Here is a 262,496-nt window from a genome sequence, read left to right as displayed (position 1 = left end):
TAATCACTCCACAAAGAAATCCTGTGACCCTTACCCATCACCCCTCACTCTTACATCCTCTCTCTCCACATGTGTTCATGCATGAAAGTTCCATTTTCTCCACATTCTTTTTTTTTTTCCCCCCTAATTCTTTTTAAAATATTTATTTTTCCACCTCACCACCAGGGCTTCCGGCAAAAATATAGACACAGCAAATCATACACACATTCACTACTTATACATGTACAGTTCAGTGATCTTGGTTACATTCTTTACATTGTGTTATCACTCTTGCTATCTCTACCCAGATTAATTCACCACCATCAACTTAGGTTCTCCACTTTCTTGAGAACCTTTCCATTATTTGTCTTGATTATAGTCAACTAGGTGAGTGTGAAGTTGTATTTCCTAGTGATTTTACTTATGCATCTTCGATGGTGCATGGTATTGATTCTCTTTCATGTGCTCATTGTCCACTTGTACGCTTTCTTTGGAGAAATGTCTAGTCAGATTATTTGTCCATTTTTTCTTTGGGCTATTTGTCTTTATTATTGAGTTGTACAAATTCGTTATATATTCTTGTCACAAGTCCTGTATCAGATATATGATTTGCAAATATTTTCCCCCATTTTGAAGGGGCTTGTTTTCACTTTCTTGATTTTACTCTTTGAAGCAACTTGCTTAATTTTGATATATGGGTTGAGATAGGCAGTCCAGCTTCATTATTTTGCAAGTGGATATTCAGTTTTTCTAAACCCCCTTGTTAAAAAGACTGTTCTTTCCACAATTGAATTATTCTGGTACTCTTGTTGAAAAAACAATTGACCATAAAAGTGTGGCTGTGTTTCTGCATTCTCTATTCTAGTTCATAATCTGTACATCTGTCTGTATGCCTGTACCACATCGTCTTGATTAATAACTGGAGATTTGTAGGTTTTGAAAGTAGAGAATGAAACTCTTTTGCATTTGTGTTTTCAAGGTTGTATTGGCCATTCTGGATCCCTTGAATTTCTATGGAAACCCTGGTGGCGTAGTGATTAAGTGCTATGGCTGCTCTCCAAGAAGTCGACAGTTCAAATCCTCAAGGTGCTCCCTGGAAACTCTATGGGGCAGTTCTACTCTGTCCTATAGGGTCGCTATGCATCGGAATCGACTCGACAGCAGTGGGTTTTTTTTTTTTTAATTTCTATATGTTTACACAAGTTTACATACATTTCATTTTTTTCAAAGAAAAGATTATCACAGAGTTATTTAAAATATTTCTGAAACTCTTTTTTACAAAGCAATGTGACCTAGACAACATTCAGCAATACTGTCTGTAGCCAACCTGCCTATTCTCTTTAAGGACTATATACTTTATCCCTTTCATTATAGATAAGTGTGCCCTCTGATTGACACCACTTTAGGTACTGTAGGGAGCATCTTGCCATACATCTCATATATACTCATGTTCAAGTATTTCTGCAGCACAAGTTCCTACATGTAGAATTACTGGGTCAAACCAATTTCATTTGGATTGTTTATTCCATGTTATACTCCTTCAAACATAGTTTTATCAGATTCTTGTTTCACAAATCTGTGCCAAATTAGTTTATTGTCTTAATTTTCATTTCCCTAATTATTAGGGATGGAAAACCAAAACAGAAGAACACGCTGAGCATTTCTCAAGCTGGAAGAACTAAAGAAAAAAAATCAAGCCTTGAGTTGTAATATTGAAGGGTTTTATAGGAAAAGTATTACATGATTCAGGAAGCACCAACAGAAGATGAAAGGAATACGCAGAGTCTGTATAACAAAAGGAATTGGTTGACGTTAAACCTTTTCAGGAGGTACCATATGAGCAGGAACCAATGGTACTGAAGGAAGAATTCCAAGCTGCACTGAAGGCATTGGAGAAAAACAAGGCTCCAGGAATTGATGAAATGCCATTTGAGATGTTTCAAACAAATGGAAGCAGTGTTGAAAGTACTCATTAAGTCTATACCAAGAAATGTGGAAGACAGCTCCCTGGCCAACTGACTGGAAGAGATCTATATTTATGCCCATTCCCAAGAAAAGTGGTCCCACCATAAAGTGGATATTGTTGAACAGTATCATTAATATCACATGAAAATAAAATTTTGCTGAAGATCATTCAAAAGCAGCTACTGCAGCATATCAAAAGGAAACTTCAAGAAATTCAGGCTGTATACAGATGAGAACATGGAACTAGGGATATCATAGCTGATATCAGATGGATTCTGATTGAAAGCAGGGAATACCAGAAAAATGTTTACCTGTGTTTTATTGACTATGCAAAGGCATTCTACTCAGTGGATCATAAGAAATTATGACTAACATTGTGAAGAATGGGAATTCCAGAATACTTAATTGTGCTCATTAGGAACCTGTGCATAAACCAAGACGGAGTTTTTCGAACAGAACAAGAGCATACTGCATGGTTTAAAGTCAGGAAAGGTGTGGATTAGGATTGTGTCCTTTCACCATACCTATTCAACCTGTATGTTCAGCAAATAATCCAAGATCTGGACTATTTGAAGAAGATCAGGGCTTCAGCATTGGAGGAAGAGTCACTAACAGCCTGCATTACGCAGATGACACAGCCTTGCTTCCTGAAAGTGAAGAGGACTTGAAGCACTTACTCATGAAGATCAAAGACCACAGCCTTCAGTATGGACTGCACCTCAACATAAAGAAAACAAAAATCCTCACAACTGGACCAATAAGCTAATCATTGCCAACCCTGAAAATAAATAAATCTTACTTTCATTTTGTAGATTGGGATTAAGGTTCAGAAGGTGAATGTCTATTCAAAGACACAGAGCAAGTGACTGGCAATAGTGGAATGGGCCTCAGTTTGCCCAACTCTACTCATTTGGTCATAGGGAAAATCCACTGTGGGCCAGACCCAAAGTCAAAAAATGTCCATAATTTATCTTATTCAAGTAAAAGAGTTTATAGTTTGTAAGAAAATTTTTCCTTAAGAAAACATCTTGTAAAAATCTCAAGTTCCTCATGCTAGAAAAATGTCATCAGAGAGCGATGGAGTGAGAAACAAAATGAAAATAATGCAGCTGCTTATAAATACAGACTAGTTCTATCAGGTAAGTGGATGTAACCAATTCAGGAATAAGCAGGGTATTAGTCCTAAATTAGCATTTCTCCTTGTAACCAGTGTGTAATGATGACTGTAGAAGTCTATGAGTAGAGGGCTACGGGGTGGGGATGGGATGAAGGACTTAAGATAATCAATGTTCCAGATACACTGAAACATGATTTAACAATTATATTCACCTGAAAATATAAAGATTAGTGCATAAAAGCCTTTAAAACTACATAGGAAAGAAACAATTTTATATGGTTACAAATTTTAGTTTATATAACATCTTGAGTTCCCCATCCAAGTTGTGGCTAAGCCAATGAACCACAGGCTGAAATTTAAAATGTCTAAAATTGACTTTAAAGAAGGTTAATGAAATAGAAGATAAAAATGATAAACAATACCTCTCTTAGGAAGAATTAACTGAGTCATCTGACATTAAAACTGAATGTTTCTTTTAATGTGAAAAGGCTATTTCTTCCATTTGTCCCACTCCGATGATGTCCAGCTCTATCTGGCCCAGTTTGGAGCCCAGCTACTAAAATACACGTAGTAAGATATTCTACATTCTGGAAAGTGCCTTAGGGTGTTGCGTGCTATTGCACGCACTGTACGTGTGTTTGCGTGTGCCTGTGTGTGTGTGTCTGTGCGTGTGTACGTGCTTATGTAGGGGTAGAGGGAGGATAGAATCAGAAAAGTGAGGACTCATAATAGTGTCCTTCTTTCCTTATGTAGCTTACACTTTCTTAAGACCCCCAATCCTAAAGACTTCCTTTGAACTGAGACAAAGTAAAAGGAATTATTGAAAGTCTGAGAGATTGTGTACAGTATAAAGAATAATGTGGTAAAATTATAACAATGCAAAAGACATTTAAATTACAAACATTTTTTCAACACAGACATGATTATAAGAAGTATAATACTCTGTGGATGCAAGACAGCAACTTCCAGAAAACGGATTAAAAAAACAAAAACAAAAACTAATTTCACTTCACAGCTTAATTCCCTTCTTCAGTTTTTATTTTCAGTCATTAGTGTTGCAGCTAAAAGGAACCCAGGAACCAGCACTAATACCAGAAGGGCAGGACAATGGGTATTCAGATGGGCTTGTTCCTGGGCTGGGAAAAAACAAGTTAAGCATTAGATCTGAACTTTGTAGTTAATAACTTTACAGTTAGATATAAAAATTTTGGTATCCTACAGTTAAGATATAAAAAGTTTGAAACGCACACTCACATACACAGAGTCAGGCCCTACTGTTTTAGCACCTGGTAGAGCCAGAAAACTCTGAGAAGGAAACGGATTAGGGTGGCAGCCACAGATTTCTTTACTTTAGGATTTCCACAAGTTTCAGAGGATCTGAGAGAAGTGCATATTGGAAAGAACTTGCAGGGTCGGTGCTCTGTCAGCCTAATCATTTTCACAACCTCTTGGCTTGTTGTATGAGGAGTTACATATACGTGGTCTTGGAGTAAAGATGCTACAGGAGGGTGGGAGGAGAAGAGCTAGCCCAGAAAACACCCCCTACCCTCCAGTCCCACTACCTCAGGATCCTGTTAGATTCTCTTAGGGCCCAATTGCTGGAATCAATCCTTTTGCCAAGGGCACATGTCTCAAATTGAGGTACAACTACAACCACAAGCCCTAGGCCAGGGGATTATATCTGTGCAGGCCTGTGGAAGTCAGAAAGCCAAGGGGACAGCTAGTACATCCACTTAGACTGTTGGTTTCACCTGGAAATTTTTAGGAAAGTTTTTAAATCATGTCTGTGTTTTTAAAAGGCATTGCCAACAGAGTTCTAATTTTGTCAGCCAGTATTATTTTGTTTTTATTTTTTTATTTGTGTGGGGGTAGAGAGAGACTACAGAGGAAAAAATATTTAAGTGAACCTGGCGTAGCTGTATTTCAACGTGGTTATGCGGGGCCATTGACACAATAGCTGAAACAAGAACTCAAATCATGAAATCAGATCATGAAAACAGCGTAGGAAAGGGCAGTGTTTTGTTTTGTTATACTTAAGGTTGCTATGAACAGACTCAATTGCAATGAAAAACAATGACATAGGGGAGCCATAATCCTTATAAACCCATCAGACACACAGATCTGGAGACCACTGGAATCCATTACATTAATGCCAGTATGATTTTCTTGTGCAGAGGGTCTGGGCTGTGTGATTTTTTTTTTCCCCTTACTTCCCTCTTCAGATTTGGAGAAGTCCCCTACCTGAAATGACATTCTAGAATACCTCTAGAACTAAGAAAAAAGATGCTAACAGTGAGGGGACATGACTGGATAAAGTTATATCTGAAAGAAATCAAAATTCTTGATATAAGGAATTAAATGGAAATATCCAAAAGTTGGTGAACAGAAGCTGGATATTTCTTCCTTAGGTATCTTCATAAGCAAAGAAATCTTCTTGCTCAAAACTAATTCAAAATCCCTTGATGGCAACAGCTTTGACTTATTCTTTTTCATAAAGTTAATGCCTTGAAAGGTTCCACTTAGAGACACTGAGTTTTTTTTTTTTTTGCTGTAACTTGTGCGAATGGCACCTCTTGGGATTGTAAAGTGTACAACATGTACAACTGTACCTGCTGGTGGTCTAGGCTAGCACTGAGTTGAGCCCTTAGAATGCACTCAGTTAAGATGTGATACATGAAAAGCTTTGAGCTTTATGTTAATAAGATATATTAATAGGCATTTTTAGTCGTAAATATAGAAAACAGATGAATTTTATTTAGTCAGGTGTGCCTGACAAGAGCTGTTAGATGCTATCGACTCAATTTTGACTCACAGTGACCCCTGTGACAGAGTAGAACTGCCCCAAGTGTTTCCTAGGCTATAATCTTTATGAAGTATTTTGCCAGGCCTTTTCCCCCAGAGTGGCTGAGTGGGTTCAAACTGCCAACCTTTCGATTAGCAGTCAAGTGCTTAACCATTGCAGCACCAGGACTCCTTCCCTGATAAGCACTAGCTAGCACACAATTAATCTCACAATCTCATAATTCATAATCACTACCTGAACCAAAGTCCAGGTGATCAGCCTTCAACAGGAACATGTAAAGTGGTGATATCATGAACTTCATTGTCAGGAAAACACATCTGAGTTCAAATTCAGGTTCTCCAACTTATTCACTGAGTAACACTACTAATGCCAAAATGAGCATGAATACTAAAGTCTCATGTATAACCAAACGAAACTCACTGCCACTGAGTCAACTCCAACTCAGAGTGACCCTATAAGACCCAGTAGAACTGCCCCATAAGGTTTCCATGACTGTAAAGCTTTATGGAATCAGACTGCCACACCTTTTTCCCATGGAGCAGCTTGTGGCTTCGATTCACTGATCTTTGGGTTAGCAGCCGAGCACTTTAACCACTGTGCCACTAGGGCCCCTTCATATATAACCACCATCTACCAAAAACGTTGGTGTTTTCTTCCTCAAGGAAGGGAGGTTTTTTGTTTAGGTAAGGCAAGGTTCTTGGGGCTGAAGGCATGGGTAGGTGTTCTCTTTTTTCCTTACTGAATAATAGACAGTGGTAGGCTTTGCACCAAAATTGTAGTAGCCTTGGGTGCTATCAAAAACAAACAAACAAAAAACCAACAAAAAATCCATTGCCATGGAGTCAGCTCTGACTCACAACCATCCCATGTGTTACAAAGTAAAACTGAGCTCCACAGGGTATTCTTGGCTGTAATGTTTATGGAAGCAGATTGTCAGACATTTCAAAGTGCCACTTAGGTGAGTTTGAACCACCAATCTTCTGATTAGTCACTGAGCTCAAACCATTTCTGCCATCCCGGGACCTTTGTGGTGCTACAGGAGTGCCTTATTTTCTTACCTGCGGAAGAAACAATACCTGTTTGAGAACAGTTTTTTGTATAAGCCATTGGCCTCTATCCTACCCCTGGAGAAGGAAACATCAAAGTCTGCTGCCTGCACACACACATACTCACACCATCCCTTTCTAGGCGGTGAAAGAGAATAAGAAGTTGCTTTGCTGGGAACCAGACCAACACACATACTCTGATTCACAAAAATACAGGAAGGGCGACCCATTCCTGGTCACCATTAGAGTTAACGGGCTAGAGGTGTGAGACCGTCCCTTTTCTTTATGCTGAAGTGGGTGAAGAAGCAGGTGGAGATGCAAGTTGGGTTTTTCTTCCCTTTAGTAGTTTTGGGAAAGGCGTGTTGTTGTTTCTACTGCCCATACCTCTGCCTGTGATTTCTATTTCCTCCAAAAGAAAAAAAGTTGTCTTAGGGAGTTTGCCTTTGGCCTTCGACCTCATAAGCTGCCGCATCAAAAAGTAAAAATGATAATTTCTATTAGTATGTAATTTGTCCTTTATTACCCCTGACCTTTAGCCCATCATTCCTCCCTTCCTGAACTCTGCAGCATTGCAAATACTGGCCCTTATTTCATCTCCATCCAGTATCAGCCTGAGGAAGTGTCTGATTGGACAAGGATCCATGGTAAATACATTGCTTGGTGTAAGTTTTGAAAAAAAGAATGATTAATGGTTTATATTTTAGAAAGTGTATATTTCTTTGTACCTATCTCAACTGAAAAAAAAAAAAAAAAAACAGCCTTTGCCATCAGCTCACTCCAACTCTTAACAACCCTATAGCACAGTGTAGAACTGCCCCAGCAGGTTTCTTAGGCTGCGATACCACGTATTTCTCCCTTAAAGTGGCTAGTGGGTTTGAACCACCAACCTCTTTAGGTTAGCACCTGAGCTCCTAATCACTGTGCTACTAGGGCTCTTTTTTATACATCGACTAAGTGAAAATACCATATAACCAACTTTTTAGAGTCACATCCTTAAAACTCATTATTTCATAGCTGAACAAGTCCTTACATGATTTTTCAGCTGGTTTTATTCACCTACCTTCTAGTTTTTTACCCAAATTGCTTTTGCAAATGATTGCCATCATTTACTGCTTTAGAAGAAGTTATATTCTTAATATTTTTGAGAATTTTGACTTATGAAGCTGGATAAGATGAAAACATATCAAAGGGAGGCTTTTCTAAAATGATTGTTTTGTCATTTCAAGTACAGAGCAAATGATTACTTGCATGAAATAAAATGTATATTTTTCTTTTAAAAGATGTAGTAACAATGTTTTCCTTTCGACTGTAATCAAATTAAGGGGTATTCTAGATAATCATTATTTAAGTGTCCAAAGTTTATATAAAGAGTAACTTGAGATCTGTGAGACCCTATAAGGTTTTGTACGTTCTAAGAACACACATATAGGGTCGCTATGGGTCGGGATAGACTTGACGGCACTGGCTTTTTGGCTGGCGAAATGAAACAAAGAGCCGGGTCTGGGGTTAACTTCATGTTACCTGGCTATACAGTATCTTATTTGATATGCTGACCTTTGTCAGGAAATAAACACAGAATGCTGATTGTGACTTCTGCTAATATAGGTGGCTCCAGTATCTGCTATACTTGGTAGCATTTCTTACCTTCTCTGAAGAGCTGTAACTTCATGAGTGAGCCTGAAGAGACTGAAAGTCCATAAAGGGATAAAAGAACAAAAAGCATAGAATTCTGTATTTGAGCTCACTCAAATACACTACACCATGAACACCTTTCATGGGCCCTCCTTTCTTTAACTATGTTTTGTGTTGTAAGGCCTTAATTTCTAAATCCCCTTCACTTTTTGGTTTGTATCACTTTTGGCCAATTCTGTTAAAAACTTAGGGTTAGAGGTCAAAACTGAAGACACTTTCTAACCTGGTCTCTGCCACTTTGTTATCAGTACACCCTGGGGAAAAATACTTAATTTCTCCTGTATCAGCTTCTATTCTGTCAAGCACCACATTTGTCTGGGATGGCGTAGGATTGTATAGTGAAGCAGAATTGCCTAGGTTTAAATCACTGTTCTGTTGGACCTTGGGAGAGCTACATAGTATCTATGTATTTTGGTTTTATCCATTAAAAAATGGGTATCATATCATACCTAATTCACAGAGATGCTGTGTAAATTCAAAGAGATAATGTATATAAAGCACAGGGCACAGTGCCTCAGTAGAAGTCAGCACTATGTAAGTTTGAAATTTATCATGATTATTCTGGAATCCTTTCTTTGATTCTATAGGAGGGAAGATGGGAACGATGGGTATGGTTATGGGCACTGATGAGGCTGGGAGGGCTATTCAGTTGAGATCTTAATGAGCCAGATGCAGTCATGCTCTCAAAGAGCTTTGTTCACAACAGCACTGACTTTACCCTTACAGAACTGGTATCATATTTGGCTTCCCTCTCAACGAAGCTAATTCTGCTTTTCTTTAGAGGAATTGTTCTTGTTGTTGTTTTTAAGTGCCTTCCAGTTGATTGCTGATTCACAGCAACCCCATGTGACACAGTAAAATTGCCCCATAGGGTTTTCTTGGCGGTAATTTTTATGGAGGTATATCACCATGTCTTTCTCCCACAAAGCAGCCAAGTATTTAACCATGTCCCTAAAAATCACATGTGTGTTTTCTGTTCCATTGTCTGGGTAGGCATCAGGATGTCCTATTACTTTGACTAATCTCCGTAGGTATATACTCCAGAGAGGATCCTATATGTCTGCATTCTTTCACCTTTCTTTGGTTTTCTTACCATCTTCTTTTTTCATGACACCCGAATCCCAAACATTTGCACAGTGTAAACACTCATAGGCTTCTTTGCTCCCTATACCATTCACTTTTGCTCTTGGAAGTGTTGAACCGATATAGTGCTTGGGACATAGAAGCTCTTACTGCAGAGTGCTCTTTCATTCCTCTCTCCCAGCACAAATACGGGAAGCAGCGAAGAAGATAGCCCCAAGATAAGCACAGAACCAAAACCACAAAATATGGAGAAAATTCAAAACCACAAGAGATATCAAATTCAACAGTTGGAAAACCTTACTCTCAAGGAGATAGAGCATATGGAACAATTAGAGCAGGGCACAGAAACAGAGCTTTTTAAATTCTCAGAGACTTAAGGCAAACACAACGTTTCTAAAAAGAAAAATAACCAAGAGTTAAACTGGTGGTGCAAATGGTTAATGTGCTCAACTGCAAACTGAGAGAGTGGCAGTTCAAGTCCACCCAGAGGTGCCTTGGAAGAAAGGTCTGGCAATCTACTTTTGAAAAACCAGCCATTGAAAATCCTGTGGAGCACAGTTCTGCTCTGACTGACACATTGGTGTTACCATGAGTAGGAGTTGACTCATTGGCAACTGTTTTTCACTTTAAGTCAAGTTAGACTTGTGACCCAATTTAGAAAACTCATCCTTGTGTTTTTGTTTCTCTAGAACCATTCTCAGTACCAAATGACTTTGGATAGATTCTCTAGATAAGCAAAACAAGCAAAGCGTATATATATAGAGAGAGCTAGTAGAGATTTATCTCAAGGAAATGGCTCAAGCAGTTGTGTAGGCTTGCAATTCCAAAGTTCACGAGTCAGGTGTCTGCTGGAAGATTTTCCTGACTCAGTGATTGCAGAGGCGTACAAACTAAGAATTGGCAGGTCAGATCTCAGGCTGCTGGCCCATAGGGCTGCGGTAGGTGGTGTGTCCCAAATTTGGAAGGTCAGATGACAAGCTGCTGGCTCAAATCCCAAGAATCAAAGCTCTAATGATGACAAGCTGGAAACAGGATCTAGAGCAAGTAAACCAACTTTGCCAGAACACCTATATATATATATATATATATATGTATATATATATGGTGTGTAGGACACACCCCCAAGGAAACTTTCCTTACAACTGATAGGCTGATTACATCAGATCACATCATGGAGTTGATTACATTGTATTACTTATGGGGAATCGCAAAAAGAAGGATAATTACATCAAATCATAGAATGGAGGATGATTACATAATACTGAGAATCATGGTCTGGTCAAGTTGACACATGACATTAATCATCACAGACCTCATTGTAAGTTGCTTATATCTGCAAAGAAATTATTTCCAAATGAGGCCATATTCACAGATAACAAAGTTTAAGACTTGAATATGTTTTTCAGAGGGACAAAATCCAACCCACAAAACTCTATTGTGCAATCAGCTTCAGCACTGTTTCTATCTTAAAAGACATTCGCCTTTTTCAAGTTTAAGTCTTTCCATGTGGAATTTATTGGTGCAAGCATTAAGCACTGCATTACTGGCTGAAAGGTTGGCAGTTCACACCCACCCAGAGGTGCTTTGAAAGACAGGCCTGGCAATCTGTTCCTGAAAGGTCACAACCTTGAAAACTTTATACAGCAGTTCTACTCTGCACATATGGGGTCACCATGAATCCGAATCGACATGACAGCAACTAACAACAGCTAAGAAATATAACAGTTCCTACTATAAAATTGAGGTATTTGGGAAATTCTTCAAATTCAGTAGCTAATTCCCTTTTCTTCATGACCCTTTGAAAAGGCTCCACTGTTTAATTTCACTCTCATTTGAACCTTTTGATAATGAAAGCTCTGTCTCAATTTAGGTTATGTTAATATTGAACCAGTATAATAAATGCACCTATTCTTTCAAAACAAGACACAGCATCACTTAGCTGCCTTACAGATATGTTGTGAAATTCAATGTGTTTGTTGAACACAGATTGAAATTAGGATTATCATTCTTAATAATAACACTTGAGATGATCATATTCTTTCTCTCTTCAAAAACCCATTGTCCTATCCTTCTTACACTCCTGGTATGGAAACCTTACATCCTTTGGCAGAGGTGAAAATAATAAAATAATGTTTTTCTTTTAAACCTAGGCAAACAATGACTGAGTTTAATCTGTAACAGCACAAAGAATAAACAAATTAAAAATTTTATAGAATATAGGTAAAACAAACCACAAGTTCCCCTGAAGTTTATTCATCAGGGAAATGCAATAGGATCAAAGTGGTCTAGGTTGAGAAAAACCTAACTGTATTTATTGGTCAGAAAGATCGTAACTCAAATCTTATAATAAGTTTTATGTTATATAAATACTGGACATTATTTTTTATTATTGTCAGATAATATCCGTTGTATGGATATAACACTTTTGCCTATTCATTAATCAGTTGATAGACATTTGGGTTTTTTCCACTTTTTGATGTTTAGGCTGATCATGAATAATGCTGTTTATGAGCATTCTTTTTCAAGGTTTGTGCAGATGCATGTATTCATTTCTCTTGGGAAAATACATAGAAGTAGAATTGGTGGATCATATGGTAACTTTATGTTCAACTTTATGCCAGACTGTTTTCCAAAATGGTATGTATAAGTGTTCCAATTTCTCCACATTCTTTTTTTTCTAATACTAATTCTTTTGAAAAAGGTTTGTTTTTGCTGAAAATATAGACACAACAAAACATACACTCATTCAACAATTTCTACTTTACATTCCAGTGACCTTGATTACATTCCTCACATTGTGTCATTATTTCGCTATCTCTCCCCAAATTATTTCACCATCATTCACTTAGATTCTCCACATACTTGACAACACTTTTCATTATCTGTCTTGATTATAGTCAACCACGTGAAAAGTAAAGATGTCACCTTGAAATTTAAGGTGCACCTTACTCAAGCCATGGTATTTTCAATCGTATCATACGGACGTGAAAGCTGGAAAATGAATAAGGAAGATCGAAGAATTGACGCCTTTGAATTGTGATGTTGATGAAGGATATTGAATGTACCATCGACTGCCAAAAGAACAAACAAATCTGCCTTGGAAGAGTACAACCAGACTGCTTCTAGAAGCAAGGATGGGGAGACTGTGTATTACATACTTTGTACGTGTTGTCAGGAGGGATTAGTCCCTGGAGAAAGACATTATGTTTGGTAAAGTACAGGGTCAGTGGAAAAGCGGAAGACCCTCAAAGAGATGGATTGACACACTGGCTGCAACAATGGGCTCAACCATAACAACAATTGTGAGCATGGCGCAGGATTGGGCAGTGTTTCCTTCTTGGTACATAGGGTCGCTGTGAGTGGGAACTGACTTGATGGTACTTAACAACAATGACAACAATATATATAACATAGAAAAATCTTAAAATATTATGGTAAGTGAAAGAAAAATGTATGATTCCATTTATATGAAATGTCCAAAGTAGAAAAATCTATAGAGACAGAAAGTAGATTAGGAATTTTCTAGGGCTAGGTGGAGAAGGAGGGTGGGAAGACTAAGACACGATGGGTAAGGGACACAGGATTCCTTTTTAGGAAGGACTAAAAACCCACTGCTGTTGAGTTGATTCCGATGAGTAAGGGACACAGGATTCCTTTTTGAAAGGACTAAAATATTCTAAAATTAATCATGGTGGTGGTTGTACAACTCTGTCCATATACTAACAACCGTTGAATTGTATACTTTAAATTGATGAATTGTATGGTATATGAATTATATGTCAATAAAGATTTCGCCAGGTACAAAAAGTCTGGAACCATGATATCCAAAAATATATTAATGCAGCTGTATAACTATTTTTTCTTTAATTCTTGTGTCAAGAAGACTACAGTCATAAGTGGCTTCAAATAGTCACAGTTCTTAACAACATTATAGAATGTATTATATAACACAGATGATACCCAAATGTTACGTCCTCGACTCTTAGCTGTGTGATAGCACTTATGATGAAAGGGACGTTAAGTACCCTCATAATATACAAGGTCATCTCTACTCTGCTTTTTTTTAACTTGGTATGATCTGGCTATTCATATAATGTGTTTACTTTGCCCTGTAAGAGTTGTATTTTAACTACTTGATTGATTTGAAAAGAAGAATTCGTTTAAACAGGGTGTCTATGAAATGGATTTCACTTCTGCTGATACAACTGGGTTGTTACTTTAGCTGTGGAACTTGTGGAAAATTGCTGGTGTGGCCAACAGAATATAGCCACCGGATCAATATAAAGACAATACTGGATGAACTTATTCAGAGGGGTCATGAGTTGACTTTCTAACATCTTCAGCTTCCATTCTTATTGATCCCAACACACCATCTGCTATTAAATTTGAAGTTTATCCAACATCTCTTACTAAAGATGATTTAGAGTTGCTTTTCATGAAATGGATCAGGAAATCGTCCAAAGATCTGCCAAAATATACATTTTGGACATATTTTTCAGTAGTACAAGAAATCACTGGGGAATATTCTGATTGTATTAAAAGACTCTGTAAAGATGTAGTTTTCAAAAAGAAACTAATGATGAAATTACAACAATCAAGGTTTGATCTCATTCTTGCAGATGCTATTGGTCCTTGTGGTGAGCTTTTGGCTGATCTACTTAAAATACTCTTTGGCTATTCAGTTGAAAAGTATAGTGGAGGACTTTTAACCCCTTTTTCTTACATAACTATTGTTCTGTCAGAATTACAAGATCGAATGACATTCTTGGAGAGGGTAAAAAAATATGATATATGTGGTTTATTTTGACTTTTGGTTCCAGACATTTAATGAGAAGAAGTGGGATCTGTTTTACAGTGAAGTACTAGGTAAGTCATGTTTTTAGTTGGTAGAATGAAGTCTTGACTTTACTTGTGTCTTTGAATTTGAGTTTGCGTAAATAAGCAGAGGGAGGAATTTGTTTTTTGTAAGTAAAAGGTGAAATAATCTATCAATCTCACAAGTATTTTAGACAGGTTTCTATTATAGAATCAGTTAGTAGAACCCGATAGCCCATCACAATGACAACAGACACCTGAAAGTCGAAACTCAAGAATTAAGACAGTTAGAATTTCTTTAGTTAATTACATATCTATTTTAATGTACTTTTATCTTTAAAAAGTCATTACAAGCTTCAGTGAATGTCTGGATGATAATAGACATGTAGATTGAAGAGTGACATGTTATTTCTAGCAAAACTGTCTATGTAGCAAAAAGCCGTTGCCACTGAGTCGATGTTGACTCATAGAGATGCTATAGAATAAAGTGGAACTACTCCATAGTATTTCCAAAGAGCTGCTGGTGTATTTCAACCACTGACCTTCTCTGGTTAGCAGCAGAGCTCTTACCCACTGTGCCACCAGGGCTCAAACTATCTACAAAGCATTGAAAAAATAACTTCTTCTATAGCTAATTTTCTTATTCTTTAATGGATATATTTTTCCATATTACCTTCTGAGAATTCCTTCTCCGTTGAGAGATATAATGGCTCTATCCTAGATTCAACAATTTACAGTTTGTGTCTACAATATTTTATTAAGCTGCTAGCCAAATAGCTGTAATCCAGATAATATAATTCTGCACAACTTGTTTCTAGTGAACCCTACAGATTCCAAAATTTTTAATAAGTGCTCACAACTCATCTTTCTTACAGGCCTATCAAGTTTTTGAAGGGTTGACATACAAGTTATTCATCTGTATTCTTTGAAAACTCTGTCTCACTATTTAAAAAAAATCACATCTATTTCCATAATTGTATTGAAATTTTTCCAGTTGTTAATTGGAAATAGTTTTATTTGTTAACAAAATATTATTCAGCTCTTAACTTGAACCAAATATAGTAGTTGATACAAAACCTCACAGTTTAGTTGGAAAACTGAGTGTCAAGGGACTGACTTGCTAAATTGTAGAAACTAGACTTAGTACTTCTGGGAAAGGTGTTTCCATGGCTGTGGTAGGACTGATTGGGGAGCTCAAATTCTAGTTGTTTGCATTTTTGCATCTGTTACCTTTGCAACTTTGTTGTTGTTGTTGGGTGCTATCTAGTCAGTTCTGACTCATAGTGACTGTGTATACAACAGAACAAAACACTTGTTATGCTTGAGTGCATTGTTGCAGCCACTATGTCAATCCATCTTGTTGAGGGTCTTCCTCTTTTTCACTGACCCTCTTCTCTACTAAGCATGATATTCTTCTCCAGGACTGATCCCTCCTGATAACATGTTCAAAGTATTTGAAAAGTAGTCTCGCCTTCCTTACTTCTAAGGAGCATTCTGGTTGTATTTCTTCCAAGACAACTTTAAAAAAATGCATATTTAATTCTGCAGTGGCTTAGGTTTAATAACTGTTTATGATGGTAAATATACTGATGTGACATTAGAGATCTAAGTCTCCTCTCACCCTTTTAAACAATTTTAGCTCCATTATTCCAAGCTCCCTTCTGAAAATTTCTCTGATACTCAGGCGACAATTTTCTCAAGTTACCTCTACCTTTTGTTTCTCTTTTCTTTTCAGGAAGACCCACTACATTATATGAGACAATGGGGAAAGCTGAAATATGGCTCATTGGAACTTACTGGGATCTTGAGTTTCCTCGCCCAGTTTTGCCACATTTTGACTTTGTTGGAGGGCTCCAGTGCAAACCCACCAATCCCTTGCCTACGGTAAACCTGTTACTGTTGGTTTTGTATTTTCAGTTGAAATGATTCTATGGAATTTTTAAAAGAGAATGTATACATTTTCACAAACAAATGAGCCTGGATGAAATACTTAAATTTTGTTGTAAGGATTTAGGCTTTTCACCAGTATTGTAGCCTAGAAGAATACCATTCCTAAACGATATGAATGGGTGAGCATAAATGGGTGCTTCCAACAATGTTTGCAGCCAACGCAAAGTTTTTTTCTTCAGTGCCTTGGTTTACAGCATTGAAACCATCCAACATTTGAAAACCCAAGTTTTTACATGTTTGAGAATAAAAGGAATTGTTTAGTGTATCTATCAAAGGAAGTATTTTCTGCTATATATCAAACCTATAGCAAAATTCCGTTTCTGTATTAAAAAAAAAAAGAAAAAAGTTGCCTTCGAGTTGATTCCAACTCATAGCAACCCTATAGGACAGGGCAGAACTGCCCCACGGGGTTTCCAAGGAGTGGTCGACCTTGGAACTGATTTGAACTGCCAACCTTTTGGTTAGCAGCCGAATATTGAACCACTGTGCCAGCGGTGCTCCCACTGAGAACATAGGTATCTATATCACAGCTGCCTGACAAAATGAACAAAGAAAATGTATCCCGTGCATCTAATAAGGACAATAAATTCTGTGTACATAATAAAGATCAACTAATTTCTACCAATTTTTTCTGAAAATTCTCTTTGTTCGAAATAACAAAATAATCCTGTCAGCATATAGAATAATATACCTTATGAAGGAAAGGAAGAAACCAATATATTTTAAATTAATATTACAACTTTAAGACATAAATAAAAAGCAATCATTCTTTATTTCACTAGTATACAGTCTACTAAGAGGTCCATTTTGTCTACCTTCTTATTGGCAGCAACATAAAACTGAGATGCTATTGAAGGTTTAAAAGTCAAAACTTATTTCGAGTGCAAATTGTTTAGGCTCCATGCAATATCTTTTGTAGAGTTCAAAAGTTGTGGTATAATTAATGATAATTTTATGTAATCTAATCTTATCAGGGAAACCCTGGTGGCATAGTAGTTAAGTGCTATGGCTGCTAACAAAAGGGTCAGCAGTTTGAATTTGCCAGGCGCTCCTTGGTAACTCTATGGGGCAGTTCTACTATCCTATGGGGTCGCTATGAGTCGGAATCGACTGGATGGCACTGGGTTTGGTTTTTTTTGGAATCATATTCGGGAAAAATTTTCCTATTCACATTAAAGGAAAATGACAGTGTTAGGAGGAGGAGGAGGAAAAGGACAATGAATAGTGCCACAATAGTTAAAATATTTATTGTAAATATTATTTAAATTGCAGAAAAAATATGGACATTTCAATAGTAACTACAAATGTATATTCATGGATTGTAAATGGAACTGTTATGACTATTTCACAGAAATTCCAAACTAAAAGCTTTATTTATTCATTTATTTTATTAATAGAGATTCTTAACATCTGGATATTTAAGGGGTGTGTTAGGGGAATATATGGGAAACTATGAGAAAGTTTAAGGTGTGACATAGTAGGGTTATATAAGTTAGACAAACATGGAAATACAATCATCACCACCGTAACTAATTTTTCATAGTGTTCATAGTTAGGAAGTGAAATGCTAATGACTCCCAACTGAAAGAAGTCTCCAGAAAACCTTCTGGAATAAAAACATGTGATTTATTAGAACTATGACCAAACAGGTGTCATTATGTTGATTCCAAATCACGGTGATCCCATGTGTATCAGAGTAGATCTGTGCTCCATAGGGTTTTCCTTGGCTGATTTTTCAGAATAAGATCACTGTGCTTTTCTTTTGGTGCATCTCTAGGTGGACTTGAACTTTCCTCCTTTTGGTTAGCAGGTGAGCACGGTAATCATTTGCACTGTGCTGAGACTCCAGTGGAAATATAACTGTATGGAATTAAAACTGAGTTAAGACCCGGCTGTGATCCCTCCTTTCAAGAATGTATATTAGTAGTTAATAACTGTAAATGAAGAGTGAGTATTCCTCTCACTACTGTGTAATAGCTTAAATTCATTTCTAGCTTCCACAAGGCACATACATAAACAAATTTACACAAATATACACCATAGAGGCCATAGATTGCATATCACACATCTCCTTCCAAAGGAACTAATTAATTTTGTTAAAAAGCAGCCACTATTCTGATAATTTCAATCAATGCTTGAAGATCCCTGTGTGACACAAACCTACAAAACAAAAGTTTGGCAGTTCCACCCTACCAATGGCACTCAGAAGAAAGGTCCAGAGATCTGCTTCCATGAAGATTACAGCCAAAATATCTGATGGCACTCAGTTCTACCTGTAACACATCGGGTTGTCATGAGTCGGAATTGGCTTCACAGCAACAGGTTTGGTTTTGGTTGTTACTGCTAGATTTTTTCTCTTAAGTTTTTGTCAACAATTGTTCAATATTTTGTTGCTGTTTCATGATGAAGCAATTTCTTTCTTCATAGGAGATAGAAGAGTTTGTCCAGAGCTCTGGAGAATATGGTGTTGTGGTGTTTACTCTTGGGTCAAAGGTCAGTCACATTACAGAAGAAATGGCCCACACGATTGCATCAGCCCTTGCGCAGATTCCACAAAAGGTAGATAAAGTATCTTAATGGTGAGCAAGTACTTCCCTAGTCTGTTCAACTCTATAAAGGCTCTGATTATAGAAATTTTCTGCAGGAAGGTAAACTATCATGATAACAACAATTTATCTCAAATTTTAGCCTGAAAACAAAAATTTTCATGTTAGATGTTAACATGATATCTTTTAAACTGATAATTACTTTAGCAATAACACTGTAACAAGAAATACATATGTTTCATAGTTGCAGTGTGAAGTTTTGGCATTATAATGATGTTGTAGCCAGTATACAGGAATCACTGAATTCTGTCCTGTCATTTGCTCCTCTTTCTTGCAGGATTCCTGAGGTTGCTATGCTTACTGTAGACATTTATCAGAAAAGAGTAGAATTTTAATTTGGTGATTAGAATACTAGGTCAGATATGAAAGTAAAAAATATTTCACAAAACAAGAAAGTCTGGGGAACATGACACTGTAGACAGAAGCACCATGCCTTCCCTTTGCGGCAAAAACCAGAAAAAACCTAAGTAAAACAGATACAAACATCAATCCTGAAGCCCTAAACATCGAAGACAAGATAAAGAACTTGATCAAGCACCAAATGCAATAAGAAAATGACAGAGAACAGAGAATGATGAGAGTTAAGGAGTGGAGGGCCCCTACCAGATAACATGTTACTGATTTGTCACCTTGAACTACAGCCACCAAGGAATGCACACTGGGAGTTTGAAAGGCAAGTTCATAGAGTTACTACCAGGGGACAGAGCACCTGGTAACCAGGGATACGAACATCCACCTCCACACTTCTTCCTTCTAGTTGGCCTCTACAGCTTTTCTACAGGCCACTGTCACTCAACCAGAGAAACACCAGCTCACTGCCACCCAAGTCCACCCCACCCTCAACAGGTCAGCACCTTCAGCACCATTTCTTTTGTTGTTGTTTTTAGCTTTCTTTGTTTGTTTTTTCTCTCGCCCTTCCTTCCTTTCCATTCTTCTGGCCCTCTGGCCCTGTGTACGGTCCCCGTCACTTCTGTAAGGGCTGTACCACACCGTTCAGCCAGAGAACCACCAACCAGGTCTCTCCAGTTCTATGCCAGCTTCACCAGCTGGTCTCTTAGCTACATTTTTTTTTCAGTTTCTTCTCTCTCTCTTCCTTCCTTTACTTTCTCATTCCCACTTAACCCTGTGTACTGCCCCTTCTTAACAGGCAATGTTGCACCACTTGGCTAGAGAGCCTTTGGCACACTAACTCCCCAGGTCCATTCTCGCCCCAATAGCCAGCTCCCTTACTACTGTATTTTGTCTTGTTTGTTGGTTTTTGTTTCTTTTCTCTCTCTCTCTCTCTTCCTCCTTTCCTTTCCTTTCTCCCATCCATCTAGCCCTGAGCACTGCCCCCCTTCTTGACGGACTATGTTGAACCACTCAGTTAGAGAACCTCTGGCACATGACCTCCATGAGCCTGTGCCTCTCCCACAGGCCAGGTCCCTCAGCACCATATATATATTTTTTTATTATTGTTTTCTTACTTTTTCCTTCTCTCTTTCATCTAGGCCTTGTGCTGCCCCCACCTCTTCCTGAAGAGCCATGTCACAATGCGCAGTGAGAGAGACTTCAGAGAACTACCATCCAATTCCATGGAACCTCCAGTGGCCAACTGCCTTAGCACCATATTTATTTTTGTTGTTGTTGCATTTGCATTATTGGGTTTTATTTTCTTGTTTCTTGTCTCTCTTTCTCTTTTTTCTTTTCCTTTCTCCTGCCCACCTACACTGTACACCACCCACAACCCTTCATAACAATCCAAGCTACACCACTCAGCTAGAGAGCCACTGACACACAGTCCCCCCAGGTATGCCCTACCCCATGCACCAAATCTTTCCACAACGCCATTTTATTTACTTTTTTGCTTCTGTCTCTCTCTCTTCTTTCTTTCACACACTTAACTCCCCATGTCATATGTTCTTCCTTCTTTGCTGCCTATCTACACTGTGTGCTGAGCACTGTGCACCTGTAACACCAGCATATTGACCCAAACCTTGGGCTCTAACCCATAAGTGACTCATCCCCTCCCAGCCTCACCTGCTGAATCTGCCCTGTTATACTATAGCTGAGTGACTGACCCTGCTGATGGCAAATTTAGGGTAATTCCAGTAAAACAGAAATTAAGGGAATATGTAAAAACCAAACTTACAAGAATTGTTAAAGGGGCTCCTTCAGTTAGAGAATCAACAACAGCAGACAACAACTTGAATCTAGGACACAGGACAGTATCAGTCAGATAGAAACCTAGGTAATAAACTGTCAAGAATATAACAAAACTAAAATATTTACAAAATGGAACCAGAGTGGTCAATCTGTAAATGACAGCAACATCAGAACAATGAGAAAGAGAACAAGCGGTGTATGTGTAGAACTTTCAAATGGAGAGGAAGTCAAGGCAATTCAAGAAATAAAAGACTGGTTTAAACTTAGGAAGGTAGGAGTAAATTTGAAAATAACCACAAAGAAAGTTAAGAAATCTGCTCATAAAAATAAAGCAGAAAAATGTAAAGTCTTAGTAAACACAAAATCTACAAAAACTAAAGAAATAAAAGAAAAATCCAGAAAAAAAGGAATTCAGCCTAGGACAGTAAAAGGAACAAAGAAAACATTAGCACCACACAAAAAAAAAAAAAGGCCCGATAAAATGATAGCAATAAACTCACACCTGTCGATAATCACACTAAATATAAATGGCTTAAATGCACTGGTAAAGAGACAGAGAGTGAAAGAATGGATTAAAAAACGTGAACCAGGAATACACTGACTATAAGACACATACCTTAGAAACAAAGACATAAATATATTAATAATCAAAGGCTAAATATATAAATATATATATATATATAAAGCAAAGCAAACAGCAACCAAAAAGGAGTAGCTGTGGCAATCTTAATCTCAGTTAAAAATAGTGTTTAAAACAAAAGCCATCATAAAAGACAAGAAAGGATGTTATATAATGTTGACAGAGACAATCTACCTTAAGGACATAAGCAAAAAATAAATATCTACACACCCAACAATAGGGCTTCAAAATACATAAAACAGACTCTAACATACTAAAAAGAGAAAATGACAGTTTCAAAATAATAGTAGGAGACTTCAACACACCACTCTCGGTAAAAGAAAATCTAGAAATAAACTGAACAAAGATACAGAAAATCTAAAGGCCACAATCAAACAACTGGACTTTGTAGACATATATAGAACACTCCATCCAACATCAGCAAAGTACACATTGTTTTCCAATGCACATGGAACATTCTACAGATTTGACCATATCTTAGACCACAAAGCAACCTTCAACAAGTTCCATAACACTGAGATAATACAAATCATCTTTTCTGATCATAACACCATAAAAGCAGAAATTAATAACAGGAAGAGCCAGGGAAAAAAATCACATACAAGGAAATTGAATAACATCTTGCTGAAAAAAAACACTGGATAATAGAAGAAAACAAAGATGGAATCAAAAAATTCCTTGAATCAAACGAGAATGAAAACAGATCATAGCACAAATTTTGGGACACAGCAAAGGCACTCCTCAGAGGTCAATTTATAGGAGTAGCTGCACGCATGAAAAAAGAAGAAATGGAAAAATCAAAACATTAACTATACAACTTGAACAAACAGAAAGAAAACAGCAAAAGAAGCCCAGAGCCACCAGAAGAAAGGAAATAATAAAGATCAGAGCAGAAATAAGTCATATATAGAATAGAAAGACAATACAAAGAATCAACAAAACCAAAAACTGGTTCTTTGAAAGGATCAGCAAAATCCACAAACCGTTGGCCAAGCTGACAAAAGAAAAATGAGAGGAAGCAAAAAGCCCAAATAAGAAATGAAATGGGGGACACTAAAACAGACCCAACTGAAATAAAAGGGAATATAAAAGAGTACCATGAAAAACTGTAATCCACTGAATTTGAACTCTTATGCACTGCTGGTGGCAATGTAAAATGATACAATCATTTTGGAAAACTATACGGAGCTTCCTTAAAGAGCTAGAAATACAAATACCATACCATCGAACAACCCCACTATCCTACAGAAATAAGTCCTGTCACATGAATAGACATATGCACACCCATGTTCATTGCAGCATGACCATGTATGTACCCATTAACAGATGAATGGATGAACAAACTAGGGTACATACACACAATGGAATGTTATGCAGCAATAAAGAACAATAATAAATCTGCAAAAGATCTCACAACATGTACGATCAGGAAGACATTATGCTGAAAGAAATAAGACAATCACAAGAACACAAATACTATTTGAGGTAACTATTATACAAACACGTGGAAAGGTTTACATAGAAAAAGAAACAATCTTTGATGGTTAAGGTGTAGGGAAGGAAAGGGAGGTGAAAAACACTAACTAGAAAATAGATAAGTGGTAACTTTGGTGAAGGGTACGACAGTACCCAATACCAGGGGAGTCTGCACAACTTGACCAAGTCAAAGTCATGGAAGCTTTATAGACACAACCAAACTCCCTGGAGGACTGAATTACTGGGTTGAGGGCTGGGTACCATAGTCTCAGGTGACATCTAGCTCAATTGGCATAAGACAGTTTATAAAAAAAACAGGCTACATCCTACTTTGTTGATTGCAATTGGGGTCTTAAAAGCTTGCGAGCAACCATCTAAGATGCAATAGATCCCAGCCTACTGGGGCAAGGGAGAGTGAAGAACACCAAAGATGCAAGGAAAACAGCCCAACCGAAAAAAGAGCCACATAAACCAGAGACTTTGTCAGCCTGAGACCAGAAGAACTAGATGGTGCCCAGCTACCACCCACAACCACCCTGACTGGGAACATAGCAGGGAGGCCCTGAAGGAGCAGGAAAAATGTATAGAACAGAATTCGAATTCATGTAAATAGACAACTTAAGGGTCTTACTGAGACTGGAGGAACCCTCGAAGCCATGGCCCCCAGACACTCTGTTAATCCAGAACTAAAACCATTCCCAAAGCCCACACTTAGGACAAAGGTTAGATTGGACTAAAAAAAATAAAATAATACTGGTGAACAGTGCACTTCTTAGTTCAAGCAGATACAAGAGACCAAATGGATGGCTCCTGTCCGGAGGCAGGATGAGAAAGCAGGAAGGGACAAAAGCTGGTTGGATGGACACGGGAAATCTGGGGTGGAATGGGGGAGTGTGCCATGAAATTATAGAGATTGCAACTATTGTAACATAACAATACATGTATTAATTTCTGTATGAGAAATTAACTTGAGCTATAAACATCCACTTAAAGCACAATAAAAAAAAAAAAGGTGCATTGTGTTGGGCAAATTTGCTGCAAAAGACCTCTTTAAAGTGTTGAAAGGCAAAGATGTCGTCTTGAAGACTAAGGTGCACCTGACTCAAGACATGATGTTTTCAATAACCTCATATGCATGTAAAAGCTTGACAATGAATAAGGAAGAGCAAAGAAGAATTGATGCCCTTGAATTGTGGTGTCGACAAAGAATATTGAATATACCATGAACTGCCAAAAGAAGGACAAGATCTGCTTGAAAGAAATACAACCAGAAGACTCCTTAGAAGCAAGGATGATAAGACTACGTCTCACATACTTTGGACACGTTGTCAGGATGGATCAACCCCTGGAGAAAGACGTCATGCTTGGTAAAGTTGAGGGTCAATGAGAAAGAGGAAGAGCTTCAATGAGATGGATTGACACAATGGGTGCAACAATGGGCTCTGGAATAACAAGGATTGTGAAGGTAGCACAGGACAGGGCATTGTCTTGTTCCGTTGTACATAGAGTTGCTAAGAGTTGGAACCACCTGAACGGCATCTAACAACAGCAACAATATAATTTTGAATTTCTATTCATGGAGTAAAGTATTTTATCTTAATAGGTGCTGTGGCGATTTGATGGCAAGAAACCAGATAATTTAGGACCCAGTACCCAACTCTATCAGTGGATCCCTCAGAATGACCTCCTTGGTAAGATCAGAGAACAAATACAGAGAATACGAGTAACAGTCAGAGGGATCATAGTTCAAGAGAAAACTAAGTTTTCAGCATTCATTATACAAAGACTCAAAAATGAAGCATAAGTTTTTTATATTTATTTTCTTGTTCTGGTGGAAAAAAATATGAAATATAATAACTGGCATTTTATTATATACAGTCATAATCCTTCAGTCCAGAAGCAATGTATCTGTTATTTCAGGAGTAATCACCTCTTGTTTGGAATTTTCTAATAGCCTTCTGGATCATCGCTCTGTCCCCTAATACTCCCGCCTCATACCTATGCTCTCCACAGCTACAGAGAGAGTTCAAACGGAGACAAACACTAACAGCTCCTCCCTTAAAACCAATGACTCTCCATTTCCTATAGGAAAATATCCAAAATTTTCATGACTAAATGATAAAACATTTCATGATAAAGGATTGCCTTCCCTTCTTCTGAGTCCAGTACCACCATCATCACACTTCCTCCTGCCTTGGACACCCTACATATCAGACTCAGTCTTTTTCTCACTGTTTCTCTAAAAGAATATGCTCTGATGTGTCCCTCTTTTCTTTTCATGTGTTGTTACCTATATCTAAAATATTGTCCTTCAATTTATCCACCTGGCAATCTTCTATTCATTTTTCAAGTCTCCAGGCACACACCATTTCTCCCCTGAATCCCTCACTTATTGCTCCAGTAGACCTGCTTGCTTGCTGCTGAGAGATCTAAAAACAATTTAAATATAATTTTATGGGCAAGATAATCTGTTTCCTAGAAATCACTGTCTTATTGAGTTCCTTGTATTCCCCATTTTATTTCTAAGAATTATAATGAATAATTTTGCTAAATTTCACCCATTCCTAGGTCCTTCCAAAGACCAAAGCTTTTATAACTCGTGGTGGAACCAATGGCATCTATGAGGCGATCTACCATGGGATCCCTATGGTGGGCATTCCCTTGTTTGCTGATCAACCTGATAACATTGCTCACATGAAGCCCAAGGGGGCAGCAGTGAGCCTGGACATGAACACAATGACAAGTAGGGATTTGCTCAGTGCTTTGAAGACAGTCATCACTGACACATCATGAGTGGTTATAATAAGTTTTCTGTGTTTGTTTTTTGATGATGTTGGGGGAATGATATATCAGAGGTTTGAGGATAATGGAGAGATTTGAAACAACCAATAAGGAAAATGAGACTAATCACTCTAGTTGGAAATGGAAGAATTATGAGATGAGAAGAAATTTGAAGTAGGGGCCATGACCATTAGTAAAAATTACGAAGAGAAACCAGATAACTGGGAGCTCCTAAAAATCAAACACCTATGCTCATATAAGGACTTCACCAAAAGAGTAAAAAGACCACCTACAGATTGGGAAAGAATTTTCAGCTATGACATCTCCGACCAGAGCCTGATCTCTAAAATTTATATCATTCTGTTAAAACTCAACCACAAAAAGACAACCCAATCAAAAAGTGGGCCAAGAATATGAACACGCACTTCACTAATGAAGATGTTCAGGCAGCTAACAGATACGTGAGAAAATTCTCCTGATCATTAGCCATTATAGAAATGCAAATTAAAACTACGATGAGATTCCATCTCACTCCAACAAGGCTGGCATTAATCCAAAAACACAAAATAAGAAATGTTGGAGAGGCTGCGGAGAGATTGGAACTCTTATACACTGCTGGTACAACCACCTTGGAAATCTATCTGGCGTTTTCTTAAAAAGTTAGAAATAGAATTACCGTACAATCCAGAAATCCCACTCCTCGGAATATACCCTAGAGAAATAAGAGCCTTTACACGAACAGATATAGGCACACCCATGTTTATTGCAGGGTAGAGGGGGTTAGAAACTGACAAAACGGTCACGAAAGGAGAGACTGGAGGAAGGGAGCAGGCTGACTCATTAGGGGGAGAGTGAATGGGAGTGTGTAGTAAGGTGTATATAAGCTTATATGTGACAAACTGACTTGATTTGTAAACATTCACTTAAAGAGCAAAAAAAATTATTTAATAAAACTAAATAAATAAAATGTAAACTTAAAAAAAAAAGAAAGAAAAGGACTAGGGTGGGATCGTAACACCCTTACCAGGTCACATCCTTGATCCACTGTAAAGGGTGTTTTTCTGGGTGTGGCCTGGACCACCTTTTATCTCTAAGCTAACAGAAAGTGGGGACCTCATTCCACAAAGAAAGCGGTGCCAAGAGCAGAGCGAGTCCTTTAGACCTGGGGTCCCTGTGCCTGGGAAGCTCCTCAATCAGGGGAAGATTTATGACAAGGAAACCTTCCTCCAGTGCCAACAGAGAGAGAAAGACATTCCCTGGAAGTGACGCCCTGAATTTGAACTTGTAACGTCCTAGACTGTAAGAGAATAAATTTCTCTTTGTTAAAGCCATCCACTTGTGGTATTTCTGTTACAGCAGTACTAGATGACTAAGACAGAAACCAAAACCATTGCCACCATAAATGTATGCAAAGCCTTAGTTCTTCTGTTTATGATTATTTTTGTCTTATTTGGAAGAATTGTAAAACGAAAAATTGATTGACTTGAAAGACACATATTGGAATTGTTGTTATCAGGTTTTGTAGAGTCAGTTCCAACTCATAGCTATCCTTTGCACAACAGAAGGAAACACTGCTGGATCCTGCTCCATCCTCACAATCATTGCTATGTTGGAGCCCAATGTTGCAGTCGCTGAGTCAGTCCATCTCATTGAGGATATTGCTATTTTTCACAGACCCTCTTTATTTTTTTTTTTTACCAAGCATGATGCCCTTCTCCAGGGACTGGCCCCTCCTGATAACCTGTCCAAAGAATATGAGATGAAATCTCGCCATACACACTGCTAAGGAGCATGCTGGCTGTACTTCTTCCAAGACAGATTTGTTTGTTCTTCTAGCAGCCCATGGTATATTCAATATTCTTTGCCAATACCATAAATCAAAGGCATCAATTCTTTATTTGGTCTTCCTTATACATTGTATAGTTTTTGCATGCATATGAGGCAATTGAAAATACCATGGCTTGGGTGAGGCACAACTTAGTCTTCAAGTTGATGTCTTTGTTTTTCAACACTTTAAAGAGACCTTTTACAACAAATTCACACAGTGCAATACATTACTTGGTTTATTTATTTTTTTTTAATCTTTATTGTGATTTAAGTGTAAGTTTACAAATCAAGTTGGACTCTCATACAAAAATTTATAAATGCTTTGGTATATACTCCTAATTGCTCTTCCTCTAAAGAGACAGCACACTCCTTCCCTCCACTGTCTCTTTTCATGTCCATTTGGCCAGCTTCTGACCCCCTCTACCCTCTCATCTCCCTTTCAGACAGGAGATGCCAACATAGTTTCTCATGTCTACTTGATCCAAGAAGCTCGTTCTTTACCAGTATCGCTGTCTATCCCATAGTCCAGTCCAATCCTTGTCTGAAAAGTTGGCTTTGGGAATGGCTCCTGTCTTGGGCTAACAGAAGGTCTGGAGACCATGATAAATGGGGTCCTTCTAGTCTCTGTCAGACCATTAAGTCTGGTCTTTTTATGACAATTTGGGGTCTGCATCCCACTGTTTCCCTGCTCCCTCAGGGGTTCTCTGTTGTGTTCCCTGTCAGGACAGTCATCGGTTATAGCCGGGCACCATCTAGTTCTTCTGGTCTCAGGCTAATGTAGTCTCTGCTTTATGTGGCCCTTTCTGCCCCTTGGGCTCATAATTACCTTGTATCTTTGATGTTCTTCATTCTCCTTTGCTCCAGGTGGGTTGAGACCAATTGATGCATCTTAGATGGCTGCTCGCTAGCTTTTAAGAACCCAGACACCACTCTCCAAAGCGGGATGCAGAATGTTCTCCTACTAGATTTTATTATGCCAATTTACTTAGATATCACCTGAAAGCATGGTCCTCAAACCACCACCCCTGCTATGCTGGCCTTCAAAATGTTCAGTGTATTCAGGAACCTTCTTTGCTTTTGGTTTAATCCAGTTGTGCTGACCTCTCCTGTATTGTGTGCTGTCTTTCCCTTCACCTAAAATAGTTCTTATCTACTATCTAATTAGTGAAAACCTCTTTCTCTCCTTCCCTCCCTTCTCCCCTCTAGTAACCATCAAAGAATATTCTCTTCTCTTTTTAAACTATTTGTTGAGTTCTTACAATGGTGGTATTATACAGTATTTTTCCTTTTGCAACTGACTAATTTCACTCGGTGTAATGCCTTCCAGATCCCTCCATGTTACGAAATGTTACACAGATTCATCATTCTTCTTTATCAGTGCATAATATTTCATTGCATTAATTTACCATAATTTATCCATTCCTGTTTTGATGGACACCTTGGTTGCCTCTATATTTTTGCTGTTGTAAACAGTGCTGCAATAAACATGGGTGTGCATATTTCTGTTCGTGTAAAGTCTCTTATTTCTCTAGGGTATATTTTAAGGAGTGGGATTTCTGGGTTGTATGGTATTTCTATTTCTAACTTTTTAAGAAAATGCGAGATAGATTTCCAAAGCGCTTGTACCATTTTACATTCCCACCAGCACTGTATAAGAGTTCCAATCTCTCCGCAGCCTCTCCGACATTTATTATTTTGTGTTTTTTTAGATTAATGCCAGCCTTGCTGGAGTGAGATGGAATCTCATCGTAGTTTTATTTGCATTTCTGTAATGGCTAATGTTCGAGAGCATTTTCTCATGTATCTGTTAGCTGCCTGAATATCTTCTTTAGTGAAGTGCGTGTTCATGTCCTTGGCCCACTTTTTGATTGGGTTGTTTGTCTTTTTGTGGTTGAGAATCATATAGATTTTAGAGATCAGGCGCTGGTCTGAGATGTCATAGCTGAAAATTTTTCCCAACCTATAGATGGTCTTTTTAGTCTTTTGGTGAAGTCTTTAGATGAACATAGGTGTTTGATTTTTAGGAGCTCCCAGTTATCTGGTTTCTGTTCGTCTTTTTCAGTAATGTTTTGTATTCTGTTTATGCCTTCTATTAGGGCTCCTAAGGTTGTCCCTATTTTTTCTTCCATGATCTTTATCATTTTAGTCTTTATATTTAGGTCTTTGATCCACTTGGAGTTAGTTTTTGTGCATGGTGTGGGGTATGGGTCCTGTTTCATTTTTTTGCAAATGGATATCCAGTTATGCCAGCACCTTTCATTAAAAAGACTATCATTTCCCCAATTAACTGACACAGGGCCTTTGTCAAATATCAGCTGTTCATATGTGGATGGGTTTATATCTGGGTTCTCAATTCTGTCCCATTGGTCTATGTGCCTGTTGTTGTACCAGTACCAGGCTGTTTTGACTACTGTGTCTATATAATAGGTTCTAAAATCAGGTAGAGTGATGCCTCCCACTTTCTTCTTCTATTTTAGTAATGTTTTACTTATCCAGGGTTTCTTTCCCTTACATATGAAATTGGTGATTTGTTTCTCCATCACTTTAAAAAATGTCATTGGGATTTGGGTCGAAAGCGCATTATATGTATAAATGGCTTTTGGTAGAATAGACATTTTTACAATGTGAAGTCTTCCTATCCATGAGCAAGGTATGTTTTTCCACTTATGTAGGTCCCTTTTAGTTTCTTGCACTAGTACTTCGTAGTTTTCTTTGTATAGGTCTTTTACATCTTTGGTAGGATTTATTCCTAAGTATTTTATCTTCTTGGGGGCTACTGTGAATGGTATTGATTTGGTGATTTCCTCTTCATTGTTCTTTTTGTTGATGTAGAGGAATCCAAGTGATTTTTGTATGTTTATCTTATAACCTGAGACTCTGCCAAACTCTTCTATTAGTTTCAGTAGTTTTCTGGAGGACTCCTTAGGGTTTTCTGTGTATAAGATCATGTCATCTGCAAACAGAGATAATATTACTTCTTCCTTGCCAATCCGGACGCCCTTTATTTCTTTTTCTAGCCTAATTGCTCTGGCTAGGACTTCTAGCACAATGTTGAATAAGAGCGATGATAAAGGGCATCCTTGTCTGGTTCCCATTCTCAAGGGAAATGCTTTCAGGCTCTCTCCATTTAGAATGATGTTGGCTGTTGTCTTTGTATAGATGCCCTTTATTATGTTGAGGAATTTTCCTTCACTTCCTATTTTGCTGAGAGTTTTTATCATGAATGGCTGTTGGACTTTGTCAAATGCCTTTTCTGTATCAATTGATAAGATCATGTGGTTTTTGTCTTTTGTTTTATTTATATGGTGGATTACGTTAATGGTTTTTCTAATATTAAACCTTGCATACCTGGTATAAATCGCACTTGGTCATGGTGGATTATTTTTTTTATATGTCGTTGAATTCTATTGGCTAGAATTTTGTTGAGAATTTTTGCATCTATGTTCATGAGGGATATAGGTCTGTAATCTTCTTTTTTTGTGATGTCTTTACCTGGTTTTGGTATCAGGGATATGGTGGCTTCATAGAATGTGTTAGGTAGTATTCCATCATTTTCTATGCTTTGAAATACCTTTAGTAGTAGTGGTGTTAACTCTTCTCTGAAAGTTTGGTAGAACTTTGCAGTGAAGCCACCGGGCCAGGGCTTCTTTTGTTGGGAGTTTTTTGATTACCTTATCTATCTCTTTTTTTGTTATGGGTCTATTCAGTTGTTCTACTTCTGATTGTATTAGTTTAGGTAGGTAGTGTTTTTCTAGGAATTCATCCATTTCTTCTAGGTTTGCAAATTTGTTAGAGTACAATTTTTCATAATAATCTGATATGATTCTTTTAATTTCAGTTGGGTCTGTTGTGATGTGGCCCATCTCATTTCTTATTTGGGTTGTTTGTTTCCTTTCCTGTATTTCTTTAGTCAGTCTGGCCAATGGTTTATCAATTTTGTTAATTTTTTCAAAAAATCAGCTTTTGACTTTGTTGATTTTTTCAATTGTTTTTCTTTTTTCTATTTCATTTAGTTCAGCTCTAATTTTTATTATTTGTTTTCTTCTGGTGCCTGATGGATTCTTTTGTTGCTCACTTTCTATTTGTTCAAGTTGTAGGGACAGTTCTCTGGTTTTGGCTCTTTTTTCTTTATGTATGTGTGCATTTATCAATATAATTTGACCTCTGAACACTGCTTTTGCTGTGTCTCAGAGGTTTTGATAGGAAGTGTTTTCATTCTCATTGCATTCTATGAATTTCTTTATTCCCTTCTTAATGTCTTCTATTACCCAGTCTTTTTTCAGCAGGGTGTCGTTCATTTTCCAAGTGTTTGATTTCTTTTCCCTGATTTTTCCGTTATTGATTTCCACTTTTATGGCCTTGTGGTCTGAGAAGATGCTTTGTAATATTTCGATGTTTTGGATTCTGCAAAGGTTTGTTTTATGACCTAATATGTGGTCTATTCTAGAGAATGTTCCATGTGCACTACAAAAAAAAGTATATTTTGCAGCTGTTGAGTGGAGTGTCTTGTATCGGTCTATGAGGTCAAGTTGGTTGATTGTAGCAATTAGGTCTTCCGTGTCTCTATTGAGCTTCTTACTGGAAGTCCTATCCTTCTCCGAAAGTGGTGTGTTGAAGTCTCCTACTATAATTGTGGAGGTGTCTATCTCACTTTTCAGTTCTGTCAAAGTTTGTTTTATGTATCTTGCACCCCTGTCATTGGGTGCATAAATATTTAATATGGTTGTATCTCCCTGGTCATTTGTCCCTTTAATCATTATGTAGTGTCCTTCTTTATCCTTTGTGGTGGATTTAACTTTGAAGTCCATTTTCTCAGAAATTAATATTGCTACTCCTGCTCTTTTTTTGATTGTTGTTTGCTGGATATATTTTTTTCCAACCTTTGAGTTTTAGTTTGTTTGTGTCTCTATGTCTAGGGTGTGTCTCTTGTAGGCAGCATATAGACGGACCGTGTTTCTTTATCCAGTCTGAGGCTCTCTGTCTCTTTATTGGTGTATTTAGTCCATTTACATTCAGTGTAATTTTAGATAAGAATGTGTTTAGTGCTATCATTTTGATGTCTTTTTGTGTGTGTTGTTGACAATTTCATTTTTCCTCTTACTTTTTTGTGCTGAGATGTTTTTCTTTGTAAATTGTGTGTTCCTCATTTTCATAGTAGTTGAATTTATGTTTGCTGAGTTGTGTTTTTCTTGGTTTTTATTTTGAGTTATGGAATTGTTAGACCTCTTTGTGGTTACCTTAATATTTGCCCCTATTTTTCTGAGTAAAAACTTAACTTGTATCATCCTATATTGCCTTGTTTTCCTCTCCATATGGCAGTTCTATGCCTCCTGTATTTAGTCCCACTTTTGGATTCTTGTGATCTTTTACATAATTACTTCAATGATTCCCTGTTTTGAGCATTTTTTTCTTTTTAAAATTAATCTTATTTTGTTTTTGTGATTTCCTTATTTGAGTTCATATCAGGATATTCTCTTCCGTGACCTTGTGTTGTGTTGTTATCTGATGTTATTGATTTTCTGACCAAAGAATTTCCTTTAGTATTTCTTGTAGCTTTGGTTTGGTTTTTGCAAATTCTCTAAGCTTGTGTTTATCTGTAAATGTTCTAATTTCGCCTTCATATTTGAGAGAGAGTTTTGCTGTATAAATGATCTTTGGCTGGCAGTTTTTCTTCTTCAGTGCTCTGTATATGTCATCCCATTGCCTTCTTGACTGCAGGGTTTCTGCTGAGTAGTCTGAATTTACTCTTATTGATTCTCCTTTGTAGGAGACATTTCTTTTATCCCTGGCTGCTTTAAAATTTTCTCTTTATCTTTGGTTTTGGCAAGTTTCATAATAATATGTCTTGGTGATTTTCTTTTTGGATCAATCTTATACGGGGTTCGATGAGCATCTTGGATGGATATCCTTTTCTCTTTCATGATGTCAGGGAAGTTTTCTGCCAACAGATCTTTAACTGTTCTCTCTGTGTTTTCTGTTATCCCTCCTTGTCCTGGAACTCCAATCACACGCAAGTTATTCTTCTTGATAGAGTCCCACATGATTCTTAGGTTTTCTTCATATTCTAAAATTCTTTTATCTGATTTTTCTTCAGCTGTATTGGTGTCAATTGCTTTATCCTCCACCTTCCCCATTCTGCATTCCAGTTGCTTGATTCTGCTCCTCTAACTTCCTATTGAGTTGTCTAATTCTATAATTTTACTGTTAATCTTTTGGATTCCTGAGTGCTGTCTCTCTATGGATTCTTGCAGCTTATTAAATTTTCCACTACATTCTTGAATAATCTTTTTGATTTCTTCAACTGCTTTATCAGTGTGTTCCTTGGTTTTTTCTGTAGATTGTCTTATTTCATTTTTGAGGTCATCCCTGATGTCTTGAAACATTCTGTAAATTAGTTTTTTATGTTCTCCAACTGGCAATTCCAGGATTGTATCTTCATTTGGCAAAGATTTTGATTCATTAATTTGGGAAGATGTAGAAGCAATCATGGTCTACTTCTTTATGTGGTTTGATATCGACCGTTGTCTCCCAGCCATCTATAAGATATTGTAATGATTTATTTTATATTTGTTCTCTGAGTCTTATCTTGTTTTGTTTTCTTTCATTATACGTAGATGGGCTACTAGATTAGGCTGTCTTGATTGTTGTAGGCTTTGAATCACTTATGTCCTCTTACCAGCTGGTTTGGGCCGTTACTAGAAATATAAGCCTAAACGTCCATTAACTATTCTTGAGTAGAATCTGATTTTGGGTCACCAAGTGTATGGGGTAGACTGTCACCTATTTGCTTAGAGGAGTATTGGTGATAGCTGTGTGGACCAGATTCTAGTAGCAGCAGGGGGTCACATTCCGGGGGGGGGCAGGATGCTGACAGGCTTCCCCCAAGTGCCAAGGAGGTAGGTGTGTGTCTATTCCTAAAGCGCTTTGGTGGGTGGGCTCTGCAGCTGTACCTTAGGCACCCAATGCATGTACCTCTACAGATTGCAGATGTCACTACCCTCTGACCCCTACGGCAGAAGGTTAGGTGGCTTGGGTGGAGCTTCAGCCCTCAGTTCCCCATTGTGGGTCACTGAGGGCTCTGTTTAATAGGTAGAGATATCAGACCTGGGAAACTTGTCTTTCCAGTAATCTGCTAAAACAATTACAGTCAGTTCCCTATCAGAATTGCCTTTGCATTTTAGTAGCCACCTTGTTCCCTGTGGGGATGAAAGCCCAAGACTGTGGATCACAAATGCTTGGCTGGAGCTGGTTCTGTATTTTTAGTCCAATTTTGGGAAGTCAGGGAAGGATTCTTGGTCCCTGGGTTTTTTGTAGCTGCTTCTCTCAGGCCAGGAGAATGGGTTAGGAAAAGACAAAACAAACAAACAAACAAAGAAAAAAAAAACCACAGAGCACTTCACTCTCTGTCCCAGGAAACTCCAATGTTAATGAAGCCGCCTGGGAAGGGGAGGGGAGGGATCAGATAGATAGGAGAGAGTAGCATCCAGGAATATAGACAAAGTTACTTATCTTGCTTGGGATGACTGTTTTATCTGAGATTCCCGAGGGGCGTGTCAACTGTGTTCACTGGCTGGGTAGAGATTGCCCCCTCAGGTCAAGTCCGCATCCTGTGCTTGTGCTGTCTCAGAAGCCGTGGTCAGTTCCTCTGCTCCCAGTCCAAAGCCCAGAGCCAAGGTTCCCTGGTTGGGACACCGCACTCCTGGCTCCAAAACCAGTCGCTGCCTCCCGGTGACTTCTCCTCCTGTCAGCCGTGTCGCTGCAAGTCCTGCGTGGACTGGCCGGGCTTCCCCCGAGCTCACTTCAGGGGGCTAGGGCCTCGCCGGGTGTTTGTGCAGTTTCAGGATGCAATGCTCAGCTCCCCTGCACCCAGTGCAAAGTCCGGCGCCAAGATTTTCTGACCAGGACACTGGTTCCAGGCTCCGAAAACAGTCGCTGCTTCCCCGTTGTTGTTCATTCTCTCGTTAGCCCTGTCAGTGTGCAGCCTGCTTGCGCTGGCTGAGTCTCTACGGAGGTTACCCCAGGGGGCTAGGGGTTAGGGCTCTGTCCCCTGCCTGCCCGCCTCAGCAAGCTGCAATCAGCTCCACCACTCAGCACCAGGGAACTGCGGGGGCTCAAGGCTGTGGGGTGGGTGGTGGGTTCCAGAAGCAGTTGCTGGTTCAGGGCACAGCTTTTCACTCCCCTGTCACTCAGATCAACTCTTTAGATCTGTGTTTGATGGTCAGGGTTCGTAGATTGCCATGTATGTGATCGATTCACTTGTTTTTCTGAGTCTTTGTTGCAAGAGGGATCTGAGGTAGCATCTCCCTAGTCAGCCATTTTGGTCCCCTCCCTCACTGTAGTTTTGATTTGCATTTCTTTAATGGCTAATGATCATATTTCCTCATGTATGTGTTAGCTACCGGAATGTCTTCTTTGGTGAATGGTCTGTCATATCCATTGCCCATTTTTCAATTGGGTTGTCTTTTCGTAGTTGAGTTTTTGCAGTATCATGTAGATTTTAGAGATCAGATGCTAATTGGAAATTTCATAGCTAAAAACTTTTTCCCATTCTGTGGGTAATCTTTTTACTCTTTTGGTGATGTGTTTGGGTGAGCATAGGTGTTTGATTTTTAGGAATTCCCAGTTATCTGGTTTCTCTTCTGCATTGTTAGTAATGTTTTGTGTACTGTTTATGCCATGCTTTAGGGCTCCTAATGTTGTCGCTTTTTTTCTTGCATGATCTTAAATGTTTTAGATTTATATTTAGGTCTTTGATCCATTTTGAGTTAGTTTTTGTGCATGGTGTGAAGTATGGGTCTTGTTTTATTTTTTTGCAGATGGATATCCAGCTATGCCAGCACTATTTGTTAAAAAGACTGTCTTTTCCCCCATTTAACTGTTTTGGGGCCTTTGTCAAAGATCAGCTGCTCGTAGGTAGATGGATTTATGTCTGGATTCTCAGTTTTGTTCCCTTGGTCTATGTATCTGTTGTACCAGTACCAGGTTGTTTTGACTACTGTGGTGGTATTATAGGTACTAAAATCAGGTAGAGTGAGGCTTCCCACTTTCTTCTTCTTTTTCAGTAATGATTTACTTATCCAGGGCCTCTTTCCCTTCCATATGAAGTTGGTGATTTGTTTCCCCATGTCATTAAAAAATGTTGTTGGAATTTGGATTGGAATTTATTGTATTTATAGACGGTTTTTAGTAGAATAGACATTTTTACAATGTTAAGTCTTCCTATCCATGAGCAAGGTATGTTTTTCCACTTATGTAGGCTTCTTTTGGTTTCTCTTAGTAGTGTCTTGTAGTTTTCTTTGTATACATCTTTTACATCTCTGCTAAGATTTATTCCTAAGTATTTTATCTTCTTGGGGGCTACTGTAAATGATATTGATTTGGTGATTTCCTCTTCGATGTTCTTTTTGTTGGTGTAGAGGAATCCAACTTATTTTTGGTATGTTTATCGTGTATCTTGATACACTGCTCAACTCTTTTCTTAGGTTCAGTAGTTTTCTGGAGGATTCTTTAGGGTTTTCTGTGTATAACATCATGTCATCTGTAAATAAAGATGCTTTTATTCCTTCCTTACCAATCTGGATGCCCTTTATTTCTTTATCTAGCCTAATTGTTCTGGCTTTGACCTCCAGCACAATGTTGTTTAAGAGCGGTGATAAAGGGCATCCTTGTCTGGTTCTCTTTCTCAAGAGGAATGCTTTCTAACTCTCTCCATTTAGGATTTGTGCATCTAAATTCATAATGGATATAGATCTATAATTTTCTTTCTTTTTTTTTTGTTGTCTTTACCTGGTTTCAGTATCAAGGATATGCTGGCTTTATACGCTGAGTTTGGGAGCATCCTGTTCTTTTTTATGTTCTGAAATACCTTTAGTAGTAGTGGTGTTTATTTTTCTCTGAATGTTTGGTAGAATTCTGCAGGGATGCCATCAGGGCCAGGGCTTTTTTTGTTGAGAGTTTTTTGATTAACTTTTCCATTTCTTCTTTTGTTATGCATCTATTTAGTTGTTCTACCTCTGTTTGTGTTACTTTAGGTAGGTAGTGTGTTTCTAGGAATTCGTCCATTTCTTCTAGGTTTACAATTCATTAGAGTACAATTTTTTGTAGTAATCTGATATGATTCTTTTAATTTCAGTTAGGTCTGTTTTAACATCACCCATCTCATTTCTTATACAGGTTATTAGCTCACTCTCCTGTTTTTTCTTTTGTCAGTTTGGCAAATGGTTTACCAATTTTGTTAATCTTTTTCAAAGAACCACCTTTTGGTCTTGTTAACTCTTTCAATTTTATTTCTCTTTTCTATTTCATTAAGTTCTTCTCTAATTTTTATGATTTGTTTTCTTTTGGTGCCTGAGCGTTTCTTTTGTTGCTGTCTTTCTATTTGTTCAAGTTGTAGGGATAATTCTTTGCTTTTGGCCCTTTCTTCTTTTTGGATGTGTGCATTTATTGATATAAATTCACCTCTGAGCATTGCTTTCACTGTGTCCCAAAGGTTCTGATAGGAAGTATTTTCATTCTCATTGGATTCTATGAATTTCTTTATCCCATCCTTAATGCCTTGTATAACCCAGTCTTTTTTGAGCAGGGTATTGTTCAGTCTCCAAGTGTTTAATTTCTTTTCCCTACTTTTTCGGTTTTTGCTTTATACTTTTATGGCCTTATAGTCAGAGAAGATGCTTTGTAATATTTCAATGTTTTGGACTCTGCTAAGGCTTGCTTGATGACCTAATATGTGGTCTATTCTACAGAATGCTCCATGTGCACTAGAAAAGAAAGTACACTTTGGCTGCTGTTGGGTGGAGTGTTCTGTACATGTCTACAAGGTCGAGACATTTGATCGTGGCATTTAGATCTTCCATGTCTTTATTGAGCTTCTATCTGGATGTCCTGTCCTTTACCAAAAATGATGTGTTGAAACTTCCTACTATAATTGTGGAGGTGTCTATCTCACTTTTTGATGCTGTTAGAGTTTGTTTTATGTATCTTGCAACCCTGTCATTGGGTTCATAAATATTTAATATGGTTATATCCTCCTGGTATATTGTCCCTTTAATCATTATATAGTGTCCTTCCTTATCCTTTGTGGTGGATTTAAACTTAAAGTCTATTTTGTCAGAAATTAATATTGCCACTCCTGCTCTTTTTTGATTGTTATTTGTTTGATATATTTTTTCCATCCTTTGAGCTTTAGTTTGTGTCTCTAAGTCTAAGGTGTGTCTCTTGTAGGCAGCATATAGACGGATCATTTTTTTTATCCATTCTCCCACTCTCTGCCTCTTTATCAGTGCATTTAGTCCATTAACATTCAGCATAATTATGGATAGGTATGAGTTTCATGCTGTCATTTTGATGTCTTCTTTTGGGTGTTGTTGACTGTTTTTCCCACTTAATTTTTTGTGCTGAGTAGTTTATCTTTGTGTATTGTCTTTTTCTCTTACTCATTGTTGTCTTTTTTTTTTTTTTTCTCTGCTGAGTCTCTATATTTTTCTTGTATTTTATTTTTATGAGTAGGATAGCTCGTCTCCTATGTGGTTACCTTAATATTTACCCCATTTTTCTAAGTTTCAGCCGAATTTTTATTTCTTTATATGGCCTTGTCTTCATCTCCATATTAAAGATCTATGACTACATTTCTTAGTCCTTCTTTGTTATTTTAATGTTGTCTTCTTTCCCATAATGACATTGTTGTTTCCCTGTTTTGAACATTTTATTTTCTTGATTTAAATTGTAGTTTCCCTGTCTGAGTTAATATCTGATTGTACTGTCCAGTGTTTGAATCTTGGATACCTGATTTCATAGATTTTCTAACCATAGAACTCTCTTTAGTATTTTTTATAGTTTTGATTTCATTATCACAAACTCCCTAATATTCTGTTTATCTGGAAATTTCCTAATTTCACCTTCATATTTGAGAGCCAGTTTTGCTGGATATAAGATTCTTGGTTGTCAATTTTTTCCTTCAATTTTTTATATATGTCATCCCATTGTCTTCTTGCCTGCATGGTTTCCACCAAGTAGTCCAAGCTTATTTTTATTGAATCTCTATTGCAGATGACTTTTCATTTACCCCAGCTGCTCTTAAAATTCTCTCTTTATGCTTGGTTTTGGAAGGTTTGATTATAATATGTCTTGGTGACTTTCTTTTAACATCTACCTCATGTGGAGTTCGACGAGCATCTTGGATAGATATGTTCTCATCTTTCACGATACCAGGGAAGTTTTCTGCCAGCAAATCTTCGACAATTCACTCTGTATTTTCTGTTTTCCCTTCTTGTTCTGGTACTCCAATCACTCTTAGGTTATTTCTATTGATAGAGTCCCACATGATTCTTAAGGTTTCTTCATTTTTTTTAATTCTTTTTTTTCTGATTTTTCTTCAAATATATTAGTGGCAAGTGTTTTATCTTCAAGTTCAGAAATTCTGCCTTCCACTTGCTTGATTCTGCTCCTGTGACTTTCTATTGAGTTGTCTAATTCTGTAATTTTATAGTTAATCTTCTGAATTTCTCACTGCTATCTCTCCATGGATTCTTGTACCTCATTGACTTTTTCATTATGTTCTCGAATAACATTTTTAATTGTTTCAACTGTTCTATCTGTGTGTTCCTTGGCTTGTTCTGTGTATTGCGTGATCTCCTTCCCAATATCTTGAGAGTTCAGTATATTAAACTATTGAATTCTGCATCCAGTAATTCCAGGAAGGCACCTTCATCCAGAAGATCCTTTGATCCTTTTTTTTGAGAGCTTGTTGAAGCAATCATGGTCTGTTTCTTTATGTGATTTGATATTGACCATTGTCTCTGAGCCATCCATAAGTTATTGTATTAGTTTATTTTATATTTGCTTTCTGTATCATAGTTTCTTACTTTGTTTTGTTTTGATATGCCCAAATGGGTTGCCTGAGTGAACTAGCTTATTTTCATCTTTAGAGCTGTGACATCCTGTCACCAGATGGCTAGAGCTGTTATCAGGTATGTGAGCTTATGAGTCCATTCACTTTTCTTGTGTGGATTCAGCTCAGGTGTGCAGGTAGCTGGTCATCAAGTGTGTGGTACAGGCTCTGTCCTACAATCTTAGAGGGGCAAGGGTGTTTGGTGTAGGCACCAGTATCTGGTTGAAGCTGGGGGTCAAGCTCTGAACAAGGCAGGGGGCTGAGGACCATCTCCCCAGCATCTCTGAGGAAAGCACATCCCTGTTCCCTAAAGCATACAGGTGGGTGGCTTTTGCAAGTTACCTCTATTGCTGTTTCTACAGTGTCATGTCATAGAACTTTGGGATTCAGAAACCATATGCGTTTATTCACACTTCTCCCTTGATCATAATGATTTTCAACAGAGAAACAACCAAATACAACTGCTGTGCATCGAAGTGAAATGTTGAGCACTATCCAACATGTAAAATAACAATACTAACAAGAAAAACAAAAATAGTAATAGCAAACATTTACTGAGATTCTACTACATGATAGAAACAGTTCTAAGTATTCTAAGACTCAATCCATTATTCTTCACAATAATCAGATAAAAGAGGCACTGTTCCCACCTATTCCATTTAAACAAAGAGACAACTGAGGCACAGAGAGAGTAAATAACTTGAACAAAACAGGGAGCAAGTGAGTGTCAGAATCAAGATTCAAACCAAGACAACCCACTTTCACTATTTAACTCTTCAAACATTGACATGAGGTCAATACCAACTCCTGGCCAACACTAACTCCTGATCAGCCCTTCCTGGACATGTGCCTGGACCTCATGATAGGCCTGCCTCCTATTTCTGGATAATGGTGCTATTTTTAATCTTGTACACCTGGTCCATTAACATTTTTTTACTGGACGATTCAAACCCTCCACTCTCAAATGATGGTCTTTGGCTTTTCTTTTCTTTTTCATTTTTTGCTTTAAACTTAGTTCTTTCAAATCTCTTTCCCAAAAATACATATCCTCCCCAAACTTCTATATTTCTTTACACATTGAAATCTTATATACTTAGCAAATTCTAGCCCGTAAACTAAAATGCCTAAAATCATCTCAGAGGAAAATAATATATATTTCTTCCAGTCTAATGTGGCACACATTTTTACCACTGGCATGAAAATTTCACTTATTTATCTTTTTCTGATTTATTCTCTAATTTGATGCCTATTTGACTTTTCTTCAGCTATAAAGAAAATAGCTATGAGGTTATCAACCGTTCATCATGATCAGCCTGTTAAGCCCCTGGACCGAGGTGTCTTCTGGATCGACTTTTTCATACGCCACAAAGGAGCCAAGGGTCTTTGTCCAGCCGCCCTCAGCCTCATCTGGTGCCAGTACCACTCTTTAGATGTGGCTGGGATTCAACTGGCAGTGTGGCAATTGTTACTTTTCTTGTCATAAAATGTTGCTTGTTTGGTTATCAAAAGTTTTTTAAGACAGAAAAGAAGAAAAAGAAGGAATAGGCCTCTTTAAGTCCTAAGACTAATAGGGATGATAAGCGAGAGCATTACATTTAATTCAACCATTGCGGTTCAACTCGTGGGAAGATTCTTCCCCACATTTTGCAAAAGCTGAGCCTTTTTGGCATTCCTCAGAAATTTTCCCCTTGGTTAATTGTTAAGATGTTAGCTAAAACATTCTTTCCTAAGGAGGAATACTCCTGTGTGTTTTTTGATGAATTCCTCCTCAATGTTCCTCTTGAAATGGACAGTTCCATTCATCAGCTGGATTATATTCAATGTATTATTTTCATTTTTTAAATCTAGAAAAAATTCTACTTTGGCGATGTCCTATATATAATTTCATACCTGGAACACAAACTAAAACTCACTTGAGCCTCAACTTATTGATTTGAAAAGATCAGGAAGCCTGATGTTTTCATCTTGAATTTTCAGAAATATTTTCTACGTATATACTGTGCATTCATATGAAATACATGTATCCTTCATGAACCATAAAACACTTCTTCATGAAATTTTCCTTCTTTCAGAAGCCCTGAGCGGTTTCAACTGGCTTCCTACCCAAAATTGTGCAATTTTGTAAAGACTTTAGTTAGAAAGTCTGAAGATATTTTCCCCACCAGTCTTAAATATATTTCAGTAATTGTTCTCCCTTTATTCAATGACCCTGTGTAGTTGGATAGTAAGGCACAAAACAAAAGGAGAGAGTAGTTCTCTTTATTAGGAATCATAGGTGGGGCCCAAAATGTTTAGTCCAATGCCTCTGTATTATAATGTTAAAAGATCCTGTAATAAGGTCTTTTATTTTTGGCCTTAATTTGTCAATTCACATACTTTAATAACCAGGACACTTAGGAGAGAAAAACCAGAACTCTATACAAATCTTTTATATAGATTCTTCCCTCAACTGCATTGAAAAAGTAAATTGCAGATAAAGAGCCACATTTTGTTATGTGCAACAATTTTTACAACCTTTGTATTAGAAAGTATTTGAAATGGCAAAAAAGGTCTCCAAACTTGTCTTTGAATATCAACAATACAGAGCCTTTGGAGGCAGAACAAACAAACCACAGAGAAGAAAAAAAAAAAAATTTCTTTGTGATTTCTTCTGCCAGATAAGAGAATTTTAAACATTTGGGTGGAAAAAAGGCATATTTAGCATTTTTGATATCTGGAAATTTTTATAAAATTCTTCTATGACAAGCTAGGGGTCCCTGGATGGCACAAACAGTTAAGCACTTGAGTACTAACTAAAAGGTTTGTGGCTTGAACCCATGCAGAGGTCCCTTGGAGGAAGGATTTGGCAATATGTTTCTGAAAAACACCGCCTTGAAAACTCTGTGGAGTACTCTGCATATTTGGGGCCTCAATGAGTTGTATTCTACTCTACAGCAACTAGTTTGGTTTGGGTTTTGGTTTCTATATAACAAAGATATTTTCAGTAACAATAGTAAATGAAATTAATTATGATAATAGTGGACAGAAAATGAAATTAATTATGATAATAATGGTCAATGAATATTTTCTTTTCTTAAACTTATCGCTTTTATTAAACTTGAATCATGTCATTACAAAGAAAAAAATAAGTATCAGATTATAAAAGTGAGAAAAGTATTGGGCTAATGATTTTTCATTACATTAATGCCGGTTTCCTTTTTGTTTTTATGTGGGAGGATACCTTATCCCTACACATTAGTCTGAGACAATAATGTAGCTCAATGTATACTACTAAAAAAAAAAAAAAAACTTTACCTATGCTAAATTCCTATTTCTGCTTTCAAGAAGTAACTTGTGCACATTTGTTAATGACTCTGCCCACATTGATTGTCTTTGCACTTCTTACACCACATACCATCTCTATCACCTTATATCTACTCAAGGATGATTAAAGTGTCCTTCTATCCATCTTAATTTTGACAGTTTTTTTCACATAAGGCAGCATACATATAGTTAGGAAAAGCCATAAACATGAAGGTACATTTGGCAGAAAGTCATAAAAATCCCACAGTACACTAAATTCCACAAATTAGAATATTTTCCATGCAGTTGTTTCCTCAGGACTGTCCCAATGGCTTTCAAATTTCTCAGCAGTCAAAACAATTTTTTTTAATTAATTTTTATTAAGCTTCAAGTGAACATTTATCATTCCAATCAGTCTGTCACATGTAGGTTTACATACATCTTACTCCTTTCTCCCACTTGCTCTCCCCCTATTGAGTCAGCCCTTTCAGTCTCTCGTTTCGTGCCAATTTTGCCATCTTCCCTCTCTCTCTATCTTCCCATCCCTCTTCCAGTCAAGAGTTGCCAACACACTCTCCAGTGTCCACCTGATTTAATTAGCTCACTCTTCATCAGCATCTCTCTCCCCCTCACTGACCAGTCCATTTCATGCCTGATGAGTTGTCTTCGGGGATGGTTCCTGTCCTGTGCCATCAGAAGTTCTGGGGAGCATTGTCTCTGGGATTCCTCTAGTCGCAGTTATACCATTAGGTATGGTCTTTTCATGAGAATTTGGGGTCTGTATCCCATTGGTCTCCTGCTCCCTCAGGAGTTGTCTGTTGTGCTCCCTGACAGGGCAGACATCGATTGTGGCCGGGCACCAACTAGTCCTTCTGGTCTCAGGATAATGTAAGTCTCTGGTTCATGTGGCCCTTTCTGTCTCTTGGGTTCTTAGTTGTCGTGTGACCTTGGTGTTCTTCCTTTGCCTTTGCTCCAGGTGGGCTGAGACCAGTTGATGCATCTTAGATGGCCACTTGTTAGGATTTAGGACCCCAGGTGCCACAATTCAAAGTGGGATGCCGAATGTTTTCATAATAGAATTATTTTGCCCATTGACTTAGACGTCCCCTCAAACCAAGTTCCCCAGACCCCAGCCCCTGCTCCGCTGACCTTTGAAGCTTTCATTTTATCCGGGAAACCTCTTTGCTTTTAGTCCAGTCCAATTGGGCTGACCTTCCTTGTATTGAGCGTTGTCTTTCCCTTCACCCAAAGCAGTTCTTATCTATAGATTGATCAATAAAAAGCCCTCTCCCTCCCTCCCTCCCTCCCTCCCTCCCCCCTTTGTAACCACAAAAGTATGTGTTTTTCTCAGTTTTTTCTATTTCTCAAGATCTTATAATAGTGGTCTTATACAATATTTGTCCTTTTGCCTCTGACTCATTTCGCTCAGCATAATGCCTTCCAGATTCCTCCATGTTATGAAATGTTTCAGAGCTTTGTCACTGTTCTTTATCGATGCGTAGCATTCCATTGTGTGAATATACCACAATTTATTTACCCATTCATCCGTTGACGGACATCTTGGTTGCTTCCAGCTTTTTGCTATTGTAAACAGAGCTGCAATAAATATGGTTGTGCATATATCTGTTTGTGTGAAGGCTCTTGTATCTCTAGGGTATATTCCGAGGAGTGGGATTTCTGGGTTGTATGGTAGTTCTATTTCTAACTGTTTAAGATAACGCCAGATGGATTTCCAAAGTGGTTGTACCATTTTACAATCCCAACAGCAGTGTATGAGAGTTCCAATCTCTCCGCAGCCTCTCCAACATTTTTTGTTTTGTGTTTTTTGGATTAATGCCAGTCTAGATGGTGTGAGATGGAATCTCATCGTAGTTTTAATTTGCATTTCTCTAATGGCTAATGATAGGGAGCATTTTCTCATGTATCTGTTGGCTGCCCGAATATCTTCTTTAGTGAAATGTGTGTTCATATCCTTTGCCCACTTCTTGATTGGGTTGTTTGTCTTTTTGTGGTTGAGTTTTGACAGAATCATGCAGATTTTAGAGATCAGGCGCTGGTCTGAGATGTCATAGCTGAATATTCTTTCCCAGTCTGTAGGTGGTCTTTTCACTCTTTTGGTGAAGTCTTTAGATGAGCATAGGTGTTTGATTTTTAGGAGCTCCCAGTTATCGGGTTTCTCTTCATCATTTTTGGTAATGTTTTGTATTCTGTTTATGCCCTGTATTATGGCTCCTAGGGTTGATCCTATTTTTTCTTCCATGATCTTTATCGTTTTAGTCTTTATGTTTAGGTCTTTGATCCACTTGGAGTTAGTTTTTGTGCATGGTGTGAGGTATGGGTCCTGTTTCATTCTTTTGCAAATGGATATCCAGTTATGCCAGCACCATTTGTTAAAAAGACTATCTTTTCCCCAATTGACTGACACTGGGCCTTTGTCAAATATCAGCTGCTCATACATGGATGGATTTATATCTGGGTTCTCAATTCTGTTCCATTGGTCTATGTGCCTGTTGTTGTACCAGTATCAGGCTGTTTTGACTACTGTAGCTGTATAATAGGTTCTGAAATCAGGTAGAGTGAGGCCTCCCACTTTCTTCTTCTTTTTCAGTAATGCTTTGCTTATCCGGGGGTTCTTTCCCTTCCATATGAAATTCGTGATTTGTTTCTCTATCCCCTTAAAATATGACATTGGTATTTGGATTGGAAATGCGTTATATGTATAGATGGCTTTTGGTAGAATAGACATTTTTACTATGTTAAGTCTTCCTATCCATGAGCAGGGTATGTTTTCCCACTTAAGTATGTCCTTTTGAATTTCTTCTAGCAGTGTTTTATAGTTTTCTTTGTATAGGTCCTTTACATCTTTGGTAAGATTTATTCCTAAGTATTTTATCTTCTTGGGGGCTACTGTGAATGGTATTGATTTGGTGATTTCCTCTTCGGTGTTCTTTTTGTTGATGTAGAGGAATTCAAGTGATTTTTGTATGTTTATTTTATAACCTGAGACTCTGCCAAACTCTTCTCTTAGTTTCAGTAGTTTTCTGGAGGATTCCTTAGGGTTTTCCATGTATACGATCATGTCATCTGCAAATAGTGATAGCTTTACTTCCTCCTTACCAATCTGGATACCCTTTATTTCTTTGTCTAGCCTAATTGCCCTGGCTAGGACTTCAAATACGATGTTGAATAAGAGCGGTGATAAAGGGCATCCTTGTGTGGTTCCGGTTATCAAGGGAAATGCTTTCAGGTTCTCTCCATTTAGAGTGATATTGGCTGTTGGCTTTGCATAGATGCCCTTTATTATGTTGAGGACTTTTCCTTCAATTCCTATTTTGGTAGGAGTTTTTATCATAAATGGGTGTTGAACTTTGTGAAATGCCTTTTCTGCATCTATTGATAAGATCATGTGGTTTTTATCTTTTGTTTTATTTATGTGATGGATTACATTAATGGTTTTTCTGATATTAAACCAGCCTTGCATACCTGGTATAAATCCCACTTGATCAGGGTGAATTATTTTTTTGATGTGTTGTTGGATTCTATTGGCTAGAATTTTGTTGAGGATTTTTGCATCTATGTTCATGAGGGATATAGGTCTAAAAAATTTCTTTTTTTGTAATGTCTTTACCTGGTTTTGGTATCAGGGAGATGGTAGCTTCATAGAATGAGTTGGGTAGTATTCTGTCTTTTTCTATGCTTTGAAATACCTTCAATAGTAGTGGTGTTAAGTCTTCTCTGAAGGTTTGGTAGAACTCTGCAGTGAAGCCGTCTGGGCCAGGACTTTTTTTTTTTGGAAGTTTTTTGATTACCGTTTCAATCTCTTTTTTTGTTATGGGTCTATTTAGTTGTTCTACTTCTGAATGTGTTAGTTTAGGTAGGTAGTATTGTTCCAAGAATTTTTCCATTTCAAATTTATTAGAGTACAATTTTTGGTAGTAATCTGAAATGATTCTTTTAATTTCATTTGGCTCTCTAGTGATGTGGTCCTTCTCGTTTCTTTTTCGGGTTATTTGTTTCCTTTCCTATTTTTCTTTAGTCAGTCTAGCCAGTGGTTTATCAATTTTGTTAATTTTTTCGAAGAACCAGCTTTTGGCTTTGTTACTTCTTTCAATTGTTTTTCTGTTCTCTAATTCATTTAGTTCAGCTCTAATTTTTATTATTTGTTTTCTTCTGGTGCCTGATGGGTTCTTTTGTTGCTCACTTTCTATTTGTTCAAATTGTAGGGACAGTTCTCTGATTTTGGCTCTTTCTTCTTTTTGTATGTGTGCATTTATCGATATAAATTGGCCTCTGAGCACTGCTTTTGCTGTGTCCCAGAGGTTTTGATAGGAAGTATTTTCATTCTTGTTGCTTTCTAAGAATTTCCTTATTCCTTCCTTGATGTCTTCTATAACCCAGTCTTTTTTCAGGAGGGTATTGTTCATTTTCCAAGTATTTGATTTCTTTTCCCTAGTTTTTCTGTTATTGATTTCTAGCTTCATTGCCTTGTGGTCTGAGAAGATGCTTTGTAATATTTCGATGTTTTGGATTCTACCAAGATTTGTTTTGTGACCTAATATGTGGTCTATTCTAGAGAATGCTCCATGTGCACCAGAAAGAAACGTATATTTTGCAGCAGTTGAGTGGAGAGTTCTGTATAAGTCTATGAGGTCAAGTTGGTTGATTGTTGTAAGTAGGTCTTCCATGTCTCTATTGAGCTTCTTACTGGATGTCCTGTCCTTCTCCGAAAGTGGTGTGTTGAAGTCTCCTACTATAAATGTGGAGGTGTCTATCTCGCTTTTCAATTCTGTTAAAATTTGATTTATGTATCTTGCAGCCCTGTCATTGGGTGCATAAATATTTAATATGGTTATATCTTCCTGATCAATTGTCCCTTTTATCATTATATAGTGTCCTTCTTTATCCTTTGTGGCGGATTTAAGTCTAAAGTCTATTTTGTCAGAAATTAATATTGCTAGTCCTCTTCTTTTTTGCTTATTGTTTGCTTGATATACTTTTTTCCATCCTTTGAGTTTTAGTTTGTTTGTGTCTCTAAGTCTAAGGTGTGTCTCTTGTAGGCAGCATATAGACGGATCGTGTTTCTTTATCCAGTCCGTGACTTTCTGTCTCTTTATTGGTGCATTTAGTCCATTTACATTCAGCTTAATTATAGATAAATAAGTTTTTAGTGCTGTCATTTTGATGCCTTTTCATGTGTGTTGTTGGCCATTTCATTTTTCCACATGCTTTTTTGTGCTGAGACGTTTTTCTTAGTAGATTGTGAGATCCTCATTTTCATAATGTGTAATTTTATGTCTGTTGAGTCGTTACATTTTTCTTGAGTTATGGAATTGATATTCCTTTTTGTGATTACCTTATTATTTACCCCTATTTTTCTAAGTAAAAACCTAACTTGTATCATTCTATATTGCCTTGTGTCACTCTCCATCTGGCATTTCAATGCCTCCTATATTTAGGTCCTCTTTTTGATTATTGTGATCGTTTATGTATTGATTTCCATGGTTTCCTGTTATGTGTTTTATTTTGTTTATTTATTTATTTTTTAGGATTAATCTTACTTTGTTTGTTTTTGTGCTTTCCCTATTTGAGTTGCGTTGATATCAGGACGTTCTGTTTTGTGACCTTGTATTGTGCTGGTACCTGATATTATTGGTCATCAGGCCAATCTCCTTAAGCATTTCTTGCAGTCTTGGTTTAGTTTTTGCAAATTCTCTAAACTTGTGTTTATCTGTAAATATCTTAATTTCGCCTTCATATTTCAGAGAGAGTTTTGCTGGATATATGATCCTTGGTTGGCAGTTTTTCTCCTTCGGTGCTCTGTATATGTCATCCCATTCCCTTCTTGCCTGCATGGTTTCTGCTGAGTAGTCTGAACTTATTCTTATTGATTCTCCCTTGAAGGAAACCTTTCTTTTCTCCCTGGCTGCTTTTAAAATTTTCTGTTTGTCTTTGGTTTTGGCAAGTTTGATGATAATATGTCTTGGTGTTTTTTTTTTGGATCAATCTTAAATGGGGTTCGATGAGCATCTTGGATAGATATCCTTTCGTCTTTCATGATGTCAGGGAAGTTTTGTGTCAGGAGTTCTTCAACTATTTTCTCTGTGTTTTCTGTCCCCCCTCCCTGTTCTGGGACTCCAATCACTCGCAAGTTATCCTTCTTGATAGAGTCCCACATGATTCTTAGGGTTTCTTCATTTTTTTTAATTCTTTTATCTGATTTTTTTTCAGCTATGTTGGAGTTGATTCCCTGGTCCTCCAGAAGTCCCAGTCTACATTCTAATTGCTCGAGTTTGCTCCTCTGACTTTCTATTGCATTGTCTAAATCTGTAATTTTATTGTTAATCTTTTGGATTTCTACATGCTGTCTCTCTATGGATTCTTGCAACTTATTAATTTTTCCACTATGTTCTTGAATAACCTTTTTGAGTTCTTCAACAGTTTTATCAGTGTGTTCCTTGGCTTTTTCTGCAGTTATCCTAATTTCATTTGTGATATCTTTAAGCATTCTGTAAATTAGTTTTTTATATTCTGTATCTGATAATTCCAGGATTGTATCTTCATTTGGGAAAGATTTTGATTCTTTTGTTTGGGGGGTTGGAGAAGCTGTCATGGTCTGTTGCTTTATGGGGTTTGATATGGACTGCTGTCTCCGAGTCATCACTGGGAAACTAGATTTTCCAGGTAATCAGCTAAAAGAAAATGCAGTCAGATCCCTATCCGAATTCTGCTTCTGGCTCAGGGTATTCGGATGATAATGGAGCCGCCTGGGGAGGGTTGGGGAGGGATCAGAGAGCTCGGCGTGTAGCACCACAGAATATTGAGCTGATGCCCGCGTTCACGCTCCACCCCCGTCTGCCAGAGTCCCGGCAGGACGGCTCCCCAGCTGGTACGCTACTCTCCCCGTTCCAAGATCAGTCACTTCCTCCCAGGGATTTCTCCCTCCAGTGCGCCACACCGCTCGTGCAAACTGGGTGGGTGTGGCCCTCAGGAACAGCTGGGCTCGCCCCCGGGGTCTATTCAGGAGAATGCCCTCACAAACCGCCCTCTCTTGCAAAATTCCCAGCAGGACGGCTCCCCGGCTGGGACGCTGCTCTCCCGGCTCCAAGACCAGTCACTTCCTCCCGGGGATTTCTCCCTCGGATGCACTGCACCGCTTGCGCTAACTGGGTAGGCGTGGGCCTCACGGACAGCTGGGCCCGCCCCCGGGGTCTATTCAGAGGTCAAAATAATTTTAATGCAAATAAAAACTTCAAGTAGTCACCTAGAATCACAGAATGAAGGTAACTTTCATCAATTTTACCATCTCTGGGCTAGTATTGTTTATTTCAAATCTATTGTTTAAAGACAGGAATATGCAAGCATCACAGTGGTTGGAGACAAAAATCAATGATTATGCACTTAATCTTCAAAAGAACACAGGAAACTGAGTCTGTCTGTTGGAGACTGACAGTATGATCAAGAGTTTCTGAATTAATTTCTATGTAAAATGCAATATTAAAGAATATGTCATACAAACTTACTAATCAGAAGTTTCATATTTATTCTTAAAACTCAACAATAATATCAGTAATCATTCAATATCAATAATAAAGAAGGGAGGGAACTTGGCAGAATATGTCATTCCAGTGCTTTCTCTTGATAAAGCTTAACATTCAATAAGCTGGCAAAGAGAAATGTTTCGAGGGTCCAAATTGAACAACATAAAGATGAATTTGGAGCTGAGACAGAATAAGCCCAAAAGTGGCACAGCAAACAATATTTAAATTTTTCTCATGCACGGTCATCTTAGAAACGTTTGTGCCTTTGGTCACAGCATTATGGTGAGTTTCGGATGAGTGAGAAGCATAGCTTCCCTTTGAAAACAAAGTGTGTGAAAGTGGGGTATATAGAGATCAAGTAATAGATTCCTGACAAAGGTCAACTGATAGTAGGTTCATGGGTCTTCAGTCCCACCTGTGGTCCCCAAATGTATAATCAGAATAATAATAGGTTGGCGTTTGGGTGGCAATAATAGCTAGATCAGTCTTGGTCCATGAGAGTACATTCTGTTCATACCATCCCATCACCACTCTGTTTGTACACCTAGCAAACCAGAGCTAGAGTGACCAATGATTTGGTGCCACCCCTTTGGTGTTTGGAGCCCTGGTGGCATAGTGGTTAAGAGTTCCGCTGCCAACGAAAAGGTTGGCAGTTTGAATCCACCAGCTGCTCTCTGGAAGCCCTATGGAGCAGTTCTACTCCGTCTTAGAGGATACTATGTGTTGGAATTCACAGGATAGCAGTGGGTTTTTTGTATGGTGGTATTAGTGTTTCCAGTTCAAAGTATATGAAAATGTATCGCTAGATTCAATTGCCAAATCCCTCATTATTAACTTGGTTGACCACATTTTTATATATGTTAATTTTTTTTCTATAGGACTAAAATATTTCTCATTAAGATTGGTTATTTTAGGATGTCTGTTGCTATTGTGAAAAAATCTATAATATTTTGTGATTAATTTTTGCTGACATGTAGGAAATCCATTGACTTCCAATATTATTGTATTTGAACTTCTTACAAAACTTCTGATAGAGTATTATAATTTTTCATTTGCTACTTTTAAATTTTCTTAATAGGCAACCATATTATCTGTAAGTGATGACAAATTCTTCTCCTGTGTTCTTGATTTTATTCTTTTCTCATATTTTTCTTGACTTTTGAATTGGCCAGTACTTTCAATATGATACCAAATAGTAAGTCAGACAATTAAACACTGTTGTCACGTTCTTGACTTTCATGATAATAAGTCACTAGGAAAAAGAACAAACCTCAGCAAATTTTAAGTAATTCATACATGTGCTTAAACAGACCAATTAGTATGTGTGTATTTTTAGTTGAAAACACATATCTCCTTCTGACATCAGGCTTATTCAATCATTTCAGTTTTGATTCTGATGTTGATCACATCATACACTTTAGTTAAACAAATCATGATAACCTCCCTTACAAATACATATGTCTTTGTCTATGGAGAAAGAAATGAAAGGATGCACGTGAGGTAAGGAACACCAGTCACTGAAGGTGCTGCTGCATGCTGGTTGGATGGGGCGGGGGGGGGGGGAGGAAATTGGAGGTAAGCCAAAAGAGTAGGTAATTTTTTTAAAAGTGCATTTTATATAATTATGATACTTTGTTTATGTAAAATTAAATATCTGCATGTATATATTCACTTTTTCCAAAATATATTTTTTTCTTGTTGTTTAAAATAGACACAACTGTGCACCATTTCAACAGTTTCTACAACTACAAGTCGGTGACACTGATCACTTTCTTCAAGTTGTTCAACAATTTTCACTCTCCTTTTCCACTTTATTCCTTCCTGTCATGGATTGAATTGTGTCTCCCAAATGTGTATGTATCAATTTGGCTGGGCCGTGATTTCTGTTATTGTGTGATTGTGCAACATTGTGTCATCTGATATGATTTCCCTATGTGTTGTAAATCCTGCCTCTATGATGTTAATGAGGAGGGATGGGCAGCAGTTTTGTTGATGAGGCAGGACTCAATCTGCAGGATAGGATTGTGCCTTCAGCCAGTATCTTTCGCGATATAAAAGAGGAGAGCAACCAGAGAGACTTGGGTATTTCATGCTACCAAAAAAGCACTGATAGGAGCAGAGAGCATTGCTTGTACCTGGAGTTCCTGTGTGGGAAATCTCCTAGTCCAGGGGAAGATTGATTAGAAGGGCCTTTGTCCAGAGTTGACAGAGAGATAAAGCCTTCCCCTGGAGCTGCCATCCTAAAGTTGGACTTTTAGCCTACAAGACTGTGAAAAAATAAATTTCTCTTTGTTTAAGTCATCCACTTGTGGCATTTCTGTTATAGCAGCACCAGATACCTAAGACACTCCCCCATTAACATAGATCCGCTCCAATGCTGTCAGGTTGATCCTGAATCATAGCTACCCTACAAGACAGAGTAGAACCAACTCACAGTTTTCAAGAGTGTAATCTTTACTGAACAATAAGCAACATCATGGTCAATGGAGGAAACATTGATGTTTTCAAGGATTTCATTTTACTTCGATCCACAGCCAACACCCATGGAAGCAGCAGTCAAGACATCAAATAGCGTATTGCATTGAGCAACCCTGCTGCAAAAGACCTCTTTTAAGTGTTAAAAAGCAAAGATGTCACTTTGAAGACCAAGGTGCACCTTACCAAAACCCCAGAATCATGGTATTTCAATAGTCTCCTATGCATGCAAAAGCAGGACAATGAATAAGGAAGACTGAAGGAGAATGATGTCTCTGAATTATGATGTGTTGGTGAAGAATATTGAATGTACTGTGGACTGTCAGAAGAACAAACAAATCTATCTTGGAGGAAGCACAGCCAGAATGCTCCTTAAATGCAAGAATGGCAAGATTTTGTCTGACATACTTTGGATATTAACAGAAGGGACCAGTCCCTGGAGAAAGACATCATACTCATTAAGTGGTAGGTCACCAAAGAGAGGAAGACCCTCTGGGAGATAGATGGACACAGTGACTAAAATGATGGGCTCAAGCTTAACAACCATTGTGAGGATGGTGCAGAACCAAGAAATGTTTTGTTCTGTAGTATACTGGTTTGCTGTGAGTCAGAAACAACTCAAGAGCACCTAACAACAATAGCAATCTTTACCAAAGCAGGCTGCCACACCTTTCTCACACAGAGCAATTGGCGAGTTTGAACAACCCATCTTTTGGTTAGCAGCCAAACACTTATCCCACTGAACCACCAGGGCTTCTTAATATAAACTCACTAACTCCTAAGTTTCTTATATTACCTTTCAATGAAACTTCTTAAAGTTGAGTTTTTATTTCTTGGAAATTAATACTTCAACTATCTCCAATACTTTAAAATATACTATAAGTGGCTGAAAACATTCCCCTTGAGAATAGAAATCAGACAAGGATGCCTTTTATTACCACTCTTGTTACACATTGTGCTGCAAGTCCTAGCTAGAGCAATAAGGCAAGAAAAAGAAATAAAGGGCATCCAAATTTGTAAGGTCACCATGTGTCTGTCAGTTTGTCATACTGTGGTGGCTTGCTAGTTGCTGTGATTCTGGAAGCTTTGCCACCCATATTACAAATACCAGCAGGGTCATTCTAAGTGAATAGGTTTCAGCGGAGCTTCTAGACAAAAATAGACTTGGGAGAAGGACCTGGCAGGCTACTTCTGAAAAAACTGGCCAGTGAAAACCTTATGAATAGCAGCAGAACATTATCTGATATAATGCTGGCAGAGGAACCCCTCAGGCTTGAAGGAACTCAAAATACAACTAGGGAAGAGCTGTCCCCTCAAAGTAGAGTTGGCCTTAATGACAAGGATGAATTCAAACCTTCAGGACCTTCGTTTGCTGATGTGGCATTTCACAAAATGTGAAAAAAGAGCTGCAAATATCCGTTAATAACTGGAACATGGACTGTGGGAAGTATGAATCTACGAAAATTGGAAGTCCTCAAAAATGAAGTGAAATGCATAAAGACCAATATCCTAGGACTTCGTGAGCTGAAATGGACTGGTTGGATTGGCCATTTTGAATGAAACAATCATAAGGCCTAGTATGCCAGGAATGACAAATTGAAGAGCAATAGTGTTGCACTCATCGTCAAAAAGGACATTTCAAGATATATCCTGAAGTACAACACCGTCAGTGATAGTATAATATCCATACACCTACAAGGAAGACCAGTTAATATGACTATTGTTCAAATTCATGTATCAAACATGAAGGCAAATAAGAACAAATTGAAGATATTTACCAACTTGTTCCATTTGAAATTGATCAAACATGTAAGCAAGATGCATTGATAATTATGATGATTGGAATGCGAAAGTTGGAAAAAAAGAAGAAGGATCAGTAGTTGGAAAATATGGCTTGGGTAATAGAAACAAAGCCAAAGATCACATGACAGAGTTTTGCAAGACCAACAACTTCTTCATTGCAAATACCGTTTTACAACAAAAACAGTGACTATACATATGAACCATACCAGATGGAATACACAGGAATCAAACCAACTACACTGTGGAAAGAGACAGTAGAAAAGCTCAATATCACCAGTCAGCCAAGGACCGACTGTGGATGAGACCATCAATTGCTCATATGCAAGTTCAAATTGAAGAAAATTAGAACTCTATGAGATTCAAATTATGACTACGAGCTTATCCCACCTGAATTTAGGGACCATCTCAAGAATAAATTTGATGTATTGAATACATCAAAGGACCAGAGAAGTTGTGGAATGACATCATGGACATTATACATGAAGAAAGTAAGAGGTCATTAAAAAGACAAGAATGAAAGAAAAGGCCTAAGGAATGTCAAAAAGGACTCTGAAATTTGCTCCTGAATGTGCAGTAGCTGAAGCAAAATGAAGAAATGACGTAAAAGAGCTGAGCAAAAGATTTCAAGTAGTGGCTCGAGAAGATAAAGTAAAATATTACCATGAAATGTGCAAAGACCTGGAAATAGGAATGAAATTTGAGAAAACACCTAGGCATTTCTCAAGTTGAAGGAACTGAAGAAAAAATCAAAACCTTGAGTTGAATACTGAAGGACTCCACAGGGAAAATATTAAATGACACAGGAAACAGCAAAAGAAGGTGGAAGGAATACACAAAGTTACCATACCAAAAAGATTTGGTGAACATTTACCCATTTCAAGAGGTAGCATATGATCAAGAACCAATGGTACTCAAGGAAGAGGCCCAAGCTGTGCTGAAGACGTTGGCAAAAAACAAGGCTTCAGAAATTGATGGACTACCATTTGAGATGTTTCAACAAACAGATGCAGCACTGTCAAGAAATTTGAAAGACAGCTACCTGGACAACAGGCTAGAAGAGATCCATATTTTTACGCATTTAAAGAAAGGTGATCCAACAGGCTGCTGAAATTTTAGACCAATATCATTAACACAACACACAGGTAAAATTTTGCTGAAGACCATTCAAAAACAGCTGCAGCAGTACATGGACAGGAAACTACCAGAAATTCAAACCAGATTCAGAAGAGGACATGGAACAAGGGATATCATTCCTGATGTCAGTTGGATCCTGGCTAAAAGCAGAGAATACCAGAAAGATGTTTACATGTGTTTTATTGACTATGCAAATGCATTTGGCTGTGTGGATCATAACAAATTAATGGTCACATTGCAAAGAATGGGAAATCCAGAACATTTAATTGTGCTCATGAGGAACCTGTACATTGACCAAGAGGAATTCTTTCTAACAGAGTAAGATCAATATACAAAAGTTGCATGAATACTTCTATACCAACAAAGAGAAATTCATAAAAGGTGTTAGAAAATCAGTACTATTAACTATAATAACCCACTGCTGTTTAGTCAATTCTGACTCATAGCGACCCTAAAGGACAGAGTAGAACTGCCCCATAGGGTTTCCAAGGAGTGCCTGGAGGATTCGAGCTGCTGACCTTTTGGTTAGCAGTTGTAGCTATTAAAAACTACGCCACCAGGGTTTCCAAAATTAACTATAGCCCCTCAAAGATAAAATACTTGGGAATAAATCTAACCAGGATATAAAAGACCTATACAATGAAAACTACAAAATACTACTCCAAGAAACCAAGGGACAAACAAAAATGGAAAAACATACCATGCTCATGGACAGGAAGACACAACATTGTGAAAAAGGCAATACTACCCTAAATGAAGTACAGCTCTAATGCAATCCCAATCCAAATTCCAACAGCATTTTTTAAGGAGATGGAAAAACTAATCACTGATTTTATATGGAAAGGAAGGACACTCCAGAGAACTAAAGCATTATTGAAGAAGAACAAAGTAAGAAGCCTCACACTACGTGATCTCAGAAGCTACTATACAGTCATGGTAGTCATGAAAGCCTGGTACTTGTACAACAACAGACAAACGAAATAGAATTTAGAACCCAGGTGTAAATCCATCTACCTATGGACAACTGATCTTTGACAAAGGGTCAAAGTCCATTAACAGGGAAAAGACAATCTCTAACAAACGATGCTGGCAAAATTGGATGTCCATTTGTAAAAAAATAAAACAATACCCATACCTCACACTATACACAAAAACTAACTCAAAGTAGATCAAAACCCTAACTATAAAACCTAAAACTATAAAGATCATGAAAGAAACAGTAGGGATAACGCTAGGGACCCTAATATATGGCATAAAGAAAATACAAAACATAACTAAAAATGCACAAAGAGCAGAAGATGAACTAGATAAATGAGACGTCCTAAAAATTAAACACACTTGTCAAGAGACTTCTCCAAAAGAGTAAAAAGAGTACCCAGAGACTGGAGAAATAAATGTTTGCTATGACATATCAGACAAGAATCAAATCTCTAAAATTTATAGAAAACTTCAACAACTCAAAGACAAAAAGACAAACAATCCAATTAAAAAATGGGTAAAGAATAGGAACAGACACTTCACCAAAGAATGCATTCAGGCTGCTGACAAGCACATAAAGAAATGCTCCCAACCGTTAGCCATTAAAACAAAAAATAACCTAACCTGTTGCCTTGGAGTCGGTTCCAACTCATATCATATCAACCCTCTAAAGAGATGCAAATCAACACTACAATGAGATAACATGTCACCCCAATGCTACTAACACTAATCAAAAAACAGAAATTAACAAATGTTGAAGAGATTGTGGGGATATTGGAAATCTTATACACTGGTGGTGGGAATATAAAATGGTATAACCACTATGGAAAATATTATGGTGCTTCCTCAAGAAGCTAGAAATAAGAAATACCATATGATCCAGCAATTCCACTCCTAGGAATATACCCAGGAGAAATAAGAGCCATTACACGAAGAGATAGATGTATACCCATGTTCACTGCAACATTATTCACAATAGTAAAAAGAAGGACACAAATAAGCACCCATCAACATGTGAATGAATTAACAAGCTGTGGTATGTACACAACAATGGAATACTACAAACCAATAAAGAATAATGACAAATCTATAAAACATCTCACAACATGGTTGTATTTGGAGGGGATTATAGGGTTGCTATGAGTCGGAATCGACTTGACAGCAATGGGGTTTTTTTTATTTTAATTTTTTTTGGTTTCATGCTAAGTGAAATAAGTCAATCACAAAAGGACAAATATTGTATGAGACCACTATTGTAAAGAAACAAGAAAACGTTTACACAGAAGAAAAACAAAAAAATTCTTTGATGGTTACCCGGAAAGGGTCAGACAGGGAGGGAAAATTACCAGACAGATAAATGAAACGTATTAGCATTGGTGAAGGAAAAGGCAATACACAGTATGGAGGAAGTCAGAAAAATATGACTAAGGCATAGGGGGACACTGAGAGGAATGCAGGTACAAAGAGCAACAACGGTAACTGGTAATTACTATAGCATAGAGAATCCTGCAGCAATAGTATTAACGAATACTAATTTACGAATTGATATTTAGGTAGATAGATACGTCAAGAGGTGTGGGAGATTATAAGGGAGCACATCTACCTGCAGATATAGGTTTGGTGGTGGATTTTATTTCTACATAAAAAAAAAAAAATTTTTTTTTATTTCTACATACATAACTGTAGAACACACAAGGGCCACAGTTGGGGCACCTTCTTAGACATAACCAGACTTGTTGTGGGATGAAGTCCCTAGGCTGAAAGGTGAAGAAATACAGGCTCAGGGGACATCTATGTCAATTGGCATAACATAGCTCATGAAGACAAAGTTCTGCATCCTGCTTTGGTGAGAAGCTTTTGAGGTCTTAAAAGCTTGTGAGTAGCCATCTTAGATACAACCATTGGTCTCTTACTGTCCTGAGAGAAGGAGAGTGAAGAAAACCAAAGATTCAAGAGAGCAATTAATCTAAAAGACTAATGGACCACATGAACCACAACCTATAGGACCCTGAGACCAGAAGAGCCAGATGGTGCCTGGCTACCACCACCTACTGTTCTGACAGGGACTATAACACAGGATTCCAGAAAGAAGTGGAGAAAAATTGTAAAAAAATCACATTTACAAAAAAGACCAGATTACTGTTCCAACCGAGACTGCAGGAACCCCAGAGACTATGCCCCTGAGGCGGACATCCTTTTGAACTAGAACTGAAACCGTTCCCAGAGACCACCTATCAGCCAAATCATAGTTAAGCCTATAAAGTAAACAATAATACCCAAGAGGGAAGAGCTCCTTAGAAGGATCTATGGGAGATCAAAAGCAAAGATGAAAAGGCAGGAAGGGTTGAACATCAGAACAAAAAGAAATGGGGAAACATGGACGGAAATGGGGAGGGGGCTGACACATTGTGGGGAATGAAATCAATGTCATGGAACACTTATGTACAAACTATCAAATGGGAAGCAAATTTGCTCTATGAACCTTCACCTAACATGCACACACAAAAAAAATTTTTTTAAGGTGCAGGGGAATCAAATACATATATATGTGTGTATACGTATATGTGGAAACCACAGTTGCCTAACGGTTAGGTGCTAGGGCTGCTAGCCCAAAGGCTGTCAGTTCGAAACCACCAGGTACTCCTTGGAAACTGTATGGGGCAGTTCTACTCTGTCCTATAGGGTCGCTATGAGGCAGAATTGACTCCACGGCAACGGGTTTGGTTTTTTTCTTTTTTTTGGTGTATATATACTCTAAGAACATTCCATTTTCTTAAAGAAAGGAAATAATAATTAGGAAAAACCAGAACTTAATTAAGCTTACTTTAAGTTCAGAGATATTTTTACATGTATCAGCAGGCACTCTGCTAACTTTTAGAAACCCTGGTGGCATAGATGTTAAGTGCTATGGCTGCTAACGAAAATATCAGGAGTTCAAATACTCCAGGTGATCCCTGGAAACTCTATGGAACACTTCTACTCTGTCCTATAGGGCCAGTATAAATCGGAATTGACTCCACAGCAAAGGGCAATGGGTATGCTATCCTTGGAGACTGGGGGGTGCAGTGGTTAAGAGGTCAGGTTTCTAACCAAAATGTCAGCAGTTTGAATCCACCAGCCATTTTTTGGAAACTCTATAGAGGCAGTTCTATTCTGCTCTCTGGGGTCACTATGAGTAGGAATCCACTCGGCTACAATGAGTCTGGGTTTTTCGTCAGGTATGCAAACATCTACAGGTATCAGGTAAATTTTTCTTCAGAACACTCCTAATGAGGTTGATGCTATTCCATTAAGTTGTAAGCACACAAGAACAGGCATGATGTACATTTCTTTCACCACTATATACCTAGAGTAAACAAAATGCTTTGCACTTTGTGGGGTTGTTGTTAGGTGCCATCAAGCCTATTCCAACTTACGTTAGCAAACCTCTACACAAAAGAACAAAACTCTGTCTGGTCCTGAGCCAACCTCACAATTGTTGTTATCTTAAGCCCATTGTTGTAGCCACCATGCCAATATAATCAAGGGTGTACCTCTTTTTCACTGACCTACTTTACTAAACATGATGGCCTTCTCCAGGAACTGATCCCTCCTGATAATTGTCTTAAGTATGTAAGACAAAGTCTCGCCATCCTTGCTTCTAAGGAGCACTCTAGGTATATTTCTTCCAAGACAGATTTGTTCGTTCACTTGGCAGTTCATACTATATTCAATATTCTCCTGCAACACCATAATTCAAAGGTGTCAATTCTACTTTAGTCTTCTGTATTCATCATCTAGCTTTCTCATGCATATGAGGCAATTGAAAACACCATGGCTTGGTTCAAGTGTGCATTAGTCTTCAAGGTGACAACTTTGCATTTTAACACTTTAAAGAGGTCTCTTGCAGCAAATTTGCCTAATGCAATGTGTCCTTTGATTTGTTGACTGCTACTTCTATGGGTATTGATTGTGAATCCAAGTAGACTGAAGCCCTTGACAACTTCATATTTTACATTTATCATAATGACGCTTACTGGTACAGTTGTGAGGATTACTTTCTTTACGTAGAGGTGTAACGCATACTTGAGGTATAGCCTTTGATTTAAATCACTAAGTTCTTCAAGTCCTCTTCATTTTCAGCAAGGAAGGTTGTGTCATCTGCATATCAAAGGTTGTTAAAGAGTCTTCCTCCTATCCTGATGCCATGTTCTTCTTCATATAGTCCAGTTCCTCAAATTATTTGCTCAGCATACAAATTAAGTATGGTGAAAGGATAAAACCCTGACACACAACTTTCCTAACTTTAAGCTGTGTAGTATCCCCTTGTTCTGTTTGAATGACTACCTCTTGATCTATGTACAGATTTAGCATGAGTATGATTAATTGTTCTGGAATTCTCATTCTTCTCAATGTTTTCCATAATTTGTTATGATCCACACAGTCAAATACCTTTGCATAGTCAATGAAACACAGGTAAACATCTTTCTGATATTCTCTGCTTTCACCCAGGATCCATCTGACATCAACAATGATATTCCTTGTTATACATACTCTTCTGAATCTGGTTTGAATTTTGGCACTTACCTGTGGATATACTGCTGCAGCTGTTTTTGAATTATTTTCATCAAATTTTTACTTGCATGTGATATTACTGGTATTGTTCAATAACTTCCATATGCCTGGAGGGGTGAGCCACACCTTCATGCCTGAACAGTCTGGACCATTATTAGTCATGTCAGAATTGGGTGGCTATATCTTTCCATTGCCTTCAATGGCAGTGCATATTAGCACTAAGAGACAGCCTAAGTGATCTCCTGTATTCCAGACATATTCCTTTTTACCACCATTGTGTAATACTTATTCCTTCTCCACTTGGAAATCAGGATCATTCGCACCACCCGAAATAGTATCTCCCTTCTTTGCTTGTTGATCCAGAGGCATGAGAAGCCCAAAGTAGCCAGGTGGCATTCTTCCAGTTAAATGGAATCAGTTTTGTGTTTCCTACTAGGAGCATTCCTACCTTTGGGATGAAGACCACTGGACCTGTAGCATATAAGCTCACTGGGACACGAAGCAAATATCTTGTGAGTGGGTCACTTGGGATAATAATGAGTGGTGACACTTCCATTTCCACCCCTGCATTCCTGGACTTGCAAATCTTGGTTATGGGAGAAAGAACACTGTATATTGAACACTGGTTTAGAGCATATACAGCCCCCTACAGAACAATGGCACAAACCTGTAAAGTATTACCAACTACTTGGTGCCATAATTGTGTCTTTAAGAGGTCTTTATATCCTTCTATGAAGCCAGCTGCGACTAGTGAATTCAATGAGCCACACTTCATTTGCTGTGAAATGAGTCCCTTGATCCAAAGCAATGCTGCATGGGATACCATGATGGCGGATAAGACATTCTGTGAGTCCACACACAGTTTGGCAGAATCATTGCATACAGAAAAGGCAATTCTTTTTCCAGAGTAACTGTCTATTCCAGTAGGAAAGAAACACTGCCCTTTTCAAGATGGAAGAGGTCTAATATAACGAACATGCCACCAGATTGTGGGCTGATTGCCTCAAGAAATAGTGCCTTATCAGGGACTCAGTGTTGATTTCTGCTTCGGGTAGATTAGGGACTCAGCACTGGTTGTAGCCAAGTATCTTGGTGAGCGGATACACATGTTGCTGAGCCCATGCACAACCTCCATCCCAGCCACCATAACCACATTGTTCATTAGCTTATGGGCAATGACAGGAGTGGCTGGGGAAAGTGGACAATTGGTTTCCACAGAAGGCATGATCCAATCCAATTGATTGTTAAAGTCATCCTCTGCGAGGTAACCCTTTGGTGATCATTCACATAAGATACAAATATGCCTTCACGTCCTGCTAGAGCTCAATCTCGTGTATACCACTTCCATTTCATGATGGAGTGCTCCTGTACACATCTGACATTATCGCTTCATGGGTCAGGCAATACCCAGTTCATGATAGGCAGTTCCTGGGTCAGACAACACCCAATTGATGATAGACAGCATGGTGACTTGGTAGCTCATGGTTAGGCATTCAGGTTGTACTAAGGCACTGAAAAAAGCTGAAAGCTATTTCTAAAAAGGAGAATAGTTATCTGCAGAGGATGGTGGGGATTTGCTCCAAAATCCTAAGGGTCTGCACTGTGATTCACCAAAAGAGGCCTGAAAAACTACAAAAAGTATCTCTGTCTGCCACTAACTCATCCATTCCTACTGGATCAGCCAGATCATGTGACCTAAGGGGCAGGGTGGCTTGCATGGCAGCATGAACCTGTTGCAGAGCCTTCTCTTGTTCTGAGTACCACTCAAAATCCACAGTTTTTGAGGTAGAGCCAAGATGGTATACTAGTTCGACGTGCTAAGACATCCCACTGCAATAGAGACCCAAATCACCGAGTAAAACAGATACAGATGTCAATCCTGGAACCCTGAACCTTAAATGAAGGGATAAAGTATAAGTTCAGAAGTCACTGAGGAGAAGAAACAGATACCAGGGAAGAAATAGAGATACAGAATGGACTTTCCTGGCCAAGAGGCATGTCTCAGTATGGTTGTCTCGGAATAAAACCAAGAATCCTGCACACAGAAAGGCACCTCTACAGAACTCCCTGTAGGGGAAAAGATATAGTGCAGACACATCCAGGGCTAAGTAAGACCACATTTACTGGCTGCACCTCAACGAAGAGCTCAGACTCCTCCAGGAGAATGTTCCTACAACTCTTACCCCTCTGGTGAACACCAGCTGCAACTATCCGACCCCGGCAACCATGACTGCTGGGAACGAGAGTACAAACCCACATTTTTGCCCTCCTCAGTACGTCCCCTGTGCCTCTGCTTTCTCCTCCCTTCTTAATCTCTCCTCCTTCTTGTCACCTGTGGCCTGGTGTGCATACCATGGTGTGCATACCTCACACCATGCACAAAAACTAACTCAAAATGGATCAAAAACCTAAACATACAAGCTAAAATTATAAAGATCATGGAAGAAGAAATAGGGACAATGCTAGGAGCCCTAATACATGGCATAAACAGTACATTAAACATTACTAACAATGCACAAACACCAGAAGAGAGACTAGATGACAGGGAGTGCCTAAAAATCAAACACCTATGCTCATCCAAAGACTTCACCAAAAGAGTAAAAAGGCAACCTACAGACTCAGAAAAAGATTTTGGCTTTGACAATTCTGACCAGCATTTGATCTTTAAAATCTACATGACACTGCACAAACTCAACAACAAAAACACAAATAACCCAATTAAAAATGGGCAAAGGATGTGAACAGACACTTCAAAGAAGACGTTCAGGTGGCTATCACATACATGAGGAAATGCACATGACCATTAGTGTCATGGATTGAATTGTGTCCCCCCAAAATATCGGTCAACTTGGCTGGGTCATGATTCTCTTCTTTGATTTTCATTTTGTCTTCTGATGTGATTCTCCTATGTGTTGTGAATCCCATCACTATTATGTAATAAGATGGATTAGCAACAGTTATATTGATGAGGTCTACAAGATTAGATATGGCTTAAGCCAATCAATTTTGAGACATAAAGAGAGAAGTGAGCGGAGAGATAAGGGAACCTCATACCACCAAGAAAGCAGTGCCAGGAGCAGAGCACGTCCTTTGGGCCTGAGGTTCCTGCACTGAGATGCTCTCAGGCCAAGGCGAGATTGGTGACAGGGACTTTCCTCCGGAGCCAAAAGAGAGAGAAAGCCTTCCCCTAGAGTTGGCAACCTGAATTTGGACTTCTAGCCTACTGTACTGTCAGAGAATAAATCTCTCTTTGTTAAAACCATCCACTTGTGATATTTCTGTTATAGCAGCACTAGATGACTAAGACAATTAGCCATTAGAGAAATACAAGTCAAAACTACAAAGAGATACCATCTCACCCCAACAAGGCTGGCATTAACACCTCTTGAAATGGTTGAACGTCCACCAATTCTTTTTGGTATAATGAATCTCTGTGTTTCGTCCATCTTTTTTTCATGCTTCCTGCATTATTTAATGTTTTGCCCATAGAATCCTTCACTATAGCAACTCAAGGTTGAATTTCTTTTCAAGAGTGGAAAGGTACTTTATTTGGTTGCACAAGGAAAGAAGACAGTGCTGTAGGTACCAAGAGTGGTCCTTGAGGGTAAGGCATTTATAAGTAGGAAGTTCATACAAGTTACATCAGCAACATTCTTTTTTTTTTTTTTTTTAATTTTTATCGTATTTTAAGTAAAAGTTTACAAAACAAGTCAGTCTCTCATACAAAAACTTGTATACATCTTGCTATATGGTCCTTGTTGCTGTTCCTCTAAAGAGACAGCACAATCCTCCCCTTCACTCTATTTTTGTGTCCATTCTGCCAGCTTCTGACCCCTCTGCCCTCTCATCTCTTCTGCATACAGCAGCTGATAAGGCTTGAATTTTTTCTTCAGCTCTTTCAGCTTGAGAAATGCTGAACGTGTTCTTCCCTTTTGGCTTTCTATCTCCAGCTCTTTGCACATGTCGTTATAATACTTTACTTTGTCTTCCGGAGCAACCCTTTGAAATCTTTTGTTGAGTATTTACCTCACTATTTCTTCTTTTGCTTTAGCTGCTTGATGATCAAGAGCAAGTTTCAGAGCCTTTTCTGACACCCATTTTGGTCTTTTCTTTCTTTTCTTATCTTTTTAATGAGTTTTTGCTTTCTTCATGCGTGGAACGTTAGCAGAGATAATATCTTGATTACATTTTTCAACACCTCCATCATTTAGAATCATGTCCACAATTTCCCTAATCTAGGTGGTACCTGTGGCAGAAGAAACGTTTTTTATAACCATCATCCATATCTGCAGGGAAAAATTCCAATTGGAAGCCCACCATCTTAATACATTCTAATTAAAACTGAATTCTACGGAACCTCTTTTTGTTTGTCCCAAATGCCCACTTCAGTATACTAGAAGTAGATGACTCCACTGAATATTTACTTCCCTTAGAATGATGGTGATGGAGGTTTCCATTACCAGGGAACAATAGAGGAAGTCAGGCCTGCATTTGTCAGTCCAGTAAACTCACCTCATTTGGGGTAAGTGGCTATCATGATTTCATCTGGTTGCCTCGGAATTGCTCAATATTTTCCCACTTGTTTGTAAAAGCATAGATCATGGAATAGCCATAAGCCATCTATAGATTCTTTTGAAAACCATCTTTTGGGGAACTCACTGTTGTACCAGAATGTACAAATAATTAAAACAATATTTCTGACATTGAAAATGGGGAGAAATAAGGAGAATAAAATATTGAAATCTACATAACTAATGTTATTTCTAGGACACTGTGACTTCATCTTAAGAAAAATTGGACTTGAGCACACTGAGTACACAGAGACCTAAATACAAAGGGTATTTTGGGGGACATGAAGCCGTAGAATACAAGGGCAGTAACTGGCTCAGTTACAAACCAAGGAAAGCCTTTAGTGGAAACTTTGGAAATAAATAGAATTTCAAACCTTCCTTTAAATTAAGACACATTTCAGAGGTGGAGCCAAGATGGCAGAACAGACAGACACTTCCGGCAAGCTCTCTTTACAACAAAGACCCTTAAAAACAAGTGAAACGAGTATATTTGTGACAAGCTGGGAGCCCTGAGCATCAAAGACAAGCTTAGACAATGAACTGAGGGACAGGGGGAGGAAGAAACCATTCAGAAGTGGAGAGGAGTTACTGGACCTGAATCGCAGAGAGCCCTCAGTCACCGTTCCTGGAGTGGTGGCTGCGGCGGTGGGCTGGTACTAGTGTTCAGCTGCAGTTTTCTTGGGGAGAAGCAGCGAGCCACACAGCCTATTCACACCTCTGGAACCTGAGGAGAATGGTGCTCTTGGAAAATCTAAGTACTTGTATATACTTTACTGTGCCCTCCCCACCCCCAAGCCACCTTGAGTGGCTGAATCCCTGGATCTGAGATAGACCCTGGTGAGCATTTAGAGCCATCCTCCCAGCCTTGGGGAAGGAAAGAATTTGCAACTGGGGGGAAAAGATAATTTGCTAGCTCCAATAGCTAGGGAAGCTCAGGACAGAAGTGGCTCCTGTCCAGGCATAAACTGTCTCTGGACCTTAAGCACCTTTCTCTTCTGCATGGATCTGTGTGGGGCTATTTTGGGAGAATAGGCCCTTGTTGCAGACTCCAACCATTTCAGCTGTGTGGTAGAGGGGTTGGTGTTTGATGATTGACATTGCTTTGCCTATTAAACAAGGTCCCAAGCTACCCACATCAGGGACCTAAGGACTGGTAGCTCCACTCAGGTCACCGAGCCACCCACAACAGGGCTCCACAGATAACTGGTACCTCCCAGTCCTTACAACCAAAAACTTTGGGTGCCCATGGTCCCTCCACAGAATTCACCCCCCAGCATGCTCTAGAGAACTGGGACATATTTCCCTCAGAGACACTTGAGGGTTGGTTCTCAGCCCCCTGTCTTGTTCAGAGCAGGACCCCCTGCTACAATCAGATGCCGGTCTGTACGCCAATCACCCCTGCCCCTCTAAGGCTGTACGACAGAGCCTGTACCACACACTTGATTATCAGCTACCTAGAAACCTGAGCTGAATTCATACAAGGGAAATGAGTGAACTCCTAGGCTGATATACCTGATAACAGGTCTAGCCAGCTGGAGACAGGACGCCAGAGCTCCAATGGCAAAAATAATCAAGCTAGCTCACTCAAGCAACCCATAAGGGTATACTAAAACAAAACAAAGCTAGCAGCTATACACAGTAAGCAAGCATAAACTAATACAATAACTTATAGATGACTCAGAGACAACAGTCAGGATCAAGTCACATAAAGAAACAGACCACTATCACCTCAATGGGCTCTCAAAACAAAGAATCCAGATATCTTCTAGATGAAAGAGTATCCCTGGAATTACCAGATGCAGAATACAAAAGTTTAATATACAGAACCCTTCAAGACATCAGGATGGAAATGAGGCAATACACAGAACAAGCCAAGGAACACACAGATAAAGCATTGAAGAAATTAGAAAGATTATTCAGGAACATAACGAAAAGTTTTATAAGCTGGAAAAGTCCATAGACAGACAGCAATTAGAAATTCAGGGGATTAACAATAAAATTACAACTCAATAGAAACTCAGAGGAGCAGAATTGAGCAAGCAGAAGCTAGAATTTCTGAACTCGAAGATAAATCGCTTGGCACTAATATATTTGAAGAAAAATCAGATAAAAGAATTTAAAAAAAATGAAGAAAACTTAAGAATCATGTGGGACTCTATCAAGAGAAATAACTTACAACTGATTGGAGTACCAGAACAGGGAGGGATAACAGAAAACAGAGAGAGAATTGCTGAAGATTTGTTGCAGAGAATTTCCCTGATATTGTGAAAGATGAGAATATATCTATCCAAGATGCTCATCGAACTCCACATAAGGAAGATCTTAAAAGAAAATCACCAAGACATATTATAGTCAAACTTGCAAAAACCAAAGATAAAGAGAGAATTATAAGAGCAGTGAGGGATAAATGAAAAGTCACCTACAAAGGGGAGCCAATAGAATAAGCCTGGACTACTCGGCAGAAACCATGCAAGCAAGAAGGCAATGCTATGACATATTTAAAAAAATTGAAGGAAAAAAACTGCCTGCCAAGAATCATATATCCAGCAAAAGTGTCTCTTAAATATGAGGGTGAAATTAAGACAGTTCCAGATAAACAAAAGTTGAGGGAATTCATAAAAACCATACCAAAACTACAGGAAATACTTAAGGGAGTTCTTTGGTTAGAAACTCAATAATATCAGGTATCAATCCAAGGCTAGAACACTGGGCAGAGCAACCAGAGATCAACCCAGACAGGGAAATACAAAAAACACAAGGAAAGATTAAAAAAAAAAAAAAAGCCCCAAGCAGGGTAACAGCGATGTTAGTATATAAAAGAAGACAACATTAAAATAATAAAGAGGGACTAAGAAATGTAATCATACACCTTCCAAATGGAGAGGAAGATATAGTGATACAAAGAAATAAAAGTTAGTTTTAAATTTAGAAAAATAGGGGTAAATAATTAGGTAAGCACAAAGGAGACAAAGTATTCTACTCATCAAAATAAAATACAAGGGAAAAATACAGACTCAGCAGAAATAAGATCAATGACAACAAATAAGATGAAAGGACAATATAGAAAGAAAATCTACTCAGCTCATACAATCAAGTGGGAAAAAGAAACTGTCAACACAAAAAAAAGACATCAAAATGATAGCACTAAATTCATACCTATACATAATTACGCTGAATGCAAATGGACTAAATGCACCAATAAAGAGACAGAGAGTGGCAGAATGGATTAAAAAACAAGATCAGTCTATATGCTGCCTAAAAGAGACACACCTTAGACTTAGAGACAGAAACAAACTAAAACTCAAAGGATGGAAAAAGATATATCAAGCAAACAACAATCAAAAAAGAGCAGGAGTGGCAATATTAATTGCTGACAAATAGACTTTAAAAATTAAATCCACCACAACGGATTAGGAGGACACTATATAATGATTAAAAGGACAATACACCAAGAAGATACAATAATATTAAATATTTATACAACCAATTACAGGGCCGCTAGATACATTAAAAAAAAAAAACACTATCAGCATTAAAAGTGAGATAGCTCCACAATTATAGTAGGAGACTTCAACACTCCACTTTTGGTGAAGGACAGGACATCCAGAAAGAAACTCATTAAAGACACAGAAGAGCTAAATGCCGCAATTAACCAACTCGACCTCGTAGACATATACAGAACACTCCACGCAACAGCAACCAAGTGTACTTTCTTTTCTAGTGCACATGGAACATTCTCTAGAAGAGACCACGTATTAGGTCATAAAGCAAGCCTTAGCAGAATCCAAAACATTGAAATATTACAAAGCATCTTCTCTGACCATAAGGCCATAAAAGTGGAAATCAATCACAGGAAAAGCAGGGAAAAGAAATCAAACACTTGGAAACTGAACAATACCCTGCTCAAAAAAGACTGGATTAGAGAAGACATTAAGGATGGAATAAAGAAATTCAGAGAATCCAATGAGAATGAAAACACTTCCTATTAGAACCTTTGGGACACAGCAAAAGCAGTGCTCAGAGGCCAATTTATATCAATAAATGCACACATCCAAAAAGAAGAAAGGGCCCAAATCAAAGAATTATCCCTACAACTTGAACAAATAGAAAGAGAGCAGCAAAAGAAACCCACAGGCACCAGAAGAAAACAAATAATAAAAATTAGAGCTGAACTAAATGAAATAGAAAACAGAAAAACAATTGAAAGAATTAACAAGAACAAAAGCCGGTTTTTTGAAAAAAATCAACAAAATTGATAAACCACTGGCAAAATTGACAAAGGAAAAACAGGAGAGGAAGCAAATAACCTGAATAAGAAATGAGAGGTGTGATATTACAACAGACCCAACTGAAATTAAAAGAATCATATCAGATTTCTACGAAAAACTCTACTCAAGTTTGAAAACCTTGAAGAAATGAATGAATTCCTAAAAACACACTACCTGCCTAAACCAACACAAACAGAGGTAGAACAACTAAATAGACCCATAACAAAAGAAGAGATTGTAAAGGTAATCAAAAAACTCCCCCCCAAAAAAGCCCTGGTCCAGACAGCTTCACTTTAGAGTTCTACCAAACTTTCAGAGAAGAGTTAACACCACTACTACTAAAGGTATTTCAAAGCATAGAAAAGGATGGAATGCTACCTAACTCAAGCCACCATATCCCTGATACCAAAATCAGGTAAAGACACCAGAAGAAGAGAAAATTATAGACTTATATCTCTCATGAATGTAGATGCAAAAATCCTCAACAAAATTCTAGCCAATAGAATTCAACAACATATTAAAAAAATAATTCACCATGACCAAGTGGGATTCATACAAGGTATGCAGGGATGGTTCAACATTAGAAAAACAATTAATGTAATCCACCAGATAAATAAAACAAAAGACAAGAATCACATGATTTTATCAATTCATGCAGAAAAGGCATTTGACAAAGTTCAACACTCGTTCTAGAAAAAAACTGTCAGCAAAATAGGAACAGAAGGAAAATTCCTCAACATAATAAAGGGCATTTATACAAAGCCAACAGCCAACATCAACCTAAATGGAGAGAGCCTGAAAACATCCCCACTGAGGTTGGGAACCGCTCAAGGATGCCCTTTAGCACCACTCTTATTCAACATTGTGCTGGAAGTCCTAGCCAGAGCAATTAGGCTAGATAAAGAAATAAAGGACATTCAGATTGGCAAGGAAGAAGTAAAAGTATCTCTATTTGCAGATGATGTGATCTTATACACAGAAAACCCTAAGGAATCCTCCAGAAAACTACTGAAACAAATAGAAGAGTTCAGCAGAGTATTGGGATACAAGATAAACATACAAAAATCAGTTGGATTCCTCTACACCAACGAAAAGAACTTCGAAGAGGAAATCACCAAATCAGTGCCATTTACAGTAGCCCCAGGAAGATAAAATGCTTAGGAATAAATCTTACCAGAGATGTAAAAGACTTATACAAAGAAAACTACAGGACACTTCTGCAAGAAACCAAAAGAGACTTACATAAGTGGAAGAACATACCTTGCTCGTGGATAGGAAGACTTAACATTATAAAAATATCTATTCTACCAAAAGCTATCTATACATTTAATGCAATTCCGATCCGAATCCCAACGACATTCTTTTATGAGATGGAGAAACAAATCACCAACTTCATATAGAAGGGGAAAGAGGCCCCGGATAAATAAGGCATTACTGAAAAAGAAGGACAAAGCAGGAGGCCTTACTTTACCTGATTTTAGAACCTATTATACTGCTACAGTAGTCAAAATAGCCTCATTCTGGTAAAACAACAGATACATGGACCAATGGAACGGAATTGAAAATCCAGACTTAAATCCATCCTCATATGAGCAGTTGATGTTTGACAATGGCCCCAAAACAGTTACATGGGGAAAAGACAGTCTTTTGTTAACAAATAGTGATGGCATAGCTGGATATTCATCTGCAAAAAAGTGAAATAAGACCCATACCTCACTCCATGCACCAAAACTAACTCAAAATGGATCAAAGATCTATATATGAAATCTAAAACAATAAAGATCATGGGAGAAAAAATAGGGACAACTTTAGGAGCACTAATTCATGGAATAAACAGTAAAGAAAACATTATAAAGAATGTTGAAGAAAAACTAGATAACTGGGAACTCCTAAAAATCAAACACCTACGCTCATCCAAAGACTTCACCAAAAGAGTAAAAAGACTACCTACAGACTGGGAAAAAGATTTTAGCTGTGACATTTCTGACCAGTGCCCGATCTCTAAAATCTACATGATACTGTAAAAACTCAACTGCAAAAAGACAAATAACAAATTCAAAAATGGGCAAAAGATATGAATAGACACTTCACTAAAGAAGACATTCAGGTAGCTAACAGATATATGAGGAAATGTTCATGATCATTAGCCATTAAAGAAATGCAGATCAAAACTGCAATGAGATTTCATCTCACTCCAACAAGGCTGGCATTAATCCAAAAAACACAAAATAATAAATGTCAGAGAGGCTGTGGAGAGATTGAAACACTTCTACACTGCTGGTGGGAATGTAAAATGGTACAACCACTTTGGAAATCAATTTTGCGCTTCCTTAAAAAGCTAGAAATAGAACTACCATACCATCCAGCAATCCCACTCCTTGGAATAAATCCTAGACAAATAAGAGCCTTTACATGAACAGATATATGCACAGCCATGTTTATTGCAGCACTGTTTACAATAGCAAAAAGATGGAAGCAACCAAGGTGTCCATCAACAGATGAATGGATAAATAAATTATGGTATACTCACACAATGGAATACTATGCATCGATAAAGAACAGTGAGGAATCTGTGAAACATTTCATAACATGGAGGAACCTGGAAGGCATCATGCTGAGTGAAATTAGTCAGTGGCAAAAGGACAAATATTGTATAAGACCACTATTATAAGAACTTGAGAAATAGTTTAAACTGAGAAAAAAACATTCTTTTGTGGTTACGAGGTGGGGAGGGAGGTTGGGAAAGAGGTATTCACTAATTAGATAGTAGATAAAACTACTTTAAGTGAGGGAAAGACAGCACACAATACAGGGTAGGTCAGCACAATGGGACTAAACCAAAAGCAAAGAATTTTCCTGAATAAACTGAATGCTTTGAAGGCCAGCATAGCAGGGGAAGGGGTCTGGGGACAATGGTTTCAGGGGACATCTAAGTCAATTGGCATAATAAAATCTATTAAGAAAACATTCTGCATCCCACTTTGAAGAGTGGCCTCGGGGGTCTTAAACGCTAGCAAGCAGCCATCTAAGATGCATCAATTGGTCACAGCCCACCTGGATCAAAGGAGAATGAAGAACTCCAAGGACACAAGACGATTAGGAGACCAAGAAGCAGAAAGGGCCACATGAACCAGAGACTACAGCATCCTGAGGCCAGAAGAACTAGATGGTGCCTGGCTACAACCCATGACTGCCCTGACAGGGAACAAAACAGAGAACCCCTGAGGGAGCAGGAGAGCAGTGGGATGCAGACCCCAAATTCTCATAAGACCAGACTTAACGGTCTGACTGAAACTAGAAGGACCCTGGTGGTCATGGCCCCCAGACTTTCTCTTGGCGCAGGACAGGAACCATTCCTGAAGCCAACTCTTCAGACATGGATTGGACTGGAAAATGGGTTGGAGAAGGATGCTGGTGAGGAGTGAGCTTCTTGGATCAGGTGGACACTTGAGACTATGTTGGCATCTCCTGCCTGGAGGGTAGATGAGAGGGTGGAGGGGGTTAGAAGCTGGTGAAATGGACAGGAACAGAGAGAGTGGAGAGAGAGAGCAGGCTGTCTCATTACGGGGGGAGTAATTGGGAGCATGTAGCAATGCCTATATGGGTTTTTGTGTGAGAGACTGACTTGATTCGTGAACTTTCACTTAAACCACAATAAAAAAAATTTTTTTTTTTTTTAAAAGACACATTTCACCACAATATAGTAAGAAAAAATCTGGACTTCAGGGAAAATAAATCCATCACTTTTCATTAGCACTTGAGTTGTGCTCCTTTTTTCCTAGGAAATCTGCTGTCATCCTTGTCTTTGTTCTTCTGTATATGTGTCTTTTCTTTCCCCCTTGAGCTGCTTCTACAATTTTTTATCATTGGTTGTGGGCAATAAAATAATGAATCACTTTGGTGTCATTTCCCCCCCCCCTCATATTTTTCTTACTCCTGTGTTACATTCATCGAGCTTCTTGGTTTTCTGGATTTATAGTTTTAATTAAATATGAAAATTTTCAGCCATTATTTCTTAAGTATTTTTTCTGCTCCTCCTCTCCTTCTGAGACTCCAGTTACATTTCTCTGAGGTGGCATGAAGTTGTCTATAGGTTACAGATACTCAGTTCATTTTTTTTTTTTTTTTCGGTATTGTATTTGAATAGCATCTTTTGCTGTCTTCAATGCATTAATCTTTCTTTCTGCAATATCCAATTTATGATTAAACTCAACTGCATATTTTTATCTCAGGCATTGTACTTTTCAGCTCGAGAAGTTCAATTTGGGATTTTTAAAAAATATTCTTTGTGTCTCCACTTTTTGAGCATATCGAATACAGTTATAATAACTGTTTTAATATCTTTATCTGCAATTCCAACACCTGCGTCAGTTCTAGATGGAGTTTTCTTTTCATTATTTCATGCTTCTGTGTGTTAGCACGCTGCTTAATTACTTTTGATTGGATGCCAGGTGTTATGAATTTTTCTTTGTTGGGTACTGTATACTTTCATATTTCTATAAATATTCTTGAGGTTTTTTCTAGGTCACAGTTAAGTTACTCAATAACAGTTTGATACATTTAGGTTTTGTGCTCAGCCTAGAGCTAGTTATTCCCCATTATTGAGGTAAAAGCCTTCTGAGGAATCTCTCCAATGCCTGTGAATAATGAGATTTGCCAATCTAGCTAAGGAGAATAGGCACTTTCCCTAGCCCTGTATGTGTACCTGACGCTATTCTCTATTCTTCCAGTGGAATTTCCCCAACTTGCAGTAGTTTCCTCGTATGTAGATTCACAGTGGCAGATTATCCAAGAGGCAAAGTAAGCATGTTGCTTAACTTGCTTACCAGATCACCTGTAGTGAAAACTTTCCCACTTTTTCACCTTCAAAGATTCTGCTTTTGGTATGTCCGGCATCTGTCTCTACCAACCCTACAGCACGTTCCTACTGAATCAAAGACCCTTCTGAAAATGCAACCTTGAAGGGGACAGATTGCCCAGGAAGCAGGGTAAACACGGGCTTACTTAGGCTATTTACTATTCTGTCAAGAACACTTTCACATGAGAAATCCTACAGATTAGTAAGTAAGCACAAGTAAGCCCGTGCTAACCTTGCTTGTTGGGTAATTTGTCCCTGCAAATACATGTCATTACTCAGCTACAGTCTCCAGGAGTCCTTCCTGTAGACTTCGAAGTTTTCTCTATTCGCCTTTGTCTCCCTGGACTGCCGACTCCATCTTCTTAACTCAGAGAATCCCCCAAACTCTGCCTAGGTTTTTCTTAGTATGGCCCATGAATTCTCTCAAGGCAGTAAACTGGGGCTGTCGTAAGATTCAACTTGTTTGTTTCCTGCTTCTCAGGGTTTACACTCCTTTTGTTGCCCAATTTTCAATTTCTCCAAAGACATTGATTTATACATTTGGTCCAGTACTTTGACTGTTTCAGGAAGACGGGTACCTCCAGTTCCTACTTCTCCACCTTGCCTACAACCAGAAGTCTGCTTTCATTTCTAAAGTACCTGGTAATTAGCAGTGGTACCTAACTGCCGTCTCACTTTCAGTGTAGTAAACATGGTTAAAAAGAAGTTTAAGTTTATTTTAAACTTAACTTGAGCTGGGGTATTTTCTTAATTGCACTTAAATTATACTTTTTTTCAATAATTTTGCCTCATGAAATGACTTCTTTCAGTGTCTTTTGCATGGCCAGTTTTTCTTTAATTTTGGTGTAGACATTAGTGTACAATATACAGATTAACCAGAAGAAAACAAGCCAACGGGAAGCTATATTTTTTAATGGGAATGTTTACCTTATTTTTCTGCCTTCTTGGTCGTTGAATCCTGACTATAGAACTTAAGTAGCAATCATCTAATATGAATTTTCCTATATTTATCTCTATCAATACCTATTGTTATTTTTCTTTGTACTCTTGGAGTTGATTTTGATTCATAGAGGCCCTATGTTATAGAATGCTATCCAAGGTTGTCCACGCTGTAATCGTTATGGGAGCCGGTCACCAGGTCTTTCTTCTGGGGAGCTGCTGGTGGGTTCAAACAGACAACCTTTTGGTTAGCAGCCAAGTGAATTCCTGTTGCACCACCAGGGCTCATTTTATCTGTAACTATACTTATGCCTATATTTATATATGTTGCATACCTGAGGAGAATTTTTGAAAAAAGTCATTTTTTAGACAAGCAATGCATAATTTAGATCAATTCAACTCATTGAGTAATTAGAATTATGTTAAACTACTCTGCTGTTGTTAATGTATATATAAAAATATATGAACCCGTTGCTGGTAGCTTCGATAACATAAAACTGAGTTTTGAGCTGAGAGACAATAACTCAAAAACTGTCAAAACAGGCAATATTTAAATTTTTCTTTTGTACTGACATCCTAAAAGTTGTTTCCCTTTGGGCACTGCATCAGGGTAAGATTCAGATGTGTGAGAGACATGGCTTTCTTTAGAAAACAAAACGTGTGAAAGTAGAGTATTTTCTTAGTCATCTAGTATCAGTATAACCAACATACTATGAGTGGATGGCTTTAACAAAGAGAACATTATTCCCTCACAGTCTAAAAGGCTAGAAGTGCATATTTGGGGCACCACCTGCAGGAGAATTCTTTCTCTCTCTGTTAGCTCTGTAGGAAGGTCTTTGTCATCAATCTTCCCTTGGCCTAGGAGCTTCTCCATGCTGGAACCCTCGACCCAAAAGACTTGCTCTGCTCCCGGTGTTGCCTTGTTAGTGGTATGAAGTCCCCACATCTCTCTACTCATTTCTCTCTTTTATATCTCAAAAGATATTGGCTCAAGACACACTCCAATCTTGTAGATTGAGTCCTGCCTCATTAACATAACTGCTACTAATCCCATCTCATCAACATCTAGAGATAAGATTTACAACACACAGGAAAACCACATCAGATGACAATATGGTGGACAAATACACAACACTGGAAATCATGGCCTATCAAAAATGATACACATGTTTTTAGGAGACACAATTCAATCCATGACATTTACACTCTTTGGCCCCCCAAATTCATGTCCTTGCCACATGGAAAACATATTCAACCCATCATATCATACTAAAAGTCTTAAAACAATTCCAACTCCAAAATCCAAAAATTCCTCTTCATCTGTTAAATCTAGAATAAAATCTATGGGTACCAAAGTACAATCGTGAGACAGTCACAAGTTAGACATTTCTAATAGAAATGGGAGATATTGGAGGGAAAGAAGGGATAACAGGCACCAAACAAGTCAGCAAAACACATTACTTTAGCCCTCAAGCCTTTGAAAATAACCCTCTGTTCTCTGAGACCATTTACACAACAGCCTTGCCCTCCAGACTGTAGGTATTGTCCACATTCTCTGGATTCTCAGTGGAGGCCCCTGTTCTGGGCTTTAGCTCTGCCTTCTATGCCCACTGGAATGGCAACTCTGCTCTCTCGGCTTTAGGCACATCATTCTACTAGTCCATCTGAGTGGTGACACCACCCTTAGGAATACCAGAGGCTGTGGCCCCACCCTTCGGAAACCCTAGACATTGTGACCATATCCTTTGAGACTGAGGCATCTCAGCTTCCTGTGTATTTTGTCTCTTCAGCTTCTGATTCCCAGTTTCTTGGCCTTCTGGCCCTCAGGCCTCACAGCTGCATCTGCCCTTCTGGGGCAAGTGTTCCAAAGCTCTATAGCTCCACCAAAAAGTGCCTGGAGACACCCCTCTCCACCAGTATACTTTCATCAGAAGGCATTCTACTCTCTTGCTACATGGGTAGCAAGCCTAATGCCACCAATAAGTGCTCAGAGGCACCCCACCCTACCAGGAAGCCTCCTGAGCTCTGCCACTCAGCTCTCTAGCTCTGTGGGTCAGCTCCAGTGCTGTCTCTTACTGGTCTCCTGTTTCTGCTCTTGCTGGTTCTCTAATGCTGTTTCTTGCCATCTGTACCTTCATCAGTGAAATAGCTCTCCTTATTTCCTTTTGAGTTCCCACCAGAATTGTCTGATGTCCATAATTCCACCAACAGTCACTTCAAAGCCATCTAGGCTTTTACTATTAGGCATTTTAAAACCCTTCCAGCCTCTCTCCATTCACAATTTCAAAACCATTTCTACATTTTAGTATCTATCAAATTTTTTTTTTTTATCAATCACCCCACTCCTGATATCAAACTCTGTTTTAGTTATCTACTACCACTATAACAGAAATAGCACACGTGGATGGCTTTGAAAAATAGAAATTTACTCCCTTAAAATCTAGACGGCTAGAATTCCAAATTCAGGATACAGGCTCCAGGGGAAGTCTTTCTCTCTCTGTTGCCTCTGGAAGAAGGCCCTTGTCATCCATTTCTCTTGGTCTAAGAGGTTTTCCATGCAGAAACCCTGGCTCCAAATACGTATTCAGCTCCTGGAGCTGCTTTCTTCATGGTATAAGGTCCTCCGATCTCTCTACTCACTTCTTTCTTTTATATCTCAAAAGAGATTGACTCAAGACACAATCCGATCTCGTAGAATGAGTACTGCCTCATTAACATAACTGCTGCTAATCCCACCTCATCAACATCATACAGGTAGGATTTACAACACATAGGAAAATCACATCAGATGGTAAAATGGTGGACAATCACAGAACACTGGGAATCATGGCCTAGCCAAATTGAAACACATATTTTTTGGGGATATGATTCAATCCATGACAGGTATATAGAGATCCAGGAATACAGTACTGACAAAAGTTAGCTTATCATAGGTCTGTTGGGCCTGAATTCCCACCCATGGTCCCCAAATGTATAATCAGAATAATGGCAGGTTGGATTTTGGGTGACAGTAATAGCTAGATCAGTCTTGGTTCAGGAGAGTCCATTCCGGTGGTGTAATACCATCTCTCAGCAAACCAGAAGTGAAGTAAGCAAAGATTCGATGCCACCCATATGGTGGGTGGAGCCCTGGTTGCATAGTAGTTAAGAGATCTGCCACTGACCAAAAGATTGGCACTTCAAATCCACCAGTTGCTCACTGGAAGCCTGATGGAGTAGTTCTTCTCTGTCCTATAGGATAGCTATGAGTTGTAGTCAATGGGACAGCAATGGGTTTTTTGTATACTCTGTATTAATTTTACCAATTCAAAATATATGAAAATGGATCACATTGCTTTAATTGGAAAATCCCTCATTATTAACCTGGTTAACCATCTTTTTCTCTTTATTATCCATTCAGGTGTTTTGTTCGGTGTCCAACACGAGTTTCATTTTGGTGATTTTGGCTGATTTTTATTTGGTGTAGGTAGGATAAAAATGTAATTTCATTAGTTGTAAAAGTCTAAAGTCCCAGGTCATGGATGACAGTGGCTCATAATGACTGGCAAATAAACGAGATAAATAAAGGTAAGGTATGCTCTGGAAAAAATCGATCAAAAAATTTAGGTCACAAAAGATAAGCTTTCAGAGATGGGTGATTCAATAATAATGAGGACATGCAGGGTGCAAAGGTCAGGATAGAATGAAATAAAAATCAATGCAAGTGCATTGGACAAGAGCACAAGTATTGGAATGAAGTAGAGAATGGGAGATTAAAACCAGGACAATGATTAGAAGAAAAGGAGCTTTAGATGTACAATATGTAATTAAGAGGGCTCGAATGTAATCTAATGGTAAACAACTTTTATATTTTAATCCATTATCTGATGATTCCTAGAGCCTTTAGGTGATTCCTATTGGACGCACTGTCACTCAAGATCAGTCAGGAAAACAAATTTAGTCCGAATAATTAGTTGCTTACAATACCATTTTCTAGTGTGCTAGAAGAGTAAAAGTCCAGAAGGATCATCACCTATTTCAGATTTGCCTGTTGTTCAAAAAATCAGGAAGTTGCTTAAATTGCTGTTTATGTCAGGACATCACAGGATTCCACCATCACGCTTCACAGCTTCTCCACAGCCTTGGGGTGGTTGTCATGGAAAAGGCCACATGCCATTAGGAAACCTCATATCGGCTAAAGCCCATTCATCTTCCCACTACTGCTGGATGAAGGATAATTGGACTTCTTTTTCTATTGTGCTGCCCAAATCCTAAAAGAGGGCATCTCATTGGCAGAACATAACTCACATGAATTACCCTAAAACGAGGAGTCTAGAAAATGTAATTCCAAGTGACACATAGGAGAACATATAAAGCAGTGGTAAATATTGGTGCCAAAAACAAAGACAAAATGATTTCCAACACAGGAGCAGAACCCAATCTCAGAATTTATTTCCAGACAAGATAGATAGAAACAAGTTAAAAACAGCCTCTAGTAAGGGTGTATCAGCTTTTCTTAGCAGATCTACCCAGATCCTTCTCTAGTTTTACATGACTTCCTACTTTCAGATTCTAAGTTTGTTCAAGAATTGGAAAACTAATTTGCCCATTACAAATAATTTAGTCAAGATCATGAGATAACATCTAAGATTCCTAATGATCTTTGAATCTTTTCACCTTTATTTAGTCAGTCTTACTCAATATTCATTTATCCAATAAGAGGAAGCTTCTCTGCTATGTATAGCATGCCATGTCAGGCATTATAGTGAATATTAATAAGATACTGAATCTACTCTCAAAGATCTTAAACTCTAATAGGGAACAAAAAGTATATACAGTTTTTTTAGCATAGCAAAAATCAGAATGTGACAGTGTCAAATGTCAACTATCAAGTTCATGTATTTTGTTTTTACTTTGAAAATTCCTTTTGCTCCTATTTCAATTATATAAATAACTCATATTCTAGGTAATAATTTAGAGAATACAAAAAACTATAAATAATGTCACCTAAATTTCCACCTATCCGTGGTAAACCTCCTTAACTCTGTAATGATTATAATGTCATATAAGATCTTATCTTTGTGAACATATTTCTATTTATTGTTGTTGTTAGGTGCCGTCGAGTTGGTTTCTACTCATAGTGACCCTATTCACAACAGGACGAATCACTGCTCAGTCCTGTGCCATTCTCTCAATTGTTGCTATGCTTGAGCCCATTGTTGCATCATACACACATATATTTAATTTTACATAAATGAAATATCATAATTCTACCAAAAATGCTTTTCTTTTTTTTTAAATCACCCACTCTTTTGGCCTACCTCCAATTTCCGGGCCAACCAGCATGCAGCAGCACCCCACCATCCCTTGTCTGGTATTGATAGCCTCATGTGTATCCTTTCATTTCTCTCTTCATGTACAAACACATACACATACGTAAGGCAGGTTACCTTGATTTGTTTAAGTAAAGTGTATAATGTGATCAATATCAGAAGAAACAAAACTAAAATGATTAAATAAGGCTGAGGTCAGAAGGAGATGTGTGTTTTCAACTAAAAGTACATATATACTAATTGATCTGTTCAGTCACATGTATGAATTACTTCCATTTTTGCTAAGCTTTGTTTTCTTTTTCCTAATGACTTATTATCATGAAAGTCAAGAAACTGGCAACAATGTTTAGTTGTCAATCTTACTATTCAGGATTGTTCTGTAAGTCCTGGCCCATTCAGTAAGTCAAGAAAAACATGTGAAAAGAATACAATTTAGAACATAGGAAATGAATTTGTCATCACTTGTGTATAATATGGTTGTCCACTAAGAAAGTTTTAAGGTAGCAACTGAAAAATTATAATATACTATTAAAAAGCTCTGTAAGAAGGTCAAATATAGCACTATTAGAAATCAATGGATTTCATGTCAGTAAAAATCAGTCATAAAATATAGATTTCATCAAAATACCAACAGACTTCATAAAATAAACATAATCTTAAGAAGAAAATTTTAAATCCTATAGAAATAAAAATACTAATATTTAGTGAAGAATATAAAAAAAGACATGGCAAAATAGAAAGACCTTCCATGTACCTCGGTGCATAATCTCAACATTAAATTATGCTCTTTAAATAACTCTAGGTTTCAGTACATTTATTTCAAAATCTGAAAATATTTTGGAGATAGACACAAGTATTATACTAGGCTATTCTGGAATAACAAATGCACAGCAATAAGAAAAAATTGGAACCAAGAATATACACTAGAGTGGGTCACAGTTATTAAAACACTGTGGCACTGATGTGGAAACAGATATGTAGATCAGTGAAGAGGCCAGAATCCAAAACAGATCCAGGTAAATTGATCTGATGGATGTAGAAATTCAGTGTATGACAAAGTGGACATTTAAAATCATTTATACATGATTACTAATTCATACATGGCATAGGGACAATTTTATACAATGAGGTCCCCATGTCATATTGTCACAAAAACAAATTTCGGATTGAATTACAGAGTTAAATCCAAAAAATAAACCTTTAATTGTTAAAAAAAAAATATAGAAGAACATGTTTTAGAATCTTGGGAATAAAAATGGCACAAAACTAAGAATCCATAAATAATTTACACATTTAACAGTATAAAAATTTTTATGTGGAAGATGCCATAAAAAAAGTTAAAAGATAAACTACATTTTAGTCGAGAACACTGACATCACCAATCAGAGGAAAAAATTGGTAATGATATATGTAAAACCAAAAACTGAACCCTTTGCAACCAAGTTGATGCCAACTCGGAGTGTCTCCATACGACAGACCAGAACTTCCCCACAGGGTTCTCAGGGAGCTGCTGGTGGATTCAAACTGCTGACTTTTTGATTAGCAGGCTAGCTCTTAACCACCACGCCACCTGAGTTCTGCTCATATATATTCGACTCATATTTGTAATGTCTAATAAAAGGTAAAGTCATAGACATATATGATCAGAGAATAGAAAAGGCAATTACCAGGAAAAGGAATGTAAATAGTTAAATGAATTTATGAAAACATTCTATATAACAAATATACAAATGATTAGGGAAATCTAAATCAAAACAAAAAGGAAATAGAGTGATTTTCCTGCCACTTTGGCAGGAATTTAACTTTTCCATAAAGAAAATTGGCAAGTCTAATACAGTGTTGGTGAAAGAGTAAATTGTATTTGGAAAGTAATTTGCCAATATCTTTCAAAATGTAAAATGATCAAGACATATCACTTTTAGAACCATTCTAGATTCTTCCCTATCTTATTAAAAAAGAGCATAACTGTAAAATGTATGCATGAGGATATTCAGTACCCCAGTTGCTGTAGTAAACTTTAGGAGCTCTCTAACTGTCCAAGTATAGATGATTGTATAAAGACATTTTGGTACAACTGTACATATCAAAAGATGAATGCATTAAAAAGATGAAAACCCAGGCCAAAAAGCATTGATTCAGAAATAAGTTCCTGACACATGACAAAGTAGGAAAAAAAAATTAATTGCAGAAATATATATAAAAACCACATTTACCTAAATCAATAATTTGAAAATATTGTGTACAAACTAGACTACATAAACATAGAGGAAAGAGTCCGTAATAATGAACATCAAACTGGTGACATGTTCCCAGTGGAAATAATTGGAAAGTGAGGTTACCGTATTTACTTTATGTACTCATTAATTTTTTATTATATGTTCAGAGGACATATATTACCTTTTCTTTTAATTTTTTTGTTGTTGTGTAGAATACACACAACAGTACACCATTTCAACAGTTTCTACACCTGCAATTCAGTGACACTGACTATATTCTTCAAGCTTTCCAACGATTCTCACTCTCCTTTTCCAATTTGTTCCTCCCCCACGAATGTAAACCCCTGCCCATTGCTGGAGAGTCGATTCCAAATCATAGCTACAGTATAGGACAGGGTAGAACCATCCCATAATTTCTGTAATTGTTACTGACTAATAAGTAACATTGTGAGAAATGGAGAAAATACTGAAGTTGCCAAGGATTTCATTTTTCTTGGATCCACAGCCAACATCCATGGAAGCAGCAGTCAGGAAGTCAAAGGCTGTATTATATTGATCATATCTGATCTGTTTTCTGAGATTTTGAGGACAAAGTTGCTCCTGACTCAAGCTGTAGCATTTCAGTCACCTCATATGCATGCAAAAGCTCAACAATGAATAAAGACTGAAGCAGAATGATATCTTCGTATTATGGTGTTGGTGAAGAATATTGAATATACCATAGGTTGCCAGAAGAACAAAGAAACCTGTCTTGGAAGAAGTACTACCAGAATGCTCCTTAGATGCAAGGATGGCGATATTTCACCTCACATATTTTGGACACATTACCAAGAGGGACCAGTCCCTGGAGAAGTACATCATGTTTGGTAAAGAAGAGGGTCAGCTAAAGAGAGGAAGACCCTCAAGAAGGCAGATGGATACAGCGGCTACAACAATGGGCTCAAGCTTAACAATGATTGTGAGAATGGTGCAGAACTGGAAAATGTTTTGTTGCACATTGGGTCACTATGAGTCTGAACAACCTCAATGGCACCTAACAACAACAACAACAATCTTCAAGGAAGCAGGCTGCCACAGCTTTCTCATGCAGAGCCAACTGGTGGGCACAAACCACCAACTTTTTGGTCAGCAGCCAAACACTTAACCCACTGCACCACCAGGGCTTCTTCATATAAACTCATTAACCCCTGAGTTTCTTATCTCACCTTTCAAGCTGCTGTTGTCAATTTGATCCCGTATAGATAGATCTTAAAAGAGCATAATGCCCAAGACACAGTTTCTTTATTAATTAAGCTAAAAGTATTGTTTGGTTTTAAGAAAAATGTGTCATTAGGACAAGAAACTGAGGTGCTCTTAAAATGGAAACATGAACCTAAATCTCAAAGCCAAGAAATCAAATTCCATGAGGTGTTTGGTTGTACATAGCAGTCTCAGCAGCTATTCCTTTTTTTTTTTTTTTTAAATCATTGCAAATCTATCAGTCACAAGATGGATCGACACAGTGGTTGCAACAATGGGCTCAAACATAGCATCTATTGTGGGGATGATGCTGGATGAGGTAGTGTTTCAATTTGTTGTACATAGGGTCACTATGAGTTGAAAATGACACAACAACCTAACAAAAACAATGACTTCCTACTTCGTATACCTGACATGCCTGAGGACTCATCATTTTTAATGACATGACAAAGTAAGATCCGTAAGCACTTCAGAAGAGTGACCACGACATTCTATGGCCAGATGAAAACATAACCAGGAGCAAAATTTACTTCAGGAAGGAAGCTACATCTATGACAAAAAAATTGTGTTAACTCAGAGACATGCAGGTGTTGGTTTTATATAATATCATGCATGTATTGTCCGTCTCTTTCATTTGGGAACTGTCCCTACTGATAAATTCCAGTGGAGCTGACCATGAAAGCCCATGTCCCTCTTGCCTCCCAGCTGACTAGTCAGACAATCCCATTTCCCTGGACACACAGATTAAACCAGGCATGACACAATAAAACCATCATGGCTATTCAGTCCTTTTGAGGAATTGATAGAGACACTGGGTAGAGAAAAGGTTTCTCTCCTTTTGATCCTGGAGCTATAGGGATAATGAAAGCCTGGAGATGGTGGGCCATTTACAGTATGCCTGAGGATAAAGCCATCATAGAATAAAGCAAAGTCAAAAGAGAATACTTATACACCTGGGTTCAAATTCATCCCCTTGAACTTTTACTTTAGCCAATAAAATCAGTGATTTTCTAAACTCCAAATGACTGGATTTTCTTTTTCACCTGAATTATGTTTGCAATATACTTTTAGAATCACAGAATTTTAGAGTCCATAGAAGAAACTGTACCTTTCACAGTGACAAAATCTATCATAAGTGTCTGATAAAAAATCCAATATTATTTTGTATCAATATTATTTTGACTCCTGTGTTAAGGAAATAATTATTTGGCAATCTTTTACATAATGTTCCTCTGTTAGATTTTTCATCTAAATAATTGGGAGCAGGGAAATGAGTTACTGTGACTATTAAATGAGCAACACAAGTATTCACAATAAGGCCTGATGCTTGCTAAAAAATTAATAAAGGCTAAGTGTTTTAAGACTTATATTTAGCTCTTGAATATCCAAGATACAAAACCTAAGTTGACATTTCAGTGATTGGACTCCTTAGGAAAAAGCCCTCTGCTTAATGAGGAATCCTCAAGGAAATGTGAATGTTTAATGTCTCCAGTAAAATTCAGCAACATTTACATTTATTACTCTATGTTCTGTATTTTTTCCAAAAATGATGAAGTGACTTCTTAGTAAAAAGTAAATTGAATAATAACATGTAATGTAATGAAATCTGTATTTTTATTTGTAAATCTAGGATAGACACTAAAGCTTACAAGAGGATGTTTTTGCAATTATGGACAAAAACCACTGTATCTCAGTTGCCCTAGTCGCCTTCTGATTAGTCTTAAGATACCTTATTAATTCTAAAGTCTGCCCTCCCATTCTTGTGTGTTCAGCATCTACTGATTCAACCAACCACGGATGTAAAATATTTGAAAAGGAAAAAAAGAAGTTTCCAAAAGCAAAACTTGAATTTGCTGCACACCAAGCAATAGGTGAAGGAAGTGATGTTAAGCATACCTTGCTATAGCCTCACGCCATTTCAGAGATCTTCAGTCTCTAGACAACACGCGTTATTTAAGTAAGCATTGATTGCCTGGTGCCTTGTTAATTAACTACTTGTGTTATGTGCACACATTTTTCGCTGTGTTCGTTCGCTGCTTGTGTTGCCTGCACCCTTTGTTTCTGTGAAAAAATGGCTCCTAAAAACCAATTAAGTGGTCAGAGCGTTAGTTTTTAAGTCTATTTAAAAAGCAAATTAGAAAAGAATACACAAATCCCGAATATCAAAAAAGAAAGCCTAAGGACTAGACGGAAAACCAATGGGAAGGAATAAGGAAACCAATGAAAGAGGAGTGACACAGAATGCAGAGGCTCTGCCAGTCATCCTTGCCTGCTGCAGCTGACTTAGCAGAAAGCCAGTATTGGCCTTAGATGAAGAAAACCAAAAGGCAACTTCACAGCTTTACCAAGAGGGACAGAGAACCTCCGTAAATGCACGTGCAAAGTAGCAGAGAAAGAGAGGGTGCCAGATCAAGAACTGTGGTACTCAGGGGTACCCGTGAACTCAGGAGTGAGTGCGTGTATGAGACAGTGGACTCACAGACTGTCAGCAGAAGCTCTCTCACTCAACAGATCCCTGGGCAGCTATCCCCCTCCCCCGCCCACACCACTTTGCCATTAAAATACTATGCATCCCACTTACTTGATGCAGTGGACACAAAGTGCCCTTGCACCCGCATATCCTAGTTGGAGGAACACACACCCGCATACTCCATCCTGATCTGAGGCTGTAGAGGGTCCCCTACCTCAACCACCTTGCCTGATTGGGGGATCATAACTCTTCCCCCTACCTCAACAACCCCATTCACTACTTCCCTGTGCCTACCCAAAGAGTTAAAGCAGGCATACCCCCAAGCATATGCCCATCTGCCACCTACTCCCCCATCCAAGTGCTTAGTGGAGGGCAGCAGCAGCAGAACAGTGACTGAGCTTATCCACCTCTCCCTCTTCCTTCCCCCAACTGGCATGAGGCAGCACCATTCAGTGTGCATCTGCCAGGCGCAACTGCATCCCTTAACCCACCCAATGAAGGGTAGAAGAGCTGTGACTATGTTTGCATCCCTCATAGCCCCTTCCTTCCTCCCTCCACCTGATGCAAATTGCAACACTGTGCTCTCATCCATTAGGCCCAACTCTCTCCCTTCACCCATCCAGTGAGGGCAGAGGAACTGTAACTGTACCCACATCACAACACAGCCCCTTCCTTCCTCACCCCTCCACAAACTGTTGTGAGGTGTCACCACTGACACCATAGACATCTGCACAGAGGCACTCAGCTGTCTCCTCGTGGGCCAGAAAGCCCACTAGGCCATCTCCTGCTGCCGGGTCTCTGCTACTGAGTCTTGCTGTCTTCAGTGTTACATCTCTCTCTTTTTCTCTCTCTGTCTCCTGATTCAAGGAGCTTCTCAGTACAGAGATCCTAAGTCCAAAGGATGTGCTGGTTCCTGGCTGTTCTTCCTTGATGGTGGTGATATCTTCTCTTTCTTGCCTCTGGAGTGGCTCATTTGGAGCCCAACGGAATGACAAAAATGGCCAATTCCTTTGGTGGGCCACAATTACCCTATTACTCATTCTCACCCAGTCACTTGGCTGTGAGTTATAGGACCCTGGCTAGAAAGGCCACACAACAGTGATCCATCACGCTGCAGGTAGTGAGAATGGTTGCACAACCTGAAGAATGCAAACACTGTCACTGAATTATACATGTACAGTTTTTGAATTGTGTTACGTTTTATTGTGTATATTTTCACTACAATTAAAAAAAAAAATCTGCTGTCTCATCTCTCTTACACCCCTAATAAGGAAACATTGAACACTTTGGCATAGGTAAAATAATAAAATTATCATTTTCTTTTCAATGTAGGCCCTCTATGAAAAATCTCAATCGTCTACAACATAAGGAGTAAAAAAAAAATATATATATAGAAAATCAAACCAGAAGTATTTTCAAGGTCTTCCTAAAACCTGAACTTCAGGGACACTATATAAGGTCAAAGTGGTCCAGGTTGAGAAAAATTTAATTTTTTTTTTTTTTTTGGTAAAGATGACTAACATCCAAATATAATGAAAAAATCTTAAAATGTAAGATTGAAAATTCTTAAATCGTTATTTAAGAAATAAAAATAGAGGGTGGAGCCAAAATGGCAGAGTAGTCAGATGCTTCCTATGGCCCCTCTTACAATAAAGACCCCCCGAAAAAAACAAGTGTTTTGATTATACAAGAATATCTGGGAGCCTTGACAGTCAAAGACAAAGTTGAGGAATCGAAATTAGCGGCAGGGGGAGGCAAAAATTGTTCAGAAGCAGTGAGGAGTTGCCAGGCCTGAACAGACAAGAACCAGCTTCTAGCCGACCGGATCCATTGGTGCAAGTGCAGTGAAGCAAGCAGTGGCATTTGGAATGCATTTTCCACATTGGAAGAGACCGAGTGAAGGAGAGTCCACACACACCTCTAGAATCAGTGAAAAAAAGAGAATCAGTGAAAAGGGGTGTGCAATTGTGAAAAGGTAAGTACTTGTGTCTAGTCTACTGTGCAGAGCAAAAACCACCCATTTGGAAAAAACTCTCTCCCATTTATCTAACTCCTCCCCACTCTGCACAGGGTCCCGAGTTGGCATTAGTGTTAGCTCCATTTCCTGGACTGCAAGTAGGACATGTTGAATGTCTTGAGCCATTCCCTCAGCCTTGGAGAAGGAACAGATTAACAGATAGGGGAAAAAAATAATCTGCTGGCTTCCCTAAACCACGAACTCAGGGCAGAATCAGCTCCTTTGCTTAGGCACAGTCATAAGGGGTCCACAGACTTTGAATGACTTTCACCTCTGCATATACCTGTGTGCGCCCATTTCAACATCATAGAGCCTCTTTAGCACAGTACAATAGGGTATATACCCAAAATCTAACTTAAACTGTTTCAGCTCTATGATGTAGATGTATGTTTTTGATATTTGACACCACTCTGCCTATCAAACAGGGTTCTCACATACCCACATAAGAAGTCTGAGGACTGGTGGCTCCACCCATGGCACCTAGCCACCCATGACAGGGGTCAAAGGATGAGTGTTGCCTCCCAGTCGTTACACCCAACAGGATTGAGTGCCCGTAGTCTAGCTGCAAAACCCACCCTCCTATGTGCTCTGGGAACACGGACATGCTTTCATTACATGCTCTCAAGGGTTATTTTCAGGGCCCTGCCTCGCTCATTGTGTGATCCCCACTTCAGCCAGATACTTGTGCCTACGCCAATCACCCCTCCTTATCTATGACTGTAGGAGAGAGCCTTCACCACACACTTGGTGATCAACTACCTGGACACCTAAGCAGAATTCATATAAGAAAATTAAACGGACTCCTGAGCTTTTTTACATATTAGCAGCTTTAACCTCATGGTGGCAGGAATAATTTGTCTCAAAGTCACCAATAATCAGACTGGCTCACTCGAGCAGCTATGTGGGTATATCAAAAAAATTAAACAAGAAGCTAGAACAAAGTAACAACAACAAAAAAAAGTAAAGAAAAATCCGTTGTCAATGAGTCGATTCCAACTCATAGTGACCCTATAGGGCAGAGTATAACTGCTCAATAGAGTTTCCAAAGAGCACCTGGTGAATTCAAACTGCTGACCTTTGGTTAGCGGCTTAGATATCAACCACTACGCCACCAGCATTTCCAGAACAAAGTAAGCAAATATAAGATAAATAAATGCAATAGATTATTGATGGCTCAGAAACAACAGTCAATATCAAATCACATTAATAGAGGCAGACCATGATGGCTTCACCAATCTCTCAAAGCAAAGAATCAAGAAATCTTCTGGAGGAAGAGAACTGTCTAGATTTACCAGACGTAAATTATAAAAGATTACTATACAGAACTCTTAAAGAGATCACGGAGAAGATCAAGTCAAATGAAGAATAAGCCAAGAAAGACACAGGAAAAACATTAGAGGAACTTAAGAAGATTTGAGAAGAGCATAAGGAGAAATTTAATAGGCCACAAAAATCCATAGAGAGACAGCAAACAGAAATCCAGAATAAATTTCAGAATTAGACAACTCAATAGAAAGTCAGGAGCAGAACTGAGAAAATGGAAGTTAGAATTAGTGGAATTGAAGATAAAGCACTTGACACCAACATATTTGAGGAAAAATCAGATGAAAGAATTTTTAAAAAATGAAAAAATCCTAAGAATTATGTGGAACTCTAACAAGAGGAATAACCTATGAGGGATTGGAGTACCAAAACAGAGGGGTATAACAGAAAATACAGAGAGAATTGTTGAAGACTTGTTGGCAGAAAACTTCCCTGAAATTGTGAGAGATGAGAAGATATCTATCCAAGATGCTCATCAAACCCCACATAAGGTAGATCTCAAAAGAAAGTCACCAAGATATATTATAATCAAATTTGACGAAACCAAAGATAAAGGGAATTTTAAGGTAGGCTAGGGATAAGCGAGATGTCACCTACAAAGGAGAGTCAATACAACTGAGCTCGGACTACTCAGAAGAAACCATGCAGACAAGAAGGCAATAAGATAGCATAACACCTTGAAGGAAAAAAAAATTCCAGCCAAGAATCATTAAAAAAAAAAAAAAATTCAAAAAAATAAAAGAATCATATATCCAGAAAAACAGTTTCTCATATTAAAAAAAAAAAAAAACCAAACCTGAGTCTCTCATATAAAAATATATATATATATATAGGAAGGCAAATTTAGGATGTTTCCAGATAAACAGAAGTTTTGGAAATTTGCAAAAAACCAAACCATAATTACAAGAAATACTAAAGGGAGTCCTCCAGTTAGAAAATCGGTAACACAACAACCCAAGACTAAAACATGGGACAAAGTAACCAGACACCAACCCAGAAAGAAAAATCACAAAAATAAATCCAAGATAAACCACTCAGAACCAGAAAACAGAGATGACATTTGGTATAAGAGGACAACATCAAAACAAAAAAGAGGGACTAAAAAAATGCAGTTAGAGATCTCTCACATGGAAATGAAGTCAAAGTATTATAAAGAAATAAAAAAAAAGAAAAGAAATAAAAGATAGTGTTAAAAGGAGAAAAATACGTGTGACTATTAAGGTAACCACAAAGGAAACTCCAAATCCTACACAACAAAATAAAAAATATAAAGAAAAGGCAAATACAAAAGCAAGAACAAAAGAAAGAAAACATATAAAGAAAATGACTCAGCACAGAAAATTACGAGGAACAAATACTGTCAAGAGCAGAAAAAAAGACATCAAAATAACTGCACTAAACTCATTAAAAAAAGAAAAAACTCATACCTATCAATAATTACACTGAATATAAATGTACTAAATACACTAATAAAGAGACAGAGTGATAGAATGGATTAAAAAAAAACAGGTTTCATCTGTATGCTGCCTACAGGAGACATACCTTAGACTTAAAGACAGAAACAACCTAAAACTCAAAGGATGGAAAAAATAATATCAAGCATACAAGTTAACAACTAAAATAGAACAGGAATGGTGATATTAATTCCTAACAAAACAGGTTTTAAAGTAAAATCCACCACAAAGGACAAGGAAGGACACTCTGTAATGATTAATGGGACAGTATACCAGGAGGATATAACCATAATAAATATTTACACACCCAACGACGGTGCTCAAAATACATAAAACAAACTCTAACAGCACTGAAAAGAGAGATAGACAACTCCACAATATCAGTAGGAGACTTTAACACACCTCTTTTGGTGAAGGACAGAACATCCAGAAAGAAGCTCAGTAAAGATACAGAAGATCTAAATGCCACAATCAACCAATTTGACATCATAAACATATACAGAACACTCCACCCAACAGCAGCCAAGTATACTTTTTTTTTTCCCAATGTGCATGGAACATTCACCAGGAACATTCACCAGAATAGACCACACGTTAGGACAGAAAGCAAGACTTAACAGAATCCAAAACATTGAAATATTATAAAGCATCTTTTCTGACCCTAAAGCCATAAAAGTAGAAATCGATAACAGAAAAAGCAAGGAAGAAAAAATGAAACACATGAAACTGGGCAACATCTTGCTCAAAAACCAATGGGCTGTAGAAGAAATTAAGGATGGAATAAAGAAATTCATAGACTCCAACGAGAATGAAAACACTGCCTACCAGATCCTATGGGACACAGCTAAAGCATTCAGTGTTCAGAGTTCAATTTATAGCAATACATGCCCATATCCAAAAAGAAGAAAGAGCCAAAATGAAACAATTATCTCTACAACTTGAACAATTAGAAAGAGAGCTTTGAAAGAAGGCCTCAGGCACCAGAAGAAAGCAAATAATAAAAATTAGAGCAGAATTAAATGAAATAGAAAACAGGAAAAGAACTGAAAGTGTTAACGAGAACAAGACTGGTTCTTTGAAAAGATCAACCAAATTGATAAGCCATTGACCAAACTGACAAAAGAAAAACAGAAGAGGAAGCAAGTAACCCAAATAAGAAATGAGATGGGTGGTATCACAATAGACCCAATTGAAATTAAAATCATATCAGATTACTATGAAAAATTGCACTCTAATGAATTTGAAAACCTAGAAGAAATGGATTAATTTCTAGAAACACACTATCTACATAAACTAACACAGAGGTAGAACAATTAGATAAATCCATCACGAAAGGAGAGATAGAAAAGGTAATTTAAAAACTCCCAGCCAAATAAACCTGGTCCTGACAGCTTCACTGGAGAGTTCCACCAAACTTTCAGAGAAGAGCTAACACCACTACTACTAAAGGCATTTCAGAGCATAGAAAAGCATGGAAGAGTCTCAAACTCATTCTGTGAAGCCAGCATTTCCCTGATACCAAAACCAGGTAAAGACATCACCAAAAAAGAAAATTACAGACCTATATCCTTCAAGAACTTAGATGCAAAAATCCTCGACAAAATTCTAGCCAAGAGAATTCAACAACTTATCAAAAAAATAATTCCCCATGACATATGATAGACTTTAGTAAAACAAATCATGACAACCTCCCTTAGATATGTGTATGTGCTTGTATGTGGGGAAAGAAAGGGAAGGATACACATGAGGTTGTCAACACCAGTCACTGGAAGGTGGGGTGCCGTTGCATGCTGGTTGGGCAGGGGGAGGGAGGAAATCGGAGGAAGGCCAAAAAAGAGTATACTTTTTAAAAAGGCATATTTGATAGAATTATGATGTATCATTTATGTAAAAATAAATATCTGTGTGTCCAGATTCACAAAGATAAGATGTTATATGATCTTATAATTGTTAAAGTTTTAATGATGCTTACCATAGGATGGTGAAAATTTATATCACTTTTATTTATACTTTTTGTATTATCTGAATTACTTACCTGGAATATGAGTTATTTACACAATTTGAGTACGTGCAAAAGCTATTTTCACTGTAAAAAAAAAAATTACGTGAACTTGATCGTTGACATTTGACACTTGTCACATTCCGATTTTTGCTATGCTACACTATAGATGTTTATTGTTCCCTACTAAATCTTAAGATCTTTGAGAGTAGTTTCAGTATCTTATTATTATTTTTTTTAATTTTTATTGTTCTTTAGGTGAAACTTTACAAATCAAGTCAGTCTCTCACACAAAAACTTATATATACCTTGCTACATCCTCTCAATTTCCCTTCCCCTAATGAGACAGTCTGCTCCCTCCCTCCACTCTCTATTTTCGTGTCCATTTTGCCAGCTTCTAACTCCCTCTACCCTCTCATCTCCCCTCCAGTGAGGAGATGCCAACAAAGTCTCAAGTGTCCACCTGATCCCAAAAGCTCACTCCTCACCAGCATCCTTCTCCAACCCACTGTCCAGTCCAATCCTTGTGTGAAGAGTTGGCTTTGGGAATGGTTCCTATCTTGGGCCAACAGAAGGTCTGTGGGCTATGACCACTGGGGCCCTTCTAGTCTCAGTTGGACCAGTAAGTCTGGTCTTTTTATGAGAATTTGGGGTCTGCACCCCACTGCTCTCCTGCTCTGTCAGGGGTTCTCTGTTGTGTTCCCTGTCAGGGCGGTAATCGGTTGTAGCCTGGCACCATCTAACTCTTCTGGTCTTAGGCTGATGTAGACTCTGGTTAATATGGCCCTTTCTGTTCCTTGGGCTCGTAATTCCCTTGTGTCCTTGGTGTTCTTCATTCTCCTTTGCTCCAGGTGGGTTGAGACCAATTGATGCATTTTAGATGGCCGCTTGCTAGGTTTTAAGTCGGCAGATGCCTCTCTCCAAGGTGGGATGCAGAATGTTTCTTAATAGATTTTATTATGCCAATTGACTTAGATGTCCCCTGAAACCAAGGTCCCCAAACTCCTGCCCCTGCTATGCTGGCCTTGGGGACATTCAGTTTATTCAGGAAAATTTCTTTGCTTTTGTTTTAGTCCAGTTGTGCTGACCTCGCCTGTACTGTGTGTCATCTTTCCTGTCACCTAAAGTAGTTCTTATCTACTATCTAATTAGTGAATACTCCTCTCCTGGCCTCCCTCCCTCCCCCCATCATAACCATCAAAAAATACTTTCTTCTTGGTTTAAACTATTTCTTCAGTTCTTACAATAGCGGTCTTATACAAGATTTCTCCTTTTGCAACTGACTAATTTTTTTTTTAATTTCACTCAGTATAATGCCTTCCAGATTCCTCCCTGTTATGAAATGTTACACTGATTCATCACTGTTCTTTATTGATGCGTCGTATTCCATTGTGAGAATATACCATAATTTATTTATCCATTTATCTGTGGATGGGCCCCTTGGTTGCTTCCATCTTTTTGCTATTGTAAACAGTGCTGCCTCCCACGTGTCTCTCGGTTTGTCGTACTTTGGGGGCTTGTGTGTTGCGTTGAGCTGGAAGCTATGTCACCGGTGTTGAGACACCAGCAGGGTCACCCATGGAGGACAGGTTTCAGCTGAGCTTCCAGACTAAGGCAGACTAGGAAGAAGGACCCAACAGTCTACTTCTGAAAAGCCGTAGCCAGTGAAAACCTTATGAATAGCAGCGGAACATTGTCTGATATAGTGCTGGAAGGTGAGCCCCCCAGGTTGGAAGGCACTCAAAAGATGACTGGGGAAGAGCTGCCTCCTCAAAGTAGAGTTGACCTTAATGACGTGGATGGTGTCAAGCTTTCGGGACCCTCATTTGCTGATGTGGCACGACTCAAAATGAGAAAAAACAGATGCAAACATCCATTAATAACCGGAACCCGGAAAGTACGAAGTATGAACCTAGGAAAATTGGAAATTGTCAAAAATGAAATGGAACAGATAAACATCAATATCCTAGGCATTAGTGAGCTGAAATGGACTGGTATTGGCCATTTTGAATCAATCACATAGTCTACTATGCTGGGAATGATAATTCAAAGAGGAATGGTGTTGCATTCATCATCAAAAAGAATGTTTCAAGATCTGTCCTGAAGTACAATGCTGTCAGTGATAGGATAATATCCATATGCCTACAAAGAAGACCGGTTATTACGACTATTATTCAAATTTACACACCAACCACTAGGGCCAAAGTTGAAGAAATAGAAGATTTTTATCAGCTGCTGCAGTCTAAAATTGACCAAACATGCAATCAAGATGCATTGGTAATTACTGGCGATTGGAATGCAAAAGTTGGAAACAAAGAAGAAGGATCAGTAGCTGGAAACTATGGCCTTGGTGATAGAAACAATGCCGGAGACCGAATGGTAGAATTTTGCAAGACCAATGACTTCTTCCTTGCAAATACCTTCTTTCACCAACATAAACGGTGACTATACACATGGACCTCACCAGATGGAACACACAGAAATCAAATTGACTACATCTGTGGAAAGAGACGATGGAAAAGCTGAATATCATCAGTCAGAACAAGGCCAGGGGCCGACTGTGGAAGAGACCATCAGTTGCTCATAGGCAAGTTCAAGCTGAAAGAATCAGAGCAAGTCCACGAGAGTCAAAATATGACCTTGAGTATATCCCACTTGAATTTAGAGACCATCTGAAGAACAGATTTGATGCATTGAACACTAGTGACCGAAGACCAGACGAGTTGTGGAATGACATCAAGGACATCATCCACGAAGAAAGCAAGAGGTCCCTGAAAAGACAAGAAAGAAAGAAAAGACCAAGTTGGATGTCAACGGAGACTCTGAAACTCGCTCTTGAGAGTCGAGCAGCTAAAGCAAAAGGAAGAATTGATGAAGTAAAAGAACTGAACAGAAGATTTCGAAGGGCCTCTCGAGGAGACAAAATAAAGTATTATAAGGCCATGTGGAAAGAGCTGGAGATGGAAGAACACACTCGGCGTTTCTCAAGCTGAAAGAACTGAAGAAAAAATTCAAGCCTCGAGTTGCAATAGCAAAGGATTCCATGGGTTTTGGCCCTTTCTTCTTTTGGATGTGTGCATTTATTGATATAAATTCACCTCTGAACACTGCTTTTGCTGTGTCCCAAAGGTTCTGATGGGGAGTGTTTTCATTCTCACTGGGTTCTATGAATTTCTTTATTCCATCCTTAATGTCTTCTATTATCCAGTCTTTTTTGAGCAGGGTATAGTTCAGTTTCCAAGTGCTTGATTTCTTTTCCCTCCTTTCCCTGTTATTGATTTCCACTTTTATGGCCTTATGGTCAGAGAAGATGCTTTGTAATATTTCAATGTTTTGGATTCTGCTAAGGCTTGCTTTATGATCTAATATGTGGTCTATTCTAGAGAATGTTCCATGTGCACCAGAAAAAAAAGTATACTTGGTTGCTGTTGGGTGGAGTGTTCTGTATATGTCTGTGAGACCAAGTTGGTTGATTGTGACATTTAGATCTTCCGTGTCTTTATTGAGCTTCTTTCTGGATGTCCTGTCCTTCACATAAAGTGGTGAGTTGAAGTCTTCTACTATTATTGTGGAGCTGTCTATCTCACTTTTCAGTGCTGATAGTTTGTTTTAAGTATCTTGCAGCTCTGTCTTTGGGTGCATAAATATTTAATATGGTTATATCTCCTTGGTGTATTGTCCCTTTAATCATTATATCTTGTCTTTCCTTATCCTTTATGATGGATTTAACTTTAAAGTCTATTTTGTCAGGAATTAATACTGCCACTCCTGCTCTTTTTTGATCGTTGTTTGCTTGATACATATTTTTCCATCCTTTGAGTTTTAGTTTGTTTTTTGTCTCTAAGTCTAAGGTATGTGTCTTGTAGGCAGCATATAGGCGGATAGTGTTTTTTTAATCCATTCTTCCACTCTCCTCTTTATTGGTGCGTTTAGTCCATTTACTATGAGAGTAATTATGGATAGGCATGAATTTAGTGATATCATTTTGATGTGTTTTTGTGGGTTGTTGACAGGTTCTTTTTCCCACTTAATTTTATGTGATGAGTAGATTATCTTTATATATTGTCCTTTCCTCATATTGGTTGTTGTTGATCTTGTTTCTGCTGTCTCTATTTTTTTCTTGCATTTTATTTTGATGAGTAGGATATAGTTTGTCTCCTTTGTGGTTATCTTATTATTTACCCTTATTTTTATAAATTTAATAACTTTTATTTCTTTGTATCACCATATCTTCCTCTCCATATGGAGGACCTATGATTACATTTCTAAGTCCCTTTTTATTGTTTTTACGTCGTCTACTTTTTTTATAATAACATTGCCATTACCCTGTTTTGAGCTTTTTTTTTAAAAAAATCTTGTTTTATATTTTTTTGATTTCCCTGTCTGGGTTGACTTCTGATTGCTCCACCCAGTGTTCTAGTCTTGGGTTGATACCTGATATTATTGATTTTCTAACCAAAGTACTCCCGTTAGTATTTCTTGTACATTTGGTTTGTTTTTTACAAATTCCCTAAATTTCTACTTATCTGGAAATATCTTAATTTCACCTTCATATTTCAGAGACAGTTTTGCTGGTTGTATGATTCTTGGCTGGCAATTTTTTTCCTTCAATTTTTTAAATAAGTCATCCCATTGCCTTCTTGCCTGCATGGTTTTTGCCATGTAGTCCGAGCTTATTCTTATTGATTCTCCTTTGTAGGTGGCTTTTCATTTATCCATAGCTACTCCTAAAATTCTCTCTTTATCTTTGGTTTTGGCAAGTTTGATTATAATATGTCTTGGTGACTTTCTTTTAACATCTACCTTATGTGGAGTTCGATGAGTATCTTGGATAGATATCTTCTCATCTTTCACTATATCACGGAAGTTTCCTGCCAAGAAATCTTCAACAATTCTCTCTGTATTTTCTGTTATCCCTTCCCGTTCTGGTGTTCCTATCACTCGTAGGTTATTTCTCTTGATAGAGTCCCATGATTTTAAGTTTTTTTCACTTTTTAAAATTCTTTTATCTGATTTTTCTTCAAATATATTAGTGTCAAGTGCTTTATCTTCAAGTTCAGAAATTCTGGCTTCTACTTGCTCAATTCTGCTCTTCTGACTTTCTACCGAGTTGTCTACTTCTGTAATTTTATTGTTAATCTTCTGAATTTCTGATTGCTATCTGTCTATGGATTTTTCCAGCTTATTCAATTTTTTTATTGTATTCCTGAATAATGTTTTTAATTTCTTCAATTGTTTTATCTGTGTGTTCCTTGGCTTGTTCTGCCAATTGCCTCACTTCCTTCCTGATGTCTTGAAGTGTTCTGTATATTAATCTTTTGTATTCAGCCTCTGGTAACTCCAGGAATGCACTTTCATCTAGAAGATCCCTGGATTCTTTGTTTTGTGGACTTGTTGAGGTGATCATGGTCTGCTTCTTTATGTGACTTGATATTGACTGTTGTCCGAGCCATGTATAAGTTATTGTATTAGTTTATGCTTGCTTACTGGGTTGTAGCTTCTTGCTTTGTTTTGTTTTGATATGCCAAATCGTTTGCTTGAGTGTGCTAGCTTGATTATTTTCACCTTTGGAGCTCTGACAACGTGTCCCCACATGGCTAGAGCTGTTATCATGTTTATCAGTCTAGGAGTCCATTCAGTTTTCTTGTATGAATTCTGCTCATGTGTCCAGGTAGCTGATCATGAAGTGCGTGTACAGTCTCTGTCCTATAGTCTTAGAAGGGCAGAGGTGATTGGTGTATGTACCAGTATCTGATTGCAGCAGGGTGTCAGGCTTTGAAGAAGGCAGAGGGCTGAGAACTGACCCCCGGGTATGTCTGAGGAAAGCGCGTACCTCTTCCCTAGAGAGTGCAGGTGGGTGGGTTCTGCAGATGGACCATGGGCACCCAATGTTTTTGGTTGTAAGGACTGGGAGGTACCAGTTATCCTTGGACCCCTTTTGTGGGTGTCTGGGTGACCTGAGTGGAGCTACCAGGCCTTAGACCCCTGTTGTGGGTAGGTGAAGACCCTGTTCAATAGGCAAAGCAATTTCAAACATGAAACAGCCACCTCTCCGCCACACAGGTGAAACATTTGGAGTCTTCCAACAAGGGCCTATTCTCCTGAAATAGGCCAACAGAAGTCCATGCAGAGGGGAAAGGTGCTCAAAGTCCACAGACCATTTATGTCTGGACAGGAGCTGCTTCTCTCCTGAGCTACCACAGTTATTGGATTTGGCAAATTATCTTTTCCCCCAACTGCAACTTTTCCTTCTCGAAGGCTGAAAGGATGGCTGTAGGTACTCAAAAGTGCCTATCTCAGACCCAGATAATTCAGCCTTGGAAGCTGGCTTCGGTGTGGGGGGGGGGGTGTGGTAAAATATACACAAGTACTCAGTTTTTGCCGAGAGCACCATTTTTGTCTGGTTGCAGAGGTGTGAGTAGGCTGTGTGGCTGGCTACTTCTCCCAAAGGAAACTGTGGCCGAATGCTAGTACCAGCCTGCTGCCACCTCTCAGGAATGGTGCCCCAGGGCTCCCCGCGATTCAGGTCCGGTAACTCCCCTCCACTTCTGAACCATCTCTTCCTCCCTCTGCCACTCTGTTCATTTTCTAAGCTTGCCTTTGATGCTCAGGGCTCCTAGCTTGTCATAAATATATTCATTTCACTTGTTTTTTTTGGTCTTTATCATAAAGAGGGCTCTCCTGGTGTGCCTGTGTATTCCATCATCTTGGCTCTGCCTCCTCAGTATTTTATTAATATTATTATTCACTAGAGTGCCTGACATGGTATGCTATACATGGCAGATAACCTGCCTGTTGTTGGGTAAAAGAATTTTGAGTCAAATTGTTTAAATAAAGATGAAAAAGAGTTAGACACAGTTGCTTGTTGATTGAGTAGGAAAATATGAGTTTTAGGTGCCGTCCCATGATCTTGACCAAATTATTTGCAATGGCCAAATTAGTTTTCCAATTCTTGAAGAAACTTAGATTCTGAAAGTGTGTACTTATGTGAAACTGGAGAAGGTTCTGGGTAGATCTGCTTATGAGAAGCTGATATGACATTACTAGACCCTCTTTTTAACTTGTTTCTATCTTGCCTAGCAACAAATTCTGAGATGGGGTTCTGTGTTTGTATTGGAAATTATTTGGTCGTCATTTTTGGCACCAGGATTGACCATTGTCTTCTATGTTCTCCCAGGTTTCACTTGGAATTAAATTTTCTACGATCCTTGCTTTAGGGTCCTGGATATAAGTCACAGTCTGTCAATGAGATGCACTCTTTTAGGATTGGGAAAACACAACAGAGGAAAAAGTCAAATTATTCTTCATTGAGCAGTAGTGGGAAGTTGAATGGGCTTTAGGAGATATGATGTTTCGCTATGGTACGTGGCATTTTCCACGACAATCACCCCAAGGCTGTGGAACAGCTGTGAACCATGATGGGGTTTCCTAACCTAAGCAGCATTAGTAGAAACATCCTGAATTTTTGAATAGCAGGCAAACCTGAAATAGGTGATGATCTTTCCAGACTTTTGTTCTTCTAGCACACTGGAAAATGGTATTGTAAGCATCTAATTACTTATTTTAAAATTGTTCTTCTGCTTGAAACTTGACTGATAATTTCTCCACTAGGAATCACCTGAAGGCTCTAGGAGTTGCCAGGTAATAATTTAGTATATAAGTTCTTTGCGGACATCTTACATAAGGCCCCTCCTAACAACCTGCTCTACTTCCAAAGCTCCTTTGCTTCTAATTGTTTTCCTGGTTTTAATCTCCCTTTCTGTACTTCACTGCTGTATTTTTGAGTTTATTCAACATGTTTGCCATGACTTTTACTTCATTGTATCCTGACTCCTGCAACCTGCATGTCCTCACTATAACTAATCTACTCATCTCTAAAATCTCATCTTCCGTGACCTCAGATTTTTAATTTTTTTCCAGAGTTTACCTTACCTTCATTGATCTTATGTCTTTGCCAGTCATTTTGAGCCACTGTCATCCATGACCTGGGATTCTAGAGTTTTATAAATAACAAATTTGCCTTTTGTAACCTCTGTACACCTAATTAGAGTCAGCAGAAAAACACCAAAATCAAACTTGAGTGCATACATGGACATAGAGTAAAACACCTGAGTGGATGTTAAACATACAAAAAAAAAAAGATCAACCAATTTAATACTGAAGGATTTGCCAATTAAATCAACAAGATACTTTTTCATACACTTTGAATTGGTAAAAATTATTGCTCATCGTAGGGAAGGCACCAAATTATTGGTCACCGCAGTGCTGGTTTGCTGGGTGCATGAACAGAGTGGTGATGGGATTGCCCAACAGAATGGACTGTCATGAGCCAAGTGACCTAGCTACTGCTGCCACCCGCACTCCAACCTGCTAGTATTCTGACTATACATTTGGGGAATAGGGAATTGACCACGGGTGGGACTTCAGACCTAATGGACCTTCTATAAGCTGACTTTTGTCAGGACTCTATTACTAGATTTCCATTTACCCCACTTTCACATATTTGCTTTCAGAAGAAAACCACGCCTCTCACTCATCTGAATCTTATCAAAAGGCAGTGCTCAAAAGCACAAAAGCTTTTGGGATGTCAATACACAAGAAAAATTTGAATAGTGTCTGTTGTGCTAGTTTTTGAGTTATTGTATCTCAGCTTTAAATTCAGCTCTGTGTTATTGACTCTGGACCCCCTAATCGTTTCTCTTTTCTAGCTGGTTGGATGGTAAGATTTACCAATAAAAAGCACCAGAATGACATGTCCCTGCCAAGGTCCCTCCCGCTTTATACTTATTGTTGAATAAAGGCTGTGAGTATTGTTGGATTATAAGATTAAATATGAAAGTTCTGATTAGCATATTTGTATTACATATCTTTTAATAAATATTTCATTTTACGTGGAAATTAATTCAGAAAACTCCTAATTTTATTGCTAATTATATTGCCAGTCTCCAACATAGAAAGACTCTGCTTCTTGTGTTCTTTTCAAGATTAAGTTCATAATCATTGATTTTTGTCTCCATCCACTGTGATACTTACATATGCCTGCGATTAAACATTAGATGGGAAATAAACAAAAGGACCCCACAGATGGTAAAGGTGAAGAAAGTTACCTTAATTCTGTCATTCTATGTGAAAACTTCAAGTTTTTATTTGTATTAAATATTTTTGACTGCCGAGACATTTCAAAGTTGCTTGAAAAATCCTGAGGAAACAACCACATGGAAAATATTACAATTTGTGGAATTTAATATATAGTGGGATTTTTATGATTTCTGCCAAATGTACCTTCATGTTTATGGCATTTCCTAAATATACGTATATATATATGTGGGAAAAAAAACTTTTAAAATTAAAATGAATGAAAGGATTGTTTGATCATCCACGAGTAGATATAGATTGGTATATCTGACCGTATGGTCTAAGAATTGCAAAGAAAATCAATTTGGACAATGTCATTAACACACCTGCAGAAGTTATTTTTTAAAAACAGAACTGAATAGGAATTTGGCATAGGTAGTACACGTCCAGCTTCATTATTGTCTCAGACTAGTGTGTAGGTATAAGGTTATCCCACACTTAAAAACAAAAACAAACGAATATTAATGTAAGAAAAAAGCGTTAATGCATTACTTTTTCTCTTTTGTATTGTAATATTTTTTTTTACTTTTTAGTGACATGATTCAAAGTTTAATAAAAGATGTGAAAGTTTAATAATGAAAATATTCATTGTTTAATTTCCAACCATTATTGTCATAATTAATTTCATCGACAATTATTACTGAAAATATCTTTGTCCTGTAGAAAGGAAAACCAATACAAACCAGATGCTGTCAAGCAGATCCCGAATCATGGAGGCCCGATGTGTACAGAGTAGAACTGCACTCCATAGGGCTTTCGCAGCTGTGATCTTTCAGAAGCAGATTGCCAAGGCTTTCTTCTGAGGGACTTCTGGGTGGGTTCAAATCATCAACCTTTAAGTGAGTAGTGGAGCACTTAACAGTTTATGCCACCCAGGGACTCCTAGGATGTCATATAGAAGAGTGTTATAAATATTTCCAGGTGTCAAAAATGCTAGCTATGCCATTCTTCCATTCAGATGTTTAAACTATCTCTTATCAGGCAGAAGAAACTACAAAGGAAGGGTTTCTTCCTTCTCTGGGGTTCATTATTTCTTCATCCTAAGGTTCTGATTGCTGATATTCAAAGACTTTTTTGGAGATCTTTTCACCTTATCAAATGCTTTAAAATGCATTTAAAAAAAAAAACAAAAAAAAACCAAACCCTGTGCCGTCGAGTCGATTCCAACTCATCAGGTGCATAGCTTTTAAAATGGTTGCACATAACAAAATTTGGCTCTTTCTCTGCCATTTACTTTTTCTATGCAATAGAGAGAAGAATCAATATAAAAGGTTTAAATAGCATTCTGGTTTTCCTAGCCTAAGTGGGGTAGATACTAAAGTATGTGAATTGCTAAATTAAGGCCAAAAATAAGAGAGATTATTACAGGAGCTTTTAACATTATAACTCAGAGGCACTGAGCTACACTTCTTGGGCCCCACCTATCATTCCTAATCAAGGGAACTACTCCTTTTATTTTATGTCTTACTATCCAATTGCAAACACTGGTGGTGTAGTGGTGAAGAGCTATGGCTGTTAACCAAAAGTTTGGCAGTTCAAACCCACCAGGCGCTCCTTAGAAACCCTATGGGGCAGTTCTACTCTGTCATATCAGAATTGACTTGATGACAATGAGCTGGGATTTTTTTGTTTTTTACTATCCAATTCCAAAGAGTCATTCCATAAAGGGAAAACAATGGAAAAGCATATTCAAGGGCAGTGTGGAAAATATTTTTATTCTTTCTAACCAAGGCCTTCACAGTATTACATAATTTTAGGGAGGAAGCCACTTAAAACCACTCAGAACTTCTGAAAGAAAGAAAAATTCCAGGAAGAAATACTGTATGTTTCATGAGGCATACATATATTTGTATGAATGCACATCATTTATATAGAAAATGTTTCTGAAGATGCAGAGTGAAAACATCAAACTTCCTGATCTTTTCACATCAATAGGTTGCGGTTCCAGTGAGTTTCATGTTGTTTTCCGGTTATAAAAATATACATAACTCATCACAAACATAGATCTTGTTCACAATTTACCAGATGAGAATAATACCTTGAGTATAATCCACCTGATGACTGGAACTGTCTATTTCAAGAGGAATATTGAGGAGACATTTATTTAAAAACACGCAAGATCATTCTTCCTTAGGGAAGAATTAGCTAACACAAGAACAATAAACCAAGAGTAGCATATCCTCGGAAATAAAAAAAGGCTCAGCTCTTGCAAAATATGGAGGAGAATCTTTCCACAACTTGAATCGTAAGGGTTGAATTAAATATAACGCTCTCACTTATCATGCCTATTAATCTTTTGTCTTAAAGAGGCCTACTCTCTCTTTTTCTTCTTTCCTGTCTTATAAAACTTTTGATAACCTAACAAACAACATTTTATGACCAGAAAACCAACGATTGCCACACAAGCCAGGAGAAACCCAATCACATCCAAAGAGTGGTACTGGTACCAGGTGAGGCTGAGGGCGGCTGGGCGAAGGTGTTTGGCTCCTTTGTGGCGCATGACAAACTCGATCCAGAAGACGGCTTGATCCAGGGGCTTAACAGGCTGATCATGATGAATGGCTGATAACCTCATAGCATTCTCTTTATAGCTGAAGAAAAATCAAATAGACATCAACTCAGAGAAGAAACCAGAAAAGATCAATAAGTGAAATTTTCAAGCAGATGGCAAAAATATGTGCCACATAAGATTGGAAGAAAAATGTATTATTTTCTTCCGAGATGATGATAGACATTTTAGCACATGGGCTAGAATTTGTCCAATGCATAGGATTTCAGGATGTAAAGAAAGACAGGAGTCGGGGGAGGCCATGTATTTTTAGGATAGAGAATGGAAAGTGTTAAGCCTTAAAGACAAAAAAATTAAAAGAAAAAAAAACATCATCATCTGTGCAGAGTTTGAATTATCCAGTGAGGAATTGTTAATGAACCTACTGTACAAGGTTCAAAATAATATCAAACAGACACGATGACACCTAAGAACCACCACATTCTAGTATTTATCTTCCAATTCAATCCATTTTTAATTTTAAAACTCTTCCAAATATAATCAAAATAATCACACCCAGAAGAACCAAGACTTTTCATACATTTATGACAGCAATGGGCTTGGTTTGATATCCTCATTTTTCATGGTTTCAATTGCATCAATTTTCAGCCTTAGTTGTTTAACGAATCCCTGGTGGTTAAGTGCTATGGCTGCTAACCAAAAGGCCAGCAGTTCGAATCTACCAGGCGCTCCTTGGAAACTCTATGGAGCAGGTCTACTCTGTCCTATAGGGTCACTAGGAGTCAAAATTGACTCCATGGCAATGGGTTTGGTTTGTTTGGTTTTAGTCGTTTACCATTTCTGGTACTGGGATCTAAATGTTAGGATAGAAATTTTCGGAAGCGTTAAATGTAATAGAAATTTGAGATTGATTATCTTTTGCTGATTTACTTAAAACATTTTAGAATAGTTTAAAAGAACTAACGAGTCTCATGCTGAGACAAAGTTACACGGCCTTGCAGAGTCCTGTTGTTTTAACATTCATGGTCCCTATTTCAACTTCGGTCTCATCTCATAATTCTTCCATGTCCAACTTCAGTAATTCTTCTCATTCTCCTTACTGGCTTTTTCAAACCTTCATCCTTGTTCTCAAACCTCTCATTGTCCTCAAACCTCTGACAAATCATTTCCCCAACATCACCCTCCACACAAAAAAAGAAAAAAAAATCTTATTCTAACTACTCACGATGGGTCATAGATAACTGTCTTCAAAGCATTGAGCAAATCTGTACTTGTCATCGTGTCCATGTCCAGACTCACTGCTGCCCCCTTGACCTTCACGCGAACAATGTTTTCAGGTTGATCTGCAAACAAGGGAATGCCCACCATAGGGATCCCATGGTAGATAGCCTCATAGATGCCATTGGCTCCACCGTGAGTTATAAAAGCTTTGGTCTTTGGATGACCTAGGAAGGGGTAAAATTCAACAAAATTATTCATTATATATTCTTAGAAATAAAATGAGAAATGGGAAATATAGGGAACTCAATGGGCAGTGTTTTCTAGAAAACAGATTATCATGTCCATGAAACTATATATAAATTATTTTTAGATCTCTGAGTAGGAAGCAACTAGGCCTACTGCAGTAGTAAACGAGGGCTTCGTGAAAGAAATGGTGTGTGCCTGGACAGATGAAAGATTGTCAGGTGGACAAGTTGAAGGAGAAACTCCTGGGTAAAAGTAACAAATGAACTAAAAAAGGGACACATTAGACCATATTAGAGAAACAGTGAGAAAAATGATGGAGACTGACATGTGGTGTGTTTAAGGGAGGAGGAAGTTCGATGATGGTGGAGGTGGACTCAGAGGAAGGGATGGTGATCCTTTATCATGAAACGTTTCATCACTTCATGGAAAAGATTGTGGATATTTTCGTATACAAAATGGGGGTGGGGCTCACTGGTTCTAAAGGAGGTGCTGTTATTGCTCAGCAGCATTTGCAGTACTGCTTCAGCAATGGAAAGAATAGGTATGAGGTGAGAGTATTAGGATGATGATCCAGGAGGCTTTTAAAAAAGTCCATTTGAGAGGTGATTACACCTGAAATATAGATGCCTTACTTCTGCGAAAAGGATTATGACTGTATATTATAAAATGCCAATTATTATATTTCATCTTTTTTCCCTCTGGAACTAGAAAATAAATATACAGAACTTATGCTTTAGTTTTTAAATTCTTCTATAATAAATGCTCAAGAATTGATTTTCTGTTTAACTATTATCCCTCTGATTAGCTGCTATCCATATTTTCATTATTTGTTCTCTAGTCTTACCAAGAAGGTCATTCTGGGGAATCCACTTATAGAGCCGAGTATTGGGTCCTAAGGTATCTGGCTTTTTGCCATCAAATCGCCACAGCACCTTATGAAGATGAAGAAAATACTTTATTCCATGAATACAACTGAAAAGTGATAGCAAGTTAGAATTTGGTAATCATTAAAAGATCATCTAGTCAAACCCCTTCCTATGACAGAGGAACTGAGAACAAGAAAGAGATGCTAGAAATCAGAACTACAAAAACATTGAAGTAAATACGAATACTCAGGTTGAAGGAACTTATTTTTATATAAAAAATAAGGTAATTATATGAAATTATGATGTTTCTCCCATGGTACCTAAAAACATTGAGATTAAAAAAAATAGCAGTGATAAATTCAAGCATTTGGGGAATTGTTAGGCAGTCACATATCTAGGGTAAAAAACAGTGTGAATTCCCAATGATATACATATTTATGTTCTCATATCTATGTGTTACCCTGGCTCTCATTTCCTAAATTTCATTTTAAACTGTTTCTTTCTTATCATTTTTTGAATGATATGGAAGGGAGTTAACTTCTGTTCACTTATTCCAGACTTTCAGAAGTAGATTGCTGGGTCTTTCTTCCTAGTCTGTCTTAGTCTGGAAGCTCAGCTGAAACCTGTCTGCCATGGGTGACCCTGCTGGTGTCTGAATAACGGTGGCATAGCTTCCAGCATCACAGCAACATGCAAGCCCCCACAGGAGGACATGCTGACAGACACGTGGGACGCTATCATAGTAGTTACAGGAAATTTCCATAACCAGACCCTTTACAGAGTTGAACAGACTAGCAAAGTAGTTGGTCACCCTTACGGCACGTTATCTAACCTTTTGTGGAATCTGAGCAAGGGCCGATGCAATCACATGGGCCCTTTCTTCTGTGAGGTTACTGACCATTGACCCAAGAGTAAACACCACCACACCGTGTTTTCCAGAGCTCTGGACAAACTCTTCTATTTCCTGTGAAGACAGCATTTGCTTCATCATGAAACAGCAACAAAATATTGAACAGTATTTAAAGATTTGGCCACAACTTAAGAGAGAAAATCAAGAACTGACAACCAAAACCAAACCCACTGCTGTAGAATCAATTCTGACTCGTGAACAAATCTCCACAGGTCTCTATTTCCACGGTAACATTTAAGGACGCAGATCTCCAGGCCATTCTTCCGTGGTGCTATTGAGTAGATTGGAACCATGAATCTTTTGATTAGTACACAAGGTTGAGCCATTTGTGCCACCCAGGGATTTTCGTTGACAGAGACAAAGTATTGGAATAGTGGCTGTTTTTTTAAGAGCACTAATCAGTCAGTTCCTTTGGAAGGAGATGCATGATATGAGATCTATGGCCTTCAGTATGTACAATTGTGTAAATGTGTGTGGGAGGATGGGGGTGTGATATAAGCAAGAAACAAAATTAAGCAGTTACACAGTAGTGAGAAGGACACTCACTCTTCATTTAGAGTTATTAATTACTAGTATATATTCTAGGAAGGAGACCCAATAGCAGCATCTTAACTCAGCTTTAATGCCATATAGTTCTATTTCTACTGGAGTAGAAGATCAGTACAAATAATTGCTGTGCTTGGCTGCCAGCTAAAGTTTGGAAGTTCAAGTCCAACTAGAGGTGCCCCAAAAGAAAGTCAAGGTGATCTATTTTTGAAAAATCGGCTAATGAAAACTGTACTCTGATACACATAAGGTCACCATGAGTTGGAATCAACTCAACAGCACCTATTTGGTTATAGTTCTACCCAAATCATATGTGTTTATTCTGGCAGGTTTTCTGGAGATATCTGTCAGTTGGGAATATTTTACTTCATGACTATGAACCCTAATGAAAAATAAGTTCTGGTACGGGGTGATTTGATATTTCTCTCATTTACATAATCCTTTATGTCACACCTTAAACTTTCTCATAGTTTCCCAAATATTCCTCTAATATTTAATGTCCAAATGTTAAGATTCTCTAACGTTCAAAAAAACTTTGAGTTTAGAATTTCTGTGAAATAGTCATAAAATTTCCATTTTTAATCCATAAATACACATCTGTAATTACATATGAGAATGTCCCTATTTCTTGGCTTCTTTCTTGACCTGAAGTCATATTATGAAACTGATGTACCTGTGGAATGTGCTGTGCACAACTCTGGGTGAAAGAGATCTTCATTTCTCGTCCCCCACCCCCCGCCCCGCTTCCTAGGGAAAGCACTCTTTCCCCAATGGGAGAGGTCCACCTGGCCTTTCTCCGGGAGGGATCTGGTCACCCTCTTGAGAAGTTCACTTGAAACTACATAGAGTTTCTGGTAAAGACATGTTCATCTGGAATTGTTTGAGAATTATTCTGACTTGTGTTCCTTTTGCTGTGCAAGAAGGATTCTGATAGTATTATAGTAATACAACCTTTCTTTAAAGATTAATCACTTACTTGGACTGGTTCATTCCAAATTCTGTGACATCTTAATAAAAATGACACAAACACATTGTAAAAAATTTTGGATAAGTATGAAAAATGTAAAGGAGAAAGTAAGTTTCACCCATAAATTCCATCCTGGAAGTGTTTAAACTCTGTAACCATTCATTCTAGTGTTTATGTTATCCATACGCAGAAATGTATATTACAAAAAAACAACTGTTGCCATAAAGTTAATTCCACTCATAGCAACCATATAGGACAGAGTAGAACTGCCCCGTAGAGTTTCCAGAGAGCACCTAATGGATTCAAACTGCCAATCTTTTGGTTAGCAGCCATAGCTCTTAACCACTATGCCACTAGGGTTTCTGATGTATATATATGACGTATATTTAGAAAACTGTAATCCACTGTACATCCCTTTTTTCTACAATAAATTTGGCATTGTAATTTATCTAACAATTTGCCTCTTGGTTTCCAACTAATCTTATATAATGATTGATTTTGTGTAATCAAGCATTTTTTGATGAAATGATTGCAGTAGTGTGGATACATATAAGTTATTTAACCTCTCATAAATGTTAGAATTTAAATTACTGTCAATGTTCACTTTTATAAATAACACTGCCATAAGATTGATTCTGCAACACTTTTTTTTTTTTTTGTCTGCATAGGTTCATATACGCATATAATGAGGTCAAAGGCTATAATTATTTTTAAGTCTTTTGAAGCATTTTGCCAAATGCTTTTTTTTTTAAAAAAAAAAGTCAAGTAATCTGAGTCTAAGAAATAATGGAAAAGCAAGTAATGTGGGGGGAACAATCACTTTTTATAATAATGCATAACAGTCTTCACATCATTGACTTGGATTCAAATCTTGCTTATGCAATGTAAATAACTACTGTAAATATATTATTTATTTTACACTATTATTCATCCTCTCTTCCCTCCCCTCTTTCCTCCTCCTACTAAGACTGTCATTTTCTTTTAATGTGAATGGGAAAATCTTTCACGAATAAGGTTAGATTGCAGAAAGGGTCATTAATCTCACCACAGCATTTACACCCTTTGAAAGACATACATATATAATTTTACACTCAAAGTAACTATTGAGTTTTAATCCTTGAAGAGGATTTCAGTTTTATGTTGCTGCCAATAAGAAGAGAGACAAAACAGATCTTTTAATAGATTATATACTAGTGCCATAAACAATGCTTGCTTTTTATTTATGTCTTAAAGTTGTAGTAGTAATTTAAAATAGATTCTTGCTGTCCTTCATAACGGATATTATCCTATATGCTGACAGATTTATTTTGTAAGTTCGAACTAATAGAAATTTTCAGATATAAGTGGTAGACATTCTTCAGTCTTGATTACGTGTACAGAATTTTTTTGTACTCATTATATGCACAGGATACATTTTCTGTGTTCGTTCTATCGTGCAGCTATGCTATACATAAGCACATACTCTGGGAGCTGTGGTGGTGCAGTGGTTAAATGTATGGTTGCTAAATAAAAGATCAGCAGTTGGAATCCACCAGCCCATCCTGGGAAATCCTGCAGAGTGAGTTTGGTTTGTTTGTTTGTTTGTTTTTAAACTCAAAGGGAGTTTTACTAAGGATTCCTGTAGGCTTGGTATATGGTAGAAAACACTTCCTCTGATAGGCTAAACCATCCCTTTTATTCTCAAAGATGTAAAACTGTGAGGCTTCAAATGATGAATGGTTTCAATGCTGTAAACTAAGGCTGCAAGCAAGCACACTGGGCTTTGGATGCAAAAATTGTTGGGAACACCCATTTTTATTCACCAGTTTATAACGGTTAGGAATGGTCTTCCCCTTAGCTATAAAACAGATGAAGAGCCTAAATCCTTACAACAAAATTTAAGCATTTTAACCTGCTCATCTCTTTGCTAAAACGTGTGCATTCACTTTTAAAAACTTCTCAGGATATCTGTTCTTTAGGACTTTGCTAGAGAATATAATTTTGATCTACTGGAAAACCAATTCCTACTACATGAGAAGTATATTTAAAGTGTCTGACACATATGAAATGATTAATAGCATTAGTAATAGTAACAAAAATAGCAACAATTACAGTAGCTAATATCACTTTTGGAAACCCTGGTGGCGTAGTGGTTAAGTGCTACGGCTGCTAACCAAAGGCTCAGCAGTGCAAATCTGCCAGGTGCTGCTTTGAAACTCTGTGGGGCAGTTCTACTTTATCCTATAGGGTTGCTATGAGTCGGAATCGACTCGACAGCACTGGGTTGTTTGGGGTTTAATATCACTTTTGGATTACTTTGTGCCAGAGGCATTTGGAGTGTTTTATATATATTAACAAATATTTTCTTACAACAATCATATGAGGTTGGTAGTATTATAGCAATAGTGTTCTCTCTATGGCCATTCTAGTTTCCCATCAACTGGTGCCTGATCTCCTGACACAATTTCCTAGAAGGTCTACCATTCTCGTCTTGCTCCTTCACAATCCAATCCAGTTACTGCATCTTGAGGGCTCTTTTGTGAAAGAAACCTGCTCATATCTCTCCCTTGCTTAATTCTTTCCACTGGCTCCCCAATCCCCTTAATGGATGTTTCAAACTCCTTCTGGATCCAACTAAGTTCTTTCACATCATCTGCCTCTTTACATCTCCTCTTCCTGGTAGCTAGGAGATCTTCGGGAGTGCCGTTACTACTATAACTGCTTTCATTTTGTCTTCCTTTTTCCCCTACCTTCTCTACCTATTCCTGCACGCCCTTTACCTTAATTATCAATGACTCTGTGTTACTTTCTATGATCCCTGCTGGGTGTTCCCTTAGCACTGTGGTCTTTCCTTAATCTAATACTTTTCACACTGTATGTTTACTACTTGCTTCTGTTCTATTCTTCGAACTGGAATATACAATGTGTGTGCATGAAGTGGGGTATGGGAGGGTGCAGGGACCATGTCTGTTTAGTGTGTCTGTATATCCAACCAGCACTAGTTTACCTGGAATATGGTAGTCACTCTAAAAATAATCTCCGAATGAATGAGAGATATTTTCTTATGTGCTGAATAATGAAGGCTTTAATTTATTAGACTATTGTCAAAGTCTCACAGGTATACCACTTATTTCTGTCATTGCAATGATATTAAGATACTTCTGGTGGCATGGAAATATGTGAATTTCTATTTTGCAGGTCACTTTAGCACACTTCCCACATCCTTCTTACTTAGTCAAACATTCTGAATGAAGAAAGTAGAATGATTTCATTTGAAAATACTAAACCAACTGAAATAAGTTTACCTTAGGCAAGGGATTGGCAGGTTTGCAGTGGAACCCACCAACAAAGTGAAAATGTGGCAAGAAAGGGCGCGGAAATTCAAAATCCCAATAGTTTCGAACGAGCCATATATCAGCTTTCCCCATTGTCTCACGTAATGTCGTTGGTCTTCCTGCAAAGAAAAGAGAAAACAAAAAGTAGGGGAAACTGGAAAAAATTGACATCTGAATGTCCAAGTAACCTTCTGAGGGAAGCTTGCAATAGTTGGCTAAAGATGTTTAAAAGTGTGAGAGGAGCCTTACATCTCTAATGTCACATCAGTACTTCCACCATCATAAACAGTTATTAAATCTAAGCCACTGTAGAATTAAATATGCATTTACTTTATCTAAAGTTGCAAAAATAACAGATCCACAAATGGAAACAACTGGAATTTGAGCTCCCCGATCAATTAAGCCTGCCACAGCCATGGAAACACCTTTCCCAGAAGTACTCAGTCTAGTTTCTACCATTTAGCAAGCCAATTTTTGACATTCAGTTTCCCAACTAAAATTTGAGGTTTTTGTGAGTATGGCTCAATTCCTTGTACCAACTACAGTATTCAGTTCAAGTGAGGAGCTGAATAATATTTCATTATTAAATAAAACTATATGGAACTAAATGCTGTAAATTTTCAAAAAATTATGGGGATAAACGTGCTCACTGTGAATTTTTTTAAACAGAGAGACAGTTTACAAAAAATTCAGACTAATAACTTATATGTCAACCCCTCCACAGCATTGTATACTTGTAAGACAGGTGATTTGTAAGCACTTGGTGAAGAAATGTGAAATCATTAGAAACCTCAGGGTCCACTAGGCACAAGTTATGTAGAATTGTATTATGTGATTATGGCTGTTTGACTAGCAGATTAATAAATATTGTAGATACAAAGTATAATTTTTGAATCTGGCATAAAGCCAGTATATCTTTCAACTGTAAAGGAATCCTGAGAAAGTACTGTGGAAAAATATTCTATTTAATAAATAATAAAACTGCTACACAAGTATTTTTCCCAATGCTACCAACATAGTTATGCTAGGAATATGTATCACTCTTCAATCCGCATGTCTATGTTCATCCAGACGTTCATGGAAATACGAAATGACTTTTTTTAAAGGTAAAAACTACAATAAAATGGAAATGTAATTGATTAAAGAAATTCCAATTGTCTTAATTTTGGGGTTTCTGATTCTTGGGAGTCCCCCGTCCTAGTGATTAGCTACCAGGTTCTTCTAACTGATTCTGTAATAGAAGCCTCTCTATAACATTCGTGAGATAGATTATTTCATATTTTCATTTCACTTTTTACTTACAAAAAAAAATTTCCTCTGCATTTTTTTACACAAACTCACCTTCAAAGGCACAAGAAAAGCTAGGACTTCCTTCTACCAACTAAAAACATAACTTACCTAGTACTTCACTGTAAAACTGATTCCACTTCTTCTCATTATATGCCTGGAACCAAAAATCGAAATAAAGCACATATATCATATTTTTTACCCTCTCCATGAATGTCATTCGATCAGGTAATTCTGACATTACAATAGGTACGTAAGAAGGAGGGGTCGAAAGTCCTCCGCTGTACTTTTCAGCTGTATAGCCCATAGTGAACCGGACACTATACACAAGAGGTATTTTAAGTAGCTCCGCCAACAGCTCACCACAAGGGAAAACAACATCTGCAAGAACGACATCAAATCTTGATTCTTGTAGTTTCATCATCAGTTTCTTGTTAAAAACTACATCTTTACAAAGCCTTTCAAGGCAGCCAGAAGATTCCCAAAGGATTTCTTGTAATACTGAAAAATATGTCCAAAATGTATCTTTCGGCATCTCGTATGTCCATTTCCTGACCAACTTCATGAGAAGAAACTCAAACTCATCTTTAGTAAAAGATGCAGGATAAACCTCAAATTTAATAGCAGATGGTTTGTTGGGATCAATAAGAACGGAAGCTGAAGATGTTAGAACAGTCACCTCATGACCCCTTTGAATAAGTTCATCCAGTATTGCCTTCATATTTATCCAAAGGCTATAATCTGGTGGCCACACCAGCACGTTTCCACAAGTTCCACAGCTAAAGCAACAACTCAGTTGTATCAGCAGAAGAACTGAAATCCATTTCGTAGACATCTTGGTTAAAGGATATCTTTCTTTCAAAAATCTGTTCCCTTAATGCACTGCTCATACTTATATCCTGGGGGAAATCTCTCAAGAAGTTAAAATATAACTTGTACTCAACAAAGTAAACACATTATGTGAATAGTCAGAGCATGTGGATGCCAAGTAGAAAAAGCTAAGGGTAGATGACCTTGTGGTTGCCTGAGTGTACTTAATGTCCCTTTTACCATCAGTGTTGTTACACAGATAAGAATCGATGACCTGATATTTCAGAGTCACCCGTGTTATATAATAGATTTTAGAATAGTGTTAAGAACACTGGAGAGTGTGAGGCCACTTGTGATTGCAATCTCTTTGACACAAGAACTAAAGACAAAGTACGTACACATTTGCATCAACTTTTTTTGGATATCATGATTCAAGGCTTTTTGTGTCTGGTAAAATCTTTATTGACACATAATTCACAAAACAAACATTTCTTCAATTTAATGTGTACCATTCTATGGTTGTCAGTGCATGCACAGAGTTGTACAACCATCACCATGATTAATGTTAGAATATTTTATTTTAATCACTCTAGAAAGAAATCCTGTGACCCTTACCCATCATCCCTCACTCTTACATCCTCTCTCTCCACATGTGTTCATTCATGAAGGTTCCATTTTCTCCACATTCTTTTTTTTTTTCTAACTCTTTTTAAGATTTTTTTTTTTCCACTTCACCACCAGGGCTTCCAGAGAAAATATAGACACAGCAAAACATACACACATTCACAGCTTATACATGTACAGTTCGATGATCTTGGTTACATTTTTACATTGTGTCATCACTCTTGCTATCTCTACCCAAATTAATTCACCACCATTAACTTAGATTTTTCACTTTCTTGACAACACTTTTCATTATTTGTCTTCATTATAGTCAACTAGGTGAGTGTGAAGTTGTATTTCCTAATGATTTTACTTACACATCTTTGATGGCGAATGGTATTGATTCTATTTCATGTGCTCTTTGTCCACTTGTAGGCTTTCTTTGGAGAAATGTCTAAACAGATTATTTGTCCATTTTTTCTTTGGGCTATTTGTCTTTATTATCGAGTTGTAAGAACTCGTTATATATTCTTGTCACAAGTCCCTTATCAGATATATGATTTGCCAATATTTTCCCCCATTTTGAAGGGGTGTGTTTTCAGTTTCTTGATTTTACTCTTTGAAGGAACATGTTTAATTTTGATATATGGGTTGAGATAGGCAGTCCAGCTTCATTATTTTGCAAGTGGATATTCAGTTTTTCTAATCCCCTTTGTTAAATAGACTGTTTTTCCACTATTGAATTATTTTGATACTCTTGTTGAAGAAACAATTGACCATAAAAGTGTGGCTGTGTTTCTGCATTCTCTGTTCTAGTTCATAATCTGCACATCTGTCTGTATGCCTGTACCTTGATTAATAACTGTAGATTTGTAGGTTTTAAAATTAGAAAATGTAACACTTTCAACTTTGTTTTTTCTGTTCAAGGTTATTCTGGCCATTTTGGATCCCTTCAATTTCTATATGTTTATACAAGTTTACATACATTTCATTTTTTTCAAAGAAAAGATTATCACAGTATTATTTAAAATATTTCTGAAACTCTTTTTTACAAAGCAATGTGACCTAGACAACATTCAGCGTTATTGCCTGTAACCAACCTGTCTGTTTTCTTTAAGGATTAGATACTTTGTCCCTTTCATTAGAGGTAAGTGTGTTCTCTGATTGACACCCCTTTAGTTACTGTAGGGAGCATCTTGCCAAACACCTCATAGATACTCATGTTCAAGTATTTCTGCAGCACAAGTTTCTACATGTGTAATTACTGGGTCAAACCGATTTCATTTGGATTGATTATTCCATGTTATACTCCTTCAAACACAGTTTTATCAGATTCTTGTTTCACAAATCTGTGCCAAATTAGTTTATTGTCTTAATTTTCATTTCCCTAGTTATTAGGGTTGGAAAACCAAAAGGGAAGAACACACTGGGCATTTCTCAAGCTGGAAGAACTAAAGAAAAAATTCAAGCCTCGAGTTGTAATATTGGAGGATTTTATAGGGAAAATATTACATGACTCAGGAAGCACCAACAGAAGATGAAAGGAATACGTAGAGTCACTACACCAAAAAGAATTGGTCAACATTAAAACTTTTCAGGAGGCACCACATGAGCAGGAATCAATGGTACTGAAGGAAGAATTCCAAGCTGCACTGAAGGCACTGGAGAAAAACAAGGCTCCAGGAATGGATGAAATGCCATTTGAGATGTTTCGACAAATGGAAGCAGTGTTGAAAGTACTCACTCAGTCTACGCCAAGAAAAGTGGAAGATAGCTACATAGTCAACTAACTAGAAGAAATCTGTATTTATGCCTGTTCCCAAGAAAAGTGATCCCACCATATGTGGATATTATTGAACAGTATCATTAATATCACATGCAAGTAAAATTTTGCTGAAGATCATTCAAAAGTGGCTACAGCAGCATATCAAAAGGAAACTTCGAGAAATTCAGGCCAGATACAGAGGAGAACGTGGAACTAGGGATGTCATCACTGATATCAGATAGATTCTGGCTGAAAGCAGAGAATACCAGAAAAATGTTTACCTGCATTTTATTGACTATTCAAAGGCATTCGACTCTGTGGATCATAACAAATTATGACTAACATTGTGAAGAATGAGAATTCCAGAACACTTAATTGTGCTCATTAGGAACCTGTACATAGACCAAGAGGCAGTTTTTCGAGCAGAACAAGAAGATACTGCATGGTTGAAAGTCAGGAAAAGTGTGGATTAGGATTGTGTCCTTTCACCATACCTATTCAACCTGTATGTTTAGCAAATAATCCCAAAAGCTGGACTATTTGAAGAAGGTCAGGGCATCAGCATTGGAGGAAGAGTCATTAACAAACTGCGTTATACAGACGACACAACCTTCCTTGCTGAAAGTGAAGAGGACTTGAAGCACTTACTCATGAAGATCAAAGACCACAGCCTGCAGTATAGATTGCCCCTCAACATAAAGAAAACAAAAATCCTCACAACTGGACCAATAAGCTAATCATTGCCAACCCTGAAAATAAATAAACCTTACTTTAATTTTGTAGATTGGGATTAAGATTCAGGTGAAGGTCTATTCAAAGACACAGAGCAAGTGACTGGCAACAGTGGAATAGGCCTCAGTTTGCCCAACTCTACTCATTTGGCTATAGAGAAAATCCACTGTGGGCCAGACCCGAAGTCAAAAAATGTCCATAATTTATCTTATTCAAATAAGACAGTTTAGAGTTTGTAAGAAAATTTTTCTTTAAGGAAACATCTTGTAAAAATCTCAAGTTCCTCATGCTAGAAAAATGTCATCAGAGAGGGATGGAGTGAGAAACAAAATGAAAATAATGCAGTTGCTTATAAATACAGACTAGTTACACCACGTAAGTGGATGTAACCAATTCAGGAATAAGCAGGGTATTAGTCCTAAATTAGCATTTCTCCTTGTAACCAGTGTGTGATGACCACTGTAGAAGTCTATGAGAACAGGGCTATGGGGTGGGGATGGGATGAAGGACTTAAGATAACCAGTGTACTGGGTACACTGAGACATGATTTAACAATTATATTCACCTGAAAATATAAAGATTAGTGCCTAAAAGCCTTTAAAACTACACAGGAAAGAAACAAGCAATTTTATATGGTTATAAATTTTAGTTTATATAACAACTTGAGTTCCCCATCCAAGTTGTGGTGAAACCAATGAACCACAGGCTGAAATTTAAAATGTCTAAAATTGACTTTAAAGAAGGCTAATGAAACAGAAGATAAAAATGATAAACAATGCCCCTCTTAGGAAGAATTAGCTGAGTCATCTGACTTTAAAACTGATTTTTTTTTTAAAGTGAAAAGGCTATTTCTTCCATTTGTCCCACTCCAATGATGTCCAGCTCTATCTGGCCCACTTTGGAGTCCAGCTACTAAAATACATGTAGTAAGACATTCTACATTCTGGAAAGTGCCTTAGGGTGTTATGCGCTTTTGAATGCACTGCACGTGTGTTTGCGTGTGCCTGTGTGTGTGTGTCTGTGCGTGTGTATGTGCTTATGTAGGGGTGGAGGGAGGATAGAATCAGAAAAGTGAGAACTTATGACAGCGACCTTCTTTCCTTATGTGGCTTACACTTTCTTAAGAAGACTCCCAATCCTAAAGGCTTCTTTTGAAATGAGACAAAGTGAAAGCAATCACTGAAATTCTGACAGATTGTGTATGGTATAAAGAATAACACTGAATTTCCTGAGGTAAAATTGTAATAAAGCAAAAGACATTTAAATTACAAACATTTTTTTCAACACAGACAAGATTATAAGAAGTATAAGACTCTGTGGATGCAAGACAGAAACTTCCAGAAAACGGATTAAAAACAAACAAACAAATTTTACCTCACAGCTTAATTCCCTTCTTCAGTTTTTTTTTTTAGTCATCAGTGTTACAGCTGAAAGGAACCCAGGAACCAGCATTAATACCAGAAGGGCAGGACAATGGGCATTCAGACAGGCTTACCTCTGTGGCTGGAAAAGACAAGTTAAGGAGTAGATCTGAACTTTGTAGTTAATGACTTTACAGTTAGGTATAAAAAGTTCGGGATCTTACAGTTAAGATATAAAAAGTTTGAAACGCACACTCACATACACAGAGTCAGGCCCTACTGTTTTAACACCTGGTAGAGCCAGAAAACTCTGAGAAGGAAACGGATTAGGGTGGCAGCCACAGATTTCTTTACTTTAGGATTTCCACAAGTTTCAGAGGACCTGAGAGAAGTGCATATTGGAAAGAACTTGCAGGGTCAGTGCTCTGTCAACCTAATCATTTCCACACCTCTCGGCTTGTTTTATGGGGAGTCACATATACGTGGAGTTGGAGTAAAGACGCTACAGATGGGTGGGAGGAGAAGAGCTAGCCCAGAAAACACCCCCTACCCTCCAGTCCCACTACCTCATGACCCTGTCAGATTCTCTTAGGGCCCAGTTGCTGGAATCAATCCTTTTGCCAAGGACACATGTCTCAAATTGAGGTACAACTATAACCACAAACCCTAAACCAGGGGATTATACCTGTGCAGGCCTGTGGAAGTCAGAAAGCCAAGGGGAAAGCTAGTACATCCTCTTAGACCATTGGTTTCACTAATAAATTTTTAGGAGGGTGTGTAAGAGAGAGACTACAAAGGAAAAAATATTTAAGTGAACCTGGCATAGTTGTATTTCGTTGTGATTAACGGAGGCCATTGACACAATAGCCGAAACAAGAACTCAAATAGACCAATGATCATGAAAAGGGTGCAGGAACGGGCAGCATTTCATTTTGTTATACTTACGGTTGTTATGAACAGACTCAATTGCAATGAGAAAAAATGACATGGGGGAGCCATAATCCTTATAAATGCATCAGACACACAAATCTGGAGACCATTGGAACCCTTTACATTAATTTCAATATGATTTTCTTCTGCGGAGGTTCGGGGCTCTGTGATTTTTTTTTTTTTCCCCTCACTTCCCTCTTCAGATTTGCAGAAGTCCCTTATCTGAATTGACATTCTAGAATACCTCTAGAATTAAGAAAAAGGATGCTAACAGTGAGGGGGCATGACTGGATAAAGTAATATCTGAAAGAAATAAAAATTCTTGATATAAGGAATTAAATGGAAATATCCAAAAGTTGGTGAACAGAATCCAGATATTCCTTCCTTCCTTAGGTATCTTCATGAGCAAAGAAATCTTGCTCAAAACTAATTCAAAATCCCTTGACTGCAAAAGCTTTGACTTATTCTTTTGCATAAAGTTAATGCCTTGAAAAGTTCTACTTAAGGATACTGGTGTTTTTTTTTTTTTTTTTTTTTCTTGTAACGCGTGTGAATGGCACCTCTTGGGATTGTAAAGTGTACAACATGTACAACTGTACCTGCTGGTGCTGTAGACTAGCACTGAGTTTAGCCCTTAGAATGCACTGAGTAAAGTTGTGATGCATAAAAGGTTTTGAGCTTTATGTTAATAAGATATATTAATAGGCATTTTTAGTCGTAAATGTAGAAAACAGATGAATTTTATTTAGTCAGGTGTGCCTGACAAGTGCTATTAGATGCTGTCGAGTCGATTTTGAGTCACAGTGACCCCTGTGACAGAGTAGAACTGCCCCATAGTGTTTCCTAGTCTATAATCTTTATGAAGTATTTTGCCAGGTCTTTTCCCCCAGAGTGGCTGAGTGGGTTCAAACTGCCAACCTTTCGATTAGCAGTCAAGTGCTTAACCATTGCAGCACCAGGATTCCTTCCCTGATAAGCACTAGCTAGCACACAATTAATCTCACAAACTCATAGTTCATAATCATTACTTGAACCAAAGTCCAGGTGATCAGCCTTCAACAGGAACATGTAAAGTGGTGATATCATGAACTTCACTGTCAGGAAAACACATCTGAGTTCAAATTCAGGTTCTCCAACTTATTCATTGAGTAAACACTACTAATGCCAAAATGAGCATGAATAGTAAAGTCTCATGTATAACCAAATGAAACTCACTGCCAGAGTCAACTCCAGCTCAGAGCGACTCTAATAAGACCCAGTAGAACTGCCCCATAGGGTTTCCATGACTGTAAAGCTTTATGGAATCATACTGCCACACCTTTCTGCCATGGAGCAGCTTGTGGCTTCGATTCACTGATCTTTGGGTTAGCAGCCGAGCACTTTAACCACTGTGCCACTAGGGCCCCTTCATATATAACCACCATCTACCAAAAACGTTGGTGTTTTCTTCCTCAAGGAAGGGAGGTTTTTTGTTTAGGTAAGGCAAGGTTCTTGGGGCTGAAGGCATGGGTACGTGTTCTCTTTTTTCCTTACTGAATAATAGACAGTGATGGGCTTTGCACCAAAATTGGAGTAGCCTTGGGTGCTATCAAAAACAAACAAACAAACCCACAAAAAATCCATTGCTATGGAGTCGGTTCTGACTCACAATGATCCCATGCGTTACAAAGTAAAACTGAGTTCCAAAGGGTATTCTTGGCTGTAATGTTTATGGAAGCAGATTGTCAGACCTTTCAAAGTGCCACTAGGTGAGTTTGAACCACCAATCTTCTGATTAGTCACTGAGCTCAAACCATTTCTGCCATCCCGGGACCTTTGTGGTGTTACAGGAGTGCCTTATTTTCTTACCTGCGGAAGAAACAATGCCTGTTTGAGAACAGTTTTTTGGCCTCTATCCTACCCCTGGAGAAGGAAACATCAAAGTCTGTTGCCTGCACACACACACACTCACACCACCCCTTTCTAGGTGGCGAAAGAGAATAAGAAGTTGCTTTGCTGGGAACCAGACCAACACACATACTGTGACTCACAAAAATACAGGGAGGGAGACCCATTCCTGGTCACCATTAGAGTTAACGGGCTAGAGGTGTGAGACCGTCCCTTTTCTTTATGCTGAAGTGGGTGAAGAAGCAGGTGGAGATGCAAGTTGGGTTTTTCTTCCCTTTAGTAGTTTTGGGAAAGGGGTGTTGTTGCTTCTACTGCCCATACTTCTGCCTGTGATTCCCATTTCCTTCGAAAGAAAAAAATGTTGTCTTACGGAGTTTGCCTTTGGACTGTGACCTCATGAGCTGCCTCGTCAAAAAGTAAAAATGATAATTTCTATTAGTATGTAATTTGTCCTTTATTACGCCTGACCTTTAGCCCATCATTCCTCCCTTCCTGAACTCTGCAGCATTGCAAATACTGGCCCTTATTTCGTCTTCAACCAATATCAGCCTGAGGAAGTGTCTGATTGGACAAGGATCCATGGTAAATACATTACTTGGTGTAAGTTTTGAAAAAAAGAATGATTAATGGTTTATATTTTAGAAAGTGTATGTTTCTTTGTACCTACCTCGACTTAAAAAAAAAAAATAGCCTCTGCCATCAGGTCACTCCAACTCTTAACCCTATAGCATAGTGTAGAACTGCCCCAGCAGGTTTCTCAGGCTGCAATGCCACATATTTCTCCCACAGAGTGGCTAGTGGGCTTCTTTGCTCCCTACACCATTCATATTTTCTCTTCGAAGTGTTGAAACCATTATGTGCTGGAACATAGAAGCTCTTACTGCAGAGTGCTCTTCCATTCCTCTCTCCCAGCACAAATACGGGAAGCAGTGAAGAAGATAGCCCCAAGAGAAGCACAGAACGAAAACCACAAAATATGGAGAAAATTCAAAACCACAAGAGATATCAAATTCAACAGTTGGAAAACCTTACTCTCAAGGAGATAGAGCATATGGAAAAACTAGAGTGGGGCACAGACTAGAGTTTTTTAAATTCTCAGAGACTTAAGGCAAACACAACATTTCTAAAAAGAAAAATAACCAATAGTTAAACTGGTGGTGCAAATGGTTAATGTGCTCAACTGCAAACTGAAAGAGTGGCAGTTCAAGTCCACTCACAGGTTCCTTGGAAGAAAGGTCTGGCAATCTACTTCTGAAAAACCAGCCATTGAAAATCCTGTGGAGCACAGTTCTACTTGGACTGACACAATGGTCTTACCATGAGTAGGAGTTGACTCATTGGCAACTGTTTTTATTTTAAGTCAAGTCAGACTTGTGACCCAATTTAGAAAACTCATCCTCATGTTTTTGTTTCTCTAGAACCATTCTCGGTACCAAATGACTTTGGATAGATTCTCTAGATAAGCAAAACAAGCAAAGCATATAGATAGAGAGAGAGAGAGAGAGAGAGAGTAGAGATTTACCTCAAGGAAATGGCTCACATATTTGTGGAGGCTTGCAATTCCAAAGTTCATGGGTCAGGTGTCTGCTGGAAGATTTTCCTGTCTCAGTGAGTGCAGGGGCTGACAAACCAAGAACTGGCAGGTCAGATCTTGGGCTGCTGGCCCACAGGGCTGTGGTAGGTGTTGAGTCCCAAATCTGGAAGGTCAGATGACAAGCTGCTGGCTCAAGTCCCAAGAATCAGAAACTTCCCTTACAACTGATTGGCTGATTACATCAGATCACATCATGGAGTTGATTACATTATATTACGGGAAATTGCAAAAAGGAGGATAATTACATCAAATCATAGAATGGAGGATGATTACATAATACTGAGAATCATGGTCTGGTCAAGTTGATAGATGACATTAATCATCACAGACCTCATTGTAAGTTGGTTATATCTGCGAAGACATTATTTACAAATGATGCCATATTCAAGATAAAAAAGTTTAAGACTTGAATATATTTTTCAGAGGGACACAATCCAACCCACAAAACCCTATTGTGCAATCAGCTTCAGCATTGTTTCTATCTTAAAAGACATTCGCCTTTTTCAAGTTTAAGTCTTTCCAAGTAGAACTTATGTGGAATTTATTGGTGCAAGCGTTAAGCACTGCATTACTAGCTGAAAGGTTGGCAGTTCACACCCACCCAGAGGTGCTTCGAAAGACAGGCCTGGCAATCTGCTCCTGAAAGGTCACAACCTTGAAAACTCTATAGAGCAGTTCTACTCTGCACACATGGAGTCACCATGAATCAGAATTGACACAAGAGCAAAGAAATATAACAGTTCCTACTTGCTTCCTACTATAAAATTGAGGTATTTGGGAAATTCTTTAAATTCACTAGCTAATTCTTTTTTCTTCATGACCCTTTGAAAAGGCTCCACTGTTTAATTTCACTCTCATTTTAACCTTTTGATAATGAAAGCTCTGTCTCAATTTAGGTTATGCTTTTAATATTGAACCAGTATAATAAATGCACCTGTTCTTTCAAAACAAGACACAGCATCACTTAGCTGCCTTACAGATATGTTGTGAAATTCAATGTTTGTTGAACACAGATTGAAATTAGGATTATCACTCTTAATAATAATACTTGAGATGATCATATTCTTTCTCTCTTCAAAAACCCATTGTCCTATCCTTCTTACACTCCTGGTGTGGAAAGCTTACATCCTTTGGCAGAGGCGAAAATAATAAAATAATGTTTTTCTTTTAAACCTAGGCAAACAATGACTGAGTTTAATCTGTAACAGCACAAAGAATACACAAATTAAAAATTTTATAGAAAATAGGTAAAACAAACCACAAGTTCCCCTGAAGTTTACACATCAGGGAAATGCGATAGGATCAAAGTGGTCTAGGTTGAGAAAAACCTAACTGTATTTATTGGTCAGAAAGATTGTAACTCAAATCTTATAATAAGTTTTATGTTATATAAATACTGGACATATTTTTTATTATTGTCAGATAATATCCATTGTATGGATATACCACTTTTGCCTATTCATTAATCAGTTGATAGGCATTTGGGTTTTTTCCACTTTTTGATGTTTATGCTGATCATGAATAATGCTGTTTATGAGCATTCTTTTTCAAGGTTTGTGCAGATGCATGTATTCATTTCTCTTGGGAAAATACATAGAAGTAGAATTGGTGGATCATATGGTAACTTTATGTTCAACTTTATGCCAGACTGTTTTCCGAAATGGTATGTATAAGTGTTCCAATTTCTCCACATTCTTTTTTTTGTAATACTAATTCTTTTTAAAAAGGTTTGTTTTTGCTGAAAATATAGACACAACAAAACATACACTCATTCAACAATTTCTACTTCACATTCCAGTGACCTTGATTCCATTCTTCACATTGTGTCATTATTTCGCTATCTCTCCCCAAATTATTTCACCACCATTCACTTAGATTCTCCACATACTTGACAACACTTTTCATTATCTGTCTTGATTAGAGTCAACCACGTGAAAAGTAAAGATGTCACCTTGAAGTTTAAGGTGCACCTTACTCAAGCCATGGTATTTTCAATCGCATCATGTGGACGTGAAAGCTGGAAAATGAATAAGGAAGATCGAAGAATTGGTTCCTTTGAATTGTGGTGTTGATGAAGGATATTGCATGTACCATCGACTGCCAAAAGAACAAACAAATCTGCCTTGGAAGAGTACAACTAGACTGCTTCTAGAAGCAAGGATGGGGAGACTGTGTATTACATACTTTGGACATGTTGTCAGGAGAAATTAGTCCCTGGAGAAAGACACTATGTTTGATAAAGTACAGGGTCGCCGGAAAAGCGGAAGACCCTCAAAGAGATGGATTGACACACTGGCTGCAACAATGGGCTCAACCATAACAACAATTGTGAGCATGGCGCAGGATTGGGCAGTGTTTCATTCTTGGTACATAGGGTCACTGTGAGTGGGAACTGAGTTGATGGTACCTAACAACAATGACAACAATATATATAACATAGAAAAATCTTAAAATATTATGGTAAGCGAAAGAAAAATGTATGATTCCATTTATATGAAATGTCCAAAGTAGAAAAATCTATAGAGACAGAAAGTAGATTAGCAATTTTCTAGGGCTAGGGGTAGAAGGAGGGTGGGAAGACTAAGACACTATGGGTAAAGGACACAGGATTCCTTTTTGAAAGGACTAAAATATTCTAAAATTGATCATGGTGGTGTTTGTACAACTCTGTCCATATACTAACAACCGTTGAATTGTACACTTTAAATTGATGAATTGTATGATATATGAATTATATGTCCATAAAGATTTTGCCAGGTACAAAAAGCCTTGAACCATGATATCCAAAAATATATTAATGCAGCCGTATAATTATTTTTTCTTTAATTCTTGTGTCAAGAAGACTACAGTCATAAGTGGCTTCAAATAGTCACAGTTCTTAACAACATTATAGAATGTATTATATAACACAGATGACACCCAAATGTTACGTCCTCGACTCTTAGCTGTGTGATAGCACTTATGATGAAAGGGATGTTAAGTACCCTCATAATATACAAGGTCATCTCTGCTCTGTTTTTTCTTAACTTGGTATGCTCTGGCTATTCATATAATGTGTTTACTTTGCCCTGTAAGAGTTGTATTTTAACTACTTGATTGATTTGAAAAGAAGAATTCATTTAAACAGGGTGTCAATGAAATGGATTTCACTTCTGCTGATACAACTGAGTTGTTACTTTAGCTGTGGAACTTGTGGAAAATTGCTGGTGTGGCCAACAGAATATAGCCACCGGATCAATATAAAGACAATACTGGATGAACTTATTCAGAGGGGTCATGAGTTGACTTTCTAACATTTTCAGCTTCCATTCTTATTGATCCCAACACACCATCTGCTATTAAATTTGAAGTTTATCCAACATCTCTTGCTAAAGATGATTTTGAGTTGCTTTTCATGAAATGGATCAGGAAATCGTCCAATGATCTGCCGAAATATACATTTTGGACATATTTTTCAGTAGTACAAGAAATCGCTGGGGAATATTCTGATTGTATTAAAAGACTCTGTAAAGATGTAGTTTTCAAAAAGAAACTAATGATGAAATTACAACAATCAAGGTTTGATGTCGTTCTTGCAGATGCCATTGGTCCTTGTGGTAAGCTGTTGGCTGAGCTACTTAAAATAACCTTTGTGTATATTGTCCGGTTCACTTTTGGCTATTCAGTTGAAAAGTATAGTGGAGGACTTTTAACCCCTCCTTCCTATGTACCTATTGTTCTGTCAGAATTACAAGATCGAATGACATTCTTGGAGAGGGTGAAAAATATGATATATGTGGTTTATTTTGACTTTTGGTTCCAGACATTTAATGAGAAGAAGTGGGATCTGTTTTACAGTGAAGTACTAGGTAAGTCATGTTTTTAGTTGGTAGAATGAAGTCTTGACTTTACTTGTGTCTTTGAATTTGAGTTTGTGTAAATAAGAAGAGAGAGGAATTTGTTTTTTGTAAGTAAAAGGTGAAATAATCTATCAATCTCACAAGTATTTTAGACAGGTTTCTATTATAGAATCAGTTAGTAGAACCCGACGGCCCATCACAATGACAACAGACACCTGAAAGTCGAAACTCAAGAATTAAGACAGTTAGAATTTCTTTAATTAATTACATATCTATTTTAATGTACTTTTATCTTTAAAAAGTCATTTACAAACCTCAGTGAATGTCTGGATGATAACAGACGTGTAGATTGAAGAGTGACACGTTATTTCTAGCAAAACTGTCTATGTAGCAAAAAGCCGTTGCCACTTAGTCGATGTTGACTCATAGAGATGCTATAGAATAAAGTGGAACTACTCCATAGTATTTCCAAAGAGCTGCTGGTGGATTTCAACCACTGACCTTCTCTGGTTAGCAGCAGAGCTCTTAACCACTGTGCCACCAGGGCTCAAACTATCTATATAGCATTGAAAAAATAACTTCTTCTAGAGCTCAATTTTCTTATTCATTAATGGAAATATTTTTCCATATTACCTTCTGAGAATTCCTTATCCGTTGAGAGATATAATGGCTCTATCCCAGATTCAACAATTTACAGTTTGTGTCTACAATATTTTATTAAGCTGCTAGCCAAATAGCTGTAATCCAGATAATATAATTCTGCACAACTTGTTTCTAGTGAACCCTAATGATACCAAAATTTTTAATAAGTGCTTACAACTCATCTTTCTTACAGGCCTATCAAGTTTTTGAAGGGCTGACATACAAGTTATTCATCTGTATTCTTTGAAAACTCTGTCTCACTATTTAAAAAAAACACATCTATTTCCATAATTGTATTGAAAATTTTCCAGTTGTTAATTGCAAATAGTTTTATTTGTTAATAAAATGTTATTCAGCTCTTAACTTGAACCAAATATAGTAGTTGATACAAAACCTCACAGTTTAGTTGGAAAACTGAGTGTCAAGGGACTGACTTGCTAAATTGTAGCAACTAGACTTAGTACTTCTGGGAAAGGTGTTTCCATGGCTGTGGTAGGGTTGATTGGGGAGCTCAAATTCTAGTTGTTTGTATTTTTGCATCTGTTACCTTTGCAACTTTGTTGTTGTTGTTGGGTGCTATCTAGTCAGTTCTGACTCATAGTGACTGTGTGTACAACAGAACAAAACACTTGTTATGCTTGAGTGCATTGTTGCAGCCACTATGTCAATCCATCTTGTTGAGGGTCTTCCTCTTTTTCACTGACCCTCTTCTCTACTAAGCATGATATTCTTCTCCAGGACTGATCCCTCCTGATAACATGTTCAAAGTATTTGAAAAGTAGTCTCGCCTTCCTTACTTCTAAGGAGCATTCTGGTTGTATTTCTTCCAAGACAACTTTAGAGAAACCAAATGCATATTTAATTCTGCAGTGGCTTAGGTTTAATAACTGTTTATGATGGTGAATATACTGATGTGACATTAGAGATCTAAGTCTCCTCTCACCCTTTTAAACAATTTTAGCTCCATTATTCCAAGCTCCCTTCTGAAAATTTCTCTGATACTCAGGTAACAATTTTCTCAAGTTACCTCTACCTTTTGTTTCTCTTTTCTTTTCAGGAAGACCCACTACATTATATGAGACAATGGGGAAAGCTGAAATATAGCTCACTGGAACTTACTGGAATTTTGAATTTTCTCGCCCAGTTTTGCCACATTTTGACTTTGTTGGAGGGCTCCAGTGCAAACCCACCAATCCCTTGCCTAAGGTAAACCTGTTACTGTTGGTTTTGTATTTTCAATTGAAATGATTCTATGGAATTTTTAAAAGAGAATGTATACATTTTCACAAACAAATGAGCCTGGATGAAATACTTAAATTTTGTTGTAAGGATTTAGGCTTTTCACCAGTATTGTAGCCTAGAAGAAGAATACCATTCCTAAACAATATGAATGGGTGAGCATAAATGGGTGCTCCCAACAATGTTTGCAGCCAACTCAAAGTTTTTTTCTTCAGTGCCTTGGTTTACAGCATTGAAACCATCCAACATTTGAAAACCCAAGTTTTTACACCTTTGAGAATAAAAGGAATTGTTTAGCATATCTATCAAAGGAAGTATTTTCTGCTGTATATCAAACCTATAGTAAAATTCCGTTTCTGTATTAAAAAAAAAGAAAAAAGTTGCCTTCGAGTTGATTCCAACTCATAGCAACCCTATAGGACAGGGCAGAACTGCCCCACAGTGTTTCCAAGGAGTGGTCGACCTTGGAACTGATTTGAACTGCCAACCTTTTGGTTAGCAGCTGAATATTGAACCACTGTGCCAGCGGTGCTCCCACTGAGAACATAGGTATCTATATCACAGCTGCCTGACAAAATGAACAAAGAAAATGTATCCCGTGCATCTAATAAGGACAATAAATTCTGTGTACATAATAAAGATCAACTATTCCTACCAACTTTTTCTGAAAATTCTCTTTGTTCGAAATTACAAAATAATCCTGTCAGCATATAGAATAATATACCTTATGAAGGAAAGGAAGAAATCAATATATTTTAAATTAATATTACAACTTTAAGACATAAATAAAAAGCAATCATTCTTTATTTCACTAGTATATAGTCTACTAAGAGGTCCATTTTGTCTACCTTCTTATTGGCAGCAACATAAAACTGAGATGCTATTCAAGGTTTAAAAGTCAAAACTTATTTCAAGTGCAAATTGTTTAGCTCTATGCAATATCTTTTGTAGAGTTCAAAAGTTGTGGTATAATTAATGATAATTTTATGTAATCTAATCTTATTGGGGAAACGCTGGTGGCATAGTAGTTAAGTGCTATGGCTGCTAACAAAATGGTCGGCAGTTTGAATCTGCCAGGCACTCCTTGGTAACTCTGTGGGGCAGTTCTACTGTCCCATGGGGTCGCTATGAGTCGGAATTGACTCCACGGCACTGGGTTTGGTTTTTTTTTGGAATCATATCCGGGAAAAATTTTCCTATTCACGTTAAAGGAAAATGACAGTGTTAGGAGGAGGAGGAGGAAAAGGACAATGAATAGTGCCACAATAGTTAAAATATTTATTGTAAATGTTATTTAAATTGCAGAAAAAATATGGACTATCTACACTGTGTGCTGAGCACTGTGCACCTGTAACACCAGCATATTGACCCAAACCTTGGGCTCTAACCCATAAGTGACTCATCCCCTCCCAGCCTCACCTGCTGAATCTGCCCTGTTATACTATAGCTGAGTGACTGACCCTGCTGATGGCAAATTTAGGGTAATTCCAGTAAAACAGAAATTAAGGGAATATGTAAAAACGAACCTTACAAGAATTGTTAAAGGGGCTCCTTCAGTTAGAGAATCAACAACAGCAGACAACAGCTTGAATCTAGGACACAGGACAGTATCAGTCAGATAGCAACCTAGGTAATAAACTGTCAAGAACACAACAAAACTAAAATATTTACAACATGGAACTAGAGTGGTCAATCTGTAATTGACAACAACATCAGAACAATGAGAAAGAGAACAAGCGGTGTATGTGTAGAACTTTCAAATGGAGAGGATAGTCAAGGCAATTCAAGAAATAAAAGACTGGTTTCAACTTAGGAAGGTAGGAGTAAATTTGGAAATAACCACAAAGAAAGTTAAGAAATCTGCCCATAAAAATAAAGCAGAAAAACGTGAAGTCTTAGTAAAAACAAAATCTACAAAAACTAGAGAAATAAAAGAAAAATCCAGAAAAAAAGGAATTCGGCCTAGGACAGTAAAAGGAACAAAGAAAACATTAGCACCACACACAAAAAAAAAAGGCCCGATAAAATGATAGCAATAAACTCACACCTGTCGATAATCACACTAAATATAAATGGCTTAAATGCACTGGTAAAGAGACAGAGAGTGAAAGAATGGGTTAAAAAACGTGATCCAGGAAAACACTGACTATAAGACACATACCTTAGAAACAAAGACATACATATATTAATAATCAAAGGCTAAATATATATATATATATATAAATATATAAAGCAAAGCAAACAGCAACCAAAAAAGAGTAGCTGTGACAATCTTAATCTCAGTTAACAATAGTGTTTAAAACAAAAGCCATCATAAAAGACAAGAAAGGATGTTATATAATGTTGACAGAGACAATCTACCTTAAGGACATAAGCAAAAAATAAATATCTACACACCCAACAATAGGGCTTCAAAATACATAAAACAGACTCTAACATACTAAAAAGAGAAAATGACAGTTTCAAAATAATAGTAGGAGACTTCAACACACCACTCTCGGTAAAAGAAAATCTAGAAATAAACTGAACAAAGATACAGAAAATCTAAAGGCCACAATCAAACAACTGGACGTTGTAGACATATATAGAACACTCCATCCAACATCAGCAAAGTGCACATTGTTTTCCAATGCACATGGAACATTCTACAGATTTGACCATATCTTAGACCACAAAGCAACCTTCAACAAGTTCCAAAACATTGAGATAATACAAATCATCTTTTCTGATCACAACACCATAAAAGCAGAAATTAATAACAGGGAGAGCCAGGGAAAAAAAATCACATACAAGGAAACTGAATAACATCTTGCTGAAAAAAACACTGGATAATAGAAGAAAACAAAGATGGAATCAAAAAATTCCTTGAATCAAACGAGAATGAAAACAGATCATAGCACAAATTTTGGGACACAGCAAAGGTACTGCTCAGAAGTCAGTTTATAGGAGTAACTGCACGCATGAAAAAAGTAGAAATGGAAAAATCAAAACATTAGCTATACAACTTGAACAAATAGAAAGAAAACAGCAAAAGAAGCCCACAGCCACCAGAAGAAAGGAAATAATAAAGATCAGAGCAGAAATAATTGATACAGAGAATAGAAAGAACAAAGAATCAACAAAACCAAAAACTGGTTCTTTGAAAGGATCAGCAAAATCAACAAACCATTGGCCAAGCTGACAAAAGAAAAATGAGAGGAAGCAAACAGCCCAACTAAGAAATGAAATGGGGGACACTAAAACAGACCCAACTGAAATAAAAGGGAATATAAAAGTACCATGAAAAACTGTAATCCACTGAATTTGAACTCTTATGCACTGCTGGTGGCAATGTAAAATGATACAACCATTTTGGAAAACTATACGGAGCTTTCTTAAAGAGCTAGAAATACAAATACCATACCATCGAACAACCCCACTATCCTACAGAAATAAGTCCTGTCACATGAATAGACATATGCACGCCCATGTTCATTGCAGCATCACCATGTATGTACCCATTAACAGATGAATGGATGAACAAACTAGGGTACATACACACAATGGAATGTTATGCAGCAACAAAGAACAATAATAAATCTGCAAAAGATCTCACAACATGTACGAATCAGGAAGACATTATGCTGAAAGAAATAAGACAATCACAAGAACACAAATACTATTTGAGGTAACTATTTTACAAACACGTGGAAAGGTTTACATAGAAAAAGAAACAATCTCTGATGGTTAAGGTGTAGGGAAGGAAAGGGAGGTGAAAAACACTAACTAGAAAATAGATAAGTGGTAACTTTGGTGAAGGGTACGACAGTACCCAATACCAGGGGAGTCTGCACAACTTGACCAAGTCAAAGTCATGGAAGCTTTATAGACACAACCAAACTCCCTGGAGGACTGAATTACTGGGTTGAGGGCTGGGTACCATAGTCTCAGGTGACATCTAGCTCAATTGGCATAAGACAGTTTATAAAGAAAATGGTCTATATCCTACTTTGTTGATTGCAATTGGGGTCTTAAAAGCTTGTGAGCAACCATCTAAGATGCAATAGATCCCAGCCCACTGGGGCAAGGGAGAGTGAAGAACACCAAAGATGCAAGGAAAACAGCCCAACAGAAAAAAGAGCCACATAAACCAGAGACTTCATCAGCCTGACACCAGAAGAACTAGATGGTGCCCAGCTACCACCCACAACCACCCTGACTGGGAACATAGCAGGGAGGCCCTGAAGGAGCAGGAAAAATGTATAGAACAGAATTCGAATTCATGTAAATAGACAACTTAAGGGTCTTACTGAGACTGGAGGAACCCTTGAAGCCATGGCCCCCAGACACTCTGTTAATCCAGAACTAAAACCATTCCCAAAGCCCACACTTAGGACAAAGGTTAGACTGGACTAAAAAAAAAATAAAATAATACTGGTGAACAGTGCACTTCTTAGTTCAAGCAGATACAAGAGACCAAATGGATGGCTCCTGTCCGGAGGCAGGATGAGAAAGCAGGAAGGGACAAAAGCTGGTTGGATGGACACGGGACATCTGGGGTGGAATGGGGGAGTGTGTCATGAAATTATAGAGATTGCAACTATTGTAACATAACAATACATGTATTAATTTCTGTATGAGAAATTAACTTGAACTCTAAACATCCACCTAAAGCACAAAAAAAAAAAAAAAAAGGAAAAAGAAAGATGCATTGTGTTGGGCAAATTTGCTGCAAAAGACCTCTTTTAAGTGTTGAAAAGCAAAGATGTCACCTTGAAGACTAAGGTGCACCTGACTCAAGACATGATCTTTTCAATCACCTCATATGCATGTAAAAGCTTGACAATGAATAAGGAAGAGCAAAGAAGAATTGATGCCTTTGAATTGTGGTGTCGGCAAAGAATATTGAACATACCGTGAACTGCCAAAAGAAGGACAAGATCTGCTTGGAAGAAATACAACCAGAAGACTCCTTAGAAGCAAGGATAATAAGACTATGTCTCACATACTTTGGACATGTTATCAGGATGGATCAACCCCTGGAGAAAGACGTCATGCTTGGTAAAGTCGAGGGTCAATGAAAAAGAGGAAGAGCTTCAATGAGATGAATTGACACAATGGGTGCAACAATGGGCTCTAGAATAACAAGGATTGTGAAGGTAGCACAGGACAGGGCATTGTCTTGTTCTGTTATACATAGAGTTGCTAAGAGTTGGAACCAACTGGACGGACGGCATCTAACAACAGCAACAATATAATTTTGAATTTCTATTCATGGAGTATTTTATCTTAATAGGTGCTGTGGCGATTTGATGGCAAGAAACCAGATAATTTAGGACCCAATACCCGACTCTATCAGTGGATCTCTCAGAATGACCTCCTTGGTAAGATCAGAGAACAAATACAGAGAATACGAGTAACAGTCAGAGGGATCATAGTTCAAGAGAAAACTAAGTTTTCAGCATTCATTATACAAAGACTCAAAAATGAAGCATAAGTTTTTTATATTTATTTTTTTGTTCTGATGGAAAAAAAATGAAATATAATAACTGGCATTTTATTGTATACAGTCATAATCCTTCAGTCCAGAAGCATGGTATCTGTTACTTCAGGAGTAATCACCTCTTGTTTGGAATTTTTTAATAACCTTCTGGATCATCGCTCTGTCCCCTAATACTCCCACCTCATACCTATGCTCTCCACAGCTACAGAGAGAGTTCAAATGGAGACAAACATTAACAGCCCCTCCCTTAGAACCAATGACTCTCCATTTCCTGTAGGAAAATATCCAAAATTTTCACGATGAAATGATAAAACATTTCATGATAAAGGATTGTCTTCCCTTCTTCTGAGGCCAGTACCACCATCATCACACTTCCTCCTGCCTTGGACACCCTACATATCAGACTCAGTCTTTTTCTCACTGTTTCTCTAAGAGAATATGCTCTGATGTGTCCCTCTTTTCTTTTCACATGTTGTTACTTATATCTAAAATATTGTCCTTCAATTTATCCACCTGGCAATCTTCTACTCATTTTTCAAGTCTCCAGGCACACATCATTTCTCCCCTGAATCCCTCACTTATTGCTCCAGTAGACCTGCTTGCTTGCTGCTCAGAGATCTAAAAACAATTTAAATATAATTTTATGGGCAAGATAATCTGTTTCCTAGAAATCACTGTCTTATTGAGTTCCTTGTATTCCCCATTTTATTTTTAAGAATTATAATGAATAATTTTGCTAAATTTCACCCTTTCCTAGGTCAGCCAAAGACCAAAGCTTTTATAACTCGTGGTGGAACCAATGGCATCTATGAGGTGATCTACCATGGGATCCCTATGGTGGGCATTCTCTTGTTTGCTGATCAACCTGATAACGTTGCTCACATGAAGGCCAAGGGGACAGCAGTGAGCCTGGACATGAACACAATGACGAGTATGGATTTGCTCAGTGCTTTGAAGACAGTCATCACTGACACATCATGAGTGGTTATAATAAGTTTTCTATGTTTGTTTGTTTTTTGATGATGTTGGGGGAATGATATGTCAGAGTTTGAGGATAATGGAGAGATTTGAAACAACCAATAAGGAAAATGAGAGGAATCACTCTAGTTGGAAATGGAAGAATTATGAGATGAGAAGAAATTTGAAGTAGGGACCATGACCGTTAGTAAAAATTACGAAGAGAAACCAGATAACTGGGAGCTCCTAAAAATCAAACACCTATGCTCACATAAGGACTTCACCAAAAGAGTAAAAAGAACACCTACAGATTGGGAAAGAATTTTCAGCTATGACATCTCCGACCAGAGCCTGATCTCTAAAATCTCTATGATTCTGTTAAAACTCAACCACAAAAAGACAAACAACCCAATCAAAAAGTGGGCCAAGAATATGAACACGCACTTCACTAAAGAAGATATTCAGTCAGCTAACAGATACATGAGAAAATGCTCTCGATCACTAGCCATTAGAGAAATGCAAATTAAAACTATGGTAAGAATCCATCTCACTCCAACAAGGCTGGCATTAATCCAAAAAACACAAAATAATAAATGTTGGAGAGGCTGCGGAGAGATTGGAACTCTTATACACTGCTGGTGGGAATGTAAAATGGTACAACCACCTTGGAAATCTATCTGGCGTTTTCTTATAAAGTTATAAATAAAACTACCATACAATCCAGAAATCCCACTCCTTGGAATATACCCTAGAGAAATAAGAGCCTTTACATGAACGGATATATGCACACCCATGTTTATTGCAGGGTAGAGAAGGTTAGAAACTGACAAAACCGTCACGAAAGGAGAGACTGGAGGAAGGGAGCGGGCTGACTCATTACGGGGAGAGTGAATGGTAGTGTGTAGAAAGGTGTATATAAGCTTATATGTGACAAACTGACTTGATTTGTAAACATTCACCTAAAGCACAAAAAAAAATTAGTAAAAAAAAACTAAATAAGTAAAATGTAAACTTAAAAAAAAAAAAAAGAAGACGACTAGGTTGGGATCGTAACGCCCTTACCAGGTCACATCCTTGATCCACTGTAAAGGGTGTTTCTCTGGGTGTGGCTTGGAGCACCTTTTATCTCTAAGCTAACAGAAAGTGGGGGCCTCATTCCACAAAGAAAGAGGTGCCAAGAGCAGAGCGAGTCTTTTAGACTTGGGGTCTCTGTGCCTAGGAAGCTCCTCAATCAGGGGAAGATTTATGACAAGGAAACCTTCCTCCAGTGCCGACAGACAGAGAAAGCCATTCCCTGGAGGTGACGTCCTGAATTTGAACTTGTAACATCCTAGACTGTAAGAGGATAAATTTCTCTTTGTTAAAGCCATCCACTTGTGGTATTTCTGTTATAGCAGCACTAGATGACTAAGACAGAAACCAAAACCATTGCCACCATGAAGGTATGCAAATCCTTAGTTCCTCTGTTTATGATTATTTTTGTCTTATTTGGAAGAATTGTAAAACGAAAAATTGATTGACTTGAAAGACACATATTGGAATTGTTGTTATCAGGTTTTGTAGAGTCAGTTCCAACTCATAGCTATCCTTTGCACAACGGAAGGAAACACTGCTGGATCCTGCTCCATCCTCACAATCATTGCTATGTTGGAGCCCAATGTTGCAGTCGCTGAGTCAGTCCATCTCATTGAGGTTATTGCTATTTTTCACAGACCCTCTTTTTTACCAAGCATGATGACCTTTTCCAGGGACTGACCCCTCCTGACAACCTGTCCAAAGAATATGAGATGAAATCTCGCCATACACACTGCTAAGGAGCATACTGGCTGTACTTCTTCCAAGACAGATTTGTTTGTTCTTCTGGCAGTCCACGGTATATTCAATATTCTTTGCCAATACCATAAATCAAAGGCATCAATTCTTTATTCGGTCTTCCTTACTCATTGCATAGTTTTTGCATGCATATGAGGCAATTGAAAATACCATGGCTTGGGTGAGGCACAACTTAGTCTTCAAGTTGATGTCTTTGTTTTTCAACACTTTAAAGAGACCTTTTACAACAAATTCACACAGTGCAATACATTACTTGGTTTATTATTATTTTTTTTTAATCTTTATTGTGATTTAAGTGAAAGTTTACAAATCAAGTTGGACTCTCATACAAAAATTTATAAATGCTTTGGTATATGCTCTTCCCCTAAAGAGACAGCACACTCCTTCCCTCCACTCTCTCTTTTCATGTCCATTTGGCCAGCTTCTGACCCCCTCTACTCTCTCATCTCCCTTTCAGACAGGAGATGCCAACATAGTTTCTCGTGTCTACTTGATCCAAGAAGCTCGTTCTTTACCAGTATCACTGTCTATCCCATAGTCCAGTCCAATCCTTGTCTGAAAAGTTGGCTTTAGGAATGGCTCCTGTCTTGGGCTAACAGAAGGTCTGGAGACCATGATAAATGGGGTCCTTCTAGTCTCTGTCAGACCATTAAGTCTGGTCTTTTTACGACAATTTGGGGTCTGCATCCCACTGTTTCCCTGCTCCCTCAGGGGTTCTCTGTTGTGTTCCCTGTCAGGACACCATCGGTTATAGCCGGGCACCATCTAGTTCTTCTGGTCTCAGGCTAATGTAGTCTCTGCTTTATGTGGCCCTTTCTGCCCCTTGGGCTCATAATTACCTTGTATCTTTGATGTTCTTCATTCTCCTTTGCTCCAGGTAGGTTGAGACCAATTGATGCATCTTAGATGGCTGCTCGCTAGCTTCTAAGAACCCAGACACCACTCTCCAAAGCGGGATGCAGAATGTTCTCCTACTAGATTTTATTATGCCAATTTACTTAGATATCACCTGAAAGCATGGTCCTCAAACCACCACCCCTGCTATGCTGGCCTTCAAAATGTTCAGTGTATTCAGGAACCTTCTTTGCTTTTGGTTTAATCCAGTTGTGCTGACCTCTCCTGTATTGTGTGCTGTCTTTCCCTTCACCTAAAATAGTTCTTATCTACTATCTAATTAGTGAAAACCTCTTTCTCTCCTTCCCTCCCTTCTCCCCTCTAGTAACCATCAAAGAATATTCTCTTCTCTTTTTAAACTATTTGTTGAGTTCTTACAATGGTGGTATTATACAGTACTTTTCCTTTTGCAACCGACTAATTTCACTCGGTGTAATGCCTTCCAGATCCCTCCATGTTACGAAATGTTTCACAGATTCATCATTCTTCTTTATCAGTGCATAATATTTCATTGCATTAATTTACCGTAATTTATCCATTCCTGTTTTGATGGACACCTTGGTTGCCTCTATATTTTTGCTATTGTAAACAGTGCTGCAATAAACATGGGTGTGCATGTATCTGTTGGTGTAAAGGCTCTTATATCTCTAGGTTATATTCCAAGGACTAGAAATGATGGATTGTATGGTAGATCTATTTCTGGCTTTTTAAGGAAGCACCAAATCAATTTCCAAAATTGTTCTATCATTTTATATTCCCACCTAACAGCAGTGTATAAATGTTCCAGTCTGTGCACAACTTCTCCAACATTTGCTATTTTGTGTTTTTTGGATTAATTCCAGCCTTGTTGGAGGGAGATGGAATCTCATTGCAGTTTTTTTTTTTTTTAAATAATTTTTATTGTGCTTTAAGTGAAAGTTTACAAATCAAGTCAGTCTGTCACATATAAGCTTATATACACCTTACTACACACTCCCATTCACTCTCCCCCTAATGAGTCAGCCCACTCCCTTCCTTCAGTCTTTCCTTTCATGACCGTTTTGTCAGTTTCTAACCCTCTCTACCCTCCCATCTCCCCTCCAGACAGGAGATGTCAATACAGTCTCAAGCGTCCACCTGATACAAGTAGCTCGCTCTTCATCAGGATCTCTCTCCAGCCCATTGTCCAGTCCCTTCCATGTCTGAGGAGTTGTCTTCGAGAATGGTTCCTGTCCTGGGCCAACTGAAGGTTTGGGGACTATGACCACTGGGATTCTTCTAGTCTTCGTCAGACCATTAAGTCTGGTCTTCTTATGAGAATTTGGGTTCTGCGTCCCACTATTCTCCTGCTCCCTCAGGAGTTCTCTGTTGTGTTCCCTGTCAGGGCAGTCATCGGTTGTGGCCGGTCAGCATCTAGTTCTTCTGGTCTCAGGATGATGTAAGTCTCTGGTTCATGTGGCCCTTTCTGTGTCTTGGGCTTATAGTTATCTTGCGACCTTAGTGTTTTTCATTCTCCTTTGATCCAGATGGGTTCAGACCAATTGATGCATCTTAGATGGCCACTTGTTAGCATTTAAGACCCCAGAAGCCACACCTCAAAGTGGGATGCAGAATGTTTTCATAATAGGGTTTATTTTGCCAATTGACTTAGAAGTCCCCTTAAGCCATAGTCCCCAAACCCCCGCCCTTGCTCCGCTGACCTTCAAAGCATTCAGTTTATCCTGGAAACTTCTTTGTTTTTGGTCCAGTCCAGTTGAGCTGCCCTTCCGTGTATTGAGTATTGTCCTTCCCTTCACCTAAAGTAGTTCTCATCTACTAACTAATCAGTAAATAAACTTCTCCCGCCCTCCCTCCCTCCCTCCTCTCGTAACCACAAAAGAATGTGTTCTTCTCAGTTTATACTATTTCTCAAGAACTTATACTAGTGGTCTTATGGAATATTTGTCCTTTTGCATCTGACTAATTTCACTCAGCATAATGCCTTCCAGGTTCCTCCATGTTATGAAATGTTTAAGATTCGTCACTGTTCTTTATCAATGCGTAGTATTCCATTGTGTGAATGTACCATGATTTATTTAACCATTCATCTATTGATGGACACCTTCATTGCTTCCAGTGTTTTGCTATTGTAAACAGTGCTGCAATAAACATGGGTGTGCAAATTTCTGTTCATTGTAAAGGCTCTTATTTCTCTAGGGTATATTCTAAGGAGTTGGATTTCTGGGTTGTATGGTATTTCTATTTCTAACTTTTTAAGAAAATGCCAGATAGATTTCCAAAGTGCTTGTACCATTTTACATTCCCACCAGCAGTGTATAAGAGTTCCAATCTCTCTGCAGCCTCTCCGACATTTATTATTTTGTGTTTTTTTGGATTAATGCCAGCCTTTCTGCAGTGAGATGGAATCTCATCGTAGTTTTATTTGCATTTCTGTAATGGCTAATGATCGAGAGCATTTTCTCATGTGTCTGTTAGCCACCTGAATATCTTCTTTAGTGAAGTACGTGTTCATATCCTTGGCCCACTTTTTGATTGGGGTGTTTGTCTTTTTGTGGTTGAGTTTTAACAGAAGCATATAGATTTTAAGATCAGGTGCTGGTCCGAGATGTCGCAGTTAAAAATTTTTTTCCAACCTGTAGATGGTCTTTTTAGTCTTTTGGTGAAGTCTTTAGATGAACATAGGTATTTGATTTTTAGGAGCTCCCAGTTATCTGGTTTCTGTTCGTCTTTTTCAGTAAAGTTTTGTATTCTGTTTATGCCTTGTATTAGGGCTCCTAACGTTGTCCCTATTTTTTCTTCCATGATCTTTATCGTTTTAGTCTTTAGATTTAGGTCTTTGATCCACTTGGAGTTAGTTTTTGTGCATGGTGTGGGGTATGGGTCCTGTTTAATTTTTTTGCAAATGGATATCCAGTTATGCCAGCACCATTTGTTAAAAAGACTATCTTTTCTCCAATTAACTGACACTGGGCCTTTGTCAAATATCAGCTGCTCATATGTGGATGGATTTATGTCTGGGTTCTCAATTCTGTCCCATTGGTCTATGTGCCTGTTGTTGTACCAGTACCAGGCTGTTTTGGCTACTGTGGCTGTATAATATGTTCTGAAATCAGGTACAGTGAGGCCTTCCACTTTCTTCTTCTTTTTCAGTAACGTTTTACTTACCCAGGGTTTCTTTCCCTTCCATATGAAATTGGTGATTTGTTTCTCCATCACTTTAAAAAATGTCATTGGAATCTGGGTCAAAAGTGCATTATATGTATAAATGGCTTTTGGTAGAATAGACATTTTTACTATGTGAAGTCTTCTTATCCATGAGCAAGGTCTGTTTTTCCACTTATGTAGGTCCCTTTTAGTTTCTTGCACTAGTACTTCGTAGTTTTCTTTGTATAAGTGTTTTACATCTTTGGTAGGATTTATGCCTAAGCATTTTATCTTCTTGGGGGCTACTGTGAATGGTATTGATTTGGTGATTTCCTCTTCAATGTTCTTTTTGTTGATGTAGAGGAATCCAAGTGAATTTTATATGTTTATCTTGTAACCTGAGACTCTGCTGAACTCGTCTATTAGTTTCTGTAGTTTTCTGGAGGACTCCTTAGGGTTTTCTGTGTATAAGATCATGTCATCTGCAAATAGAGATAATATTACTTCTTCCCTGCCAATCCGGATGCCCTTTATTTCTTTTTCTAGCCTAATTGCTCTGGCTAGGACCTCTAGCACAATGTTGAATAAGAGCGGTGATAAAGGGCACGCTTGTCAGGTTCCCATTCTCAAGGGAAATGCCTTCAGGCTCTCTCCATTTAGAATGATGTTGGCTGTTGGCTTTGTATAGATGCCCTTTATTATGTTGAGGAATTTTCCTTCACTTCCTATTTTGCCGAGAGTTTTTATCATGAATGAGTGTTGGACTATGTCAAATGCCTTTTCTGCATCAATTGATAAGATCATGTGGTTTTTGTCTTTTGTTTTATTTATATGGTGGATTACGTTAATGGTTTTTCTGATATTAAACCAACCTTCCATACCTGGTATAAATTGCACTTGGTCGTGGTGGATTATTTTTTTTATGTGTTGTTGAATTCTATTGGCTGGAATTTTGTTGAGGATTTTTGCATCTATGTTCATGAGGGATAGTGAAGTCACCGGGCCAGGGCTTTTTTTTGTTGGGAGTTTTTTGATTACCTTATCAATCTCTTTTTTTGTTATGGGTCTATTCAGTTGTTCTACTTCTGATTGCATTAGTTTAGGTAGATAGTGTTTTTCTAGGAATTCATCCATTTCTTCTAGGTTTGCAAATATGTTAGAGTACAATTTTTCATAATAATCTGATATGATTCTTTTAATTTCAGTTGGGTCTGTTGTGATGTGGCCCATCTCATTTCTCATTCGGGTTATTTGTTTCCTTTCTTGTATTTCTTTAGTCAGTCTGGCCAATGGTTTACCAATTTTGTTAATTTTTTCAAGAAACAACTTTTGACTTTGTTAATTTTTTGAATTGTTTTTCTTTTTTCTGTTTCATTTAGTTCAGCTCTAATTTTTATTATTTGTTTTCTTCTGGTGCCTGATGAATTCTTTTGTTGCTCACTTTCTATTTGTTCAAGTTGTAGGGACAGTTCTGTGGTTTTGGCTCTTTCTTCTTTATGTATGTGTGCATTTATCAATATAAATTGACCTCTGAACACTGCTTTTGCTGTGTCCCAGAGGTTTTGATAGGAAGTGTTTTCATTCTTGTTACATTCTATGAATTTCTTTATTTCCTTCTTAATGTCTTCTATAACCCAGTGTTTTTTCAGCAGGGTGTTGTTCATTTTCCTAGTGTTTGATTTCTTTTCCCTAGTTTTTCCGTTATTGATTTCCACTTTTATGGCCTTGTGGTCTGAGAAGATGCTTTGTAATATTTCGATGTTTTGGATTCTGCAAAGGTTTGTTTTATGACCTAATATGTGATCTATTCTAGAGAATGTTCCATATCCACTATAAAAAAAAGTATAATTGGCTGCCGTTGGGTGGAGTGTTTTGTAAAAGCCTATGAGGTTAAGTTGGTTGATTGTAGCAATTAGATCTTCCATGTCTCTATTGAGCTTCTTACTGGAAGTCCTATCCTTCTCCGAAAGCGATGTGTTGAAGTCTTCTACTATAATTGTGGAGGTGTCTATCTCACTTTTCAGTTCTGTCAAAGTTTGTTTTATGTATCTTGCACCCCTGTCATTGGGTGCATAAATATTTAATATGGTTATATCTCCCTGGTCATTTGTCCCTTTAATCATTATGTAGTGTCCTTCTTTATCCTTTGTGGTGGATTCAACTTTGAAGTCCATTTTGTCAGAAATTAATATTGCTACTCCTGCTCTTTTTTTGATTGTTGTTTGCTGGATATATTTTTTTCCAACCTTTGAGATTTAGTTTGTTTGTGTCTCTAAGTCTAAGGTGTGTCTCTTGTAGGCAGCATATAGACAGATCATGTTTCTTTATCCAGTCTGAGGCTCTCTGTCTCTTTATTGGTGCATTTAGTCCATTTACATTCAGTGTAATTATAGATAAGAATGTGTTTAGTGCTATCATTTTGATGTCTTTTTATGTGTGTTGTTGACAATTTCATTTTTCCTCTTACTTTTTTGTGCTGAGATGTTTTTCTTTGTAAATTGTGTGTTCCTCATTTTCATAGTAGTTGAATTTATGTTTGCTGAGTTGTTGTGTTTTTCTTGGTTTTTATTTTGAGTTATGGAATTGTTAGACCTCTTTGTGGTTACCTTAATATTTGCCCCTATTTTTCTAAGTAAAAACTTAACTTGAATTGTCCTATATTGCCTTGTTTTCCTCTCCATATGGCATTTCTATGCCTCCTGTATTTAGTCCCACTTTTGGATTATTGTGATCTTTTACATAATTACTTTAATGATTCCCTGTTTTGAGCAATTTTTTCTTTTTAAAATTAATCTTATTTTGTTTTTGTGATTTCCTTATTTGAATTCATATCAGGATATTCTCTTCTGTGACCTTGTGTTGTGTTGTTATCTGATGTTATTAATTTTCTGACCAAAGAATTTCCTTTAGTATTTCTTGTAGCTTTGGTTTCGTTTCTGCAAATTCTCTAAGCTTGTCTTTATCTCTAAATGTTTTAATTTCACCTTCATATTTGAGAGAGTTTTGCTGGAGAAATGATCCTTGGCTGACAGTTTTTCTCCTTCAGTGCTCTATATATGTCATCCCATTGCCTTCTTGACTGCAGGGTTTCTGCTGAATAGTCTGAACTTATTCTTATTGATTCTCCTTTGTAGGAGACCTTTCTTTTTTCCCTGGCTGCTTTAAAATTTTTCTCTTTATCTTTGGTTTTGGCAAGTTTGATGATAATATGTCTTGGTGATTTTCTTTTTGGATCGATCTTATACGGGGTTCGATGAGCATCTTGGATAGATATCCTTTTGTTTTTCATGATGTCAGGGAAGTTTTCGGCCAACAGATCTTCAACAGTTCTCTCTGTGTTTTCTGTTATGTCTCCTTGTTCTGGAACTCCAATCACATGCAAGTTATTCTTGATAGAGTCCCACATGATTCGTAGGTTTTCTTCATTTTTTTTTTAATTCTTTTATGTGATTTTTCTTCAGCTATATTGGTGTCAATTGTTTTATCCTCCACCTCCCCCACTCTGCATTCCAGTTGCTTGATTCTGCTCCTCTGACTTCGTATTGAGTTGTCTAATTCTATAATTTTACTGTTAATCTTTTGGATTTCTGAGTGCTGTCTCTCTATGGATTCTTGCAGCTTATTAATTTTTCCACCATGTTCTTGAATAATCTTTTTGATTTCTTCAACTGCTTTATCAGTGTGTTCCTTGGCTTTTTCTGTAGATTGTCTTATTTCATTTTTGAGGTCATCCCTGATGTCTTGAAGCATTCTGTAAATTAGTTTTTAATGTTCTGCATCTGGCAATTCCAGGATTGTATCTTCATTTGGCAAAGATTTTGATTCATTGATTTCGGAAGGTGTAGAAGCAATCATGGTCTACTTCTTTATGTGGTTTGATATCAACCGTTGTCTCCAAGCCATCTATAAGATATTGTAATGATTTATTTTATATTTGCTCACTGAGTCTTATCTTGTTTTGTTTTCTTTCATTATACGTAGATGGGCTACTAGATTAGACTGGATTGTTGTAGGCTTTGAATCACTTATGTCCTCTTACCAGCTGGTTTGGGCCATTACCAGAAATATAAGCCTAAGAGTCCATTAACTATTCTTGAGTAGAATCTGATTTTGGGTCACCAAGTGTGTGGGGTAGACTGTCACCTATTCGCTTAGAGGAGTATTGGTGATAGCTGTGTGGACCAGATTCTAGTAGCAGCAGGGGGTCACATTCTGGGGGGGGGGGCAGGATGCTGACAGGCTTCCCCCAAGTGCTGGTGAGGTAGGTGTGTCTCTATTCCTAAAGCACTTTGGTGGGTGGGCTCTGCAGCTGTACCTTAGGCACCCAATGCATGTACCTCTACAGATTGTAGATGTCACTACCCTCTGACCCCTACAGCAGAAGGTTAGGTGGCTTGGGTGGAGCTTCTGCCCTCAGTTCCCCCTTGTGGGCCACTGAGGGCTCTGTTTAATAGGTAGAGATATCAGACCTGGGAAACTTGTCTTTCCAGTAATCTGCTAAAACAATTACAGTCAGATCCCTATCAGAATTGCCTTTGCATAGTAGTAGCCACCTTGTTCCCTGTAGGGATGAAAGCCCAAGACTGTGGATCACAAATGCTTGGCTGGAGCTGGTTCTGTACTTTTAGTCCAATTTCGGGAAGTCAGGGAAGGATTCTGATCCCTGGGTTTTTTGTAGCTGCTTCTCTCAGGCCAGGAGAATGGGTTAGGAAAAGACAAAACAAACAAACAAAGAAAAAAAAACCACAGAGCACTTCACTCTCTGTCCCAGGAAACTCCAATGTTAATGAAGCCGCCTGGGAAGGGGAGGGGAGGGATCAGATAGATAGGAGAGAGTAGCACCCAGGAATATAGACAAAGTTACTTATCTTGCTTGGGATGACTGTTTTATCTGAGATTCCCGAGGGGCATGTCGACTGTGTGCACTGGCTGGGTAGAGATCGACCCCTCGGGTCAGGTCCGCATCCTGTGCTTGTGCTGTCTCAGAAGCCGTGGTCAGTTCCTCTGCTCCCAGTCCAAGGCCCAGAGCCAAGGTTCCCTGGTTGGGACACCGCACTCCCAGCTCCAAAACCAGTCGCTGCCTCCCAGTGACTTCTCCTCCTGTCAGCCGTGTCACTGCACGGCCTGCGTGGACTGACCGGGCTTCCCCCGAGCTCTCTTCAGGGGGCTAGGGCGGCGCCCCGTGTTTGCATCTTTTCAGGATACAATGCTCAGTTCCCCTGCACCCAGTCCAAAGTCTGGTGCCAAGATTTTCTGACCGGGACACTGGTTCCAGGCTCCGAAAACAGTCGCTGCTTCCCCGTGTTTGTTCGTTCTTGCGTTAGCCCCGTCAGTGTGCAGCCTGCTTGCGCTGGCTGAGTCTCTACGGAGGTTACCCCAGGGGGCTAGGGGTTAGAGCTGTGTCCCCTGCCTACCCGCCTCAGCAAGCTGCAATCAGCTCCACCACTCAGCACCAGGGAACTGCGGGGGCTTAAGGCTGTGGGGTGGGTCGTGGGTTCCAGAAGCAGTTGCTGGTTCAGAGCACAGCTTTTCACTCCCCTGTCACTCAGATCAACTCTTTAGATCTGTGTTTGATGGTCAGGGTTCGTAGATTGTCATGTATGTGATCGATTCAATTGTTTTTCCGAGTCTTTGTTGAAGAGGGATCCGAGGTAGCGTCTCCCTAGTCAGCCATTTTGGTCCCCTCCCTCACTGCAGTTTTGATGTACATTTCTCTAATGGCTAATGATATTTCCTCATGTATGTGTTAGCTACCCAAATGTCTTCTTTGCTGAATGGTCTGTCATATCCATTGCCCATTTTTTAATTGGGTTGTCTTTTCATAGTTGAGTTTTTGCAGTATCATGTAGATTTTAGAGATCAGATGCTAATTGGAAATTTCATAGCTAAAAACTTTTTCCCATTCTGTGGGTAATCTTTTTACTCTTTTGGTGATGTGTTTGGGTGAGCATAGGTGTTTGATTTTTAGGAATTCCCAGTTATCTGGTTTCTCTTCTGCATTGTTAGTAATGTTTTGTATACTGTTTATGCCATGCTTTAGGGCTCCTAATGTTGTCGCTTTTTTTCTTTCATGATCTTTATTGTTTTCGATTTATATTTAGGTCTTTGATCCATTTTGAGTTAGTTTTTGTGCATGGTGTGAGGTATGGGTCTTGTTTTATTTTTTTGCAGATGGATATCCAGCTATGCCAGCACTATTTGTTAAAAAGACTGTCTTTTTCCCCATTTAACTGTTTTGGGGCCTTTGTCAAAGATCAGCTGCTCGTAGGTAAATGGATTTATGTCTGGATTCTCGGTTTTGTTCCCTTGGTCTATGTATCTGTTGTTGTACCAGTACCAGGCTGTTTTGACTACTGTGGTGGTATTATAGGTACTAAAATCAGGTAGAGTGAGGCTTCCCTCTTTCTTCTTCTTTTTCAGTAATGATTTACTTATCCAGGGCCTCTTTCCCTTCCATATGAAGTTGGTGATTTGTTTGCCCAACTCAGTAAAAAATGTCGTTGGAATTTGGATTGGGATTTATTGTATTTATAGAAGGTTTTTAGTAGAATAGACATTTTTACAATGTTAAGTCTTCCTATCCATGAGCAAGGTATGTTTTTCCACTTACGCAGGTTTCTTTTAGTAGTGTCTTGTAGTTTTCTTTGTATTCGTCTTTTACAACTCTGCTAAGATTTATTCCTAAGTATTTTATCTTTTTGGGGGCTACTGTAAATGATATTGATTTGGTGATTTCCTCTTTGATGTTCTTTTTGTTGGTGTAGAGGAATCCAACTTATTTTTTGTATGTTTATCGTGCATCTTGATACACTGCTCAACTCTTTTCTTAGGTTCAGTAGTTTTCTGGAGGATTCTTTAGGGTTTTCTGTGTATAACATCATGTTATCTGTAAATAAAGATGCTTTTACTCCTTCCTTACCATTCTGGATGCCCTTTATTTCTTTATCTAGCCTAATTGCTCTGGCTTTGACCTCCAGGACAATGTTGTTTAAGAGCGGTGATAAAGGGCATCCTTGTCTGGTTCTCTTTCTCAAGAGGAATGCTTTCTAACTCTCTCCATTTAGGATTTGTGCATCTAAATTCATAATGGATATAGATCTATAATTTTCTTTTTTTCTTTTTTTGTTGTCTTTACCGGGTTTTGCTATCAAGGATATGCTGGCTTTATACGCTGAGTTTGGGAGTATTCTGTTCTTTTTTATGGTCTGAAATACCTTTAGTAGTAGTAGTGTTTATTTTTCTCTGAATGTTTGGTAGAATTCTGCAGGGATGCCATCAGGGCCAGGGCTTTTTTTGTTGAGAGTTTTTTGATTAACTTTTCCATTTCTTCTTTTGTTATGCATCTATTTAGTTGTTCTACCTCTGTTTGTGTTACTTTAGGTAGGTAGTGTGTTTCTAGGAATTCGTCCATTTCTTCTAGGTTTACAATTCATTAGAATACAGTTTTTTTGTAGTAATCTGATCTGATTCTTTTAATTTCAGTTAGGTCTGTTTTAACATCACCCATCTCATTTCTTATTCAGTTTATTAGCTCCCTCTCCTGTTTTTTCTTTTGTCAGTTTGGCAAATGGTTTACCAATTTTGTTAATCTTTTTCAAGGAACCACCTTTTGGTCTTGTTACCTCCTTCAATTTTATTTCTCTTTTCTATTTCATTAAGTTCTTCTCTAATTTTTATGATTTGTTCTCTTTTGGTGCCTGAGGGTTTCTTTTGTTGCTCTTTTTCTATTTGTTCAAGTTGTAGGGATAATTCTTTGCTTTTGGCCCTTTCTTCTTTTTGTATGTGTACATTTATTGATATAAATTCACCTCTGAGCATTGCTTTCACTGTGTCCCAAAGGTTCTGATAGGAAGTATTTTCATTCTCATTGGATTCTATGAATTTCTTTATCCCATCCTTAATGTCTTGTATAATCCAGTCTTTTTTGAGCAGAGTATTGTTCAGTCTCCAAGTGTTTGATTTCTTTTCCCTACTTTTTCTGTTTTTGCTTTATACTTTTATGGCCTTATGGTCAGAGAAGATGCTTTGCAATATTTCAAAGTTTTGGACTCTGCTAAGGCTTGCTTTATGACCTAATATGTGGTCTATTCTACAGAATGCTCCATGTGCACTAGAAAAGAAAGTATACTTTGGCTGCTGTTGGGTGGAGTGTTCTGTACATGTCTACAAGGTCGAGACGTTTGATCGTGGCATTTAGATCTTCCGTGTCTTTATTGAGCTTCTATCTGGATGTCCTGTCCTTTACCGAAAATGATGTGTTGAAGCTTCCTACTATAATTGTGGAGGTGTCTATCTCACTTTTTGATGTTGTTAGAGTTTGTTTTAGGTATCTTGCAACCCTGTCATTGGGTTCATAAATATTTAATATGGTTATATTCTCCTGGTATATTGTCCCTTTAATCATTATATAGTGTCCTTCCTTAGCCTTTGTGGTGGATTTAAACTTAAAGTCTATTTTGTCAGAAATTAATATTGCAACTCCTCCTCTTTTTTGACTGTTGTTTGTTTAATATATTTTTTACATCCTTTGAGTTTTAGTTTGTTTGTGCCTCTAAGTCTAAGGTATGTCTCTTGTAGGCAGCATATAGACGGATCATTTTTTTAATCCATTCTCCCACTCTCTGTCTCTTTATCAGTGCATTTAGTCCATTAACATTCAGCATAATTATGGATAGGTATGAGTTTTATGCTGTCATTTTGATGTCTTCTTTTGGGTGTTGTTGACAGTTTGTTTTTCCCACTTAATTTTTTGTGCTGAGTAGTTTATCTTTGTGTATTGTCTTTTTCTCTTACTCATTTTTTTTTTCTTTCCGCTGAGTCTCTATATTTTTCTTATATTTTATTTTTATGAGTAGGATAGCTCCTCTCCTATGTGGTTACATTAATATTTACCCCATTTTTCTAAGTTTCAACTGAATTGTTATTTCTTTATATGGCCTTGTCTTCATCTCCATATTAGAGATCTATGACTACATTTCGTAGTCCTTCTTTATTATTTTAATGTTGTCTTCTTTCCCATAGTGACATTGTTGTTTCCCTGTTTTGAACACTTTATTTTCTTGATTTAAATTGTAATTTCCCTGTCTGGGTTAATATCTGATTGTACTGTCCAGTGTTTGAATCTTGCATACCTGATTTTATTGATTTTCTAACCAAAGAACTCCCTTTAGTATGTTTTATAGTTTTGATTTCATTATCACGAATTCCCTAATATTCTGTTTATCTGGAAATGTCCTAATTTCACCTTCATATTTGAGAGCCAGTTTTGCTGGATATAAGATTCTTGGCTCTCAATTTTTTCCTTCACTTTTTTGTATAAGTCATCCCATTGTCTTCTTGCCTATACGGTTTCCACCAAGTAGTCCAAGCTTATTTTTACTGAATCTCTTTTGCAGATGACTTTTCGTTTACCCCAGCTAGTCTTAAAATTCTCTCTTTATGCTTGGTTTTGGAAAGTTTGATTATAATATGTCTTGGTGACTTTCTTTTAACATCTACCTCATGTGGAGTTCGACGAGCATCCTGGATAGATATGTTCTCATCTTTCATGATACCAGGGAAGTTTTCTGCCAGCATATCTTCAACAATTCTCTCTGTATTTTCTGTTATCCCTTCCTGTTCTGGTACTCCAATCACTCTTAGGTTATTTCTATTGATAGAGTCCCACATGAATCTTAAGGTTTCTTCATTTTTTTAAATTCTTTTTTCTGGTTTTTCTTCAAATACATTAGCGGCAAGTGTTTTATCTTCAAGTTCAGAAATTCTGCCTTCCACTTGCTTGATTCTGCTCCTGTGACTTTCTATTGACTTGTCTAATTCTGTAATTTTATAGTTAATCTTCTGAATTTCTCACTGCTATCTCTCCATGGATTCTTGTACCTCATTAACTTTTTCATTATGTTCTCGAATAACATTTTTAATTGTTTCAACTGTTCTATCTGTATGTTCCTTGGCTTGTTCTGTGTATTGCGTGATCTCCTTCCCAATGTCTTGAAGAGTTCTGTATATTAAACTTTTGAATTCTGCATCCAGTAATTCCAGGAAGGCACCTTCATCCAGGAGATCCTTTGATCCTCTTTTTTGAGAGCTTGTTGAAGCAATCATGGTCTGTTTCTTTATGTGATTTGATATTGACCATTGTCTCTGAGCCATCCATAAGTTATTGTATTAGTTTATTTTATATTTGCTTTCTGTATCATAGTTTCTTACTTTGTTTTGTTTTGATATGCCCAAATGGGTTGCCTGAGTGAACTAGCTTATTTTCATCTTTAGAGCTGTGACATCCTGTCACCAGATGGCCAGAGCTGTTATCAGGTATGTGAGCTTATGAGTCCATTCACTTTTCTTGTGTGGATTCAGCTCAGGTGTCCAGGTAGCTGGTCATCAAGTGTGTGGTACAGGCTCTGTCCTACAGTCTTAGAGGGGCAAGGGTGTTTGGTGTAGGCACCAGTATCTGGTTGAAGCTGGGGGTCAAGCTCTGAACAAGGCAGGGGGCTGAGAACCATCTCCCCAGCATCTCTGAGGAAAGCACATCCCTGTTCCCTAAAGCATACAGGTGGGTGGCTTTTGCAAGTTACCTCTATTGCTGTTTCTACAGTGTCATGTCATAGAACTTTGGGATTCAGAAACCATATGCGTTTATTCACACTTCTCCCTTGATCATAATGATTTTCAACAGAGAAACAACCAAATACAACTGCTGTGCATCGAAGTGAAATGTTGAGCACTATCCAACATGTAAAATAACAATACTAACAAGAAAAACAAAAATAGTAATAGCAAACATTTACTGAGATTCTACTACATGATAGAAACAGTTCTAAGTATTCTAAGACTCAATCCATTATTCTTCACAATAATCAGATAAAAGAGGCACTGTTCCCACCTATTCCATTTAAACAAAGAGACAACTGAGGCACAGAGAGAGTAAATAACTTGAACAAAACAGGGAGCAAGTGAGTGTCAGAATCAAGATTCAAACCAAGACAACCCACTTTCACTTATTTAACTATTCAAACATTGGCATAAGGTCAATACCAATTCCTGGCCAACACTAACTCCTGATCAGCCCTTCCTGGACACGTGGCTGGACCTCATGATAGGTCTGCCTCCTATTTCTGGATAATGGTGTTATTTTTAATCTTGTACACCTGGTCCTTTAACATTTTTTTACTGGGCGATTAAAACCCTCCACTCTCAAATGATGGTCTTTAGCTTTTCTTTTCTTTTTCATTTTTTGCTTTAAACTTAGCTCTTTCAAATCTCTTTCCCAAAAATACATATCCTCCCCAAACTTCTATATTTCTTTACACATTGAAATCTTATATACTTAGCAAATTCTAGCCCGTAAACTAAAATGCCTAAAATCATCTCAGAGGAAAATAATATATATTTCTTCCAGTATAATGTGGCACACATTTTTACCACCGGCATGAATATTTCACTTATTTATCTTTTCTGATTTATTCTCTAATTTGATGCCTATTTGACTTTTCTTCAGCTATAAAGAAAATAGCTATGAGGTTATCAACCATTCATCATGATCAGCCTGTTAAGCCCCTGGACCAAGCTGTCTTCTGGATGGAGTTTGTCATATGCCACAAAGGAGCCAAGAGTCTTCGTCCAGCTGCCCTCAGCCTCATGTTGTGCCAGTACCACTCTTTAGATGTGACTGGGTTTCAACTGGCTTGTGTGGCAATTGTTACTTTTCTTGTCATAAAATGTTGCTTGTTTGGTTATGAAAAGTTTTTTTAAGACAGAAAAGAAGAAAAAGAAGGAGTAGGCCTCTTTAAGTCCTAAGACTAATAGGGATGATAAGTGAGAGCATTACATTTAATTCAACCATTGCGGTTCAACTCGTGGAAAGATTCTTCCCCACATTTTGCAAAAGCTGAGCCTTTTTGGCATTCCTCAGAAATTTTACCGTTGAGCAATTGTTAAGATGTTAGCTAAAACATTCTTCCCTAAGGAGAAATAATCCTGTGTGTTCTTTGATGAATTCCTCCTCAATGTTCCTCTTGAAATGGACAGTTCCATTCATCAGTTGGATTATATTCAATGTATTATTTTCATTTTGTAAATCCAGAAAAAATTCTACTTTGGCGATGTCCTATATATAATTTCATACCTGGGACACAAACTAAAACTCACTTGAGCCTCAACTTATTGATTTGAAAATATCAGGAAGCCTGATGTTTTCACCTTGAATTTTCAGAAATATTTTCTACATATATACTGTGCATTCATATGAAATACATGTATCCTTCACGAATCATAAAACATTTCTTCATGAAATTTTCTTTGTTTCAGAAGCCCTGAGTGGTTTCAACTGGCTTCCTACCCAAAATTGTGCAATTTTATAATGTCTTTAGTTAGAAAGTCTGAAGATATTTTCCCCACCAGTCTTAAATATATTTGAGTAATTGTTCTCCCTTTATTGAATGACCCTGTGTAGTTGGATAGTAAGGCACAAAATAAGAGGAGAGAGTACTTCAGTTTATTAGGAATCATAGGTGGGGCCAAAATGTTTAGTCCAATGCCTCTGTATTATAATGTTAAAAGATCCTGTAATAAGGTCTTTTATTTTTGGCCTTAATTTGTCAATTCACATACTTTAATAACCAGGACACTTAGGAGAGAAAAACCAGAACTCTATACAAATCTTTTATATAGATTCTTCCCTCAAATGCATTGAAAAAGTAAATTGCAGATAGAATAAAGAGCCACATTTTGTTACATGCAACAATTTTTACAACCTTTGTAGTAGAAAGTATTTGAAATGGCAAAAAAGGTCTCCAAACTTGTCTTTGAATATCGATAATCAGAGCCTTTGGAGGCAGAACAAACAAACCACAGAGAAGAAAAAAAAAATTTTTTTCTTTGTGATTTCTTCTGCCAGATAAGAGAATTTTAAACATTTGGGTGGAAAAAAGGCATATTGAGCATTTTTGATACCTGGAAATTTTTATAAAATTCTTCTATGACAAGCTAGGGTTCCCTGGATGGCACAAACAGTTAAGCACTTGAGCACTAACTAAAAGGTTTGTGGCTTGAACCCATCCAGATGTCCCCCGGAGGAAGGATTTGGCAATATGTTTCTGAAAGACCACAGCCTTGAAAACTCTGTGGAGTACTCTGCATATTTGGGGCCTCAATGAGTTGTATTCTACTCTGCAGCAACTAGTTTGGTTTGGGTTTTGGTTTCTATATAACAAAGATATTTTTTGTAACAATAGTAAATGAAATTAATTATGATAAAATAGTGGACAGAAAATGAAATTGATTATGATAATAATGGCCAATGAATATTTTCTTTTATTAAACTTATCTCTTTTATTAAACTTGAATCATGCCATTACAAAGAAAAAAAATAAGTATCAGATTACAAAAGTGAAAAAAGTAATGGGCTAATGATTTTTCATTACATTAATGCTGGTTTCTTTTTTGTTTTTAAGTGGGAGGATACCTTATCCCTACACATTAGTCTGAGACAATAATGTAGCTCAACGTATACTACCTATGCTAAATTCCTATCTATTTCTGCTTTCAAGAAGTAACTTGTGCACATTTGTTAATGACTCTGCCCACATTGATTGTCTTTGCACTTCTTAGACCACATACCATCTATAGCACCCTATATCTACTCAAGGATGAGTAAAGTGTCCTTTTATCCATCTTAATTTTGACAGTTTTTTTCGCATAAGGCAGCATACATATAGTTAGGAAAAGCCATAAACATGAAGGTACATTTGGCAGAAAGTCATAAAAATCCCACAGTATATTAAATATCACAAATTACAATATTTTCCATGCAGTTGTTTCCTCAGGATTGTTCCAACAGCTTTCAAATTTCTCAGCAGTCAAAACAATTTTAATGCAAATACAAACTTCAAGTAGTCACCCAGAATCACAGAATGAAGGTAACTTTCATCACTTTTACCATCTCTGGGCTAGTATTGTTTATTTCAAATCTATTGTTTAAAGACAGGAATATGCAAGCATCACAGTGGTTAGAGACAAAAATCAATGATTATGCACTTAATCTTCAAGAGAATACAGGAAACTGAGTCTATGTTGGAGAATGACAGTATGATCAAGAGTTTCTGAATTAATTTCTATCTAAAATGCAATATTAAAGGATATGTCATACAAACTTACTAATCAGAAGTTTCATATTTATTCTTAAAACCCAACAATAATATCAGTAATCATTCAATAACAATAATAAAGAAGGGAGGGAACTTGGCAGAATATGTCATTCCAGTGCTTTCTCTTGATAAAGCTTAACATTCAATAAGCTGGCAAAGAGAAATGTTTCGAGGGTCCAAATTAAACAACATAAAGATGAATTTGGAGCTGAGACAGAATAACCCCAAAACTGGCACAGCAGACAATATTTAAATTTTTCTCATGTACAGTCATCTTAGAAACTTTTGTGCCTTTGGTCACAGCATTATGGTGAGTTTCAGATGAGTGAGAAGCATAGCTTCCCTTTGAAAACAAAGTGTGTGAAAGTGGGGTATATAGAGATCAAGTAATAGATTCCTGACAAAGGTCAACTGATAGTAGGTTCATGGGTCTTCAGTCCCACCTGTGGTCCCCAAATGTATAATCAGAATAATAATAGGTTGGCGTTTGGGTGGCAATAGTAGCTAGATCAGTCTTGGTCCATGAGAGTACATTCTGTTCATACCATCCCATCACCACTCTGTTTGTACACCTAGCAAACCAGAGGTAGAGTGACCAATGGTTTGGTGCCATCCCTATGGTGGGTGGAGCCCTGGTGGCATAGTGGTTAAGAGTTCAGCTGCCAATGAAAAGGTTGGCAGTTTGAATCCACCAGCTGCTCTCTGGAAGCTCTATGGAGCAGTTCTACTCTGTCTTAGAGGATACTATGAGTTGGAATTCACAGGACAGCAGTGGGTTTTTTGTATGGTGGTATTAGTTTTTCCAGTTCAAAGTATATGAAAATGTATCGCTAGATTCAATTGCCAAATCCCTCATTATTAACTTGGTTGAGCACCTTTTTGTATATGTTAATTTTTTTTCTATAGGATTTAAATATTTCTCATTAAGATTGGTTATTTTAGGATGTCTGTTGCTATTGTGAAAAAATCTATAATATTTTGTGATTAATTTTTGCTGACATGTAGGAAACCCATTGACTTCCAATATTATTGTATTTGAACTTCTTACAAAACTTTTGATAGAGTGTTATAATTTTTCAGTTGCTACTTTTAAATTTTCTCAATAGGCAAATATTATCTGCAAGTGATGACAAATTCTTCTCCTGTGTTCTTGATTTTATTCTTTTCTCATATTTTTCTTGACTTTTGAATTGGCCAGTACTTTCAATATGATACCGAATAGTAAGTCTGACAATTAAACACTGTTGTCATGTTCCTGACTTTCATGATAATAAGTCACTAGGAAAAAGAACAAACCTCAGCAAATTTTAAGTAATTCATACATGTGCTTAAACAGATCAATTAGTATGTGTGTATTTTTGGTTGAAAACACATATCTCCTTCTGACATCAGGCTTATTCAATCATTTTAGTTTTGATTCTGATGTTGATCACATCATACACTTTAGTCAAACAAATCATGATAACCTCCCTTACATATGCATATGTCTTTGTCTATGGAGAAAGAAATGAAAGGATGCACATGAGGTAATCAACACCAGTCACTGGAAGGTGCTGCTGCATGCTGGTTGGATGGGGGGGAAGAAATTGGAGGTAAACCAAAAGAGTAGGTAATTTTTTTTAAAGTGCATTTTATATAATTATGATACTTTGTTTATGTAAAATTAAATATCTGCATGTACATATTCACTTTTTCCAAAATATATTTTTTTGTTGTTGTTTAAAATAGACACAACTGTGCACCATTTCAACAGTTCCTACAACTACAAGTCGGTGACACTGATCACTTTCTTCAAGTTGTGCAACTATTCTCACTCTCCTTTTCCACTTTGTTCCTTCCTGTCATGGATTGAATTTTGTCCCCAAATGTGTATGTATCAATTTGGCTGGGCCATGATTTCCAGTATTGTGTGATTGTGCAACATTATGTCATCTGATATGATTTCCCTATGTGTTGTAAATCCTGCCTCTATGATGTTAATGAGGAGGGATGGGCAGCAGTTTTGTTGATGAGGCAGGACTCAATCTGCAGGATAGGATTGTGCCTTCAGCCAGTATCTTTCAGGATATAAAAGAGGAGAGCAACCAGAGAGACTTGGGTACTTCATGCTACCAAAAAGGCACTGATAGGAGCAGAGAGCATTGCTTGTACCTGGAGTTCCTGTGTGGGAAATCTCCTAGTCCAGGGGAAGATTGATTAGAAGGGCCTTTGTCCAGAGATGACAGAGAGATAAAGCCTTCCCCTGGAGCTGACATCCTGAAGTTGGACTTTTAGCCTGCAAGACTGTGAAAAAATAAATTTCTCTTTGTTTAAGTAATCCACTTGTGGCATTTCTGTTATAGCAGCACCAGATACCTAGGACACTCCTCCATTAACATAGATCCCCTCCAATGCTGTCAGGTTGATCCTGAATCATAGCTACCCTACAAGACAGGGTAGAACCAATCCATAGTTTTCAAGAGTGTAATCTTTACTGAACAATAAGCAACATCATGGTAAATGGAGAAAACATTGATGTTGTCAAGGATTTCATTTCACTGAGATCCACAAGCAACACCCATGGAAGCAGCAGTCAAGACATCAAATAGCGTATTGCATTGAGCAACCCTGCTGCAAAAGACCTCTTTTAAGTGTTAAAAAGCAAAGATGTCACTTTGAAGACCAAGGTGCACCTTACCAAAACCCCAGAACCATGGTATTTCAATAGTCTCCTATGCTTGCAAAAGCAGGACAATGAATAAGGAAGACTGAAGAAGAATGATGCCTCTGAATTATGATGTGTTGGTGAAGAATATTGAATGTACTGTGGACTGTCAGAAGAACAAACAAATCTGTCTTGGAAGAAGCACAGCCAGAATGCTCCTTAAATGCAAGAATGGCAAGATTTTGTCTGACATACTTTGGATATTAACAGAAGGGACCAGTCCCTGGAGAAAGAAATCATACTCATTAAGTGGAAGGTCACCAAAGAGAGGAAGACCCTCTGGGAGATAGATGGACACAGTGACTAAAATGATGGGCTCAAGCTTAACAACCATTGTGAGGATGGTGCAGAACCAAGAAGTGTTTTGTTCTGTAGTATATTGGGTTGCTGTGAGTCAGAAACAACTCAAGAGCACCTAAAACAATAGCAATCTTTACTGAAGCAGGCTGCCACACCTTTCTCACACAGAGCAACTGGCGAGTTTGAACAACCCAGCTTTGGGTTAGCAGCCAAACACTTAACCCACTGAACCACCAGGGCTTCTTAATATAAACTCACTAACTCCTAAGTTTCTTATATTACCTTTCAATGTAACTTCTTAAACTTGAGTTTTTATTTCTTGGAAATTAATACTTTGACTACCGCCAATACCTTAAAATATACTATAAGTGGCTGAAAACATTCCCCTTGAGAATAGATATCAGACAAGGATGCCTTTTATTACCACTCTTTTTAAACATTGTGCTGCAAGTCCTAGCTAGAGCAATAAGGCAAGGAAAAGAAATAATGGGCATCCAAATTGGTAAGGTCACCATGTGTCTGTCAATTTGTCATACTGTGGTGGCTTGCTAGTTGCTGTGATTCTGGATGCTTTGCCACCCATATTACAAATACCGGCAGGGTCATTCTAAGTGAATAGGTTTCAGCAGAGCTTCTAGACTAAAATAGACTTGGAAGAAGGACCTGGCAGCCTACTTCTGAAAAAACTGGCCAGTGAAAACCTTATGAATAGCAGGAGAACATTACCTGATATAATGCTGGCAGATGAACCCCTCAGGCTGGAAGGAACTCAAAATACAACTAGGGAAGAGCTGTCCCCTCAAAGTAGAGTTGGCCTTAATGACAAGGATGAATTCAAACCTTCAGGACCTTCATTTGCTGATGTGGCATTTCACAAAATGTGAAAAAAGAGCTGCAAATATCCATTAATAACTGGAACATGGAATATAGGAAGTGTGAACCTAGGAATATTGGAAGACCTCAAAAATGAAGTGAAATGCATAAAGACCAATATCCTAGGACTTCGTGAGCTGAAATGGACTGGTTGGATTGGCCGTTTTGAATGAAACAATCATACGGCCAAGTATGCCAGGAATGACAAATTGAAGAGCAATAGTGCTGCACTCATCGTCAAAAAGGACATTTCAAGATATATCCTGAAGTACAACACCGTCAGTGATAGTATAATATCCATACACCTACAAGGAAGACCAGTTAATATGACCCTTGTTCAAATTCATGTACCAAACATGAAGGCAAATAAGAACAAATTGAAGATATTTACCAACTTGTTCCATTTGAAATTGATCAAACATGTAAGCAAGATGCATTGATAATTATGGTGATTGGAATGCAAAAGTTGGAAAAAAAGAAGAAGGATCAGTAGTTGGAAAATATGGCTTGGGCGATAGAAACAAAGCCAAAGATCACATGACAGAGTTTTGAAAGTCCAACAACTTCTTCATTGCAAATACCGTTTTACAACAAAAACAGTGACTATACATATGAACCATGCCAGATGGAATACACAGGAATCAAACCAACTACACTGTGGAAAGAGACAGTAGAAAAGCTCAATATCACCAGTCAGCCAAGGACCGACTGTGGAAGAGACCATCAATTGCTCATATGCAAGTTCAAATTGAAGAAAATTAGAACTCTATGAGATTCAAATTATGACTACGAGCTTATCCCACCTGAATTTAGGGACCATCTCAAGAATAGATTTGATGTATTGAATACTAGTGACTGAGGACCAGAGAAGTTGTGGAATGACATCAAGGACATTATACATGAAGAAAGTAAGAGGTCATTAAAAAGACAAGAAAGAAAGAAAAGGCCTAAGGAATGTCAAAAGGGACTCTGAAATTTGCTCCTGAATATACAGTACCTGAAGCAAAATGAAGACATGATGACGTAAAAGAGCTGAGCAAAAGATTTCAAGTAGTGACTCGAGAAGATAAAGTAAAGTATTACTATGAAACGTGCAAAGACCTGGAAATAGGCATGAAATTTGAGAAAACACCTAGACATTTCTCAAGTTGAAGGAACTGAAGAAAAAATCAAAGCTTTGAGTTGTATACTTAAGGACTCCACAGGGAAAATATTAAATGACACAGGAAACAGCAAAAGAAGGTGGAAGGAATACACAAAGTTACCATACCAAAAAGATTTGGTGAACATTTACCCATTTCAAGAGGTAGCATATGATCAAGAACCAATGGTACTCAAGGAAGAGGCCCAAGCTGTGCTGAAGACGTTGGCAAAAAACAAGGCTTCCGAAATTGATGGACTACCATTTGAGATGTTTCAACAAACAGATGCAGCACTGTCAAAAAATTTGAAAGACAGCTACCTGGACAACAGGCTAGAAGAGATCCATATTTTTACCCATTTAAAAGAAAGGTGATCCAACAGACTGCTGAAATTTTAGACCAATATCATTAACACAACACACAGGTAAAATTTTGCTGAAGACCATTCAAAAACAGCTGCAGCAGTACATGGACAGGAAACTATCAGAAATTCAAACCAGATTCAGAAGAGGACTTGGAACAAGAGATATCATTGCTGATGCCAGTTGGATCCTGGCTAAAAGCAGAGAATACCAGAAAGTTGTTTACATGTGTTTTATTGACTATGCAAATGCATTTGGCTGTGTGGATCATAACAAATTAATGGTCACATTGGAAAGAATGGGAAATCCAGAACATTTAATTCTGCTCATGAGGAACCTGTACATTGACCAAGAGGAATTCCTTCTAACAGAGTAAGATCAATATACAAAAGTTGCATGAGTACTTCTATACCAACAAAGAGAAATTCATAAAAGGTGTTAGAAAAACAGTACCATTAACTATAATAACCCACTGCTGTTTAGTCAATTCTGACTCATAGCGACCCTAAAGGACAGAGTAGAACTGCCCCATAGGGTTTCCCAGGAGTATCTGGAGGATTCGAACTGCTGACCTTTTGGTTAGCAGTTGTAGCTATTAACAACTACGCCACCAGGGTTTCCAAAATTAACTATAGCCCCTCAAAGATAAAATACTTAGGAATAAATCTAACCAGGATATAAAAGACCTATACAATGAACACTACAAAATACTACTCCAAGAAACCAAGGGATAAACAAAAATGGAAAAACATACCATGCTCATGGACAGGAAGACACAACATTGTGAAAATGACAATACTACCCTAAATGAAGTACAGCTCTAATGCAATCCCAATCCAAATTCCAACAGCATTTTTTAAGGAGATGGAAAAACTAATCACTGACTTTATACGGAAAGGAAGGACACTCCAGAGAACTAAAGCATTATTGAAGAAGAACAAAGTAAGAAGCCTCACACTACGTGATCTCAGAAGCTACTATACAGTCATGGTAGTCATGAAAGCCTGGTACTTGTATAACAACAGACAAACGAAATAGAATTTAGAACCCAGATGTAAATCCATCTACCTATGGACAACTGATCTTTGACAAAGGGTCAAAGTCCATTAACAGGGAAAAGACAATCTCTAACAAACGATGCTGGCAAAATTGGATGTCCATTTGTAAAAAAATAAAACAATACCCATACCTCACACTATACACAAAAACTAAGTCAAAGTGGATCAAAACCCTAACTATAAAACCTAAAACTATAAAGATCATGAAAGAAACAGTAGGGATGACGCTAGGGACCCTAATATATGGCATAAAGAAAATACAAAACATAACTAAAAATGCACAAAAAGCAGAAGATGAACTAGATAAATGAGACGTCCTAAAAATTAAACACACTTGTCAAGAGACTTCTCCAAAAGAGTAAAAAGAGTACACAGAGACTGGAGAAATAAATGTTTGCCATGACATATCTGACCAGAATCAAATCTCTAAAATTTATAGAAAACTTCAACAACTCAAAGACAAAAAGACAAACAATCCAATTAAAAAATGGGTAAAGAATAGGAACAGACACTTCACCAAAGAATGCATTCAGGCTGCTGACAAGCACATAAAGAAATGCTCCCAACCGTTAGCCATTAAAACAAAAAATAACCTAACCTGTTCCCTTGGAGTCGGTTCCAACTCATATCATACCAACCCTCTAAAGAGATGCAAATCAACACTACAATGAGATAACATGTCACCCCAATGCTACTGACACTAATCAAAAAACAGAAATTGACAAATGTTGAAGAGATTGTGGGGATATTGGAAATCTTATACACTGGTGGTGGGAATATAAAATGGTATAACCACTATGGAAAATATTATGGTGCTTCCTCAAGAAGCTAGAAATAAGAAATACCATATGATCCAGCAATTCCACTCCTAGGAATATACCCAGGAGAAATAAGAGCCATTACACGAAGAGATAGATGTATACCCATGTTCACCGCAACATTATTCACAATAGTAAAAAGATGGAAACAAATAAGCACCCATCAACATGTGAATGAATTAACAAGCTGTGGTAAGTACACAACAATGGAATACTACAAACCAATAAAGAATAATGACAAATCTATAAAACATCTCACAACATGGTTGTATTTGGAGGGGATTATAGGGTTGCTATGAGTCGGAATCGACTTGACAGCAATGGGGTTTTTTTTATTTTAATTTTTTTTGGTTTATGCTAAGTGAAATAAGTCAATCACAAAAGGACAAATATTGTATGAGACCACTATTGTAAAGAAACAAGAAAACGTTTACACAGAAGAAAAACAAAAAAATTCTTTGATGGTTACCCGGAAAGGGTCAGACAGGGAGGGAAAATTACCACACAGATAGATGAAACGTATTAGCATTGGTGAAGGAAAAGGCAATACACGGTATGGAGGAAGTCAGAAAAATATGACTAAGGCATAGGGGGACACTGAGAGGAACGCAGGTACAAAGAGCAACAACAGTAACTGATAATTACTATAGCATAGAGAATCCTGCAGCAATAGTATTAACGAATACTAATTTACAAATTGATATTTAGGTAGATAGATACGTCAAGAGGTGTGGGAGCTTATAAGGGAACACATCTACCTGCAGATATAGGTTTGGTGGTGGATTTTATTTCTACATAAAAAAAAAAAAAATTTTTTTTTTTTATTTCTACATACATAACTGTAGAACACACAAGGGCCACAGTTGGGGCACCTTGTTAGACATAACCAAACATGTTGTGGGATGAAGTCCCCTAGGCTGAAAGGTGAAGAAATATAGGCTCAGGGGACATTTATGTCAATTGGCAAAACATAACTCATGAAGACAAAGTTCTGCATCCTGCTTTGGTGAGAAGCTTTTGAGGTCTTAAAAGCTTGTGAGTGGCCATCTCAGATACAACCATTGGTCTCTTAATGTCCTGAGAGAAGGACAGTGAAGAAAACCTGAGACTCAAGAGAGCAATTAATCTAAAAGACTAATGGACCACATGAACCACAACCTACAGGACCCTGAGACCAGAAGAGGGAGGTGGTGCCTTGCTACCACCACCTACTGTTCTGACAGGGACTATAACACAGGGTTCCGGAAAGAAGTGGAAAAAAATTGTAAAAAAAATCACATTTACAAAAAAGACCAGATTACTGGTCCAACCGAGACTGCAGGAATCCCAGAGACTATGTCTCTGAGATGGACACCCTTTTGAACTAGAACTGAAACCGTTCCCAGAGACCACCTATCAGCCAAATCATAGTTAAGCCTATAAAGTAAACAATAATACCCAAGAGGGAAGAGCTCCTTAGAAGGATCTATGGGAGATCAAAAGCAAAGATGAAAAGGCAGGAAGGGTTGAACAACAGAACAAAAAGAAATGGGGAAACATGGATGGAAATGGGGAGGGGGCTGACACATTGTGGGGAATGAAATCAATGTCATGGAACACTTATGTACAAACTATCAAATGGGAAGCAAATTTGCTCTATGAACCTTCACCTAACATGCACAAAAAAAATTTTTTTTTTAAGGTGCAGGGGAATCAAATTCATATATATGTGTGTATACGTATATATGGAAACCACAGTTGCCTAACGGTTAGGTGCTAGGGCTGCTAGCCCAAAGGCTGTCAGTTCAAATCCACCAGGTACTCCTTGGAAACTGTATGGGGCAGTTCTACTCTGTCCTATAGGGTCGCTATGAGGCAGAATTGACTCCACGGCAACGGGTTTGGTTTTTTTCTTTTTTTTGACGTATATATACTCTAAGAACATTTCATTTTCTTAAAGAAAGGAAATAATAATTAGGAAAAACCAGAACTTAATTAAGCTTACTTTAAGTTCAGAGATATTTTTACATGTATCAGCAGGCACTATGCTAACTTTTAGAAACCCTGGTGGCATAGATGTTAAGTGCTATGGCTGCTAACAAAAATATCAGGAGTTCAAATACTCCAGGTGATCCCTGGAAACTCTATGGGACACTTCTACTCTGTCCTATAGGGCCAGTATAAATCGGAATTGACTCCACAGCAAAGGGCAATGGGTATGCTATCCTTGGAGACTGGAGGGCGCAGTGGTTAAGAGGTCAGGTTGCTAACCAAAATGTCAGCAGTTTGAATCCACCAGCCATTTTTCGGAAACTCTATAGAGGCAGTTATAGTCTGCTCTATGGGGTCACTATGAGTAGGAATCCACTTGGCTATAATGAGTTTGGGTTTTTCGTCAGGTATGCAAACATCTACAGGTATCAGGTAAATTTTTCTTCCGAACACTCCTAATGAGGTTAATGCTATTCCATTAAGTTGTAAGCACACAAGAACAGGCATGATGCACATTTCTTTCACCACTATATACCTAGAGTAAACAAAATGCTGTGCACGTTGTGGGGTTGTTGTTAGGTGCCATCAAGCCTATTCCAACTTACTTTAGCGAACCTGTACACAAAAGAACAAAACACTGTCTGGTCCTGAGCCAACCTCACAATTGTTGTTATGCTTAAGCCCATTGTTGTAGCCACCATGTCAATATAATCAAGGGTGTACCTCTTTTTCACTGGCCTACTTTACCAAACATGATGGCCTTCTCCAGGAACTGATCCCTCCTGATAATTGTCTTAAGTATGTAAGACAAAGTCTCGCCATCCTTGCTTTTAAGGAGCACTCTAGGTATATTTCTTCCAAGACAGATTTGTTCGTTCACTTGGCAGTTCATAGTATATTCCAATATTCTCCAGCAACACAATAATTCAATTCTACTTCAGTCTTCCGTATTCATCATCTAGCTTTCACATGCGTATGAGGCAATTGACAACACCATGGCTTGGTTCAAGTGTGCATTAGTCTTCAAGGTGACAACTCTGCATTTTAACACTTTAAAGAGGTCTCTTGCAGCAAATTTGCCTAATGCAATGCGTCCTTTGATTTGTTGACTGCTAAAAAAAAAAAATTTTTTTTTTCCTTCTTTGGGTATTGATTGTGAATCCAAGTAGACTGAAGTCCTTGACAACTTCATATTTTACATTTATCATAATGACGCTTACTGGTACAGTTGTGAGGATTATTTTCTTTATGTAGAGGTGTAACGCATGCTTGAGGCTATAGTTTTTGATTTAAATAACTAAGTTCTTCAAGTCCTCTTCATTTTCAGCAAGAAAGGTTGTGTCATCTGCATATCAAAGGTTTTTAAAGAGTCTTCCTCCTATCCTGATGCCATGTTCTTCTTCATATAGTCCAGTTCCTCAAATTATTTGCTCAGCATACAGATTGAGTAAGTATGGTGAAAAGATAAAACACTGACACACAGCTTTCCTAACCTAAGCTGTGTAGTATCCCCTTGTTCTGTTTGAATGACTACCTCTTGATCTATGTACAGGTTCAGCATGAGTATGATTAATTGTTCTGGAATTCTCATTCTTCTCAATGTTTTCCATAATTTGTTATAATCCACACAGTCGAATGCCTTTGCATAGTCAATAAAACACAGGTAAACATCTTTCTGATATTCTCTGCTTTCACCCAGGATCCATCTGACATCAACAATGATATTCCTTGTTCTACACATACTCTTCTGAATCTGGTTTGAATTTTGGCACTTACCTGTGGATATACTGCTGCAGCTGTTTTTGAATTATTTTCATCAAATTTTTACTTGCGTGTGATATTACTGGTATTGTTCAATAACTTCCACATGCCTGGAGGGGTGAGCCACACCTTCATTCCTGGACAGTCTGGACCATTATTAGTCATGTCAGAATTGGGTGGCTGTATCTTTCCATTGCCTTCAATCGCAGTGCATATTAGCACTAAGAGACAGCCTAAGTGATCTCCTGTATTCCAGACATATTCCTTTTTACCACCATTGTGTAATACTTATTCCTTCTCCACTTGGAAATCAGGATCATTCACACCACCCGAAATAGTATCGCCCTTATTTGCTTGTTGATCCAGAGGCATAAGAAGCCCAAAGTAGCCAGGTGGCATTCTTCTAGCTAAATGGAATCAGTTTTGTGTTTCCTACTAGGAGCATTCCTACCTTTGGGATGAAGACCACTGGATCTGTAGCACATAAGGTCACTGGGACAAGAAGCAAATATCTTGTGAGTGGGTCACTTGGGATAACAATGAGTGGTGACACTTCCATTTCCACCCCTGCATTCCTGGACTTGTAAGTCTTGGTTATGGGAGAAAGAACACTGCATACTGAACACTGGTTTAGAGCATATACAGCCCCTCAGAGAGCAATGGCACAAACCTGCAAAGTATTACCAACTACTTGGCACCATAATTGTGTCTTTAAGAGGTCTTTATATCCTTCTATGAAGCCAGCTGCTACAGAATAATAGTGAACATGGTAAGACTAGTGAATTCAAAGAGCCACACTTCATTTGCTGTGAAATGAGTCCCTTGATCCAAAGCAATGCTGCATGGGATACCATGATGGTGGTTAAGACATTCTGTGAGTCTACACACAGTTTGGCACAATCATTGCATAAACAAAAGGCAATTCTGTATCCGGAGTAACTGTCTATCCCAGTAGGAAAGAAACACTGCCCTTTTCAAGATGGAAGAGGTCTAATATAACGAACATGCCACCAGATTGTGGGCTGATTGCCTCAAAAATAGTGCCTTATCAGGGACTCAGTGTTGGTTTCTGCTGCTGGTAGATTGGGGACTCAGCACTGGTTGTAGCCAAGTATCTTGGTGAGTGGATACACATGTTGCTGAGCCCATGCACAACCTCCATCCCAGCCACCATAACCACATTGTTCATTAGCTTATGGGCAATGATAGGAGTGGCTGGGGAAAGTGAACAACTGGTTTCCCCAGAAGGCATGATCCAATCCAATTGATTGTTAAAGTCATCCTCTGCGAGGTAACCCTTTGGTGATCATTCACATAAGATACAAATATTTTCACTTCTTTGGCTCTTTCAGAGAGGTCTATCCAAATATTTCTTTTCCATAGCTGTTTGCCACTAATTTTCCAATCATGTTCTTCCCAAGTCTCTGACCATTCTAATCTTTGGCCATTGCCCATGAAACCAGTATACAATCTCAGGTCTGGCCATGTCTCCTTCCAAGCAAAGTGAACAACCAGGTGCAGTATTCGAAGTTCTCGCCATTGGAAGGATTTCCCTTCACCACCGTCCTTCAGGGAGGTCCCAGATAGGGGCTCCAGTGCTGCCACTAGACATATTTCAGTGGTCCTTGCATATCATGTAGAACTATCTGTAAACCAGGCACAAGTATTCTCTTCCTCAGTCAACTGATCATAATGAACTCCCCATCAGTCCTTTCTTGCAGACTGGGGGGAGGGGAAGGAAGGTAACGTGACGGGAATGGGGACCATGAGAATTTAAGCCACTTCTTAATGCAACTTTCTTGTGCCTTCAGGTCCTGCTAGAGCCCAATCTCGTGTATACCACTTCCATTTCATGATGGAGTGCTCCTGTGCACATCCGACATTATCACTTCATGGGTGAGACAATACCCAGTTCATGATAGGCAGTTCCTGGGTCAGACAACACCCAATTGATAATAGACAGTGTGGTGACTTCGTAGCCCATGGTTAGGCATTCAGGTTGTACTAAGGCACTGAAAAAAGCTAAAAGCTATTTCTAAAAAGGAGAACAGTTATCTGCAGAGGATGGTGGGGACTTGCTCCAAAATCCTAAGGGTCTGCACTGTGATTCACCAATAGAGGCCTGAAAAACTACAAAATGTATCTCTATCTGCCACTAACTCATCAATTCCCACTGGATCAGCCAGATCATGTGAACTAAGGGGCAGGGTGGCTTGCATGGCACCCTGAACCTGTTGCAGAGCCTTCTCTTGTTCTGAGTCCCACTCAAAAACCACAGTTTTTGAGGTAGAGCCAAGATGGCATACTACTCAGACGTGCTAAGACATCCCACTGCAATAGAGACCCAAATCACCGAGTAAAACAGATACAGATGTCAATCCTGGAACCCTGAACCTTAAATGAAGGGATAAAGTATAAGTTCAGAAGTCACTGAGGAGAAGAAACAGATACCAGGGAAGAAATAGAGATACAGAGTGGACTTTCCTGGCCAAGAGGCATGTCTCAGTATGGTTGTCTCGGAATAAAACCAAGAATCCTGCACACAGAAAGGCACCTCTACAGAACTCCCTGTAGGGGAAAAGGTACAGTGCAGACATATCCAGGGCTAAGTAAGACCACATTTACTGGCTGCACCTCAACGAAGAGCTCAGACTCCTCCAGGAGAATGTTCCTACAACTCTTACCCCTCTGGTGAACACCAGCTGCAACTGTCCGACCCCGGCAACCATGACTGCTGGGAACGAGAGTACAAACCCACATTTTTGCCCTCCTCAGTACGTCCCCTGTGCCTCTGCTTTCTCCTCCCTTCTTAATCTCTCCTCCTTCCTGTCACCTGTGGCCTGGTGTGCATACCATGGTGTGCATACCTCACACCATGCACAAAAACTAACTCAAAATGGATCAAAAACCTAAACATAAAAGCTAAAATTATAAAGATCATGGAAGAATAAATAGGGACAATGCTAGGAGCCTTAATACATGGCATAAACAGTACATTAAACATTACTAACAGTGCACAAACACCAGAAGAGAGACTAGATAACTGGGAGTGCCTAAAAATCAAACACCTATGCTCATACAAAGACTTCACCAAAAGACTAAAAAGGCAACCTACAGACTCGGAAAAAGATTTTGGCTTTGACAATTCTGACCAGCATTTGATCTCTAAAATCTACATGACTGCACAAACTCAACAACAAAAACACAAATAACCCAATTAAAAATGGGCAAAGGATGTGAACAGACACTTCAAAGAAGACATTCAGGTGGCTATCACATACATGAGGAAATGCACATGACCATTAGTGTCATGGATTGAATTGTGTCCCCCCAAAATATTGGTCAACTTGGCTGGGTCATGATTCTCTTCTTTGATTGTCATTTTGTCTTCTGATGTGATTTTCCTATGTGTTGTAAATCCCATCACTATGATGTAATAAGATGGATTAGCAACAGTTATATTGATGAGGTCTACAAGATTAGATATGGCTTAAGCCAATCAATTTTGAGACATAAAGAGAGAAGTGAGCGGAGAGATAAGGGAACCTCATACCACCAAGAAAGCAGTGCCAGGAGCAGAGCACGTCCTTTGGGCCTGAGGTTCCTGCACTGAGATGCTCTCAGACCAAGGCGAGATTGGTGACAGGGACCTTCCTCCAGAGCCAAAAGAGAGAGAAAGCCTTCCCCTAGAGTTGGCAACCTGAATTTGGACTTCTAGTCTACTGCACTGTCAGAGAATAAACTTCTCTTTGTTAAAACCATCCACTTGTGGTATTTCTGTTATAGCAGCACTAGATGACTAAGACAATGAGCCATTAGAGAAATACAAGTCAAAACTACAAAGAGATACCATCTCACCCCAACAAGGCTGGCATTAACACCTCTTGAAATGATTGAACGTCCACCAATTCTTTTTGGTATAATGAATCTCTGTGTTTCATCCATCTTTTTTTGATACTTCCTTCATTAATGTTTTGCCCATAGAATCCTTCACTATGGCAACTCAAGGTTGAATTTTTTTTCAAGAGTGGAAAGGTACTTCTATTTTGTTGCACAAGGAAAGAAGACAGTGCTGTAGGTACCAAGGGTGGTCCTTGAGGGTAAGGCATTTATAAGTAGGAAGTTCATACAAGTTACATCAGCAACATTCTTTTTTTTTTTTTTAATTTTTATTGTATTTTAAGTGAAAGTTTACAAAACAAGTCAGTCTGTCATACAAAAACTTGTATACATCTTGCTATATGGTCCTTGTTGCTGTCCCTCTAAAGAGACAGCCGAATCCTCCCATTCACTCTCTATTTTTGTGTCCATTCTGCCCGCTTCTGACTCCTCTGCCCTCTCATCTCTTCTGCATACAGCAGCTGATAAGGCTTGAATTTTTTCTTCAGCTCTTTCAGCTTGAGAGATGCTGAACGTGTTCTTCCCTTCTGGTTTTCTATCTCCAGCTCTTTGCACATGTCATTATAATACTTTACCTTGTCTTCCGGAGCAACCCTTTGAAATCTTCTGTTGAGTTTTTACCTCATTATTTCTTCCTTTTGCTTTAGCTGCTTGATGTTCAAGAGCAAGTTTCAGAGCCTTTTCTGACACCCATTTTGGTCTTTTCTTTCTTTCTCATCTTTTTAATGAGTTTTTGCTTTCTTCATGCGTGGAACGTTAGCAGAGATAATATCTTGATTACATTTTTCAACACCTCCATCATTTAGAATCATGTCCACAATTTCCCTAATCTAGGTGGTGCCTGTGGCAGAAGAAACGTTTTTTATAACCATCATCCACATCTGCAGGGAAAAATTCCAATTGAAAGCTCACCATCTTAATACATTCTAATTAAAACTGAATTCTATGGAACCTCTTTTTGTTTGTCCCAAATGTCCACTTCAGTATACTAGAAGTAGATGATTCCACTGAATATTTACTTCCCTTAGAATGATGGTGATGGAGGTTTCCATTACCAGGGAACAACAGAGGAAGTCAGGCCTGCATTTGTCAGTCCAGTAAACTCACCTCATTTGGGGTAAGTGGCTATCATGATTTCATCTGGTTGCCTCGGAATTGCTCAATATTTTCCCACTTGTTTGTAAAAGCATAGATCATGGAATAGCCATAAGCCACCTATAGATCCTTTTGAAAACCATCTTTTGGGGAACTCACTGTTGTACCAGAATGTACAAATGATTAAGACAATATTTCTGACATTGAAAATGGGGAGAAATAAGGAGAATAAAATATTGAAATCTACATAAATAATGTTATTTCTAGGACACTGTGACTTCATCTTAAGAAAAATTGGACTTGAGCACACTGACCACACAGAGACCTAAATACAAAGTGTATTTTGGGGGACATGAAGCCGTAGAATACAAGGGCAGTAACTGGCTCAGTTACAAACCAAGGAAAACCTTTAGTGGAAGCTTTGGAAATAAATAGAACTTCAAACCTTCCTTTAAATTAAGACACATTTCAGAGGTGGAGCCAAGGTGGCAGAACAGACAGATGCTTCCAGCAAGCTCTCTTTACAACAAAGACCCTTAAAAACAAGTAAAACCAGTATATTGGTGACAAGCTGGGAACCCTGAGAATCAAAGGCAAGCTTAGACAATGAACTGAGGGACAGGGGGAGGAAGAAACCATTCAGAAGTGGAGAGGAGTTACTGGACCTGAATCGCAGGGAGCCCTCAGGCACCATTCCTGGAGTGGTGGCTGCTACAGTGGGCTGGTACTAGTGTTCAGCTGCAGTTTTCTTGGGGAGAAGCAGCGAGCCACACAGCCTATTCACACCTCTGGAACCTGAGGAGAATGGTGCTATCGAAGAACTAAGTACTTGCATATACTTTACTGCACCCTCCCCACCCCCAAGCCACCTTGAGTGGCTGAATCCCTGGGTCTGAGATAGACCCTGGTGAGCATTTAGAGCCATCCTCCCAGCCTTGGGGAAGGAAAAAATTTGCAAATGGGGGGAAAAGATAATTTGCTAGGTCCAATAGCTAGGGAAGCTCAGGACAGAAGTGTTTCCTGTCCAGGCATAAACCGTCTCTGGACCTTGAGCACCTTTCCCTTCTGCATGGACCTGTGTGGGGCTATTTTGGGAGAATAGGCCCTTGTTGCAGACTCCAACCATTTCAGCTGTGTGTTGAAAGGGTGGGTGCTTGACGTTTGGCATTGCTTTGCCTATTAAACAAGATCCCCAGCTACCCACATCAGAGACCTAAGGACTGGTAGCTCCACTCAGGTCACCCAGCTACCCACAACAGGGCTCCATAGATAACTGGTACCTCCCAGTCCTTACAACCAAAAACTTTGGGTGCCCATGGTCCCTCCACAGAACTCACCCCCCAGCATGCTCTAGGGAACTGGGACATATTTTCCTCAGAGACACTTGGGGGTTGGTTCTCAGCCCCCTGCCTTGTTCAGAGCAGGACCCCCTGCTGCAATCAGTTGCTGGTCTGTATGCCAATCACCCCTGCCCCTCTAAGACTGTACGACAGAGCCTGTACCACACACTTAATTATCAGCTACCTAGAAACCTGAGCTGAATTCATACAAGGGAAATGAGTGAACTCCTAGGCTGATATACCTGATAACAGGTCTAGCCAGCTGGAGACAGGACGCCAGAACTCCAATGGCAAAAATAATTAAGCTAGCTCACTCAAGCAACCCATAAGGGTATACCAAAACAAAATAAAGCAAGCAGCTACGACACAGTAAGCAAGCATAAACTAATACAATAACTTATAGATGACTCAGAGACAACAGTCAGGATCAAGTCACATAAAGAAACAGACCACTATCACCTCAATGGGCTCTCAAAACAAAGAATCCAGATATCTTCTAGATGAAAGAGTATCCCTGGAATTACCAGATGCAGAATACAAAAGTTTAATATACAGAACCCTTCAAGACATCAGGATGGAAATGAGGCAATACACAGAACAAGCCAAGGAACACACAGATAAAGCATTGAAGAAATTAGAAAGATTATTCAGGAACATAATGAAAAGTTTTATAAGCTGGAAAAGTCCATAGAAAGACAGCAATTAGAAATTCAGGGCATTAACAATAAAATTACAACTCAATAGAAACTCAGAGGAGCAGAATTGAGCAAGCAGAAGCTAGAATTTCTGAACTCGAAGATAAATCGCTTGGCACTAATATATTTGAAGAAAAATCAGATAAAAGAATTTTAAAAAATGAAGAAAACTTAAGAATTATATGGGACTCTATCAAGAGAAATAACTTACAACTGATTGGAGTACCAGAACAGGGAGGGATAAAAGAAAACAGAGAGAGAATTGTTGAAGATTTGTTGCAGAGAATTTCCCTGATATTGTGAAAGATGAGAATATATCTATCCAAGATGCTCATGGAACTCCACATAAGGAAGATCTTAAAAGAAAGTCACCAAGACATATTATAGTCAAACTTGCAAAAACCAAAGATAAAGAGAGAATTATAAGAGCAGTGAGGGATAAATGAAAAGTCACCTACAAAGGGGAGCCAATAGAATAAGCCTGGACTACTCGGCAGAAACCATGCAGGCAAGAAGGCAATGGTATGACATATTTAAAAAAATTGAAGGAAAAAAATTGCCTGCCAAGAATCATATATCCAGCAAAAGTGTCTCTTAAATATGAGGGTGAAATTAAGACATTTCCGGATAAACAAAAGTTGAGGGAATTCATAAAAACCATACCAAAACTACAAGAAATACTTAAGGGAGTTCTTTGGTTAGAAAATCAATAATATCAGGTATCAACCCAAGGCTAGAACACTGGGCAGAGCAACCAGAAATCAACCCAGACAGGGAAATACAAAAAACACAAGGAAAGATTAAAAAAAAAAAGCCTCAAGCAGGGTAACAGCGATGTTAGTATATAAAAGAAGACAACATCAAAATAATAAAGAGGAACTAAGAAATGTAATCATACACCTTCCAAAAGGAGAGGAAGATATAGTGATACAAAGAAATAAAAGTTAGTTTTAAATTTAGAAAAATAGGGGTAAATAATAAGGTAAGCACAAAGGAGACAAAGTATTCTACTCATCAAAATAAAATACAAGGGAAAAATACAGACTCAGCAGAAATAAAATCAATGACAACAAATAAGATGAAAGGACAATATAGAAAGAAAATCTACTCAGCTCATACAATCAAGTGGGAAAAAGAAACTGTCAACACAAAAAAAAGACATCAAAATCATAGCACTAAATTCATACCTATACATAATTACGCTGAATGTAAAAAGACTAAATACACCAATAAAGAGACAGAGAGTGGCAGAATGGATTAAAAAACAAGATCAGTCTATATGCTGCCTAAAAGAGACACACCTTAGACTTAGAGACAGAAACAAACTAAAACTCAAAGGATGGAAAAAGATATATCAAGCAAACAACAATCAAAAAAGAGCAGGAGTGGCAATATTAATTGCTGACTAATAGACTTTAAAAATTAAATCCACCACAACGGATTAGGAGGACACTATATAATGATTAAAGGGACAGTATACCCAGAAAATATAATAATATTAAATATTTATACAACCAATTACAGGGCCGCTAGATACATAAAAAAAAAAAAAAACACTATCAGCATTAACAGTGAGATAGCTCCACAATTATAGAAGGAGACTTCAACACACCACTTTTGGTGAAGGACAAGACAGGACATCCAGAAAGAAACTCAATAAAGACACAGAAGAGCTAAATGCTGCAATTAACCAACTTGACCTCGTAGACATATACAGAACACTCCACCCAACAGCAACCAAGTGTACTTTCTTTTCTAGTGCACATGGAACATTCTCTACAATAGACCACGTATTAGGTCATAAAGCAAGCCTTAGCAGAATCCAAAACATTGAAATATTACAAAGCATCTTCTCTGACCATAAGGCCATAAAAGTGGAAATCAATCACAGGAAAAGCAGGGAAAAGAAATCAAACACTTGGAAACTGAACAATACCCTGTTCAAAAAAGACTGGATTAGAGAAGACATTAAGGATGGAATAAAGAAATTCAGAGAATCCAATGAGAGTGAAAACACTTCCCATCAGAACCTTTGGGACACAGCAAAAGCGATGCTCAGAGGCCAATTTATATCAATAAATGCACACATCCAAAAAGCAGAAAGGGCCAAAATCAAAGAATTATCCCTACAACTTGAACAAATAAAAGAGAATAACAAAAGAAACCCACAGGCACCAGAAGAAAAGAAATAATAAAAATTAGAGCTGAACTAAATGAAATAGAAAACAGAAAAACACTTGAAAGAATTAACAAGAACAACAGCCGGTTTTTTGAAAAAAATCAACAAAATTGATAAACCACTGGCAAAATTGACAAAGGAAAAACAGGAGAGGAAGCAAATAACCTGAATAAGAAATGAGAGGTGTGATATTACAACAGACCCAACTGAAATTAAAAGAATCATATCAGATTTCTACGAAAAACTCTACTCAAATTTGAAAACCTTGAAGAAATGAATGAATTCCTAAAAACACACTACCTGCCTAAACTAACACAAACAGAGGTAGAACAACTAAATAGACCCATAACAAAAGAAGAGATTGTAAAGGTAATCAAAAAACTCCCCCCCAAAAAAGCCCTGGTCCAGACAGCTTCACTGGAGAGTTCTACCAAACTTTCAGAGAAGAGTTAACACCACTACTACTAAAGGTATTTCAAAGCATAGAAAAGGATGGAATGCTACCTAACTCATTCTATGAAGCCACCATATCCCTGATACCAAAACCAGGTAAAGACACCATAAGAAGCGAAAATTATAGACCTATATCCCTCATGAATGTAGAGGCAAAAATCCTCAACAAAATTCTAGCCAATAGAATTCAACAACATATCAAAAAAATAATTCACCATGACCAAGTGGGATTTATACAAGGTATGCAGGGATGGTTCAACATTAGAAAAACAATTAATGTAATCCACCAGATAAATAAAACAAAAGACAAGGATCACATGATTTTATCAATTGATGCAGAAAAGGCAGGTGACAAAGTTCAACATTTGTTCAAGAAAAAAACTCTCAGCAAAATAGGAACAGAAGGAAAATTCGTCAACATAATAAACGGCATTTATACAAAGCCAACAGCCAACATCAGCCTAAATGGAGAGAGCCTGAAAACATTCCCATTGAGGTTGGGAACCAGTCAAGGATGCCCTTTAGCACCACTCTTATTCAACATTGTGCTGGAAGTCCTAGCCAGAGCAATTAGGCTAGATAAAGAAATAAAGGACATTCAGATTGGCAAGGAAGAAGTAAAAGTATCTCTATTTGCAGATGATGTGATCTTATACACAGAAAACCCTAGGGAATCCTCCAGAAAACTACTGAAACAAATAGAAGAGTTCAGCAGAGTATTGGGATACAAAATAAACATTCAAAAATCAGTTGGATTCCTCTACACCAACGAAAAGAACTTCAAAGAGGAAATCACCAAATCATTTACAGTAGCCCCCAGGAAGATAAAATGCTTAGGGATAAATCTTACCAGAGGTGTAAAAGACTTATACAAAGAAAACTACAGGACACTTCTGCAAGAAACCAAAAGAGACTTACATAAGTGGAAGAACATACCTTGCTCGTGGATAGGAAGACTTAACATTATAAAAATATCTATTCTACCAAAAGCGATCTATACATTTAATGCAATTCCGATCTGAATCTCAACGACATTCTTTAATGAGATGGAGAAACAAATCACCAACTTCATATAGAAGGGGAAAGAGGCCCAGGATAAATAAGGCATTACTGAAAAAGAAGAACAAAGTAGGAGGCCTTACTTTATCTGATTTTAGAACCTATTATACTGCTACAGCAGTCAAAATAGCCTCGTTCTGGTAAAACAACAGATACATGGGCCAATGGAACAGAATTGAGAATCCAGACTTAAATCCATCCACATTTGAGCAATTGATATTTGACAATGGCCCCAAAACAGTTAAATGGGGAAAAGACAGTCTTTTGTTAACAAATAGTGATGGCATAGCTGGATATCCATCTGCAAAAAAATGAAATAAGACCCATACCTCACTCCATGCACCAAAACTAACTCAAAATGGATCAAAGATCTATATATGAAATCTAAAACAATAAAGATCATGGGAGAAAAAATAGGGACAACGTTAGGAGCACTAATACATGGAATAAACAGTATAGAAAACATTATAAAAAATGTTGAAGAAAAACTAGATAACTGGGAACTCCTAAAAATCAAACACCTACGCTCATCCTAAGACTTCAGCAAAAGAGTAAAAAGACTACCTACAGACTGGGAAAAAGATTTTAGCTGTGACATTTCTGATCAGTGCCTGATCTCTAAAATCTACACGATACTGTAAAAACTCAACTGCAAAAAGACAAATAACAAATTCAAAAATGGGCAAAAGATATGAATAGACACTTCACTAAAGAAGACATTCAGGTAGCTAACAGATATATGAGGAAATGTTCTTGATCATTAGCCATTAGAGAAATGCAGATCAAAACTGCAATGAGATTTCATCTCACTCCAACAAGGCTGGCATTAATCCAAAAAACACAAAATAATAAATGTTGGAGAGGCTATGGAGAGATTGGAACACTTCTACACTGCTGGTGGGAATGTAAAATGGTACAACTACAACCACTTTGGAAATCAATTTGGCGCTTCTAAAAAGCTAGAAATAGAACTACCATACGATCCAGCGATCCCACTTCTTGGAATATATCCTAGAGAAATAAGAGCCTTTACACGAACGGATAAATGCACAGCCATGTTTATTGCAGCACTGTTTACAATAGCAAAAACATGGAAGCAACTAAGGTGCCAATCAATGGATGAATGGATAAATAAATTATGGTATATTCACACAGTGGAATACTACACATTGATAAAGAACAGTGAGGAATCTGTGAAACATTTCATAACATGGAGGACCCTGGAAGGCATTATGCTGAGTGAAATTAGTCAGTGGCAAAAGGACAAATATTGTATAAGACCACTATTATAAGACCTTGAGAAATAGTTTAAATTGAGAAGAAAACATTCTTTTGTGGTTACGAGAGGAGGGAGGGAGGTTAGGAGAGAGGTATTCACTAATTAGATAGTAGATAAGAACTACTTTAGGTGAAGGGAAAGACAGCACACAATACAGGGGAGGTTAGCACAATGGGACTAAACCAAAAGCAAAGAATTTTCCTGAATAAACTGAATGCTTTGAAGGCCAGCATAGCAGGGGCAGGGGTCTGGTGACCATGGTTTCAGGGGACATCTAAGTCAGTTGGCATAATAAAATCTATTAAGAAAACATTCTGCATCCCACTTTGAAGAGTGGCGTCTGGGGTCTTAAACGCTAGCAAGCAGCCATCTAAGATGCATCAATTGGTCTCAGCCCACCTGGATCAAAGGAGAATGAAGAACTCCAAGGACACAAGACGATTAGGAGACCAAGAGGCAGAAAGGGCCACATGAACCAGAGACTACAGCATCCTGAGGCCAGAAGAACTAGATGGTGCCTGGCTACAACCCATGACTGCCCTGACAGGGAACAAAACAGAGAACCCCTGAGGGAGCAGGAGAGCAGTGGGATGCAGACCCCAAATTCTCATAAGACCAGACTTAACGGTCTGACTGAAACTAGAAGAACCCTGGTGGTCATGGCCCCCAAACTTTCTCTTGGGCCAGGACAGGAACCATTCCTGCTGCCAACTCTTCAGACATGGATTGGACTGGACAATGGGTTGGAGAAGGATGCTGGTGAGGAGTGAGCTTCTTGGATCAGGTGGACACTTGAGACTATGTTGGCATCTCCTGCCTGGAGGGGAGATGAGAGGGTGGAGGGGGTTAGAAGCTGGTGAAATGGACAGGAACAGAGAGAGTGGGGGGAGAGAGAGGGCTGTCTCATTAGGGGGAGAGTAATTGAGAGCGTGTAGCAATGCCTATATGGGTTTTTGTGTGAGAGACAGACTTGATTCGTGAACTTTCACTTAAACCACAATAAAAGTTTTTTTTTTTAAAAGACACATTTCACAACAATATAGTAAGAAAAAATCTGGACTTCAGGGAAACTAAATCCATCACTTTTCCTTAGCACTTGAGTTGTGCTCCTTTTTTCCTAGGAAATCTGCTGTCATCCTTGTCTTTGTTCTTCTGTATATGTGTCTTTTCTTTCCCCCTTGGGCTGCTTCTACTATTTTTTATCATTGGTTGTGGGCGATAAAATAATTAATCACTTTGGTGTCATTCCCCCCCCCTCATATTTTTCTTACTCCCATGTTACATTCATTGAGCTTCTTGGTTTTGTGGATTTATAGTTTTAATTAAATATGAAAATTTTCAGCCATTATTTCTTAAGTATTTTTTCTGCTCCTCCTCTCCTTCTGAGACTCCAGTTACATTTCTCTGAGGTGGCATGAAGTTGTCTATAGGTTACGGATACTCAGTTCATTTTTTTTTTTTTTTTTCGGTATTGTATTTGAATAGCATCTTTTGCTGTCTTCAATGCATTAATCCTTCTTTCTGCAATATCCGATTTATGATTAAACTCAACTGCATATTTTTATCTCAGGCATTGTACTTTTCAGCTCGAGAAGTTCAATTTGGGATTTTTAAAAAATATTCTTTGTGTCTCCACTTTTTGAGCATATCGAATACAGTTATAATGACTGTTTTAATGTCTTTATCTGCAATTCCAACACCTGCGTCAGTTCTAGATGGAGTTTTCTTTCCATTATTTCATGCTTCTGTGTGTTAGCACGCTGCTTAATTACTTTTGATTGGACGCCAGGTGTTATGAATTTTTCTTTGTTGGGTACTGTATACTTTCATATTTCTTCAAATATTCTTGAGGTTTTTTTCTAGGTCACAGTTAAGTTACTCAATAACAGTTTGATACATTTAGGTTTTGTGCTCAGCCTAGAGCTAATTATTCCCCATTATTGAGGTAAAAGCCTTCTGAGGAATCTCTCCAATGCCTGTGAATAATGAGATTTGCCAATCTAGCTAAGGAGAATAGGCACTTTCCCTAGCCCTGTATGTGTACCTGACGCTATTCTCTATTCTTCCAGTGGAATTTCCCCAACTTGCAGTAGTTTCCTCGTATGTAGATTCACAGTGGCAGATTATCCAAGAGGCAAAGTAAGCATGTTGCTTAACTTGCTTACCAGATCACCTGTAGTGAAAACTTTCCCACTTTTTCACCTTCAAAGATTCTGCTTTTGGTATGTCCGGCATCTGTCTCTACCAACCCTACAGCACGTTCCTACTGAATCAAAGACCCTTTTGAATATGCAACCTTGAAGGGGACAGATTGCCCAGGAAGCAGGGTAAACACGGGCTTACTTAGGCTATTTACTATTCTGTCAAGAACACTTTCACATGAGAAATCCTACAGATTAGTAAGTAAGCACAAGTAAGCCCGTGCTAACCTTGCTTATTGGGTGATTTGTCCCTGCAAATACATGTCATTACTCAGCTACAGTCTCCAGGAGTCCTTCCTGTAGACTTCGAAGTTTTCTCTATTCGCCTTTGTCTCCCTGGACTGCCGACTCCATCTTCTTAACTCAGAGAGTCCCCCAAACTCTGCCTAGGTTTTTCTTAGTATGGCCCATGAATTCTCTCAAGGCAGTAAACTGGGGCTGTCGTAAGATTCAACTTGTTTGTTTCCTGCTTCTCAGGGTTTACACTCCTTTTGTTGCCCAATTTTCAATTTCTCCAAAGACATTGATTTATACATTTGGTCCAGTACTTTGACTGTTTCAGGAAGACGGGTACCTCCAGTTCCTACTTCTCCACCTTGCCTACAACCAGAAGTCTGCTTTCATTTCTAAAGTACCTGGTAATTAGCAGTGGTACCTAACTGCTGTCTCACTTTCAGTGTAGTAAACATGGTTAAAAAGAAGTTTAAGTTTATTTTAAACTTAACTTGAGCTGGGGTATTTTCTTAATTGCACTTAAATTATACTTTTTTTCAATAATTTTGCCTCATGAAATGACTTCTTTCAGTGTCTTTTGCATGGCCAGTTTTTCTTTAATTTTGGTGTAGACATTAGTGTACAATATACAGATTAACCAGAAGAAAACAAGCCAACGGGAAGCTATATTTTTTAATGGGAATGTTTACCTTATTTTTCTGCCTTCTTGGTCGTTGAATCCTGACTATAGAACTTAAGTAGCAATCATCTAATATGAATTTTCCTATATTTATCTCTATCAATACCTATTGTTATTTTTCTTTGTACTCTTGGAGTTGATTTTGATTCATAGAGGCCCTATGTTATAGAATGCTATCCAAGGTTGTCCACGCTGTAATCGTTATGGGAGCCGGTCACCAGGTCTTTCTTCTGGGGAGCTGCTGGTGGGTTCAAACAGACAACCTTTTGGTTAGCAGCCAAGTGAATTCCTGTTGCACCACCCGGGCTCATTTTATCTGTAACTATACTTATGCCTATATTTATATATGTTGCATACCTGAGGAGAATTTTTGAAAAAAGTCATTTTTTAGACAAGCAATGCATAATTTAGATCAATTCAACTCATTGAGTAATTAGAATTATGTTAAACTACTCTGCTGTTGTTAATGTATATATAACAATATATGAACCCGTTGCTGGTAGCTTCGATAACATAAAACTGAGTTTTGAGCTGACAGACAAGAACTCAAAAACTGTCACAACAGGCAATATTTAAATTTTCCTCTTGTACTGACATCCTAAAAGTTGTTTCCCTTTGGGCACTGCATCAGGGTAAGATTCAGATGTGTGAGAGACATGGCTTTCTTTAGGAAACAAAATGTGTGAAAGTAGAGTATTTTCTTAGTTATCTAGTATCAGTATAACCAAAATACTATGAGTGGATGGCTTTAACAAAGAGAACATTATTCCCTCACAGTCTAAAAGGCTAGAAGTGCATATTTGGGGCACCAGGTACAGGAGAATTCTTTCTCTCTCTGTTAGCTCTGTAGGAAGGTCTTTGTCATCAATGTTCCCTTGGCCTAGGAGCTTCTCCATGCTGGAACCCTCGACCCAAAAGACTTGCTCTGCTCCCAGTGTTGCCTTGTTAGTGGTATGAAGTCCCCACAACTCTCTACTCATTTCTCTCTTTTATATCTCAAAAGATATTGGCTCAAGACACACTCCAATCTTGTAGATTGAGTCCTGCCTCATTAACATAACTGCTACTAATTCCATCTCATCAACATCTAGAGATAAGATTTACAACACACAGGAAAACCACATCAGATGACAATATGGTGGACAAATACACAACACTGGAAATCATGCCCTATCAAAAATGATACACATGTTTTTAGGAGACAATTCAATCCACGACATTTACACCCTTTGGCCCCCCAAATTCATGTCCTTGCCACATGGAAAACATATTCAACCCATCATATCATACTAAAAGTCTTAAAACAATTCCAACTCCAAAATCCAAAAATTCCTCTTCATCTGTTAAATCTAGAATAAAATCTATGGGTACCAAAGTACAATCGTGAGACAGTCACAAGTTAGACATTTCTAATAGAAATGGGAGATATTGGAGGGAAAGAAGGGATAACAGGCACCAAACAAGTCAGCAAAACACATTACATTAGCCCTCAAGCCTTTGAAAATAACCCTCTGTTCTCTGAGACCATTTACACAACAGCCTTGCCCTCCAGACTGTAGGTATTGTCCACATTCTCTGGATTCTCAGTGGAGGCCCCTGTTCTGGGCTTTAGCTCTGCCTTCTATGCCCACTGGAATGGCAACTCTGCTCTCTCGGCTTTAGGCACATCATTCTACTAGTCCATCTGAGTGGTGACACCACCCTTAGGAATACCAGAGGCTGTGGCCCCACCCTTCGGAAACCCTAGACATTGTGACCATATCCTTTGAGACTGAGGCATCTCAGCTTCCTGTGTATTTTGTCTCTTCAGCTTCTGATTCCCAGTTTCTTGGCCTCCTGGCCCTCAGGCCTCACAGCTGCATCTGCCCTTCTGGGGCAAGTGTTCCAAAGCTCTATAGCTCCACCAAAAAGTGCCTGGAGACACCCCTCTCCACCAGTATACTTTCATCAGAAGGCATTCTACTCTCTTGCTACATGGGTAGCAAGCCTAATGCCACCAATAAATGCTCAGAGGCACCCCACCCTACCAGGAAGCCTCCTGAGCTCTGCCACACAGCTCTCTAGCTCTGTGGGTCACCTCCAGTGCTGTCTCTTACTGGTCTCCTGTTTCTGCTCTTGCTGGTTCTCTAATGCTGTTTCTTGCCATCTGTACCTTCATCAGTGAAATAGCTCTCCTTATTTCCTTCTGAGTTCTCACCAGAATTGTCTGATGTCCATTATTCCACCAATGGTCTCTTCAAAGCCATCTAGGCTTTTAGTATTAGGCATTTTAAAACCCTTCCAGCCTCTCTCCATTCACAATTTCAAAACTATTTCTACATTTTAGTATCTCATCAGAGTATCACCCCACTCCTGGTATCAAACTCTGTCTTAGTTATCTACTACCACTATAACACAAATACCACAAGTGGATGGCTTTGAAAAACGGAAATTTACTCCCTTAAAGTCTAGAGGGCTAGAATTCCAAATTCAGGATACAGGCTCCAGGGGAAGTCTTTCTCTCTCTGTTGCCTCTGGAAGAAGGCCCTTGTCATCCATTTCTCTTGGTCTAAGAGGTTTTCCATGCAGAAACCCTGGCTCCAAATACGTGTTCTGCTCCTGGAGCTGCTTTCTTCGTGGTATAAGGTTCTCCGAGCTCTCTACTCACTTCTTTCTTTTATATCTCAAAAGAGATTGACTCAAGACACAATCCGATCTTGTAGAGTGAGTACTGCCTCATTAACATAACTGCTGCTAATCCCACCTCATCAACATCATAGAGGTAGGATTTACAACACATAGGAAAATCACATCAGATGGTAAAATGGTGGCCAATCACAGAATACTGGGAATCATGGCCTAGCCAAATTGAAACACATATTTTTTGGGGATATGAGTCAATCCCTGACAGGTATATAGAGATCCAGGAATACAGTACTGACAAAAGTTAGCTTCTGATAGGTCTGTTGGGCCTGAAGTCTTACTCATGGTCCCCAAATGTATAATCAGAATAATGGCAGGTTGGATTTTGGGTGACAGTAGTAGCTAGATCAGTCTTGGTTCACGAGAGTCCATTCCGGTGGTGTAATACCATCTCCCAGCAAACCATAAGTGAAGTAAGCAAAGATTTGATGCCACCCATATGGTTGGTGGAGTCCTGGTTGCATAGTAGTTAAGAGATCTGCCACTGACCAAAAGATTGGCATTTCAAATCCACCAGTTGCTCACTGGAAGCCTGATGGAGCAGTTCTTCTCTGTCCTATAGGATAGCTATGAGTTGTAATCAATGGGACAACAATGGGTTTTTTGTATACTGCGTATTAATTTTACCAATTCAAAATCTATGAAAATGGATCACATTGCTTTAGTTGGAAGATCCCTCATTATTAACCTGGTTAACCATCTTTTTCTCTTTATTATCCATTCAGGTGTTTTGTTCGGTGTCCAACACGAGTTTCATTTTGGTAATTTTGGCTGATTTTTATTTGGTGTAGGTAGGATAAAAATGTAGTTTCGTTAGTTGTAAAAGTCAAAAATCCCAGGTCATGGATGACAGTGGCTCATAATGACTGGCAAATAAACGAGATAAATAAAGGTAAGGTATGCTCTGGAAAAAATTGATCAAAAAATTTAGGTCACAAAAGATAAGCTTTCAGAGATGGGTGATTCAATAATAATGAGGACATGCAGGGTGCAAAGATCAGGATAGAATGAAATAAAAATCAATGCAAGTGCATTGAACAAGAGCACAAGTATTGGAATGAAGTAGAGAATGGGAGATTAAAACCAGGACAACGATTAGAAGAAAAGGAACTTTAGATGTACAATATGTAATTAAGAGGGCTCGAATGTAATCTAATGGTAAATAACTTTTATATTTTAATCCATTATCTGATGATTCCTAGAGCCTTTAGGTGATTCCTATTGGACGCACTGTCACTCAAGATCAGTCAGGAAAACAAATTTAGACCGAATAATTAGTTGCTTACAATACCATTTTCCAGTGTGCTAGAAGAGTAAAAGTCCAGAAGGATCATCACCTCTTTCAGATTTGCCCGTTGTTCAAAAAATCAGGAAGTTGCTTAAATTGCTGTTTATGTCAGGACATCACAGGATTCCACCATCAAGCTTCGCAACTTCTCCACAGCCTTGGGGTGGTTGTCATGGAAAAGACCACATGCCATTAGGAAACCTCATATCGGCTAAAGCCCATTCATCTTCCCACTACTGCTAGATGAAGGATAATTGGACTTCTTTTTCTATTGTGCTGCCCGAATCCTAAAAGAGGGCATCTCATTGACAGAACATAACTCACGTGAATTACCCTAAAACGAGGAGTGTAGAAAATGTAATTCCAAGTGACACATAGGAGAACATACAAGGCAGTGGTAAATATTGGTGCCAAAAACAAAGACAAAATGATTTCCAACACAGGAGCAGAACCCAATCTCAGAATTTATTTCCAGACAAGATAGATAGAAACAAGTTAAAAAGAGCCTCTAGTAAGGGTGTATCAGCTTTTCTTAGCAGATCTACCCAGACCCTTCTCTAGTTTTACATGAGTTCCTACTTTCAGAATCTAAGTTTGTTCAAGAATTGGAAAACTAATTTGCCCATGACAAATAATTTGGTCAAGATCATGAGATAACATCTAAGATTCCTATTTTCCTACTCTATCAATAAGCAATGATCTTTGAATCTTTTCACCTTTATTTAGCCAGTCTTACTCAATATTCATTTATCCAATAAGAGGAAGTTTCTCTGCTATGTATAGCATACCATGTCAGGCATTATAGTGAATGTTAATAAGATACTGAATCTACTCTCAAAGATCTTAAAATCTAGTAGGGAACAAAAAGTATATACAGTTTTTTTAGCATAGCAAAAATCAGAATGTGACAGTGTCAAATGTCAAGTATCAAGTTCATGTATTTTTTTTTTACATTGAAAATTACTTTTGCGCCTATTTCAATTATATAAATAACTCATATTCTAGGTAATAATTTAGAGAATACAAAAAACTATAAATAATGTCACCTAAATTTCCACCTATCTGTGGTAAACCTCCTTAACTCTGTAATGATTATAATGTCATATAAGATCTTATCTTTGTGAACATGTTTGTATTTGTTGTTGTTGTTAGGTGCCGTCGAGTTGGTTTCTACTCATAGTGACCCTATTCACAACAGGACGAATCACTGCTCAGTCCTGTGCCGTTCTCTCAATTGTTACTGTGCTTGAGCCCATTGTTGCATCATACACACAGATATTTAATTTTACATAAATGAAATATCATAATTCTACCAAAAATGCTTTTTTTTTTAAATCACCGACTCTTTTGGCCCACCTCCAATTTCCTGGCCAACCAGCATGCAGCAGCACCCCACCATCCAATGTCTGGTATTGATTACCTCATGTGTATCCTTTCATTTCTCTCTTCATGTACAAACACATACACATACATAAGGCAGGTTACCTTGATTTGTTTAAGTAAAGTGTGTAATGTGATCAACATCAGAAGAAACAAAAACTAAAATGATTAAATAAGGCTGAGGTCAGAAGGAGATGTGTGTTTTCAACTAAAAGCATATATATACTAATTGATCTGTTCAGTCACATGTATGAATTACTTCCATTTTTGCTAAGGTTTGTTTCTTTTTCCTAATGACTTGTTATCATGAAAGTCAAGAAACTGGCAACAATGTTTAGTCGTCAATCTTACTATTCAGCATTGTTCTGTAAGTCCTGGCCCATTCAGTAAGTCAAGAAAAACATGTGAAAAGAATACAGTTTAGAACATAGGAAATGAATTTGTCATCACTTGTGTATAATATGGTTGTCCATTAAGAAAGTTTTAAGGTAGCAACTGAAAAATTATAATATACTATTAAAAAGCTCTGTAAGAAGGTCAAATATAGCAATATTAGAAATCAATAGATTTCATGTCAGGAAAAATCAATCATAAAATATAGATTTCATCAAAATACCAACAGACTTCGTAAAATAAACATAATCTTAAGAAGAAAATTTTAAATCCTATAGAAATAAAAATACTAATATTTAATGAAGAATATAAAAAAAGACATGGTAAAATAGAAAGACCTTCCATGTACCTCGGTGCGTAATCTCAACATTAAATTATACTCTTTAAATAACTCAAGGAATTCAGTACATTTATTTCAAAATCTGAAAATATTTTGGAGATAGACACAAATATTATACTAGGCTATTCTGCAACAGTAAATGCACAGCAATAAGAAAAAATTGGAACCAAGAATATACACTAGAGTGGGTCACAGTTATTAAAACACTGTGGCACTGATGTGGAAACAGATATGTAGATCAGTGAAGAGGCCAGAATCCAAAACAGATCCAGGTAAATTGATCTGATGGATGTAGAAATTCAGTGTATGACAAAGTGGACATTTAAAATCATTTACACATGATTACTAATTCATACATGGCATAGGGACAATTTTATACAATGAGGTCCCCATGTCATATTGTCACAAAAACAAATTTCGGATTGAATTACAGAGTTAAATCCAAAAAATAAACCTTTAATTGTTAAAAAAAAATATAGAAGAACATGTTTTAGAATCTTGGGAATAAAAATGGCACAAAACTAAGAATCCGTAAATAATTTACACATTTAACAGTACAAAAATTTTTATGTGGAAGATGCCATAAAAAAAGTTAAAAGATAAACTATATTTTAGTCAAGAACACTGACAACACCAATCAGAGGAAAAAATTGGTAATGATATATGTAAAACCAAAAACTGAACCCTTTGCCATCAAGTTGATGCCAACTCGGAGTGTCTCCATACGACAGACCAGAACTTCCCCACAGGGTTCTCAAGGAGCTGCTGGTGGATTCAAACTGCTGACTTTTTGGTTAGCAGGCTAGCTCTTAACCACCACGCCACCTGAGTTCTGCTCATATATATTCGACTCATATTTGTAATGTCTAATAAAAGGTAAAGTCATAGACATATATGAGCAGAGAATAGAAAAGGCAATTACCAGGAAAAGGAATGTAAATAGTTAAATGAATTTATGAAAACATTCTATATAACAAATATACAAATGATTAGGGAAATCTAAATCAAAACAAAAAGGAAATAGAGTCGTTTTCCTGCCACTTTGGCAGGAATTTAACTTTTCCATAGAGAAAATTGGCAAGTCTAATAGACTGTTGGTGAAAGAGTAAATTGTACAAGTATTTGGAAAGTAATTTGACAATACCTTTCAAAATGTAAAATGATCAAGACATATCACTTTTAGAACCATTCTAGATTCTTCCCTATCTTATTAAAAAAGAGCATAACTGTAAAATGTATGCATGAGGATATTCAGTACACCAGTTGCTGTAGTAAACTTTAGGAGCTCTCTAACTGTCCAAGTATAGATGATTGTATAAAGACATTTTGGTACAACTGTACATACGAAAAGATGAATGCATTAAAAAGATGAAAACCCAGGCCAAAAGGCATTGATTCAGAAATAAGTTCCTGACACATGATAAAGTAGGAAAAAAAATTAATTGCAGAAATATATATAAAAACCACATTTACCTAAATCAATAATTTGAAAACATTGTGTACAAACTAGACTACGTAAACATAGAGAAAAGAGTCTGTAATAATGAACATCAAACTGGTGACATGTTCCCAGTGGAAATAATTGGAAAGTGAGGTTACCGTATTTACTTTATGCACTCATTAATTTTTTATTATATGTTCAGAGAACATATGTTACCTTTTCTTTTAATTTTTTTGTTGTTGTGTAGAATACACACAACAGTACACCATTTCAACAGTTTCTACACCTACAATTCAGTGACACTGACTATATTCTTCAAGCTGTCCAACGATTCTCACTTTCCTTTTCCAATTTGTTCCTCCCGCACTAATGTAAACCCCTGTCCATTGCTGGAGAGTCAATTCCAAATCATAGCTACAGTATAGGACAGGGTAGAACCATCCCATAATTTCTGTAATTGTTACTGACTAATTAAAGTAAAAAAAAAAAAAAATCGCCATAAATGGAGAAAATACTGAAGTTGTCAAGGATTTCATTTTTCTTGGATCCATAGCCAACACCCATGGAAGCAGCAGTCAGGAAGTCAAAGATTGTATTATATTGATCAAATCTGATCTGTTTTCTGAGATTTTGAGGACAAAGTTGCTCCTGACTCAAGCTGTAGCATTTCAGTCACCTCATATGCATGCAGAAGCTGAATAATGAATAAAGACTGAAGCAGAATGATGTCTTTGAATTATGGTGTTGGTGAAGAATATTGGATATACCATGGATTGCCAGAAGAACAAAGAAACCTGTCTTGGAAGAAGTACTACCAGAATGCTCCTTAGATGCAAGGATGGCGATATTTCACCTCACATATTTTGGACATATTACCAAGAGGGACCAGTCCCTGGAGAAGGACATCATGTTTGGTAAAGAAGAGGGTCAGCTAAAGAGAGGAAGACCCTCAAGAAGGCAGATGGATACAGCGGCTACAACAATGGGCTCAAGCTTAACAATGATTGTGAGAATGGTGCAGAACTGGAAAATGTTTTGTTGCACATTGGGTCACTATGAGTCTGAACAATCTCAATGGCACCCAACAACAACAACAACAATCTTCAAGGAAGCAGGCTGCCACAGCTTTCTTATGCAGAGCAACTGGTGGGCACAAACCACCAACTTTTTGGTCAACAGCCAAACACTTAACCCACTGCACCACCAGGGCTTCTTCATATAAACTCATTAACCCCTGAGTTTCTTATCTCACCTTTCAAGTTGCTGTTGTCAATTTGATCCCTTATAGATAGATCTTAAAAGAGCATAATGCCCAAGACACAGTTTCTTTATTAATTAGGCTAAAAGTATTGTTTGTTTTTAAGAAAAATGTGTCATTAGGACAATAAACTGAGGTGCTCTTAAAATGAAAACATGAACCTAAATCTCAAAGCCAAGAAATCAAATTCCATGAGGTGTTTTGTTGTACATACCAGTCTCAGCAGTTATTCTTTTTTTTTTTTTTTTAAATCATTGCAAATCTATCAGTCGCAAGATGGATTGACACAGTGGTTGCAACAATGGGCTCAAACATAGCATCTATTGTGGGGATGATGCTGGACCAGGTAGTGTTTCAATTTGTTGTACATAGGGTCACTATGAGTTGAAAATGACACAACAACCTAACAAAAACAATGACTTCCTACTTCATATACCTGACATGCCTGAGGACTCATCATTTTTAATGACATGACAAAGTAAGATCCGTAAGCACTTCAGAAGAGTGACCACGACATCCTATGGCCAGATGAAAACATAACCAGGAGCAAAATTTACTTCAGGAAGGAAGCTACATCTATGACAAAAAAATTGTGTTAACTCAGAGACATTCAGGTGTTGGTTTTATATAATATCATGCATGTATTGTCCGTCTCTTTCATTTGGGAACTGTCCCTACTGATAAATTCCAGTGGAGCTGACCATGAAAGCCCATGTCCCTCGTGCCTCCCAGCTGACTAGTCAGACAATCCCATTTCCCTGGACACACAGATTAAACCAGGCATGACACAATAAAACCATCATGGCTATTCAGCCCTTTTGAGGAAATGATAGAGACACTGGGTAGAGAAAAGGTTTCTCTCCTTTTGATCCTGGAGCTATAGGGATAATGAAAGCCTGGAGATGGCGGGCCATTTACAGTATGCCTGAGGATAAAGCCATCATAGAATAAAGCAAAGTCAAAAGAGAATGCTTATACACCTGGGTTCAAATTCATCCCCTTGAACTTTTACTTTAGCCAATAAAATCAGTGATTTTCTAAACTCCAAATGACTGAATTTTCTTTTTCACCTGAATTATGTTTGCAATATACTTTTAGAATCACAGAATTTTAGAGTCCATAGAAGAAACTGTACCTTTCACAGTGACAAAATCTATCATAAGTGTCTGATAAAAAATCCAATATTATTTTGTATCAATATTATTTTGACTCCTGTGTGAAGGAAATAATTATTTGGCAATCTTTTACATAATGTTCCTCTGTTAGATTTTTCATCTAAAAAATTGGGAGCAGGGAAATGAGTTACTGTGACTATTAAATGAGCAACACAAGTATTCACAATAAGGCCTGATGCTTGGTAAAAAATTAATAAAGGCTAAGTTTTTTAAGACTACCTGTATATTTAGCTCTTGAATATCCAAGATACAAAACCTAAGTTGACATTTCAGTGATTGGACTCCTTAGGAAAGCCCTCTGCTTAATGAGGAATCCTCAAGGAAATGTGAATGTTTAATGTTTCCAGTAAAATTCAGCAACATTTACATTTATTACTCTATGTTCTGTATTTTTTCCAAAAATGATGAAGTGACTTCTTAGTAAAAAGTAAATTGAATAATAACATGTAATGTAATGAAATCTGTATTTTTATTTGTAAATCTAGGATAGACACTAACGCTTACAACAGGATGTTTTTGCAATTATGGACAAAAACCACTGTATCTCAGTTGCCCTAGTCGCCTTCTGATTCGTCTTAAGATACCTTATTAATTCTAAAGTCTGCCCTCCCAGTCTTGTGTGTTCAGCATCTACTGATTCAACCAACCACGGATGTAAAATATTTGAAAAGGAAAAAAAGAAGTTTCCAAAAGCAAACTTGAATTTGCTGCACACCAAGCAATAGGTGAAGGAAGTGATGTTAAGCATACCTTGCTATAGCCTCACGCCATTTCAGAGATCTTCAGTCTCTAGACAACACGCGTTATTTAAGTAAGCATTGATTGCCTGGTGCCTTGTTAATTAACTACTTGTGTTATGTGCACACATTTTTCGCTGTGTTCGTTCGCTGCTTGTGTTGCCTGCACCCTTTGTCTCTGTGAAAAAATGGCTCCTAAAAACCAATTAAGTGGTCAGAGGGTTAGTTTTTAAGTCTATTTTAAAAGTAAATTAGAAAACAATACACAAATCCTGAATATCAAAAAAGAAAGCCTAAGGACTGGACGGAACACCAATGGGAAGGAATAAGGAAACCAAAGAAAGAGGAGTAACACAAAATGCAGAGGCTCTGCCAGTCATCCTTGCCTGCTGCAGCTGACTTAGCAGAAAGCCAGTATTGGCCTTAGATGAAGAAAACCAAAAGGCAACTTCACAGCTTTACCAAGAGGGACAGAGAACTTCTGTAAATGCACGTGCAAAGTAGCAGAAAAAGAGAGGGTGCCAGATCAAGAACTGGGGTACTCAGGGGTACCCTTGAACTCAGGAGTGACTGCGTGCATGAGACAGTGGACTCACGGACTGTCAGCAGAAGCTCTCTCACGCAACAGATCCCTGGGCAGCTATCCCCTCCCCCCACCACCACTTTGCCATTAAAATACTATGCATCCCACTTACTTGATGCAGTGGACACAAAGTGCCCTTGCACCCGCATATCCTAGCCGGAGGAACACACACCCGCACACTCCATCCTGATCTGAGGCTGTAGAGGGTCCCCTACCTCAACCACCTTGCCTGATTGGGGGATCATACCACTAGCCTATACTCTTCCCCCTACCTCAACAACCCCATTCACTACTTCCCTGTGCCCACCCAAAGAGTTAAACCAGGCATGCCCTGGAGCATATGCCCATCTGCCACCTACTCCCCCACCCAAGTGCTTAGTAGAGGGCAGCAGCAGCAGAACAGTGACAGAGCTCATCCACCTCTCCCTCTTCCTTCCCCCTCCTGGCATGAGGCAGCACCTCTCAGTGTGCATCTGCCAGGCACAACTGCATCCCTTAACCCACCCAATGAAGGGTAGAAGAGCTGTGACTATGTTTGCATCCCTCATAGCCCCTTCCTTCCTCCCTCCACCTGATGCAAATTGCAACACTGTGCTCTCATCCATTAGGCCCACCTCTATCCCTTAACCCACCCAGTGAGGGCAGAGGAACTGTAACTGTACCCACATCACAACACAGCCCCTTCCTTCCTCACACCTCCACAAACTGTTGTGAGGTGTCACCACTGACACCATAGACCTCTGCGCAAAGGCACTCAGCTGTCTCCTCATGGGCCAGAAAGCCCAGTAGGCCGTCTCCTGCTGCCGGGTCTCCGCTACTGAGTCTTGCTGTCTTCAGTGTTACTCTCTCTCTCTCTCTCTCTCTCTGTCTGTCTCCCGATTCAAGGAGCTTCTCAGTGCAGAGATCCTGAGTCCAAAGGATGTACTGGTTCCTGGCTGTTCTTCCTTGATGGTGGTGATATCTCCTCTTTCTTGCCTCTGGAGTGGATCATTTCGAGCCCAACGGAATGACAAAAATGGCCAATTCCTTTGGTGGGCCACAATTACCCTATTACTCATTCTCACCCAGTCACTTGGCTGTGAGTTATAGGACCCTGGCTAGAAAGGCCACACAACAGTGATCCATCACGCTGCAGGTAGTGAGAATGGTTGCACAACCTGAAGAATGCAAACACTGTCACTGAATTATACATGTACAATTTTTGAATTGTGTTATGTTTTGTTGTGTATATTTTCACTACAATTAAAAAAAAAATCTGCTGTCTCATCTGTCTTACACCCCTAATAAGGAAACATTGAACACTTTGGCATAGGTAAAATAATAAAATTATCATTTTCTTTTCAAAGTAGGCCCTCTATGAAAAATCTCAATCATCTACAACATAAGGAGTAAAAAAAATATATATATATAGAAAATCAAACCAGAAGTATTTTCAAGGTCTTCCTAAAACCTGAACTTCAGGGACACTATATAAGGTCAAAGTGGTCCAGGTTGAGAAAAATTTAATTTATTTTTTTTTTGGTAAAGATGACTAACATCCAAATATAATGAAAAAATCTTAAAATGTAAGATTGAAAATTCTTAAATCGTTATTTAAGAAATAAAAATAGAGGGCGGAGCCAAAATGGCAGAGTAGTCAGATGCTTCCTATGGCTCCTCTTACAATAAAGACCCCCCCAAAAAAAACAAGTGTTTTGATTATACAAGAATATCTGGGAGCCTTGACAGTCAAAGACAAAGTTGAGGAATCGAAATTAGCGGCAGGGGGAGGCAAAAATTGTTCAGAAGCAGTGAGGAGTTGCCAGGCCTGAACAGACAGGAACCAGCTCCTAGCCGACCGGATCCATTGGTGCAAGTGCAGTGAAGCAAGCAGTGGCATTTGGAATGCATTTTCCACATCGGAAGAGACCGAGTGAAGGAGAGTCCACACACACCTCTAGAATCGGTGAAAAAAAGAGAATCAGTGAAAAGGGGTGTGCAATTGTGAAAAGGTAAGTACTTGTGTCTAGTCTACTGTGCAGAGCAAAAACCACCCATTTGGAAAAAACTCTCTCCCATTTATCTAACTCCTCCCCACTCTGCACAGGGTCCCGAGTTGGCATTAGTGTTAGCTCCATTTCCTGGACTGCAAGTAGGACATGTTGAATGTCTTGAGCCATTCCCTCAGCCTTGGAGAAGGAACAGATTAACAGATAGGGGAAAAAAATAATCTGCTGGCTTCCCTAAACCACGAACTCAGGGCAGAATCAGCTCCTTTGCTTAGGCACAGTCATAAGGGGTCCACAGACTTTGAATGTCTTTCACCTCTGCATATACCCTTGTGGGCCCATTTCAACATCATAGAGCCTCTTTAGCACAGTACAATAGGGTATATACAAAATCTAACTTAAAATGCTTCAGTTGTATGATGGAGATGTATGTTTTTGATATTTGACACCACTCTGCCTATCAAACAGGGTCCTCACATACCCACATCAGAAGCCTGAGGACTGGTGGCTCCACCCATGCCACCTAGCCACCCATGACAAGAGTCAAAGGATGAGTGTTGCCTCCCAGTCCTTACACCCAACAGGATTGAGTGCCCATAGTCTAGCTGCAAAACCCACCCTCCTATGTGCTCTGGGGAACACGGACATGTTTTCATTACATGCTCTCAAGGGTTATTTTCAAGGCCCTGCCTTGCTCATTGTGTGATCCCCACTTTAGCCAGATACTTGTGCCTACGCCAATCACCCCTCCTTATCTATGACTGTAGGAGAGAGCCTTCACCACACACTTGGTGATCAACTACCCGGATACCTAAGCAGAATTCATATAAGAAAATTAAATGGACTCCTGAGCTTTTTTACATATTAGCAGCTTTAACCTCATGGTGGCAGAAATAATTTGCCTCAAAGTCACTAATAATCAGACTGCCTCACTCGAGCAGCCTATGTGGGTATATCAAAAAAAAAACTAAACAAGAAGCTAGAACAGAGTAACAACAACAACAAAAAAAGTAAAGAAAAATCCATTGTCATTGAGTCGATTCCAACTCATAGTGACCCTATAGGGCAGAGTATAACTGCTCAATAGAGTTTCCAAAGAGCACCTGGTGAATTCAAACTGCTGACCTTTGGTTAGCGGCTTAGATATCAACCACTACGCCACCAGCATTTCCAGAACAAAGTAAGCAAACATAAGATAAATAAATGCAATAAATTATTGATGGCTCAGAAACAACAGTCAATATCAAATCACATTAATAGAGGCAGACCATGATGGCTTCACCAATCTCTCAAAGCAAAGAATCAAGAAGTCTTCTGGAGGAAGAGAATTGTCCAGAGTTACCAGAGGTAAATTATTAAAGATTACTATACAGAACTCTTAAAGAGATCAGGGAGGAGATCAGGGAGAAGATCAGGTCAAATGAAGAATAAGCCAAGAAAGACACAGGAAAAACATTAGAGGAACTTAAGAAGATTTGAGAAGAGCATAAGGAGAAATTTAATAGGCTACAAAAATCCATAGAGAGACAGCAAACAGAAATCCAGAAGAAACTTCAGAATTAGACAACTCAATAGAAAGTCAGGAGCAGAACTGAGAAAATGGAAGTTAGAATTAGTGGAACTGAAGGTACAGCACTTGACACCAACATATTGGAGGAAAAATCAGATGAAAGAATTTTAAAAAAATGAAGAAACGCTAAGAATTATGTGGAATTCTAACAAGAGGAATAACCTATGAGGAATTGGAGTACCACAAAGGAGGGGTATAACAGAAAATACAGAGAGAATTGTTGAAGACTTGTTGGCAGAAATCTTTCCTGAAATTGTGAGAGATGAGAAGATATCTATCCAAGATGCTCATCAAACCCCACGTAAGGTAGATCTCAAAAGAAAGTCACCAAGATATATTACAATCAAATTTGCCAAAACCAAAGACAAAGAGAAATTTAAGATAGGCTAGGGGTAAGCGGGATGTCACCTACAAAGGAGAGTCAATAAAACTGAGCTCGGACTACTCAGAAGAAACCATGCAGACAAGAAGGCAATAAGATAGCATAACACCTTGAAGGAAAAAAAATTTCCAGCCAAGAATCATATATCCAGAAAAACTGCCTCTCATATTAAAAAAAAAAAAAACCAAACCCGAGTCTCTCATATAAAAAAAAAAAAAACTATGAAGGCAAAATTAGGATGTTTCCAGATAAAGAGAAGTTTTGGAAATTTGCAAAAAACCAAGCCAAAATTACAAGAAATACTAAAGGGAGTCCTCTAGTTAGAAAATCAGTAACACAGCAACCCAAGACTAAAACATGGGACAAAGTAACCAGACACCAACCCAGAAAGAAAAATCACAAAAATAATTTCAAGATAAACCACTCAGAACCAGAAAACAGAGATGTCATTGGGTAAAGAGGACAACATTAAAACAAAAAAGAGGGAGTAAAAAAATGTAGTCATAGATCTCTCATATGGAAATGAAGACTAAGTGTTATAAAGAAATAAAAGATAATGTTGAAAGGAGAAAAATAGGTGTAACTATTAAGGTAACCACAAAAAAAAAGGAAACTCCAAATCCTACACAACAAAATAAAAAACATAAAGACTCAGCAAATACAAAAGCAAGAACAAAAGAAAGAAAACCTATAAAGAAAATGACTTAGCACAGAAAATTATGTGGAACAAATACTGTCAAGAGCAGAAAAAAAAAGACATCAAAATAACAGCACTAAACTCATACCTATCAATAATTATGCTGAATATAAATGTACTAAATACACTAATAAAGAGACAGAGTGATAGAATGGATCTGTATGCTGCCTACAAGAGACATACCTTAGACTTAAAGACAGAAACAAACTAAACCTCAAAGGATGGAAAAAATAATATCAAACATACCAGTTACAACTAAAATAGAACAGGAATGGTAACATTAATTCCTAACAAAACAGGCTTTAAAGTAAAATCCACCACAAAGGATAAGGAAGGACACTATGTAATGATTAAAGGGACAGTATACCAGGAGGATATAACCATAATAAATATTTACACACCCAACGACGGTGCTCAAAATACATAAAACAAACTCTAACAGTACTGAAAAGAGAGATAGACAACTCCACAATATCAGTAGGAGACTTTAACACACCTCTTTCGGTGAAGGACAGAACATCCAGAAAGAAGCTCAGTAAAGACACAGAGATCTAAATGCCACAATCAACCAATTTGACATCATAAACATATACAGAACACTCCACCCAACAGCAGCCAAGTATACTTTCTTTTTTTTCCAATGTGCATGGAGCATTCACCAGAATAGACCACATGTTAGGACAGAAAGCAAGACTTAACAGAATACAAAACATTGAAGCATCTTTTCTGACCCTAAAGCCATAAAAGTAGAAACTGATAACAGAAAAAGCAAGGAAGAAAAAATGAAAGACATGAAACTGGACAACATCTTGCTCAAAAACCAATGGGCTGTAGAAGAAATTAAGGATGGAATAAAGAAATTCATAGACTCAAATGAGAATGAAAACACTTCCTACCAGATCCTATGGGACACAGCTAAAGCATTCAGTGTTCAGAGTTCAATTTATAGCAATACGTGCACATATCCAAAAAGAAGAAAGAGCCAAAATGAAACAATTATCTCTACAACTTGAACAATTAGAAAGAGAGCTTTGAAAGAAGGCCTCAGGCACCAGAAGAAAGCAAATAATAAAAATTAGAGCAGAATTAAATGAAATAGAAAACAGGAAAAGAACTGAAAGTGTTAACAAGACCAAGACTGGTTCTTTGAAAAGATCAACCAAATTGATAAGCCATTGACCAAACTGACAAAAGAAAAACAGAAGAGGAAACAAGTAACCCAAATAAGAAATGAGATGGGTGGTATCACAATAGACCCAATTGAAATTAAAATCATATCAGATTACTATGAAAAATTGCACTCTAATGAATTTGAAAACCTAGAAGAAATGGATTAATTTCTAGAAACACACTATCTACATAAACTAACACAGAGGTAGAACAATTAGATAAATCCATCACGAAAGGAGAGATAGAAAAGGTAATTTAAAAACTCCCAGCCAAATAAACCTGGTCCTGACAGCTTCACTGGAGAGTTCCACCAAACTTTCAGAGAAGAGCTAACACCACTACTACTAAAGGCATTTCAGAGCATAGAAAAGCATGGAATAGTCTCAAACTCATTCTGTGAAGCCAGCATTTCCCTGATACCAAAACCAGGTAAAGACATCACCAAAAAAGAAAATTACAGACCTATATCCTTCAAGAACTTAGATGCAAAAATCCTCGACAAAATTCTAGCCAAGAGAATTCAACAACTTATCAAAAAAATAATTCCCCATGACATATGATAGACTTTAGTAAAACAAATCATGACAACCTCCCTTACATTATGTGTACGTGCTTGTATGTGGGGAAAGAAAGGGAAGGATACACATGAGGTTGTCAACACCAGTCACTGGAAGGTGGGGTGCCGTTGCATGCTGGTTGGGCAGGGGGAGGGAGGAAATCGGAGGAAGGCCAAAAAAGAGTATACTTTTTAAAAAGGCATATTTGATAGAATTATGATGTATCATTTATGTAAAAATAAATATCTGTGTGTCCAGATTCACAAAGATAAGATGTTATATGATCTTATAATTGTTAAAGTTTTAATGATGCTTACCATAGGATGGTGAAAATTTATATCACTTTTATTTATACTTTTTGTATTATCTGAATTACTTACCTGGAATATGAGTTATTTACACAATTTGAGTACGTAAAAAAGCTATTTTCACTGTAAAAAAAAAATTACGTGAACTTGATCGTTGACATTTGACACTTGTCACATTCCAATTTTTGCTATGCTACACTATAGATGTTTATTGTTCCCTACTAAATCTTAAGATCTTTGAGAGTAGTTTCAGTATCTTATCCTTATTTTTTTTAATTTTTATTGTGCTTTAAGTGAAACTTTACAAATCAAGTCAGTCTCTCACACAAAAACTTATATACACCTTGCTACATACTCCCAATTTCCATTCCCCTAATGAGACAGTCTGCTCCCTCCCTCCACTCTCTATTTTCGTGTCCATTTTGCCAGCTTCTAACTCCCTCTACCCTCTCATCTCCCCTCCAGTGAGGAGATGCCAACAAAGTCTCAAGTGTCCACCTGATCCCAAAAGCTCACTCCTCACCAGCATCCTTCTCCAACCCACTGTCCAGTCCAATCCCTGTGTGAAGAGTTGGCTTTGGGAATGGTTCCTGTCTTGGGCCAACAGAAGGTCTGTGGGCTATGACCACTGGGGCCCTTCTAGTTTCAGTCAGACCATTAAGTCTGGTCTTTTTATGAGAATTTGGGGTCTGCATCCCACTGCTCTCCTGCTCCATCAGGGGTTCTCTGTTGTGTTCCCTGTCAGGGTGGTAATCGGTTGTAGCCTGGCACCATCTAACTCTTCTGGTCTTAGGCTGATGTAGACTCTGGTTAATATGGCCCTTTCTGTTCCTTGGGCTCGTAATTCCCTTGTGTCCTTGGTGTTCTTCATTCTCCTTTGCTCCAGGTGGGTTGAGACCAATTGATGCATTTTAGATGGCCGCTTGCTAGGTTTTAAGACCCCAGATGCCTCTCTCCAAGGTGGGATGCAGAATGTTTCTTAATAGATTTTATTATGCCAATTGACTTAGATGTCCCCTGAAACCAAGGTCCCCAAACTCCTGCCCCTGCTATGCTGGCCTTGGAGGCATTCAGTTTATTCAGGAAAATTGCTTTGCTTTTGTTTTAGTCCAGTTGTGCTGACCTCGCCTGTACTGTGTGTCATCTTTCCTGTCACCTGAAGTAGTAAAGTAGTTCTTATCTACTATCTAATCAGTGAGTACTCCTCTCCTGGCCTCCCTCCCTCCCCCCATCAAAACCATCAAAAAATATTTTCTTCTTGGTTTAAACTATTTCTTCAGTTCTTACAATAGCGATCTTATACAAGATTTCTCCTTTTGCAACTGACTAATTTCACTCAGTATAATGCCTTCCAGATTCCTCCATGTTATGAAATGTTACACTGATTCATCACTGTTCTTTATCGATGCTTAGTATTCCATTGTGAGAATATACCATGATTTATTTATCCACTTATCTGTGGATGGGCCCCTTGGTTGCTTCCATCTTTTTGCGATTGTAAACAGTGCTGCCCGCCACGTGTCTCTCGGTTTGTCGTACTGTGGGGGCTTTTGTGTTGTGTTGAGCTGGAAGCTATGTCACCGGTGTTGAGACACCAGCAGGGTCACCCATGGAGGACAGGTTTCAGCTGAGCTTCCAGACTAAGACAGGCTAGGAAGAAGGACCCAGCAGTCTACTTCTGAAAAGCCTTAGCCAATGAAAACCTTATGAATAGGAACATTGTCTGATATAGTGCTGGAAGGTGAGCCCCCCCAGGTTGGAAGGCACTCAAAAGATGACTGGGGAAGAGCTGCCTCCTCAAAGTAGAGTTGACCTTAATGACGTGGATGGTGTCAAGCTTTCGGGACCCTCATTTGCTGATGTGGCACGACTCAAAATGAGAAGAAACAGCTGCAAACATCCATTAATAACCGGAACCTGGGAAGTATGAAGTATCAACCTAGGAAAATTGGAAATTGTCAAAAATGAAATGGAACAGGTAAACATCAATATCCTAGGCATTAGTGAGCTGAAATGGACTGGTATTGGCCATTTTGAATCAATCACATAGTCTACTATGCTGGGAATGATAACTCAAAGAGGAATGGTGTTGCTTTCATCGTCAAAAAGAATGTTTCAAGATCTGTCCTGAAGTACAATGCTGTCAGTGATAGGATAATATCCATATGCCTACAAGGAAGACCAGTTATTACGACTATTATTCAAATTTACACACCAACCACTAGGGCCAAAGTTGAAGAAATAGAAGATTTTTATCAGCTGCTGCAGTCTAAAATTGACCAAACATGCAATCAAGATGCATTGATAATTACTGGCGATTGGAATGCAAAAGTCGGAAACAAAGAAGAAGGATCAGTAGCTGGAAACTATGGCCTTGGTGATAGAAACATTGCCGGAGATCGAATGATAGAATTTTGCAAGACCAACGACTTCTTCCTTGCAAATACCTTCTTTCACTAACATAAATGGTGACTATACACATGGACCTCACCAGATGTAACACACAGAAATCAAATTGACTACATCTGTGGAAAGAGACGATGGAAAAGCTGAATATCATCAGTCAGAACAAGGCCAGGGGCCGACTGTGGAAGAGACCATCAGTTGCTCATAGGTAAGTTCAAGCTGAAAGAATCAGAGCAAGTCCACGAGAGCCAAAATATGACCTTGAGTATATCCCACTTGAATTTAGAGACCATCTGAAGAACAGATTTGATGCATTGAACACTAGTGACCGAAGACCAGACGAGTTGTGGAATGACATCAAGGACATCATCCACGAAGAAAGCAAGAGGTCCCTGAAAAGACAGGAAAGAAAGAAAAGACCAAGATGGATGTCAGTGGAGACTCTGAAACTCGCTCTTGAGAGTCGAGCAGCTAAAGCGAAAGGAAGAATTGATGAAGTAAAAGAACTGAACAGCAGATTTCAAAGGGCCTCTCGAGGAGACAAAATGAAGTATTATAAGGCCATGTGGAAAGAGCTGGAGATGGAAGAACACACTCGGCGTTTCTCAAGCTGAAAGAACTGAAGAAAAAATTCAAGCCTCGAGTTGCAATAGTGAAGGATTCCGTGGGTTTTGGCCCTTTCTTCTTTTGGATGTGTGCATTTTTTGATGTAAATTCACCTCTGAGCACTGCTTTCGCTGTGTCCCAAAGGTTCTGATAGGGAGTGTTTTCATTCTCACTGGGTTCTATGAATTTCTTTATTCCATCCTTAATGTCTTCTATAATCCAGTCTTTTTTCAGCAGGGTGTTGTTCAGTTTCCAAGTGTTTGATTTCTTTTCCCTGCTTTTCCTGTGATTGATTTCCACTTTTATGGCCTTATGGTCAGAGAAGATGCTTTGTAATACTTCAGTGTTTTGGATTCTGCTAAGGCTTGATTTATGATCTAATATGTGGTCTATTCTAGAAAATGTTCCATGTGCACTAGAAAAAAAAGTATACTTGGTTGCTGTTGGGTGGAGTGTTCTGTATATGTCTGTGAGACCAAGTTGGTTGATTGTGACATTTAGATCTTCCGTGTCTTTATTGAGCTTCTTTCTGGATGTCCTGTCCTTCACATAAAGTGGTGAGTTGAAGTCTTCTACTATTATTGTGGAGCTGTCTATCTCACTTTTCAGTGCTGATAGTTTGTTTTAAGTATCTTGCAGCTCTGTCATTGGGTGCATAAATATTTAATATGGTTATATCTCCTTGGTGTATTGTCCCTTTAATCATTATATCTTGTCTTTCCTTATCCTTTATGATGGATTTAACTTTAAAGTCTATTTTCTCAGGAATTAATACTGCCACTCCTGCTCTTTTTTGATTGTTGTTTGCTTGATACATATTTTTCCATCCTTTGAGTTTTAGTTTGTTTTTTGTCTCTAAGTCTAAGGTATGTCTCTTGTAGGCAGCATATAGACGGATAGTGTTTTTTAATCCATTCTTCCACTCTCCTTCTCTTTACTGGTGCGTTTAGTCCATTTACTATGAGAGTAATTATGGATAGGCATGAATTTAGTGATATCATTTTGATGTGTTTTTGTGGGTTGTTGACAGGTTCTTTTTCCCACTTAATTTTATATGATGAGTAGTTTATCTTTCTGTATTGTCCTTTCCTCATATTGGTTGTTGTTGATCTTGTTTTTGCTAAGTCTCTATTTTTTTTCTTGCATTTTATTTTGATGAGTAGGATATAGTTTGTCTCCTTTGTGGTTATCTTATTATTTACCCCTATTTTTATAAATTTAATAACTTTTATTTCTTTGTATCACCATATCTTTCTCTCCATATGGAGGACCTATGATTACATTTCTAAGTCCCTCTTTATTGTTTTTACGTTGTCTTCTTTTTTTATAATAACATTGCCATTACCCTGTTTTGAGCTTTTTTTTTTTTAAATCTTGTTTTATTTTTTTTTGGATTTCCCTGTCTGGGTTGACTTCTGATTGCTCCACCCAGTGTTCTAGTCTTGGGTTGATACCTGATATTATTGATTTTCTAACCAAAGTACTCCCGTTAGTATTTCTTGTACATTTGGTTTGTTTTTTACAAATTCCCTAAATTTCTACTTATCTGGAAATATCTTAATTTCACCTTCATATTTCAGAGACAGTTTTGCTGGTTGTATGATTCTTGGCTGGCAATTTTTTTCCTTCAATTTTTTAAATAAGTCATCCCATTGCCTTCTTGCCTGCATGGTTTCTGCCAAGTCGTCCGAGCTTATTCTTATTGACTCTCCTTTGTAGGTGGCTTTTCATTTATCCATAGCTACTCCTAAAATTCTCTCTTTATCTTTGGTTTTGGCAAGTTTGATTATAATATGTCTTGGTGACTTTCTCTTAACATCTACCTTATGTGGAGTTCGATGAGCATCTTGGATAGATATCTTCTCATCTTTCACTATGTCACGGAAGTTTTCTGCCAAGAAATCTTCAACAATTCTCTCTGTATTGTCTGTTATCCCTTCCCGTTCTGGTGTTCCTATCACTCGTAGGCTATTTCTCTTGATAGAGTCCCATGATTTTATGGTTTCTTCACTTTTTAAAATTCTTTTATCTGATTTTTCTTCAAATATATTAGTGTCAAGTGCTTTATCTTCAAGTTCAGAAATTCTGGCTTCTACTTGCTCAATTCTGCTCTTCTGACTTTCTACTGAGTTGTCTACTTCTGTAATTTTATTGTTAATCTTCTGAATTTCTGATTGCTATCTGTCTATGGATTTTCCAGCTTATTCAATTTTTTATTATATTCCTGAATAATCTTTTTAATTTCTTCAATTGTTTTATCTGTTTGTTCCTTGGCTTGTTCTACCAATTGCCTCACTTCCTTTCTGATGTCTTGAAGTGTTCTGTATATTAATCTTTTGTATTCAGCCTCTGGTAACTCCAGGAATGCAATTTCATCTAGAAGATCCCTGGATTCTTTGTTTTGTGGACTTGTTGAGGTGATCATGGTCTGCTTCTTTATGTGACTTGATATTGACTGTTGTCCGAGCCATCTATAAGTTATTGTATTAGTTTATGCTTGCTTACTGGGTTTGTAGCTTCTTGCTTTGTTTTATTTTGATATTCCAAATCGTTTGCTTGAGTGTGCTAGCTTGATTATTTTCACCTTTGGAGCTCTGACAATGTGTCCCCAGATGGCTAGAGCTGTTATCATGTATATCAGTCTAGGAGTCCATTCAGTTTTCTTGTATGAATTCAGCTCATGTGTCCAGGTAGCTGATCATGAAGTGTGTGGTACAGTCTCTGTCCTATAGTCTTAGAAGGGCAGAGGTGATTGGTGTATGTACCAGTATCTGATTGCAGCAGGGTGTCAGGCTTTGAAGAAGGCAGAGGGCTGAGAACTGACCCCTGAGTATCTCTGAGGAAAGCGCGTCCCTCTTCCCTAGAGAGTGCAGGTGGGTGGGTTCTGCAGATGGACCATGGGCACCCAATGTTTTTGTTTGTAAGGACTGGGAGGTACCAGTTATCCTTGGACCCCTTTCATGGGTGTCTGGGTGACCTGAGTGGAGCTACCAGGCCTTAGACCCCTGTTGTGGGTAGGTGAGGACCCTGTTCAATAGGCAAAGCAATTTCAAACATGAAACAGCCACCTCTCCGCCACACAGGTGAAACATTTGGAGTCTTCCAACAAGGGCCTATTCTCCTGAAATAGGCCAACAGAAGTCCATGCAGAGGGGAAAGGTGCTCAAAGTCCACAGACCATATATGTCTGGACAGAAGCTGCTTCTCTCCTGAGCTACCACAGTTATTGGATTTGGCAAATTATCTTTTCCCCCAACTGCAACTTTTCCTTCTTGAAGGCTGAAAGGATGGCTGTAGGTACTCAAAAGTGCCTATCTCAGACCCAGATAATTCAGCCTTGGAAGCTGGCTTGGCTGTGGCGGGGGGCGGGGGTGGTGGTAGAGTATACGCAAGTACTCAGCTTTTGCCGAGAGCACCATTTTTCTTTGGTTGCAGAGGTGTGAATAGGCTGTGTGGCTGGCTACTTCTCCCTAAGGAAACTGTGGCCGAATGCTAGTACCAGCCTGCTGCCACCTCTCAGGAATGGTGCCTCAGGGCTCCCCGCGATTCAGGTCCGGTAACTCCCCTCCACTTCTGAACCATCTCTTCCTCCCTCTGCCACTCTGTTCATTTTCTAAGCTTGCCTTTGATGCTCAGGGCTCCTAGCTTGTCATAAATATATTCATTTCACTTGTTTTTTTTGGTCTTTATCATAAAGAGGGCTCTCCTGGTGTGCCTGTGTATTCCATCATCTTGGCTCTGCCTCCTCAGTATTTTATTAATATTATTATTCACTAGAGTGCCTGACATGGTATGCTATACATGGCAGATAACCTGCCTGTTGTTGGGTAAAAGAATTTTGAGTCAAATTGTTTAAATAAAGATGAAAAAGAGTTAAACACAGTTGCTTGTTGATTGAGTAGGAAAATATGAGTTATAGGTGCCGGTCCCATGATTTTGACCAAATTATTTGCAATGGCCAAATTAGTTTTCCAATTCCTGAAGAAACTTAGATTCTGAAAGTGTGTACTTATGTGAAACTGGAGAAGGTTCTGGGTAGATCTGATTACGAGAAGGTGATATGACATTACTAGACCTTCTTTTAACTTGTTTCTATCTTGCCTAGCAACAAATTCTGAGATGGGGTTCTGTGTTTGTATTGGAAATTATTTGGTCATCATTTTTGGCACCAGGATTGACCATTGTCTTTTATGTTCTCCCAGGTTTCACTTGGAATTAAATTTTCTACGGTCCTTGCTTTAGGGTCCTGGATATGAGTCACAGTCTGTCAATGAGATGCACTCTTTTAGGATTGGGAAAACACAACAGAGGAAAAAGTCAAATTATTCTTCATTGAGCAGTAGTGGGAAGTTGAATGGGCTTTAGGAGATATGATGTTTCGCTATGGTACGTGGCATTTTCCACGACAATCACCCCAAGGCTGTGGAATAGCTGTGAACCATGATGGGGTTTCCTGACCTAAGCAGCATTAGTAGAAATATCCTGAATTTTTGAATAGCAGGCAAACCTGAAATAGGTGATGATCTTTCCAGACTTTTGTTCTTCTAGCACACTGGAAAATGGTATTGTAAGCATCTAATTACTTATTTTAAATTTGTTTTTCCAGGTGAAACTTGACTGATAGTCCCTCTAGTAAGAATCACCTGAAGGCTCTAGGAGTTGCCAGATAATGGCTTAGTATATAAGTTCTTTGCTGACATCTTACATTAGGGCCCTCCTAACAACCTGCTGTACTTCTAAAGGTCTTTTGCTTCTAATTGTTTTCCTGGTTTTAATCTCCCATTCTGTACTTCATTGCTGTATTTTTGAGTTTATTCAACATGTTTGCCATGACTTTTACTTCATTGTATCCTGACTCCTGCAACCTGCATGTCCTCACTATAACTGATTTACTCCTGTCTAAATCTTATCTTCCGTGACCTCAGATTTTTAATTTTTTTCCAGAGTTGACCTTAGCTTTATTGATCTTGTGTCTTTGCCAGTCATTTTGAGCCACTGTCATCCATGACCTGGGATTCTAGAGTATTATAGATAACAAATTTGCCTTTTGTAACCTCTGTACACCAAATTAGAGTCAGCAGAAAAACACCAAAATCAAACTTGAGTGCTTACATGGACATAGAGTAAAACACCTGAGTGGATGTTAAACATACAAAAAAAAAAAAAAAAAAAAAGATCAACCAGTTTAATACTGAAGGATTTGCCAATTAAATCAACAAGATACATTTTCATACACTTTGAACTGGTAAAAATTATTACTCATCGTAGGGAAGGCACCAAATTATTGGTCACCGCAGTGCTGGTTTGCTGGGTGCATGAACAGAGTGGTGATGGGATTGCCCAACAGAATGGACTGTCATGAGCCAAGTGACCTAGCTACTGCTGCCACCCGCAATCCAACCTGCTAGTGTTCTGACTATACATTTGGGGAACAGGGAATTGACCACGGGTGGGACTCCAGACCTAATGGACCTTCTATAAGCTGACTTTTGTCAGGACTCTATTATTAGATTTCTATAGACCCCACTTTCACATATTTGTTTTCAGAAGAAAACCACGCCTCTCACTCATCTGAATCTTATCAAAAGGCAGTGCTCAAAAGCACAAAAGCTTTTGGGATGTCAATATACAAGAAAAATTTGAATAGTGTCTGTTGTGCTAGTTTTTGAGTTATTGTATCTCAGCTCTGAATTCTGCTCTATGTTATTGACTCTGGAACCCTTAATCGTTTCTCTTTGCTAGCTGGTTGGATGGTAAGCTTTACCAATAAAAAACACCAGAATGACATGTCCCTGCCAAGGTCCCTCCCGCTTTATTCTTATTGTTGAATAAAGGCTGTGAGTATTGTTGGATTATAAGATTAAATATGAAAGTTCTGATTAGCATATTTGTATTACATATCTTTTAATAAATATTTCATTTTACGTGGAAATTAATTCAGAAAACTCCTAATTTTATTGCTAATTATATTGCCACTCTCCAACATAGAAAGACTCTGCTTCTTGTGTTCTTTTCAAGATTAAGTTCATAATCATTGATTTTTGTCTCCATCCACTGTGATACTTACATATGCCTGCGATTAAACATTAGATGGGAAATAAACAAAAGGAGCACACAGATGGTAAAGGTGAAGAAAGTTACCTTAATTCTGTCATTCTATGTGAAAACTTCAAGTTTTTATTTGTATTAAATATTTTTGACTGCCGAGACATTTCAAAGTTGCTTGAAAAATCCTGAGGAGACAACCACATGGAAAATATTACAATTTGTGGAATTTAATATATAGTGGGATTTTTATGATTTCTGCCAAATGTACCTTCATGTTTATGGCATTTCCTAAATATACGTATATATATATGTGGGAAAAAAAACTTTTAAAATTAAAATGAATGAAAGGATTGTTTGATCATCCACGAGTAGATATAGATTGGTATATCTGACCGTATGGTCTAAGAATTGCAAAGAAAATCAATTTGGACAATGTCATTAACACACCTGCAGAAGTTATTTTTTAAAAACAGAACTGAATAGGAATTTGGCATAGGTAGTACACGTCCAGCTTCATTATTGTCTCAGACTAGTGTGTAGGTATAAGGTTATCCCCCACTTAAAAACAAAAACAAACGAATATTAATGTAAGAAAAAAGCATTAATGCATTACTTTTTCTCTTTTGTATTGTAATATTTAATTTTTTACTTTTTAGTGACATGATTCAAAGTTTAATAAAAGATGAAAAAGTTTAATAATGAAAATATTCATTGTTTAATTTCCAACCATTATTGTCATGATTAATTTCATTTGCAATTATTACTGAAAATATCTTTGTCCTGTAGAAAGGAAAACCAATACAAACCAGATGCTGTCAAGCAGATTCCAAATCATGGAAGCCCCATGTGTACAGAGTAGAACTGCACTTCATAGGGTTTTCGCAGCTGTGATCTTTCAGAGGCAGATTGCCAAGTCTCTCTTCTGAGGGACTTCTGGGTGGGTTCAAATCATCAACCTTTAAGTGAGTAGTGGAGCACTTAACAGTTTATGCCACCCAGGGACTCCTAGGTTGTCATATAGAAGAGTGTTATAAATATTTCCAGGTGTCAAAAATGTTAGCTATGCCATTCCTCCATTCAGATGTTTAAACTATCTCTTATCAGGCAGAAGAAACTACAAAGGAATGGTTTCTTCCTTCTCTGGGGTTCATTATTTCTTCATCCTAAGGTTCTGATTGCTGATATTCAAAGACTTTTTTGGAGATCTTTTCACCTTATCAAATGCTTTAAAATGCATTTAAAAAAAAAAAAAACAAACCCTGTGCCGTCGAGTCGATTCCAACTCATCAGGTGCATAGCTTTTAAAATGGTTGCACATAACAAAATTTGGCTCTTTCTCTGCCATTTACTTTTTCTATGCAATAGAGAGAAGAATCAATATAAAAGGTTTAAATAGCATTCTGGTTTTCCTAGCCAAAGTGGGGTAGGTATTAAAGTCTGTGAATTGCTAAGTTAAGGCCAAAAATAAGAGAGATTATTACAGGAGCTTTTAACATTATAACTCAGAGGCACTGGGCTACACTTCTTGGGCCCCACCTATCATTCCTAATCAAGGGAACTACTCCTTTTATTTTATGTCTTACTATCCAATTGCAAACACTGGTGGTGTAGTGGTGAAGAGCTACGGCTGTTAACCAAAAGTTTGGCAGTTCAAACCCACCAGGCACTCCTTAGAAACCCTATGGGGCAGTTCTACTCTGTCATATCGGGTCACTATGGGTCAGAAATGACTTGATGACAATGAGCTGGGATTTTTTTGTTTTTTACTATCCAATTCCAAAGAGTCATTCCATAGAGGGAAAACAATAGAAAAGCATATTCAAGGGCAGTGTGGAAAATATTTTTATTCTTTCTAACCAAGGCCTTCACAGTATTACATAATTTTAGGGAGGAAGCCACTTAAAACCACTCAGAACTTCTGAAAGAAAGAAAAATTTCAGGAAGAAATACTGTATGTTTCATGAGGCATACATATATTTGTATGAATGCACATCATTTATATAGAAAATGTTTCTGAAAATGCAGAGTGAAAACATCAAGCTTCCTGATCTTTTCACATCAATAGGTTGCGGTTCCAGTGAGTTTCATGTTGTTTTCCGGTTATAAAAATATACATAACTCATCACAAACATAGATCTTGTTCACAATTTACCAAATGAGAATAATACCTTGAGTATAATCCACCTGATGACTGGAACTGTCTATTTTAAGAGGAATATTGAGGAGAAATTTATTTAAAAACACGCAAGATCATTCTTCCTTAGGGAAGAATTAGCTAACACAAGAACAATAAACCAAGAGTAGCATATCCTCAGAAATAAAAAAAAGCTCAGCTCTTGCAAAATATGGAGGAGAATCTTTCCACAACTTGAATCGTAAGGGTTGAATTAAATATAACGCTCTCACTTATCATGCCTATTAATCTTTTGTCTTAAAGAGGCCTACTCTCTCTTTTTCTTCTTTCCTGTCTTATAAAACTTTTGATAACCTAACAAACAACATTTTATGACCAGAAAACCAGCAATTGCCACACAAGCCAGGAGAAACCCAATCACATCCAAAGAGTGGTACTGGTACCAGGTGAGGCTGAGTGCAGCTGGGCGAAGGTGTTTGGCTCCTTTGTGGCGCATGACAAACTCGATCCAGAAGACGGCTCGATCCAGGGGCTTAACAGGCTGATCATGATGAATGGCTGATAACCTCATAGCATTCTCTTTATAGCTGAAGAAAAATCAAATAGACATCAACTCAGAGAAGAAACCAGAAAAGATCAATAAGTGAAATTTTCATGCAGATGGTAAAAATATGTGCCACATAAGATTGGAAGAAAAATGTATTATTTTCTTCCGAGATGATGATAGACATTTTAGCACATGGGCTAGAATTTGTTGAATGCATAGGATTTCAGGATGTAAAGAAAGACAGGAGTTGGGGGAGGCCATGTATTTTTAGGATAGAGAATGGAAAGTGCTAAGCCTTAAAGACAAAAAAATTAAAAGAAAAAAAAACATCATCATCTGTGCAGAGTTTGAATTATCCAGTGAGGAATTGTTAATGAACCTGCTGTACAAGGTTCAAAATAATATCAAATGGACACGATGACACCTAACAACCACCACATTCCAGTATTTATCTTCGAAATCAATCCATTTTTAATTATAAAACTCTTTCAAATATAATCAAAATAATCACACCCAGAAGAACCAAGATTTTTCATACATTTATGACAGCAATGGGCTTGGTTTGATATCCTCATTTTTCATGGTTTCAATTGCATCAATTTTCAGCCTTAGTTGTTTAATGAATCCCTGGTGGTTAAGTGCTATGGCTGCTAACCAAAAGGCCAGCAGTTCGAATCTACCAGGCGCTCCTTGGAAACTCTATGGAGCAGGTCTCCTCTGTCCTATAGGGTCACTAGGAGTCAAAATTGACTCCATGGCAATGGGTTTGGTTTGTTTGGTTTTAGTCGTTTACCATTTCTGGTACTGGGATCTAAATGTTAAGATAGAAATTTTCAGAAGGGTTAAACGTAATAGAAATTTGAGGTTGATTATCTTTTGCTGATTTACTTAAAACATTTTAGAATAGTTTAAAAGAACTAACGAGTCTCATGCTGAGACAAAGTTACGCGGCCTTGCAGAGTCCTGTTGTTTTAACATTCATGGTCTCTATTTCAACTTCGGTCTCATCTCATAATTCTTCCATGTCCAACTTCAGTAATTCTTCTCATTCTCCTTACTGGCTTTTTCAAACCTTCATCCTTGTTCTCAAACCTCTCATTGTCCTCAAACCTCTGACAAATCATTTCCCCAACATCACCCTCCGCACAAAAAAAGAAAAAAAATCTTATTCTAACTACTCACGATGGGTCATAGATAACTGTCTTCAAAGCGTTGAGCAAATCTGTACTTGTCATCGTGTCCATGTCCAGACTCACTGCTGCCCCCTTGACCTTCATGCGAATAATGTTTTCAGGTTGATCTGCAAACAAGGGAATGCCCACCATAGGGATCCCATGGTAGATAGCCTCATAGATGCCACTGGCTCCACCGTGAGTTATAAAAGCTTTGGTCTTTGGATGACCTAGGAAGGGGTAAAATTCAACAAAATTTTTCATTATATATTCTTAGAAATAAAATGAGAAATGGGAAATACAGGGAACTCAATGGGCAGTGTTTTCTAGAAAACAGATTATCATGTCCATGAAACTATATATAAATTATTTTTAGATCTCTGAGTAGGAAGCAACTAGGCCTACTGCAGTAGTAAACGAGGGCTTCGTGAAAGAAATGGTGTGTGCCTGGACAGATGAAAGATTGTCAGGTGGACAAGTTGAAGGAGAAAATCCTGGGTAAAAGTAACAAATGAACTAAAAAAGGGACACATTAGACCATATTAGAGAAACAGTGAGAAAAATGATGGAGACTGACATGTGGTGTGTTTAAGGGAGGAGGAAGTTCGATGATGGTGGAGGTGGACTCAGAGGAAGGGATGGTGATCCTTTATCATGAAACGTTTCATCACTTCATGGAAAAGATTGTGGATATTTTCGTATACAAAATGGGGGTGGGGCTCACTGGTTCTAAAGGAGGTGCTGTTATTGCTCAGCAGCATTTGCAGTACTGCTTCAGCAATGGAAAGAATAGGTATGAGGTGAGACTATTAGGATGATGATCCAGGAGGCTTTTAAAAAAGTCCATTTGAGAGGTGATTACACCTGAAATATAGATGCCTTACTTCTGCGAAAAGGATTATGACTGTATATTATAAAATGCCAATTATTATATTTCATCTTTTTTCCCTCTGGAACTAGAAAATAAATATACAGAACTTATGCTTTAGTTTTTAAATTCTTCTATAATAAGTGCTCAAGAATTGATTTTCTGTTTAACTATTATCCCTCTGATTAGCTGCTATCCATATTTTCATTATTTGTTCTCTAGTCTTACCAAGAAGGTCATTCTGGGGAATCCACTTATAGAGCCGAGTATTGGGTCCTAAGGTATCTGGCTTTTTGCCATCAAATCGCCACAGCACCTTATGAAGATGAAGAAAATACTTTATTCCATGAATACAACTGAAAAGTGATAGCAAGTTAGAATTTGGTAATCATTAAAAGATCATCTAGTCAAACCCCTTCCTATGACAGAGGAACTGAGAACAAGAAAGAGATGCTAGAAATCAGAACTACGAAAACATTGAAGTAAATACGAATACTCAGGTTGAAGGAACTTATTTTTATATAAAAAATAAGGTAATTATATGAAATTATGATGTTTCTCCCATGGTACCTAAAAACATTGAGATTAAAAAAAAAAGCAGTGACAAATTCAAGCATTTGGGGAATTGTTAGGCAGTCACATATCTAGGGTAAAAAACAGTGTGAATTCCCAATGATATACATATTTATGTTCTCATATCTATGTGTTACCCTGGCTCTCATTTCCTAAATTTCATTTTAAACTGTTTCTTTCTTATCATTTTTTGAATGACATGGAAGGGAGTTAACTTCTGTTCACTTATTCCAGACTTTCAGAAGTAGATTGCTGGGTCTTTCTTCCTAGTCTGTCTTAGTCTGGAAGCTCAGCTGAAACCTGTCTGCCATGGGTGACCCTGCTGGTGTCTGAATAACGGTGGCATAGCTTCCAGCATCACAGCAACATGCAAGCCCCCACAGGAGGACATGCTGACAGACACGTGGGACGCTATCATAGTAGTTACAGGAAATTTCCATAACCAGACCCTTTACAGAGTTGAACAGACTAGCAAAGTAGTTGGTCACCCTTACGGCACGTTATCTAACCTTTTGTGGAATCTGAGCAAGGGCCGATGCAATCACATGGGCCCTTTCTTCTGTGAGGTTACTGACCATTGACCCAAGAGTAAACACCACCACACCGTGTTTTCCAGAGCTCTGGACAAACTCTTCTATTTCCTGTGAAGACAGCATTTGCTTCATCATGAAACAGCAACAAAATATTGAACAGTATTTAAAGATTTGGCCACAACTTAAGAGAGAAAATCAAGAACTGACAACCAAAACCAAACCCACTGCTGTAGAATCAATTCTGACTCGTGAACAAATCTCCACAGGTCTCTATTTCCACGGTAACATTTAAGGACGCAGATCTCCAGGCCGTTCTTCCGTGGTGCTATTGAGTAGATTGGAACCATGAATCTTTTGATTAGTACACAAGGTTGAGCCATTTGTGCCACCCAGGGATTTTCATTGACAGAGACAAAGTATTGGAATAGTGGCTGTTTTTTTAAGAGCACTAATCAGTCAGTTCCTTTGGAAGGAGATGCATGATATGAGATCTATGGCCTTCAGTATGTACAATTGTGTAAATGTGTGTGGGAGGATGGGGGTGTGATATAAGCAAGAAACAAAATTAAGCAGTTACACAGTAGTGAGAAGGACACTCACTCTTCATTTAGAGTTATTAATTACTAGTATATATTCTAGGAAGGAGACCCAATAGGAGCATCTTAACTCAGCTTTAATTCTATATAGTTCTATTTCTACTGCAGTACAAGATCAGTACAAATAATTGCTGTGCTTGGCTGCCAGCTAAAGTTTGGAAGTTCAAGTCCAACTAGAGGTGCCCCAAAAGAAAGTCAAGGTGATCTATTTTTGAAAAATCGGCTAATGAAAACTATACTCTGGTACACATAAGGTCACCATGAGTTGGAATCAACTCAACAGCACCTATTTGGTTATAGTTCTACCCAAATCATATATGTTTATTCTGGCAGGTTTTCTGGAGATATCTGTCAGTTGGGAATATTTTACTTCATGACTATGAACCCTAATGAAAAATAAGTTCTGGTACAGGGTGATTTTATATTTCTCTCATTTACATAATCCTTTATGTCACACCTTAAACTTTCTCATAGTTTCCCAAATATTCCTCTAATATTTAATGTCCAAATGTTAAGATTCTCTAACGTTCAAAAAAACTTTGAGTTTAGAATTTCTGTGAAATAGTCATAAAATTTCCATTTTTAATCCATAAATACACATTTGTAATTACATATGAGAATGTCCCTATTTCTTGGCTTCTTTCTTGGGATATTTCTTGACCTGAAGTCATATTATGAAACTGATGTACCTGTTGAATGTGCTGTGCACAACTGTGGGTAAAAGAGACCTTCATTAACATCTCACTGTCTCCTGGGGAGAGCACTCTCTCCCCAGTGGGAGAGGTCCACCTGGCCTTTCTCCGGGAGGGATCTGGTCACCCTCTTGAGAAGTTCACTTGGAACTACATAGAGTTTCTGGTAAAGACATGTTCATCTGGAATTGTTTGAGAATTATTCTGACTTGTGCTCCTTTTGCTGTGCAAGATGGATTCTGATAATATTATAATAACACAACCTTTCTTTAAAGATTAATCACTTACTTGGCCTGATTCATTCCAAATTCTGTGACATCTTAATAAAAATGACACAAACACATTGTAAAAAATTTTGGATAAGTATGAAAAATGTAAAAGAGAAAGTAAGTTTCACCCATAAATTCCATCCTGGAAGAGTTTAAACTCTGTACCCATTCATTCTAGTGTTCATGTTATCCATATGCAGAAATGTATATTAAAAAAAAAACACTGTTGCCATAAAGTTAATTCCACTCATAGCGACCATATAGGACAGAGTAGAACTGCCCATAGAGTTTCCAAACAGCACCTAGTGGATTCAAACTGCCAATCTTTTGGTTAGCAGCCATAGCTCTTAACCACTATGCCACTAGGGTTTCTGATGTATATATATGACATATATTTAGAAAACTGTAATATCCACTGTATATACCTTTTTTCTACAATAAATTTGGCATTGTAAATTTTTTAACAATTTGCCTCTTGGTTTCCAACTAATCTTATATAATGATTGATTTTGTGTAATCAAGCATTCTTTGATGAAATGATTGCAATAGTGCAGAAACACATAAGTTATTTAACCTCTCATAAATGTTGGAATTTAAATTACTGTCAATGTTTACTTTTATAAATAACACTGCCATAAGATTGATTCTGCAACACTTTTTTTTTTTTGTCTGTGTAGGTTCATATAAGCATATAATGAGGTCGAAGGCTATAATTATTTTTAAGTCTTTTGAAGCATTTTGCTAAATGCTTTTTTTTTTAAAAAAAAGAAAGTCAAATAATCTGAGTCTAAGAATTAATGGAAAAGCAAGTAATATGGGGGGAACAATCACTTTTTATAATAATGCATAACAGTCTTCACATCATTGACTTGGATTCAAATCTTGTTTCTGCAATGTAAACAACTACTGTAAATATATTATTTTAACTATTACACTATTATTCATCCTCTCTTCCCTCCCCTCTTTCCTCCTCCTACTAAGACTGTCATTTTCCTTTAATGTGAATGGGAAAATCTTTCACGAATAAGGTGAGATTGCAGAAAGGGTCATTAATCTTACCGCAGCATTTACACCCTTTGAAAGACATATATATATAATTTTACATTCAAAGTAACTATTGAGTTTTAATCCTTGAAGAGGATTTCAGTTTTATGTTGCTGCCAATAAGAAGAGAGACAAAACAGATCTTTTAATAGATTATATACTACTGCCATAAACAATCCTTGCTTTTTATTTATGTCTAAAAGTTGTAGTAGTAATTTAAAACAGATTCTTGTTGTCCTTTATAAGGGATATTAACCTGTATGCTGACAGAATTATTTTGTAAGTTCAAACTAATGGAAATTTTCAGATACAAGTAGCAGAAATTCTTTAGTCTTTATTATGTGTACAGAATTTTTTGTGTTCATTATATGCACAGGATACATTTTCTGTGTTCATTCTATCACGCAGCTATGCTACAGACACGCACATACTCAAAGGGGAGCTGTGGTGCTGCAATGGCTAAATGTATGGCTGTTAAACAAAAGATCAGCAGTTGGAATCCACTAGCCCATCCTGGGAAATCCTGCAGAGTGAGTTTGGTTTGTTTGTTTGTTTGTTTTTATACTCAAAGGGAGTTTTACTAAGGATTCCTGTAGGCTTGGTATATGGTAGAAAACACTTCCTCTGATAGGCTAAACCATCCCTTTTATTCTCAGAGATGTAAAACTGTGAGGCTTCAAATGGTGAATGGTTTCAATGCTGTAAACTAAGGCTGCAAGCAAGCACACTGGGCTTTGGATGCAAATATTGTTGGGAACACCCATTTCTATTCACCCATTTATAATGGTTAGGAATGGTCTTCCCTTTAGCTATAAAACAGATGAAGAGCCTAAATCCTTACAACAAAATTTAAGCATTTTAACCTGCTCATCTCTTTGCTAAAACGTATACATTCACTTTTAAAAACTTCTCAGGATATCTGTTCTTTAGGACTTTGCTAGAGAATATAATTTTGATCTACTGGAAAACCAATTCCTACTAAATGAGAAGTATATTTAAAGTGTCTGACACATATGAAATGATTAATACCATTAGCAATAGTAACAAACATAGCAATAATTACAGTAGCTAATATCACTTTTGGAAACCCTGGTGGCGTAGCGTTTAAGCGCTACGGCTGCTAACCAAAGGCTCGGCAGTGCAAATCCGCCAGGTGCTGCTTTGAAACTCTATGGGGCAGTTCTACTTTATCCTATAGGGTTGCTATGAGTCAGAATCGACTCGACAGCTCTGGGTTGTTTAGGGTTTAAAATCACTTTTGGATTACTTTGTGCCAGAGGCATTTGGAGTGTTTTATATATATTAACAAATATTTTCTTACAACAATCATATGAGGTTGGTAGTATTATAGGAATAGTGTTCACTCTATGGCCATTCTAGTTTCCCATCATCTGGTGCCTGATCTCCTGAAACAATCTCCTAAAAGGTCCACCATTCTCATCTTGCTCCTTCACAGTCCAATCCAGTTACTGCATCTTGAGGGCTCTTTTGTAAAAGAAGCCTGCTCATATCTCTCCCTTGCTTAATTCTTTCCACTGGCTCCCCAATCCCCTTAATGGATGTTTCAAACTCCTTCTGGATCCAACTAAGTTCTTCCACATCATCTGCCTCTTTACATCTCCTCTTCCTGGTAGCTAGGAGATCTTGGGGACTGTCATTACTGCTATAGCTGCTTTCATTTTGTCTTCCTCTTTCCCCCACCTTCTCTACCTATTCCTGCACACCCTTCACCTTAAATACAAATGTCTCTGGGTTACTTTCTATGATCCCTGCTGGGTGTTCCCTTAGCACTGTGGTCTTTCCTTAATATGATACTTTTCACACTGTATGATTACTACTTGCTTCTGTTCTATTTTTCCAACTAGAATATAAGATGTGTGTGCATGAGGTGGGGTATGGGAGGGTGCAGGGACCATGTCTGTTTAGTTTCTCTGTGTATCCAACCAGCACTAGTTTACCTGGAATATGGTAGTCACTCTAAAAATAATCTCTGAATGAATGAGTGATATTTTCTTATGTGCTGAGTAATGAAAGCTTTAATTTATTAGACTATTCTCAAAGTCTCACAGGTATCCCACTTATTTCTCTCATGGTAATGATATTAAGATACTTCTGGTGGCATGGAAATATGAATTTCTAATTTGTAAGTCACTTTAACACACTTCTCACATCTTTCTTACTTAGTCAAACATTCTGAATGAAGAAAGCAGAATGATTTCAATTGAAAATACTAAACCAACTGAAATAAGTTTACCTTAGGCAAGGGATTGGCAGGTTTGCAGTGGAACCCACCAACAAAGTGAAAATGTGGCAAGAAAGGGCGTGGAAATTCAAAATCCCAATAGTTTCGAACGAGCCATAAATCAGCTTTCCCCATTGTCTCACGTAATGTAGTTGGTCTTCCTGCAAAGAAAAGAGAAAACAAAAAGTAGGGGAAACTGGAAAAAATTGACATCTGAATGTCCAAGTAATCTTCTGAGGGAAGCTTGTAATAGTTGGCTAAAGTTGTTTAAAAGTGTGAGAGGAGCCTTACATCTCTAATGTCACATCAGTACTTCCACCATCATAAACAGTTATTAAATCTAAGCCACTGTAGAATTAAATATGCATTTACTTTATCTAAAGTTGCAAAAATAACAGATCCACAAATGGAAACAACTGGAATTTGAGCTCCCCGATCAATTAAGCCTGCCACAGCCATGGAAACACCTTTCCCAGAAGTACTCAGTCTAGTTTCTACCATTTAGCAAGCCAATTTTTGACATTCAGTTTCCCAACTAAAATTTGAGGTTTTTGTGAGTATGGATCAATTCCTTGTACCAACTACAGCATTCAGTTCAAGCGAGGAGCTGAATAATATTTCATTATTAAATAAAACTATATGGAATTAAATGCTGTAAATTTTCAAAAAATTATGGAGATAAACGTGCTCACTGTGAATTTTTTTAAAGAGAGAGACAGTTTACAAAAAATTCAGACTAATAACTTATTTGTCAACCCCTTCACAACAATGTATACCTGTAAGACAGGTGATTTGTAAGCACTTAGTGAAGAAATGTGGAATCATTAGAAACCTCAGGGTCCACTAGGCACAAGTTATGTAGAATTGTATTATTTTGATTATGGCTATTTGGCTAGCAGATTAATAAATATTGTAGATACAAAGTATAATTTTTGAATCTGGCATAAAGCCAGTATATCTTTCAACTAAAAAGAAATCCTGAGAAAGTACTGTGGAAAAATATTCTATTTAATAAATAATAAAACTGCTACACAAGTATTTTTCCCAATGCTACCAACATAGTTATGCTAGGAATATGTATCACTCTTCAATCCGCATGTCTATGTTCATTCAGACATTCACGGAAATATAAAATGACTTTTTTAAAAGATAAAAACTACAATAAAATGGATATATAATTGATTAAAGAAATTCCAATTGTCTTAATTTCGGGTTTTCTGATTCTCGGGAGTCCCCGTCCTAGTGATTAACTACCAGGTTCTTCTAACTGATTCTGTAATAGAAGCCTCTCTATAACATTCGTGAGATAGATCATTTCATATTTTCATTTCACTTTTTACTTACAAAAAAAAATTTCCTCTGTATTTTTTTACACAAACTCACCTTCAAAGGCACATGAAAAGCTAGGACTTCCTTCTACCAACTAAAAACATAACTTACCTAGTACTTCACTGTAAAACTGATTCCACTTCTTCTCATTAAACGTCTGGAACCAAAAATCGAAATAAAGCATATATATCATATTTTTTACCCTCTCCATGAATGTCATTCGATCGGGTAATTCTGACAGAACAATAGGTACGTAAGAAGGGGGGGTCGAAAGTCCTCCGCTATACTTTTCAATTGTATAGCCCATAGTGAACCGGACACTATACACAAAGGGTATTTTAAGGAGCTCCGCCAACAGCTCACCACAAGGGAAAAAAGCATCTGCAAGAATGACATCAAACCTTGATTCTTGTAGTTTCATCATAAGTTTCTTGTTAAAAACTACATCCTTACAATGGCTTTCAATGCAGCCAGAAAATTCCCTAAGAATTTCTTGTACTTCTGAAAAATATGTCCAAAATGTATCTTTCGGCATATCATATATCCATTTCCTGACCAACTTCATGAGAAGAAACTCAAACTCATCTTTAGTAAGAGATGTAGGATAAACCTCAAATTTAATAGCAGATGGTTTGTTGGGATCAATAAGAACGGAATCTGAAGATGTTAGAACAGTCACCTCATGACCCCTCTGAATAAGTTCATCCAGTATTGCCTTCATAGTCATCCAAAGGCTATAATCTGGTGGCCACACCAGCACTTTTCCACAAGTTCCACAGCTAAAGCAACAACTCAGTTGTATCAGCAGAAGAATTGAAATCCATTTCATAGACATCTTGGTTAAAGGAATACTTTTCTTTCAAAAATCGGTTCCCTTAATGCACTGCTCATACTTATATCCTGGGAAAAATCTATCAAGAAGTTAAAATATAACTTGTACACAACAAAGTAAATACATTATATGAATAGTCAGAGCATGTGGATGCCAACTGGAAAAAGCTAAGGGTAGATGACCTTGTGGTTGCCTGAGTGTACTTAATGTCCCTTTTACCATCAGTGTTGTTACACAGCTAAGAATTGATGACCTAATAGTTCAGGGTCACCTGTGTTATATAATAGATTTTAGAATAGTGTTAAGAACATTGGTGAGTGTGAGGCCACTTGTGATTGCAATCTCTTTGGCACAAGAACTAAAGACAAAGTACGTACACATTTGCATCAACATTTTTTTGGATATCATGATTCAAGACTTTTTGTGTCTGGTAAAATCTTTATTGACACATAATTCACAAAGCAAACAATTCTTCAATTTAATGTGTACCATTCTATGGTTGTTAGTGTATGCACAGAGTTGTACAACCATCACCATGATTAATTTTAGAACATTTTAATCACTCCACAAAGAAATCCTGTGACCCTTACCCATCATCCTTCACTCTTACATCCTCTCTCTCCACACGTGTTCATTCATGAAGGTTCCATTTTCTCCACATTCTTTTATTTTTTCTAATTCTTTGGAAAATATATTTTTTTCCACTTCACCACCAGGGCTTCCAGAGAAAATATAGACACAGCAAATCATACACACATTCACAACTTATACATGTACAGTTCAGTGATCTTGATTACATTCTTTACATTGTGTCATCGCTCTTGCTATCTCTACCCAGATTAATTCACCACCATTAACTTAGATTTTTCACTTTCTTGACAACACTTCTCATTATTTGTCTTTGATTATAGTCAACTAGGTGAGTGTGAAGTTGTATTTCCTAGTGATTTTACTTACACATCTTTGATGGTGCATGGTATTGATTCAATTTCACGTGCTCTTTGTCCACTTGTGCGCTTTCTTTGGAGAAATGTCTCGTCAGATTATTTGTCCATTTCTTCTTTGGGCTATTTGTCTTTATTATCGAGTTGTAAGAATTCGTTATATATTCTTGTCACAAATCCTTTATCAGATACATGATTTGCCAATATTTTCCCCCATTTTAAAGGGGCGTGTTTTCAGTTTCTTGATTTTACTCTTTGAAGCAACATGTTTAATTTTGATATATGGGTTGAGATAGGCAGTCCAGCTTCATTATTTTGCAAGTGGATATTCAGTTTTTCTAATCCCCCTTGTTAAATAGACTGTTCTTTCCACTATTGAATTATTTTGGTACTCTTGTTGAAAAAACAATTGAGGATAAAAGTGTGGCTGTGTTTCTGCATTCTCTGTTCTAGTTCATAATCTGTACATCTATCTGCATACCTGTACCACATTGTCTTGATTAATAACTGTAGATTTGTAAGTTTTGAAATTAGAAAATGTAACTCTTTCAACTTTGTTTTTTCTTTTCAAGGTTGTTTTGGCCATTTTGGATCCCTTCAATTTCTATATGTTTATACAAGTTTACATACATTTCATTTTTTTCGAAGAAAAGATTATCTCAGTATTATTTAAAATTTTTCTGAAACTCTTTTTTACAAAGCAATGTGACCTAGACAACATTCAGCAATTTTGACTGTAACCAACCTGCCTATTCTTTTTAAGGACTAGATACTTTATCCCTTTCATTAGAGGTAAGTGTGTTCTCTGACTGACACCCCTTTAGGTACTGTAGGGAGCATCTTGCCATACATCACATATATACTCATGTTCAAGTATTTCTGCAGCACAAGTTCCTACATGTAGAATTACTGGGTCAAACCAATTTCATTTGGATTGATTATTCCATGTTATACTCCTTCAAACATAGTTTTATCAGATTCTTGTTTCACAAATCTGTGCCAAATTAGTTTATTGTCTTAATTTTAATTTCCCTAATTATTAGGGATGCAAAACCAAAAGGGGAGAACATGCTGAGTGTTTCTCAAGCTGGAAGAACTAAAGAAAAAATTCAAGCCTCGAGTTGTAATATTGAAGGATTTTATAGGAAAAATATTACTTGACTCAGGAAGCACCAACAGAAGATGAAAGGAATGCGCAGAGTCACTACACCAAAAAGAATTGGTTAACGTTAAACCTTTTCAGGAGGTACCATATGAGCAGGAACCAATGGTACTGAAGGAAGAATTCCAAGCTGCACTGAAGGCATCGGAGAAAAACAAGGCTCGAGGAATTGAGGAAATGCCATTTGAGATGTTTCAACAAATGGAAGCAGCGTTGAAAGCACTCACTCAGTCCACACCAAGAAAAGTGGAAGACAGCTACATAGTCAACTAACTAGAAGAAATCTATACTTATGCCTATTCCCAAGAAAAGTGATCCCACCATATGTGGATATTATTGAACAGTATCATTAATATCACATGCAGGTAAAATTTTGCTGAAGATCATTCAAAAGCGGGTATAGCACCATATCAAAAGGAAACTTCAAGAAATTCAGGTCAGATACAGAAAAGAACATGGAACTAGGGATATCATCACTGATATCAGATAGATTCTGGCTAAAAGCAGAGAATACCAGAAAAATGTTTACCTGCGTTTTATTGACTATTCAAAGGCATTTGACTCTGTGGATCATAACAAATTATGATTAACATTGTGAAGAATGGAAATTCCAGAAAACTTAATTGTGCTCATTAGGAACCTGTACCTAGATCAAGAGGCAGTTTTTCGAGCAGAACCAGAGGATGCTGCATGGTTTAAAGTCAGGAAAAGTGTGGATTAGGATTGTGTCCTTTCACCATACCTGTTCAACCTGTATGTTCAGTTAATAATCCGAGACCTGGACTATTTGAAGAAGATCAGGGTGTTAGCATTGGAGGAAGAGTCATTAACAAACTGCGTTATGCAGATGACACAACCTTCCTTGCTGAAAGTGAAGAGGACTTGAAGCACTTACTAATGAAGATCAAAGAACACAGCCTGCAATATAGATTGCACCTCAACATAAAGAAAACAAAAATCCTCAAAACTGGACCAATAAGCTAATCGTTGCCAACCCTGAAAATAAATAAATCTTTCTTTCGTTTTGTAGATTGGGATTAAGATTCAGAAGCTGAAGGTCTATTCAAAGACACAGAGCAAGTGACCAGCAACAGTGGAATAGGCCTCCGTTTGCCCAACTCTACTTATTTGGCTATAGAGAAATCCACTGTGTGCCAGACCCGGAGTCAAAAAAATGTCCATAATTTATCTTATTCAAACAAGACAGTTTACAGTTCATAAGAAAATTTTTCTTTAAGAAAACATCTTTTAAAAATCTCAAGTTCCTTATGCTAGAAAAATGTCATCAGAGAGGAATGGAGTGAGAAACAAGATGAAAATAATGCAGCTGCTTATAAATACAGACTAGTTATATCAGGTAAGTGGATGTAACCAATTCAGAAATAAGCAGGGTATTAGTCCTAAATTAGCATTTCTCCTTGTAACCAGTGTGTGATGACCACTGTAGAAGTCTATGAGAAGAGGGCTACGGGGTGGGGATGGGATGAAGGACTTAAGATAACCAATGTACCAGGTACACTGTGACATGATTTAACAATTATATTCACCTGAAAATATAAAGATTAGTGCATAAAAGCCTTTAAAACTACACAGGAAAGAAACAAGCAATTTTATATGGTTATAAGTTTTAGTTTATATAACAACTTGAGTTCCCCATCCAAGTTGTGGCAAAGCCAATGAACCACAGGCTGAAATTTAAAATGTCTAAAATTGACTTTAAAGAAGGCTAATGAAACAGAAGATAAAAATGATTAAAAATGCCCCTCTTAGGAAGAATTAACTAAGTCATCTGACATTAAAAATGAATGTTTCTTTTAATGTGAAAAGGCTATTACTTCCATTTGCCCCATTCCAATGATGTCCAGCTCTATCTGGCCCAATCTGGAGTCCAGCTACTAAAATACATGTAGTAAGACATTTTACATTCTGGAAAGTGCCTTAGGGTGTTATGCACTTTTGAATGCACTGCACGTGTGTTTGCGTGTGCCTGTGTGTGTGTGTCTCTTAAGTAGGGGTGGAGGGAGGGTAGAATCAGAAAAGTGAGGACTTATAATAGTGTCCTTCTTTCTTTCTGTAGCTTACACTTTCTTAAGACCCCCAATCCTAAAGACGTCCTTTGAACTGAGACAAAGTAAAAGCAATTATTGAAAGTCTGATTGTGTACAGTATAAAGAATAATGTGGTAAAATTGTAATAACGCAAAAGACATTTAAATTACAAACATTTTTTCAATACAGACATGATTATAAGAAGTATAATACTCTGTGGATGCAAGACAGAAACTTCCAGAAAAGGGATTAAAAACAAACAAACAAATTTTACCTCACAGCTTAATTCCCTTCTTCCATCTTTTTTTTTTAGTCATCAGTGTTGCAGCTGAAAGGAACCCAGGAGCCAGCACTAATACCAGGAGGGCAGGGCAATGGGTATTCAGATAGGCTTACTCCTGTGGCTGGGAAAAAACAAGATAAGGATTAGATTTGAACTTTGTAGTTAATGACTTTACATTTAGGTATAAAAAGTTCGGGATCTTACAGTTAAGGTATAAAAGGTTTGAAACGCACACTCACATACATAGATTCAGGCCCTACTGTTTTAACACCTGGTAGAGCCAGAAAACTCTGAGAAGGAAATGGATTAGGGTGGCAGCCACAGATTTCTTTACGTTCGGATTTCCACAAGTTTCAGAGGATCTGAGAGAAGTGCATATTGGAAAGAACTTGCAGGGTCGGTGCTCTGTCAACCTAATCATTTCCATACCTCTCGGCTTGTTGTATGGGGAGTCGCATATACGTGGACTTGGAGTAAAGAAGCTACAGGTGGGTGGGAGGAGAAGAGCCAGCCCAGAAAACACCCCCTACCCTCCAGTCCCACTACCTCAGGACCCTGTTAGATTCTCTTAGGGCCCAATTGGTGGAATCAATCCTTTTGCCAAGGGCACATGTCTCAAATTGAGGTACAACTACAACCACAAGCCCTAGGCCAGGGGATTATATCTGTGCAGGCCTGTGGAAGTCAGAAAGCCAAGGGGAGAGCTAGTACATCCACTTAGACCATTGGTTTCACCTGGAAATTTTTAGGAAAGTTTTTAAATCATGTCTGTGTTTTTAAAAGGCATTGCCAACAGATTTCTAGTTTTGTCAGCCAGTATTATTTTGTTTTTATTTTTTTATTTGTGTGGGGGTAGAGAGAGACTACAGAGGAAAAAATATTTAAGTGAACCTGGCGTAGCTGTATTTCAACGTGGTTATGCGGGGCCATTGACACAATAGCTGAAACAAGAACTCAAATAGACCAATGATCATGAAAAGGGTGCAGGAACGGGCAGCATTTTGTTTTGTTATACTTATGGATGCTATGAACAGACTCAATTGCAATGGGAAACAACGACATGGAGGAGCCATAATCCTTATAAATGCATCAGACACACAGATCTGGAGACCATTGGAACCTACTACGTTAATTTCAATATGATATTCTCGTGCGGAGGTTCGGGGCTGTATGATTTTTTTTTCCCCCTCACTTCCTCTTCAGATTTGGGGAAGTCCCTTATCTGAACTGACATTCTAAAATACCTCTAGAATTAAGAAAAAGGATGCTAACAGTGAGGGGGCATGATTGGATAAAGTAATATCTGAAAGAAATAAAAATTCTGGATATAAGGAATTAAATGGAAATATCCAAAAGCTGCTGAACAGAATCCGGATATTCCTTCCTTCCTTAGGTATCTTCATAAGCAAAGAAATCTTCTTGCTCAAAACTAATTCAAAATCCCTTGATGGCAAAAGCTTTGACTTATTCTTTTTCATAAAGTTAATGCCTTGAAGGGTTCTACTTAGGGACAGTGGGTTTTTGTTTGTTTCGTTTTTTGCTGTAACGTGTGTGAATGGCACTTCTTGGGATTGTAAAGTGTACAACATGTACAACTGTACCTGCTGATACTGTAGACTAGCACTGAGTTTAGCCCTTAGAATGCACTCAGTGAAGTTGTGATACATAAAAGGTTTTGAGATTTATGTTAATAAGATATATTAATAGGCATTTTTAGTCGTAAATATAGAAAACAGATGAATTCTATTTAGTCAGGTGTGCCTGACAAGTGCTATTAGATGCTGTCAAGTGGATTTTGAGTCACAGTGACCCCTGTGACAGAGTAGAACTGCCCCAAGTATTTCCTAGGCTATTATCTTTATAAAGTATTTTGCCAGGCCTTTTCCCCCAGAGTGGCTGAGTGGGTTCAAACTGCCAACCTTTTGATTAGCAGTTAAGTGCTTAACCATTGCAGCAACAGGACTCCTTCCCTGATAAGCACTAGCTAGCACACAATTAATCTCACAAACTCATAGTTCATAATCATTACTTGAACCAAAGTCCAGGTGATCAGCCTTCAACAGGAACATGTAAAATGGTGATATCATGAGCTTCACTGTCAGGAAAACACATCTGAGTTCAAATTCAGGTTCTCCAACTTATTCATTGAGTAAACACTACTAATGCCAAAATGAGCATGAATACTAAAGTCTCATGTATAACCAAACGAAACTCATTGCCAGAGTCAATTCCAACTCAGAGCGACCCTATAAGACCCAGTAAAACTGCCCCATAGGGTTTCCATGACTGTAAAGCTTTATGGAATCATACTGCCACACCTTTCTCCCGTGGAGCAGCTTGTGGCTTCGATTCACTGATCTTTGGGTTAGCAGCCAAGCACTTTAACCACTGTGCCACTAGGGCCCCTTCATATATAACCACCATCTACCAAAAACGTTGGTGTTTTCTTCCTCAAGGAAGGGAGGTTTTTTGTTTAGGTGAGGCAAGGTTCTTGGGGCTGAAGGCATGGGTACGTGTTCTCTTTTATCCTTACTGAATAATAGATAGTGATAGGCTTTGTGCCAAAATTGTAGTAGCCTTGGGTGCTATCAAAAACAAACAAACAAACAAACCAACAAAAAATCCATTGTCATGAAGTCAGTTCTGACTCACAACGAACCCATGTGTTACAAAGTAAAACTGAGCTCCACAGGGTATTCTTGGCTGTAATGTTTATGGAAGCAGATTGTCAGGCCTTTCAAAGTGCTGCTAGGTGAGTTCGAACCACCGATCTTCTGATTAGTCACTGAGCTCAAACCATTTCTGCCATCCCGGGACCTTTGTGATGTTACAAGAGTGCCTTATTTTCTTACCTGCCGAAGAAACAATGCCTGTTTGAGAACAGTTTTTTGTATAAGCCATTGGCCTCTATCCTACCCCTGGAGAAGGAAACATCAAAGTCTGCTGCCTGCACACACACACACTCACACCATCCCTTTCTAGGCAGTGAAAGAGAATAAGAAGTTGCTTTGCTGGGAACCAGACCAAAACACATACTCTGACTCACAAAAATACAGGGAGGGCGACCCATTCCTGGTCACCATTAGAGTTAACGGGCTAGAGGTGTGAGACCATCCCTTTTCTTTATGCTGAAGAGGGTGAAGAAGCAGGTGGAGATGCAAGTTGGGTTTTTCTTCCCTTTAGTAGTTTTGGGAAAGGAGTGTTGTTGCTTCTACTGCCCATACTTCTGCCTGTGATTTCCATTTCCTCCAAAAGAAAAAAAGTTGTCTTAGGGAGTTTGCCTTTGGCCTGCGACCTCATAAGTTGCCTCATCAAAAAGTAAAAAAGATAATTTCTATTAGTATGTAATTTGTCCTTTATTACCCCTGACATTTAGCCCATCATTCCTCCCTTCCTGAACTCTGCAGCATTGCAAATACTGGCCCTTATTTCATCTCCATCCAATATCAGCCTGAGGAAGTGTTTGATTGGACAAGAATCCATGGTAAATACATTGCCTGGTGTAAGTTCTGAAAAAAAGAATGACTAATGGTTTATATTTTACAAAGTTTATATTTCTTTGTACCTACCTCTACTAAAAAAAAAAAAAAACAGCCTTTGCCATCAGGTCATTCCAACTCTTAACAACCCTATAGCACAGTGTAGAACTGCCCCAGCAGGTTTCTTAGGCTGCAATGCCAGGTATTTCTCCCACAGAGTGGCTAGTGGGTTTGAACCACCAGCCTCCTTTAGGTTAGTACCTGAGCTCTTAATCACTGTGCTACTAGGGCTCCTTTTCATACTTCAACTGAGTCAAAATACCATACAACCAATTCTTTAGAGTTACTTCCTTAGAACTTGCTATTTCATAGCTGAACAAGCCCTTACATCATTTTTCAGCTGGTTTTATCCACTTACCTTCTAGTCTTTTACCCAAATTGCTTTTGCAAATGATTGCTATCATTTACTGCTTTAGAAGAAGTTATATTCTTAATACTTTTGAGAATTTTGACTTATGAAGCTGGATAAGATGAAAACATATCAAAGAGAGGTTTTTCTAAAATGACTGTTTTGTCACTTCAAGTACAGAGCAAATGAACATATTTACTTGCATGAAATAAAACGTATATTTTTCTTTTAAAAGATATAGTGACAAAGTTTTCCTTTTGGTTGTAATAAAATTAAGGGGTATTCTAGATAATCATTATTTAAGCATCCAAAGTTTGTATCAAGAGTAACTTGAGATCTGTGAGACCCTGTAAGGTTTTGTATGTTCTAAGAAGAAACATATAGGGTAGCTACGAGTCGGGATCGACTTGACGGCACTGGCTTTTTGGCTGGCAAGAAGAAACAAAGAGCCGGGTCTGGGGTTAACGTCAAGTCACCTGGCTATACAGTATCTTATTTCATGTAGCTGAACTTTATCAGGAAATAAACACAGAATGCTGATTGCGACTTCTGCAAATATAGGTGGCTCCAGTATTTGCTATACTTGGTAGCATTTCTTACCTTCTCTGAAGAGCTGTGACTTCATGAGTGAGCCTGAGTAGTCTGAAAGTCCATAAAGGAATAAAGGAAAAAAAGCATACGAATCTGTATTTCAACTTACTCCCCTACACCATGAACACTTTTCATGGGCCCTTGTTTCTTTAATTATGTTTCGTATTGTAGGGCCTTAATTTCTAAATCCCCTTTGCTTTTTGGTTTGTATCACTTTTGGCCAATTCTGTTAAAAACTTAGGGTTAGAGGTCAAAACTAAAGACACTTTCTAACCTCATCTCTGCCATTTAGTTATCAGTACAGCCTGGGGAAAATTCCTTAGTTTGTCCAGTATCAGCTTCCATTCCATCACGCACTGCATTTGTTCGGGATGGCATAGGATTGCAGAATTGCCTAGGTTTAAATCAGATTCTGTTGGACCTTGGGAGAGCTACATAGTGTCTATGTATTTTGGTTTTATGCAATAAAAAATGGGTATAGTATCATACCTAATTCACAGAGTTGCTGTGTAAATTCAAAGAGATAATGTATATAAAGCACAGGGCACAGTGCCTCAGTAGAAGTCAGCACTATGTAAGTTTGAAATTTATCATGATTATTCTGGAATCCTTTCTTTGATTCAGCTAATTCTCTTTTCTTCATGACCCTTTGAAAAGGCTCCACTGTTTAATTTCACCCTCATTATCACCTTTTGATAATGAAAGCTCTGTCTCAATTTAGGTTATGTTAAAAAAAAAAATTTTTTTAATATTGAACCAGTGTAATAAATGCACCTATTCTTTCAAAACAAGACACAGCATCACTTAGCTGCCTTACAGATATGTTGTGAAATTCAATGTGTTTGTTGAACACAGATTGAAATTAGGATTATCATTCTAAATAATAATACTTGAGATGATCTTATTCTTTCTCTCTTCAAAAACCCATTGTCCTATCCTTCTTACACTCCTGACATGGAAACCTTACATCTTTTGGCAGAAGTAAAAATAATATACTAATGTTTTTCTTTTCATCCTAGCCAAACAGTGACTCAGTTTAATCTGTAACAGCGCAAAGATTACACGAATTAAAAATTTTATAGAAAAAAGGAAAAACAAACCACAAGTTCCCCTGAAGTTTACACATCAGGGAAATGCAATAGGATCAAAGTGGTCTAGGTTGAGAAAAACCTAACTGTATTTATTGGTCAGAAAGATCGTAACCCAAATCTTATAATAAGTTTTATGTTATATAAGTACTGGACATTATTTTTCATTATTGTCAGATAATACCCATTGTATGGATATACCACTTCTGCCTATTCATTAATCAGTTTATAGGCATTTCAGTTTTTTCCACTTTTTGATGTTTATGCTGATCATGAATAATGCTGTTTATGAGCATTCATTTTCAAGGTTTGTGTGAATGCATGTATTCATTTCTCTTGGGAAAATACATAGAAGTAGAATTGGTGGATCATATGGTAACTTTATGCTCAACTTTATGCCAGACTGTTTTCCAAAATGGTATGTATAAGTGTTCCAATTTCTCCACATTCTTTTTTTCTAATACTAATTCTTTTGGAAAAGGTTTGTTTTTGCTGAAAATATAGACACAACAAAACAAACACTCATTCAACAATTTCTACTTTACATTCCAGTGACCTTGATTCCATTCTTCACAATGTGTCATTATTTTGCTATCTCTTTTTCTCCCAAAATTATTTCACCACCATTAACTTAGATTCTCCACATACTTGACAACACTTTTCATTATCTCTCTTGATTATAGTCAACCACGTGAAAAGTAAAGATGTCACCTTGAAGTTCAAACCATGGTATTTTCAATCGCATCATATGGACGTGAAAGCTGGAAAACGAATAAGGAAGATCGAAGAAGAACTGACACCTTTGAATTGTGGTGTTGATGAAGGATATTGAATGTACCATTGACTGCCAAAAGAACAAACAAATCTGCCTTGAAAGAGTACAACCAGACTGCTTCTAGAAGCAAGGATGGTGAGACTGTGTTTTACATACTTTGGACATGTTGTCAGGAGGGATTAGTCCCTGGAGAAAGACATTATGTTTGGTAAAGTACAGGGTCAGTGGAAAAGAGGAAGACCCTCAAAGAGATGGATTGACAGAGTGGCTGCAACAATGGGCTCAAGTATAACAATAGTGAGCATGGTGCAGGATTGGGCAGTGTTTTTCTTCTTGGTACCTAGGGTTGCTATGAATGGGAACTGACTTGATGGTACCTAACAACAATGACAAGAATTTATATAACAGAAAAATCTTAAAATATTATGGTAAGTGAAAGAAAAATGTATGATTCCATTTATATGAAATGTCCAAAACAGAAAAATCTATAGAGACAGAAAGTAGATTAGCAATTTTCTAGGGCTGGGGGGAGAAGGAGGGTGGTAAGGCTAAGACACGATGGGTAAGGGACACAGGATTCCTTTTTGGAAGGACTAAAATTAATCATGGTGGTGGTTGTGCAACCCTGTGCATATACAAACAACTGTTGAATTGTACACTTGAAATTGATGAATTGTTTGGTATGTGAATTATATGTCAATAAAGATTTTGCCAGGTACAAAAAGCCTTGAACCATGATATCCAAAAATATATTAATGCAGCCATATAATTATTTTTTCTTTAGTTCTTGTGTCAAGGAGACGACAATCACAAGTGGCTTCAACCTGTCACAGTTCTTAACACCATTTTAGAATGTATTATATAACACAGATGACATCAGAATATTAGGTCCTCGACTCTTAGTTGTGTGATAGCACTTATGATGAAAGGGAAGTTAAGTACTCCCATAAAACACAAAGCCACCTCCCCTCTGCTTTTTTTCATTTGGTATGGTCTGGCTATTTATATAATGTATTTACTTTGGCCTTTAAGAGTTGTATTTTAACTACTTGATTGATTTCTCCTGGAATATAAGTACAAGCAGTAGCAAAAGGGAACAGAAATTTGAAAAGAAGAATTCATTTAAAAAGGATGTCTATGAAATGGATTTCACTTCTGCTGATACAATTGAGTTGTTACTTTACCTGTGGAACTTGTGGAAAAGTGCTGGTGTGGCCAACAGAATATAGCCATTGGATCAATATAAAGACAATACTAGATGAACTTATTCAGAGAGGTCATGAAGTGACTGTTCTAACATCTTCAGCTTCCATTCTTATTGATCCCAACACACCATCTGCTATTAAATTTGAAGTTTATCCTACTGCTCTTACTAAAGATGATTTTGAGTTTCTGTTCATGAAATGGATTAGGAAATCTGATGATCTGCCAAAAGATACATTTTGGACATATTTTTCAGTAGTACAAGAAATCGCTGGGGAATATTCTGATTGTATTCAAAGGCTCTGTAAAGATGTAGTTTTCAATAAGAAACTAATGATGAAATTACAACAATCAAGGTTTGATGTCATTCTTGCAGATGCCATTGGTCCTTGTGGTGAGCTGTTGGCCGAGCTACTTAAAATACCCTTTGTGTATAGTGTCCGGTTCACTTATGGCTATACATTTGAAAAGTATAGTGGAGGGCTTTTAACCCCTCCTTCCTATGTACCTATTGTTCTGTCAGGATTACAAGATCGAATGACATTCTTGGAGAGGGTGAAAAATATGATATATGTGGTTTATTTTGACTTTTGGTTCCAGACATTTAATGAGAAGAAGTGGGATCTGTTTTACAGTGAAGTACTAGGTAAGTCATGTTTTTAGTTGGTAGAATGAAGTCTTGACTTTCTTTGTGTCTTTGAATTTGAGTTTGTGTAAGTAAGAAGAGAGAGGAATTTGGTTTTTGTAAGTAAAAAATGAAATAATCTATCAATCTCACAAATATTTTAGGAGGTTTCTATTGTAGAATCAGTTAGTAGAACCTGATGGCCCATCACAATGACAACAGACACCTGAAAGTTGGAAACTCAAGAATTAAGACAGTTAGAATTTCTTTAATTAATTACATATCTATTTTAATGTACTTTTACCTTTAAGAAGTCATTACAAACCTCAGTGAATGTCTGGATGATAATAGACGTGTAGATTGAAGAGTGACACGTTATTTCTAGCAAAACTGTCTATGTAGCAAAAAGCCGTTGCCACTGAGTCGTTGTTGACTCACAGAGATGCTATAGGATAAAGCAGAACTACTCCATAGTATTTCCAAAGAGCTGTTGGTGGATTTCAGCCACTGACCTTCTGGTTAGCAGCAGAGCTCTTAACCACTGTGCCACCAGGGCTCAAACTATCTATGTAGCATTGGAAAAATAACTTCTTCTATAGCACAATTTTCTTATTCATTAATAGAAATATTTTTCCATATTACCTTCTGAGGATTCCTTCTCCGTTGAGAGATATAATGGCTCTATCCCAGATTCAACAATTTACAGTTTGTCTACAATATTTTATTAAGCTGCTAGCCAAATAGCTGTAATCCAGAAAATATAATTCTGCACAACTTGTTTCTAGTGAACACTAACGATTCCAAATTTTTTAGTAAGTGCTTATAACTCATCTTTCTCACAGGCCTATCAAGTTTCTGAAGGGTTGACATACAAGTTATTAATCTGTATTCTTTGAAAACTATGTCTCACTATTTAAAAAAAAAATCACATCTATTTCCATAATTGTATTGAAAATTTTCCAGTTGTTAACTGCAAATAGTTTTATTTGTTAATAAGATATTATTCAGCTCTTAACTTGAACCAAATATAGTAGTTGATACTCACAAAACCTCACAGTTTAGTTGGAAAACTGAGTGTCAAGGGACTGACTTGCTAAATTGTAGAAACTAGACTTAGTACTTCTGGGAAAGGTGTTTCCATGGCTGTGGTAGGATGATTGGGGAGCTCAAATTCTAATTGTTTGCATTTTTGCATCTGTTACTTTTGCAACTTTGTTGTTGTTCTTGGGTGCTATCTAGTCAGTTCTGACTCATAGTGACTGTGTGTACAACAGAACAAAACACTTGTTATGCTTGAGTGCATTGTTGCAGCCACTATGTCAATCCATCTTGTTGAGGGTCTTCCTCTTTTTCACTGACCCTCTTTTCCACCAAGCATGATATTCTTCTCCAGGACTGATCCCTCCTGATAACATATCCATAGTATTCAAAAAGCAGTCTCGCCTTCCTTACTTCTAAGGAGCATTCTGGTTGTATTTCTTCCAAGACAACTTTAGAGAAACCAAATGCATATTTAATTCTACAGTGGCTTAGGTTTAATAACTGTTTATGATGGTGAATATACTGATGTGACATTAGAGATCTAAGTCTCCTCTCACACTCTTAAATAACTTTGTGTGAATTATTCCAAGCTCCCTTCTGAAAATTTCTCTGATACCCAGGTGACAATTTTCTCAAGTTACCTCCACCTTTTGTTTCTCTTTTCTTTTCAGGAAGACCCACTACTTTATATGAGACAATGGGGAAAGCTGAAATATGGCTCATTCGAACTTACTGGGATTTTGAGTTTCCTCGCCCAGTTTTGCCACATTTCGATTTTGTTGGAGGGCTCCACTGCAAACACGCCCATCCCTTGCCTAAGGTAAACGTGTTACTGTTGGTTCTGTATTTTCAATTGAAATGATTCTACGGAATTTTTAAAAGAGAATGTATACATTTTCTCAAACAGATGAACCTGGATGAAATACTTAAATTTTGTTGTAAGGATTTAGGCTTTTCACCAGTATTGTAGCTTAGAGGCAGACCATTCCTAAACAATATAAATGGGTGAGCATAAATGGGTGCTCCCAACAATGTTTGCAGCCAACCCAAAGTTTTTTTCTTCAGTGCCTTGGTTTACAGCATTGAAACCATTCAACATTTGAAAACCCAAGTTTTTACATCTTTGAGAATAAAAGGAACTGTTTAGCATATCTATCAAAGGAAGTGTTTTCTGCTGTATATCAACCCTATAGTAAAACTCTGTTTCTGTATTAAAAAGAAAAAAAGTTGCCTTTGAGTCGATTCTAACTCATAGCAACCCTATAGGACAGGGTGGAACTGCCCCACAGGTTTACAAGGAGTGGTCGACCTTGAAACTAATTTGAACTGCCAACCTTTTGGTTAGCAATTGAATGTTGAACCACTGTGCCAGCGTAGCTCCGGCTCAGTATATAGGTATCTATATCACAGCTCCCAGATAAAAAGAAAAAAGAAAATGTGTACTGTGCATCTAATAAAGATAATAAATTCTGTGTACGTAATAAAGATCAACCAATTTCTACCAATTTTTTTCTGAAAATTCTGTTTGTTCAAAATTACAAAATAATTTGTCAGCATATAGAATAATATACCTTATGAAGGAAAGGAAGAAACCAATATATTTTAAATTAATATTACAACTTTAAGACATAAATAAAAAGCAATCATTCTTTATTGCACTAGTATACAGTCTATTAAGAGATCCATTTTGTCTACCTTCTTATTGGCAGCAACATAAAACTCAGATCTTATTCAAGGATTAAAAGTCAAAACTTATGTCCAGTGCAAATTGTTTAGGCTCCATGTAATATCTTTTGTAGAGTTCAAAAGTTGTTGTATGATTAATCATAATTTTATGCGATCTAATCTTATTGGGGAAATCCTGGTGGCATAGTGGCTAAGTGCTACGGCTGCTAACAAAAGGGTCAGCAGTTTGAACCTGCCAGGCGCTCCTTGGAAACTCTGTGGGGCAGTTCTACTGTCCTATAGGGTCGCTATGAGTCGGAATCAACTCGACGGCACTGGGTTTGGTTTTTTTTGGAATCATATTCAGGAAAAATTTTCCTATTCATACTAAAGGAAAATGACAGTGTTAGGAGGAGGAGGAGGAAAAGGACAATGAATAGTGCCACAATAGTTAAAATATTTATAGTAAATGTTATCTAAATTGCAGAAAATATATGAACATTTCAATATGTAACTACAAATGTATATTCATGGATTGTAAATGGAACTCTTATGACTATTTCACAGAAATTCCAAACTAAAAGCTTTATTTATTTATTATTAGAGATTCTTAACATCTGGACATTTAAGGGTTATTTTAGGGGAATATTTGGGAAACTATGAGAAAGTTTAAGGTGTGACATACAAGGGTTATGTAACTTAGAGAAATATGGAAATACATTCATCACCACCATAACTAATTTTTCTTTGTGTTCATAGTTAGGAAGTGAAATACTAATGACTCCCAACTGAAAGAACTCTTCAGAAAACTTTCTGGAATAAAAACATGTGATTTATTAGAACATGACCAAATAACTGTCATTGTGTTGATTCCAAATCATGGTGATCCCATGTCTATCAGAGTAGATCTGTGCTCCATAGGGTTTTCCTTGGCTGATTTTTCAGAAAAAGATCACTGTGCCTTTCTTTTGGTGCATCTCTAGGTGGACTTGAACTTTCAGCCTTTTGGTTAGCAGCTGAGCACAGTAATCATTTGCACTGTGCTGAGACTCCAGTGGAAATATAACTGTATGGAATTAAAACTGACTTAAGACCCTGCTGTGATCCCTCCTTCCAAGAATGTATATTAGCAATTAATAACTGTAAATGAAGAATCAGGATTCCTCTCACTACTGTGTAATAGCTTAATTTCATTTCTAGCTTCCACAAGGCACATACATAAACAAATTTACACAAATATACATCATAGAGACCATAGACTGCATATCACACATCTCCTTCCAAAGGAACTGACTGATTGATTTTGTTAAAAAGCAGCCACTATTCTGATAATTTCAATCAATACTTGAAGATCCCTGTGTGATGCAAACCTACAAAACAAAAGGTTAGCAGTTCCACCCTACCAATGGCACTCAGAAGAAAGGTCCAGAGATCTGCTTCCATGAAGATTACAGCCAAAATATCCTATGGCACTCAGTTCTACCTGTAACACTTCGGGTTGTGATGAGTCGGAATCGGCTTCACAGCAACAGGTTTGGTTTTGGTTGTTACTGCTGGATTTTTTCTCTTAAGTTTTTGTCAACAAATTGATACATATTGTTCAATATTTTGTTGCTGTTTCATGATGAAGCAATTTCTTCCTTCATAGGAGATAGAAGAGTTTGTCCAGAGCTCTGGAGAATATGGTGCTGTGGTGTTTACTCTTGGGTCAATGGTCAGTAACATTACAGAAGAAAGGGCCCACACGATTGCATCAGCCCTTGCCCAGATTCCACAAAAGGTAGATAAAGTATCTTAATGGTGAGCAAGTACTTCACTAGTCTGTTCAAGTCTGTAAAGGCTCTGATTATAGAAATTTTCTGCAGGAAGGTAAACTATCACGACAACAGCAATTTTTCTCAAATTTTAGCCTGAAAACAAAAATTTTGGTGTTAGATGTTAATATGATGTCTTTTAAACTGATAATTACTTTAGCAATAACATTGTAATGAGAAATACATATGTTTCATAGTTGCAGTGTGAAGTTTTGGCATTATAATGATGTTGTAGCCAGGTATACAGGAATCACTGAATTCTGTCCTGTCATTTGCTCCTCTTTCTTGCAGGATTCCTGAGGTCGCTATGCTTACTGCAGACATTATCAGAAAAGAGTAGAATTTTAATTTGGTGATTAGAATACTAGGTCAGATATAAAAGTAAAAAATATTTCACAAAACAACAAAGTCTGGGGAACATGACACTCTAGACAGAAGCACCATGCCATTCCTTTGCAGCAAAAACCTGAAAAAAATAAGTAAAACAGATACAAACACCAATCCTGAAGCCCTAAGCATTGAAGACAAGATAAAGAATTTGATCAAGCACGAAATGCAATAAGAATTTGACAGAGAACTTAGAATGAGGAGTTAAGGAGAGGAGGGCCCCTACCAGCTAACATGGTACTGATTTGTCACCTTAGACTATAGCCGCCAAGGAACACAGACTGGAAGTTCAAAAGGCAACTTCATAGAGTTCCTACCCGGAGACAAAGAACCCTGTAACCAGGGATACGAGCATCCACCCCACACTTCTTTCTTCTAGTTGGCCTCTACAGCTTTTCTACAGGCCACTGTCACTCAACCAGAGAAACACCAGCTCACTGCCACCCAAGTCCACCCCACCCTCACAGGTCAGCACCTTCAGCACCATTTTTGTTGTTGTTGTTGTTTTTGCTTTCTTTGTTTGTTTTTTCTCTCACCCTTACTTCTTTTCCCTTCTCCTGGACCTCTGACCCTGTGTGCAGTCCCTGTCACTTCTGTAAGGGCTGTACCACACCGTTCAGCCAGAGAACCACCAACGAGGCCTCTCTAGTTCTATGCCAGCTTCACCAGCCGGTCTCTTGGCTACATTTTTTTTTCAGTTTCTTCTCTCTCTCTTCCTTCCTTTACTTTCTCCTTCCCACTTAACCCTGTACACTGCCCCTGTCCCTTCTTAACAGGCAATGGTCCATTCTGCCCCCAACAGCCAGCTCCTTTACTGCCATATTTTGTTTCGTTTGTTTGTTTTTGTTTCTTTTCTCTCTCTCTCTCTTCCTCCCTTCCTTTCCTTTCTCCCTTCCATCTAGCCCTGAACACTGCCCCCCCTTCTCGACGGGCTACCCTGAACCACTCAGTTAGCGAACCTCTGGCACATGGTCTCCATGGATCTGCACCTCCCTCACAGGCCAGCACCCTCAGCACCACATTTTCTTATTTTTCTTTATTGTTTTCTTCCTTTTTCCTTCTCTCTCTCACCTAGGCCTTGTGCTGCCCCCACCTCTTCCTGAAGGGCCATGTCACAACACCCAGTGAGAGAGACATGAGTAAACTACCACCCAATTCCATTACACCTCCAATGGCCAACTGCCTCAGCACCATATTTATTTTTGTTGTTGTTGAATTTGCATTATTGGGTTTTATTTTTTTGTTGTTTTTTCTCTCTCTTTCTCTTTTTTCCTTTCCTTTCTCCTGCCCACCTACACTCTACACCACCCACAACCCTTCATGATAGTCCAAGCTACACCACTCATTTAGAGAGCCACTGACACATGGTTCCCCCAGGTATGCCCTACCCCATGCACCAAATCTTTCCACAACTCCATTTTATTTACTTTTTTTTTTGCTTCTCTCTCTCTCTCTTCTTTCTGTCACACACTTAGCTTCACACATCATATCCTCTCCCTTCTTTGCTGCCTGTCTACACTGTGTGCTGAGCACTGTGCACCTGTGGGGCACAAGGATATTCACCCAAACCTTGGGCCCTAACCCATAAATGACTCATACCCTCCCAGCCTCCCCTGCTGGATCTGCCCTGTTGCACTATAGCTGAGTGACTGATTCTGCTGATGGCAAATTTAGGATAATTCTAGTAAAACAGACATTAAGGGAATATGTAAAAACCAAATCAAAATTACAAGAATTATTAAAGGGACTCCTTCAGTTAGAGAATCAACAACAGCAGACAACAGCTTGAATCTAGGACACAGGACAGCATCAGTCAGATAGCAACCTGGGTAATAAACTCTCAAGAATACAACAAAATTAAAATATTTACAACATGGAACCAGAGTGGTCAATCTGTAAAAGACAACATCAGAACAATGAAAAAGAGAACAGGTAGTGTATGTATACAGTTTTCAAATGGAGAGGAAGTCAAGGCAATTCAAGAAATAAAAGACTGGTTTAAACTTAGGAAGGTAGGAGTAAATTTGAAGATAACCACAAAGAAAGTTAAGAAATCTGCTCGTAAAAATAAAGCAGAAAAACATAAAGTCTCAGTAAACACAAAATCTACAAAAAGTAAAGAAATAAAAATCCAGAAACAAAAGGAATTCAGCCTAGCACAGTAAAAGCAACAAAGAAAACTTTAGCACTACAAAAAAAAAAAAAAAAGGCCCTCTGAAATGATAGCGATAAACTCACACCTGTCGATAATCACACTAAAAATAAATGACTTAACTGCACTGGTAAAGAGACAGAGAGAGTGAAAGAATGGATTAAAAAACGTGACCCAGGAATACACCGACTATAAGACACACACCTTAGAAACAAAGACATAAATATATTAATAATCAAAGGCTAAATATATGACAATACATATACATATATACATGTATATGAAGCAAACAGCAACCAAAAAGAGTAGGACTGGCAATCTTAATCTCAGGTAAAATAGTGTTTAAAACAAAAGCTGTCATAAAAGACAAGAAAGGATATTATATAATGTTGACAAAGACTATCTACCTTAAGGATATAAGCAAAAAATAAATATCCGTGCACCCAACAACAGGGCTTCAAAATACATAAAACAGACTCTAACATACTAAACTGCACTGGGTCTGGGTCTGGGTTAACATACTAAAAAGAGAAAGTGACAGTTCCAAAATAATGGTAGGAGACTTCAACATACCACTCTCGGTAAAAGACAGAAAATCTAGAAATAAACTAAACAAAGATACAGAAGATCTAAAGGCCACAATCAATCAACTGGACCTTGTAGACATACATAGAACTATCCACCCAACATCAGCAAAGTACACATTCTTTTCCAATGCACATGGAACATTCTACAGATTTGACCGTATCTTAGACCACAAAGCAACCTTCAACAGGTTCCAAAACATTGAGATAATACAAATCATCTTCTCTGATCACAATACCAGAAAAGTAGAAATTAATAACAGGGAGAGCCAGGGAAAAAAATCACATACAAGGAAACTGAATAACATCTTGCTGAAAAACCACTGGGTAATAAAAGAAAACAAAGATGGAATCATAAAATTCCTAGAATCGAACAAGAATGAAAACAGATCATAGCAAAAATTTTGGGACACAGCAAAGGCACTCCTCAGAGGTCAATTTATAGGAGTAGATGCACACATGAAAAAAAGAAGAAATGGAAAAATCAAAATACTAGCTACACAACTCGAACAAATAGAAAGAAAACAGCAAAAGAAGCCCAGAGCCACCAGAAGAAAGGAAATAATATGAGATCAGAGCAGAAATAATTGATATAAAGAATAGAAAAACAATGCAAAGAATCAACAAAACCAAAAATTGGTCCTTTGAAAGGATCAACAAAATCAACAAACCATTGGCCAAACTGACAAAAGAAAAATGAGAGGAAGCAAACAGTCTAAATAAGAAATGAAATGGGGGACATTAAAACAGACCCAACTGCAATAAAAGGGAATATAAAAGAGTACCATGAAAAACTGTAATCCAGTGAATTTGAACTCCTATGCACTGCTGATGGCAATGTAAAATGATGCAACCATTTTGGAAAACTATAGGGAGCTTCCTTAAAGAGCTAGAAATACAAATACCATACCATCAAACAACCCCACTATCCTACAGAAATAAACCCTGTCATATGAATAGACATATGCACACCCATGTTCATTGCAGCATTAAGATGTATATATCCATTAACAGATGAATGGATGAAAAAACTATGGTACATACACACGATGGAATGTTATGCAACAATAAAGAACAATGATAAATCTGCAAAAGATCTCACAACATGTATGAATCAGGAGGACATTATACTGAATGAAATAAGACAATCACAAGAGGACAAATACTATTTGAGACCACAATTATACAAACACGTGGAAAGGTTTACATGGAAAAAGAAACAATCTTTGATGGTTAAGGAGGAGGGAAGGAATGGCAAGGGAAAAACACTAACTAGAAAATAGATAAGTGGTAACTTTGGTGAAGGGTACAACAGTACACAATACCAGGGGAGTCTGCACAACCTGACCAAGTCAAAGTCATAGAAGCTTTATAGACACAACCAAACTCCCTGGAGGACTGAATTACTGGGTTGAGGGCTGGGTACCATAGTCTCGGGGGGACATCTAGCTCAATTGGCATAAGACAGTTTTTAAAGAAAATGGTCTATATCCTACTTTGTTGATTGCAATTGGGGTCTTAAAAGTTTGCTAGCAACCATCTAAGATGCAACAGATCCCAGTTCACTGGGGCAAAGGAGAATGAGGAACACCAAAGACACAATGAAAACAGCCCAAGAGACAAAAGAGCCACATAAACCAGAGACTTCGTCAGCCTGAGACTAGAAGAACAGATGGTGCCCGGCTACCACCAACAACCACTCTGACTGGCAACATAGTAGAGAGTCCCTGAAGGAGCAGAAAAAATGTATGGAGAAGAACACGAATTCATGTAAATAGACAACTTAAGGGTCTTACTGAGGCTGGAGGAACCCTTGAAGCCATGGCCACCACACACTCTGTTAATCCAGAACTAAAACCATTCCCAAAGCCCACTCTTCAGACAAAGATTAGACTGGACTATAAAACATAAAATAATACTGGTGAACAGTGCACTTCTTAGTTCAAGCAGATATAAGAGACCAAATGGATGGCTCCTGTCCGGAGGCAGGATGAGAAAGCAGGAAGGGACAAAAGCTGGTTGGATGGACACGGGACATCTGGGGTGGAATGGGGGAGTGTGTCATGAAATTATAGAGATTGCAACTAGTGTAACATAACAATATGTGTATTAGTTTTTGTATGAGAAATTAACTTGAGCTATAATGTTTTTTTTTTATAAACATCCACCTAAAGCACAATAAAAAAAAAAAAAAGAAAGATTCATTGTGTTAGGCAAATTTGCTACAAAAGACCTCTTTAAAGTGTTGAAAAGCAAAGATGTCACCTTGAAGACTAAGGTGCACCTGACCCAGCCATGATGTTTTCAATCACCTCATATGCATGTAAAAGCTTAACAATGAATAAGGAAGAGCAAAGAAGAATTGATGCCTTTGAATTGTGATGTCAGCAAAGAATATTGAATATACCATGAACTGCCAAAAGGACAAGATCTGCTTGGAAGAAATACAACCAGAAGACTCCTTAGAAGCAAGGATGATAAGACTATATCTCACATACTTTGGACATGTTATCAGGACAGATCAATCCCTAGAGAAAGACGTCATGCTCAGTAAAACAGAGGGTCAATGAAAAAGAAGAAGAACTTCAATGGGATGGATTGACACGATGGGTACAACAATGGGCTCTAGAATAACAAGGATTGTGAAGGTAGCACAGGACAGGGCATTGTCTTGTCCTGTTGTACATAGAGTTCCTAAGAGTTGGAACCAAGTGGACGGCATCTAACAACAGCAACAACATAATTTTGAATTTCTATTCATGGAGTAAAGTATTTTATCTTAATAGGTGCTGTGGCGATTTGATGGCAAGAAACCAGATAACTTAGGACCCAATACCCGACTCTATAAGTGGATCCCCCAGAATGACCTCCTTGGTAAGATCAGAGAACAAATACAGAAAATAGGAGTAACAGTCAGAGGGATCATAGTTCAAGAGAAAACTAAGTTTTCAGCATTCATTACAGAAAAACTCAAAAATGAAGCATAAGTTTTTTATATTTATTTTCTTGTTCTGGTGGAAAAAATTATGAAATATAATAACTGGCATTTTATTATATATAGTCATAATCCTTCAGGCCAGAAACATGGTATCTGTTACTTCAGGAGTAATCACCTTTTGTTTGGAATTTTCTAATAGCCTTCTGAATCACCGCTCTGTCCCCTAATATTCCCACGTCATACCTATGCTTTCCACAGCTACAGAGAGACTTCAAATGGAGACGAACCCTCCCTTAGAACCAATGACTCTCCATTTTCTATAGGAAAACATCCAAAATTTTCATCATGAACTGATAAAATATTTCATGACAAAGGATTCCCTTCCCTTCTTCTGAGGCCAGTACCACCATCATCACACTTCCTCCTGCCTTGGACACCCTACATATCAGACTCAGTCTTTTTCTCACTGTTTCTCTGAGAGAATATGCTCTGATGTGTCCCCCCACCCTTTTTTTTTTCTCGTGTTGTTACTTATATCTAAAATATTCTCCTTCGGTTTATCCATCTGGCAATCTTCTATTCATTTTTCAAGTCTCCAGGCACACACCATTTCTCCCCCGAATCCCTCACTTATTGCTCCAGTAGACCTACTTGCTTGCTGCTCAGAGATCTAAAAACAATTTAAATATAGTTTTATGGGCAAGATAATCTGTTTCCCAGAAATCATTGTCTTATTGAGTTTCTTGTATTTCCCATTTTATTTCTAAGAATTATACTGAATAATTTTGCTAAGTTTCACCCATTCCTAGGTCATCCAAAGACCAAAGCTTTTATAACTCATGGTGGAACCAATGGCATCTATGAGGCTATCTACCATGGGATCCCTATGGTGGGCATTCCCTTGTTTGCTGATCAACCTGATAACATTGCTCGTATGAAGGCCAAGGGGGCAGCAGTGAGCCTGGACATGAACACAATGACAAGTACAGATTTGCTCAGTGCTTTGAAGACAGTCATCACTGACCCATCGTGAGTGGTTATAATAAATTTTCTGTTTGTTTGTTTTTTGATGATGTTGGGGGAATGATATGTCAGAGGTTTGAGGAAAATGGGGAGATTTTGAAACAACCAATAAGGAAAATGAGAGGAATCACTCTCGTTGGAAATGGAAGAATTATGAGATGAGAAGAAATTTGAAGTAGGGACCACGACTGTTAGTAAAAATACTACTCTGCAGAGTGGTGTGACGCTCTCAGCATGCAATTCCAAATGTTTTAAGCTATTCTAAAATCGTTACCCTCACGTGTCTGTCAGGTTGTCTTACCGTGGGGGCTTGTGTTTTGCTGTGATGCTGGAAGCAACGCCACTGGTATTCAAATACCTTCAGACTCACCCTGGCAGACAGGTTTCACTAAACTTCAGACTAAGACAAACTAGGAAGAAGGACCCCGCAGTCTACTTGTGAAAAGAATTAGCCAGAAAACCTTATGAATAGCAGTGGAAAGTTTTCTGGTATAGTGGCAGAAGATGTGCCTCTCAGGTTGGAGGGCACTCAGAACACGGCTGGGAAAGAGCTACCTCCTGAAAGCAGAGTCCAATTTAATGATGTGGATAGAGTCAAGCTTTTTTGGAATCTTCATATGCTGATGTTGCATGATTCAAAATGAGAAGAAACAGCTGCAAACATCACTTAGTAATTGGAACGTGGAATTTACAAAGTGTGAGTAGAGGGCCAGTGAAAAAGGGGAAGACCTTTAACAAGTAATATACAACAATAATAAAATGGTTTATTTCTTGTAAATCGGCATGACATAATCAACCTCAAATTTCTATGCATTTACTGCTTCCCAAAATTTCTAGCCTGATAATTTCATCCCATCACTAGAAATGGTAAAAAAAAAAAAAAAAAAAAAAATAGGGGTGAAAATATACACAATTAAAACCATGAAAAATGTGGATATCAAACTGTCATGGACTGAATTATGTCCCCCCAAAAATGTATGTATCAATTTGACTGGGCCATAATTCCCTGTATTTTGTGATTGCAATTTTATGTTAAAGAGGATTAGGGTAGAGTTGTAATTTTATTTAAAAAAGGACTAGGGTGGGATTATAACACCGTTACCAGGTCACATCCTTGATCCAATGTAAAGGGTGTTTCTCTGGGTGTGGCCTGCACCAACTTTTATCTCTAAGCTAACAGAAAGTGGGGACCTCATTTCACAAAGAAAGAGGTGCCAAGAGCAGAGCGTGTCCTTTAGACCTGGGGTCCCTGTGCCTCGGAAGCTTCCAATCAGGGGAAGATTTATGACAAGGAAACCTTCCTTCAGTGCGAACAGAGAGAGAAAGCCATTCCCTGGAGTTCATGCCCTGAATTTGAACTTGTAACATTCTAGACTGTAAGAGAATAAATTTCTCTTTGTTAAAGCCATCCACTTGTGGTATTTCTGTTATAGCAGCACTAGATGGCTAAGACAGAAACCAAAACCATTGCCCCCATAAATGTATGCAAAGCCTTAGTTCTTCTGTTTATGATTATTTTTGTCTTGTTTGGAAGAATTGTAAAATGAAAAATTGATTGTCTTGAAAGACACATATTGGAATTGTTGTTACCAGGTTTTGTAGAGTCATTTCCAACTCATAGCTATCCTTTGCACAACAGAAGGAAACACTGCCGGATCCTGCTCCATCCTCACAATCATTGCTATGTTGGAGCCCAGTGTTGCAGTCGCTGAGTCAGTCCATCTCATTGAGGTTATTGCTATTTTTCAAAGACCCTCTTTTTTTTTTTTTTTTAACCAAGCATGATGTCCTTCTCCAAGGACTGGCCCCTCCTGATAACCTGTCCAAAGAATATGAGATGAAATCTCACCATACACACTGCTAAGGAGCATACTGGCTGTATTTCTTCCAAGACAGATTTGTTTGTTCTTCTGGCAGTCCATGGTATATTCATTATTCTTTGCCAATACCGTAAATCAAAGGCATCAATTCTTTATTTGGTCTTCCTTATTCATTGTACAGTTTTTGCATGCATATGAGGCAATTGAAAATACCATGGCTTGGGTGAGGCACAACTTAGTCTTCAAGTTGATGTCTTTGTTTTTCAACACTTTAAACAGAACTTTTACAACAAATTCGCCCAGTGCAATATATTATTTGGTTTCTTTCTTTTTTTTTTTTTTACTTTTTATTGTGCTTTAAGTGAAAATTTACAAATCAAGTCAGACTCTCATAAAAAAATTTATAAACACCTTGTATTGCTCTTCCCCTAATGAGACAGCAAACTCCTTCCCTCCACTCTCTCTTTTCATGTCCATTTGGCCAGCTTCTGACCCCCTCTACCCTCTCATCTCCCCTTCAGACAGGAGATCCCAACCTAGCCTCATGTGCCTACTTGATCCAAGAAACTCGTTCTTTACCAGTATCACTGTCTATCCCAGAGTCCAGTCCAATCCCTGTCTGAAGAGTTGCTTTGGGAATGGCTCCTGTCTTGGGCTAACAGAAGGTCTGGGAACCATGACCACTGAGGTCCTTCTAGTCTCTGTTGGACCATTAAGTCTGGTCTTTTCAGGAGAATTTGGGGTCTGCAACCCACTGCTCTCCTGCTCCCTCAGGGGTTCTCTGTTGTGTTCCCTGTCAGGACAGTCATCGGTTATAGCCAAGCACCATCTAGTTCTTCTGGTCTCAGGCTAATGTAGTCTGCTTTATGTGGCCCTTTCTGCCTCCTGGGCTCATAATTACCTTTTATCTTTGGTGTTCTTCATTCTCCTTTGCTCCAGGGGGGGTTGAGACCAATTGATGCATCTTAGATGGCGGCTTGCTAGCCTTTAAGAACCCAGACACCACTCTCCAAAGTGGGATGCAGAATGTTCTCTTAATAGATTTTATTATGCCAATTTATTTAGATGTCACCTGAAACCATGGTCTCCAAACCACCACCCCTGCTATGCTGGCCTTCGAATGTTCAATTTATTCAGGAAGCTTCTTTCCTTTTGTTTTAGTCCAGTTGTGCTGACCTCTCCTGTATTGTATGCTGTCTTTACCTTCACCTAAAATAGTTCTTATCTACTGTCTAATTGGTGAAAACCCCTTTCCCTCCTTCCCTCACTTCCCGCCTCTCGTAACAACCAAGGAATATTCTCCTCTCTTTTTAAACTATTTGTTGAGTTCTTCTAATAGTGGTCTTATATAGTATTTGTCCTTTTGCAACTGACTAATTTCATTCAGAATAATACTTTCCAGATTCCTCCATGTTATGAAATGTTTTACAGATTCATCATTCTTCTTTCAGTGCATAATATTTCATTGCATTAATTTACCGTAATTTATTTATCCATTCATCCGTTCATGGGCACCTTGGTTGCCTCTATCTTTTTGCTATTGTAAACAGTGCTGCAATGAACATGGGTTTGCGTGTATCTGTTTGTGTAAAGGCTCTTATATCTCTAGGTTATATTCCAAGGAGTGGGACTGATGGATCGTGACTCGAAGTTTTTTTTTATGGTAGTTCTATTTCTGGCTTTTTAAGGAAGCGCCAAATCAATTTCCAAAGTGGTTGTATCCTTTTACATTCCCACCAGCAGTGTATAAATGTTCCAGCCTTTCCACAACTTCTCCAACATTTGTTATTTTGTATTTTTTGGATTAATGCCAGCCTTGTTGGAGGGAGATGGAATCTCATTGTAGTTTTGAATTGCATTTCTCTAATGGCTGATGATCACATTGCCTCATGTATGTGTTAGCTACCTGAATGTCGTCTTTGGTCAATGGTCTGTCATATCCATTGCCCATTTTTTAATTGGGTTATTTGTCGTTTTGTAGTTGAGTTTCTGCAGTACCATGTAGATTTTAGAGATCAGACGCTAACCGGAAATTTCATAGCTAAAAACTTTTTCCCAGTTGAAGGTAATCTTTTTACTCTTTTGGTGAAGTGTTTGGGTGAGCATTGGTGTTTCATTTTTAGGAATTCCCAGTTATCTGGTTTCTCTTCTGCATTATTAGTAATGTTTATGCCATGTATTAGGGCTCCTAATGTTGTCCCTTTTTTTCTTCCATGATCTTTATCGTTTTAGATTTATATTTAGGTCTTTGATCAATTTTGAGTTAGTTTTTGTGCATGGTGTAAGGTATGGGTCTTGTTTCATTTTTTTGCAGATGGATATCCAGTTATGCCTTCACTACTTGTTAAAAAGACTGTCCTTTTCCCCATTTAACTGTTTTGGGGGCTTTGTCAAAGATCAGCTGCTCACAGATAGATGGATTTATGTCTGGATTCTCAGTTTTGTTCCATTGGTCTATGTATCTGTTGTATCAGTACCAGGCTGTTTTGACTACTGTGGTGTGGTATAATAGGTTCTAAAATCAGGTAGAGAGAGGCTTCCCACTTTCTTCTTCTTTTTCAGTAATGCTTTACTTATCCAGGGCCTCTTTCCCTCCCATATGAAGTTGGTGATTTGTTTCTCCATCTCATTAAAAAATGTCATTGGAATTTGGATTGGAATTGCATGTATTTATAGATGGTTTTTAGTAGAATAGACATTTTTACAATGTTAAGTCTTCCTATCCCTGAGCTAGGTATGTTTTTCCACTTATGTAGGTTTCTTTTAGTAGTGTCTTGTAGTTTTCTTTGTATAGGTCTTTTATATCTGGGGTAAGATTTATTCCTATGTATTTTATCTTCTTGGGGGCTACTCTAAATGATATTGATTTGGTGATTTCCTCTTCGATGTTCTTTTTGTTGTTGTAGAGGAATCCAACTGATTTTTGGTATGTTTACCGTGTGTCTCAATATACTGCTGAACTCTTAGTTTCAGTAGTTTTCTGGAGGATTCTTTAGGGTTTTCTGTGTATAACATCATGTCATCTGTAAATAAAGATGCTTTTACTCCTTCCTTACCAATCTGGATGCCCTTTATTTCTTTGTCTAGCCTAACTGCTCTGGCTCAGACCCCCAGCACAATGTTGAATAAGAGTGGTGATAAAGGGCATCCTTGCCTGGTTCCTGATCTCAAGGGGAATGCTTTCAGGCTCTCTCCATTTAGGATTTTTGCATCTAAGTTCGTAATGGATATAGGTCTATAATTTTCTCTCTCTCTTTTTTTTTTTTTTTTTGGTGTCTTTACCTGGTTTTGCTATCAAGGATATACTGGATTCAGAGGCTGAGTTTGGGAGTATTCTGTCCTTTTCTGTGTTCTGAAATATCTTTAGTAGTAGTGGTGCTAATTTTTCTCTGAATGTTTGGTAGAATTCTGCAGGGATGCCATCAGGGCCAGAGCTTTTTTCTGTTGAGAGTTTTTTGATTAACTTTTCAATCTCTTCTTTTGTTATGCATCTATTTAGTTGTTCTACCTCTGTTTGTGTTATGTTAGGTAGGTAGTGTGTTTCTAGGAATTCGTCCAATTCTTCTAGGTTTACAATTCATTAGAGTACAATTTTTTGTAGTAATCTGATATGATTCTTTTAATTTCAGTTAGGTCTGTTTTAATATCGCCTATCTCATTTCTTATTCAGGTTATTTGCTTCCTCTCCTGTTTTTTTCTTTTGTCAGTTCGGCCAATGGTTTACCAATTTTGTTAATCTTTTTAAAAGAACCACCTTTTGGTCTTGTTAACTCTTTCAATTGTTTTTCTGTTTTCTATTTCATTTAGTTCTGTTCTAATTTTTATTATTTGTTTTCTTTTGGTGCCTGAGGGTTTCTTTTATTGTTCTCTTTCTATTCATTCAAGTTGTAGGGATAATTCTTTGCTTTTGGCCCTTTCTTCTTTTTGTACGTGTGCATTTATTGATATAAATTCACCTCTGAGCATTGCTTTCACTGTGTCCCAAAGGTTCTGATAGGAAGTATTTTCATTCTCATTGGATTCTATGAATTTCTTTATCCCATCCTTAATGTCTTGCATAATCCAGTCTTTTTTGAGCAGGGTATTGTTCAGTCTCCAAGTGTTTGATTTCTTTTCCCTACTTTTTCTGTTTTTGCTTTATGCTTTTATGGCCTTATGGTCAGAGAAGATGCTTTGTAATATTTCAATGTTTTGGACTCTGCTAAGGCTTGCTTGATGACCTAATATGTGGTCTATTCTACAGAATGCTCCATGTGTACTAGAAAAGAAAGTATACTTTGGCTGCTGTGGGGCGGAGTGTTCTGTACATGTCTACAAGGTCGAGACGTTTGATTGTGGCATTTAGATCTTCCGTGTCTTTATTGAGCTTCTATCTGGATGTCCTGTCCTTTACCAAAAGTGATGTGTTGAAGCTTCCTACTATAATTGTGGAGGTGTCTATCTCACTTTTTGTTGCTGGTAGAGTTTGTTTTATGTATCTTGCAACCCTGTCATTGGGTTCAAAAATATTTAATATGGTTATATCCTCCTGGTATATTGTCCCTTTAATCATTATATAGTGTCCTTCCTTATCCTTTGTGGTGGATTTAAATTTAAAGTCTATTTTGTCAGAAATTAATATTGCCACTCCTGCTTTTTTTTTGACTGTTGTTTGCTTGATACATTTTTTTCCATCCTTTTTTTTTTTTTTGAGTTTTAGTTTGTTTAGGCGAGTCTCTTGTAGGCAGCATATAGACGGTTCACGTTTTTTTTATCCATTCTCCTGCTCTCTGTCTCTTTATCAGTGCATTTAGTCCGTTAACATTCAGCGTAATTATGCATAGATATGAGTTTCATGCTGTCATTTTGATGTCTTTTTTTGGGTGTTCTTGACAGTTTCTTTTTCCCACTTAATTTTTTGTGCTGAGTAGTTTATCTTTGTATATTGCCTTTTCCTCTTACTCATTGTTGTTTTTTTTTTTCTGTTGAGTCTCTCTATGTTTTTCTTGTATTTAATTTTTATGAGTAGGATAGTTCAACTTCTATATGGTTACCTTAATATTTACCCCATTTTTCTAAGTTTCAATCTAATTTTTATTTCTTTACATGGCCTTGTCTTCCTCTCCATATTAATGATCTATGACTACATTTCTTACTCCCTTTTTATTATTTTAATATTGTCTTCTTTCCCATAATGACATTGTTGTTTCCCTGTTTTGAACATTTTATTTTCTTGATTTAAATTGTGATTTCCCTTTCTGCGTTAACATCTGATTGTACTGTCCAGTGTTTGAATCTTGGATACCTGATATTATTGATTTTCTGACCAAAGAACTCCCTTTAGTATGTTTTGTAGTTTTGGTTTGATTATTACGAATTCCCTAATATTCTGTTTATCTGGAAATGTCCTAATTTCACCTTTGTATTTGAGAGCCAGTTTTACTGGATATGAGATTCTTGGCTCTCAATTTTTTTTCCTTCAATTTTTTATATAAGTCCTCCCTTTGTCTACTTGCTACATGGTTTCTGCCAAGTAGTCCAAGCTTACTTTTATTGAATCTCTTTTGCAGATGACTTTTCATTTACCCCAGCTGCTCTTAAAATTCTCTCTTTATCTTTGGTTTTGGAAAGTTTGAGTATAATATGTCTTGGTGACTTTCTTTTAACATCTACCTCATGTGGAGTTCAATGGACATCTTGAATAGATATGTTCTCATCTTTCATGATACCAGGGAAGTTTTCTGCCAGCAAATCTCCAACAATTCTCTCTGTATTTTCTGTTATCCCTTCCTGTTCTGGTACTCCAATCACTCGTAGGTTATTTCTATTGACAGAATCCCACATGATTCTTAAGGTTTCTTCATTTTTCTGAACTCTTTTTTCTGATTTTTCTTCAAATATATATCTTCAAGTGCAGAAATTCTGCCTTCTGTTTGCTTTATTCTGCTCCTGTGACTTTCTATTGAGTTGTCTAATTCTGTAATTTTATAGTTAATCTTCTGAATTTCTGATTGCTGTCTCTCCATGGACCCTTGCACCTCATTAACTTTTTCATTATGCTCTCTAATAACGTTTTTAATTGCTTCAACTGTTCTATCTATGTGTTCCTTGGCTTATTCTGCGTATTGCCTGATCTTCTTCCTGATATCTTGAAGAGTTCTGTATATTAATCATTTGAATTTTGCATCCAGTAATTCCAGGAAGGCACCTTTTTCCAGAAGATTCTTTGATCCTCTTTTTTGAGAGCTTGTTGAAGCAATCATGGTCTGTTTCTTTATGTGATTTGATATTGACTGTTGTCTCTGAGCCATCCATAAGTTATTGTATTAGTTTATTTTATATTTGCTTTCTGTATCCTACTTTCTTACTTTGTTTTGTTTTGATATGCCCAGATGGGTTGCTTGAGTGAGCTAGCTTGATTATTTTCACCTTTGGAGCTCTGATGTCCTGTCGCCAGATGGCTAGAGCTGATATCAGGTATGTGTGCTTATGAGTCCACTCACTTTTCTTGTGTGGATTCAGCTCAGGTGTCCAGGTAGCTAATCATCAAGTGTGTGGTACAGGCTCTGTCCTACAGTCTTAGAGGGGCAAGGGTGTTTGGTGTAGGCACCAGTATCTGGTTGAAGCTGGGGGTCATGCTCTGAACAAGGCAGGGGGCTGAGAACCATCTCCCCAGCATCTCTGAGGAAAGCACATCCCTGTTCCCTAAAGCATACAGGTGGGTGGCTTTTGCAAGTTACCTCTATTGCTGTTTCTACAGTGTCATGTCATAGCACTTTGGGATTCAGAGTTCAGAAACCATATGCCTTTATTCACATTTCTCCCTTGATCATAAAGATTTTCAACAGAGAAACAACCAACTACAACTGCAATGCCTCAAAGTGAAATGTTGAGCACTATCCAACATGTAAAATAACAATACTAACAAGAAAAACAAAAATAATAATAGCAAACATTTACTGAGATTCTACTACATGATAGAAATAGTTCTAAGTATTCTAAAACACAATCCATTGTTCTTCACAATAATCAGATAAAAGAGGCACTGATCCCATCTACTCCATTTTAACAAAGAGACAACTGAGGCACAGACAGAATACATAACTTGCACAAAACAGGCAGGAAGTGGGTGTCAGAATCAAGATTCATACCAAGACAACCCACTTTCACTCATTTAACTATTCAAACATTGATGTAAGGTCAATACCAATTCCTGGCCAACACTAACTCCTGCTCAGTCCTGCCTGGGCATGTGCCTGGACCTCATGATAGACCTGCCTCCTATTTCTGGATAATGGTGCTATTTTTAATCTTGTACACCTGGTCCTTTAAAAATTTCTTACTGGGCGATTCAAACCCTCCACTCTCAAGTGAGGGTCTTTTGCTTTTCTTTTTCTTTTTTTGCTTTAAACTTAGCTCTTTTAAATCTCTTTCCCAAAAATACATGTCCTCCCCAAACTTCTATATTTCCTTACACATTGAAATCGTATATATTTAGCAAAATCTAGTTTTTTTAGCCCGTAAACTAAAATGCCTAAAATCATCTCAGAGGAAAATAATATATATTTCTTCCAGTATAATGTGGCACACATTTTTACCACTGGCATGAAAATTTCACTTATTTACCTTTTATGATTTATTCTCTAAGTTGATGCTTATTTGACTTTTCTTCAGCTATAAAGAGAATGCTATGAGGTTATCAACCATTCATCATGATCAACCTGTTAAGCCCCTGGACCGAGCTGTCTTCTGGATTGAGTTTGTCATACGCCATAAAGGAGCCAAGCATCTTCGTCCAGCCGCCCTCAGCCTCACCTGGTACCAGTACCACTCTTTAGATGTGATTGGGTTTCTACTGGCTTGTGTGGCAATTGTTACTTGTCTTGTCATAAAGTGTTCCTTGTTTGGTTATCAAAAGTTTTTTAAGACAGAAAAGAAGAAAAAGAAGAAGTAGGTCTCTTTAAGGCCTAAGACTAATAGGGATGATAAGTGAGAGCATTACATTTAATTCAACCATTGTGGTTCAACTTGTGGAAAGATTCTTCCCCACAAATTTTCAAGAGCTGAGCCTTTTCAGCATTCCTCAGAAATTTTACCCTTGATTAATTGTTAAGATGTTAGTTAATCCATTCTTCTCTAAGGAGGAATAATCCTGTGTATCTTTTGATGAATTCCTCCTCAATGTTCCTCTTGAAATGGACAGTTCCATTCATCAGTTGGATTATATTCAAGGTATTATTTTCATTTTGTAAATCCAGAAAAAATTCTACTCTGGTGATGTCCTATATATAATTTCATACCTGGGAAACAAACTAAAACTCACTTGAGCCTCAACTTATTGATTTGAAAAGATCAGGAAGCCTGATGTTTTCACCGTGAATTTTCGGAAATATTTTCTACATATATAATGTTCATTCATATGAAATACATGTATCCCTCGTGAACCTTAAAGCATTTCTTCATGTAATTTTCTTTCTTTCAGAAGCCCTGAGTAGTTTCAACTGACTTCCTACCCAAAATTGTGCAATTCTGTAAAGTCTTTAGTTAGAAAGTCTGAAGATATTTTTCCAACCAACCTTGAATGTATTTGAGTAATTATTCTCCCTTTATTCAATGACCCTGTGTAGTTGGATAGTAAGGCACAAAATAAAAGGAGAGAGTAGTTCACTTTATTAGGAATCATAGGTGGGGCCCAATACGTTTAGTCCAATGCCTCTGGATTATAATGTTAAAAGATCCTGTAATAAGATCTTTCATTTTGGGCCTTAACTTGTCAATTCACATACTTTAATAATTAGGATACTTAGGAGAGAAAAACCAGAACTCTATACAAATGTTTTATATAGATTCTTCCCTGAACCCCATTGAAAAAGTAAATTGCAGATAGAATAAAGAGTCACGTTCTGTTATGTGCAACATTTTTTACAAACTTTGCATTAGAAAATATTTGAAATGGCAGAAAAGGTCTCCAAATTTGTCTTTGAATATCAGTAATCAGAGCCTTTGGAAGCAGAACAAACAAATCACAGAGAAGAAGAAAAAAGAAAAAAAATTCTTTGTGATTTCTTCTGCCAGATAAGAGAATTTTAAACATTTGGGTGGAAAAAAGGCATATTTAGCATTTTTGATACCTGGAAATTTTTATAAAATTCTTCTATGACAAGCTAGGGGTCCCTGGGTGGCACAAACCGTTAAGTGCTTGAGTACTAACTAAAAGGTTTGTGGTTTGAACCCATCCAGAGGTCCCCTGGAGGAAAGATTTGGCAATATGTTTCTGAAAGACCACAGGCCTGAAAACTCTGTGGAGTACTCTGCATATTTGGGGCCTCAATGAGTTGGATTCTACTCCACAGCAACTAGTTAGGTTTGGGTTTTGGTTTCTATATGACAAAGATATTTTCAGTAGTAATAGTAAGTGAAATTAATTATGATAATAGTGGACAGAAAAATGAAATTAATTTTGATAATAATGGTCAATGAATATTTTCTTTTATTAAACTTATCTCTTTCATTAAACTTTGAATCATGCCATTACAAAGAAAAAGTATCACATTACAAAAATGAAGAAAGTAATGGGCTAATGATTTTTCATTACATTAATGTTTGTTTCTTCTTTATTTTTAAGTGGGAGGATACCTTATCCCTACACATTAGTCTGAGACAATAATGTAGCTCTACGTATACTAAAAAAATACTACCTATGCTAAATTCCTATTTCTGCTTTCAAGAAGTAACTTGTGCACATTTGTTAATGACTCTGCCTACATTGATTCTCTTTGCAATTCTTAGACCACATACCAGATATATCAACCTATATCTACTCAAGGATGATTAAAGTATCCTTTTATCCATCTTAATTTTGACAGTTTTTTTTTACATAAGGCAACATACATATAGTTAGGAAAAGCCATAAACATGAAGGTACATTTGGAAGAAAGTCATAAAAATCCCACAATATATTAAATTCCACAAATTACAATATTTTCCACGCCATTGTTTCCTCAGGATTGTCCCAGCAGCTTTCAAATTTCTCAGCAGTCCAAAAAATTTTAATGCAAATACAAACTTCAAGTAGCCACCTAGAATCACAGAATGAAGGTAACTTTCATCACTTTTACCATCTCTGTGCTAGTATTATTTATTTCAAATCTATTGTTTAAAGACAGGAATATGCAAGCATCACAGTGGTTGGAGACAAAAATCAATGATTATGCACTTAATCTTCAAAAGAATACAGGAAACTGAGTCTATGTTGGAGACTGACAGTATGATCAAGAGTTTCTGAATTAATTTCTATCTAAAATGCAATATTTATTAAAGGATATGTCATACAAACTTACTAATCACAAGTTTCATATTTATTCTTAAAACCCAACAATTATATCAGTAATCATTCAATAACAATAATAAAGAAGGGAGGGAACTTGGCAGAATATGTCATTCCAGTGCTTTCTCTTGATAAGGCTTAACATTAAATAAGCTGGCAAAGAGAAATGTTTCGAGGGTCCAAATTAAACAACAAAAAGCTGAATTTGGAGCTGAGATGAAATAACCCCAAAACTGGCACAGCAGACAATATTTAAATTTTTCTCATGTACGGTCATCTTAAAAACTTTTGCACCTTTGGTCACAGCATTAGGGTGAGTTTCAGATGAGTGAGAAGCATAGCTTCCCTTTGAAAACAAAGTGTGTGAAAGTGGGGTATATAGAGATCAAGTAATAGATTCCTGACAAAGGTCAACTGATAGTAGGTTCATGGGTCTGCAGTCCCACTTGTGGTCCTCAAATGTATAATCAGAATAATAATAGGTTGGCTTTTGGGTGAATAATAGCTAGATCAGTCTTGGTCCACGAGAGTACATTCTGTTCATACCATTCCATCACCACTCTGTTTGTACACCTAGCAAACCAGAGGTAGAGTGACCAATGATTTGGTGCCATCCCTATGGTGGGTGGAGCCCTGGCGGCATAGTGGTTAACAGTTCAGCTGCTAACGAAAAGGTTGGCAGTTTGAATCCACCAGCTGCTCTCTGGAGCCCTGTGGAGCAGTTCTACTCTGTCTTAGAAGATCACTATGAGTTGGAATCCACAGGACAACAGTGGGTTTTTTGTATGGTGGCATTAGTTTTTCTAGTTCAAAGTATACGAAAATGTATTGCATAGAATCAATTGCAAATCCCTCATTATTAACTTGGTTGACCATCTTTTTGTATATGTTAATATTTTTATTTCTATAGGATTTAATTATTTCTCATTATGATTGGTTATTTTATGATGTCTGCTGCTATTGTGATAAAATCTATAATATTTTAGGATTAATTTTTGCTAACATTTAGGAAACCCATTGATTTCCAATATTATTGTATTTGAACTTCTTACAGAACTTTTAATAGAGTATTATAATTTTTCATTGGTTTCTTATAAATTTTCTCAATAGACAACCATATTATCCGCAAGTGAGGACAAATTCTTCTCCTGTGTTTTAGATTTTATTCTTTTCTCATATTATTCTTGACTTTTGAATTGGCCAGTACTTTCAATATGATACTGAATAGTAAGACTGACAATTAAACAGTGTTGTCACATTCTTGACTTTTATGATAATAAGCCATTAGGAAAAAGAACAAACCTCAGCAAATTTTAAGTAATTCATACATGTGCTTAAACAGATCAATTAGTATATATGTGTTTTTAGTTGAAAACACATATCTCCTTCTGACCTCAGCCTTATTTAATCATTTTAGTTTTGATTTCTTCTGATGTTGATCACATCATACACTTTAGTTAAACAAATCATGATAACCTCCCTTACCTATGCATATGTCTTTGTATATGGAGAAAGAAATGAAAGGATGCACATGAGGTAATCAACACCAGTCACTGGAAGGTGCTGCTGCATGCTGGTTGGATAGGGAAGGGAGGAAACTGGAGGTAAGCCAAAAGAGTAGGTAATTTTTTTTTTTAAAGTGCATTTTACAGAATTATTATACTTTATGTAAAATTAAATGTCTGCATGTATATATTCACTTTTTAAAAAGATTTATCTTCTGTTGCTGTTGTTTAAAATAGACACAACTATACACCATTTCAACAGTTTCTACAACTACAGTTCAGTGACACTGATCACTTTCTTCGAGTTGTGCAACCATTCTCACTCTCCTTTTCCACTTTGTTCCTTCCTGTCCTGGATTGAATTGTGTCTCCCAAATGTGTGTGTATCAATTTGGCTGGGCCATGATTTCTGGTATTTTGTGATTGTGCAACATTATGTCATCTCATATGATTTTCCTATGTGTTGTAAATCCTGCATCTATGATGTTAATGAGGAGGGATGGGCAGCAGTTTTATTGATGAGGCAGGACTCAATCTGCAGGATAGGATTGTGTCCTCAGCCAGTTTCTTTTGGGGTATAAAAGAGGCTAGCAACCAGAGAGACATGGGGACCTCATGCCACCAAAAA

At 37.8% G+C, this 262,496-nt stretch overlaps 2 protein-coding genes and 3 pseudogenes across 7 annotated transcripts; 3 read left to right on the top strand and 2 right to left on the bottom strand.

Moving 5' to 3' along the window:
• Window positions 1-13,834: 13,834 nt before the first annotated feature.
• Window positions 13,835-42,359, top strand: LOC100665246 (UDP-glucuronosyltransferase 2B31-like; annotated as a pseudogene).
• A 64,087-nt stretch (window positions 42,360-106,446) lies between these two features.
• Window positions 106,447-118,148, bottom strand: LOC100665534 (UDP-glucuronosyltransferase 2B31-like). Of its 4 annotated transcripts, none has more exons than XM_023555117.2 (6): window positions 116,353-118,148; window positions 114,929-115,073; window positions 110,054-110,185; window positions 109,200-109,287; window positions 108,114-108,333; window positions 106,447-106,970 (listed from the first exon to the last, which is right to left on the bottom strand). In XM_023555117.2, the coding sequence occupies exons 1-6, from the start codon at window positions 117,078-117,080 to the stop codon at window positions 106,691-106,693; spliced, it is 1,593 nt and encodes a 530-aa protein (XP_023410885.2). In that variant the 5' UTR covers window positions 117,081-118,148; the 3' UTR covers window positions 106,447-106,690. The 4 variants fall into 4 exon arrangements, with proteins under 4 accessions (XP_023410885.2, XP_064141814.1, XP_064141815.1 ...); XM_064285744.1 differs by having other exon boundaries at window positions 114,929-115,077; window positions 116,357-118,148; XM_064285745.1 differs by having other exon boundaries at window positions 110,120-110,185; window positions 114,929-115,077; window positions 116,357-118,148.
• Window positions 118,149-128,902: 10,754 nt separating this feature from the next.
• Window positions 128,903-258,144, top strand: LOC100665991 (UDP-glucuronosyltransferase 2B31-like; annotated as a pseudogene).
• Window positions 135,246-156,321, top strand: LOC100653579 (UDP-glucuronosyltransferase 2B18-like; annotated as a pseudogene).
• Window positions 213,523-224,029, bottom strand: LOC100653864 (UDP-glucuronosyltransferase 2B4-like). 3 transcript variants are annotated; one of them, XM_064285742.1, is made up of 7 exons: window positions 223,717-224,029; window positions 223,306-223,365; window positions 221,878-222,026; window positions 216,999-217,130; window positions 216,145-216,232; window positions 215,059-215,278; window positions 213,523-213,916 (listed from the first exon to the last, which is right to left on the bottom strand). In XM_064285742.1, the coding sequence occupies exons 1-7, from the start codon at window positions 224,027-224,029 to the stop codon at window positions 213,637-213,639; spliced, it is 1,242 nt and encodes a 413-aa protein (XP_064141812.1). In that variant the 3' UTR covers window positions 213,523-213,636. The 3 variants fall into 3 exon arrangements, with proteins under 3 accessions (XP_064141812.1, XP_064141813.1, XP_064141811.1); XM_064285743.1 differs by having other exon boundaries at window positions 223,306-224,029; XM_064285741.1 differs by lacking the exon at window positions 223,306-223,365 and having other exon boundaries at window positions 223,558-224,029.
• Window positions 258,145-262,496: the final 4,352 nt, after the last annotated feature.

This window comes from Loxodonta africana, chromosome 5 (assembly GCF_030014295.1).
Source record: "Loxodonta africana isolate mLoxAfr1 chromosome 5, mLoxAfr1.hap2, whole genome shotgun sequence".
Taxonomy (NCBI): domain Eukaryota; kingdom Metazoa; phylum Chordata; class Mammalia; order Proboscidea; family Elephantidae; genus Loxodonta; species Loxodonta africana.
The sequence above is the reverse complement of the archived record's forward strand: the minus strand, read 5'-3'. Positions and strand labels throughout refer to the sequence as shown.

Bases quoted from the DNA above. Each gene is read 5' to 3' on its own strand.
- LOC100665534 (XM_023555117.2), bottom strand. From the start codon at position 117,080: ATGTCTACGAAATGGATTTCAGTTCTTCTGCTGATACAACTGAGTTGT. The intron at 110,186-114,928 runs GTAAACTTATTT...CTGTCTTCACAG, and splicing joins CTGCCAATCCCTTGCCTAAG to GAAATAGAAGAGTTTGTCCA. The intron at 109,288-110,053 runs GTTAGATAACGT...CATCTTCATAAG, and splicing joins TTGCTCAGATTCCACAAAAG to GTGCTGTGGCGATTTGATGG.
- LOC100653864 (XM_064285743.1), bottom strand. From the start codon at position 224,029: ATGTCTATGAAATGGATTTCAATTCTTCTGCTGATACAACTGAGTTGT. The intron at 222,027-223,305 runs GTAAGTTATGTT...TTTTCTTTGCAG, and splicing joins GTTTTACAGTGAAGTACTAG to GAAGACCAACTACATTACGT. The intron at 213,917-215,058 runs GTGAGTAGTTAG...ATTTTTCTTCAG, and splicing joins ACAGTTATCTATGACCCATC to CTATAAAGAGAATGCTATGA.